The following is a 285015-nucleotide window of genomic DNA, read 5'->3' as shown; positions in this document are numbered from 1 at the left end:
AAAAGATCTTTCTTTGATAACGGTTGTTATTGCTGGAATAAATGTCAGACTACAATCTACTGTAATACATCTTTATGAATTGCCTTCTCTAATTTTGTTAGTTGAAAAAAAACCCACCTAATTTGAAGAGATAAAACCTTCTGGAAGTGGAACATTGCCACTAATTAGGATAACAAGAACGTAGGTATGAGTTGCTGGGGATACTGGAACCTAAGCTTATTTTTCCAACACAAGAAGAGGCATATTTTTCTGGAACAGCCTTTCTTCTCTTACTGAAATTCTGCTGCTTTGAGGGAAATTATTGACATTAATCTCCTTATCCATGATTCCCTTAGGAAAAATGCTGACCAGGATTCAGCAGCTCCAGATTCAGGTTCTGGGTTTGCTATAAATACCGTGTACGACCTTGAGCAAGCCGCTGTTGTTCTGTGACTTAGTTTTTCCATCTGTAAAATGGCAGTAATGATGAATCCCGTGTTTTATTGCCAGCTCTTACATTACACATATCTGCAGGAGAACTGCTCACTGAATCTCCTCATGCCTTGGCTCCTCATCTCTAAAAGGGGAATAATAATACTTCCCTTGTCTACTTATTTTGACTACATTTTGTTCACGTTTGGATGTACTTGAAGTACTGTGGGAGTCTGCCCCAGGATGCAAACAACACATTCCTCTTCTCTCTTACTGCAGGCATGGTACTGTTTGACCCTTGAATGTCTGCTGTGTTATCTGTGCTGGTTTGACCTCTCAGGGGAAGCTACTCTGTCAGTAACAGAACTGACTGACTTGCACTAAAGCACGAGGGAAGCACTCACGGAGTGCACTGTGGTAGATAAACTGCAGGGTAACATCATCATTACGGTCAGTAGCAAGTATTTAGGGGACAGAACATCTTGAATTCACACTATCTCTGCACATCAACACTTACTTACTGCAGTACCTCCAGCCCCACAACTTCTGCTCAGCTAAAAACCACATCCATGAGTGCTAGCAGTCCCACCTGGATCTAAATTTATGTACACCTTACAAGGAAGCGACCACTAACAAATTTTTATATTTGATAGCTCAATTTAAAACCAGAATATCCTCACGTGACTACTGGAGAGAGAATTAGGGTAAGCAGAGATATAAATGTCTACAATGAGCAACCTTTTATCATTGCTGCAGAGGTGACTTACACCATGGGGACACAGAAGATTTAATACAGTGCCCGGCTAAGGGAAGGAATTTTGCACAATATTAGATGACAGAGTTGTTCCATTGTTTAAGTATCACAGGCATTATTAGTCTCTCATGAGACTGGGGTAAAAACTCATAGCCTGTGCCTCTCACATCTGCCTTTGAACAAGGTTGTCTGTGTAATTATGCATGTGAAGTATGTCTGCCTGTAAACACCAAATCCATGCAGCTGAATTTTGATTTAAAAATTCCTCCCAGCCCTCCAAGCAGACACATCAGTCTTCACTGCCTAGCCAGCTTAAAGTAAGACCTGATTCCACCTGGACTGATTGCATTTCAGTAGCAGGGGAGGAGTACAGACACATTTGCAGGATCCATTCTATCACTTTTCAGTGTGCAGACCAGCCAAACGCAAGGCAACACTTGAGGTTGAGCAAAAAAGGACAGAGCCCCTTAGAGATGTGAATTTCTTTCTCTTTATTATTTAAATACCCATTATTTAGTGTCTCTGCATGACCAAATTATTATTCTTTTTCAGATGTTTTTCTGGAATTCACTAGATTCCACAATCTGCTGTTGAAATGCTGGTACAGCTAGATCAATATGAAAAGCCAGCTTGTTCAACAGCAGTTTTCCAGGCAGACTTACAGAATGTCAGCTGTTTGAACCCAGAGAAGATAACAGTTCTCCTCTGTTTATGTTTCCAATAATTTATGTTTCCAATAATTCAGATTATAGCTCATCAAAATGAAGACATTATGGGCAACTATGTCTCATTTTCTTGCAAGGAAGCTGGAATACCAAGAGCTGGTTGAGAAACCAAGGAACTGAATTTTAAAAGCAGCACAGGCAGTTCATGCTCCCATCTCCCTGCCTTGCAGCACCATCTACAGAGATGCTGTCAAAATCACACCCACTGCAAACCTCGGGAAGCTCCAGTTCCCTGGACAAACAAACCCTGGCTCAGTGTTTAACCTGCTCAGGAAACTGCAAGTCTGACAGCCCTAAAAACTGAAATCCTCCTGCAGCAAGGTGAAGGCAAGAATATGATCCATTTTCCCAGGACCCCCTCAGAAAATGCACCTCTAGCAATGGCAGAGGTAACCCAGACACTTTGCTGGGTTTTTTTCTTTAAAAACTTTCCTGCAGAAGAACTTCTCTGGCAGAGAAGTGTTCCATCTGCAAAAGGATGGTGGGATTTTCAGGGCAAAATGCACTTCACGGTCCATTAATCCTGAATTTGGCACAAGCTGATTGCTCAGGCTTCAAAAGAGTGCAATATTTCACCTCCTCCATGTATCTACTCAATTACACAAGATAAAACATCGTGGGGATTGACTTTCATCTGATCACTGGAGCATAAGGTCTGCTTGCCCTTCACGTGGCCTGGGTACCCAAACAGTGATACAAGGACTGGACCACAACAAAGGAGTTTTTAAGCACAAGCAAAAGAGTTTGCAGTTTAAAAGCTGGAGTTTGAAATATGTCTCTGATTATGTTGCCATTTTAAAAAAAATATATATATGCTTATCTATTCACCTCAAAATAGAATGTTCTTCTGCATATGGAGTGGTTTTTTCCACCAGAAGCCAGATCCAAATGCCACAGTAGTAACTGGGAAGTTCCCCACCAGGCCCTGGCTGTGGGAGGAGGTGGGTGCAGGAATGTGCCAGTGCAGGCAGCATTGCTATCTCATGGCTCACTGGGAGCAGCAGGAAAGAACAGGCAATAAAAAAGCAGATAAAAGGGCAAAGGAAGGCACAGGCTCCAAACCTATGGCAGTGGGCTTAGGCACAGACATGCAGCAGCCCTGAATATTAACAGTACACACTTAGGAAGATGTATTTAAGAGTATGTGCTGTCTTGGGAGGGGAAAATATGACCTGGGTTTTCTACGATCAGATCAAGTGCTACATTCTAACGTGGCTGTTTGCCCTTGCCATGCCTGTAGGGAGGACATACCAGGACCCAATTCCTCTGATGGTTGAACATATTCTTCTGATTTCCAACCTACATTTACTCATTACCAGGCAGAATAGAACTGCCAGCTCTTATCTTCTATGAAAACCAACTACCTTACAAAGTCATCAGGTTAGTCCAGCACTGTCCACCTTCAGTAAATAAATCCATGTTGCATTTTAGCCTGTTTCTCTCTGCCATCATGTCTGCTATTATTCTTTCTTGCTAAATTTATCCCAAAGTTTTGTATTTTACTTGGATCGGACCTCAATCATTTTTTCTCTTTTTAAAAGCTGGAAGAATTTTTCCTGTTCTCAAATTGTGTTGTGTTGCTCATGCAGTGACGCTGTTACCCAGCCAGATATAAAGTGCTCTTGGATGTCTGAGTCAGAAACTAGAATATTCCAGCTGAAAGGTGTCTATAATGATCATTTAGCCCAAATCATTGTTGCGTTATGATCTTGATGATTTGTTCCACTTGGATGAGGCAATTTCTGTCTCCATGCATTCATTTCCTCTGTGTACATTTCCACTACATATTATACACTCATTTCTGTCCTGCCTCTCTCCCTTTCACCACCTCTTCCCCTCCTCTCCTTCCCCTCCTCCTATGAATGCCTGAAGAACATTTTGCTATTTGTTTTAATTTCCTTTGCAAGATCTACCTTAGCTTTACTTCTGGCACATTTCCCTTTATGCCTACACTTCCTAAGATGTAGTTTTCTTTGATTAATCCTTTTTTCCATTCCTTCTACTCCCTTTGCTTATTCCTAATATCCACTTTGAAGTGGTTATTCACCAAGTCTGGACCCGTTCCTTGCAGAGTTTTAGCCCTCTGTGTGCAAGTCCCAAATACTTTTTATAGCCCCTGCTTAAATTCCAAGCCTGCCCAACATCCAAAACTTTTTAAGCTGGCAAAAATCAGAAAGCAAATTTTGCTAATTGCTGCTGTGTACCAACTTCCAGCACACTGGGCTGCCTACTGGGTTCAATCTCCATCCAAATGAGATATTCCAAATGGTTTTTCCTAAAAGATCACGGCGAGACCACCGATGCCAGGAGAAATTTCTCTTGACCTCCAGCCACGGCAGCAGTGCCAAGAGAAGGCAGGAAGGTCATTAGCTGTTCTCATAGTATAAAAATTGTTACAGTAGATTAAAAATTAGCATGAAGAAATGAAGCACACACACATATTTTTAAAGGCCTTGTCAGGCAGCCAAAGTGAAAGCAGATTTCACCAGACCACGAAAAATGAAATGCGTGCATTAGGCCTTGTATGGCTGGAGCTTATTTCCTTGCTAAATTCCAAGTTTCAGGTCTCTCCCACTGAGACAGAAGGGCTGCTCAAGAAAACTCCCCAAATATCTTATAATAACGGAGGGAATTTTTTTTTTTTCTATTTTTCACGGTACAAGTTTGCCCAGGCAGTTAAATAAAAACGAGATAACATTTCCAGAAAATGTGGTTGTGATTATAGTCCCTGTTCCTGCCATATGTGTAAATACTGGTTGGTATGGGAGGGTGTTTTGAGGATTTAAGCGAGGGAGTCTCCTGATGATCCGCGGGCAGCAGCTTCCCTGGCTGTGCTGGGCAGTGGCCACTGCTGACTGCTGTTTCCATGGGGGATTTGTCGGATGTCCCTTGGAATAAAGGCATGGGATGCATTGGAGGGAGCCCAAACCCACCTCGTGTCATGTCTGCCCCACACTGGGACTGACAGAGCAGCTGGGAAAAGTAATTTTAGTCACCGTTTTGAAGTCTCTCTTGAAAAGTCAAACCCCATATTGATGTTTTAAATGGCTTGCTCACTTTCAGGGAACGTCCTGGGTTTTGAATGGTTGGGGCAGAAAAAAAAAGCTCCATGTGGTTGTTTGGAAAACAGAAAATTGAGTGGAAGCAAAGGAAATGGCAAGGAAAGGGTGGAAGAGATTCAGAAGAAAAAAACCAAATGGGATGTGGGCATAGACGTGAGGATGGACGCAGGGTTGGACTGGAGCTGGACTGGAGATGGACGTGGGGATGGACTGGGAATGGACATGGGGATGGGGATGGACAAGGGGATGGACACGGACATGGGGATGGGGATGGACACGGACATGGGGATGGACACGGACATGGACACAGACGCGCGTGGCGCTGCCCGGCCGCCGGAGGGCCGGAACTCTGTTGTCGCGGCCGCGGTCCCGGGCGGAGCGGAGCGGCGCGGGCGGGCCGGAAGGCGGCGGGCGCTGCACAACGCGGAAGTGCCGGTGCGGGCCGGGGCGATGGCGGCGCCCGGCGGCCGCGGGGGCCCGGGCTGGGGGGTCCCGGTCCCGGCCAGGGGCGGCCCGGCCCCGGCCCTCTGAGTGGTCCCGGTCACGGCCCTCTGAGGGGTCTCCGCCCCGACCCTCCGAGGGGCGGCCGCCGCGTCTGCCGCGGGCCCCGGGCTGGGCTCGGGCCGCGGGCCCGGCGGGGCGGGGGGCCATGGCCACCCGGCGTCTCACGGACGCGTTCTTGTTGTTGCGGAACAACGCGGTGCAGAGCCGGCAACTGCTGGCCGAGCAAGTGAGTAGTTTCGGCTCCTCCAGCCCTCTGAATTCACGTAGCATGGCTGCTGCGGTGAGTCTCCTCCCTTCATCCTTCTGTACTCGCCGCGCCCCGGGCTGCCAGGCGGCCGTGCCCCGCCCCGCCCTGCCCCGGCCCTCGCCCGCCCCGGTTACCCCTTCCTCTGAACCCTCTCCTCAAAACCCCTCCGTCCCCCGACCTTCCTCTCTCTGCCCCTCCCTCCCTCCCCACCCTGTTGATTCCTGTTTTCCCACTCGTTCACGTCGAACGAATAGAAGAGATCTGTGTGTGCTGATCGCATCTCTGTTCGCTTCGTGCATAATAAATGTGTTACTGTTCTAACAGCTTCATGTTAGCATTAACATGAGGTTTTTGATGCCTCCTTACCTGCAAAAACAGAAATTCACAAAGCAGAACTCTTCTATTCACCTCACTGTGGGCACTGTTAAATACACTGGTGTAGTTTATTCCCATTGCTTAAATTTCTCCATAACTTGCTCAGATGTTCATTGCCCTTTTTATTTATCCCTAAATACAAACAATACTCAAACACATCTGTGAGAGAGGAGTCAGTAGATTCTAGTGTAACTCCTCTTTACAGAAACTACCAAAAGTTACTGGTTCAGAGGCAGTTTCAGTAGCTTTTTCTAGGTTTTGAGCTAGTCAGGCTGTGATGGGCTGCTTGGCAGCTCAGCTCTGCTCAGGTTTTCACACTTTCTGTTTAAACTTATCATTCATTTGTCATAGCCACCAGTAAATATCTGCTGGCAATCTCATCATTCTAAATAGCTTTACATTAATGCATTTTTGTTAGGAAAAGCAGTGCTTCCTGTTGCTGTCAGTGGTCTTTGTTCATTGCTAGCTTTATTACACCTGTGTCTAATAAGCTGTGTATTAAATTGCATTTGCAGAACAGGAAATGTCAATAGTAATTTGTATTATACATGTGTACTTTGGCTCTGCATTTAGTCCTTGTTAATTTCTTTTTTTGCCATATCAATGTCACTTCTGTAGATCCTTGGTTTTTTTAAAGTATTACCTAGAGAAAGTAGTGATATTTTTAACTCACTACTCCTGAGCAGTGAAACTGCACTTTACTCAGCAGCCAGTGCAATAACACTTAGCACCTGCATCAAATATTTATTTGCAGTGTTTGTTAACATTAATTGAAGTTTTTTGCTGGGCTGCTCACTCGAATGCAATGGAGGCTCTCAGTGACCGTAAAGTGTCCATCTGTGCAATGGGTGAAGTGAGTTAGGGGCTCAGTTTTGGCCCTGGTGAGCATTTCAGAGTTCCACAGTTGTTACAAGTGAACTGTTTTAGCAAGAAGTGTGAAGTTGCTGGTGTGAGCTGTTTGTCTTTCATGGTTTTAGGTGCCTGTCGCTGTCAGAGTTGCAGGTTTCCTTTGGGTGGTACCCCCACAGCAGAGCTGCTGTGTGCCAGCAGGGCAGGGTTGCAAATTCTAGCCCACAGTATTCAGCTTCCCTTAGTTCATCTCCACCTTCCTCCTCAAGAAATCCTTTGCTGTGATAACTCTCCGTCAAGAATTGCATTCTTAAACTCAGATAATCAAAGCAGCATCTTTAACAGTAGAGTCCTGTTCCAAAAGCCTGGGGATTCTCATAAGAAATCATCAGTTGATGCTGCTTTATTAAACCACAAGTATGTCATCCAATTTTAGGTCTGACTTTGTTAATCTTGGAGTGAAAGATCCTTTTGCTCACACATCCCCTCCACAGTGCAAGGATTGATGAACAGAGAAGGTGCAGATACGTTACCTTGTGTATTTTTTTTCGGATCCCTGCAGGGTTTATATTCCCTAAAAGTAGAGCACAGCTCAAGTGTGTACAGAAGTGACTGAACATTTGCTTTTGCTTTGTGTCCTTTGCAGTCTGTTTTATCCTGTGAGAACTGGGGTGTTTGTCAATAAATGTCCTACAAAAGCTTCTCTGTGCCCCCTCCAATCATAATCAAACCCAGTGGATGCTGAGTGCTGCAGTCAGACTGCCCTTGCTGTCATACTTCACTGTATTCTATTGCAGGTTTTCCACCTGACGTTTCAGTATTTAGAAACTTCACTGAGCAATTACTTTGTAGAACAAACCAAGCTCTGCACTTGATCTCTTATGTTCTTGCTGTTTACCAAGGAACTGAAATATTTCTTTTAAAATTTGGTGGATTAAGCAAAATGCTGATTTAAAATGCGATATCAGAATGTATTTATTGATTAACCATGTCTTAAAAGCCAGTTTGTTTGTTCTTGGTAAACCATCATGCTTTAAAAATAAATCAATATTTTCTCAACTGACCATGCCCTATATCTGTCCTATGTCTCTTTTTTCCCTTTTGTCTTTCGCTGTCTCTAACTGGATGGGGCTGATGGGATCCACAAATCACTTCAGGAGCTGGATGAGGTATTGTTTTTCACATTTTATTCTGCCATGGTACATCAAGCCTACATCACTGAGCTAAAATACTCTTTCTTTATTCTGCTAGTTTATAGAATTTCATTATATAGGATGAAGTGTCTGTGCACAGTAGAAAGACAGGCTGCATAGAGAAATCAAGAATTTTGTGATATGTTAGATTGTGAACAGATAAATGTATGAACCAGTCTGAGTTACTGTGCACACATGGGGTAGAGTGACTTTGCACAGTGAAGCCATTAGCTATTCTTCATGCTGTGCATGAATTATGCAAACTTTATTGATTAGGAAATAAGGTCAGGGATAAAGAAATTGCTTTCAAGAAAGAGTTGCTAGGGAAGGAAGGGGGATTGTTTTTTAAAAAGAGATGGGGTAGGGAACCACAAAACTTTCCAGGCCTGATAAAGGAAAATTAGAAATTTGGGAGAAACTAGGAAGGGGCTGTTTGTATGAAACCTTTCCCAAGTAATTAGTTAATGTTTGCAAATGGTATCATTGATCATCATCTCCAGTATTGCCTTGGCTATTTGTGTTTAGCACATTTTAATTTCCATTAACTAAGTAATTTAACCACTTGAGTTGCATGTCAGTTTGCAGGAGTGTTTGTTCTTCAAAATAGCATTGTTTGAGAACAAGCACTTAAAATAAAACTTTTTTTCTGAGATTTTCCCAAAGTCAGTTTTCAAATTTGCCAGGCCCAATGTGAACTGTGCTGCAACATTGGCTGTGAATTGTTGTACCAGCATGAGAGTTACTTGAATTCTCACTGCAATATCATCTTTCCTCCTGGAAAATCTGCTAAGTATTTATTCTAAGAGCAACTCTGAGCTTTCAGATCCTGTAGGAAGTGGGAGGGTGTAGGTCATTAGCACAGAGGGACAAACCAGAAGATGTGATGTTTGATCATGAGCAAACACATCTCTGAGGTTAATTTCTATCAGAAGGCAAACGTGCAGGTTTTCTGATGCTCAAGGATTTGGATCTAATTAGACTAAAGCTAATTTGCTGTCTTTTTTTCCCTCTGCAGCTGGCTGACGATCGCATGGCCCTGGTGTCAGGGATAAGCTTAGATCCCGAGGCAGCCATCGGAGTGACGAAGCGGTTGCCTCCCAAATGGGTCGATGGCGCAGACGAAGTAAGTGCTGTGCTCTGGCACATCCAGCACACGGTTGGACTTCCCATGGAGGGATTTATTAGTGTCCTCACTCACATTCTGTCAGCTGTGTGACAGAAATAGTATCACAAGAAAGATTTAAATAAGAGCTTTCGTTGGAATTTTTGTTTGAACCGGGTGAGGAGGAGTCCAGCTGAATAAACCCTAAAGTGGTGGAGATGAGCATTCAGTGTTCAAAACCAGGAAATATTAGTGTTTTCTAGCAGGAGAATTTTCCTGCCTGTGCAGTCTGGATGCCGTGCAAGTTCTGGAAATATTTGGACAAATGCAAAGGAATGATTCTGGAAGCATCCAATTAAAAACTTTTTCTAGTATTTGGAGTGTGAAGCTATTCTTGACTTTCAGAAAATCCTCTTTAAATGTACTCTCAGAACACATGTTGGCTTATCAGTTTGTGTGGACAGAACCCATTGTGCAGAAAGATGCCTAGGCTCCTTTTTACTGCTATAATAATCATCCTTACAGATCTTTAATTACTTGGTTGAAAGCATGGTATTTAACTTCTGCTGTTGAGTTGAGGCCATCCAATGTTTGATGGAGTTGAAGGTGTGACCTGAATTTTCATTTATATTTTTGGAAGTTGGCTAAATCTTCTTGCTTTGGTACTGTATAATTATAAAAATATTATTCCATCTTAATGAAGCATATTTGAAAACAGCAGTCTTGGCTAAGATTAAGAAGTAGGTTTAGTAGCAAACTCAAAGTCTATTGAGAGTATTCAGTTTCTTAGCTTTTTATGTGGCTATTAATGGTATTTGGTTTGCCTTTTATGTTACAGATTTCTCTCAGTGATTTTAGTCTAACATTTGTCAGAACCTTTTCCCCTGAAGCATGAATTACTTCCTTTTCTTCCTGTTGGGCTTTTTTTTTAGATTCAGTATGATATTGCCAGGGTTAAACAGAAGATGAAAGAATTAGCCAGTCTTCATGATAAACATCTAAACAGACCCACACTGGATGACAGCAGTGAAGAGGAACGGGTAATAGAAATAACAACCCAAGAGATCACACAGGTACAGAGTGCTTTGCATCCTAAACCTCCAGTTTGGCACATCTTTAATGCATTAGGATCAGGCAGTGGTTTGCTCTGAGCAAAGGATTTATTTTATGATCAGTATTGGAGTGAGCCAGAAGTCCTGGGCTCTGCTCTGAACTTCCCAACGAGTCACTTAAACCTCCCTGTTCTTTCCCTTACGTGTTTGCTTTTCTACTTGGAATAGGAATGGGAGATAAATCAGATTTACAGATACCTCAGAGAAATGCAGATATCTATTCTAAGGCTTGCAGTCTAGCTAATTGTAATGAAGAAAAGTCTTTGGTCAGAGACAGTTGTGTTACTCTGCTGCCTTGTTATCTTGAAGTTATTTGTTCATTTATGTTCTATTTCCATATTTTTTAAACATTGCACAGAGCAAATTAAAAAATCCCTTTAAAAAATGGAGAAACCAAAATATTAATCTTCAATGTGGCACTTTTGCAATGTGATGTTTAAGGTGTGTGCTGCTGTATGTTTGTCCACTAATGGAATTGTTTTCTCAGTTATTCCACAGATGTCAGAGAGCAGTCCAGGTGTTGCAGAGCAGGTCACGTACTTGTACAGAACAAGAAGCACGTGTTCTCAGGAATGTAGTGTCTTCCTTAGCACAGTCCCTTCAGGACCTCTCCACCAACTTTAGGCATGCACAGTCTGACTATCTCAAACGTAAGCATAAGAGATGTAACAGTAATGCATGGGCCCCTTCTCTGGAAACCACTCACTGAGGTGTGCTTATTTTCTTGGTTGGGAAAACTGAAGCACAGAAGGGTTAAGTGATACACACAGGACTAATGAGAGGTTAGAATTTGAGAGTTTCTGGTTCACAGCCCATGGTCAAACTGCTTTGATCTATTTCTTTTTCATGTTGCTAAAGAAGAAATGTCATAGTTAAGTGTATCAACAAAACAGAGTATTTCATCCATCCACATTTTTAATGCATTTTGCTTCTCCAGTTGTGGTTTGCAAAGCTGCTTCTGTTACAGTGGTGAAGCAGCCACTGGTTTGCAGCCATGACACCTGCTGCAGATGGCAGGCTGTGATAGATAAAGCTTATAAGCTAGTCTGTGATAAATTAGAATTCTGCATCCATAAACAAATTGGAAGTGGAACAACCTCTGTTTAAGACTCTAAAATTTTGTTTGATTCTATTTTAAGATGTGTCAGATTATTTTAATCTTGAAAGAAACCCACAAAAACTTGATTTTCAAATTTAGCATTGACATTTCTTCCTCCTGTGGTATAAATGGCACAGGTGGAACTGAAGATCACAGTTCAGACAAGGGGTGTTCCTAAGATAATTTGTTACAAAATAGCCTGGAGTGATCACTCTCTAAGACTCTTAACTAATTTTTTTAACTTTGTGGAGCATAACAACTTAAAAATCACTAATTTAATCAGTATTGCAAGTCTGGTTGAATTTGTTATGCTTTTGTTAAATAGTAAGCCTGACAGTTGAAATTTGAATATTGTGATTTACATAATTTACTAGACAGATTTTCTTATTTGTGCTTTTCTGTCTGGTGCTTCAGATCTCGGCTCTGATTATAGTGTTCATAAATATCATGCTCAAACATAGTTTGTCTTTTACAGGTATGAAGAATAGAGAAGAAAGGTCCAAACACTTCTTTGACACCTCAGTCCCACTGATGGATGATGGGGAGGATGATACACTTTATGATAGAGTAAGTTAAGATGTTATTACACAAATTTGATATGAATTGCATTTTCTCAGGTTATAAATATCTGTCAGAATTATGAAATCTTGTAATCCTTTTAATTCTTTCTAATGTTTTCATACTGTTAATATTAGTTCAACGTGTAAATCTTGTATTTCAACAGGGTTTTACAGATGACCAGCTGGCATTGGTGGAGCAAAACACACTGATGGTGGAAGAGAGGGAACGAGAAATCCGTCAGATTGTGCAGTCAATCTCCGATCTCAATGAAATATTTAGGGACCTGGGAGCAATGATAGTAGAACAGGTACATTGACAGCACAGTGTTAGTAAGAAGTGGGACATTCCATATAGTGTTAAGGCTTCCAGACTCACTTTTCCTAACTTACTTCTTCATGCTTGGGTTTCCTCTGCTTGAAATATGCCACAAGTTGAGTTAATGAAAATAAATGAATAATAATTCAACTGGTAATGTGTGTTAGACTTTAAAAAAAAAAAAAAAAAGGCCATAGGAAGCCAAAGTTCTCTTGCTTATTTCTCCCAGAGATTCAGTTTACATTAAATATGTCAGCCAAAAGCACATGGTCTGGAATTAAGATGATTTTTAGGGATGTGATGTGAGATGGTGACAGAGCTGCCATTAGGAACTGAGCAAGGAAGTTGCTTAATGAAGTCCCAACCAGTTCTTGTGTAAAAGTTCATTGTTTACATAGTTCATGAGCTGTTTGCTGTGGGTGTTGTTAATGACTCTGCTGCTTATGATAATAGTTGCTTTATGAAGTTCATTTAGGTTCAATTTGGTGCTTGTTTTCTCCATTTTACTTAGGGAACAGTTCTAGATAGAATTGACTATAATATTGAACAGTCATGTATGAAAACTGAAGACGGTCTAAAACAACTGCATAAGGTAAGCTGATGGAATACTTAAGCCATTTTGCATATCTAATAATCTTTTATAATTAAATAGCTATTAAGTTATTCAGTCAGTTTTCATTTGTACATTGTCCCTTTTAGAAATTACTTCTGTAGAGTATGAAATGTCCAGCTGTACTGTAGGAGGAACTTTCCATATAATTTCTGTTAATGTCATGCTTGATGCCTCAAGTTAATTTCTTAAATGACTTTCTGGGCATCCAACCAATGTGCTTTGATATTTATATTGCTGACCTGGTGGCACCTGTCTGCAATTCCGTCTCTGTTTGGAGAGCCAGGCACTTGGGAATAGGGATAGTTATTGGGTACCTCAGTGCAGATTTTAGTTGGAAAACATTATCTCAATCATGTGAGCAGAAAGAATAATTATTAATGTTTTCTCTTACCATCTGACACTTAGATGTCAGGTCCAACCTCTTACTTTAATGTGAAGCTTTTGCTATGAACACCTGAAAAGTTTTAAAAGCATTGATCTCAGCAGATCAGAGTTTTGTGGTCATTTTGTTTTGGTTTTATTTTGAAGTTTCATTAATTAAAAACAAAATACAAGCTTTGTTTTGTTTAGCTTCTGTTAGTAGACTTCCATTTGGCTTTTGGAGAGTTTTCTCTCTGTTGTGTCCTATTAATTCCCCTGGGAAAAGGAGGAGAAAGATCAGAAAATATGGTTAGAAGAAAGAAGGAATGAAGCAGAAAACTTGAGAACCAACTCTAAAGTAAAGCTTTCAGTTCTAATTAAATGAAAATGCACAGCTGACCAGGTACAACAAATATGCCTATTAAAAAAGGAAGTTTTGTTGTGAATTTTAATGTCCTTCAAATACGATCCAGGAATCTTATCTCAGCAAGCTGAGTCTTCTCTTTAACATGGGTGGGTGTGATTTCAGTGCACATTTACCTTCCCTGGAGCTTACGGTGCAGAGCAGCGTTACTGTGTGGGAATTGCCTGCAGTATACATTGTATGAGATGTCAGGTTATCAAAGAACAGTTTGAAACACATGGACTTCACTTACACTAAACAAGAGTCTGTACTGCAGCCTTGCAGAAATCTAATTATTAACTCTTTCTTCTCTGTTTTATAGGCAGAGCAATATCAAAAGAAGAATCGGAAGATGCTCGTTATTTTAATTTTGTTTGTTATAGTAATTGTCCTTATTGTTGTTCTTATTGGTGTAAAGTCACACTAGGTTTTGCTTCATTTTCTCATTTTTGGAGTTTCTGTGGACTTTTTTCCCAATGTGAATGGATGGACCTGCACTCCAGAAAGCTGCCTTTGAACGTACGAGCCCTTGTGGTACAACATCTGTGCAATGTTTCTGTAGAATTCTTCAAAGTACAAGTTTGGTGACCTGTGAGGTGTTTGTAAGGATTATATGGAAAATGTCAGGAAATTTGATGCTCCCACACAAAAACATTTGGCGCCCTATGCAGAGGTATTTGGAAACACAGTACTTAAGAATAATTAAAAATTGAAGTTTACCAGTGACTATAGTAATTAGTGTGTTACTGTGAACAAAAATGTGTTGTCTTCTATATTCTTATGTCATCATTGTTACAGGCTTCAAATTTAAACAATGTTACCGAGTCAATGGGACTGGATATCAAAAATTGATCTAGATGTAAAATTTGTTGAGACACAAAACTGTTTGACTGAATGCCCTTTCTTCCAGACTCAAAAACTCCAAAGAACTGGATAGACGGCTAAAAAGGAAAGCTTTTAGCAACCAGAACGTAATCCAACCCCTGTGATCTTAATTTAGATACTGCAGCATTACTAAGAATCAGTGGTACTTGATCTTGTAAATAACAAGATGTAATCACTGCCATAATTTAACATGTTGAGTTAATTAAAAAATTTTCTGAGCTTGAGTAATCATGGGAATGATTTTCCTTCATTGGGATGATCATATATTTTTTTTCATGCATAATTTTTTTAGTTTAAAGTACAGACATTACATTAAAGCAGTGGTGATGTTAAGCTGAAAAAATGGAATAGAAACCCAAAAAGAGAATCTCTCTGGCCTGCTGTAGTGGATCTTGGATGTTTCAAACTGTAGCTGCTGTATAAGTTGTTTGTTTTACAGTGCATTTGTCCATATGGGTTATGTATTTTGTATAAGAAGTGGCTTCACTACAGTAGATATTACATCCATTTTCCCTGACAGAAGATTCTCTTTCAAATGTCTGCCTGGAAGAGGATGTGTTCATGGTCTTTTACTGACCATGAGAGATGTCATGCAAGTGACATGTTACAAGGCCTTCAGAGGAGAATTTGGGGTTTTCACTATTTTTTCAGTGGAAAACTTTGCTGCAGGCCGTACAACAGAAATTAGGGCAGCATATAAGTAATAGAACACTGTTAATTTAATTCAGGCCTTGTCTTAATATTTTTAATACTGCTTTTTTATATGTTTGGGGGTTTTTTTTCCCAAAGGGACTGTACCTTCCTTCATTTTTTGACTTACACAAGTGCTCCGCATAGACCTGCAGAGATGCTCTGCTCCAAGCCCCAGAAGTGCAGTTTCAAAACACTATGATATTGAAGTTGCATCTGTTACTTACCCTGAGTTTCTTTACTCTTTGCTAAAGAGGACCTGAGACGTGGCTTTAAACTGACCATTTTCAGGAATGGATCTGAAAGCAAAGACTGCAAAAACGTGAAAGCCTTGGCTTTTTGTGGGGCTTATGAAAAGCTTTGTATCAGTCCTGTTACCTCTAGAGAAAGGGGATGTTGAACTACCAAAACTGCCAGTTAAAACTCTACGTTGAATTAATGGTGTAAATTGGTGAAAGGAAGAATGAGGCTTGTGTTGGGTGTGCAGCTCCCCTGTTCTGGTGATAGATTTTTCAATGATTGTGAGTAAAACTACTGTCTCCCTCGTGCTGTCTGCATCACTTGTTGTGAAGCAGCAAATTGCTATAATTTAATATACTGTATTTGCAACTTTCTCTCTAACAGGAGATTGTGTTATTTATTTCTGTCTTGACCGGTGCTTTTGACATTTTATCATGGCAGATGGATTCAAAGAAGTAATAAAACACTTCCAACCTAATTGGGCAATTATTCTTTTTTTATTTAAATTACTGAAGCATACTTTTGTGATGTTAACATATTTCTGTTCTTCATAGTAAATGAAAGTGGCAGCGGTGTGAAGTATCTTTTTTTAAAAAAAATAACTTCTGTAGCACAACGTCATCTGCATTGTCAAGTTATTTCCCATGAGTTATGCCCACTGTCTACCTACTTTCTACCCAAATTCTGTACAAGGAAATGCATTTTTAGTGAGGTTAAACTCAGATGTCAAGTGTCCTGCATAACTTGAGCTGGAATTTATTGAAGCTTGATTATATTGAGGAAGAAAACTCAGGACAGGCTTCTAAATCATTGCAGGTGTGTGGCTTATTCTGAGTCAGTCTGAATAAGCATCAGCAGTTAAATCAGATCTGATGCTGTGCTTTGTGGGAGTATCCCCACAACAGGGGTGCTGCCTGTGCCTTTGGGCAATGAAAGCCCCAAAAAGCCACAGCAGCTGCTGCCCCCTCAGGTATTCCAGGAGCTGCCTGAGCCTCCTGCCTGCGCTTCTGCCCAGCCCTGCTGCAAACAAAGCTGGGACCCTCTCTCAGGCTGCGGCTTCTTCATGGTTGCTGGATTCTTCTCAGCCTATATGGAAATATACTCAAATTCCTTACAAAGGAACAGAACAGCATTGCTAGAGCATCTCTGTCTCCTCACCTGGTAGGAATGGCCTGTAAAGCTGTTGGCTTGTACACAATTTCGCCACTAAAATGCATGTGAGCGTGCAAAAAATGAGCTGCAACTTGTTAATAGAAAATAATTATATGCCAAAAGGACAGTCTTAAAAGCACTGTAATGGCAAATTTATTTCTACTGCAAGTTTTCTCTAGAAACTGAAAAGTAATGTGGAAGAATTGGTTTCCTGCTTGATGATTTTTGGAATGTGCTAAAAATTGGAGTATCTACTTGATGTAGTGTTCACTGCCTAGATTGCATTGATTTAAGGTCTGCTTTTATGAACCACAACACAAAGGAGTCTTAACTCTTTTGCTTAAGTGTTTGGAAACTGCTTTGGGTACAGCCTTGCAAATTTTAAGTTCTTGGATAGGTGACAGTGAAACTGATTTTGTTGGAAAAAATATATGTTTACTATTAAAATCCAAACCAAACAGCCTTCTTAAACAAAATTCATTAAAACAGGGAATTCATTATAATTTTGCATATTAATTACAATGGATTGTGTAAGATTATATTTTACTGGCTTAATTCTGTGAATATTTGTAGAGGATCAATAATTGAAAGACAGGTCCTTGCTGCAGCTCCTGCTGAAGCTCAGACAAATAGAAACGTTTGCAGCTGTTGCTGGTGGGATGTTCACAGGGAGTTTCTGTAGATAAAATTGATTTCCTCACTCCATTCCCTTCAGGAGGACCCTCCTCTGCTGCCCTTAACTGCAGCAACAGGATCGCAATAGGTGAGTGTTTCCTACTATTTTATTTGCTTTTCAGATGCTGTGGATTCAGGGAATGTGCTGGTTTTGGACTCTTAGAGCAGCAGGAACAGCAGATTTTGAACTCAGTGATTGGGAGCTTACTGCCTGGAGGAATCTTTGGAATGTCTCAATCCTGAAGCAATTGCAGAGTCTCACTCCCACGCTGATCTTATGTATTGGGATGACAGTGGACTCCATAGCAGTGTATTTTTTGTGGCTCAGTAAAGAGACTCGTTAAAGTTGGAGCCTGTGTATTGAGTTACTGTCCCGTCTGTGAGGCTGCACGACCGACCTCTGCAACAGATGTTCCTACAACTTTCATTTTCAATAAAGTTTCTATGATGTCCCTTCAAAGACCTTACTCTAAGGAAGTTTTTTTTCTGGAATTCAGCCTGGTTTTTCGTTTGTTTTTTGGTGTTTTTTTTTTTTCCTTTTAGATGTATTTCCATTATATGCATCAGCATTCACTTTTCCCGCATAGGTGGAAGATTGCACAGACCTGCCAGCCTCTCCTGGCTGCAGATCAATGAGCATCAGGTTCCCCAGGGAATGGTCACAGCACCAAACCTGTCTGAGTTCCAGGAGCCTTTGGACAACGCTCTCAGGGACAGGGTGGGATTGTTGGGGTGTCTGTGCAGGGCAGGAGTTGGACTCGATCTCTGTGGGGTCCTCCCTACTCAGCAGATTCTGATAACTGTCCGCTGACCAAACATTAATTGCGCTTGGCAACTACAAAAATATTAGAATAAACACCTTCTTATATTCCAACCCACCATGCAAGTGTACGGTGAAAACAGGCGCTTGGAAAGCACTGTTTTCTCAGCGGTCTGCCCCGCAGCCTGCTCTCCCCGTGCCCGGCGCTGCCCGGGGCCGTGCTCGGCCCTCCCGCGACACCGGCGCGTCCCCGCCCCGCGGAGCCGGGGCCGGGCCCGGGGCGGGGCGGCGCGGCCGGGCCGGGCAGGAAGATGGCGAACGTGCAGCTGGAGTTCCAGGCCAGCGCGGGCGAGGCGGACCCGCAGAGCCGCCCGCTGCTCGTGCTGGGGCAGCTGCACAACCTGCACCGCCTGCCCTGGGCGCAGCTGCGGGGGAAGCTGCAGCCGCGGGTCACCGAGGAGGTGAGGCCGCGCCGCGGGTCCGCGCCCCCTCAGAGCCCGGCAGCGCCCGCAGGGCCCCCGCGCCGCGTGTCCGCCCGGCCCAGCGGCCTCGTGGTGCGGCGGCCGCCCCGGCCCTGAGCCGGGCCCTGACCGCCGCTGTGCCCCGGGGACCCCCCAGCCGGGCCGGGCCGAGCCTGTTGCTGCGGCGGGGCCGCCCCGCAGCCGCTCCCGCGCCCCCTGTGCCCACCCCGGCGGGGGAAGGACGCTTTGCACCCGCTGAGGGGACGGGGGACGGCTGCAGTGAGCGCTGAGAGCCCCCTCCCCGCCCGCAGCCACTGCGGTGGGAGCTGCGGACCTGTTTGTTTAGTGGTGGTGATGGCTTGTGGTAGAATGATAAACGTTTTGCATTGCGGCTTTTAGGTCGCTGGATGTTTGGCAGGGGATTTTATACAGGACTCCCCAGTCTCTTAAGACAATATTTACCCTTCTTGGTTTTATTTGTTTTTAATTAAATTGCTATGTGAAATAATAATTCGAAGCTAGTAAATCCATCGTCCTATTTATCACTAGGAGAACTGTCTCAAGTTAAGAAAGCTCTGAACCAGCCTGTGCACTAAACAGTGTGGTTTTAAATTGTAATTCATACGGCTTAAAGGAGATGCTTGTCATGGAAAGTACGTTTATATTTTCTGGTTAATGAACAGGTTTGTCAAATTTCCTGGTTCTTTTCACTCCAGAGGTTGTTGTACACAATTTCTTTGTTTCCAACACCTAAACCCTTGTCATTAAAAAGTGCCTAAATACAGCAGGAGTGAGGTGGGAAGGAAAGTCTGGCACAGGTCTTTGTCTTTAAATCCTTCGTTTCTCCCCAGATCTGGCAGTCTGCTCTGGGCACTCTGAATCCCAACCCCACGGACAGCTGTCCCCTGTACCTGAACTATGCCACGGTGGCCGCACTGCCATCCAGGGTCAGCCGGCACAACAGCCCATCCGCAGCTCAGTTCATCACCCGCCTGGTCAGGAACTGCCTGCCAGGAGGGGTCAACAGATGCATTGTTGTAAGTGGCTCTTGAATTGCTCTGGTGAAATGTCTAGTGAGTGTTTTCTCGACTTTTCCGGGTTGTAGGTGTCTCCAAGGAGACTGGAGGTGGACAAGTTTGACTGATATAATTATACTGACATGAGTGGTTTTGCACTGACATGTAGGCAAGACCTGACTGTAATGGCTTGTGCATGCTCAAGCAGCTGGAGGGAATTAAGGTTGGATATGTATGGAACGTCTTCAACCAGGAATGCCCATGAAAAAGGAACTATTAGTGGCTTTTTCCAAACTGGGATTTGGGATGTTAGCACATGCTTCAGGAGATTGATGTAGCCTTAGTGAAGGGTGTTATGTCTGTGTCACAGAACCCATGAGAGGTGCCTTGTTTGTGTTGTTCAGTGAGTTTCAAAAGTCTTCATGCAAACTAATGCTCCAGTGTGAGTCCTTTGCAGGACAAGCTCTTGGACTGCTTTCGTCATCTTCTGTATGAGCCTGATGAATTTATTTGTTTCTATGGCTTCTCCAGATCATACCAGATTTGTGGGTTGTTAGAGTAGACTCATACAGTCAGTGTCAGTGACAAAATTAAATTAACACTCTTCAGTTGGAAAACTTATTTGCAAGAGTAATAACTACTTAATTTTTACCCTTTGAAAATGTTTAACTAAAACTGCTTTCCATTGGTAATTTCTGTAATGAACTTCGGAAAAGGGATCTACCTGTTAACAAACTTTTGGGTTAGTATTAGCCACATTCTCATACAACTTCTACCACCACTTTCTCATACAATTTCTGTCTTTGTTTCATTTGTTTTGAGCACGTATTGGTGATTCCTGTGCTTTTTTTGGTCCTGATCTGTAGTCTAACCTGTGTTAATTGCACTGGTGTAATTAAAGCAGTCCAGCTCCCTTATAAGGATGAACTAATTCCAGCAGTGTAATTCTTTTCCATGCAGGAAATGAACTGGACCATTTCACTGTGGTACTTTTACTCTGCCTCTCCATCCATTCAAAACATGATGAATGAGCTTGTCTTGACTCAGGGCTCGGTTATTTCCCATCCACCTCCTTTTTCCCCCTCTTCCCCAGTAATACCCCAGGTAACAGATCCTTTTAAGTGTATCCTTCCACACCTTGGTGCTGTGTGATGAGTTTTGCTGCTGGCTGGTGTTTCAGATGGTGTGTGAGCGCTCCGAAGTCTTTGCCTCCGCGTGTGCCCTGGCCAGGGCCTTCCCCCTGTTCACACATCGGTCCAGCGCCTCCAGACGCACAGAGAAGAAAACTGTGACAGTGGAGTTCTTCCTGGTTGGCCAAAATAACGGACCAATGGAAGTGGCAACACTTAAAGTAAGATTTTGGGGGTTTTCTGTCATCTTTTTGTTCAGTTTGTTGCATGTGCAAATGCGTCTGTCTGAAGCTGCCTCTGGAATAGGTGTTGTATAATTATCTTAGCTCAAGGTTCCTTGAAGTTGATCAGTTCACAGCATCTCTTGAGTAGAAATACTGAACGTATTACTGCAGCAGATGCTGAAGATGTTATTCAGAATTTAGATTTCAGGGGTGGAAAACACCAAACAAACAGCACAAAGAAAATGTCTCCTCTCTCATGTGTATCACAGATGCAAATAGTGTATTCTCAGCCTTTAATACTACATTGCTTTTAGTGTGTGGGCTTCTCACTTTTTCTACCCAGGCAAAAGCTGTGACTGTGCAGGTGAATATCACAGTGAAGTCACTAAAAGTTGCTTAACAGGGGTCACATATGGCCTCTGCTATTTCTTTCTGATGCACCTCTTTGGCTGAGTTTTTCTGGCAGAACTGTGGCCAGAAATGAGACCCTAAGAAACAAAACAGCTTGGAGATGAGCTGTACATGACAGTGAAATATGTTTAAGTCATCTTTCGGTGGCAGAAAATCAAAGACTGTTTCCCTTGTTTGACTGTTACAGAGAGGAAACTCCACATCAGGTAACTGTTGGCATGCCAGGTCATTCCTCTTCAAGATCCATAAATTTAAAAGGTATTCCAAGGTTTGCAGTTAATCTGTTAAGGAACTCCCTGTTCAGTGTTCCAAGTTCTGTGCTTCAGTACAGATGGATACTCCCTTAGCTGATCAGTCAGTGAGGTTACAGAAATCCCTTACAAGTTTTGGCAGTGGATTTGACAAAGGACATGGTGTTGCTGCAATTGAAATTCACAGAATTGCAGCATTAGGGTATGGGTTTTTTTCAGTATGTTTTGGTCCTTACTCTGTGAACTGATCTGGCCCCAGAAAATGGTGCCAGCCCAGTTTTCAGCAAAGTGGCAAAGACAGACGTGCTGAGAGTACAACTCTTGATCACTCCATTTTTCCATGCCCCAAATCAGAAAAAGCATAGCTGGTGTCAAAAATAGTTCGTTCAGATAGGTAGATTCCAAACCACTTGGGTTATTTTTAACTTAGAAACAAAGCTGCAATTATTTCTACGTCCTGTTTTTCCCCTTGATGTCAATGCCAAAAATATTATTGGCTTCCTCCTAGCTGAGTTTGCACCCCTTAAATTCAACCAGCACCAGACAGCTAATGCAGAGCATGGAAGAGGCATGTGGTAGGACATTTTTATCTAAACCTCTCCCTTGGCATGTTGTATTTCACACCTACTGCATTGTCCAGGGTATTTTACGGTGAGGACTAGCAGGGATTGTCAGAGTTTTACAAGGCACTTATTAAGGGCTGCCATTATCCAGGTTCTCTGGAGCACTCTGGAAACACAAATACAGGCACAGCTTATTTCTGGAAGTCATGCTGCTCCCCTGGGGCTTGGCCTTGGGGTTAGAGTACCTCCTTTTACCTGCATGGCCCTGACAGGGAATCACTCCAGACAGGGCTTGGCTGCCGAGGTCCTTATCCCTTTAGGGACAGTAAAGCAATCAGAAGTAATTGCAGAGAGTCAGGCACCAGTCCAAAGCAAGCCAGGGTTTAGGAGTGTGCTGGGATACAAATGTATGGAGTCCTTAGGCTGGTCTGGCCAAGCCAAACTTCAGATACCTCAGCATGAGTGAGTGTCCAACACCTCAGATTCCTTTGAAACCCATCTTGACTCACCCATGTGCTGTGTGTGGTCCTCAGTGTAGTGTGGGTACTGGAAAGCTTGCACAAAGTTTCCTTCCTCCAGGTCTTACAGCTTCAAGTTGTTAATTCATGGGAGCTAAAAGTTGAAGCTTGGTGTCTGGTGTCTTCATGGTCTTTTTTTTTTGCCAGGAGGATCCTTCTCTAAGGAAACAGCCTTGGCTGCTTGACCATTTTCCTTCTGTCCAGTCTTGCTTAGATAAGTTTTTGCTCAGTCCAGGTGAGGGTCAGTCCATTTTACCACAGAAATCAGGAAACAGTGTATGTTTTATATAAACATGAAATATTGCAGTTTCCCCGTGGGCCTGCCATATAGAATGTCTCACAGCAGCAATCTTTATTGCCCTGCACCACTGTGCCTGTCCTGTACAAACTGTGCAGTTTCCCATGTTGCAGATTACACAATCTCTGCAGGTTTCCAACCCCAGCAGCCCATAAGCTCATTGTGACTTCCTGAATTAGCTGCTTCTTATCTTTCTTTCCTCCGCCTCACATTGCCTTCTTGGTCTCCTTTTGTTAATGGGGAAGGATACTAATTTTGCAATATCAGTTTGCTGGGTGAAGGAGTACAGTTGCTTAGAAATTAGAGCACGTGGAAAAATAAGTTGGCCCCATAGAAAAAGTAATGGTTAGCTTGGCTGACACTGTTTAACTGTGCAGTGCCTGAGGTGGTGGCAGTTAAGCATTAACATGCTCCAAAGGAACCACACATTTGGTGTTGGCTGCAGAGGGATAAATGCAAACTTTGCTAAAGCCCAGGCCCTTCTCAGGTGTCCTCCCTTGTGTTTGCAGTGTCTGGCCAGTGCCACCGAAGGGGTCCGGCTGGCTGCACGCATCGTGGACACCCCGTGCAATGAGATGAACACTGATTCCTTCCTGGAGGTTGGTGATGCCCTGATGAGGAAGAGTTGCTAGCTGGAAGTCTGGACTGCAGTAATCAAACCCGAGTGCTGCTGTCTCTCAGTGAAAACTGTGTGTCAGCAGTGGGCAGCACAGCAAACCAGGGGTGCTCAGGCTCTTCCTTTGGCCTTTCACATTTCCTAGAACTGTGCAAAGTTGGAAGGAGGCAGAGTTCACAGCTTGGAGTAGTGCACTGGGAAGCTGAAAACATGAGTTCTTCATTTGGTCATAGCACTGGATTTTTGTCTTAAACCTGATGGTGACCAGAGTTACTGAAATTATGGGACAGCTGACATATTTCCAAATGAGCTTTATCGTAGAGATCTGGAAGGCTGTTAAGAATGAAATTATTCCTGTCCTATTACATCGTGATCCAACAGAGTGAACAGTTGTCCTTTACCTCAGAAGATTTCTTTTACTGGCAGGGCCTAAAGGTCAAATTTATATTTCATGCCATAGTAAGTCAAGGATGTGTCGGTGGAATTAGGCCATTGGAAAAGCAGCACCACTCCCAAAATTGTGAATGTTTGTATGTGTATACATGAAAAATCACGAAAGCCCCTTAATTGGGTACCCATTTGTGTGGAAAGGCACAAATGTGTCCTAATGACTGACTGACAATGTCCCTTTTTTTTTTTTTTAATTATTAAGGAAATCAAAAAAGTTGGCAAGGATCTTCGGATTACTCCTACCATTATCCGAGATGAGGAGCTGAAAGAGAGAGGCTTTGGAGGTATATCTTGTTGAGTATTCCATTTTTTTCCTAGCAGATGACTGGAATGTTTTGCCATCTCCGTTGTAATGTTTTATTTGCACGTTTTTGAAACTGTTTTATTGCCCATAGTGTTCCAAGATGTTTTACAGAAAATACCCACAGGAGTTCCCCACAGTCTTTCTTCCCCACAGGTGGTTTAATTCTCTGTTTTCTAGGGATCTATGGAGTTGGAAAGGCAGCTCTACATCCTCCAGCCCTGGCAGTTCTCAGTCACACTCCAGATGGTGCCACACAGACCATTGCTTGGGTGGGCAAAGGTATTGTGTATGACACTGGAGGACTCAGCATCAAGGGAAAGGTACAGAAGCACTTCTGCTGCTGCTGCCTTTGCTTACACTGTTGTTTTCTGCTGAAAGTAATTCAGATAATGTCTGTAGGAAACAAAAGTACTTTTTTATTGAGTTAAGTGCTTGATTTGTTGTCATCCATGTGGACACAAACTATCAGGGGAGAAGACCAAATGGGATTCAAAGACCACTACAGAACAATTAGCAAATAGCAACCCTTTAAATATTGCCTGCTGAAAGGCAGAAAGTAGGAACAAAGATGTTTAATTTCTGGTTTCAAAGATAGAATGAAAACCTGTTGGAGTTAGACTCAGTGTGAAACTTATAAACAACATTTTTCTTTTTACTTTTCTAACAGTTTAGCAGCCCCAGTTTAGTACTTTTCAGTTCCAAGACCAGATCCACCAATGAGCAGAGGCACACGTTCCTTGTTTGTGTTGTTGACAGCTGAGCACTGTCAAAACCAGAGTCTCAGAAGCACCAGAAACCCTGGTTCTAGCAGGCAGTACTGTGAAATTCTCTTTCAAAGACAAAAAAAATTCTGTGGTTCTGTTTAAACAGACTACTATGCCTGGAATGAAACGAGACTGTGGTGGAGCAGCTGCTATTTTGGGTGCCTTCAAAGCCACTGTAAAGCAAGTAAGTAAAATGTGTTAATTGATATCGTGTATCCCAGCACTGCCAAGGAGCTTGGATAAATTCCCAGAGACAGAGGCCTGTCTAATCCTGAAGTTCTGACCTGCCACTGCTCTTTAGTGAGCTTGAGCCACTCTGCTCTTTCTGCTATTTCAGGAAAATATTTTCATCTTTACTGAGATTTTGAGAATTGTGAGAAATTCCCTGAGTGCTTTTTTTTTTTTAAGGGTCTTCCTTGAATTTCAGAGTTTGTTCTGTGGACTGAATGGTTTCTAGTCTCTTGAATCAGCTCTGTACTTGAGTTATCCAGTGCTGATTTTGTTTAAGCTGTGGGATTTGGGGCAGCTGTTGTCACCTTAGCAAAGAAGGGGACGAGTGACTCTGGGATATGAAGTCTTTCTGGATTCCAATTCCTGTGCCAGGTCTAATATTAACCTAGTGGGGAAGTAGCAGCTCTAGTGTCATCAGGAGCTGCTTGTTGGTTTGCCTCTGTGGTCAGAAAGTAGTGGGGAAGCTGAGAAGAAGCCAGGTATCGAAATATGAAGAATTAAAAGTACTCCTCTTGCACTTTTAATAATGCAAACGGGGGGAAAGTGGCTGCTGCCAATAAAACTCTGCCCTCTCCACAAATCCAGTGACTGAGTCTTGCTGACAGAGCAGCTGTTGCCTCCAAGGAGTATCCAAAGTTCAAAAAATATTTACTGCTGCAGATTAATGCATAGATCTGATGGATGCTTTGTCCAGGGGCTGATCAGTGCCAAATTCCCATTTCTCAGTAGTCTAGCTCTGTGCCTTGGCCCAAACAGCATGTTTGATGTGGAAAGATTGTAAACTTCACAGTTACCTTCTGGGAATTAAAATGGAAAACAGATTTGTGAGCTGCATCTCGGGCAGAACAACTACCTTGCATTACTAAATCCTTCAGAAAGTTAGATCAGAGGTCTGCAAGGGGCAAGAGCTGGAACTTACACGGTGCTTTGGGAGACTTTGGGATAGCTGTGGATGGGGGACATCCTTCCAGTGGTTCAGTCCTTGTTTCCAACGTAGTTCTGTGTGTGATCATCTGCACTGAGAGAAGTTCCATTCACAGTCACAGTAGATGTGAGCACAAGTGATCTGTCAGTTCATACACAATTACTGCAACAGTGAATAAACTGGCAGTGATGTGTTTGGACAAACTGAGCCTGGAGAAATCTTTATATGCCTTTATATGTAAAAACAAAAGAATGAACTCACTGCTTAATTTTACAGTCTCGTGTGAGAAGACCTTTAAATAACATCCCTGCAGAAAATGTGTTCAGAGAGACAGTGGGAAGAATTTGTTGTTACTGTTTCAAGACTTTTTTTTTTTTTTAATGCTTTTAAGAATAAAAGAAAAGTTGAAGAGGTTTCACTGAGCTATGCTTTGTCATAGAGACTGAAGTGGGAAATGTGTGTTGGATAGAAAGCTCAGTGGGAAGAGGGGCAGAGGTTATTTTCCTTCTTCATAAAATATCTGCCTGCCTGCTGTTCAGCAGTTACACAACATGATTTTAAAGGCTTTGGATGGCAAAATTAAACAAGTGATTTTTCCTAGAAAGATGCATTTCCTCCATTGTGAGCTTTCCAACACAAGGGAGAAGAGAAAAACATTGACTTAAATTTTTGATTTCTTTCTTGTTAACATGATCCTGCATGTTAGCATAATAAATCCTGCTTTTGAGGAGCTACAGGCAGAATGAGAGTTGGGAAAAGGCAACTGATACTGGAAATAGATTTTCAGTTTTTGACAGTAGGTTAACAACATGTCTCTCTTGGAGGAAGAAAATCCAATGCAGTGAGATACTGTGAATAGTTGGGTTATGGATGGAAGGTTGTCTCCCCTGCAATGCTGTCTGCCCACCAGCTGGGCTAGAAACTGAAATGACTTTCTGGCTTCTAAGTGCTGCCCATTATTTTGAAAGGGTTTGATTGATGCCTTTGCCCTTTAGACTTCAGAACATGAGCTGATTCAGCAAGCCCAGATTTCTTTAGCCATGGACTTTTATCAAGAGATTAAGAGCAAAACTGGCCCAGGTTTTCCCCTAGAATTTGGTGTTGTTAACTATCCCAGTTAAGGAGGAACAATGTTTTCATTTGTTAAATGCTGCTGTCTCCCTGTCTGTTCCTAGAATCCCTCCACACAATACAACTGCTGTATAAATAACACAATCATCATCCATTTTAAAATACCATCCATAACCACATAAGCACTTGACTTTAAACCAAAATAAAACATTATGAGATAAACCAGAAAAGAGGAGGCTAAGGAGAAAAAAAAAATAAAAGAAAAAAACCCCAACAGGTTAAAAATGCTGTGTGCCTCCTGGCAGGGATGACAATTTTAAAAAAACCCAACTAACACCCGCCCACCTGTCCAAAAACCCTACCAGTTTTCCTATGAAAATCGTAGCATTGCTGTCAAGAAGTCTTAATCCTTCACTGATTTGAGTCCCAATAAATGAGCTTGATGTGAATTGAAAGCCATTTCTCCCCTCTGGTTGTTACAGGGGTTTAAGGACAATCTTCACGCTGTTTTTTGTCTGGCTGAGAACGCAGTGGGACCACGTGCAACGAGACCTGATGACATTCATGTTCTTTACTCTGGAAAGTAAGATTGTATCTCTTCCCATAAACAGAGCAAACATCATTTCTGTTCATCTGAGAGCCATGCAGATTGTGAAGCTGTCTGTAAATATTGATAATAGTATTTCATACATCCATAGTAGTGAGTTTTAAGTGTGCTTGGAGTTTCCTGCGGGGTATGTAAATACACATCAAAATACATGTATATCATAAGCTGAACTTCCCTTAAAGCACTCACATTTAGGTGGGTTTTGTAGTACAGGCAGTTTTCTGTGTCCATCTGTTGCTGCATTGTGTGGCAGCAGCAAAGACAGGCCACCAGGGGATCAGAATCTCTTTTAAGGACAGATGTTACCTCTTTGGCAGTAGTTTTTAGAATTCCAGCAAGGCATCACACAGGCTCAACAAGCAGACCCTGCCATGAGGGCAGTAGTGTCATTTCCCTTTTCCTTGTGTCCTCTGTCTGGATGGTTGGAGCTGGGGAATAGCAGCCCTACAGACTTGCAGAGTCAAAAAAGAAAAGCACAGGAGGTTTGAGGCTGCTCTCTAAAGTGTTCTAGTCCAGACAGGTGATCCTGACTTCCAGCCCTAAGCACTCCAGTCTGAAATGCCCTGTCTCCCTCCCAGAACTGTGGAAATCAATAACACTGATGCAGAAGGTCGCCTGATCCTGGCTGATGGAGTTGCTTACGCCTGCAAAGACCTTGGAGCTGATATCATTCTGGATATGGCCACTCTTACTGGAGCTCAGGTACAACAGTCTTACGTTCATAACTCAGTTTCTTTTCTGTTCTTTATGCAACTTTTTGCTTTTGCATACTTAAATTAAAAATGGTGTTCTTCTGATGACATCAGCAGCTGATGTAAGTGGGCTGGTACTCCATGTTTGCAATTCAATTTATAATTCCCAGAACTGATTTGTTAATAGTCATCAGGATTTTCTTGTTCATGAAATGGCTTCCATTGTAAGTCATACACAGAATGGTACAAGGCTACAAATTCAACAGCATTATTTTCTAGCATCTGTTCCTGATTTTTAGAAGGTTCTATTGACGAGCAGTAGTGGAGGGTGACTTCTTCCTGATTTTGTCCTTTTTCTCACCAGGGAATTGCCACAGGAAAATACCATGCTGCTGTCCTTACCAATAATGAAGAGTGGGAAAAGGCTTGTGTTAAAGCTGGCAGGAACTGTGGAGACTTGGTCCATCCTCTGGTGTACTGCCCTGAGCTCCACTTCAGTGAATTTACCTCTGCTGTAGCTGATATGAAGAACTCTGTAGCAGTAAGATTTATTTTTTCTTTTAATTTTCTCTGTTACATAAAAACGTGTGTTTTTAGACAGTGAGCTGTCCTGCTCATAGCTGGCTGAAAGCTCTTCATAGGGGCTGTAACCTTTTAGAAATGGCCCATATTGTTTTGGTCTTCAGGGTCTTTCACCTGGGGCTTTGCAGGCTGTATTTAGTGTCAGTTTTAAACAGGGTGACCTGCTGCAAAGGTTTCTTTGGGCTGCTTGCCTTTTAAATATGGCCCTACATGAATGCTGAATTCCTGGATGGAGACCTTTTAGGGAATCAAGATGGGCATTCCTCAGATCATACATCACCAGCAGAGACTATTGGCTGGGAGTGCAGAAACCAGGAAATTGAGGACGGAGGCCTCAGAATTGGTGCGGCTGCTTTTGCTGCATTTGAGAATTCCAGTGTGCAGTGAGAGTCCAAAAACGCTGCAGAAAGGAGTGTGGGCAGAAGAGGAATCGAGCAGGGCCGCACTACTGCTAGGGACTAAGTCAAGGATTTACAGTAAAGTTGGTTTGTAAGACTGTTTTAGGGCCATTCTTTAAGCTTTGACTGAGATTTGCGTAACTGTCTTTCCTGTAGGCAGAATGAACCACTGACATCTTTTCTTGCAAGACCAACTCTATTTTTATTGCTCCTACAGGACCGGGACAATACCCCCAGCTCCTGTGCTGGGCTCTTCATTGCCTCTCACATCGGCTTCGACTGGCCTGGGGTGTGGGTGCACATAGACATCGCTGCTCCCGTGCACGCCGTGAGTGTTCCTGACCCTCTCTGGGCACACAGGCTGGGGAAACACACCTGCTGATGGCTGCAGGGGCTCTGGATTGTGTCCATCCAGCTCAGGGTGACAGAAATAGGTGGAGAGGGGTCCTTTAGAAAAGCACTGACTCATCTCTGTTGCGAGTTTCTTGGTTTGGTAGTTTCATCTCTTCGTATTTTTCATTTTGGTTTTAAAATATTCTAGCAGTCACTTTAATCAGTGACATCTTTATCATTGTGAGCATTGACAACTTGCCTGCTCTCTGTTCATGGCAATAATCCCAGCCTTCCGTTCTCAGCCATGTTGTTTTAGGATGATTGACCAGAGTTGATCACCCTTCCAAAAATACGTTCCCTCTTGGGGATTTCCTTTCCTCCCTTTGGTGGAACCTGTGTATATTCTTTTTTTTCCTAAAAACCAAGGCAATTCACTCCACCTGCCTCTTTTTTTTTTAAACACAGTTTATTCAGCTCTTATTCCAAATCCATGCTCAGGCTGGGTGGGAGATCCCCTGCCTTGAACAATGCTGGCCTCTATCCACCCACAAGTCAGTGGGAGCTCTGTTCTCATGTGTTGGTTTAATCCAGCTGGGACAGATTCCAGTGGCAGTGAGGATACAACAGCACAGAGCATGCCTGCCAGGGATTGGCTGTGGCTGTTGACCACCACAGAGTGAGTAGCCACATGAAAACTAATTCAAATCCTACAGTCTGAAGTGTGAATTGTGTGGTTTTGGTTTTGTTCTAGGGTGAACGAGCTACTGGCTATGGCGTGGCTTTGTTGCTGTCCCTGTTTGGAGGGGCCTCTGAAGACCCTTTGCTGAACCTCGTGTCTCCTCTTGGGTGCAATGGAGACTCTCCCCCTGAGGAGATGGAGAGGGACTCCAAGAGACGGCGCCTGGTTTGACGCAGCCCCAGCCCTGCCAGGTGTGGGGTTACCTCACTTTGCACTGATCTGTTCTCAAGCAATGAAAATGTCCCACGTCAGAAATTGCCTTTTTTTTTTTTTTACTATCATGATAAGATTTATTACTTGTTTCTGATAAAAACAGCCTGATGTATTGTTTAGTTAGTTTTTTTTTTTTTAAATTATTGGTGCACGCAGTTGCTGAACAATATCAGTGGTGCAGAGTCCAGGCTCAACTAACTGTATCAGGAAGAGGCCACGTCCTCCTCTGAGCTCCTCACAAAACCTAACTAAGTGCATTCATGCATGAGAAGCTCTCTCTAGTCTGAAGAAGCAACTGCAGTTATTGCTTACAAAGCCTTCTGAATTACTTATTATATGTGAGGTTTTATCAGACATTTCTGCAGGCCCCACTACATCTCAGAACACAGGATAAGGAAAAAAAGGTCTTTAGACAGACTTGGCTCATTCAGAGACAACTTGGCTTAGCAGCAAAGGAGATGTAACGAGAAAAGGCCTATAGTTTTAATAAGGTGCTGTTTCCGCATGTTTTAATGTTCTTCTGACCAGTAAAATCAGCAAAAAGGGTTCAGAACATATCTCTATGTAATTGTTTCACATACAAATTACAGAATGTATTAATGTTAAATGAGGAAAACAATAGAGGGACTGTGATTGAGTAAAATGGGTTTACAAAGCAGAGTGGCTTCTTGCCACTTTATAAATTTATTATTATTAAAGAAGCTTACATATCCCATGTGGTGTTTGTGGTGTAATTTATATTTCAGAGAACTCTTGAGCGCTCCAAAACTTTGTGTACAACATCATTACTCTGTTCACATTCCTTTTCCCAGCACTCAGAGCTGAGAGAGGAACAGCTTGCACTGAGTGGTTTGGGGCAGTTCTGCAGAACTTCTGATTCACTTCATTTGTTTGATTCAGCAGCAGTCAGGGATGCTCAGTGTGGGTTTCTGTACGAGCCACAAGGAACTTCCAGGCATTGCTTTGGCTGGGACACCCACGGGAAGTGACTGGGCCCAGCTGATGTCATGGCAGTGGCAGGGTGGGGAACAGAAAGACCAAGTCCCTGTCCTGGGGCTCCAGCATCAGCTTTTGGAAACATTTCCTGGCTCCAGCAGCGTCAGCACCCCCCAGCACCCCCGTGGCTGCTTTGCAGATCAGGTCAAGCTGAGCTGTGAGGGATTGTCCCTTTCTCTGTTGAGGGGATCTCTGGAGAACTGGTGCTGGTTTTAGCTGGAGTTCCAACAACAAGGGACACCAAGAGTCTTTTTGATTAAAGACTGCATGGAAAGCTTAATGCAGAAGGGAGAAAAAATACTTCATTCTGGTTGGGTGGCCCTATTTGACAGACAAAAAGTAACAAAAAAAAACCAACTGCAGAACTTCATTACTTCCTGTATTTGTTTCTCCCTTGCTGTTCTGGCTCCCCAGTCCACTTGAGTTTTAATAAATCTGTATCTAAATGAGTTCTGCCTTTGGTCATTCTTAACACTTGGTATAAAGCACTATCTGGTACCAAAAACTGCCATGGGAAATGTGTTGATGAAGTTATTTTTATTACAGACTCAGCATTGAAGCAAATACCAACATGTTCTAATTTCAGTGCTCTGAGATCATCTTCAATCTCCATCTTGTAGAAGCATTCTTTAAATTAATAAATTCTAATTTTGAAATGTAGTGTTTTGCCAGATTTTTACATAAAAAGTAGCCTGTGTCTTTGTGGCGCGAGGCTCAGTTCTGATGTTATTCACTGAATGGTAACAGAGAAGTTGGGTTTTGATGGCTGATTATCATATTCTTCAACTTTGCTGTGTCTCAGGGCATATCATTCTGCTGGATTTAATTTGGAAGGCACTTAATAGAAGCTGCTTTTAAAACTAAGTACCTTATATTAAAGAAATCTATTAAGCACCTGAAAAGCAAATGGGATGTTTGGGAAATCAAAAACTGAAAACCAGATGAAGTTTGCCAAAGGACAGTAAAATAAATTAATTCAACACCTAATAATAAAAAAGTCTGATGCTTCCTCTGGATCAGAGATACAAAATAAAAATCAAGGCTCTTTCTTTCAAATCTGTATTAAAATGTCTTTCTGTTCCTCATGTACATTATTATTTCCTTCTGTTTTGATAAAAGGTCTGTTCTCCAGAGCACAAGCTTTGGACCTACACAAGACAGTGACTTGTGAGCTCTACTTGCCAAATAAATTATTGTCTTTCCTCTGTGTTTCACAGAGCTCACACTAGGATCATTCCCATTAAGCTCACAGTGTCTCTTAACCCCTAATGAGTAGAATTTTAGTTCTTTAGTTTACTCATCTGCTTCTGGGTGCTGGGCAATTTTAACTCCTGGTTTTGCCCTGATGTATCCTGGTGTGAGACCTGGAAGCAATCTGCAAAAGGGAGATCCCAAAACTGCCTTATAAATAGCAAATGCATAGAAATTAATATGTGGGGTTGTTACCAAAGTAAGAAATAAACCCATGTTCAGCAGTAGAGCTGGAATTTGTCTCTACAGCTGCCACCACTGCTAATCCCTGGGGTGAGCAGGTTCCAGAAGCCACCCTGACCATGTGTCCCACCATCACTGACATAGAAAGCTCCCCCGGCCCTTCCGTGTGACAGAGTAGCAGTTATTTACAGGAAACACTTCCAGACACCAGAGCCCGACCTCTGGGTTTAGGTGACTGCACTTGAAGTGTATTCTGGCCCCACTTAAGCAACTTTAAACACAGTCCCACACAGGGCAGGGAGCACCTGCAGAGCTTTGCAAAACTACTGGGCCCTGAGTCCTCCTCACTGTGGGGAGCCCTGGACCAACCCTTCAAAGGCACTGAAGGTCACCTCAGTGTCAAAGAACTGAACTTGGGGACCCCCAAACTCCAGGTTCCCAGATGTCCCCCTCCTCAGCTGCCTCCTGAGCACACACAGGAGCCAGAGCAGGGTCACAGAGTCAGAGAAGTGCCTCTCTGCGTTGTTTTGTAGGTCTTAGAGCTTAAATCCCTGCAGCTGTGGGTCCGGCACTTCTAAGAGGAGGTTGACAACCATACGGTAATGCACCCCTTCAGGAGAGCTCCTTCTCATTTCCTCCTTGGAGCTGTACCAGGATGGCCCAGTGGAAGCTGACACAGGCAGCAGGTGAGTTAAGAAGTGTCTCTGCCATGGTACAGACCATCCCTGCTCTTTATCTTGTGACAGCAACATCCTGTGGGCAGCAGTTTGCTATGAACTGTGTGGCAGACTTGGGAGGACAAGGCTGATCTGCTGGTTTGCTTGTTAAAGTGAAGAGGAGCTGGTGCTCAGTCAGGGAAAAACCTGTCTGTGATGTGTTCCACTTGTAAACCTTACTGCAGGAAAGGTCTTTTCTGGCTTTGTTGTGTTTTGCCAGGAGGAAATGAAGCCAGCACTGTATTTTATCCCATTTTGGTACTGCCAAGTGCTGTCTGAACTGGGAACTGGCAGCAGGCACATCACCAGAGTTTTACCTGGTGCTCCAGAAAGGTGGACTTGAGCAAAACAATACTTAGGGATTAACTCCTGCTGGGCAGTTCTGACCCCGGGAAGGTGCAGTAGAGATCTGGGTTCCCTTTGGGTGTGTTGGACCTTACCTGTAGCCTCTGGTTTTGAGCTGAGTGTGGAGGGATCAACACCCCCTGCTTTCCTGGGACCAGTGTGAGAGCGGGAGGCACGGACATCCCAGCCTGTTTGTAATGTGGACAAACTCTTGGACAAAGTAATTTTTTGGAAAATAGTCTTTGGGACATGAAGACAATCACCTGTATCCCAAGGTTGTTCCAGGTGAGTCAGAGCACATTTTATTTTCTAGTTACCTGTGCACAAAGCTACTACTAACCACATTTCCTACAGCTGGGAAAGCATCCATGCAGGCAAAGGTTCCTTCTGTACTTACACTGCACTGACCCTGAAGCTGCACAAAGGCACATGAGGAAATTAAATTGATTTTTCTCCATTTTCATGTGTAAGGGATAGAATTAGTATGTCTTACTCCTCAGGCCCCATTGTGATTTGTGTCTTGGAAATTCTGTTGCCTTGGTATGTGATGTCTTCTGGGCTCTGGGTGGGAAAGCAATAGTTTTCCAAAACTGCTGTGCAGGGATTTTATCTTTTTCCCTTTCATGTTTTCTTTCAAACGCTTCTCTTACACAAAACCCACAGAGAGAGTTCCAGGCAGCGTCCACCCATATGAAACCAGACATTTTTTCCACAATCTTTTTATAGATTTGATAATATTTAACTCGGCATGCCTTAAAAATGTATGGAGTACATAAAATTCATTATAAATGTCACCAAATGGGCCAATGGCTTTTTAATATCACTGCCACAAGACTGCATTTTAACCTATTTCCTGTCTGGATCCATTCCAGTGGCAATTCCAGGAGGGGAATATATTTAGTCTATATTTACTTAGTCTGTTTAACTTTCAGTTAGTGTCTTTGGCTGATCCCGTGGCCGTGCTATTTTGGGATGATTTATACAATATTTACATTAAATTCTGCTAATATTTCCTTGCCTCTTGAAGTCGGATTACACTATTTACATCTCAAAGGCCCAAGCTGGAGGAATAAGCAGCTGTTCCAGGCACCAGAGAGAATTTAGTGTAGGGGAGGCTGCCAGCAATGAGACCATGAGTCTGAAATACTTGTGGAGGAATTATTTAGGATTGGACCAGTCCTCCATGAAGGAAGGGGGAATCATGGAATGGTTTGGGTTGGAAGGGACTTTAAAGACTGTCTAGTTCCAAACCTCCTGCCATGGGCAGGGACACCTTCCACTGTCCCAGGCTGCTCCCAGCCCTGTCCAATCTGGCCTTGGACACTCCCAGGGATGGGGCAGCCACAGCTTCTTTGGGAAACCAACTCCAGGTGTGAGGTTGTTCCCCTCATAGAGAAGAATTTCTTCCCAATATCTAATCAAATCTGCCCTTTTTCAGCTTGAAGCCATTGCCTTTTGTCCTGTCACTATGCACTCTTGTCCAAAGCCCCTCTCCAGCTCTCTTGGAGCCCCTTTGAGCACTGGAAGGGGCTCTAAGATCTCTCTGGAGCCTTTTCTTCTCCTGGCTGAACAACCGCAGCTCTTTCAGCCTGTCTTCACAGGAGAGAAGCTCCAGCCCTCTGAGCATCCTTATGGCCTCCTCTGGACTTGCTCCAGCTGATCCATGTCCGTAGATCAGAGGGAATTCCCTTCACGTCTCCAGTGGTGGAGCAAAGCCCTCAGCTGAAGGCAACAAAGTGTCTCTCTTACTCTGGCCTCTGTGTGGTGTGGCAGGAGAAGCAGGACAATGGTCCTGAGCTGTGTGATTGAGCCTTTACAAAGCTGAGAGAAACCTTCAAATCAAAGGTTGGATGCTGAGGTCGTATTCTTTACAGCAAACAAACAAACAAAAAAGTAGGTTTTGGATTTATAACAAAAATTAAGACCAGACAGATTCAGCATCACTTAATTTGACTGCAAACATGCATCACAATTGGAGAGGAAAACATTCTTCTCTGCATGAATGGAAATTTATCTTCAGGATTGACCTGTGCAGTAATGAAGCAGCAAATGGATGAGATCAAAGTGCGCTGAGCCAACCACCCTCAATCCCAACAATATTTGGCAGAACAAATGATTCTCCTGCATTGAAGGCACAATGTAATTTAGTGGTCCAGGGAAGAAATCCAAATAATGAAAATATTTGACAGCTACTCTTACTTGGGGGGGTGAAGAATCCAAATTAGCTGGAATTTCAGGCTATAATGATTCTCAGAGGACTCTACAGACTTTTTAAGTATAGAGGATGGTTCCAACAGATTCTTAATGGCTTGAAACTCTGGAAGCAAATCTTGCTTTGAAAGCCAGTGAAACTTTAGGATGAATAAATATTTTTTTTCTTTTTACTCAATTTAGTTCTCATTTTCAAGTCCATGAATTGTCTATAGTTCATGAACAAAACGTTTCAAGTCTTATATCCTTGCTAATCCACTCTAACACTGGGCTGAAGGACATTCATTGTACTTTAAAAATGTCTCATTTGCAAGGTTACTCACTTCAATACTAAGAAAAACTTCATCAGTAGTAAGAAAAACGTACCTGTGGATAAATAATCTGTCATCCAGAAGGATTTTGTTGGCCTTGGAACAGATCAAATGACATACAAAAAAAGAATAAAGGGCAGAGCCAAAGCGAGAACTGAAGCAGAAATTCCTGTGATTCAGAATGCTCACGAAATAGAAAGTCTTTCTGGCTTGGAGAGCACAAAGCAAAGTACAAGGCAGACAGATAAAACCTCTCTGGCTCCTCGAGTTCATTGTCATGAAATATTCTGAACCATGGGGGTGGGAGGAAAAAAAAAAGAAGAATTCAACTGAATCATTTCTGTTTTCTAGGAACAAGGGGGTGAGATTGCTAAAGAGCATTTTTAGCTCAGATGAATCAATAAACCAGACCAGGGTATGGGATAATGGAACTTCTAACCACTGCAGGTGTGAGGTGGTAACAGAGTGTTAACCAAGCCTTTCCTAAAAGCTTTTGCTGACTCGGTCACTGATAATCCCAGTCTGGGATACTCGGGCTGATTTATGGGCACTGAGAGGATGATGTGAGTTAAATCATCTAAACTGTACCTGCTTGGTAACCCCTCTGAAATACCAGGGTGTGTTTACATTACCCATCACACAGGGCACCAAACAGGTGCCAGATTACTTTGTCAGAAGTTTAATTTTCCCTAAAAGGCCACAGAGATGACGTGCAGTGTGAAAATGAGCATCTGTCCCTGAGTATGACACGAGGACAGCCCTGGCAGGGGGTTTCTCTGAGGGCAGACACACACACACACCACTGGGACCAAGCCTCTGCCAGGGCAGCAGTGCTCATTCAGGACAACTGACACCACCTTTTTAGTCCACACATGATTCAAATCCTTAAAAAAACTAGAAACTATTAAGTGTTACTATATTAATTGTTTTAGATGGTTTTTGCGCTGATCACATGCATATTGTACCTGTACTCCATGCTCAGCCTCAAAATGATGGTAACCACCAGGTCAAATCACTAAAACAATCTAAAAATCAGTGGAGTTCAGAGTTTTGTGGATGATTTAGAAAAACAAAATCTGAGGAAACTGTGCCTGTAAGTCCTGTGTGTGCTGATCTCAGTGCATGTTTAGATTTTTAGCACCAGTTGACCATAGCATAATGGAACACAAGTTCATGTTTGTAGTCTCTTTATTAGTGTTTTTTATGCGATGTTCATACAGTTGAAGGCAGTTACTGAGCTCTAAGTAGGAACATCTAGGAAGAAAATAATTTTCCATGTACATTGAAGTGTGCTGGGCAACAGCAGCGTTTGGGAGGGACAGAGTGGAAAATGTACACGTCTGGATAAAATACACTCAGTCCCCTCGGGCAAGGGCAGCTCCTGGAGGGCAGAGAGATTTATTCCTGCAGGTCCTGTCTGCCTGTGGAGACACTTCTCCATCCTGGTGGGCTGTTTCCACTTCCCCACGTCATCTTTCCTACTGGTAATGGCTCCTTGGCTTCCCCCTGCCCCGAGCTGAGCCAGGGCTGCCACCGGCTCCTTTTGCCATCATTTTTCTGCACAGCCCAAGGAGAGAACAGGGACAGAGACACAGAGTGACGCTGCTGCTTCACCTGCATCCTGGAGATGCTGCTCTTCCTCCAGTGGGCTTTTGGTTTGCTTCAAATTCTCACTTTTTTTCTGTCTTATTTTGATTAGTTTCATCCAACTTGTTGAAAACAAAGTTAAGGTGATGACTGCTCTAAATTAGGTGTGCACATTGTCTGAACTCAGTGTCTTACAAACACTGTCCTCGTGACATAAACCTGTAACTTCAATGTTATAGAAATCACCAGAAAACTCAGATTTGATTTAGAAATTATTTTAAAAATGAGAAACGATCATTTTTTTAGTCTAAACTTTTTTCAACTAGTCAAATACTTTTATTCTATTGTTTTTTGGTTTTTTTAAAATTTCCTGTCAGATCAGCCCTGATGAATAAATCCAGATTGCAAATTGGGAAATATTTTTCCTGAAGACGTAAGATTAAACTAAAGCCAAGGAGGCACTGGCTGTAGGCCTGGTGTTTAGAACACCAGCCTTTTGTTTGTTATGGGCATCCACACACCAGCCTTTTGTTTGTTATGGGCATCCACACTCACAACTTTCTTTTCCATCAGGCTGTCGCATTCTTTCTCCTAAGACTGGGTATCCCACCAAGGTTCTTCTTCCTGAACCATCCTTCACAAGCAGTTTCACAGCACTTCACCACTTTTCCCATCTGTCTGAAATCCTTCCACGATAGCAAAATAGCATTGCCTTTGTCTTCAGCAGACTTAGCAGTGGGCAAGCCCACAAACCTAATCTGAAGCCTGTTGTATGAATATCAGAAGGGATGAGGATGGTTCTTAAACGTGTATTTTGTTGGATATCACTTTGACATGTGAGATGTAAAGGCTGTGACAGAAACAGACTTTAATCTCTTCGGCCAGCAGGAATTGAACATATGCCTTTTAAAATTGCCCCCCTCCTAGGAACACATGTAAACTTGCAAGTCAGGAAATAATAGAGAGACAATTATTCATCCGAGTATTAATACTTCTTCTGATATTATTGTTTTTATTTTTGTGGAGCACAGCTTACTTTGGACCAGGCCAGCATTTGGAAGCTCTCCATCCCCAGATCTGATATCCAAAACAGGAAGCGGATTTGACAGGCACATGCAACACTATAGGCAAACACAAAGCACCACCATAAAGGGTTGGCTCCAGACCAGCTTTGTATGTGATGTTGAAACATTTGGTGTTCTGCTTAAGGTTTCTGCGAGGAAACATCTGTGAGATTCTGCTGCAGATAACACAAAATGTTTGATCAATCCTTGTTCACCTAGAGAGGCACTGGGAAAGGCTTCACTGGAGAATGAAAATGTGCCTCGTGTTGGGATAGCCTGGGTGACCTGAGGCTTGCAGGGCTGTTTGCATCCCCTTGCTGAGGGTCCTCTCACCATTTGCTTCATCCATCTCCTCTCCCCTGGCTATCACAAATATCTAAACAGGATTTTTGTTTTAAAGAGCCTTTTGCAACCTCTTTATCCCATGCAGATCAATAGATTATTTAGCCCACTGACTGAAGCAGAAGTCATTGAAATGATTTCTAGCCAACTGGCAAATGCATTCCAGCTCTCTTTAATAGAGAAAGCCAAACAGAAATAGAAGGATGAAAGTCAGTGCAAAAAAACCCCCAAAAACTACTCAGTGCAAACTCTGCTCGCACTGCAAGGTTCTCCTTCTCCTGATAAACACCACAGCCTGATATACAGCAGAGCTTGGTACTGCTTGGCCCTCCTGTGACATTGCTCCAGCAACCTCTCAGTGATTAAAATAAGGCTCCTATCCCCAGGCAGGGTCAAACAGCCCTTGGCACCAGCCTGTGGATCACCAGGAGTTCAGGCTGCCACAGTGGTGTAAATGAAACTGAAGCTCACAAAACCTTTCTTTTTATTTTCCCCCCAACAAAATTCAATAGAGAAGTGACAGTTTTTCCTCCCTCTGAAAATCTGTGCTAATGGACACTCTGGGTTTGGCTTTCCTGCTTCCCTGATGCTGGGCCACACAGGACCAGAAAAGCACAGTGTATGTATTCCAAATGCCACCATGCTGCCACTGAAGCTGAGAATTGACAATGTGGAAGCACAGAAATATCTCCAGTATTTAACTAATGTTCCCTTAAGCAGCAGGCCAAGTATTTCCAAAAGAAGATGATGTGGTTTGTCCCCTCCTGTAATAAGAAGAAAACAAATCTGTTGGGCATGATGCTCTCCCCATACTGACTTGACACCTTTTCTATAATTATCCCTGTCTGTGGCTGCAAATGCCCCTAGAGTAGGTGCCTTATCTTGCCTTAAACGTTGTCACTTAGCAACTGAGGTCAAAAATGCAGAGATTGGTGAAGAGCAGTCACTGCTCCTGAACACATGTAATGTGTTTTCTTCTACCTTCCATGGCATCATTTGTTTTTCTCAAATACTTGAAACAGTGAGAGCTGAACAACTGGTAGAAACAGAGGAATGTTCTTGGCAGCAGAAACTTCTGCTTCAGGAGCCAGGTATGGTCCTCCCAATAGTCTGTGTTGCTCCCATATTGGCTGGAAGGTCTCTCCTGTGAGCATGAACCCTTTCCATCTCTATTCCATGTGCTGTTTTGTGATATCCAAAAGCCTGTTCCCATTCCAGCACCAAGCAAAGCACGGCTAAGGGGTTTGCAAGAGCACACGTGGAGCTTCCCAGCCAAGCTGGGTACCTGTGTCCACAAACGAAGTGCTTGTGTTTGCACAACTGGCATTTAGTAAATCTGTCCTAAGGACATTTTGGTAACGGGTTCCAGCCTTAGTTTAGCACAATGTTTATCTGTGCTGCTAAAGAGAAGGTCAGAGCACCACACCAGGAGGAACTTGTGTTGTTTCTTTACTGTGCTCATTCCATGTCACTTTTTGGAGAGATTCTTGTTTATCTTATGTCTCTCAATCACAAGTTGCCTTAGCAACAGTCAGACTGCGAATGCATAGAGGAGCTGCAATTAAACCACATTTGCACCTTATTTTTCCCACAGAACTTGCAGAGGTACACAAGCAACACCTTTCCTCGTGTGGTATTGAGAGAGATTTAGAACCTTACAAACTACACAAGTCAAAAAGGCAGCATAGTTTGGAGGGGATGTCTGTCCCAGTGGCCATAGCTTTTATAGGTGTAAATTAGGGAGTTCAGGTCGCAAAGGCTTTGGCGGCAGGAGTTACTTTGTGTGGGCATTGCGCAGCACACTGTGAGGTCTGAGCATTATCAGAAAATGGAGGTGAAGTCTAATTGCTGCACTTTTCTTCAGTATCAGCAAATGGCTCTTTTCTCCAACAGTTAATTAAGTCAGCATAGGAAGAGGAAAGTTTCATGTGGCTGTAAAGCACCCTCCCCTCTGGACTCCACATTCCTCGTTGAAGTGCCGCGGACAAACCGAATGACAAGTGTTCCCAACACCAGTGTTCTCCCGTGCAGGCTCCAGCACTGGCCACTCACTGCTCCAGGCTCTCCTAAAAAGCCAAATTCTTGGGCTGTGATAAACTGGTAGGGCTGGAACAAGGTCCCAGGATTTAATAACAAGAGTTGGACTTTGCATGTGGCCTGCCCTCAGAGGCTGAAAATGAACACAGGGATTTCATGAGTGCCTTTGCCAAGTAATCCTGGTTTGTCCCTCACATTATTCCTAACATGTTTCAGGTTAAGGGAGAGTATAATACAGCATCAGAATGAAAACACAGTTAGTTTTACTTTTCTCTGAGAGGCTGGCTTACCTGAGTAGGGACTGAGAAAACGTGGAATTCCTCTCTTTGTGCCAAGAAGCATGCTGGGCAGTCAGTGTGGTTTGAAGCCAAAGCTGATGAGAACTGATTGTGTGATTCGAGGGAAGAATTCCTCTGGGGAGGTATTTAGCCCTGCAAAGAAACTTGGGACAAGCAGGATGTTCCCGTAAGCAGGAAGGAATGGGGAACTACGCAAGGCATGAATGCCTCTGGTCACGAGCCATCAAATGATGCAGGACCAAACCAGCAGAACAAAAGTGGCTCAGCTGCAATTGTGATGCCCTGGGCCTGCAAGGCAGCAGAAACAGGGAAAGAAATTCTGCCATTTAAATTCTGATGTGCTTCAAAATTCGTTGTATCAGTGCATAGATTTTCTGCGTTATCCTTTTTGATTCCCTTCTGCAAAGCAAAATTAGGGATTAATCAGCTCCAGAGCGAAAATGTGGTGTGTCTGCACCAAACAAGTGGGCATCCTGAAGGCTGATTTGGCCTGTCCGTAAGGAATGAGGTAGGACAGAATCCTTTAGGGAGCCAGGGGTCAGTGCCCTTTTGGCCATGTTTCTTGGCTCTTCTGGTCTTGGTCTCCACCACACTCATGGAGTTGGTATATTCAGTCCCTGTGCCTTTCATTTGCTGCTCCAAATGCCATTATAGTCCCATTTCGATAGAAAAGCAGATGTCACACTGGAAAACTATGTGCACATTAAAATTATGTGCAAATGTTATAAAAAGTATCCTGTTAATGTATTGTAAAGTCAGTTTAGGCAGACATAACAGACCAGGTGAGCACGTATGCTCTTCTTCATCACCCTAAAACTCAGTGAGGCCACACGATGTACTAGACAAAGCAAAGCTTCTCTTTAGCACTGGTTCCTTATCTCTTGTACATGCTGTGAACAAACTTTATCCCAATTCCATTTTTGCTCTGTGCTGGGGTTTGAATTCGGGTCATGGAATACAGCACATACCTCTTTGTTGTTCTCTTCCTCCTTGTGTTCCTAGTCTTCCGAATGAGACAGTATTTTGGGAATTTAGGCCTTTGACAGGTTTGGGGGTTTGTTTGCATTTTGGTTTGGTTTTTTAAAAATACTTTTAAGTGTGACACTACTTCAAAATATTCCAAGATCAGGGATCTGTAGGCAGAAGATACTGCCAGCATTGACTCTGCTGAGCTTGCCAAGCAGAAAGCAGTGCTGGAAAATGTACAGTTTCATAATTTTCCATCTATTCTATTGAATAATTAACTTGAAATCTCTCTTATGTCTACCACCCAGAAATGTAACTGCAGTAATAAAAAAAAAGGGGGGGGGAGGAAGCACCCTTGTGATATAAACCACAGCAAACTGCATGACAGTAACCAAATGTGCAGTGAAGTTGCTCCAGTAAAGCATTTATTCTCTCTTCCAAGGATAGACTTATTCAGTCCTTGTGTTATAACTGAGATAAAGGATAGGCTAACCTAATAGATGGTGCAATTGGATACCTTTTTTTGGTTTGTTTTATTTTGTTATAGCCAATACTGGATGTGGTTTAGTGGATCTAATACACCACATTTGTACTGCATTCCAGAAGTAGAGCCATGCTTTGGCGTCCCACCATCCAATCCCAACATTACAAACCCAATCTTCCCAACTGTGCTTTAGTAGATAAGAACAAAAATGCCCTTCCCAAGAGGCAGCAGATGTGGAATGCTGGATCATAAGGCAGGAGAAGCTGTGCAGGAGCTGGACAGACACCGTCCCCCTTTCGCTGTGCCGGCTGCAAGTCTGGGGAACCGTGGGACAATCTGCAGGAAGATGAGATGGGAAACAAAGTGCATTGTATGGGGTGATGGAGCTCTGAAATAAGAGGTGACTTTAATTGAGAACAATGATGGAATTAAAAGAAATCCCACATTTGTTTGGCAATACTATTGATATTGGGAACGGTATTTTAATTCAAAGCCATCTCTCCATCTTTCCACGAGCTCTGCTGTGCCTCTGGGAGACAGCCTGGAGCAGGAACTTGACTTCTCTACTGCTTAGTTTTGATTTTGACTGTAGCATTTTATCTCTTTATGAAAATTGTTGTAATCAGAATGTCCTAGACCCTTTCCCTGCAGTTTGAAGGCAAACTGGGAATGTGGATTGCTGGTGCATTTTGAAGGGGAAATGCTCTGATAATATGAGGTGAAAGGTTTGGATATGAATGAGGTTGATATGAATGCAAATAAAATCTATTAACAAGAAGCTTTGGGTAAACTTCGACTTTTAGATAATGAGAGAGGGATGGGTTGTTTTTTAAAGTACAGAGAAGCACATTTTCCTGATTTCTCTTCTGCCCCAAATGGAAAACATCTTTTACTGAAATCAGAGTGGTTATTGCATAACCAATGAAAGTAGAATTCCGTTAATAACCTTTGATGATCTCTATTTTAAATTAATCAATAGCACATGGGAAAACCCTGAAATACTGATTTTGTTTCCTCAGACACAAAACTGACCAAATGCCAGTTTAAAATAAAACAAAAGAACTGGCATGTTTTGTAAGTCAACAATTTTTTATTGCCAATTTATTCCTTGAAGGTGTGGGGCTGTAAAGTTGGGATTGTTAGTGGGATGGAGAAGCACAGACTTCAGCTACCTCTTCATTGCAGTGGGTATTGCCAAGCTAATAATGCAGTTACAGGGTGCTGCTTTCAATGAGGGGTTAGTTGTGCCAAAAAAAGCAACACTCATAAATTAGGTCATATATTCATGTTGTCCAATTGTTTCATGTACCAACTTTACTGAGTATTTTCTTTAAGGGTAAAGAATAACCAAGGGTATATTTTACAGACTATTCTTCAAAACAAGTTTCCAAAAATAATAAACACAGGAAAACAAGTTCATATCAGTTATTAAAAACTCAGCTAATAGAATTTAAAGTAAGTAAAGTAAAAAATTTTTTGTAATAGAACAATGGAAAAAATTATCCTTCTTTTCCAGGAGAGCTTTCCATGCTAAATTGCACTCGTGTACAAGAACTGTCAGAATGCTACAGTTTCAGCAGGATGAATGAAGTTTTATATGATAGACTAAAATTTAAACCATGCATATTTTATGACTAAAAAGAAACCATTTATGAAAAAAGAAATCCAACTGCTGGTGAAGGTGAGGTGCAAGGAGTGTCCCTGGGCCAACAGCAATTGTTCTCATTGCTTCAGAAAGGGGGAACAAGCTCCCAGGGAGCTGTTCCTGTTTCCTTGCCCTTCAGTTCTCAGATGGAAAGCACAAACTGTGTCCATCGATTGCTTTGCAGGTACATTTACTGTATACATTTCCAATCATCAAACCAAAGGCTGGGATTTGCTTTCTGTCCAATAATCCTCATTTTCTCTGAAATGGGAACTATTGATCCCTTATATTTCACTTTAATCCAGACTCTTTGTTGCTGAACAAGTACTTTGAAATGTGGCTGTAGGATCATTCTTTCTAAATTAGAGTTTCTCTGCTTGGTTTCTTTCCTGATACAGGTAACTAGTCAAAGCAGAAGTGTTCTTCACATTGAAAACAAACAAAAAAACCCATCTTTTTTTTATTAATGCTCTAAAGTCTAGTTCTTGAGTTTAAGATGAATGCACAGAGTCTCTATGCAATGTATCCTTCAATGCTTAGTAGGCCGTATGAAGAGACTTTAAAGAACATTCTAAGTAGCAACCCAAGCATCACAGAGGCCTGAACTGTCCACCTAAATTAACTCAAATGCTTATGAGGAATGGCTACAGTGCTAAACGTTCTGAATTTCCACCTATTCATCCAGTACCAACCGAGCTCAGAGCAAACTAGGCTGGAGACTGGGGACAGTAGAGGTACAGCAGCACAAGACTTCTGGTTTATATCCTCAGTAATACTCAGGACAGGATTAACTGGCAAAGCAGGACACAATTAAGTTGATCTAGAGATACTAGTACTGCTGCCTCACTCAACAAATCCTCTTTCTGTCATATTAATTATTTACTGAAGCCATTTGCTACTTAAACTGTGAAAGCTGAAACGCATCTGTGAATTTTCCTTTTAATCTTTGGCTAAGGATTTTGTAGTAGATAATCCAGCAGAGTGTGTATGGTGGGTCTGTGATTTCTGATGCCAAATGTATCTGTGAATGAACTTTGCAGCTCTGAAAACACAGAGCTCTTTACGATTATTTGCCAAAAAAGCAATTACAAGCTGTTTGGAGGCTGGTACTTGTGCGCAGTCTCCTTTTATGTTATTGTTAGCTTTAAAGGGAATTCATCACAGGGCGAAGCAGAGCTCCCATCCAGAGTTCAGTCAGAATGCTGGAACATGTTTGCACCCCTCAGCACATGGATGGAAATGTTCAGTTGAAGCAATGCAGGTGGTCAGACTGTGCCCTGGATCACACCAATTCCCAGGGCTTCCCCCAGCCCCGGGCAGCTGCCTGCTGCTCCCACACAGGAACAGGGATTAGTCCAGGGACTGTGCCTTAATTACAGCCTTTCCAAAGGGAGTTTCTGTCTGTGGATGCTCCCCTCTGTGGAGTGTCAGTGCTGCAGAGGAACGAGTCCTTCTCAAGTCCCCAGCACAAGCGAGGCAGTTAAGGAGCAACACTCTGCAGGCTCCACACACTCATCTGTTTCTCTATTCCAGCTCCAGGTTATTGCTGCTCTCAGTGGAATTTAATTCAGTCCATGGGAAGGCTGAGTGATAGTTAAATTTGCATTCTGCACCTAAAATCTTGTTGGAATGACTGCAGACTGGCTGGTGCTGGCTGTAGGAAGAACTATTTCATAATGGGAGCACAGATGTCCTCAGCAAAAATTAAAAAAGCTCATCAAAACTTCCTTTGCTGCCCAGTGAAAAACGCTCCTTGAGATATAGAAAATCACATTTTTAAATGGAAGTGAAACCAAAGTATCTTGTATCATGTTAACAAAGGTGTCTTTTTTGCCACATGGAACTGTTTGTTATCATGAAAAGACTTCATTGCCTTCATTGTTCCATTCTCTTGTAATATTTTCAGTAGTAATAACAGCAAGGGCAATCATTAATGCTTTGCACTTCCAGGAGGGCTTTATAAATGAGAGGCTTCAAGGTTTTTTTTTCCTGTTTTTTCCACTGTTCTCTCTTTCACTTGGACCTTTCCATTTTGTTCAGTGGAGGCTGAAGGTCTCCAGCTTGGCACTGAAGGACCCTCCTGGGTGAAGGGCAGCTGTCTCTCAGTTCTAAAAAACACAAGTCTTTTCCTTGGACACTCCAGCCTGGAGTGTTTGGCTCCGTCCAGGCAAAGAGTTAATCCTTATTCTACAGAAACCATTGGGAAGTTGAAAAATACGACAGTGAAGTAGCAGCAAAATACAGCACGTGAGGAGGATGAGAGAGAACATTGTATTTTCCAATGTTTTTTTTCTGTTGTTGCACCAGAAGAGGAGAGGTGAAAAACTCCGGATCGCTCCCTTTTGTGCTTGCACCTGAGCACTGCAGCATTAGCAAGGAGGAAGAACAGGCAGACCCCTGGACTGATGAGACAGCAGATGTGAGAAAGCATGGAGCGAAAGAACAGCCAAAACGGTGAGAAAGAAATGAAGGAGTTTTGTTCTTTTTTTAAATTTTAATGAGGCTGGTGTTAATACACTGGGGCCTCATTAGCAGCTTACAGACGGCACTGAAGCTGGCCATCTCAAAGCAGCAGCTCTGCCTTTGCTCTTGGTGGACACTTTGAGGGACGTGGTACTGCAGGACCAGGCACAGCCAGCCCGTGGCACTGGTGACATCTAGAGGACTCCAGCTCTCGGCACCAGCCACAGCTTCGTGCAGGGGAAGGATGGGCTTCCCGGCCGTGGGGCATCTCCTGCTGCCAGCTGAGCTCATCTCACAGTGATGTGGCAGAGGACAACATTAAAAATCTCTCCGTGTGCACATGTAACTGCCCCTGAGGAAACTCTCCACTGTAGTTTCAGAGTTCATTAACTGAGGGTGTAAATTGCACTACTGCAAGCAGGGAATAGGCCACAACCTGCTACTTCACTGCTGTGATTGACTTATCAGGAGCCTGTGTCTGGGGAAGCTCTGACACCATCCCCACAGCTGGGGTCGAGTGACAGTGTGTGACACAGAGCAGATGCAGCTGCTGTGCTCTGGGAGCATTTCCCCTGTTCTCTTCCCAGTCACTTGATGGTATCTTGCCCTGGAAGCAGTGCACAAATAATCATATCACATAATTATGACCACAACTGCAGCTACAGTGCATCGATGCCTCTATTTCCTGCAGTCCTAATGACAAGCAGGTGTCAGGCAACACGAAAAAATACACAGAGAAGGTGTAAGTGGGAGCTCCAACTGCTCTGCAGGGCTGCTGCTTCCCAGCTCTTGTGGGAACGTCACTGCAGTACCTTCCTGAGAGCCTGGGTTTGCTCAGCCTCCGTGGTCCTGGCAGCTCCGACTCTCCCTTGGCTCTGGAGTGTGTTGGCACAGAGGTTCAGTGGCAGAGCTGCCAGGCTGCTCCAGGGCTTGCTGGAAGTGGGGACACCAGCCTTCCCCATGTCCCCTGTCCTGTGCAGCCAGCGGTGCTTTCGTGTTCTGTGCTTTTTTCACCAAGTAAAGTAGATCCCTTGTTTCTCTGACATTTTCTCCTTTAAAGATGCATGAGAACAGTGAAGACTAGCAGGCAAAGTCAGCCTGACCCAGTGCTTCAATGGCAAATATTAAACTGCAGCGCTCAGAGAAATTATGAAATCTCTACTGGTAGAATTTAACAACCTACTTACACTGGAGCCAACCAGGACAGATTTATAAAGCTGTAAAATCAGCTAATTCTGTTTTAAATTATTTCAGAACCTGAACAGCACAAGCTGTCTTTTAAAATCAAAGGGCAAATTTGACATTAAAAAATGAGATTATACATTGTAGCCAAAATTAAATGCTGTTGACCCAATCATATAACAAGTATTTGTGAGGAATAGCAGGGACAAGGATTTCTGGGATCGTTTCCACTCAAAGAGAAAATTGATGGTAGTCTCCATTTCTCTCAAGCCTCCAGACCTCCATGCTATTCTAAAAGTCCTCTTCCACATGACATCCTTCCATGCCCACAATACCTCCCTGCTACTTGTTTGCCCTTTCTCTTGCTCACAAAGTGCTGTGGGACCATCAGTGCCCAAATCAGCTGGGTCCTTGTTTGCAGAGTGTTTCTCAGAAACCCCCTTGGGCTGCAGAGTCAGGCCTGGGACTTGCCACACTTCAGGTTTTAGTCACTCAAACCAGAGGTCTGTAATTGCTCCATCGCTAAGGCTGACAGAGCAGCGTGTAGCCCTGTTACCCACTTCAGTTCAGCCTTGTGTTAATTCCGTGAATAAGAGCACTGACATACGATACAGGGTTTGCAGCACGGAGCTTTTAACCAAAGCAGGATGCTGGCTGAACTCCAGGACATACAGTTGTTCTCTGCTTATTACACTAAACATGCAGTTATGTTATCCAAACTGTACATCTGAGTAAGAGTTTGCTGCTTCAGCTGAAACGCTTTGCTCAGATCTTACTTGCTTTTTCCAAAAGGTTGTGTGATGTCTTCAGACACTGATTCAGAGATGAGTGTTCGTGTCCTACTGCTTTAATTAGTCACATGGACTGAGGAACGCGCTTGCTGTGAAGCAACACAGGCTGGCTTCAACCTTCTCCTTCAGAAAGGCGACTCGTGCTCCTTTAGGATACGAGGACAGCCGCGGCATTGGAAGGACGATCGCTGAAGGAATTGCATGTTTCACAGGGAACACGGTCATTGCCAACCGAGTTTTCTAAGTGCTCGCCCTTGCTGCTGGCCGGGGCTGTCTGTGAGTCCTTTATCGCCCCGATGCGAGCGCTGTTATTGCAGCATCACTCGCCCCGGCTCTCGTTCCTGCCGCAGGCGCTATCTCAATGCGTGAAACCACACGGGCTTGTTTTTTCCTACCCGGGTTGATAAGAGCCAACAGATGTCAGTGCAGCCTGAACAACACGGGGCCGTGCTCTGTTCAGGGCTCTGCTCCTGCAGAAACATCCCCGGGTGGGAGTTCCGCCGTCGGATGGCTGCGGATACCTGGGCGAGGGGGAGAGCGGCGCCCAGAACAGTATCGGTGTGTTAGGGGAGGCTGCACAGGCTCTCACAGCTAAAAATACCCGCCCAAGTATTTTTAAAAACACGTTCGAGGGTCCTTATAAACACACGGACTTTGTTGACAGAACAAGACTGCTCATTTATGTTGTGTATTATCCTTGAAAACCTGCTCTGTTTGTGCAGGGAGTCCCATGACAACCTCGGCTTGCTGAGGGTGCCACAATGATCTCAACAACAAATGTGTCCCTTTATCTGCTGGAGAGGGACAGAGGGGAAGCAGGAAGTATCTGCAGGCTGTAGGGAAAGCAGTTAAGAAATGCGAATAAACTGCTTTATCAAAATATTGCTTTGCTGTTTTCACAAGTGCAATCCCAGTGGCTTTCTAGCCCAGCTCAGGGCGCCTCTTCTATGCCAAGTTAATGCCAGATTTGTGTGTAAAGCCCAGCAAAATCAGTGGAATTGGCTCAGTCATCTGGTTAAGTAATGTCTGAATGGAGGGGATTTGACAATGGGATTTACTCTTTTCCACCTGAAGCCATAAATACGTTTTCAGGCGGCAGCTGTAGGACAGAGAAGGCCGCTCTAGAGAACTTCACACATGGTCGGGGGGGGGGGGGGGGTGAGGGAAAGTGAAAATATTTTGATATCCCTAAAAGAAAACTTGGGCATGAAGCCACAAACCGAGATAATCAGGGGAAAACCAACCATTACGATAGCCAAGGGGAAAGGTAGCAAGTTTTATTGTATTTGAGACTGAAAAGTTTGTACTTTGGAGCTTGGATGGTGATACTGGCTGGTTCTGTGCCTGATCTTCTATCCCTCACTGCATTGTCAGGACCAGAGAGAGGACAAATGCTGGATATGGGGATGAAAGATCTCATGGAAATCACCGTGGGATAACTCACCTCTGCATAAAGTTAATCAGGATATGAATAAGTCAGATGTTTATCTATTCAGCTACACACCACACACAGTGAAGTGCAGAGCTTTGCTCCTGGAGTCCAGGACTTATCCCTGTGGCTGATGGGAACCAACATGGACTGGAAGGGTGTCAGTCAGAACTGACATTTAGACCAGGACATCGTCCCCTCCCCCAGCTGTATCTACATGCTCCAGTCTCTCCAAATAAAGACTTTGCCTTTTTCATACATGGAATGGACTTGGATATCCTAGATGGAGGTGGCTTTGCTCAGCCCACGCCCCATGAGCCCAGGTGGAAGCTGAAAGCTGCTGTGCAGGAACAGCAACACTGTTTGTTGACCATGTCTCCAGACACTTTGCCATGGCTAGAAGCACCAATACCTCTTGTCATTTTATATCTGAAATACATTTCAAATGGAGCTAATTCTACCTATCGTGCCTTATCTGTGCATCACAATGTTTACTTTACAGATGAGCCACCTTTTAGATTAAGAGATGTGACGAGGCCAGTGACAGTGGCTTTGTGTTATAGGTATCAGGAGCTCTTGATTTTCAGATTTCTTCAGAAAGAAGACAAAAAATTAACAGTTTGGATTTATACTTAAACAAGGATTTAGGAATCCATGATTGAAATTAGGCACTTAGTCACCATTTTAGATCCAAACTACAATGTAGGAAACAGAGAAATGACAGCAAAATAGGAGTTAAGTGAAGGAAAGAACCAAAAGCAAAGACCAGATAGAACCTGCTTCAGCTAAAATGAATGGAAAACTCTCACAGTCTGCAGTGGGTGTTTAGTCATATAAACACTGAACAAATCCCACAAATGTAGATTTCTCTCCTTATGCCCATAAAGCCTTGTTTTGTAACTGGGTGGCAGGATTTATTTTCAGGAGTGCTCAGCACCCTTTGTTGCTCCAGCCAGACAGTGCACAGCAGTTTCAAGAGCTAAGCCTTTACTCAGATGTCTTTAACCACCGTGCCAGGCTACAGCCACCTACACTGGAAAAGCTGAGTGCAAACTGAGGCCCTGGAGAGCGGCTGCCTGTGGGAGGGCAGTGCCAGCAGCAGGGCTGACACATGCTGCTTTGCACCAAGAAATGAGGCTTGTACATATGGATCACTAAAAGGGGTGGGAGTTTGAGTTCAGTCAATTATATTCCTTCCCAAGGTACAAATAAATGCAAATTTTACTCATCTACATTTCTCTTGTTGTCAAATTTCCTAGTGTTGATCCAACTATTTTTGCTTGTGTCCATGTGTCTTCTTTTAATGTTGAAGTCTCACAGTTGCTGCCTCTTTTCTTTTCTTCCTTAATATTTTCTGCATTCCCAAATGACCCTCTGCTTTTTAACCTCTCCCCTTTCCCACCCCAGTTTCATGGTAGAAACAGCAGAATAAATATGCAGAGAGATCTGCAGCCCAGTGCTCAGGGAAGGACAACTGTCTATTCCCTTCCTCCCTCCTGTCAGGAAGAGGCAGATCTTGAAGGTAATTTCCTCTTCTATCTTTGAAACTGCTGATTTCAAAAAGCTGTCAGTCTGTGTCATGCAGTCTTACCCAGGTGAAACATGTGACTTTACCCTTGCTGTCACTTTTGGCCACTAGCTGAAACTGGTGTAAGCAGGGAAATGATGAACTGTGCCTGGCATTGTTAACAGCTGGAATTCAAGTAACTACGTCTATGCTGTAACCACGGGCAGGGCCATAGCCAGGGCTACAGCAGGATATGAGATTTCTGATTTCCTGAAACAAGTAATTTGTAAGTTTTATGAGTTATTCTAGGGGTTTGGAATAATAGGATGAGGGAAAGCCTGTCTTCCACTTTGGAATCCTACTTCATTCTCAGATTTCCATTTCAGAGGATGGACATTACAGCCAAGAAAGGCTTGGTGTGCTTTGCAGAACTTGTCACCTGCACTGAAAGTTTTCAGAGTAACCAAACCAAGACAGGCTGACCTTAAACTTGTCTTGCTGTGAATTGCACCAACAGGAAAACTCTACCTGCCTACCCCGAGTCAGGAGAACAAACTTATAGGCTGAATGTTCCTACTAGTTTGTCATTTTAGTTTTTGGGTTTGTTTGTTTTATTCACAGTCCTCAGGAGAGTTCCCTTTCCTTTTTGCAGGTGGCACATGGAGAGATCCCCACAAACCAGCCTGTTTCAAAGAACTGTCCTGTCTGCAAGTATAAGATGCATCTCATCTCAGTGTCTCTCCAAAAAGCACAGGAAGAGAAAGAAAACTATTAATAATGTTCTAGGCTGACCTTTACATTTTCTTGTTATACTACAATCTCAGGGGTGTGTTCATCAAAAGAACGAACTCTGGGTCCCAGAGGAAAAGGCATTACAACAGTGGAGACAGAATGAGTCATGTGGGCATCTCGAGCCTGATGTGAGGTGGATTAATTGCTGCAACAGGCAGCAACTGCTGCTGAACCTTGGGCTAACAGTGATGTGCAAACTGAACTTCCCTGCCGTGTAGTGATTTCATTCTTACACTTACCAATTGCTGTAACAATTCCAGGAGATTTTGAAAGAGAAATTTGCATCAAGAAGACACCTAACTTGTGAGCAAGCACTGAGAGGAGAAACGGAGATTTCAGTGAGAACGACACGGGCTATTTGCAGAGGACAGGCTACAGCACAGAGAGCTGGTTGGAAAGCTTCAACTCCAGAGTGCAGGATGTGTGGCCAGGCCCCAGAGACCATTAGTCATCTCATAAGTGAATGCTCAGAGCTGGCCGGAGATGAGTAGAAAATACAGCATGACAAAGCTGGCAGTGCTGTGCATGGACCGTGCTGCCAGGGAAGGGGGCATGGCCCCAACCGGCATCATCACCCCAGGCCAGGTAAACTGAGAGGACTGAGGAGGTGAATGTGAAGTTTGTTGTCAGAAGGCAAATGTGGTGCCTCCAGAGGAAGTTCATCAGTAACTTCTCCACTGGATGACGGCATTGGTAGAAAATAACAAGAAGTCACTGACAAATATGTGCGTGGCAGGAAGTGAATTAAAAACGGGGCATGAAAATGGCACAGGTGTTGGTGCCATGTCCTTCTTTCCAGTAGGCTCAGGTGTTGTGTTGAAGAGCTCAGGCGCAGTGTCCAAGCTGGACACAGCTCTCTGTGGACCAGCGCTCTCCCCGCCGCCGCAGCATCCTCACGATGGGATGTCGGCTCAGGTCCCGACCTGGCAAAAGCCGGGGTGAAACGTCAGGCCAGCGCTGGCTCCGGCGGTTTGGGGTGCGGGGAATGGGAAGCGCTGACCCCCAGCTCTCCCCGCGGGGCGGGAGGGGGGTCCGCAGACAGCCCGCAGGTCCCCGCCGGCCCCGGGCGCTGCGGGACGCGACCCCCGCTCCTCGGGGGGGGCAGGCGGGGGGCGCGGCGGCCGCTCCCCCGCAGGGCCGGCGGCTGCGGCGGGGGCCGCTTTCCAGAGAATACGGTAAACATGTCCGCATCACGTGCGGCCGCTCCCGCCGGCCGCGGCGCGGGACCGGCCGGGAGGGCGGGACGGGACGGGACCCGCGCTCCGCGCCCGGCCGAGCGGGGCCGCTTTAAGAGGCCGCCGGGCGCCGCCGCCTCGCCCTGCCCGCCCCGGCGGAGAGCGATGCCCGCGGCGCCGTAGGGCGGGCGGCTCCGGCACGATGGGGCTGTGCTACAGCCTGCGCTCCCGCCTGGCCGCCGCGCACCCCTCCGCGCCCTACGGCAGCCGCGGCGAGCCGGACACCCCCGCGCCGGCGGAGCACGGGGACCCGCAGGTGCGGCACCGGCTGCGGCAGGACCTGGTGGCCAAGGAGCGGGCGGACAAGAAGCGGAGCAAGAGCATCGACAAGACCCTGAAGGCGGAGAAGCGCGAGTACAAGCAGACGCACCGACTGCTGCTGCTGGGTGAGCGGGGCGGCGCAGCCCGGCGCGGTTCGGTTCAGCCCTGCCCGGCAGGTGCGGGGCCCGAGGCCGCTGCCGGTGCCCGAGCGGGCGGAGGGGGCGGCGGCCGCGGGGGCTCCGGGGCGGGGCGGGCGCGCACGTGGCGGCGGCGCCGGGCGGGGGCTCCGGGGCCGGGGGCTCGGCGGGGCTGCGGCAGCGCGGGGGGAACGCGGCCGGGATTTGCGGGGGTACCGGGGGTACCGGGGCTGTGGGGGGGTCCGTGGCCGCAGGTGCCGCTGTGTACGGTAGGAGCCGGTGGCCGGCCCGAGGGAAGGAGCAGCCTCCGCACCCCCGTGAAGGTGATGCTCGGCGCCAGAACGGAGCCGCGGCCGCCTGTCCCCACGCTGGCTGCTCACACAGAGCCACGCAGCGGGACCGCGGCAGCAGCAGCGGTGGCTGAGCGGGGGCGGCTCTCCCGTAAGGAGCCAGCCCGAGTTTTCTGTGTGCGGGAGTGATTTGCCGTTGTCTGCTCCGCCTCCCCGAATGCACAGCGGGGAGATGCAGCCTCTCGGGCTGCGCGGTTCCATCCAGCGCTGCCCCGTGCACCAGCCCTTGTTCCCTGCATGGCAGCTCGTCCCTGCCCTGGGCTGCGCAGGGCTCACGGGCGGGGATGCTCCTGCACGGTGACAGCACCGGCAGTGCCTTCCCGAGGGGTGCCTTATGGAAAGGCAATTTATTTATCCAATTGTGTGATGTCTGACCTTGTGTGGTACACGACCCCAACCCAAACAGATGTAGAAAGTCATGTATTGGCCTTCAGGTAAGTCGAAGGAGGCTGGAAATGTTTCTACTCCTTCTTCCCCCAGTGCAATGCAGGTGGAATACAGGTTACCCTGAACATCTTGGAATAATAGAGAATATTTTCAAATGTTCACAAATAACTTAAGCGCTTCTCACCCTCAGAGCGTGCGTGGTTCCGCAGGACATAAACAGCAAAATTTGGCTTTCATCTTTTTGGTGTGTATATGCAGCCTGTAACAGAGGAGTTGAATTGTAAGGAGCTTTAGAAAACAATACTGGACCTAGTTTTCTGCATCTTGGTGGTAAAAGTTTCTATTCCAGAAGCAGAGCTTCTTTTGATGTGGTTGCAGCTATACTGATGCAAGTCTGTTCATAAAGGTGTCCCTCCTTCTCGTGGGAAGGGGGTTGAGCTACACTTGTGGGAAGAATAAAGCTTGTGTGCTGTGACTGTTGGTCAGGAATCACATCTCTACCCAACGTGCATTCCTTCCAAGCACACAATACCTGTAGGGATATTATCATCTGGTGTTTGGTTTTAATGTATTTCCAGTTTGTTCTGTCATGAATAAGTGTATGAAGGAGGAGCCGTGAGAACTTTTCTCTCTTTGTAAATTAAATAACTCAGAAAAAAATCCAACAGCAGGGCTAGTTTTGATGTTAATCTGCAAGCCTTTAAGTCATAAAAGCTATCTTATACAGGCTTCTGTGGCGATATTTCAGTTGCCTGGTTTTTAATAAAGAGCTGGGTTTTGCTGCTATGACATTGAACAGTGAGTGGGTTAAACAACACATCTGAGTGGTTTGGAGTTGTCTATGGTGAAGCCAACAGAGAGAGCTTTCTTTGTCGAAGTACTGATTTATAAATCTGATGGATATGAGTCAGTGTTATGCTGGCAGTCGTTTATTATATTTCAGCCTGGACTTGAATAGCAGGAAGTCACTTTTTGGCCCTCTTGGAAATCTTGGGATGCCTAACAGACCCATTTCCCTGCTCCTTGCATGGGGACTGTCAGTTTTCTAGTTAGCTTCCTTCCCTTGCTGCTTCTCCCCTGCATCCCGCTCTCACTGTTGCTTTGAGAATTTTCTGCCTCTAAGCTGGAGTATGAAGTTTGGGGTACATTTGGTGATCTTTCATGTGCATCAGCAGGTATTGCTGCCACAGCTGAGTGTGTCTGTGCTGAGACTGCACAGATGCTTAGGGATTGCACACACAGAGCAGGACAGTGATGCTTAATGAGGGGGCAGGAACATCCAGCTGAGATTTAAAGCTGCAGCTGAGTCTTCCTCTAAGGAATGGAGTTAGGGTGGGGAAAAAGTGCAGAGCCAGGAGTGTCTCCTCACTTGGGCTGAAGCTCAATGGCAAAAGCTGCAGTAGATACTTAGAGTTTCTCATTTGTGTTCCCAACTTTTTAGGCTGACGTGTAGGAGTGCATTGCTGACATGGACAGTGAAGGACACCGGGGTGCCAGCTCTTTCTTTGAGAGTAACAGATTTAAATGAAAACTGCTCTGTTGCTTCAGGTCTGCCCTGTCCCTAAGGCTAAACTATTTGTAACATATGGCTGCAGTAGCTCATGCACTTCCAAGGGCTGTGCTGGGAATGTGGAGTGTTCCTTCCTATGGTCAGCTGTACAGGACACAGGGAGTGCACAAAGTCACTGTGCTGTGTGTTTTTGTGTTGTAGTGTGTGTGTAACATACAAGTCTGTTACTCAGAGTACCACTCAGGTTATGCTCTTCAGCACAACTGGTACTTATCTTCCCACATTGTAGTTCCCTTTTTTGGAAGGAGAAGTTAATAATTTTATCTGGGTGTTCAGGGGTGTGCAGTGTAGTTACTCAGTGGACAGCTTTATGCCATTAATTGATTTAGGTTTCTTTAATAAATTTTCAGTCCTTTTTCATCACCACAGTTGTATAAGGTAAATTCCCAAGCCCTGGAACTTCTCTTAATCACAGTAGAGCAAAGATCTTGCATCTATTCTGTTTTGGGACGATAATATGACTTTGTACTTGCCATAGAGTAGAGTTTTTTTACTTTGTTTTTGTGAAATGCTCAACCAGGTGTAATCTCACTGGATTTTGTTTAGTGAACTGTACAAGTCACAACTTCAAGATTACAATCACTGTTATGTTGGCAGCATAGTGTGAGGGATACTACTGGGAATAGGAGGTGATTTTTCACTGCATGGGGGTTGTTTTTTTGTTTGAGAACAATCCTGGCTCTAAAAGTGAAAGTGTGGTTATGGGGGAAAAGATTTTACACTTTGTCATAAAACAATTCTATTATGTGTGTGCTTTCTTACTGGTGGCAGTAATGTGGGTTTTCCTCTATCTTTTTCTTTTTTTTTTTTTTCTTTTAAAGACTTTAGAGAATGAATCTGGCTCGCTATAAGAGAGTGTACTTGGGCTGGTCCCCTCTCAGTGCTTTGCCAATCTCTGTGTACTTCGCTTTTTCACTCTCTCAGGCTGAACTCTTGCCTATGTAAAAAGTACTTGTAGCTTATTCCCATCTTGAAAAGGAGCTGTGGCTATCAATATACCAATAGAGATATATGCACTTGCCACCCTAGATTTTTATATTAAACTACAACATATAAAATAATGGCCATTCTGAATCTTCCCTACATCAGTGCTTAAGTAAAAACGGTTTTAAGCAAAATATTCATGATGGTGCAAATATGAATATAAGATATGCAAATGGGAAGTTTTTATGAGGAAGTATATTATACAGAAGAAAAACACACTTTAAAAAGCTGGGGAATACCAGCATGAAGACTGACCACAGTCACCCTGTCTGTGTGTGCTGCATGGTGAGCCCCCTGCCTGCCATATAATTAAAGACTGCCTTGTATGGTTTACATTGTATTTTTTTCCACAGGGCTGGTGCTTCATTCAGGGCACAAGATGGATGTTGTGCAGTGAATGAGCAGCTATTCAATATTCTTGTCCTCCTCATACAATGTGTCACCCTGTGCCCTATTTGCGACACTCCGTCCATACCCTGTACTGAATAAAGAACTGTTGAACTCTTCATGCTGCAGCACTGATCACTGCAGGGACTGAATGGTTTGCAAATGTCAGTGCATGGCACTGCTGTGAAATGAGGTGGTATCCTCCTCCTTTTGTGGATGCTGGAAGGGGAAATGCCACCAAAGACTGTAAAGTTGAAATTGTCTGAAGATACCACTGATTTTATATGCCCTGTCTTTGCCAAACACTAATTTTAATCCATAGTACTCAACTTTTTTTTGTTGTTTTTTTTTTTAAGTAAACATTTTCTGTATTTAGAACATGGACCTCATTGTTGTGAACACTCAGTGCTTTTGCAAAGTGAGCTTTAGGTGCTCTGAAGTGCAGCCCAGGAGCGAGAAGCACAGCTGGTTATCCCTGATGGAAGCTGCATGCTGCTCTGCTGGTCAGGGCAGCTCTGTAGCAGACTGAAGCTGGCCTGGTTCTCCAGGGCAGCATGTAATGGCAAATCCCACAAAATATTCCTTCTCTTGTGGTGATTCCCTATCTTGCTAGCTCACAGGGAGGTGGTGATCCTGGCACTGCTTCTCTCAGGATGGGGTGGGGAGAGGAAGACACCCAATTATAAAGACAGGCATGTGCTCAAGCACTTGACAAAATTCCATCTTGTTGACAATATTTTCATTCACTTGCAACCAGTTTGTTTCTTGTGCCCCGTGTGTTGTGAGCTGCAGGAGAGGGCACACAACCTGCTGAAAAACCTGTTATTCTTATCAGAAGGTAATGTAATAGATGTACAGGACAAAATAGACTAAAAATGTAGAAGGAATCTTATCCTGGTGCTTCCTAATTCTCAAGAACAAGATTTTTGACATTAAATATGTTATACCAAGTTGGGATTAAATTTCCCCTTCAAGAAAAGCAGGAATAGGACCAAAAAAAAGTCCTAGGGGATGCCTGTGATAGGGATGCCTGTGATGTGTGTATCTTGTAGCTGCCTGCACACTGTGATAATTGCTGGAGAGGCAGCAGTGTGCACTTCTCCAAAATGGACGGTCTTTAGTGGTGAAGGAATTACAATATTTTCCAATAGGGCCCCCAGTAATTACCAGATACTACAAGAACACTTGGAATGGGAATCTCTGTGGTTTCCATCTGCCCAGTACTTCCCAGTGCAGACATGACAATCCTGCTGTGGACAGCAAGGAGGTGGAATGCTAATTATGGGCCTTCCTTTGCAGTAGGGAGCCTCTGCAAGAGGAGTCCTACTCAGTTCCCACTGCTGTATCCAAAATGTGATGCCTGTTCAGCTGGTAAATGGAGATCTTCTGGATTGGAATATGGTCACCCCAAACAAAAATACCTGGAAAGTTTTGCAAACTTTAAGGAAGATTTACCCAGCGTGCAAGCAATGCTGGCTGCACCTGTGATGTGATTTGGGATTGTCTGCTGAACCTCAGAACAACTTAGTGTCCTCGGCAGTGGCACCTCTATGCTTTAGATCACTTAGTAAAGTCTTTTCTCTCCTGCTCTCATTTTAAATTTCATAGGAAGGAGAGAAGCAAGCTACTTCTCATTTCCTGCTCTGTTTTGTTCTGTTTTGGTTGGTTTTGTTTTCGTTTGGGTTTTTCCTTGAGAGCTCCTGATAGTGACTCTCCTCCACATAAACAAAAGGATCCTTAGTCTCAGGCAGACACATGGTGTGGAGAGCTTCAGCCAGGGTATTTGAAGTTTGGCAAGGTTTGAGCTGCTTCAAACAGGGTCTGGCAATGGAAGGTGTCTAAAAAGCTGGAGCTGCACCGCTCTGAGTGTGTGAGGATGGAGGGCTGCTAATGGATGGCAATGCTGTGTGAGGCAAGGTGGATGTTCTCTAGAGGGATCTGAACTGCAAACGAATTCCTTTCATAGTTGTAGCTAATGCTGAGGGGATGCTCTGTGCATGTGTAAGCATGGATTTTTTTTTGGGAAGGGGGTGAGGAGTCTGTAGGATCCCCTGATCCCCAGGACCAACCATGCCTGTGCAGTCACACAGCAGCATAAATGTACACAGTTTCTCCCTTTCCCCAGCAGAGATGCCATCTCTGTGTAGTGGTAATCTGTTTTTTTCACTCATTAAATGCCTGGTGGCATAAAGATCATCATCCATCACTCTAGCAAGGCTGCATTCATCTGTAGCCATGGATCTAATTTTCAGAGTTATCCAAGACGTTTTAAAGCTAAAACTCCACCCCAACAGTGCTCTCTTTTTGACTTGACTTTTTTCAGCTTGTGATCCTGTTGCTTGGTCAGCACCATCTGCTTCCAGAGCAGGCAAAATGTCTTGCTTGCTTCTGCGCAAATGCTGCCACCATTCTCCACTGGGACATCTTAAATTGAGCTGTCTCCTGTGCAAGGGCTTCCCTAGAGGAAAAGCCTTGAGGAGTGCAGTTAATTACATGCAGTTCTTCCCTGGCTCCCTTAAATTTGGGAGTGTCCGTATTCACAAATATGCATGATTTCATTGAATTTCGTTCGAATTGCCACAATTTAAGAATGTCAGGAAAAGAGCTTGGCAATTCCCTGGTGTGAGGACAACGCAGATACTTTTCATGAGAAAGGCCAGTTACCAGGCATGTAAATCCATGATGGTTTAGATATTCAGACCTGAGGAATGTGTCTTGAGAAGTTGAACTCCACGACTTATTCTTATTGCTCCTCTGCTCAGTGAAGCATTTGAGAACCAAGCCATGCAAGCTTTATAAATAGCTCAGCCAAAGTTTTCTTTACTTCCTCTAATGTGTTCCCTCTGCAAAGAAAACTCACAGTGTCTGTGTCTGGGCAGCATTTTAAAAGATCTGTATGTCACTAAGAGGACAGAAAAGTCGATGGATATTCTCTGCATTGAGGAATGTGGGGAGGCAGCAGGTGTCACACAGATGTCAGAAAGTTGATATTTTTATTTTGCCAAGTGGAGGAAGGGGATGCTGAGGAGAATGGGTTGGTCCCTAGCGGGGAATAAGATGCAGTTTTACGATCTACAGTCTTGCTCTGTTTAGCCACATTTCCTGGAAATGGCTACACAGTGGCTACAATTTTCCACACAATTCCTGGGAAAGCCATTACATTCTGATTACAAATTGGAGGCAAAGTTGGGGGGGTCCTCCCACTGAAGGACCATTCCTCCCCCTTTTCCCCATCCTAAGCACAATTAAATACTCTTGCAAGGGGAGTTTGCATACAGAATCATAGACAACACACCAACTAACCAAACCTGGTGCCTCCCACCCCAGCACACATCCATCCCATGAGGCTGAGCTTGGCACTGGGCTGGCAGCGGATTCAGCACTATTTTCAGAATCCAAATCCACATATTTCTACCCCAGCACAGCTTCACACGGGTTGGTTTGTGCATAGTAATGCTACAGCAGCTTCATGGCTTTGGCCTCAAGGAAGTACATTGGATTCAGTGGAAAAACAAATGAAGGGAGAGCCCAAGCCCTCGCCCATCCTGTGTGAGCCCTGTGTGGGGATGGCATTTTTCAGTGCCAGTGGGAACGAACTGTGGGAGTTGCTCCTGGAAACGTCACCTGCAGCTTCCCCCTGGGAACAAAGGTGATTTATGTGTAAAGTGGACTTCTGACAGTGTAACTCAAAGTGTTTTTATGTGACTTTTATGGCAGAGGCTTTCTTTTTAAAGCGTAATTTCAGACATACCAAAGAGCTTTCAGAGCTGTTGCTGGATCCTCCTGCCCTGCACTGTCCTGAGCAGTGCTGTGATCCCACATCTCCATCCCTGGCCACTGTCACAGCTGCGCTTCCTCTGCATTATGTTACAGGAGACTTAAACCCAAATAAGTTGCTTTTATAATGTAATACTTGCATTTTGAGAGCATTCCTTTGACTTTGAAATCAGTCATATCTTGCCCTTGTGCTGTTTGACTGCTGAGGCTACCTTGCAGAGGAGCTTGTGAGGTGTGTGCTGCTCCCTTGGGCAGCCAGAAACCTGAGCCTTAACTGTAAATTGTTCCTGTCACATTGCAGAGATTTTAGATTTCATTGATACACTGGAACAATTTGGATCATGGGCTTGCTGCTGATGAATGTGTGTTGTGTGCCAGCCCCTGCAGGGACCAAAGGCTGGTGGAAGGGATTCTCCAGGCTTTAGTCCTTTCTGACTCTTCAGTTTTGCTTATGGCAGTTTGAATGGGACACAAACAACTGGGAAATCCTGACAGTCACTTTGTTGGAGATGATGAGCTGTGCTGGCTTCTTGGTGGAGGTGACAAACACATCTGAGTCCACATGCCCTGGAGAACAGAGAGCCTGGAGTGGAAACCAGCAGCTTCTCTGTCCCCAGGCTCTCACAGAATGTGGGTGCTCTGGTCCCTGGGGCACACAGGGCTTGGACAGCTCTGATGGGGAGATGCTGCTGCGGAAATGAGAGAAAAAAAGGCACTTTTTAGGGTTTGACCTTCTCTTTCTCTGTGTCATCCTCATTGCATGTACACCACAACCTCTTCCTCTTCCCTACCCCACCCCCCACCGAACACAGTTTTTAGTTTGTGGGCTGTATTTGTTTGGGTTTGCATTTTTCCTGGTCGCTTTTCATGCTGAAATCTCAGGATCACTGGTTAGCCGGGAGGTTTTCAGGAGCACGGAGGGATTTGTGGGACTGGGACTTAACAAGGGGAGGAAATGTAGACACTGAGGAGAAGGGCACGGTATTGTGAGCTAAAAATCTGCATTCAGAAGTTTTGGGTTTTTTATAAATACCAGTTAAAACTGTCTGCTTGGAAGAAAAATGCTCCATGAAATACTGTCTTGATGCTTTCCCTGCCTTACCTCCACACAGGAAATTCACCATTTGATAGAACTGATTTGTCTCTGCTGATGAAAAGCATGGAACAAATTCCTTTTAGACTTTAAAAGTGGAAAGATATTTTCTCCCCTGATCCCTTAACACTATCTGTGCTCTCATTTCTCTCAGCTTCTGTGAAGTTCAGCCTCATCTGTAGCATTTTGTGGTTTTAGGTGGTGAGTGATGCAGGACTTCACTTGCTCATGTTTCAGAAGAGTATGTATTTGTTTTTAACCGCACTTCAGATATTCACAAGGAAAATGCTTCTCGTCTGTTTTCCCCAAACAAAAATAAACATGAAATTTGAGTGGATAGTTCTTAAACATGTATATATCCTTGTGATTCCAATGGGATTATTCAGGTGAGCAAGGGCAGTGTCCGCTGTCCCCTCAGAGCCAGTGGGAACAGTGAGTCACCTGTGTGCTGCCATCCCACCTGGACACTCCATGCCCTGGGCAAGGCACAGGGACACACCTTGAAACTGGGTGTAACCCACTTCAGTGCAGAACCAGCCAATGTAGCCTGAATATCACTGTCAAGCGCAAATGGGAGTTTTATGGTACAAAGGAATTTAAGAAAATGTTATTTGAAACTTTGTTTGCCGTTGAATTATTCTTCTTTAGAAGGTTTGAGAATCCATTGTTTCTAGTAGAGGTCTAAGCAAAATCTAAATACTGCAAAGGTATTTAGTGTTCAGGATTATTTTGGGAGGGGGCTGAGGAAAGGCCTGATAGGTTATGTACTTGACCACATGTAGTTAAAAATATTATTTGGAATATAAACTTCCTTGTCTGAAGACCAGCTTTATGCACTAAGTCAAAAAGCACAAAAAGCAGTTCTCCTCCTGGGCTCCATAAGTATACCTTAATGCTGCTGAATCCTGGAAATTATGCAGGGCATGCTTTTTAAATGTTGATTTTGACTTCTTGCCTGGGACCAAGTGTAAAGTCTTTCCAAGGAAATACTTAGAAGACTTGCAATGAAACCCAAAAGCTGCTGCCAAACCTTAGTTTTTAGAAAGGGAGTAGGGGGCAATCTAGCCTGTTAAAACCTTCCAGTTGTTTGTAATTAAATCCACTTCTTCTGTGCACAATAAACATATACTTAGAAAAAGATCATTTTACATAATACTTACGTGGTTTAGTGCTGCTTTTCAGCTGCTAAAAATCAAGCAGTAGGTTTGCTATTTTTGTCTGGGAAGGTTACTGAAAGCTGGGAAGGCAGGGCTGATGCAGCTGTGCCACCGCAGTGGCACGGATCCGTGTATCCAGTGGTGACACACAGAGCGAGCCAGGGAATCCTTTTCTCATCATGAACCATCTTTCCCACTAGTTCAAGTTTGTTTTGGATTGACAGGGATGGGAATGAAGAGGAGATAAAAATATCCTGTCCGCACGTCCCTCCTTGCCAGCAGCAGCACCGCTCATGGCTTTGGTGGAAACTCTGGGATTGCAGGAGCTTCTCATCACTTTGGGGACTGGCAGGAGGCAGGACCACCAAATCCTCATCACCCTGAGCTTGGTCTGCCATGGTTCATTCAGGATTGTTTCAAATTCACTGCCATCATTCATCTGGAGGATGGGACATTAGGGTGAGGGGGACAGCCCAAGTGTGAGTTTATCCAAGAGAGAAATTTTATATTCACCCTTGACTAGGGAGGGGATTTTCTTCCAGGATGGCATGGAGAAATTGTCAGTTTTTACTGGGCAGGTTGCAGGAGCTGTTGGGTGCTGAGATGGAACATATACAAAGCATAAAAAGAACAGAGAGGAGCAGCTTAGAGGTATTATCTGATAAGTGACATAAGAAAAACTATGAAGCCTTGTAGAGCAGATTTGTTAGGATTTGAGATGAAAATCCCTGTTGCTTGCTGAGATTATCCCCCCAGCATATGGCAGGGAATGTAACAGAGATGTTGAATTAGCTGCTAATGATCTGGACACCTCTTGAAAACAGATGTTTGTAGTCCCATATAACTGCTTGCTATTTTGTTCGTCTGAAATCTGGATTACTCAGCAGCAGGCCTGGCATGGTATTAGAATGCTTACTATCTTCATTTCCCACTGATCCCACCCAGTACAGATCACCTGTTTCTTAGGAAGACTGCTGGAGTAATCTAATGTGAAACTGGGATGGAGAATGAGGGAAATGGCCCTCACTGCAGTGCCAGCAGACAGAGTTAGCCAAGGGCCAGGGAGTGGTGGGGAAGCTGCAGGAATCTCCTTGGGCAACCCAGGACATCTCTATGGCACTGTGGCACTACCCTGCTGCTATTGCATGGACAATGTTCAACTGGGGTTTCTTGAGAAGATGAGTTTTTGATAGATCTGTGTGGCAAATGATGCTGCAGTTGAGGAGGGGATTGCTCAGACTCAGTGCTGCTGCATGGGCAAGCCCCTGATGTAAAACCCCTTCTGTTATACACTTTGGTAGTTTTGGTACCCCTTTACTCACCCTGACTTTGAGCTGTCAATAAATACCTGACTTACCCTCTCCATTGTTTAAGGCACCAAAGTTTCCAACTCAGGGATGTAATTCCTGTTGCTTCTCTTAGGGATCTCTTAATTTATTTGTTACTTGAGCAATCTGCTCTATAACGCTCTTGCTATGCTTAAATTTCTTTACATTCAAAAAAATGCTCCCTAATTTACTTATCTTAATTAATATTATTGGAAGACATCTTCTTGGAGCTGGAAACCTTTATTAAGGTGGGGAAAAAAATATTAGCTGTCAGTTCAGCTCATCTATTTTCCACTTCTTCCTTAGTGTTAAACTTCCTTTTGGACTCAAGCTTTTACAGTAAAAGCAAGACCTTAACCTCAACTTCTCTTTCTAAGTTAGATTCTTTTGACCTGGCGTCATCTTTGTTACAAGGCTTCACACACTGCAGTACAATAATATTTTTCTTGTGGTGCAATGAACAGCGCTACAGATGCTGTTCCAGATGGGGTCATTTTTTCTCTAAATTAGCAACTGTCTTAATAGATATTTTCCGTGGCTTCCAAACTATGTCGTGTTGTTTGAACAAAAATGTAATTCCACAGAGAGATTTCAAGCCCAGCTTTTGCTGGGCTTCCAGAAACAATTTTTTTTTAAAATTATTTGTACAGTCAAAACGAGTTTGCAAGTGTATTGTGCTTGCATGTTGCAGTTGTGTCTTTAGAATGACATGGAAAATCTGAATATTATCTGGTATATTTTTCTCAAAGAACAGTATTTTCATGCAGGCTACCTTATTGATGTAAGGGTTCAACTATGGCAAATGTATTTTGAAACACTGGAATATTTCTTTGCATCAAGAGCAAAAAGCCCAGTTCTCTGCCTCCAGAGATACTTGTAAAGCTTCACCTCAGACTGGTTAATTTTCTGTCATTTTAAAATAATCATTTGAGATTGCAATTTTAATGTGAACAACTTGCTTCCAATCACTTGAAACTTCCATGGAGGGGTGTAGAGGATTCTTGCATAAACAAAATGTGATGTGGACTCACGAGATCCTTGGTGGTGGCTGCTCTAGCAGGACATGAGTGGACTCTCAGGAGCATTTGCTTGAGTTCTTCTTTGTCACAGACAAACGTGGAAAGTGCAGGAAATCGTGAAACATCCACTAGGACATAGTACAAGCCTTAGGATCACAGATACTTTTCAGAATATCAGTTTCTAAATAGTTGAATTTATTCCAGAGAAATCCTAATATGTTTGTTGATTATTCAACTAATATCATTACCATGGCCAGTAGCAAACTCGTAAATTTAAACTGTGCTATTTCTAGGATCTGTAATTGCTTCTGAGATGGAGAGTTTGTAGTTCAGTCCCATGTTCTTCTTGTTACTCATTGTCCCTCCTGGTTCTGTCCTGAGCCACCAGCACTCTCAATCATTCCCTGTGCTAGGCAGGATTTTTTTTATGCCAAAGGACTGTTTCAATTTTCTTACAGTTTCATCAAGTGAAAGGCCCTGAACCACCTTTAGGCCTTGCCCTGGAGCGTTGCACCCTCTGTGCTTTTGAGGGTGGGCAGCGATGGCCCCAGTCGTGGCTCACATGCCACATTCCATGAACAGCCTGGCACTGGATAAGGTGCAAAAGGGACAGCAAAAGGCACTGGGCAAACCCTGGCTGTGAGCAAGAACAGCCCTTTGTGTTTGTGCACTCGGGATCGAGCACAGTTTGTGTTGGAGCACGGAAGTGGCTCATCCTTTCACGCTGGAGGCCCGTGAGATGCTGTTGGAGCTTTTGTATTTGAGGAGAGAAAGTGGGATTTTTGTACAGCGAAAGAGCTAAAGCTGTGCCTGCAGGGTGAGGGAGATCCCTGCCAGCTCCCCATGGGAACAGGGCTGAGAGGGCATGAATTTGTTACATCTGTGGGGGCAGTTTGGTTCAGTTGAGTTCTCCTGTGAAGATGTCACAAGAGTGCATGCCTTGGCAATTAGGAATTTGTCCATGCTACATTATCAGAAGAGATTCCTATTCTATTTTTTAAATTTTATCCTCCACCTGCATCCTACTATGCATAGGGAAAATCTTGCTTCTGTGACTTGGGAAGCAGCAATTTTCCAGTGCTTCCCAAAATTTCCTCCAGAAAGAGATTATGTCACATCTGACCCAGGTGCTTATGCAAAACAGTTTGTCTCAGCACGGTGAGTTCTGGGAGGGACCCTCACACTCAGGAGCTGATCATAGCAGTGAGGACAGTGTTGGGGGAAGAGAGCTTTTCCTTGGATTAACTCAAGGGACAGTCAAACACTTTGGTTTGGCTGGCTTGGCTCTATTTCCAAGCTAGACCTTCCTATTTCTCAAGTGGGAGTAGTGTCCCTGGACCTCTAAAACCTCCAGTATTTTTTCTTTTCCTGTCCTTTGATTAAGGACTTGTTTGTTGACACTTCAGTGGGTTGTGGCTCTGATGACAGCAGGCCTTGTGTCAACCAAGAACGAGCTGCTCACTGTTGATAGTTCCAGGCTTTGTCTCTGCTTCCTAGATGTGGTCAGATAGAGGTTCTAATGGTCTTTCAAGTTGTAAGTAGGGATAATTCTCAGTAGAAAAGTCAATTAAGTAGATTTTTGCATTTCTCCAACTGTTCCCTGTTCATATATGTGGACCAGTCAGAAGAACAATCACAAGGCTGTGCAGATTTCCAAGCTGATTTTAATAGTCTGCCTGAAAAAGCAGATGTGTAAGATAAAATAGAAGGTCCTATCTGCTCAGTAAATGTTTAAAAAGTTAGCTCTGGATGTACTTTAAGAAAATAAGTGACTGAACCTACCATGGTAGTGTTTCCAGTGAACAAAGTGTGGTGTAAAGTTCAGATTTATGTTTCTTATTATAGCTTAGAGGGTTTCATCTTAAAGGAGTTTTAATAGGTGCCAAATGCTCTTGATATCTGTCAAGGTCAATTATAGATGAGATTTTTTTCCCCCCTATGTTTGCATGGAGCAGGAAACATGAAGCATCTTATTGGAATTGTTCCTAGAAGGTTTGAACTTTGCAGATGTGTGAGGTTTTCATATATCGTGGTAAAATGCTAAATCTGAAGCTCAGCAAATTACTCTGCTGGCTGTTAACAGAAGATTCCAGCTATTGCTGGGTCGGCAGGAAAAGAGATGAGATTGAAAGATTTCCAGCTCTGCCAAATGGAGATGTCCTGGTGGGTAACTGGTCCCATCAGAAAGCTGTAGGAGCAGCAATGCTGGGGCCTTGCTGCGATCGTCTTGGCAGGCCTTATCCAGCCCCAGTGCTGCTGGAGCTCTGGGCTCTTTGGCTCTCTCAACCCTAACCCTAAGCGTAACCTTAACCCTAGCCCTAGCTCTTAATCCAGACCCAGTACCATGGCATTTCCAGCTTAGAAAGATGGAGGAGCAGCAGTGTTGGGGCTCTGCCAGGATGGCCTTGGCATGCCTTTTCCAGCCCCAGTGTTCCTGGAGCTCCAGGCTCTTTGGCTCTCTCGAGCATAACCCCAGCCCCTAACGGCAGCTTGGCACTGGGCCAGAGGTGCTCAGCACCATAAGTGGCACAAATTAAGAGGTGGGCAGTTGGCAGTGGTGGCACCTCTTAAGCCTTGGATCTTCAGATCCAGGGGTTTAGCTCGAGGTTCTATTACTCTCTCTTAGCACAAAGGAGAAATCCCCACCAGATAGATTCAAGAGGTGAAAATCACACTAAAGTTTACTGGCAAATATGTCAAAATCAAACAATCAAAAACCAGTGGTCTTTGACAAAGGATGAAATACAAAATTTAATTCAACATAAAACCACTTATCACAGCGTTACTTAGTGTTAATTTAGCATAAACTTAGCCCAACTGAGAAACTTACGGCAGCTCGGCTGTCTGGCTGCTGCCATCCCAAGGCCCCTTGGTCTGGCTTGAGGGCTTCAGCAAGTCAGAACTCAAGGGTAGAATGTGCTGCTCTGGTTTCCAGCTGTAAACACAGAGATCAGTATCATGTCACAACTAAGAACTGTTAAAGTTGGACGTACACTGTTTGTTATTACTTGGTTTTTTAAGCATAACTCTTCACTACCACAGAACACTGCAGCAGAAAGGATTCGTTCATTTGCAGATAAAGTGCTGAGTTACTTTGTGCTCTATTCTTTGTTTTCTTATCTTTTCTTGACAAATGTGGGTTTTAGGGCGTCTTTCTTTGATTGCTTTCCCTTTATTAACTTTATCCCTGCCTTTTTACACTTGGTTTTTGACATGTAAGCAGTACTCTTTACATAAATATATTTTTATAAGACTGATGCTGTAGTTGTCCCTAATCTTTGGCAAAACAGTCCATATATCTTGGGTGTCCAGCATACCTCCTTTTCCATATTTATATTTCCTGAAATTTAAAGTCAGGCTTTTTCTAAAACACTGTCAAGGGATTTTTTAAATATTAAACTGTTAAGGACATAGAGCACTGTTGTAAAATGATAAACAAATACAGTACTGCAGAAATATTAAAAAACATTGTGAAAAGTCTTTTCTATTGTCACTGCTCCCTTTACTCTCTGTTAAGCAGTCAGTATTAATCAAAGTTAAAAGTCTTAGTTCACCCTCAATATATTTTTTTTCAAGGAAACCATGTAACTCCTGCAATGACAAACATTGAGCATACCACTCAAAATTGAGAAAGAACAAAATACAGAAGTCTTATAATAAAAAAAGGGATGTTATCAAATGCGTTGCATTGGCAGAACTTTTGAACAGAGTTTTCTCAGACTGGCAAGTTACAACTTTACTCAAAAAAGACTGGTTTTCCCTCCAGCTTGTTTGACATTGGAGCAGGAAAAAATTGGAGGAGCTAATTCCACTAGTTCAGAAAGAGCTGAAACATTACCATAACCCATGGAGAACAAAGTAGTCCATGGCCTGACACTGGAGGTAGATGTGTGCTGGGGGTAGAATCTCAAGAAAACAATCCCCAACAGGGAGGCATCTTGGAGCTGGCACTGAGCATCCCAAACTGCACATCAGCATCCTGCAGGACCTGGCTCCTGAAAGAAAGAATGTGGGAAGGATGCAGTGGAGGATGCAGCAAGTAGAAGGTGCAGGAGGGATGTGGGTTTATTTGTGAGGTCCAAGAAGCCCTTGCAGGGAGGATGCTATTAAAGGCCAGGGAAAATAGTGCAAAACAGGGTGATCAACATGCCCATAAAGGACTACAGCAGCTCATGTATCCCTTCCAAGAGAAATAGGTGCTTACAACTTCATCACCAATTTTCTTTTTGCCTAGTTTAGTGCTTTCTCACACTTTCTCATTTAACCTAAAGCAAGGAAATTATAATGAAAGAAAATAATTCCGAATGAAACTGTTTTCATGTCGTCCTTCTACTTTATCACTTCACGCAAATATTTGAAGGCATAACTAGGTGCTAACCTTGAAAGTTTAATGTTAGGACTAACTTCTGCTCACTGTTCACCAAAACAGGGCCACTGTGTAACAGCAATAATGTAAGTCAGTGTCAACACGGGGTGCTGATATTTTAACAGAAAACTTGAGTTCATAATAAAGCCAAGTCAAGGTTTTTAGGGTGAGTTAAATTTACTGCAGCAGCGCCCTCAAGTGCTGTGACACTTCCCAGGCCCGATGGTGTCTGTCCCATGGGACACTGGGGTTCATGTACTGAGGCTTGATTGTTTAGCCCAGTAAGAGCATGTAAATTATCTTGGTGGAATTTTGATTGCTCACACAAGTCTGTGAGACTGTTTAAATTAATACCAGTGTGAAGGGAAGGGTGCTGGTTTGGGAGTTTCCCTTTTAATTGCTCTGTGGTAAGAAAGGTGCTCTCGGGACCAGTTTGGTTGGAAGTGATGGTGAAAGGAGACCTGAGCAGAGGAGCTTTGTTCAGACAGGTCAGCCATGGGCCAGGTCCTTCAGGATGCTGATCTGTAGTTTGGGATGCTTGGTGCCAGCAGAGCCCAGTGCACAGCTTTATCAACTGCTCTGCAGCTCCTGTGGCCTTTTCTTAGTTTAGGCTGCAGAGACAGAGAAGCAGAATCTTCTCTGGTGTGACTCATTACCTAAACAGAGAATTTAGGATTTAGGCAAGTATCCACTCTCCTTTGGTACTAAGGGAACTGTGCCTGATAGGCTGTGGATTTAACCAGCACACTACTGGTATATGGTGAAAACTGTATGGACAAAACTATGGCAGTGCAAAACAACTGTGGTCTGCTAGAGGTGTTGCACATCCTAAACATACATTATTATGGTTGTGCAAGGAGCCCATAGGCCCTGGACTCACTGGACTGTGGCTTTGCCAGCAGAATTCAAGCTCTCCTTGAGGCAGCTGCTGGAGGGAGCCCTGGCTGCACTCCCTCCTCAACTTGTGAGCAGTGAAGCCCCAGTGGCTCCCAGAATTGCAGCATCTCTCTCAGCTCTCTGACAAAGCTGTCTGTGTGATTTCCTCCGTTCTCTAGAATTCCCTTCTCTTGAGCTCTCCACCTCTTGTCTCCCAGCATGTCTGATCAAAGTAGGTCAAGTCAGCTTTGTTCAAAAGCAGAATTGCCAAGTGATGCCGCTGTGTCTGGAGAAGCAAATTCAGCCTAAGGGAATGATTCCATGGGGGTAATGCAATCACAGCACCTAATAATTACCTGTATCCACAAAATGAACATTTGAGGCATTGCTCAGAGCAGAAGGCATCACTTGCAACTCTCACTGTGTAAAAGTAATGCCCTTTCCTCCTAATTATTAAGGAGTATTTTTGTAAAGATACTTCAAAGTCTTTATTTCTAATTCCTAGCATATACTATTCAAATGCGTGTTCTGTAGTGTCCTTTTGTGTGGGTTTCTCTGGATCCAGAGGGAATAGCAATTGCAATAGTGATAGCAATCTGTGGAATGAGAAATTGCAACATTTGGGCCATACCCACTCCTTATATTTTAGTCTCGAATGAGTATTTCTAGAATAAAACAGGAAGAAAGTAAGAGGTCAGAGGGAAGAGAACTTAGAAATCATTCAATTGTTTGAGTTATGAGAAAAATGGTGACACATCTTTAAAATAAACAAATACAAAGGTCAGTGGCCAGAAATTCAGTAGCCTAGGGCTTTTTTGGCCACTTAAACAAGGAAGTTCTAAAGCCTTTGGCCCAAGTGCTTCTCTCTGCTGCACATGAGGAGTTTCGCACAGCTCCTTCCTTAGGTGACCTCGGGCTGGTTTTGATTTGCACACAGGAGAAAGGATGGCTTTTCTTTTGCTGGGAGTTTTATCACTCCGGAGCAGTGCTGTGAAGAGTTGGCCACTGGATTCAGTCCCTATTACAGCTCCCTATTACAGCTCCCTATTACCCCCTGCTGCAGGCTGGAGGAAGATGTACTAAAGGTACACCCCTCTCCAGGTGAGACATCCAGCAGGCTCCTTAGGTATTTTGGGCCAAAACACAGGGGCAGTGTGTGAAATACTGTATTTTAGATACATCACACCCCATATTACGGTATTGCAGAGACAACCTGCCTCGTCCCTTTGTTCTCTTTACACCTCTACCATTGCCCTCCAATAAAGGAGGGGGAAAAGAAAGAAAGGGAAAAAAGCCCCAAAAATGCAAAACCAGAACATGAGGAGAAAAAGGAAGTGACATTATTTGGCAAAGCTTCAAGGGGAACATGACCAGGGAGTTTGGTTTTGCTGACAGAAGAGGGGGCCAAAGCTGCAAGGACCGAGGGTGGGTTTCAGATTAAAAAAGAAAGAGGGTGACAATGGGAAGGAGCCAGGGAAGTGAAGGAGCAGAGTGAAGGGCTGAGCACTCTGGGTGCACGGGAGAAGCCTCTCCCAAGCAGTGTTGTGGGTGTGAGACTGGGGTCAGCCTGCCCACGGGAGCTGGAGCTGTGCCTGCCCAGCTTGGGCTACAGCTGCCACTGTCCTCTGGCTACAGTTTTGACATCTGCAATGAGTTATTATTTGCGGGGGGGGGGGGAAGTTTGTTGAGCTATACTTTGCTTTAATAATAATATCAATTTCTATAACGTTACTGCGCAGGCATTTATTCATAGCTTGGGTGAGGTTGTACTTTCTGTCTCTGTCTTGCTTCTGCTGCTGCAACCCAGGGCATAGCGCTTCCATGGCTAATTCAGGGCTTTTGGAGAGATTTTCACTCTCTGCCTGGCTGTAAAGTACCCCTGGCCCCTGGGCTGAACTCTCTCTCTTGCTCAGAAAAGTATTTTGCAGAGCAGACACAGCAAGACAGGTTTGTCCAGGGATGCTTCTGTCTTCCTGTGCCTCTGAATGCATGTTTGGCTGTCGTTCTGCAACAACGTGGTGATGGCTAAAAGGGAGGATAATCAGGATTTCTTGCAAACACAGAGTTACAACACTGATAGCAATGTGGCAGCAAAGTTTCCATTTCCCTGCTTAAAGCATCTGCTCCCAGAAAAGCATTTGCAGAACCACTGCTGCATTCTCCTATTAATGACTTTTCAGTGATTTTTGCTTCTAGCCTTTCTGAAAGCAGCCTGCAAATGGCACTTCATTGCTAATATCACATCATGGGAGATGGTTAGTCTGAACCCCTGCTTGTAGCAGGCATCTAAAAGCTAATGGAAATTGGTAAAAATCTGTATATTATAATAAAAAAAATTATAATGCATACATGGAGCACAGCTCCAAGACGTCTGACCAGCCTGCTGCATGTCTGGTTTGGTGATATGTAAAATTTTGGACAGGCAGAGGTACACATGGACACTTTTTGTTCCTGTATAAACAAAGCATGTGAGTGCATACGTGGTCGAGCTATGGAGGGAAAATACAGCCTGAAAACTCCTGTGAAGGCAGTACAGGAGGTGATGTGACTTCCCACTGAAAAGCCAATCAAGAAGAGTATCAGAAAAGCAACTGAAATGGGGCTATTAGGAGGAATAAATGTAGGTAATGATGTTGCCAACTGTTACAATCATTTTTTCTCTGGGTCTCACCATGGTTATTGCTTTTTTTCCCTCAGCTACAATCCGTGGAGCACTGGCACTGAACTTCTGCTGTCAGTCCAAACAAGCCACGTTTTCTAGCTCTTAAGAGTTCTGAGAAATATTTCAAGTGTTCCCAAAAGGCTCATAACTGGAAGGTGTATTTTTCCTTTAAAGTCTGAAAACTTTGGGAGGGTTTGATCCCTTATTTTAAGCGGCTGGGATTTGCACATTTGTGATAAATTTCACTAAAATATTGTGTGTGGGGTGGTGTCTGTTGCCACTCTTCAGTGATGTGTGAGCTACCATCATCCTCCTGAACTGGGATTCTTTGTTTTGGCAATGAGAAGAAAATGAGGAAACCTGTGCTTCCAAGAGAGGAAATTTTAAAACACACAAGCATGTCCATATGAGATGGGAGGTGGCATTAGTGTGGCACCTGGCTCTTCTAGGTGGGAAGGAGTGGCACCCGCTGAACTGGGCGCTGGGCTGTGCCCTTGGGACTCTGTTCGGTCACGCAGCTCCTTCTGCTGCACGTGCAGCCTGTGAGTCCTGCACATGCTAATGGGAATTTCTGACAACAAATTCAGAAGGTATTAGTGAAGGAATAAATCCCGCATTGTTAAAATCTCTTGGATGAATAATTACTGCAGATAACACGGAGTGTTTATGCCTTTGCCAGCTGTGGTGCCACTTCCTGACCAACTTCTAGAGCTGACTCCAGCATCACCTTCCAGCCCCTCTCCACATCCAGACCCAAAACCAACATCTAGACTTGTCTGGAATCAATCCAGGAGCTGCTTCCAGCATAAATTCTAGAACCACCTCTAAAGCCATGTCTAGAGTAATTTCCAGCTCTAAGGTGATTTATAGAAGAGCCTTTGAACTTGCCCCTGGGTCAGGGTCTGCAGTCGCTCCCAACACTCCTCTGGCGTGAGTTAATGTGTTGATCACACATGGAGCCAAGCTGGAGCTGCCTCTGGAGCCCCCCCTTTGCTGTCTGCCGGGTGAGGTCCTGCTGGGGCCCCCCGCCAGCCCCGACCACCTCTGCTTTGCCCCCTGCCTCCTCCCTGGGCGCTGGGCAGCAGGGCACGGGGGCCAGGAGGGCATGGGCCAGCCAGCATGGCTTACTGTAGCGTTTTTTTCTTGTTCTTGTTTTTTTTCCCCGTCACTTGTGCCGCTCTCCGCGGGAAGCAGCAGTCATTTCAATGTGCGCTTTGTGGAAGCAGAGCTGTCTGAGCCCTTTAAGCGGGAGATGAGCTCAGGTAGAAGGAACGCAGAGAGCTCCTTTCATCAGCCAGGGCCCCGCCGGCGGCTGCGGGGCATGTCCGGCCAGTTATAAATGGATCATGTGTTGCTATTTTTAGCCGAGAGAGGATTGTAAATATAAAAGGGTATAAAGTGCAAAACTTAGCAACAGTGGCGTTTGTTTGCTTTTTTCTTTTTTTTTTTTTCTTTTTCTTTTTCTTCCCTTTTCTTCCCCTCCCCGTTGGCAGGAATGTATTTGGAGAGGAATGAAGTTAGAGCAGGAGCTTTGCCCGTGGACTTTGCACTGCTTCTATAGACAGGGATATATAGATCTCTATCGCCAGGCGGGGGGGGGAACGGGCTCTTCTGGTGCTGTTTGAAGAGATCCAAAAGTGCAGCCTGAAATGAGATGGAAGCGCTGGGAGGGGGAGCGGGGGGACCCGGGGCGGGCTGGGGGGAGCGGGGCCGGCTTGGGGACAGAGTTCAGCAAATGGAAAACACTGACACGGGTAAAAATAGTAACAGCGGGGTTAAAAATAGCATCTGGTGAAATAAACGCGCAGTAACTCCTGAAACCCTCCTGGGAACTGCTCCCTCCCGATCCGCCCCTGCCCTGCGCCCCGCTGCGCTCCAGCCAGGAACCCCAAAGCAAACCCCCTCAGCAGCTTGAAACCATTAAAGCAGACCCTGCACTCTGCAGAGGACGGGCTTTGGAGACTTTTTAGACGATTTCAATGGATTGTTTTGTTTTCTTTTGTTATTTTGTTTGCTGAAACTTCTCGCCAGAGAAAGGGGGAACAAATCCCTCTTTTTCTGACACCCTCGTGCGGTCCTGGGACAGAGCAGTTAAAAGGTCCTTGGGGTTGTTTCTCTCTTTTTTTCCTTCCTTTTCACTTTTTTGGTGTGGTTTTTTCCCCTTTTTTCTTCCTTTTTTTTTTTTTTTTCTTCTCTGTTTACTGGTGGTGTTCTTGCTTTGGTGTTTAAGACCGTGTTGTCGCTTCTGGGAGCGCAGAGCTGTCGCCCTGCCCTGGCCCTGGGCCCCGGCAGCGCCAAAGCCGCGGGGCAGAAGGATCTGAACCCCTGCACTGAGCTCCCCACACATGACGAAGGTGCAGGCTGTTCTCCAGGCACGGCGGGGTGGCAGAGGGAGGGGACAGGAAAGGATGGAGAGACCTTGAGGAGCTTGTTCTGTGGAGCAAAGCCTTGGCTGGTCCCCTCTCTAGAGGTGTCGAGGGCTTGAGAGTGGGAAGGGGGGTCAGGGAGGAGCAGGCGCTCCTGGGGCAGGGGAGATGCTCAAGAGGGCTGGTAGAAATCTGCTTCGAGATCTTTTATAGCTCTGGCTGTAAATGTTGTGTAAATTTTGACTGGACCAGGTAACTGAGGCGGAAACAATTGTTGTGACAGAAAATGCAGACCTGGTTTCTGAAGCTGCCCCGCCACAGGACAGGGACAAACTGGAGGCCCTGCAGTTCAGAGGCAATTACATTTTTAATCAGATTTTTTTTCTTTCCCCCAACCAAGCAGCTGCAAATCTGCACGTGGCTTTTTGTCGCCCAGGTGGAAGGGGTGGGTGTCTCAGGGGTGCATTTTTAACACGTCCTCACGGGGTAGTTCTCTGCTCTGGCTGTGGGTGGAGGAGATGCCCCGGCAGGGCTGGACCAGCCTTTGTCTGTGGGATTCCAGGTGCTCCTCTGCTGAAAAACTGGGAAACCAAACGTGATAAATGTGATTACAGGAGTTTCTGTATATCGAGGCATTTCTGGAAGTGGTTTGCAATCGCAGGTTGATGTCTCCCTGTTTTCCCAGGTCTGGTGCAGCCCTCCAAGGTGGTGCCAGTGCTGGAGGTGAAGGGGAGGGCGTTTATCTGGCAAAACGACAAAGAAGGAGAATGTCCTTAATTGTATTTAGCAGGCTAAGCCCTGAGCATTTAATTACTTTTTTTTTTTTTTTTAAGGATTGGACATTCCACAGCTTGTTTCTCTAGATCATTTTAAATTAGTTTTGATGTTTAAATATATTTCATATGAAGCCTGTCTAAATCTTTTAACCAGTATATTTTGAAAGCACAAGTATGCTTTCCTTTGATAGAGTACCTAGAAAAACCCTTTTTGTATTTGAACAAAGCTGTTTTGTTTTTATATTAGGTTGTTCCAATCCTTCTAATTTGATCATTTCAAATTTGATTCAGCACACAAAAATGATGCAGAAACTCCTGTTATGAATCTAAACTGAATGTTCATTTTCTTATCAAAATATTATTATCAAAAAATATTAGTCATTCTTCTTGGCATAGTAAACAAAGAAACATGTGGATGTGTTAATTTATTCCAGACCCAGAAAAGAGGGATAGTTTATATAAGTAAAATAAATAATCCTTGACTATTTACTAATTGGATCACTTCAACAATAGTTGACTAATAGTCACATGTCTAAACTACATCTTGCCCGTTTCTATTCTTTAGGGAATTGAACACTTAGAGAGTGTTTGTTTGTTGTTGTTTTTTTCCAGGGATTGGAATTTTAAAATTGTTACCTTTTTACATACTTTATAGTTCTTGTCTTCCGTAACTTAGGAAGTCAGAACTAGGAGGAAAAAAGCTCAAATGCAGTTGAAATGAATCCCTTGGGAGTCTGCAAAGAAATTAAACCGAGATGGTAAATAGTGTGAAGGAATTTAAGATGAGTGAACACAAGATAGAGTTATTTTTCAAGTGTATTATTTAACTGCTTTGCATAGATAGAAAAGATTTGGATTCTCAGAAACAGTGATGTGTTGATGTGTCATTTATTGGTTTTGTGTCAATGGATTTTTGAATTATACACATCTAATTCCAAATTGCATTGGTGGCACAGGAGTGAAAGTAAAAAAACCTGATTTTTTTCCTCACTACTGTAGTATAAATGTGCCAGCCTATAGCATATGAAATTCCTGTATTTCTACATATGGCTCTGCTAAATTGTTACTTGTTCAGTTGTTAGCATTGCCTGTTGAGTTATTTTGCTCCTGTTTGTAACTGCTTTAACATTTTGTTACGTTTTTCCAACTTGGAGAACACAGGTGGCACGTTGGTAATTGATAACAGCCAGCCGAGATTAACTCCTGGGATTAGGTTGTTTTAGATAACAGAATTCCACATTTGTATTTTTTCACTTGCCTGAGCTTTAAAGAAATCAATCCTGTGATTGTTGCTTGTAAGTAATAAAACTTAACCCTCCTCCTGCCAATGGTTTGATGAGGATATTGTTTGTTCAGTGAGTACTTAAATGCTCATGGGTATTTTACTACCCTCTAAAATAATTTTTTGTATTTATATATATGCATCAGAATCTAGAGTGCATTGATAACTTAGCATTTTATTTGAAAGGGATAACTTTCGAATAACTGATATTATTGAAATATCAGATAATCTATTTATTTTAAAGAGAATATATTGGAGAGTTTTGAGAACAAGTGAAAAATTTGTAATTTTTTGACAACATAAAGAGAATATCTCTGGAAAGTCACAGCTAAGATCTTGTAGTCCTTGTTTGTTCAGAATGATTTTTACAGAACTAGAATTTTTGGATGCATGGTAGGGAATTCCATACTGTGCTCTAGAAACTAAACAGAAGAATTATATTTTGTTTGAAAAAAACAGACAGTAATTGCAAAGCCAAAAATCTAAAAATAAATTCTTCTTTTCCTGGTAAACTTTTCCTGTTGCATGTTTCACAGTGAGGGCATAAAGGAGGGGGGTTGAATCAACATTTTTGATACTTGGATTTTTCCTTGGAACCTACCTCCCCTTCCCTTACCCTAAATGCATTCAGTTTGAGGTAGCATAAATAAAATTTGTTAATTTTAAATATTGGATAATATTTTTCTTCCTCATTTTTACATAGATGAATCAGATGGATAGAGTTAATGGTTTTCAGAATTTTGATATAGTCTTTTTTAATTTGAGGTTGGTCCACTTTTTCATCTAAATAGTATTCTATTATTATCAGATTAATATACTTAATTTTATTAGCATTTCTACAAACTCCATGCTAAAAGACATGGAGATATATGAAACTGCTTTACATGTGTTTGAAGATTATTCTGTACTTTTATACTGGCTCAGTACCTTTGTCCTAAATGTGAACTGTAACCATAGTGTTAAACATGCAATTGTAATACCTAAATTTTAAGGAAAAGTAGGGAATTTGGTGGCAGCAACCATGGTTAGAAATTTGGGTATTTTAAATGATGGGAGAAAGTAATACCAAATATTGTTTTGTCACTCTGTAAAATTCTTAAATCTGGTGAAAATTAATTTTTTAGCATTTTTCTAGATACTGAAAAATGAGCACAAGGAAAACTAATATTCTGGGAAGGTGTAGCGTAGCATTTCGAAATAAATGAATGCAATTAGTGAGATACTAATTATGACATTTGTTATTGATCCTTAGTGGGTTTTTTCCTCTTAGGGAAAGCTGGTTAATTAAAACAATGAAAATGCTGAGTATCTTTGTTGAGAGAAAAAGAACCCAACTTACCTTGGCACAATTCAAATAGTAAAACCCACCAAAGTGTGTCTCAAAGGAGCAGCTCTGCCAGAGCTCGCAGGAGATCTGCTCCCACTTCCCCAGCTCCTGCACTTCTCCCTGTGTGCCACAGCAGGAGCAGACACTGAAATTGCTTCTTGTTTCAGGGGAGCACAGGAACATCGGGAGGCCCCTCTGGGTGGGGAAAGCTGGGACTCGTTTAGTGATGATTCTGATTCTCTGTAATTATTTGGCAATACTGGACCTGCTCAAGTCTAATCCCTTTTTCTTTATTTGATTGTATTTTAATCGTATTTTTTTGAGTGAGAGATGTAGGGAAAACGAAGCTTGGCAAAAAAACTCAGAGTATTGACTTGCTGTTTGCATATTTGGGAAGGATTCCCTTCGAAATACTTCTAAGGCTTTAGAAAACTGGAAAGGAAAAAAAACTTTTTACAGTAAAACCACTGATGTAATTACCATTTCTTAAAGTGATGCAACACTTTCAGTTACCTAAATAGATATTTCCATGCTAATAAAACCAAGGGAGACAACTGACCTGCAATTTTAATTTCTTCTGTCAGATTGTGCTGGTTCTGTTACTGTTTTGAGACAGAGTTTTCATTCTTGAAGTCTTTACTCTTGCTCATGAGCTTTGCAGCTTCATTCCTGCTGCACAGGCGATGAGGTCGAGGGAGAGATGCTGCTGGGTCTCCTTCACATGGACAGTCCCCCTGGAAACCTGCAGAATATGAAACGTGTGCCAAGAAGGTCAAAAGTCATGTGTGATTGATTTGCTTGATTTTTAACAATTGTGAGGAAAAATAAAATGTAGTCATGATTATGTAGTGATTAATAGCACTTACTCTGGATTTCTTCTTCTTATTTCCCCTCTGCAAATCCCTTGCAGTCAGAAACACAGGCAGGTATTCAGTGCATACTGCTGGTTTCCTAAAACATCCCCTCTCACAGATCTCTCCATTAGGCAGCAGAGAGCTGCCAAAGCAGGATCCTGCCGAGTATCAAAGGGCATCCCCTGCAAGGAAACGCAGCTTCTCCCAGCACTTTGACAGAGCAGCTGTCTGGCATAACCAGAGCTGCAGCTGGATAGTCCCAGCCCTGCTCATCCTGCTGTTTTTTGTTAGGAGTTTATAAATACACACTGCTGCTCGTGCAGTTAGGGTCAGGATTTTGTGGGCTGTTTGGGTCCAAAGGGCTCTGTGTGTTCCCAGACCCACACAAGAACCACTCCCAGCCAGGAGTCTCCAGCTGCCGGCAGCGGCTCCGCTATGGTCCTGGTGCAGCTTCCTATGCTCTCCATACATTCAAACCAATAGAATATTCCCAACAAACTACTGGCAGCTGCCACCAGTGGTTCAGGAGCGCGGTTCTTCACCCTCCATCCAGGGCTCTGCAGCAATGTGTTTGCTCAGATGCTCTCCCATAGCCGAGGGAGACGTCTGTTAGTGCTCATCCTAAAAACAGCCACTCCTGGGGGCTCATGGATCACACAGGAGTGTTAAAGCTTGGGATCCCTTGACCCTACCTGGGGGTCTCAAGTGGAGCTCCTCAGCCCAGGGAGCTTCCCACTGTATTGCCATACAGTGCAAGCCCAGAGGTTGATGCTGCTGCTCACACCTCAGCTTTGGGCACGGAAGTATTGGATGTACAAACGCAACTCTGGATGGAAGGGTTGGAAAAATGGAGTAGTTTAATTGAAACAGGTTTAGTCAAGCTGGCAAGTGAGCCCAGTACAGAAATAATGGGGCTTCTCGCAATGCAGCATCACCCCAGACCACTCAGGGAGAGAGCCCAGGCAAAGCGGGAGGCAGGGTCTGCACGGTTCCGCTCCCGCTCGTGCCTGGGGAGCTGGTGCAGCAGCAGCAGGTCAGCTTTCCCATATATGGGAAAACCCTGCTCTAATTTTTAAAGCTGTGTGTTGTGGCAGTGCTGAATATGGGAATTTTATAAGCAAAGCTGAATGCTTGTTATGTTCATCTGGACGCCAGCATCTGGCAAGCTGTCATTGCGGTTGCCAACGTGTGCTTGCAGTCTTTGTGAAAGCAGGTTCCCAGTGTTTTCCCACCTCTTTAGGATTTTCTAGTAGCTGTGTGAACAAGGGATACAGGGGAAGGCACGATGGTGAGATGCTCTAGGAAAGCAAATGACCAGAGGGCCTCATACACGGGACATTTTGCATCAGTAGTTTGGTGAGAGAGCCAGGAGAGGATAAGGATGAGCATGGCAGCAGTAAATGTGCTGGTTCAGGGGCCTTATTTGTTAATACATATTATTTTGGTATTATTTGGATTAACACTGAGCTCATCCCTTTACTAATCTGAGTGCTTTACTCTTCTCCAAGCTGTTGCTGGCTGCCCATACAGAGAATAGACAAGCAGCCTGTCATTTCTGTAATTCTCATAATCTAATTACTGCCTGCCAGAGCAGCAAGGAACTTTTGCTAAAAATCCATGATGTACTTACTGCCTTGATGCAGATGTCTGATCTGGAGTAAAGATCAGCCAAAAATGTCCTGAGGGCTCCTAAGCATACCAGGAGGCTGAGATGCCTCTGGGACTGTGACCAGGGTTGAATTTTTCTCTTGGTTGCAGTTCACCTATGTGTGAGAATCTTAACTACAGCAATTAAAGGGTGAGGAAAATGGGAAGGACACAACCATGTCACCTCTAGGACAAAGTAGCTGTTTATGAACAAGGTTCCTGCCCTGGCAGCCTGGACAGGACAGGCCGAGCTTCCCTCCAGGCACTACTTAGCATTTTGGGTGCTCTAAATGCACTCATTTGGGGTTTTATGTTTGTTTGCTTCTAAGGTAAAAATAGAACATTAATTGTTATTTGTAAAGGGCTGGATTCTCACTACTGACCAGCCCAAGTCAAGTTAATTCATACAGTAGTTACTTCACTCAGAATACAGGGTGCAGTTTGCTGCCATTGCCCTGCTGACCAGTGCTTTTGAGCCAGCAATGTTCAAAAGTGCCTGGTGGTGCTGTTTGTGGCTCCTCTGGTGTTTATCCCTTGATTTGGGGTGGCAGTGAAAACTCTCCTTTGATGCCAGCCTGCCTGCTCCAGTAGCAGAAGTGCCAGCCATGAGCAGGATGTGAATCTAGAAACTTTTTAATGAACTTATTTAAAACCAGCCATTTTGCAGCTGTTCCAAAAACCCAGAAATGAACCCACCCTGGCCATTCTTGGCGGGCTCTGGTTATTCCCAGCACATGCCCTGTTTTAGGGGCAGCACCTGTGGGAATTTGCCATTTTCTCAGTAGCTGGAGAGGAAAACATTGCAGGTACTCCCTGGCTGGAAAAGAGGGATGCAGCAAGCAGCAGCTAGTTGCAAAATAGCCGCTTTAAAGCAGAAGCTGCCTCGCTCTGCCAAAGCTGAAGGGCCAGCCCCGGAATGGAATGCTTATAAAAATAAGATGGTAACCATGCAGCAGAGACGGAGAGAGACCAGGAAGTTTCAGTGTTACATACAACATGATACTCTGCTTGGAAAAATATTGTCACAATTGTAGAGATACGGGCACGGATCCATAGTTGAAAGGCATAACCCAGTACCTATCATTAGGGTGATTTCAATCTCTCATTTCCAATTTTGTCTGTGTAAGAAAACTCTTTTTGGCTTGGAAGTTCTCATGTGAAATGTGTAGCCAAAGGAGATGTGTCTGGGGAAAAGTTTGGAGTAATTGGTTAAGGCTGGTTTTGAATTAGAGAGGGGGGAAAATTTGTCTTATACCATTTCAAAACATAACAGTATATTGATTTATTTAGAAATTTACAGGATGATGGATTTATTTTAGCTTAACCATGTTGATATTTATGTGATGGCTTGGATTTTCAACAAAGTGAAAGAAAGTGCTTCTTTCATGCAACCTGATGAGGAAATAAAAACATGACAGCGATCTTTGAAAACATGAACGTTGCAGCTTCTCAGTCATACTGAATAACAGTGGGATATCTTGGTTTTCAATACTAGGGAAATCTTGCAGTCTGTACAATGAAGGTTTTCCTCTGTTTTTTAATAGTGGAATCTGATTTCTGTCATCTTGAAGACAGGCTATTCCTTGAGTTTTAATTACATCCAGAGAGAGAAGTTTCTGCTGGGACAGGGACTGATGAGATGCAAGAACTAATGTAAACTCTCTGACTTCATTCTCCTTCAGCAGGAGCCTCAGGGATGCTTCCAAGAAACCAATGTGGGGCACCGGAGAAGGGGACAAACCTGATCAGAGTATGCTGGGTTTACACTTCTATTTGTGCTCTCTCATCTGGGAAGATGTAAAGTTCTAGCACTCCTCCAGGTTCAAAAATTGTTTAAGAACATGTAGTCAGAGTGCTAGAGAGGGGGTGTACTACAATTCCTTACAAATTTGGGAAAAAAATGCTAAAGCACTACTTACGTACTCTCTCTGTCTTGTGCTCCCCCCCCTCATGGGGCGCATAGACACTGAATTTTCATCATTACCCATTAAAGGCTACTTCAATAACAAAAAAATCACTTTCTTGCTTTGTATCAAAGATGTCATTGCTGAAAAGTGAGTAGGGTGCTTTCTTTTGAGCTGTCAGTTTACAGGCGAGCTGTGCCTTCTTCTGGGATCCTGGCAAGGAATTAAGAAATTACAGATTATTTTTCCAACAATCCATTTACTTTTCTCACTGTTTTGCTCTTATCACAGTAGGGACAGAGTGGTTCACCTCTGGCGTATTTAGTTTCAGGGCAGACAGTTTGTGTGGAGGTGGGGGGTATTCCTCATGCATTTTCCTGCATTTTATGCTTTGTTTTGAACCTTCAGCCCCCAAATTTCAGTGGAGCAGATGGACCTGAGGTGAAATCACCCCACGGGCTCTGGTTATTTGCATTGTGTCAGGGTTTATCAGTGTCTGTAAAAAATACATTTCCAGCTCTGCGTGGGGTTCTGTGTGTGTTATACTGGAGGTTTTGCAAATCCTACCAGGGCTGGGAAGCACTGAGAGGACACCCAGGCCTTGACTGCATTATTTGGGTCCAGCCCTCCTCTTTTGCAGCCCTGATGTTTGATAAGTGTATTGCTTTATATCACCAGACCCTGCTCTGGTTCTGTGCAAAGATTTTCCACTCCTGCTCTCGTCTATCTTTAATAGATAATGCTTTGCGAGCATTTTATTTATTACAAAGACCTTGGCTGACATGATTCATCTTGGCAAGCAGTGAAAAAAAAAAAAAAAAAAAAAAATATATGTATTTTTATGTCACCTTTATGAGGTCTACAAAGAGTGGGCACTCAAATGTGGTACTTCTGTCAGAGATGTTAGTGTTTACTTTACAAGCAAGACAAAACTCTTAAGAACCAGCAAAAACTAGGTCTAACTAAAATAGCTTAAGTAAACAAAGATGTTTCTCTTCTGCGAGGAGGTAGATGTGTCTGTGTAAGGACGTGGTCCCTATGGAGTCTGCTCTACCACAGAGTATAAATAAAAGAAAAAAAATCTACAGTGGAAAATAAGTAAAAATAAAAAATCAGGAGGTTTGTTGCTCTTGCTTTTGGAGTGTCTCATCATCAGGTCACGGTTGGTTGGTGTGTGCTGAACACTGCTTCCCCAACTGCATGTTCCTCACTGCATCTTCCTGAGGGACAACAGCAGATTCCTCCTCTGCATGTGGGGCCAAAGAATTTCAGTTTTCCCCCAAAATGAGGTGGGGGCACGTATAATTTCATGACAGGAGCAGGTTCTGTGTAGCAGTGTGCTGAATGTCCCCCTGCCCCACTAAATCTCTGCCTGGACTGAACCAAGGGGCTATCTCAGCCTTTTTTATTGATGTAGTTGAAGACAGGTGACCTTTGTTATTTAGCAGCTTTATTGTCCTCTGCTCCACCTCGAGTATCATCTGGATTTCCAGGAAGTAGATGAAAACATTTTGTAGCCTGCAGGACGGAGGTCATCTTACAGAGGCATTCTATGAAGTTTCTTTCCTGAGGAAAGGTTTTTTTCTTGTTAAGAAGCTTGTAGCTCTATTTAAACTTTTTTTTTTTGTAGTCCATAAAGGCAGGAGAAAGATGCTGTAGACTGGCTGCACAGCCTGCTTTGTATTGCTTGAAAACAAATTGTTTCCCTTGACCTTGGTGGGAGTTGGGATGAAGTCGCAGCAAAGGAATATAGCTTAAAATACAGGGTAGAGGGTTATGCCTGCCCCCTTCTAAATCTGTGATAACCACTAAGCTTAAGTAACTTCCTAAAAGGTGTTTTATAAGGAGCCTGAACAGTGGCAAGGACTGGTATTTTAATTTTAATAGATTAGGATCGTTTGTCTAGGCAGAAAATTTAATTAATTCCTGCATCAAGCTTTAGTTTTGGCTTATAAGACCTAATGCCTTTAAAAAACTCCAGTCTCGATTTAGAAGCTGTAAGATGTAATATAAATACTTTGAAATGCAGGCACCAACATAAATTTATTTTTAAAAAGTAACAGAAAAATGTAATCTTTGTGATACTATCAGCATGCCAGATATCATATCACCTGAAACTTCTTGGGAGGTTTTCTTACAGCTCTGTTAGCTCAGACCCTGCGTGGATCAACTTTTACACATTTTTCAAGTCAGCAAGGCTGCAAACAAGGATTTAGAGACTGTAAAGCAGTAAAATTGCAAAGGAGAGACAGTGGCGTTGGAGAAAAGGGACTCTGATATTTAGTTTCTTTTTCTTGGCATTATTTAGACTCCCAAATGACAACGTTTCTAGTTTTCTAGCACAAAGGAGGCTTCATGCTGTTCAGGATCTGCTGTAAAGTTCTAGTACAAATCATTCTGTATCCCAAACAATTTATCTAGTTCAATGATATTTTTATTTCACAGCTACAGTTTATAGGCCCTAGTCTAATAGCTGGTATTTTTGGAAACCTCCCGTTTATCTAACAATAAGAGCCAGGATGGAATATCAGTTTCCACTTAGATTTTCCTGAATTCTCTCCCATGAAATCAATAACATTATTTTTTTAAATTAAGCTTTCTTTTGCTTTTAAGGAGAAAGGCTAAAAAGGAAAAAAAATTAAATTCTGTTTTAAACAAATACCAAGGCATTAAAAAAAAAAAAGAAAAATGGCATTAATTTCAGATAAGTTAAATAATCAGGGTGGGTTTTGTTACAACATTTACATCATAAAACGTGATTTTAATCGAAGGAATGTTACTGATTTACAGCATGCACTGTGGGTGCTAGAAGTACATGTGAGCAGGCCATTGTAACTTTAGTTTGTGTACATCAGTCTCACGTCTTAAATCCAAACTGTTGGGAGAGGGGCCGGGAGGCTGGAGAGGGAGAATCACATCAGAAAACTTTTTGACAAACTGACCTCCAGAAAATAACAAAGCACTGCCTCCCGGTTTTCCATTAGTCCCAACTACCTGAAAGGAGCTTTCTGCAGATGTATAATCATTGCAGTAGCACTTTCATTTCTGTCACAGAGGTCTAAATAAATGAATTGGCCATCTGCAATTAATTCACATTGTACAAATAGTTTGAAGACTGAGTCGTCTGTCTTCCGAACAGAGCGATCTATTTTTAGCTTCTCAAGCAAGCCTGTTTTGTGTTCTTTGTAGAGTCAGCGACATTCTTTCAATTTTTCAGCTTAATTAACACAAAAGAAATTGTAATCTGAGAAGGCAGCAGAAACAAGAACCCCCTGAAAACCATGAATTTGCAAGAAAGACGACAGCTTTGCAAAAGATAGATGGCAAAAAAAGAAAGAAAAAAAGTTCAGCGCAGTTTGTGGTTTTGGGGCTGGACACTGTATAGGCTAAGTTGTACACAGTTTGTTGATTTACAGTGAACACTCACAGGTTTTGCAATTAATTTTGGATTCTTTATTCTGAAAATGATAAGGGCCACAGAAAGAATGGTTTCACATGAGATAACAACTAAAACAGAATAATACTTGTGAATAAAGCAGATTTCTGTAGAATTTCTTACACAGGTCTGGTCTGGGTGTGAACCTTGGTGTGTGTTCCCTGGATGGTTGAGGGGACACTGAATCCACTGTGGATGGACTCTGTGTGCTCACAGTTGTAGGTAAATAATTATTCCAAGCTTAGATATATTCATATACATGTAATTTTTATTAGAATCTTCTCCTGACTAATGTAAAAATACCCCCTGCATCACAAGATGTATTCTGCACTGCTTGAGTTAGAAAATTTGTAGTGATCATTTGAGAGAAGGAAGGCACAGCTCGCTGCTCACAGGGATTTGAGTTAAAATGCTAGTGCTAGGTACAAAAAAAGGGAAGGAAAAAGTGGAAAACTCAGAACACCAACAGCAATCAGTGAATGTTCAGGAGTACTTTGAAATAACGAGATTTCTGTGCCTGCTGGCAAGTGCTTTTTTGTTTAAATATAATATCCATAATATAAATATACAGTATTAGTGTTTTTTGCTAATTTTAATTTGCTGTGCATTAGTACTATGCATGCATAGCATGTGAGCTTCCCAATTAAATCTTTCTAAGCGTCCGTTTGTGGGTGCTTGTCTGAAATACGCAAACAAAAGGAGGAACAATCCTAACATTCAGCCTCCCCTCTCTGAATTCAGGGAAAGAGCTTGAAAGGCTGAAGTACAACTCCAAAAACCTGGTGGCTGCTGCAGCACAGGGAGTGGGGACATGAATTCCTGCATCAACTGGTGCATCCATAGCCTTGTGTCCCGGAGTCACGCGTGCCCTCTTTTAAAAGTAAAATGTTGTATATCTTTTTTAGAATTATCCAAAAATCCAGCAAAGTTCCTAATGAGAGCCTACTGTTGTAGGTGTGGCAAACAGGTTCACCTCAGGGGTTCAGCTGGATGCCCTTGTTGAGATATACCTGCATCTGTACCTTTTGAAATCTGGTCTCCATGTGCTTTGGGAAACTATTCCCCAGACATCCTGAATATCAGCTTTTATCTGGTTCCTTCCCAAAACTGTGTCTGTAGAAGTTATATCCCACATCACCAAAAAAAAAAAAAAAAAGGCAGAAAAATGGTTTTTTTAATAAGCTGAATTTAGTTCCCAGAACTGTAAGTACCTTTGAGTGTATCAAGTTAAAGCAGAAGCCGTGACTGGGCTCCGATTAAAATATGATTAGTTCTTCAGTTGTTGCAGAACTGGGCTCCTGCAGGATGCCACCAACCTCTCTAGCTCTAACCAGTTCTGCAATACTCGAGCCTTTCCTCCCAAATTAAGTGCTGGGGGAGATTCCTTTCACTGCTGAGGGTTTGGAAGACTGTATCCTTGTTTTTCCTTTTCTGCAGAAACGTGCTCTATTTCCCCTCTGTAAATGAAAAGTGCTGTTAGTGGGGAGGAGGAGGAACATCCATGTTCTTAGAAACAAATAAGAGTTACAGAGCTGTTGCAAAGCCTCTGTGGAGGATTAAGGAGGTGTGTGACTGGAAGCGATGCTGAAAATAAATGGGAATGGTGAGCAGTGGTGGGACATTGGTTTGCTCACCTGGAAACTCGGAAAACCCGAATAAAGTAACTCATGTCATTAAAAGCTGCCTCACTCACTGTCACTGATCTTCCCAGTGCCAGATTTGATACACAGCTCTAACTACAGGTCGTACAAAAGCTGTTTATCAACGCTGGAAGTTGGTGATGAATATTAAACACTACCAAAAAATCAGTTTGCATCCCTTTGCATGAATTTGGGCTGCAAATTTTTGCACACAAAGCTGAAGGAAGTAGAGGAAAATGTCAGTATCATCTTTTTCAGTGTCTGTAACAGGCACATGTAATCAATGATCTGGGGCTTAATTATTATTTGAGTTTTAGTTGTAGGAGTTTTCCATTCTGAGCAATATGCAGACATGCCTTTTATGTTTAAGTGCTAAATGCACACATACTAATGTGTTTGAAAGTCTTCACTACTTCTGATTTTTTTTTTTGTTAAGGATTTGTGGGTATTCATTAAACAATTTCAGTACATTAAAAACAGTAAGATAGGTTTCTGTGATCTTTGTACCCTTAAATTTTTGGATCTTTGTTGAAGGAAAAGTAAGTTAAGTACAGCAACGAAACAGGAAGTATGTCCTAAAGTATGTTTGTTTTAAGTGCTGTAAGAAAGTCTATTTAAAGATCCTTCTGTAAGGATGTAAATTCTAAAATACCTATTTTGTGTAAGAGTTGTAAAATATGTGAGGTAGTCAATCATGCCTTTGGCTTTTATACCCAGCTGGGTTACTTGCCAACATAAACAAAGACTTGAAGACTTATTTTTCAGAAGTTTCAGACAGAATCCAGTGAACCTTTCCTTAATCCATAATATCCTACACATTAATTATTTCTAAAAGTATTCAACCAAGACTGTAATTTCAAAAAGCAGCATGAAGGTATCTTCCACTTCATCCATTTTATTCTCATATGATCCTCAAATAAGTAAAATATTTCCTTTTCTTTTTTTTTAAACACAAGACACAATCTGTTGATCATTTCTTTAGAAGGTCTGCACCCAGTGTTTTCTGTTGAGTCATAAGTTATGTCTGTAGACCACTGCATTGTTAAATAACAGTAAATATTCTTTGCTGCTGAATCACCCGTGGGAAGGACAGACACAGCACCCGGGCTGCAGGCACTGAAGCCGAGGGACAGAGCGCTCCATGTTGTTAGGGTTTCCAGAGAATTCTTTAGATAATTGGCTGTCCACAGTCCTCCATACTCTTAGCCCTGACAACAGCCTCCTCAACAGAATGAAGAGGAGTTTATGCTCACATGGCTGTGATCAGCTGGGCTAACCTTGCACAAGGAGTTCTGCAACAGGCTCCTTGCAGCGACTGCCGCTCCGGTAGCGGTGTCAAGGACCGTGTGACAGGAACATTGCAACCAGCGACAGCCTTGAGCCGGCCCTCTTCCCACGAGGAATGCCCAGAAACCAAAGCTAGATAGTGTTATCCCATCCATTTGTGTTCTTTACTCCCTACTCTTGGTCTTGCCTGCACTCCTGAGGGGCTCTGGCAGGAGGTTCTTAGCTCCTTGCAAGCCACACAAGAGGTCTGTGGATAATATTGGGGAGAGGTTTCCCTGCTTGGCATTTTTGGGTTTCATACATGTAACAACGTGAATTTTCACAATACAGTAATTCCTTCTGCTGAGGAGAACTCTGATTCCTCACCACCTCTTGCCGTGTTGCTGCAGAGCCCAGCAGGCAGCAGAGGGAGCACCACAGTCCCTTTTCCAGAGCCATGGGATAGCAGCACTGATTGTGTGTAAAACAGCAACGAGAAATGGAAGAAAGAAAGAGAAGAGTGAAAGACATCTTGGTTAGCAGCATACTGGAAGTAGATGAAAGGGCTGGAGGGAACAGGGTTAAATGTCTGATTATTAGGGAACGAGGAGCTAAATATGGCATCTTAATATGGCATGTGGCAAGAGGCCAGATCTGTTAGTTTGTAGATCTTAACCTGCTTCCAGTATTTGGTTTTGAGCAGGACTAAAAAACAGGAGGGGAGGGTTTTTTGGGTTCTGGTTTCGACAGCGATGGAATCTCCTGAAGAGCAATTTTAGTGCCGTGGCATCCAGCCCCAAATTTTTGTCTTGTGAGACCTTAGGATCCAAGCCACAACTCTCTACAGAATAATGTGAGTGCAGCTACAAAATGTAGTTAGGAGATCGTGGCTCTCTGGAAATGAAATGTGTCATTGACAACTGATGTTCATATCAAGAAGAGTGAGAATTTAGCTTCTACTCCTGATTTAAAATGGGTAGCATCTCCAAGGTGTCATCTTCTCATGCTCTGCATTCTACGTGTTTATGCAGTACCAGAGCTAGAAGAAGTTTCTAAAATACAAGTTTTCTTAGGAAACAACTGCATTAACGACTTTGTTATATCTGAAGATATAAATGAAAGTGACATTTATATAACAGACTTTCCAGTATAAAAACCAAAGTCTGTTGGCTAAAAACACTCAGAAGGCTTTACCATGAAAAATGGTAACAATCAGAGGTTAGATGAAATTTAGAGAAAATGTAGTGCTAGATGGGTGAATCTACTCCTTTTTCATTGCTTTTTTCCAAGTGGAATGACTTAAGATGAAGTTAACTTTTTACTACTTAAGAAGATTAGGTGGTTCATAGAAAAATAATTCAAACTGCTTATTTTTAAAGCTCTTCTAATAAGAAAACTTCAAAGAAGTTCATTTTAGAGTAGAATTCGAGTAATGCAGGTAAGGTAGTTAAAAACTCCCTCACTGAAATGTAGTTTGAAAAATAAACTTTCATGGCACCTATACAAGTATTTCTATAGATCCTTATCTGTAAGAGCAGCAACATATTTCTTTTTTTAATTAAAGATCATTATAATTGCTAATGTATGATTGTTTGGGGCATATGTGAGTCAAACTGTGGTTTTGAGAACACAATTTTTGAGAACACCTTCACCTTCACCAAATCTTTCGCCCTGTGCTTTAACATCTGTGCTGAATTAAAATACAGGCCCATGTTGGAGATGGCCTATGTCCTTGCCAGAGAGAGGAGCACCTCCAAAAGGACAAGTGAGAAAGCTGGGAATCATCCAAAATATTAAGGAAAAGAACTCTGTAAGACAGTGACCATTTTGCAGAGAGGCTGATTGGCAGTTCTGGAAAGAAACAAATAAAGGAATCTTTGAAGCCAAAGCAGAGTGGCAGAAGAGTTCCCATTATTTAGGGAATAGGTGCTGTCTCACAAAGAAGTAAAAGTTTCTAGACAGACGGGAGGCAAAATCATTGCTGTTAGGAAAGGCATAGCCAGTCTAAGAGATTAATTCAAGCCTGTTTGGCTTTTTCCATGTATTTTTGCCTTGCTTATGTGTTTTTGTTAGCTTTTTAATTTTTTTGTGGGGGGGGAAGTTGGGGTATTTTTGAAGACTTAGGACTCTGTGTTTAAGAGGTTCCTTTGCTAACCCTATACTGCTTTCGTATCAGTCTTTTAAGGATACTGTTGGAAAACCAGAGTTTCTCACAGCCAGTAAACCTTACTGAAACGTACTGAAAAACCTGTCTCCAGAAAATTGTTCCCCAAGTGCTGATGTGCCCAGATAGTGGCTTTCCAACATGGAGTGCTCTTCAGCTCGGGTCTTCAAAGGTAGTGATTCATTCTGTGATGTGGATCTGTCTAGACATGAGAACTTGATGCAATAAAAAGGTTTCTTACTTGGGTATTAAGAGACTCTAACAATTACAGAATTGTTGTTAGAGCAGAAGGTCTCAAGCCGTGGTAGGTTATTTCTGTCGTGTCTTGTGCCACCTTTTCTTTATGCAGATCAGTTTGGAGTGTTTGCCAGTGAACCTCTGTCCTGCTGCTACCTCTCACCTGGTCATTGCAGACTTCATATTGATGCTTCCATAAAGAGATCTGCTTGAGGACACTCTTTGGGGCAGTGAGATCCTGCAGTCCATTTTTCAGCTGGTGGAAGTACTGCTTCAGCACTTCACATTCTTAATTCCATGATACAATCTCAGTTTCAACTCTCTGGTAACAGGAAATCTTTTATTCATCCTTGGGCAAGGAATTTCTTAGCCTTTTTAACTTTACTCTTAAGCAGTTGTAAGCATATACAGATCACTGAAAAAGAGCATTCTTGCAAGTTGCTGCTGCACAGTTTGATCTTGTGGCTGGTGTGTCTTAGATTGGGTCATGGTCCCTACACCCAGCAGCTCTTCTGCCTTCCCTCCAGTGCAGTCCACACTGACCCATAGAGAGTCAGAATTCCATTCTTTCTAGCCCGCTTTCTTCCCTCCAAACCAGCTTTTAGGGTGGAGAAGAATTAATTCTTTTTATTTCTATGCTGAAAGATGGTTTGTGCTGGTCATGGTGGTTCTTTCTGCTTCGGGCCATTGTCATTCAGCTGGGTACAGAGTGCTTTGATCCACTATGGGGGATATAAAACCAAATACATGTAAACAAACCTTATAGCCAAAATTATGTTTGCAAAACAAAGCAGGGTTATCATTTTGATGGAGAACTATTTTTGGTGTGTCACAATTACCTTGGTCCCTTTTGCCTGCCAAAATTGTGAATTTATAAACTCCCTCACTGGTCTCCTCACTCGAGGGAAGGAAAACCAGGAAACTGAAACTCCATTTTTCTTTCAAATGAATATTAATGGCAAATGTTAGGAGGTACTTGCTCAGCTTTGTAATAATATACATGTCCATTTATGAAATGGTCCAGACAGAACAGAGGATTAGGAATACAGAATTTAAGACTGAATTTGAAAAGGCAGCACAGGAACTTCAGCTCCCAAAATATCCTCTGAAAGTTTTGCTTTATTTCACGCTGTCGGCCAGGATTCTCCTTACAGCACCACAATATTCATAATAAAGAAATAAATTAAATCCACCCCTTCCTGTATGGCTTACAACACACAGCACTGTGTGCATGCTCAGCACATGTGTAGTTTTGATAAAGAGACATTATCGAGCCTGAAATCATTTTAAATAAAACAAATAATGTGGCTGCCCAGCACTTCCTCTGGAAGTAGTTCCTTGGACAAATCTTCCTTAACTCTCACATGTATGGAGTTAGTATATATATCCTTCAGTAACACCAATTCATAGAAAGAATGTTTCAGACTCACTGTACAGCTGTGTATTTTACATATAGGGTGTGAAGTGCAGCCACGCAGGAGGGCCCTGCCTTCAGCCTGGGACTGCCGTGGCCAGGGGGATCCGGCATCTTCCAGGTGCCCCACGGCACAGGGCTGGAGGGCACAGGAGCTCCCCAGATGTCACCCCAGGGCTGGGGTTGAGGGCAGGGCGGGTTACCAGCCACTCTTGTGTTTTATGGGGCTGCAGGGGTGGTGGCAGCAGGCTCAAAGCCATCGAATCCCCGGCCCCTTGCAGCATCCCTGGTTCCCTGGATGTTCCAAGGGCTTTCCATCAAATGTGGGAATGCTGACACGGCTGTGATCCCACCGAGCAGAGGGGAGGGGGCTCACCATGGGCAGTGGGAGATTTTGGGGAGCTCATTCTCTGGGGATGACACCCAGGAGGCGGGTCCAGGTCTGGGGTGGAGGGAGCTCCTGGCCCCAGAGCTCCGGGGGCTCAGCTGTGCTCGTTCTCTGTTTGCACAGCAGAGACAGAGCTGTAAAAAGCTGATTGCTTCAGAAGGGAACAGGTCACAGTTAGACAAGGGAGCAATGGAAAAACAAATTCGTTCTTTTAACACCAGAGAGCATAAAGCAAACTGGGAGTGACCTGCAGAAGAACACAGCACAGGGTTTCTGTCCTGGTGGGTGCTTCATGGTGGGCAAAGAAAGACTGAGAAGTGTGCAGGCATTTTTTTTTCCTATTTTCAAAATAAAAAGTATCTTTGTCTGGTACTTTGAATGTAGCCAGCATGCTGGTTCTAGCTTTCCCTGGTTTTGCTGGAGGGCCTGTGGGAGACGGACTTGACAGAGTACTAGCAGCTTTCTCACCATTTTCATTTAAGAGAAACAGCATTAAGATTTTGAATAGAGCCTATTTTCTTTTTCATGAAATGTTGCTGAAAATGTCTGAGTTTGAGTGGTGTTAAGAAAAGGAAGACAGACTATTAAAAAAACTTACTTCCTTTTTGAATAATTATTTTATGATGAAACATGTAGCAGAAGGGCTTAAAGGTCACCAGTGAGACCAGGGCCCCTTGGTTCTCAGTGCTGTGCAGACACGTCGGAAGCAAACAGCTCACAACCTGTAAGAGAGGCAGATAAAAGATAGCTGGACAAAGAGGCACAAAAAAGGGAAGTGGCTCGTCCAAGGTCACCCACGGATCGGTGGCTGTGCTGGATTGAACCATCTGCAGTAGATCAGGTCTGCTGGATCCTGTTCCCCTGTTTGATCCCCACACTCGTCTCCATTCACAGTTTGTGAGCACTCAGACAGGTCTGATCATCCACAGGAGGGGATAATTCTTCACCTCTGCTGGTTTTGATGTTGCGGAGGGAAAATCCAGTACTGGACCACAGGTTCTGACCCAGCTCCCGCCTGGTTCTGACAGCCCTGGCCATGGATGTCTCTTTCCTGGCTTTGCCTGAGATAGAGCAACAAAGAAAACCTTTCACTGTGCACCTAAAGCCTTAGAGACAATCAACTGGTTCATACACATTTCTAAAATCTAACAGACACAAAAAAAAGCCCACACCAGAAAGACTTTTTCACTGCAAAAAGGGTCTAAATTCTGCAACTGCCCTAGGGCGCGTGGGGCACTCTTAATTTAACATCAAGGCACTTAAGACGTAATGGTGCTGTTAGTTTGCCAGACAGACAGATTCTTCCAGGAAAAACAGGGTACAAAAGACCCCTATTCTATAACTGTGTCAGTATGTAATCTTAGGACCTAGACTTAACATTTTTTCATCTAAAGAAAAAGATGTGAGAAAATAGCCATTTTCAAAAGGAACACTTTTAGGCCTTTAGCAATGGAGAGACAGAGTAGCAAAATCACAGTCCTGTTTTCCTTGCAGATCGTCTCTAATAGCTGCTGGTATTGAGAGTATTGTGGTTTGCTAGCACTAAAATGTAAAGTTATTTTGAGCATGAAAGCCTGGACGTCATTCTATTTAAAAAAATGTAAAAGAAGGAGAGGAATGTTTACAGCACATTAAAACCTGTGTGACAACTTAGCAAGAACTATTTTAACAGTCTTCTTATTCCCTTTCCTGTTATGCACTATAAAACGAGAATGCCGTGTCAGTAACAAATAATATTGGCATGGAGGGATGGCTCACCGTGCTCCCTGAGTCAGGCTGGGTCAGGCTCAGCCCCAGCTGCCACCCTGCTCCGGTGGGAACTGGGGCTGGTGCTGGGCTGCCCGGTGTGCTGGGGAGGTGAAGGCAGGAGCCTCCTCTCCTCTGCTGACCCCCGGGCAGGAGAAAAGCTTGGCAGTTTTGTGCTTCTTTGCAGGAATTAACTATAACCAGTATTTAGAAAACAGCCTCTGCTACTACTGCCTCCCTGGGCTTTGTGACCTAAACGTAACAAGGATTAAAGCAAGATATTTCTTTATGAAAAAAGTTTGCAGTCAGGGCTAGGACTGCAGCGAATGTTGACAAATACTGAAACTAAATATGAGAAAAGACTTGCTCCAATTTTTTTTTTTTTAATCGGCATTCCATATGTGTTATGTGGAGTGCTAGGATGTTCTGCTACTTCTGTTACATAAGAGGGTTTTTTTCTTTTTTAATAAAGTGCAGTGCAGAATGCATGAAGAGTGAGCAGAAATATCAAGAAAAAGAACTACATGAAAATAAGAAAAGCTTCTAAGTGAAAAGCTGTTGCTCAGTGTGTTATTTCCATAATTCCATTAGTTCCTTAAAGTCTCTTTTAATGTTTCTGAAGGAAAGCCTCGAAGTGAAAGGAGGGAGGCAAAGGGTTTCTTTTCTTTGGTTTAAAGGAAGATCTTGGTTACTTCTATTAGTAGATTTGGGCTTGTTTTTATTTAAAAACAAAACAAAAATCCCTTTTAAGTTTAGAATTTCTGTATGGAAAAATTCTTCTTCTTTTGCCAGAGAGAGAAGTATCTCCTTTTCATTCTGTTTGTTTTGGAGTATCTGTAGTTAAGTGTTTTGTGTTTGTTCTTTATTGAATACATTAGTGGTGCATTAATTCCTCCCTGACAATGCTCGTTTCATTGCACTCACTTCTTCCCATCTGACAAACTTGTCCTTTCACGTGATGATCCTGCTTTGCCCTCCCAGGGTTTGATTGGTAATGGCTGCATTTCCTACCTTGTTTACCTCTGAATGGTTTTTGAAGTGATTTTTGTTCTGACCCCCACAAAGGAAACAGATGACAAAAAACCCCACATTGAATTCCTGCTCCAATTCCAATCTGTTTGCTTTGGTTTTCCTTTTTAGATTATTGTTTGGCTTTAATTTGTTTGTTTCTCCTTTAAACGGGCTTGAGATTACTCAAGGGTTCCTTGTTCAACAGGTCAAAGGGTAATTTGGAGACTTTGAAACCGTCTCCCTTTTTATCACCACGTTTCGTTCTTCCCAGAGTCCAAAGGATTTTCGGTATGATAGCTCGTGGAGGATGGCTCCATCTAAGGAAAACATGAGCAGCAGACCTGAGTCACTGCAAGAAGCCATGGCAGTTTTTTTTAGATGAAAAACCCCCCACTGATCTAAGTCTAAATCAGAACCTTAATTAATCCTTATCTGTAACTAAAAGATTAAGTTTACTGGGGCTTAAATAAATTGAGGTTGGTAGGTTCGATACTCAACTACCAGTCCAGGATGAAGACCCCAAATTTAACTAACTTCAAGCCAGAGAGGCATCCATACACAAAAATATACAGTGTGTGCTATTAAAAAATGTCCTTTAACTGAAAGAGTCAATCTGTTTCAGAGTTAATCCCTGCTTTTAAAAGAGGGAGGTCAGTTCCAACTGCTCAGCCGCGGTACTGTGGATTTGTAGGACAGTAAAATGAAGCATGGGGTAATGTAGGCTCCTGAACAAAAATCCAGGTGTTGCTATAATATATGTTGTTTCATGTTCCCCCAGGTTGAGTTCTGTATCCTTCCATGGAAAAGACTTGCTGAAAATATGCTATTTCCTACAAACAAACAAAGGAAACTGTACAATTAGATCAGCACCGTTGCTTTTACTTTCTGAGCTACAGATTTTGTCCTCTCTGCTGTGTCTCCTGAGCCGTGGTAGGAACTGGAGTACAGGCTATTCCAGAGGCAAGGAAGGCTGACAACCTCCTCAGAGGCTGCAGTGCCATTTCAGTCCAGTTGCTAAGGGATGCTGGAGCAAGATGTCGTCTGTGTCTTCTCTTCCAAATGAGCACATTGGCTTGGTCACAACTCCACCCCCACAGTTCACAGCCAAAAGTTTACGAGGTCACATTCACTGTGGACAGCAAGAGCCCGTAAGGAAATGCACAACTGTCCCATCTGAAAATTAGTTAACCATTTCTTCTTTCCTGGAGGCATCCAAGTGCTCAGTGCCTTCAACTCATGAACAAATGTGAATTATTTGCAATAGGAAATAAAGGTGTTTGTCACCTGGAGGGCTTGGGAGGAAGCTGTGGGGTAAGATGGGCATCTGATCTGGGTCTCATAATCAGCTGTAAATACAAAGAGTAATTCGAGTGAATTCAGAGCCTGACTTTGGTCAATTGGGAGTAAAACTGATGCAACATCAGAACTGTAAGCAGAAAGTTTTATCCATTTAGTTAAAAAGAGAAAAGAACAGAACAACATGAAATATGTGTCTGAAAAGCCGTTTTTTAAAAGGCTCAGAATCTACTCAGTTAAGGCAATAGTAACTCCAAAACCAAGTCTTGCATTTACATTTCCAGCCAACATTTGTGAATTTTACAACAGTATTTCCTTGTCTCTTACCTATATTAGTGTGAATATCCTCATGCACAAAAAGGGAGACTACCACAAATAAATGCATTGACATACATGTAACAGTGTGTCAGATATAAAGTAAAAAGATAGTATTTTTCTTGAGGTCCTCTTGAATGATTATATCAGCAGGTATTACATGTAAATCTTAAAAGACAGAAGTTTATGTGTATAGAGTGGGGGAAGCATAAAATATGTGAACTTTTCAACAAGTTCTCTCTCCTACTGCTATTGATAGTCTGCTTCTACTTTAAATCTTTTTACCCATTTCTAAATCAAGCTAATATAGTTGTCCTAGCTGGAAGAGTAAAGTCTGTGTAAGTTATGCATTTCAGTAGGACTGCTCTAGACTACTCTTTACTAGAGTAAAGTTCAGGTTTATTTACAGGATTAGGATATTGTTACAAATCCTTCTTCATTCTCAGACACCAGGGAGTAGATTTTGGGGCAAAAGCTGTGGAAGGAAAATGGAAAAAGAATTCATCTTTCATGAAAGAAGTTAAGAAAATTAAGAGATCTCATGATTTTCATTAGGATGTAATAGAAATTAGGTCAATGGGACTAAAAATCTATTAGCTAAAGCTATCAAGTGGTCTGAAATGGATTGTAGATACAAGGAACTTTTGTACATCCTCCTTTTCTCCCAAATAGTCAATTGAAATATTACTGCTTTGAATTATCCTGCTGCTGCTCCTTGTGAGATCCTTTCTGGTTTGAGAAGTGAAAACAGCAGAATATTGCTTCACACTGCCAACCCCCCTGTTCTTTTTGTGAAATCCTTACGCCGAGATGCATGTTGGTGTGTCAGACTCTTTGCATTTACTTTAGACTGAAAAAAAAAAAACACAGAAGGAACATCAATGAATCTGAATTTAATCTGTAAGTGTGCAATACTCGCCATCTTCTGTGTGCCACCTTGTATTTCCCATTAATTTAAATAGTGCAGGATTGAGTCAATAGCTGTAAGTCTTCTGATGTCCTTTTACAGCCATTTCCACGTTCTTGTTACCTTATCCTTTTGGAAAACATTTTCATTTAACATGCAGCAGTGTTCTTTAACACCCTATTTTCAAGCTTCAAATAGTTAGACATTTATCACAGAGGTACTATGCCCATACAATATAGTTATTTTATCTTTGCATTATTTGTTCCTTAGGCTGCAGGTTCTTTGGAATCAAGTTTTAATTCTGTGATGAGTCAGGGGTCAGATTGTGCCTGCACTTACCCTTCTGATGGCAGGAGTCTCGTGAAACTGAAGTTCATGGATTTTTACAAGATGGAAGCTAATGGAACTAGCTCCAATAAGAAACACAATTTACTCCAAAGACACATTAGCAGCATTATGTTATTTAAACAAATAAAAAAGAGTGAGAACAGCTAATGTGTTGGTATGCTCACTCTTCAAATGATGGGCTCCTAATCACGACAGCAGTGAAAAAACTCGTGGCAGTTCACTGGGTTTGTGAAGTGCGGATGGTGCCTGATGTCCTGAGTCCTGTCATATTTCAGAAAGACAAAAAAAGTCTGTAATTGCTGTTAAGTTACACAATGTGGGAGTCTTCTTCTTTGTTTTCTGTAGCTTTTGACACTTTCACACTTTAGTAACACTTGTAATACACCGAGCTAATTCTTAATTCTGTTGTAAGTAACTGGGAGCTTTGTGAATTAGCTGAGTGTTTTTCTTTTTCAGCTACCTCATGCTTTGCTTAGCCTAGAGACAGAGACACAGGGTATCTGCAGCAGGGGGGCAGTGATTCCTGTCAGAGTTTAACCTCGAAGAGCCTGTCCTGGTTTCTGTTTGGGAAGGGATGGGTGTGCACTGCTGGTTAGTTAACATTAGCATTTACACAGCCACGACTCCCTTGTCCATGGATGCTTTGGCATATTTATCCATCCTGTACAGACACCATTCACCAAGATTTTAGCCTTTTGTATATCTCCAACAATATTTCTCATCTTGTTTGTGTATTCCTTCACGTTTTTAGCTTGAGACGGGCTCCCTTCCCCCCAGGTGGGACCCGGAGGGAAGCAAAGCCTGGAGGCTGGGGCAGATTTTCCCTCCTGTGTGAGGTGAGAGGTACTGGCATTTCTGCATTCTCTTCATACCTGAAACCATAAAAAAAGTATGAGGCTTTATAATTTTCAGTCTGAATTCTGCTTTTTTGTGTCCTTTATGCCTTGTAAACTCCCCAGTTAAAATATATTTGAATATTGTCTATTACATGAAACTATACAAATAAATAACCTATTAAAGATACAAGAAATTATTACCATCTTTGCTTCAGATGAATCTGGGCATTGCTGAGCTAAGTTTCTCTAAGACCTTTCAAAACCGCTCTTAGCCTAAAAGAACACCTAGGGACACCAGTAAGAGTCTCTCCTCCAGTGACTCCAGAACTCTTAGGCTCTGTGGCATTTAAAAATAGTGATGTGATGTTCCCTGTTTCTCCTGCGGTCCCCCCCCTCTTTCAGCAAGGGCAGCTCAACAGATGTATTTGATGACATTAGCTGTGACCTCCTAGTTGTTTGCTCTATTCACATAATTATTTTACTGTGTGTGTTTCTAAATATAGTAACTGAATGATGTAAGAAGGTGTGTTCGTGGGAACAGTGTGGCAGATAATTGAATTTTGCAAATGAGGGTAAATAATATTTGTATAGTAAAGGACATTTCACTAACTCATGTGTGGGGATGTGTGCATAGAGAAAAACTACCTGTGTATTTTAGTGAACAGGGTTATACAAAGAGCAAAGCGCCAGGCTTTGTTTTCCAGGTGTAACTGATAAGTTGTGTAATTTTTGTAATGGGGTTTCCAAAACATATTTTAGAGAAGAGAATGGAGCTAGACAGGGGGTAAAACCGTATGTAGAAACAAGTGTGTGCATCCAGTGGTACTCTGATGGTGCACATGGCATCCCCAGGTACCTTGAACCTCCCGTCCTAGCCGGGATGGAGCCCGGCGAATCGCGGGGTGCGAGCGAGCAGCCCCGCGGCCGGGAAGCGCATCCACCCAAAACCAGACACAAACCATTCACTACCATAACTTCCACATTAATTATTTTCAAGCGTAGCACAAGGCGCCGCGGGGCACGACTCCCGTCCAATTTATTCAGAATCCTGTTAACTCCAAGCCCGGCTCCGGGTGCCTGCATCCCGCGGGGCGGGGGGCGGCCGCGGGGCCCCCGAGCGGCGGCGGGGCCGGTTCGAAGAGGGCGCCGGCGGCGGCGCGGGGTGACGCGGGCATCATGTGAGCGGCCCCGCTCGCTCCCAGCGTGCAGTGTGGGCCCGCTCGCCCCACCCCGCGCTCCGCCGCCGCGGAGCCGCTCAATAGGGGAAGGGAAAAAAAAAAAAAAAAAAAAAAAAAAGGAAAGGGGAAAAAAAAAAAAAAGGAGAGGGAAAAAAAAAAAAAATGCGGGAGAGAGCAGGAAAAATAAGACGGGGAAAAATCCGCCCGTGAGGGACAGGTTCTGCTCGGGGCACAGAGCAAACGGGCGCTTTTTTTTTTTTTTTTCTTTTAAATTTTATTTTGTATTTTCTTCTTGCCGAGAGGATTCAGCCGCCTGGGAACTGCATGTGAAAAGAGCAGCAGCAAGGAGAGGGGAGAAAAAAAAAAAAAGGAGGAAAAAAAAGGGGGGGGTTTGGCTTCGACCCCCCCGCCCCGGTGCGGGAGGAAGGACCCGCGGCGGCCGGAGGGCGAGGAGCTGCGGCGGCCGGCGAGGGAAGGGACCGGGGCTGCGTGACCCCCGCGGCGCGGGGGGAGAGGCGAGGAAGAGACGTTTCCCGATCCTCCCCGCCGAGGATTTGGGGAGGTTTCCGCGCCTGGAGCCTGTGCCTTTGGATCTAAAGAGGATTATTATTTTTTTGGGGGTGGCACTGAAGCTGGATTTGTTCCTGTGCGTGCGGCGCGGGGGGGGTCATTTCTGCTGCCTCTAGAGGAGCCGGCGGCCCGGCCGGGGCGCGGAGATCCCCGCGGATCGCTCCGCACCCCCCGGGAAAGGTGCGCCGAGGGGATCGGCGGGGGGCGGGGGAGGAGAGGCAGCTGCAGCTGCCGGGGAGGAGGCCCGGCGGAGCGGCAGCAAAGTCATCGCTATCGGCCCCCCCTCGGCTGGCTTCGGGCTCGGCGCTCTCCATGTCTCTGGCTCTGGGCAGCGGCCGCCACAGCAGCGAGTAGGGGGGGAGGAGGAGGAGGAGGAGGAGGAAGAAGAAGGGAGCCCGGGAGTGCCTCCCTCCCTCCCTCCCTCCCCCCGGCAGCCCCGGCCGCCTCCCGTCCCCTCGCCCCGCGTCCCTGCCTTCCCCTCCCCAAGATGGGCTGTTTAGGGAACAGCAAGACGGAGGATCAGCGCAACGAGGAGAAGGCGCAGCGGGAGGCTAACAAGAAGATCGAGAAGCAGCTGCAGAAGGACAAGCAGGTCTATAGGGCCACGCACCGGCTCCTCCTGCTGGGTAAGGGGCCGCGGGCCGTCCTCTCCCCGCCGGGGCACCGGCCCCAGCCCGGGCACGGCGAGGCCGGGGAAGAGAGGTGGGGCCGGGGGGGGGTGGCGGAGCCGCAGGGCCCACCCGGGGCCGCGGGGATCCGCTATAGCAGCGCCCGGGGCGGCGGGGCCGGGGCCGCCGGGGGGACCGGCGCGGTGCGGGGGAGCGGCGGGGAGGGCTCGGGCAGCGCCCGGGGCACCGCGGGAGGGGCCGGGGCAGGTACGGAGCGGCGGAGCGGGGCCGCTCTCCGCCCGCGGGGCAGCGCCCGTCGCCGGGGTGGCAGCGGGCCTCGGGCGGGCGTGGGGAGGGGGCCGGGGATGCCGCGGCGTGGGGCCCGCGGGGAGCCTGGGAGATAAACAGGGCAGGGCAGTGACAGCGGCCGCGGGCGAGCGGCGCGGCGAGCGCGGGAGGGCCGGACACCGCTCCTCGGGCCGGGGTGCCGAGGGACGTGCGGCCAGGCCGGGGAGAGGAGGAAGAGGAAGGGAGGAAGTCGGGGAATCGTTTGGGGGAAACGGAGGGAGGATGTCGGTCCCGGAGGGAAGCGCGGCCGCGTTGGGGCCGCGGAGCAGTGCAGGGTCGGGCGGGCACGGCCCCGGCCCCGGCGGGCTCGGCAGCCTCCGCTGTCGCACCAGGAATTGAGGTACCGCGCGTTGGAGCGCTGGCAGAGCCGGGCTCCAGGTGCTGTTCCAGCGGCTCGTTTGGGTTACCTGCTCGTGTTTTTCAGGAGAGATATTTACAAATGCGGGCTGTGGCTTTCAAGGAAGGGAAAGGTCCAAATATCGATATCGGAGAGGACAAGCGTTTGTCAGGCTCGTTATTTCAGAGTATTTTGAAGTAGTGTTTTAAGATCAGATGCAGTTACGAGCCGTGGGTTGTTTTGGTCACGCCGAGGGGCCGCCTGTGCACGTTCTGCAGGGCTGTAGCGTGGAGCACAGGCTAGGCCTCGCCGAGCTGACTCAGTTTTGGGGGGAAAAAACCCTGATTGAAGGGGGAAAAAAAAAAAAAAGAATTTTTGAAGTGAATTGGTGAATTTGAAAGTGTACTATCACCAGTAAAATCTTTAAGATACTCATTTGAAGAAAGAGACTTAATATAAACGGAGAGTGACTGGGACTACAGCAGCACCTGCAGCACTGAGGAGCCTGCCAGGGCTTCAGCAGAAATCTTTTAACAGGATAATTTGGACTTCAGCTCTTGGGAAATGTCTTGGACTTCCAGATTTCAGGCTGAATGTTACGTAGATACGTAGAAACTATTTGTCATCAGACGGGTTGCTTTCGTAAGAGGCAAAATTTCAGCAAACAGAGACATGATGGGCTTGTCTGGGTTTTCTTTCTGTTTCCTTTAGTTTTGGTGGCTGAAAAATAGTTTAGATACTCGCAAATAAAAAATTGCGTGTGTTCAGTGATGGCCGTAAAGTCATCTACGTGTGTGTTTTAAAGTGATAGTTCAGCTGTTACACAGTTTCTGCCTTGAATTGAGGATAGTCTGTAACTCAGACTCACTGGTAAAAAATATAAAAGCTCACCTCCCTCTTATTATGTTACGTTTCCTTTATAAGACATATGAAATAAGCCAGGCACTTGGAAAGTGTTCTTAATTTTTTCAAATCATATTCAAATAACAACAAAGAAGAGCTGCAGAATATTCAAGTGGGTTTATGCTGCTGCTCATAGGCCCCATCACTGTACACACGTGCTTGCCCCGCTGCCACGAGCAGTCTCCCTGAAATTAATGGAACTCTCCTTGGTGGTGAAGTTAAATGTGTGTGTAATTGTTGGTGAGAATATGGCCTTAACAAGCAGCCAAATATAGAGCTAGACTTATGGAGAAACGTAGATGTAATACTTCATCTTGGTTCACTGGTGTTGTAGCCGATCCAGAGAACCCAGGTGTGTCAATACCAAACCGTATGTGTTTATAGCAAATGCAACAACTGTCCAGCCTCCTTCTTGGCCCAAGTGAAGTAAAGATTTTGGCTCCCAATGCTTATAAATATAAGATGTGATTTAATGTTACAGCTGAAATTTAGTTGTTATTAATTTTTAAGTGGACATATGACTATACCAGATACTGCCTTTGTGAATAATTCTTAGTTGTGAAGATGATCCAGTCTCTCTATCTTATCCCAGGATACTAATTCTTGATTGGTTTTGCCACCTGTGTTTATTGCATGATGCAGTCTGCCTGATCAGACAGAAGGTATATGGTATAAAATAGTGGTTTAGGGGAGAAGTGGCACTTACATAAAGAGTTGTAGATAAAAACTGCTCTCTATATGCTTACAAAACACCAGTGAGCAAGGAGAGGAAAAAAGAGTAAGGCTCTGGGATTAAAGTGTCAAAACATGCAAGCAGGTTTTATGGAGAGCAGAGGAGGACTTTTGGGAATTCATGAGGGAGAAGGAAAGGAAGGGAGAAAGCAGAGGGGGAAAGCATTTGTGAGAAAATGAACTTTGAAATGTGACTGCTATAATACAGTTTTGAACATGAGTCTCAAAATGGAGGCTTGTGCTGTCAGTGTGTGCTAGCAGAGGCCTGACATCCTATAAATACAAACTGTACCTCCCTGCCCATTCTGCCACAGATGTACGGTTCCTGTGGGTGAGACACAGGCTGAGGAGAGGAATAAACGAGTAGCCACGAGACACTAAGGGGAATCTTTCTGAATTTTGCCACGTTATGATACTACTCCTGCAAAAATATGTTTGCTTTATATAGAAAGCTGCCGATCTGGCAGCGTGGAGCAGCTCAATTAAATGCTGCTGTTGGAGTTGTTCAGCGTGCATGGAAAAACGGGTACTATAGGCAGATGGGCTGCCCTGTGCACTGGCATCCGAGCAGCACAGCAGAAATAGCATCCATCTACTTATGGAAACTGGACTAAAGTGGAGTGGGGTTTTTGCACTGCAGGTATGGAGGGGGGGAGCAGGGGAGAGCGGAGGGGGGCTCTTGGGAGCAGGCAGCCACAAAAGGTGGGCTCTGCGTCTCGTTGTGTGTAGGGTTGATTTTGGAACATGTAAGGGAGGGTGGGAGGCTGCTTACAAGACACAAATAAGAGGAGGTTTTTTGTAGCTTTGTGGGTGGAGGCTTAAAGGGATGCCTTCCTTTTTCAAATGTGAGTATCTACATATTTTATTCCTTGTGATTTAAGTTACAGAGTTTGACTGGGTGATGATGAACTGCAGCCAAACTTAGAATTCTTTAAGGATATTACAAAATTTCTTTGGTGTAATAGGGACTTCAGTCAGTCTTTCCCTCTGTCAGATAGTAGTGACAAGGCAACCAGGTCATGACGTTCCCCATCGTCTTCTCTGTGAAATGTTGAGGTTGTCCATTTTCTTTCCAAGTACTGCAGTCTGCTTTTAACATTGACACTGGAAAAACGGACAGTGAAATGATCCAAGATTCAGATCTGACACATGACTTGAGCTGGGCATTTATTTTTAGCTACAACTGAAGTTTCCAGTGGCAATTACTTCTTTCACTTTTCGCTCTTGCACTGAGAAACCCAACTTTCTCGATTTTACCCCGAAGAAAAAAATTCTAGTGTATTCCTTAATCACTTATGCTTCCTTCTGAAATTGATTTACTTTCATTGTCTAGGTGCTGGTGAATCCGGTAAAAGCACAATAGTCAAGCAGATGAGGATCCTGCACGTGAATGGATTTAATGCTGAGTAAGTGCATTTGCTTTTTCACTTTACAACGTACCTTCCTCCTTTGCGCCGCAGTCAGTGCTCCTGGTTTATATCTTGTGTATTTTCCTCTTGCTCTTTCCCTGTCTCTAGAATTTGGATGTGTATTTTTAGATGAGATTAATAGACATTAACCTGAAGAAGTCAGGCACCAATCATAAGGAAGCTCTAGCAGTGTAAAATTATTTATATCAGGGCAGAGCTGATTTGATTAAGTCTTGAGTTTTGTGGGTTTGTTAACTGCAGTTCCTTTCACAACATGGCTGACACTGATCTACCTCAGCTATAGCACATTGATTCATATTGCTGTAAACATGCCTTGTGTCAGTGTACAAAATGAGCACAATTTGCTTTATTTAGAGCAAATAAGGCTTTATTTTCTGTCTCCTCACAGAATGAAATAATACTCTGAATTTTGGGGATTTTGTTGCGTTTGCTTGTCCAGATGTTTGTGTTAAATTATCCTTCTAAAAGCTTTTATTTTTTGCACCTAATGTCTGTTCAGTTATTTGGCAGTTGTGAGGAGGGAAATGGCATTAAGATAGAGAGAATGGATATCTTGTCCTTCATCTGAGAAAAATTTGTGTTTGCTAACTTTTCAACTAACTTTGCTAGAGAGTAGGAAGAAAGTCTTCTGTGTGTTAATTTATGTTTGCAATTATGTGTGTGTGTATACCAAAACTTGCTAAATTAATACTAATTGAATCAAAGTGTTCAAATTTCAAAGCTTATTTTCTATGCTTTTTTTTCTTTTTTTTTTTTTTTTAGATTGTATTATTGGTTTTGTCTTGCTTGTTTTCAAACATAACAGTTTTATATTGCCATCCTTTAGTTTTTAGTGCTATCATCTATTTTGTGAATCCTGCCTTTTTGGAAAGGTTAAGCTTTCATTAGTCTTCCCGTAGTTAATTCTTTAATGAGAATATCTGAGCTAAAAGTTTAGCCAAGGAGCCTGGATAGTACTTTCTAATCAGCAAATGATAGTTCAGGATAAGGTACACAGTCTTTTGGATGAAAGTTCAGACTGATTCATAATAAATACATTATGTGCTACATGTTTTTAGCTCCTCTTTATAACGAAGATTTTCTTTTTCCAAAATGAACTTTTTCATAAGCACCTAGTCCTGCATCCTGTTACTGCTGAGCTGTCTCTGTCCTTTAGGCTGCTCTTATGACCAGAAACCTCTTAAAAGACTTGTGTGACTTCAAAGACTTCCATGAGTTGACTTGGTTGAGCAGCTCTCAATATTGGGTGCTGAGTAAAAAGTTCATAAATGAAAGTGGAAGTGAAGGATCCCTGGTACCTTTGAAAGTATCAATCCATTTGATCAACATGTTTTTTTCTAGGTTTTTAAGCACATGGATGCTCTTAAAAGGATTAATGATGCTGTGTAATGGATGGTGTATGATATGGGTAGATAACTTCAACCCTACAAGCTACATACCCAATCTGTGTGGAACTGGGAGCCCAGAGAGCTGTGCAGAACTGGTGAGGGACTGGGACACACTGGATTTGCAGTAGCAGTGGGTTCCTCGAGTGTCTCACTTTGCATTGTAGGTTTGGGCAGAGCTGAGCCTGCAGCTGCAATCCAGGGCAACATGGCAAGTTTGGCCTCAGGAGGCTCTGCTGGCTTCTGCCTTCTCATAGCAAGGGATTTGGATTACGGGGCAGCCCTGTGCCAGCACAGCCCTGCTGCCAATCACAGGGCATATCCTGGTGTGGGAACCATGCGGGCATTGCAGGGGAGCTGCCTGGGGCTCAGGAGCTGGGGATTGTCCACCCATGGCATTTTGTCCCTTGTCCTTTGGTGAATCATAGTGTTGGAATACTGAGGTGCATAAAAATCCACTACAGAAGCGGGGTATGTTTAAAGTGTACAAGGAGTAAGTTACAACACGTCATTTTTGGGGTTCTACTGCCAAAATTAATCAGTAGATTATAACATATACTTTGCAGCAGGGAACAGGCTGTTTTTCAGTGTTTTGAAATTCTTGCAAGATACACATCTGTCCTTAAGTAACTTGTATTTTCTTCCAAATAACTAACTGCTCTCTATGTTGTCTCGCTTTCTGTTACCCTTTTTGCCTGATTCATTCCCTTTCTGCCCTGCTTAGCCTGTGGAAGAATGATGTGGGATTCAGCTAATGAGAGAAATAGCATGGAGGTTTTTTTGGAAGTGTAGAAAGAGCAAAGCATTACTTCTCTTCATGTCCTGATCAGCTGCTCTGGAACATAAACGTGTTTGCACACAGCACCACAGCTGATGTGATGAATAGGAGGGGAGAAGTGGTGAAAACAGTAATATGCTGCAGATGAGGAGACTTTTCTTTAATTTTAGTGTACTTAATACATAACTAGTTCGGAATTATTTCGGTTGGTGCAGCTTATTCTTGTGCTTTGAAAGAAATCCAGTCTAAAGTCCTGTCTAAAAATTGTTTGCCTTTGGTTTGGTTGCCCTTCAGCAATGGATGTTTGAGGCAGAGAGAGCGATACCTGTTAGGAAAAATGTCTAATGCTATGAACGAGGGAATCAAAAGTTTTTATTCAGTGTTACTCTTCTTTCTGGTGACTAAACAGGATATCCAGTGGTAAAAATGCTGCCCTACTTCAAGTGAGTGTGAGGGGATTTTATTTGGTTTGGTTTTAGGATTCTGCCCCTAGATAGATATAGTTATCGTGTGCCTTTAGGTGAATTGTTGTAGCTTTTAACAAGGTGAAATCTACGTAGTTCTACAAAACTAGAATTTCCTCTGGGACTCCAATTCCCAATCCCTTTAGCTAATTAATTATTTGAAGAACTGTATGGAGTCAAGTGCTCCAGGTAATTAATGTGCTGAATAGTTAAAGCTAAGATTAATATGAAGGTGGTTAAAGTTGTAGGCAAGTTAACTACAGTAAAGACTATTTTTTTTCAATGTTCCTTTTATAACCTGTAGTTGAATTAGAGAAAGAAATAGATTTCTTTTTTTTCTGTTTCTGTTATGAAGGTGGTGTGTGGGATGTAAGAGTGCTGTGGCATTGGTAAGGGGAGTAGAGTATTGGAGAAGCAAGGCATGCTCTACAGCACAGGTTCTTCTGCATGGAGTTTTTTGGAAGGGCTTAGCCTGCTTCCAGCTCTTGCAGAATGGCTTCAGGTGGCCGTGCTATCCTCTGACATCTTCCTGCAGCAATTCCATGAAAAATGGGAGTATGGCTTCCCCACAGTATTCTTCCAGTGTTCCTGGTCTTTAACATGGAAGAGCTGCCTTTTAAGCATAATGAAGAAGCCATATCAACCAAATTTTCTACTCTTTGCATTACTCCCAACAACAGAGGCCCTTTTGACGTAGAAAGGGTTTAAATTTGGCTTTTAATAGCAGGAAGCCTGTGACTTCCCTTCCTTTCCTTCCCTCCCTCCTTAACACTTCAACTGTCTTTTCATGAGGCTGTTCCAGAGGAGCAGGTCTCTGCTGCTGCAAAGAGTATTTTGTGAGCATCCACTGATAAAGTGGAGCCAAAACCTTCTCTTTTTGACTGCAGAAGTTAAGATGGCAATCTTTGTGAACTGGAAAGGATGAAAAATGGGAAAGGGACGATAGGAGGAGTAAGGAATATAGTTGGAAGAATTAAATCTGTAGCTCAGGTTGAAGAAGAAAAGAAAAACAGCTCTTTTTTTGTGCTATCTAGATCGAGGCCAGAGTTCTTTGCTTCTAAGAAGATGGCCTTTCACTTACTTCTGATTTCTTTAAGTCATCTTTCCCCTCTGTGATCACTGTGGCTTTGGCTGACAGACTCTAAGGAGAGGGTCATTGTCATGCACAATTTTAGAAAGCAGGGAATAATTGGCACGGGCAAGAGACAATTTTGAAGTGTCATGGGAAAAACTGGGACAAGCAGAAATACTTAAATAGAAATAAATGGTTGAAATGTGACTTACAAAATCCACTACAAAGATTGACAAATAAGGGGAATGTGCCTTTGTGATTATTAAGTTTGGATAGTATTTAGGATTCAGGAAGTCTTGAGGTTACAGGGAATTTCAGGTAAGGCTTTTCAGCCTCAGTTTCCCAAATGATGGTGTAAAATGCTGATGCTTTCTTAAACTAGTATGTTGAAGTGCTGAATAGGAGTTTGTGCATTTATTAAATCTGGTAGTGTTGATGGCATAAGCAGAGCTGAATAGCTTTGTTTTTAAAACTTAGATGACAAATATATTTGCATTTCTCTTGTAGTTTTAAAAATTATTTTCTCTTAGTGGGAAAGCTAAGAAAGCCAAGTCACCCTCTGACAGATCTCGAACATTTTCTCTTTAATACACCCATTACCACTGTTATGTCATATAAAGCAGTAAATAATATTATCTAATCACTTTAGTCAGTGTCAGTGTCTCTTGTAAGTGAAACAGATTCTGGCTCAGTAACTTTACTCTTCAGTTGTCTGATACTGTGAGTTTTTTCCTAACTTTGGTCTTTTTAGCCATGTGATTTTATGGAAGGGAAGTTAATATTAAGAGCGAGGGAAAAGTATAATATTTATAACTAAGTCTTCCAAAATAATGAATTCCCTCCTAATGGCTAATATTAGCTTATATACACGAATATAATTGCTCTGTTTTTATAGTTCCTTTACATTTGTGTACCAATCCAATGTTTCCAGAATGATCACTTCAGTTCCTGGCCAAGAAACAGACAGACTTCATTGTGTTTTACTTGACTGGCAACAAAAGTAATTTTTTCCCGGTGTTTGAGTAAAATTGAGAATTGGAGGTGAGGAGGCTTGGGGTGTGTGATTCCCCTCGCCCCTTTCTTTCTTTCTTTGCATCACAGTATCTGGTGAGAGGCTTCTGCACCTTTGAGGCACAATGCTTTGGGTTTTTTTCTCAGCTCCTGTTCCAGGGCACTGGTGAGGTGCTGGAAAATTTGTGTGTACACGTCTGTTCAATTCCATCTGAATAACTGGCTATGGCATTTGATCAAAATTTGGGCTGTAGAACATAAAGTGGAGGTGTGGGCAAAGATGGGAGCAGGATTTGTGCTTCAGTCAGTTGTAGGTCTTGTCCTGAGAGCTGACACAGTTGTGTAATTGAGTTTTGTCAAAAGACAAAGATATGCCAACAGCTAATAAATTCTATGAAAAAGAACTGACTACTGCATATAGCTTGTAAAAGTTTATGCAGAATGTTTATACAAGTTAAATATAACTTTCATCAACTTGAAAGAAATGGGAGGTAATATCTGGTGATGTTAAACTACCTACGCAACCAAGCAACTCCTTAATTGTTAGAATGTTTAATGGAGTTTTTATGTGCTTGAAATTATCTTTCCTTTGAAAATACTTTTATTTCTACAAGGGGGGTAACTCTATTCTATGACAGAGTAATAGTGAACTCAGTGAAGCAGCATTAATATTTTTTTAAGTTAAAAAAAAAAGGAGGGGGAAAAACTTTCCAGTTGGGTTTGGGTTTTTTTTCCAAGTTTCTTATGGGATCTTGCCTGAAGATATGAGACATTGTCCATTAGGAACTTGTGCAAATGTTTTGCAGTTTAGATCTACTACTCAGGTGTGATTTTTAGATACTGTAAGATGAGTTTTCAGAATATTTTGATTGTTTATAATACCTACACTGGGCCTTATTTGGCAGGGATTCTTAACATACTGTGGCACTGAAAATTCTAGTAGTCACTGGAATAACTCCTTCACCTTGCTTAGAGGCTTTCTGAAATCAAGCTGTTAAAATATTTCCATATTCAAGTGAAGTGAGGTTTATTTTCAGGGGAAAAATCATGTTATTTAGGTTCCTGAAATATTACAGAAGAGCAGTGCATAAAGGAATCTGAAAGTTTAAAAATCTGGTTAGTTTTATCTGCTTTTAGATGCTCGCGGTAGGCTCCGTTTAACCATCAGTGGAGAGATGACAGCACAGTGTTGAAAGAAAGCATTGACTTTCATTTTTACATTACGCTTTGTTTTCACATAGGTGAAAGAAGGAAAGTGCAAATTGAACATAATTTCTTTATTTTCATGGGAACAACATGGTGTTGCTCAGAGCAGAACCTGCATCTTATCTTCATTTACTGGTTGGGAAATGCTGAATTCTCCTAGCAAAGCAGTATTTAAACTACTAGTTTTATGCTGTTACATGTTGAGAGCTCTCTGTTCTTTGAATTACTTTTCCTGGCTTGCAACTTGACATTTGTGCTTTCAGTTAGATATTTTAGTTTTCTGAAAAAAAACCCAACAACAAAAAACCCGGTAGTAAACTCATCCCTTAAGCTAAGTTTGCATATGTTGCAGATATGATTTGGCATGTAAAGGGACTGGCCAAAAATATGGCAGTAATTTTATTTGTTTTGAGGTTTAAATTTCACAAAAGCTTTTTAAGTATGCAGCTATCAACCTAGGAGAAAGCTTTATAGTTGTAGAGAGCTTGGAGAGCAATAACTATGAATAGCGGAATAAGCACGAGTGATGTAATCTGAGAAGCAAAAGAGAGAGACAGAAGAGAGCTTAAGGCTTAACTATGTGGAAAACATTGTGAATGGGTTTGCAAGGGTTTTGACTTTTGATGGTAGATGTGGGATTTTTCCCATTAGTTTTGGTAAAATCAAACAAATGTGCAAGTTTGCTTTTATTTTCCCAAAACAGAAAATAAACTGTTCAGGGTAGCTGCGTGAGTGAAGTCTGGGTTCTGGAACTTGTTCTGTCTCCCAAATCCTTTCTCCCCTGCAGCATCTGCAGCTCCTCTTTGGGACCTGTGGCTTTATGAGTGTCTCTTGTTTCCTCCACTCCTTGTTTTTTTTCCCTTATGCAACATTGGCCCCTAAATACTCCTGCATCAGCCTACCCTTTATCTTTCTTTTTCTGGTTTTCCTGCTACCTGGACAAAGTCAGAATGTGTTGTGGTTGGTATAGATCTACATGAACTCTTTCTGGTTTTCCTCATTGGAGTGCTAATTTTGTTCTCTCTTCTACTCAGCCTCTGATTTTGATTTCTGGAAATTAATCTTGCAACAGCAACAATGCTTCTTCAAGTTTGGTTGCACAGCAGAATCTGAGACAGAGTGAGACTGAGAAAAAACAGCTAAAATAGTCCTACTCTTTCTCAGTTCACTCCAGATTTTTTTTTTTTTTAATACTTTTAGTCTCCACATTCATGAGTTAAAGTGGAAGTGGTGTATTTTTCTCCATTTTCTTATCTTAAGCAAACATTTGGTAGTATAAACCAATGTATCGTGTTCTATTTAACTTATTTAATAAATCATGAACTATATTAAATACTGCAAAAAACCTTCAGATTACTTAAAAAATACAGCTCTCTATGGAGAATATTAAATGTATGTCTGTATTCCACACTTCCGTGTCCTTTCTGAAAAATTTCACTGTATTTTTCAGGTTTTCACCAGCTTTTCTTAATAATTAGATGGTGCAGAGTGATTACCTTTTCTCTAGCCAGTGCTACAGAATCAGCACTATGTGAAGGATTTTCTTCTGTAGTATCTCACTGTATTTCTTATTTCCCATATATTTTGTATGGGCAGACTGGGCAGTACTCTGATTTTCCCAATAAAAAAATGTTTTTACTAATTTATGCAGAGGGATGCTTGAATTAGTTTATATATTAATAGAATGCTGCTTATCATCTTAAGTTTATTGCAGTTACCTTTCTGATATTAAAACTATTTGCTCACATTTGTGCAAACGCTGAAGATTCCCCTTACATTTTATCTCTTGCCAATCATTCCAGCTGGGAAATTTTTTTTTCAATTTCATTGTGTTAAAACCTTGTGGTTTTGTCCCATAAGGTAAAACTTACTATTAATAAAAGCTGTGCCTTTCCCTGCTCCTTCTAGCAATCTAGATATGAGTGGGATTTCTTGTTCCTATTTCTTAGGTTGCTGAGCTCCCGTGTTGTTCTCTTGGGCTGGGGGAGCAGGTTTGGGGGATTTCGAGACATTTTTGTAAAAAGTGAAGACACTGCTCTTGTTCCAGTTTTGTGAACATCCTTCCCCAGCATCTCAGATCAAGGCAGGCAGAGCTAAGGCTTTGAAGTGTAATCCAGCAGGCAAAGTTATCTCTATCTTTAATTTTAGATATATCATGCATTTGTGTATTAGGGTTGCCCAGGTCCCATCTCTGATGCAGAGCTGAGATACAGAAATTGCTTATCTTAATCTTGGTCATTCAAAGCTCTCAAGATGAAATGAAGGAATTTCCATTGATGAGGGTTTTTTTTTAGTAAAACTTGAATCCTGATGTTAAAAATAGCATGCCTTACATTTTACTTTAACAGTTGAACCTTGAGTTAATAGTAAATCCAAGTATGTAGGATACAGTGCAAGTGTAGCTGCACCAGCCTGTAGTAGTTATTTCTACAACTGTACTCTAATGTAAACATGCAGTTAATTAAAATTTCTTGTTTACAGCTGAGCTTGCTTAGAAACAGCAATTCATTGAGGGGTGTTTTTGACAGCTAAGAGGCGAAATCACCCACTTTGTGAAAAATGTGGTAGTGGAATATCTCAGTGATATGTTTCGTTTCAAGGTGTTGCTGTTACAGAAGTACAGGAAAGCTTGTGACCTTTTCTCTGAGCTACCTGTTGCTGGCTGTATTCTCCACAGGGCTATTGAATAAGTCATTGTGTTTGCTTCTCTTTTTAGTTAAGGCACCAGAAAATAATTATCTCTCCCAGCTGCACCCTTGCAGCCTCCCAGGAGTGGTGGGTGAGCTAATGGAGCAGGCAGAGGTGTGCAAGGTTTCCTTATGGGGTTTGCTGTAGTCCCAAGAGATGCTGCATTTAGCCTTGAATGGCACCTTCACAGCTTGCTGGGGGATTTACTGCTGCCTCCTTAATCACTGGAATTTAAACACCCCCTTCTTGTCTGGAGGTCGGCATACGTAGAAGCACTTTGGTTTCCTTCAAGCTAAGACATTTTTATTCTGTTTTGACAGTACAATACCTATGTAATATAAATGTTCATGTTAATTAGAAAATGTTGCAAAGAAATGGGTGTTTGTGAAGTAAATGTGTTCCTTAAGTGTGTAGTAACAAAGGATGCCTTGCTTCTATCTTCCTTGATTTTTTTTTTAATATGGATAAAAATGTGTAGTGAGACACTTAGCACAGTAAGTTCAGAAAGCTATGTGTAATACCTGTTTTAATCCTGATAATTTAAATTAAAATAGGCTAGGTAAATTTGGTTTAATGTGGCATTACTATGGAAAAATTCAACTAGTTGGTTTCATGAATTTTAATTTAATTGCATAACAGTGACTAGCATAGCTTCATGTATTTTGTTTGTTGTTTTTTAGCAGGTTAAGACTATTTAAGAGAAACATGAAAACTTAGAGTTGTAATAACTTTTTTTTAAATAAGCAAAATATAGTAATCCTAAGGACATAGCCATTTACTGAAATGATTTTGTTGAATATCTTCTGAAATTAGGGTGTAATCACGGCACTGCATTATTTGTGGAAAAAAACTACAAGCACAGTGCAATGCCTAGGAAAACTATTTTTCCTTTAAATGAGAGAGAAAACTGAAGGGGGAAGGGCTCAGTTAAGCACCTGGGGTTCTCAGGAAAGCTGGGACTACTCAGTCCCAATCTACCACACAAACCCCAAGTCCTTGTGCAGGTCAGGCAGAGCAGCACTTTCTGCACTTCCAAATATTTGACAAAACAGTTGCAGAGCTCAGTGTCAGTAAAAAAATTAAGTTTTCTAGTACTTTGTCTCAATGTCTTCTGCAGCAAGCTTGTTATACAACTTTCTGGAAGATTTGCTTTAATGGGGTTGTGGGGGGGGGGGTTGTTGTTAAATTTCTGTGTTGTGGGAAGCTACTGGATTTTCTGCTCTGGGTTTTGAAGCACACTAAAATAGATGCCTGGAAGTTGGATGCAACCTTTTAATTTTGCTATGTCAAAATGATTAATGTTGTTTCAAAGTAGTTACTCATAGGAACACATTCTGCTTATGCTGAACACTGTAGATAAAAATATGCTCTGCAACTTACACATAGGACACTTAAAAATCAGAAACGTAACTATTTTGCCTGTTAGTTTTTTGAACTGGAACTGTGTCACTCTTAATTTCCCCAAACTCTTGGGCACTTGGGATGCTCCGTGCTGCCTCTGTGTTTTGCTTTCACTTAATTGGACAGTCTTCACTTTATATAATTCATCTTATGCAATCAAATGGTTACTTTCCTTATGTTTATCACCGAAGAACTTGGGATCGTTCTGTTACCTCAGTATCTTTTTGACACTGTAAAGGGCAAGAAAACAGTAAAAAAGATGGAGTTTAGTAAAACATCTCTGCATTCTGTGCAATTGTAGGGAGTTGGGAAAAACACTTTGAAATCATGTAGGCAGCATAATGTCTGACTTTTTTCCTCATAGTTTTATTCATACTGAATAATTTTTTTAAATGTATTTTTTTCTAGGATTAACTGGAGTCAACCAAGGCCTCTGTTTTCTTAACTGAAATTTATAGGTTCCATTCTGAGAATTTCAGACAAGGAGAAAACAGTACTTTTTTTTCCCACTTAATTTTTTAATAGTATTGTTTGGACACAGATTTTCTGTTACTAAATGCAAAAGGTAAAATTACACATAGATATGTAGAGAAAGTAGAAATATTCTATATATATTATTCCTTACCAAAGAAAGTATGTTTCCATCCTGGATAATGCTGCAAACAGAAAAGGAAGTTTGGTATCTGTTAGAAGGACAAATATTGGGATCATCTCTGTGTGATTCTGTGATATTCTTATGGAAATAGAATATGTGTATTTTCAATAAATAATGAAGAAAAATCCCAGAGGATAGCCTGTGAGAAACTATGGGAAACACCAATTTATGTAACTTATTTATAATTATTACTGGGAGGGGTGATCTGATAAGTTGTACTTAGAAATTTGTTTTAATGCAGCTGAACATGAGAGAGTCCCGCAGGAGTCAGAGTTTAGATTGTATCTGTAAAATTGGAAAGGGACTTGAAAGTCAATTAGTTAAATTACCTTAGTATGGTTTGGGATGTTTTTGTGGCAAAAAGACAAATGCAGGCTTGGATGACTAAAAGGAAAGTGAAACATAAGTGATAAAGGGGACTTCCAAATCTGATAAGAGCCTTACTAAAATAGTATATCCCATGCCTTCATGAAGGATGTGGAATTATTGGGAAGAACTTAAAAGGAAGGCCACAGGGGTTGTCCCAGGTCCAGAAGAGGGGTGTCCAGATGTGATTTCATGGCCATGTAGAGGTGATGCTGTGCAAGAAAGATACCTAAAAATGAGGGCAGGCATGAGATTGACTTCCTTAGCATTAGAGATACTTTATTTGAAATAATTTGTTGGGAATGAGGAAGCCTCATTAAAGCAATATTAGGGAGGTACAGGTTTATTTTTAAACTGTATTTCAATCCACCTCCTGAAGATTCAGCTTTCCTGACGCAGGTGTGTGTGCTCAGGGTGCCCACTGTGGTCTTGGGGAGCACAGAGTCTGATGCACGTGCTGGAAGTTCTTCCTTTTCATACCCTGAACATTTTTATGTATTTGCAATTCTGTTGCTGTCTGAAGCCTTGAAACCTTTCAGCCCTGTGTCTGCCCACAGGCATCAGAGAGGTGGGGAAGTGTGGAGGTTGACTTTTGGTTTTGGTTTTTTCCCTTAAGATAATTCGCTACTTGTTTTGTCACTGTTTTCACTTCCTCCTAAAGCATCAAAGATTGGGCAGGGTCTGAGATGATGTCAGAAGATCCTCTTTTGGACCATACTGGTTGATTCTTACTCACGTAATGTAAAGTTAGTTGAAGAGCTTGAGATAAGAAACTCTTTCATTAGGAACTGCTAGGCTTGTTTCCATCTTCTCCTGCACAAGGCTTTCTTGACCTCCTTGGATTATTAGAGCAGACTTTTTGTAAGTAGTTCTCTGTCCTTGCAGGAGTCCTGAATGCTCAATCTCATCTAATTTCAAATTGTGATCTTCAGGAATAATTGTTTTATTTGAAATTTCATCTAAACGCTAAAACATATGGAGAAGCACAGTGGCTTTATGGTGCACTGAAAGGCAGACTGAAGTATTCAGCTGTCCTCTCTGGCCTAAAATTCTTCAAAATACTTACCAAATATCTGTGTTTCCTGTCTGTTCCATGCTGTTTCAAGCTGCTAGCCCAGGTAAAAGCTCTGGTTGTGAAGTCTGTTCTGTAGAGGGAGATATGTATGTAGCTGAGGAGATGGCCGACTGGATTTAGTGCTACTCTGTGAATATGGATCTCTGTACTTTGAAAGAAACAGCAAAATTTCACTTTAGTGTGGGTAATTCAAATCAGTATATTTTGAGTGCATTAGTATCTCCTAATGAAACCAAATATAGTTCTCTTCAATTCCATTCATTCTGGACCTTATCTCTCCTTCTGATATGTCTCACTAGTTGCCAAGCAACCTCAACAGTAGTTCTGCACATCCAGCAGTATTAAAAAAAAAAAAAAAAAGTGAGTAGTTGTTGCTGAAAATAAGATGCCTTCTGATGACATGAATGAAGAGAGCTACGAGAGAAGGAAATGGGGAGTGGTGAGTTTGGAGCTGCTGTTCTGAAAAAGCTAATAATATTCAGCACTTAAGTAGTGCTTTTTATTTTCCAAGCACTAATCAAGCAATCGTAAGATTATTAAATAAAGACTGTTTTTTTCCTTTCAGTGAGTGATGCACAATTATGTTTATGCTTCCGAGAGCAGAGGGCAGGATTTAATCCCAAGAGTGAAGGAGTTTAGTATATATATTTCTTTCTCTGACCTGTATTGACTTCCCATGTGCAGGTTATCTGGAGGGTTTGGGAAGATTTTTCTTTGTGTGTTTGCTGATACATAGCCAGCACTGTCTATTTATTTAATGCAGATGTGCCTGCAGTGTGTTGGGTTTCAGTAAAATGTTTATCACCTGCAAGGCCTTCCAAACTAGAAGTATGAAACATTGTGTGTAGGTCCTTTATGACTTGATCGTGCTGTAATGCTTATAAAGCAATGAATAGAACTTACTTTTATGCTTTGTCTCCTGTGCAAAATGTGATCTGAGAAGCAAACAAACCACTGAATAGCAAAGGAGATTATTAATGGAAGTGAAAGCTGATTTGGGAAAATTATTCTGGTTTTAGGTTGTTCAAAAGGAAAACTTTGTGTTTCATGTAGACTGACCAAAGCAACATTTTTGAGGATACACTTAAGTTAGAAAGTATCTGAGTTAAGATGGCCATAATTTGAGTTCTTTTTAGTTTAGGACACCATTACCAATGGCTGCCTATATAAAAAGATAATTTTCAATCCTTTAACTAACTCCTAAAAAGCAGTTGTAATTCTAACGTGGGGTTTTTTAAAGCAGGTTCTGACACTGTGAACATTCACTTTCCCTGTCACAGGCTGCCTGGATTACCAAATTGTGTGCCATTAAGAGACAGCAGAGAGTTGGGCTGTCCTACAAGTTCTGGTTTGGAGGACTGTTGGTCCCAGTCACAGTTCAATCCTTTCCTTCCCACTCATTTTTTTTTCCTGGAGATGGTGGTCTTAAAAAAATGCTTTTTCCATTTCTGAGAGAGGGTAGTAAAGAAGGGATGTGCTGCAAATGTGTCAGAAATGGAAATGTGTCAATTTATACACAAAGTAGGATGTGTTGTGAGTTACACTCTCCATGTCTGTGGCATACAGATCCACGTGTTGGACATGCTCCACTGAGGCTTCTTACACACATTTTTACATGCTTTGTGCTCAGCCTGTGGTTACACACTGCATCTCCACATGGGTGTTTTGACACTGTTGAGGATAAAATGAATACAACGAAACAAGATTATATACGAGGTGTTTGCTGTGTGATGCAGATAAACACAAAAAAATGTGGGCTCAGTGTGCAAATCCACAGCTTATCCTTGCAAGGCACTTCCTGCTCTCCTGCTTCCACAGAGGGGAAGGTGTTTTACAGGTAGAGTGGTACTTGGAGCTGTTACTAACAACACACACATTTTGCATTAGTCTCTGTGTTCATCTGCATCACAGACCTGAGTGAATGCCTGCCTGAGTGGGTTTTGCTCTGTGTGAGGGGTGGTGAATGATTCTCCAATTGCAGTTGCAGTGAGTCTGAGTCAGCTGGTTGTTGCTTTTAATATGAGGACTAGAAACAATACTAGATAATTCTAGGTTTAAGTTGAATTAAGGAAGGCATACAAAAGAACTATACTTGCAAATGGTTAAAACACAATGAAAAAACATCCCAGTGTTCTGTAGTATTTTTACCACGTTCAACTTCTAAGGTTTATTTGTGTTGGACTAAAATTTCTTTTGACATTCTGCAGCTAATAGAGGTAATTTAGAGATAGAAAAATAGTCTGTGTGTCTGTGTGTGTGATGTGTATACAAAAACTGTTTGTAGTGGTGATATTTTTATCCTCATCTTCTAAGAGAAAAAGACCAGTCCTAGTTCATGCTTTTTTTGTAATGCATAAAATACGTGGATTTTGGCAGCTGCCTCTTGCCTCTAGGCTTGTAAGTAGGTTTGTCCATGCAAGATGTGGGTAATTATTATATATGTGTGATGTATTAGTTGCTGCACCAGTATTGCCATGTAAACTTAGTTGCCCTTTTTTATATATATATGTATTCTCTGTAAATCTAGTTTTAAAAGGGTAAATATTATAAACTGGTTGCTCAAGAGCAGCACGCTATAAAAAAAGTAATAAGCACATCAGTAAAAGTGTTGGAGGTAGTAATAAAACTGCACTATAATCCTTCTACCAATTTATTGAACTCTAACTATAGTTATCTATGACAATTAACTGCTGCGTATTGTACATTGACCCTTTGTAAGTAGCTGTATATGCAGTGATACTCCATGTGGCTTCAGTGCCTTAAACTTTAGGTTTTCAAGCAAAGGTGTCATCTAATTTGATAATACAGTTTGCTTGTTGCTTTTCCCTTTTTGTCCATCTTTCCTTTCAACAAAATAGGACACCCAGTTACTTTGGGGAGAACATTTGTCACAAAAATAAAGTATTTTTGCAAAATGAAAGTAAACACATGACTTATTTTAGATTTCATCAGTGTCTTTAAAAGTAATAATACTGCAAAAGGTGGTAAACATTTAAGCATTGCAATCTCTACTCCATTGGAACACACAACTCCTGTGCCCTGCTGGGTGTCCAGGGGTGGTTTTGATTCCCAGAGCCGTTTCCATGTGCTGAATGTTCACCAAGAGCTGGCCTGTGTAAGCTCAGGAGTGCAGCTGTAAATACTCTGGCAAGTTGCATAGCAGATGTATGATACTGTGAGGTGAAATTACAAAGCATTATTTCTCATTAAATGTAAGAGGTCACTCTTAGTCTAACGTTTAAATTTTCTAAATTCAGTCTTCCAGAAGATGATTGTTTTTATTTAAAATGTCCTAAAATGTCCTCAAACTGCTGAAGTGTGTTGGAAGTTGAGACGACAGCTTTTTTAATTCAGTTGTTTGTTGCCTTGGCACAGGAGTTTCTGTATATTTAGTGAGTGTCCCTGAATTCCAAGAAGATCTTTAAAATGGCAAGCAGTTACGTTTGAAGTTTGGATCTCATGATGTCAATATAGATATGTAGTAAAATATTCCAGGGTGTGGTGATACTTAATCATTAGTGATTGAGACTTGGGGCATTTCCTGAATATTAATGCTGGGTATGAATGTTGCTTGCCTATGGTGAAATTATCACCCAGATACTTCTCTCCCCTCTCTTTTTTTATTGATTGCTAATGCAGTAGGGATAAATGCAGAGCTAGGTCAGACAAATATTCGAAATACTCTGTGAGGCACAGTGCTCAGGACAGAACACTTGTACTACCTTTGTACCTTGTGGATTTCATAATTATCATGTTGCGTGAAAATGGTTATTTTATTTTTTTTTTTCCCTCTAGTGACTTAATCTGTAGTTACACAGCTCAGGCTGTAAGTTGTCAACCAGGATTCCTTCCCTCAGAATCACTTGGTAGAGTCCAGCATTGTCACAAGCTTCTGGTCTTGATGAAGCTGATGTAGAATTTTCTCTAATTGTGTAAGTGTAACTGCCACTAAGGGTAAACTGATACGATGCCACACCTTGGATGTACTTTAGTACTTAATCTGCCCCTTAGGAAAGGATTGACTAGCTCATGTCAGTGCAGTGCTTTATAAAAAACTTACTCATAAAAATGTTTATAGCTAGGTTTACATGATTAATGTTTTTAGAGAAATGTAACCTTTTGCTGCCAACACCAACTGTTAATAACCTACTAAAATACGTAACTTAAACATTTCATAAATGTGTTTGGAACACACAGCATGTGCCGTTGGTTATGTTGTGTGCTATAGGTCTAAACTCCTGAAAGGTCCCTCTTAATTCCTGAACAAAAGTACAGGAGGAGGTGCCAGCGAATATCATTATCCTGTAGGTACACTGGTGTTATCTGATTTCCAGGTAGTAAATTCATAGGGCATTCCTGCATATTGTTTGCATGTGTTGAAAATACTGTCTTGTATCTGGTGGGAATAAACTTGGTTTATCTTTCTGTGAAACTTTCCACAGAGAAAGAGGTTTTCCAATCCTGTATGTTAAACATTTGGAAGGAAAGCCTCGTCCCTCTTGTAAGTCAGTGATTGCTACAGCAGGGTCCATTCTCCCCTTTTTCCTCCCAGTAGCTGGGAAGTATCTTCTTACCCCGTGGCTGAGAAGCAGCTTCTCTTACTTAAATGAAGAAGTGTTTCATGTAGTCAGTTTTATGTATCTCATAAATAATATATTTTAGAATGTTGTAGATACTGATGATTCACCAAATTCCTTTAATCAAATCTGTGGTACTAAGCACACATTTTCTGTAACAGTGGCATCTGGTCTGCTGAAATTTCTAGGAAGAGAATTTCTAAGAATCAGTTCAACACTAGTTTAGACCACTGGTTTGTGTAGTCCAGTATTATGTGTCAGAAATGGCACTTGGGGAGGATTAGGGAAAAAGTGTAAGAGAGATTCACTGTGATTCCTCTTCAAGTTCTGCCACTGCCACTTCAGGAACTCCAGGAAGCAAAATTCATAACAAGTTGTGAAGTTAAGTCACATTCAGTATGTTTGTCTGTTTCTTTAAAAAGACTAGTACTTGAATAATCTAAAAAATCCTCATTTTCCTTTTGAAGTTTCAAGTTTTCCTTCGTTTCAAATAGAGTGCAAATCCAGTGAAACAGTTGTGTTGCCTGGTTTAATACCTCTGCATTAGCTGGGTGCCACTGAGGTCAATTAGATTCTGGTAGAACCAAGGTATCTCCAGCTTCTCAGAGCTTTTGCTGGGGTTTTGTTGAACCCATGGTAGCAGCTGATTGGATCAATAATTGTGCCCAAGCAATACTGTTTAAGTAATTTGCAGTGTTACACATACTCTCTTGAGATTATTTTCTTCTCCTGTGTATAAATTTCTCATTCAAACAATATTATTAATATTTAAAGGACCATATGTTGTGAAAGTAATTGGACAGTTATGATGATGTGCTGTATATTCTAACTGATGAGCTAAGTATCAGCAAGAAATTTTTCACATGAATTTTGGCCTAACATTCTCATTCATTACATACTGTCAGCATGAACTGTGTCTTTTACTTTTTTGTTATCATTTAGAAATGTCAGGTCAGGGCCAGGACATGATAATTGTGCCGTTGCCACAGTTTGACTTAAATTACAACAATATAACTTCCCTTTTATCAGGGAAATGAAAATTAATGTGCTTATTCAGGTATAATTATTTCCAATTTTAAGCTCAGTAAAAGGTCATTCTTCTTACAGGTTGAGTTCAAATATATGTAGATGTTAAATACAGTGAAGTGAAAGTTTCTTCACATTGTGGCTTCCAGACTTCTTAATAAGAGCTGTTTGGAATTTTTCCAGTTAATTTATGTTGCATTAGGGAAGGCTCTAGTTTGGATCCAGAGTTTGTTTGTCCAAAACATCCATGAACCATTCTGGTTCTAAATGGTTCCTTCCTGGTTAAATAAACTCCCTTGGTACTAATGGTGGGGTTCCCTGGAAGTCCAGAATCATGGTCGAGTGTGGCCTGAAAGTGTTTTCCCTTACTATGCATTTTAAGTGAGTGTGCATAATGGGAAATACAATATCTAGGTAAGGGAACCGTGCATTGTGTTCTCAGATTCATTTCTACAGCTCCTCTGTATCAAAGGAAGACCAAAACAAAATTATTTCAGAAGTAGCAGTACGGAAACTTGAGTTTCTCTCAATAAATTGACTCCAGCTTTTCTGTAAATAGAGCTCTAGATGTCTAAAAAAAGAAAAATAGGTATTTTTGATGTCTTTTAGTTGACAGTGTCTCCTAAACAGCAGGAACATCAGGTAGATGCTGTTGCCTGAAACAATATTCCCTGACACTAGCTGAAGAATTTTGCTAATGGGTTTAATGTGGTGCTGACAGTGTCGGTGCTTGGAAGGAAGTAGGGGTATTTTTGTTGTTGCCTAGTAATATTTGGTGTTTACTTACAAATACTTTTCTTATATCATCTTCACTTCTGGTAGTGCAAAACTTCTAATAGCTGGAAAAGAAATTAAAATATCTTGTATCATATGAAATATAATTATAGAAATCAGTGTTGATACTTAAAGGCAGCTATTCCCTGATACTTCTTGCTCTCTGGGCCACCAGAGGTAACTAATACAAAAATACCTGAGTGTTTGGGCTTGTTACCAGTGTGGTGCAGCCTTTGAGACTGATAGTTTTGGTGTCAAGTTGCTTTTGGAGAATTTCTTTACTTATAGATTTGATTCTTTGTGCTTTTGCCTTATGCTTCCTTTTTCCAGTGTTGGCTTTGAAATTCAACATGGTTCATCTCTTTTGCATGGCAGGTTGGTTATAAACAACTTCTGTGTTACTTCTTGGGCTGTTAAGAAAGTAACTTTGCTTGTCTAAGTGTGTCAGGGTATTTGTGTGTAAATACACTGGAACTTTACTGAGCGTATGAGGAAAGTATGCTAACAGCTACAATTTTCATTTAGCTTTGCCGAGTTTAAAGTTTAATTTGGCTTTACTTAGAGACTGCCTTTCTTAAGATCGTAATTTATTCAAGTGATTTTTCACCCCTGTTACTTTGGAAGACTAAAACGGAGAAAACTTTTTCAGAACATGAAACTGGCCAAAACCACTGGCAATAGCACAAGTAAGGTGCAATGGAAAACTTCTCCTCCTGTAGTTTTACAGTTTCAGGAGACATAAGTGTTGTTTGTAACAACAGGGGATTTGAAAATATTAGAAAACAGATTTTAAAACTTACAGGAGAGTCTGTGCTTCCTTGACTTCTTTGTCTAAAACAATAATCACAGAAGTTTCCCGTGAGCTGTGTAGGAAATGTGAATACTTTGGTTGTTCACTTAACAGATATAAACTATACCTTTTTCTTTTACGTTGAGGGCAGCCTTAACTTGATCTGAATGACCTTTGCTGTAACCAAGCCAGTGTTACTGTACCTCAGAGCTTTAGGGTTGGAACATGCTAATCTAGAGGGGAAAGTTTTGTGTGTCCCTTCCAGTGATGTTCCAGGAGGTGTTAGAACAGCTTTGGTGTCTGCAGAGGGCTCAGTGGCACCAGTGACAGGAGGAGACCTTTCGTAAGAAAAAGCAGGTGTTGGTTTAGACCGACAAGCTTTTTGCTCTCCTGAAATCTTTTTTTAGAAGGATGCTAAGACTTGTGCAAGATGTTCCCTGCTGGATTCCCTGTGGTGAGTCTTGTTTGGTGCTCACAGCAGTGTTGCTTTGTCGTAGCTGGTCTGAGCACTCCAGCTATGGGGGACATTCAGTCCCTGTCTGGTGCCACCTTGAAATTTGGCATGGTCTTGTCTCAGTAAAAATTTAGTAGTAAAATCAGTGGTATGGGGAGATGCAAAATAAATAGCAATGCATTCAGGTTACTTGAGACTGTATGCAAAAGTTCTGATTTTCTGATCCAAGTGCTCTTTCACTGAAACTAACTCACACTGAATTTTGCTTGTTTTAATTCTCGTCATCTCATGGCATAATATACTTGCTTCTTACTACACAGATACAAACCTTTATAAACATGAGGCTGGGTATTGATCTGTGGAGCTCCATGTGAGCGGGTAATCAGGGGTAACAGAGCTGAGTGGTTTATTTCTGGTGGATGTTGGTGGGTTTGCTCTGTTGAGGATTACTTGCTCACTGACACGTGTGCCAGAGGTAAGGGAAGATCAATTAACAGTGATTGGGACTCTGGAAAAAAATATTTTAAAACCACCCTGAATAGAGAAGAAACTGCTTTTAATTCCAGTTTGGAGCAGAATTGAAGTGTGTCTGTGTTCGAATGTAGAGTAACAGCTCTGGTTAACCAGTGGATTGCTGGAAGCTGTGAGGACACACTGAAGCTCACAAGATTTTGTTTTAAAGATGGCACAACGTGGCAAAAGTACTGGACATATTAATGTGAAATATAGACAGCCTTAGCTGAGTGTTGTGTATGATGCTGAGGATTTCACTCAGAGCCAAGTACAGCCATGTGGTTTTTTTTGTTTGCTTTGCTTTTGCCTGATATGCTGCTTTAGCCTCCTGAACATCTTTTTGGAGAAAAGCTTTCTTCTGTCATAGTTACTCTGAATTGCCTTTTGCAGACACAGTCAGTTTGCCTCCTTTCCCCTATCAACAAGGATTCCAAGCTTGTGCTCACACAGTACTGCTGTGATAGATGTGCACAAGTGAAGTAGAAATACTAGAAGTCAAGGATAAACTCATTTGTTGTACAAAAATAACTGCAAAACACTCTGTTGTGATAACTTACAAAGCTTTTCAAGTTAGAAATTGTCAAAATTATTACTAAAACTGTGAACAGTAGCAGCACTGCAAAATTTGTTTCTAGATGCACTGTTTTAATCAACTGACAATTCTGGCAAAAAGTGGAAACTCTGCAGTAATATAGTTTCAAAGCTTTTTTTTTTCTTTTTAGTTGTGTTTAATGGAATTTTTAAGTTCCCTGATAGTGTACTTCATTTGCTATAAAATCCATAAAATAAGCAGTAGTATTTAATTCCCTTGCTGCAGATATCTCAGAGTGCATAGTCCACACAGAAGATATTTGGTTTTGTGTTCTTTCTGCTGCTTGTTTACCAACAAGTAAAAAAAACCCAACCAATCAAACAAAAGACCAAGAAGAAAATATCTGTAAGGGACTTTTCAAATTGTTCCATTCTGCCCTTTTTTAGAAAATTATTTTATGAAACTTGGTCACATGTTGTGGAGCCATATTCAGATAAAACAAGATCAGGAATTTTCTAGTGCGTGGTTTAGAGATCGAGTAAGTCACCACTGATTTACAGAGGCTCTCCTAGCTAGAAATTGCAGAGCGGGTGTGGGGTTTTGTTTCTTTTTCACATCCTTAATACTGTCTGTATAAAATACTTTAAAGAAATCCTGTTTTTACTTAAAGGTATGTATTTGCAACACCTTATATCTGTACAAAAGGCACGTGCACAGCTTTGAATATCCAAAATAAAAGAGAGGAGTTACTGCACTGTTAAGCCTGTTGCAGTTGGACATGTATAACACAGGTAAGAAAGGCTGTAGTACTGATGTTTGCAAACTGCAACCAGTAGCATGTTATTTAAGAGTGTAGCTAGTAGCTAAATTTTTGGTGTGCTTAACTGATTCCCCTGTTTCAAAGCCAAGTGTGATGGGCAGAGGTGACTCCTGTAACACAGAGCTGTCAGAGAAAAACAAGGGCAAAGTAAAAATTTGTGGACCTCTTGTACATGAGAACCCTCATTGTATTTTATCCTCAAAGACTGTGGAAGAACTTACATCTCTTGAGTTTACATAAGCAGAGCTGGGTTCAGCTTACGGTAAATTTGGATTTCAAAGTGTTTATAACTTAATTGTTCAGTGGGAGAATGCTGTATTTTCTCTGTGTAGCATAGGCCATGCAGCATTCTTAAAGGTTCTGGGCGTTCTGGCCCCCATCCATCACAGTACTTAAACCATGAGTAGCCCTATTAAAGTTGATAGAATTACTCATGTGCTTAAAATTAAACATGTGCTTAAGTGCTTTGATGGATTGGAGCCAAAGTTGTCAGCACCTTGCTTTGTTGTGTGCTGTGTTACACCTGCCTCTCCATGCCCTGGCCTGGGTCTTCAAGGGACACATTCTCAGATTTGCTCATTCCAGTATTTAGCTACTCTGTGTCCTGAAATTGCAGTTTATGTGCACAGCCATAGTAAATTCACACACAGTCTGGAACTATAAATAGACAGCTACAATTCTTGAAATCTCTCAGGCCTTGACTAATTTCACAAGATTTTTTTCTGGGTATTTCAGAGGAAACTTTATGCTAAGTCTTTACATGGAAACATGATGTCTGTAATGTTTTTCAGAAAACTATCTTTCTACTGAAATCTGTATTTTAATAAAGTGTGCAATAGAAGTCACCATTTAGGTGCGACAGCACATTCTTAAGAACTACTGTGAACTTGAACTTCCCTAGAGCTGGGATCAGTAGGGGCTGTTCTAGTTTCTGCTAATAATGCTGAGTCTTGTAAGCATTTAGGCAATTCTTTAAGACATACGAGCAAAGTTGCATATACCTGACATCTCTATCTTTGAAGGTAACTGTGGAAATCTTCCTTGATTCAGACTTTGTCCATGGTAAAAATTCTGGATTTAATGGCTGTGAAGAAAAGACTCGATTCAGTGAAAGTAGTTCAACACTGTCAGAAAGTGTGGTGAACAAAACATTTAATGTTAATATCTCTCTGAAGTCTTAACTTTCAGTGACAGCTGCATAGTTTAGTAAACATTTCCTTTGTTCCTGTCCAAATAGTTTCCCCTGTTTTTTGGGTACTGAATGTCTACATCCCCTGCCTTAACTGCTTTCCTATTCAGATTGTCATTCTGAACTTAGAAGCTACCAATACTAAATCCTACAGCATTTATAAAATGTTAAGGGTTTGGGTCATTGAGAGTTTAATGCAATTTTTTAGAAGTACCAGGGGGAAAATGGTGAAATACTTTAGGTAATTGCTTTTTATTTGAGTGAGGCAAAAAACTTTGCCTTTTGTCACTGCAAGAGGCAACCACCTTCCAGATTGTCTGCCTACCATATCACACACCAGAAGTGTTTCAGATGATAACAGAGATCATAACCACTAAAAAAAAAAAAATCAACTGTTTTCCACCTGTCTCATCAGTGTCTTCCCTACTGCATTGCATCCTGCTTTGGCTGGTCTGTGTTTACACTTACTTGGCATCCAGTGTTCCAGCCATTTTTATTTTAGGGCTTCTTTCCATTTAATACTGGCACTTAGCCAGCTGTGTACTTTTTCAGCTTTAAGCAGCACTGAGGTCATCAGCCATTATAGGAGCTATTCCTCTCATTCTTGTGCACGGGGACGTGATCGCCTTCTTTTCAAAAGCTTCATACCAAATCCTGGCTGAAGAAGTTACTGGAATGCAGGCATTTACAAAACAGTTTTAGAGCAAATGACACTTGTAGGACACTCATCAAATCGATGTTTCAAAGGTTAAACAAAAGTGCCTCGAAAGTGAGAACTGAGGTGAGAACAGGAACCCCCCATAACGCTGCTGTTACCTGCCTGTGTTTGAAAGCAAAGGATGGAGTGAACAGCACAGCAAACGGCCCAGATTTAACAGCAGGTGCTGTTGATCCATGTGTATGCACTGCCTGGGCACTATATACTCACACAATAGTGTTTTTTCTGGGCATGCAGAGATTGAGGAGAACCCAGGAGGCTGGTTCTGCTCTGAGGGATGGCTGTACAAGCAGACAGCCTGGAACAACAGAGGGGACATCCCGAGAGGTGTCTTGTGCTGCATTTCGATGCTGCTGCACAGTTGGGCAGAAGTGTTTAAAAAATTGGATGGGCAATGGACACTTCCTTTATTCTGTGTTGATAATGGCTACAATCACAATACTTAAATAAATAATTAAAAAGGTTTCTGTGCTTCCTGACAGCAGTTTGATTGTCTCAAAGCATTGAATTGTGCAAGGCAAGATGATTCAGCAATTTGACTTGAGTCCTTTGGTTCCTGCCGGTTCTGAGGTGTCCTTTCAGACCAGAAAGGAATCACAGTGTCCTCTGAAGACTCTACAGCCTTGTTAATTATTGTATCAAGTGTCTAGAGAGAATGCTAAACTTCTGAGGACACCTTTTACAGCAATATGCTTTAATTACCTGTACTAAGAGCAAGAAAATGACACTGGAGTGTTCCCCTCTGAATGCCTGGGGAGCCACAGGCCAGGTTTGCAATTTACAGAGGTGTTTAATTGCACAGCAGGAACTAAAGGGCCTTTGTCAAGCTCATACATCACAGAGCTCTTTGTGAACAATTCTATTTTCATCCCTTACCTAAACTATTGCTAGTTAATTAGTTGAGGTAAATGGAGCAGGATAAGCAGAATTATGCTTCTTAGTATTGTGTCTATGATGGTCTCTTTGTGCCACTAAAAGGTATAAAGGGACTGTAAACCAGTTAAACTGGTTTTATGTGGGAATTTGTGGAGCTGAAGGGGAGCCTCGAGGTGGCTTAGAGCCAGAATAGCATCTTTGTGCCACATCCACCTGGGCAGGTGGTATGACCAGGGTGCCACGTGCCTGCTGCCAGAGTCCTGGAACTTCATCAGGAGCAAAGTCTGCCCACAAACCAGTCTTTACATCAGAATATCCATAGAGGCAAAATAAAGTTACCCTTTAACCTTTGCACTTTGGGTGTCAAAGGGAGCAGAGATAAAATAAGTCTAAAAATGGAGTTTATTAGGTTTATATTCAGGGATGCCTTTTTTAGAGTTTGATATAATTTCATTGTGGTACCGTTCCCAAAGATGAGAAACAGATCACACCCTAGCCCCTAACACTGCAGTGTAAATAATGATAAAAAATAACAAGATTTCTGCTTTCACAGAGCTGTGATGTGGTTTTTTTTAATCAACACTTCAGTAATTTGTGTTTCTTGACTTTTAACTCGGAGAATGGTTCTGTCATTCCATTAATAGAAGGTATCTCTTTGTGCTTATATTTCTTACGTTCATGTGTTTATGGCTGCGTAGTAAGATATGCATGTAACTCATGGAGATAAATATTGCAATGTATTAGAACAAGCAGTGGTAAAACAACTGACAGTGCTTTTCACAGTCTTTAAAAGGGAACTTGTGGAAGCCCTTTTTGCATTGTCCACTCAATACATTGCATCACATATTGTGTGAGAAAGTGATTATGCTTCAGGGGGTAATTGAACTAAGTTCTCCCAAATAATTTAGGTCACAATTAGATCTGTCCAACATAATCAATTTTTAACAGCATCTTTAATTCAAAGTGTATCACAACAAAATTATTCAGCCTGTTGGGTTTTTCTTTTTTCCAAAAGGTGTTACTTATTTACAGAGAAAGCAAATAGTTTATCCTCATAGCTGTCCTTTCTCTAATATTATTTCCTGTCACAGTAAATCATGTCTGGTAGCTGGATGGTACAATTTGCTGATAGCCAGAATCTCAGAGAAATAAGCCCAAGAATCTTCCAAGTGAAGTCGATGCTGGGGTGGGGGAAAGGTGGAAGGAAGAGCATAATGGTAGGGAGGAGAAACTGCTCTGCAGGACGGGTCTGGTGCTTCCAGGGAGATGCTCAGCACCTGTGTGGTCAGAGTTACCAGCACACACTGACTGTAAAGTGCTTTAGGGTGCGTTATGTCAGCTTCCTGTGCCTTGGGTACCATTTCATTTTATCAGGTGCTGACCAAGAACAAAGTATTAACGTGGTTAGAAAATCTCTTTCAGCTTCACTGCAAGTGAGGACCCAAGTAAATCCTATTTCCTGTTATAAGCAGTACAGAGTTATTGCTGTGGAGCTGCTCTGAGGCAGCTCCTGCCCCATGGCACTGCAAGGGTTTGTCTTTTCTGAGCTTGAACAGTACAAACCAGAAAAATCTCTTTGAAACTGGCAGAATTACTGAGGTATCTCAGCAGTGTGATACAAATGGTGTTGAGTTTGCAGAAGATATGTAGTGGGTTTTGCTATTGCATTTTAGTAGTTTTGTCTGTAAAATTGGTACTTTGTCATAGGTCTAAGATGAATTATTTCAGCTTCACTCTGAATACCCTAGGCAACTATTTTCCCCCATTTTCAAGTGCCTCTAACTTGGCCTCTGCCCTATTTGCCGTTCTAGCTGTTACATTTGGAGGTAATTGCCATGTTCTGTTAGAAATAACCCAGGCTAAACCAAATTTATCTTTTAGTTGAATTGTAAAGTACTGCAAGATTTTTGTAGTGTGGGTTGGTAGCAAAACTTAATTGAATTTCCTTGCTCGTGGTCTTGTGTCTGAAAATCTTGACTGCACAGCTCTGGTTCTCTGAGGTGGATTGGCAGGTAGTGCTCTTAGCTTCCATAAGGTTCAGTAAATAAATTTTAATGCAGATTTTATGGAATATTTATTAAATCCATCAGCATGTTTCACTGCATCAAAGACACCGTATTTAGATGAATAGGCATGTTTAAATCCCACGTGTATATGAAGTACATGACTGCCTGTCAAAGAACTGAATTGTGTTTTAAAACAAAATTACCTATTAAGTTTTCATTGGCTGTCAGTCTGTAATTGATGGGCTTTTGAAGGTGAGCAGAAAGGGACAGCCCGTGGCTGCTTCCCTGGGCATTCATGTTTATTGGCAGTACCTGAAAGCAGGGAGATGCACCTGTGTGAAACACAACAATGTCATTTTCTACCATAAAAAGTCAGAGGCAAATGAATTGCTTTGTAAGATTTTGATTCTGGCTCTTCCACTTGCAAATTGACTCATTGACTGCAGAGCTTTGCCTGGGGAAGGGAAGCCTTGCCCTGCTGTAGTTGTTATGTCAGCAAGTTCAAGAGTCAGCGAAGTTTGACTGTTTCAGAAATAAAGGTAATTTATGCATTACACCAATCCCTGAAGGTGATAGAGGCTGGGCTGTTTACAGCCTTGTAAATGAGACAAAGGCTCTGTATTAACACTCTGTGACTAATATGGCCTATTAAAATAGTCTATATATTCTCCAGAACTGCAGAACTTTCCAAGGTTTCCTAACCTGTCAGCACTGACCAAAAAAATTCAAATTTCTTTGCTTTTAGGAATTAGATTAATGGCATAAAGGTATCGCATCATCCCTGTCCATCCATCTGTGTCCACCCCCAATTCTTTAACAAGTTTTGTTCTGACGGTTCCATTTCAGAACCCTTTTTTAAAATTATTTTCCTACCTGTGAGATGCTTAAGGGTTCAGGGTGAACTGAATCCTTATCCTCTGGAATGTTCTTTTTAAACTTTAAGTATTTTTTCCAAGTAATGGTTATTCATATTATCTGTAAAGTAAACAAGAAATGAACATTAAATTAGTTTGCTTTCTGATAATCTGTTTGTTAATGTGTTCTCAGACTTTATCAAATTTTATGCAAAGTAAAAATGTTGCTTTTTTAATAGTAAAGCTCAACCACAGGTGGAGAAGTTCTTTACTAAATTCTGATTAGGTTGGTTTTCAACGAATATTTGATTTTTCTGACCTTTGATGTCATTCTAATTTAATGTTACTTGAATTAAAATGTCATCTTTTTTTATAGTGCCTAAAATAGACTTTATTAGTTTTCCTGAAAGCTATGTGCAGCTTTGCTTTGGCCCATTTAAATATTGAAAACAGCAGGATTTGAGATTTTTCTTCTAATCCTCAACTAATAGAGTTTAATGCTTTGTTTGGCCTACCTTGCACAGCCTAAGCAAAAGTTTTAAACAAGATTAAAAAGATGACCTTATTAACCCATGGCATCTGAAGATACAGAACAGGCCTGCAGAGACATCAGTCGTTCCTTAGCCAGGAGAGCATTGGTGCCATCCCCAAACTACTCAGGATGTTCCAGAGGAGAACATTTTGACAGCCCAGCTTTTTTTCTTTTGTGGTTTTGTGCCAACACCTGGGAATAAGAAATTAAAAGGGAAATAATCTGTTTCTAAGTTTAGAATAGTCAGTCTTTGTGGTTGTGGAAAATAAAAGTTTGAGTACTTCTGGAAATTTGAGGTGCAACCTGGCTGGGATTTATTTTAAAAAAAAGGGATGTTGCTTTTGTGTGCTGTACCTTGTTAGTCCCCGAATAAAATGAACGTCATCTTTTTGGGTATTTTTTTGTGAGAAGTTAGAGTTATTTGTAAGCTGCTGTTGGATGGGTGATTGATGAACATGCTGAGTCCCAGAAGAATAAAGTGTCTCATTGTCATGGAAAGTTTATGCCTAGTAAACATTACAAAACACAAAACGCTGTGATACATTCACTGCTGTGTAATAAGATTCCTTGTTTACTGGGTAGGCTATAGGGCCATGGCAACAACACCAGAAATAGGAACTATGAGTATCCTTGTTGTAAAGATGATGATGGTTATCGAGCAGTTTGTTAATTGCTGGAGGTTAACGTTGCTCCGTATTCATTATCACTTAGTAGTGAGAGGATCAGCCAAGAGGTGTAAATGTGGAAGTTTGACTGAAATCTTTAATTAAAATAATGAGATTTATAGAATGGCATGGAAGAGTCAGGTCAACGTGCACCTCACTGATGCTTTGAGACAGTTAATAGCAAGTGTTCCAGGGAGTAGAGCATAACAAGACTTTGCTCAAAAACAATGCTAACTTCCTAAACTCCTCTTTTTCTAATGATATTCCAAACCAAAGCAAAAAGAGTGATGATGCTGTACAAATACTGGTATCTTGCTTGGCTTTCAGCATATCAGTTGCCCTTTTGATCTAAACAGCGCAGAATCTGGATACATCTTCATTTGAAGTTCAAGATCCAGCTGAAATTTGGAGGCACAATAAAGCCAGACAAATTGCTTACACTGTCGTTGATAAACACTTCCTGCTTTCATACCATTATTTACATATTTTTAATAATTAAACATGATTTTTAAAAACTGAAAGCGGATGGTGGTTTTGCAACCATATGTGCGCTACTGAGGAAGAGAGTATTTGTGCACCCTACGTCTTGGTTGTGGAATGGAGAGTTTGTCAAGACCTGGGGCAATAGAAAGCATTGCAGTTAGGAAGGAAGAGGGTGAAAAGCCCTCAGTTTTTCCTCTCATATCCTGTCTTAATTTATTTTCCTTAATTTGGTGCTTTTGGCCTTTCTTGGCTCACTGCCTTGTTCTCATCAGTGGTGCCAAATCTCTAAAAGCAAAAAACTGGTAATCTTCAGGAATAAGGTGGTCTGTAGGTAGGTAAAGAAGTGTTGGAAAACATAGAATTTTCACCTGATTATTGATCATTCAGTTCTCTCTCTGCATCAAGCTTCACTGACCTTCCTGTCCCTGCCCCAAACTCCTGAGGACATGTGGTCAGTGAGGAGCTGATGTTTCGGGATAATCACATTTGTGTTTGTTGGAGTTGTGCTGCTGATTGAGACACGTTCTCTACACAGCAAAGCCTTCCTGAACGAGATGATCTGTGCTGCTGCTGTTTGCTTCCCCTCTGCAAGAGCAGCGCTTGCATTGCAGTCGTGCTGTCACAACCTGGGAAGGTACAACCAGATCCTCCACACCTCTGCCTAAAAGGCAGAATAACATGGGGCTGGCATGGTGCTGTTTTCCTTGACCCTGTCTTTTATAAAAACTGCCTTCATTTTTCATTTGGTAGCCAAAATTCCCACCACTCCTGGATGTCTGTCTGCCTTGTTATTGGAGTAGTATTTTTTTTTCCTGCTGTTCTTCTGCATTCTTGATTGGTGAATATGCTTTCAGTTTCATTTTGGTTTTTGACTGTGAGTAATTATAGAAAGGCAAAAGTGATAAAAAGCATTTGTAATATGCTTACTGAATTAACTCACTAAAATGAGGTTTTCAAGCTGGAGTCTGTAAGCTGAAAGTGTGAGTTACTATTTTTGAAAGGGTAAAAAAAGGAAATGCTCTTGGTACTTCATAATCTCTGGGACACTGCGCTGGAAAATGTTAGTTTTCAAAACGAAAAAAAATTTAAATGTTGATATAAATATTCCATAATCAAAGAGTTCTGGAAAAGCAGTTCAGTAAAGATTAAAAGGTCACTTAGTTTAGCTGGCTTTTTTTAGTAATTACATGGCTAACTCTGTTTACCCCAAAGTAGTGATTTTACGCTGTGTACAGCAAGAAATTATTAATGTGAAAAATTTTATCATAGTGCTTTGCAATTAGGTTACAGTTTACAGGCTCAGTGCTAGCAATACTTTTAGGGTGCTAATTCCTGGTTATACCAAATGTTTGATCATGCATTTCATTTGCTTGCACTGTTCAGCATTGAAATTAACTGGTGTCAGATTTGACACAAAATGCAGTACAAAGGAGCAGAGGCAATGGTTTGCACTGTCCTGCTCCAACCTGTTGGGCTGGTTAATGTGACTGCAGTTAATCCCAAATGATAGTGCTCATTCCAAATGGTTTTCCAGCCTACTCCTCTGTTTGTAGTCAAGAGGTAATTTTGTATACTTGGTTAACCCTTTGCTGGTTATGTGTCACATCCAGACTATTTGAATGTCTTGTGTCAGGTTGAGTTCCCTGCTCTAGCTTGTTCTGCTAAGGCACCATTTTTGTGCTTTAATTTTTTGTGCTTTGAGGTTCCTTGGTCTCCTTTCATTTGTTTCTACTTTTAGTAACTCACCCTTTTTTCCTTTCTGTTTGTTTCCAGTGTATGCCTTCCTAAAGAACTTTCACGTATGTCTAGTATTCTGCAGAATGTCTTTGTCCCAGTCTGAGACTGTAATAAGTTTTTATTAAAGCATAATTAGACACTGATTTTTGGATGCAAGTAGATGTTACTGCTTAAAATAGATGCAAATAGATTTTACTGCTTAAATAGAAAAGTTATGAGATATTTAATTGAGCCTATCTACAAAAGTTTTCAGTGACTGAAAGCACTTTAAAAAACGCAGTTTTGATAGAATATTTTTCAAGGTCATGTTCTGTTTTAAAAAGGCATTCTGCTTTTGTGGCTTACGAATTTAATGATGTATCTTTTTTATTACAGGGAGAAGAAAATGAAAATTCAGGATATTAAAAACAATATTAAAGAAGCTATAGAGGTAACTTATGAGCTATTGTTTTTAACTATTCCAAGTGGCTATTTAGACACTCTCTGCAATATTTTACTTGTGTTTCTTTGCAGACAATAGTGACAGCAATGGGCAATTTGGCACCTCCAGTGGAACTAGCCAATCCAGAGAACCAGTTTCGAATCGACTACATCTTAAATTTAGCAAACCAGATAGACTTCGATTTCCCTCCGGTGAGTAATTCACAGTGGCTGCAGCCATGCCTTTTTGAAAATGATTATATTTCCCTGCCCTGTAGTAAATATTTCCCCAGAACAGCAAGCTGCTCTCTGGGAATTACTGCAGTAGGTACCTTTGGTGAGTGCCAGTTGAGTTTACAGCAGCACAGCCGGAATATTCCTGCTGATCCTTCAGAAACATGAAGACCCTTGTCTGCTTTTTGTGCTCTGGTGAATTAATCAGCCACAGAGTCAAGATGGGCAGTGCTGAGTGTAAAGTTTGGATATTGCTGGGAATTGCCCTGCCCAAAATGAATGGAGATACACACAGCACTCTGTTGATGGTTAGCTGGCGTTTAATGATTTCTCTCTTCTGGAAGAACAGTGGAGTTTTCTTGCTGATTCAGACTCTGTGTCAGCCAGGCTTTCTGCAGAGGCTCCACTCACACATCCTTGCCCTAGCCCTCCCAGTCCTGGTTAATCATTCGAGGTGCCAGCAGTCCCAGAGTAAATGCAGAAAGGATAATTATTTGGTTGATGATACAACTTTGTGCCCACTCACGGTGATTAATTTCTCCTGTATCTCAACCAGACTTGTAGCAGAAGCCCATGAAAATACAGTTTGCAAACACTGAACACTTAAACACTGAGAAGATATTTTTGTCAATTGCCATGAAGTACTTTTTACTTGCAGTAATGCAGGAATGTTTCAAAACTTGTATTTCTCTCTCTGTGCACTGTTCCAGGGGGCTGAGGGAAGGAATTACGGTGATGTGTCAAAAATCATAATCTATTTACACCAGAATTTTGTGTCCAGCAGTAGTCAGTCCCAGATGCTTGAAATGAAAGTGCAAGTGCAAATAATAGTAAGATGTTGGATAGTTTGCACTGCAGCAAGGTTTTTGTAATTTTTGATTTGTAAACATTATTGAACAAGCTGTTCTGTGCGACCAGCGACAGTTACCTTTTCCTGATGTTGCCACTTCTAGGAATTTCTCTGCTTTGGTCAGTCTTTATCAAAAGAAAAATAACCAACCAAACAAACCCACGTGCTTTTTGCACATGGCAGAAGTCAGGTGACATTGGCAATTAATTGGCAATACTGCACTGTAATCTTCCAATCAGATCATTTTCAATGTTCAACAGGCACAGACAGGTTGATAGAGGGGAGATGTATGATTCTAGCATATAAAATGTGATAATTTCCATTTTGACTTAAAGCATCATAAATTCGAGATTTTGGGATTTTTAACTTCACACCTCTTTAATTTAGACATTTATCAGTGTTACTCACAGAAATACTTGATCCCTTCATGGATGATCTCTCCTACTGGGGGCACAGAAAAGTGTATGCTTTGAAGATAGTTTTAGGAGAATATCTGAGAGAGAAGACAGTAGTTCCTTGCTCCACCCTCTGTGCTCCTGAACTGGCTGTGTGCCCACAGCTCTCCTAATGCCATTGTTTGTGCTAGTTCAGGTTGTGATCTGTAACAACGCTGCAACAAGTTCCTGTGACCTACCTTGCAGTGAAATACTGGATTTTCCTTTTCTATGTCAGAGGTTTTTTTTCTTCGATTCAATTGGAGTGCAGTGATTTCTTCTAATTTTTCCGTTTTTTTCACTGAAAGCAAGGTGTAATTGTGTGACTTACAAGGTCCTTAAATAATTCCAAGTTCAGTGAAGAGTCTTTGAGGTGTTGAATGACACACAAGTTCAGGAATAACAGTGCTCCAATAAAACTAGTTTTTCTTCTCTGAGCAAAGGTATTGTCTTAAATTTTTAAGCCTTGAGTCTACAGAGGTTTAGGCGTGTACATAACTTTGACTAGTGGCTTACTTCATTGGCGTGATTAACTTATTTCATATGTAAATGTTTGTGGGGTTGAGGTTTTAAACTGGATATGCATTAGCCACAGATGTTGAAGGACTATTGTTGGCTCTCTCTGCCCTTGGTGATTATATAAGTTAATATATCTCTGATTTCTGAGTGTGTCTGAATGTAGGTTGTAGTCCTTTGGTACCTGGAAAACTGAACCTGCATTTTAACTGCATGATTCAAATGAAGTTAAGATCTGGAGTGTCCCTAGATGCCAACTCTCAGTGCATAGTGTCAGAAATCACAATCCTTGAGTACTGCTCAAGGTCATCATCTTCTGTGTATGAAGGAGTAGTTGAAATGAATTTTAAGGTAGAGGCCAAAATCTGTGTTTGTAATTCCCTGTGGAACAGGTGGAGTTAGAGTGCCTGTTTCCTAACAGCAAGGTTCAGTGTAATGTGAAAGGCAGAAGAAAGTCAAGAAAAAGGTAGGATGCTAATACTGGGATCTGGCTTTAGATGTAAATTAGGATTAGAGCAACTTTTGTGTTCTGATATTCTAATTCTTTTCTTAGTCTGGGTCTCCATCTGTTTGCTTTGCAGTTTTTGACTTACAGGAAATGTGTGTCATTTGTGTAGACCATATTGTTTTGAATTAAAAAAACCTAAAAAACAACAGCTTGAGTTAAAAATAATGTTGGTACAGTGTAATGCTAGGTTAAACATCCCCTTTAAAGCTGAAAATTTAGTATGTTGGAGATTTATTAATTCAGCACAGTTGGTATTAAGAAATTAGATTTCTTGAATGCAAGTAGTAGCATATGGAGAGAGGAAAAACATAGTACTGACTGAAAGGAATTCTGTCCACATAATCATGCTGGTGTTTTAAAATATTGCAGTTTTTAGTAGATCAGATCTATAGTTGAGACTTCCAAATGGCATTTCCATCATTACTGTCTTTTGATGCATTTAGCTTAACACAACTCTGTGTGTGTTTTCAGTGTTAAAACTCAACCTCGTAAGTAGTTTCAATAATTCAAATTAGCTGTATATCTGTCTCAAATGTCAGGTGATGTTGGGTTAGCTGGGTTATAAAAGTGGTATTTTTATTCCTGTTCTGCATACCAGACAGTGGTTAGGATATTTTCTCCATCCCCAGGATCAACTAGAATAGTGGCCTTCTTCTCATCCCTTTCTTTTTGCTCTTACTTTTAGAAGAGGAAAGGAAATGTGCCTGTTCTATCAACGTTTCACACTGTATGATCAACCAAATCGAACCAAGCTATGAAATAAAACCTATTTACTTTGGGTAGCAGTCCAATTATAATTCTCTGGTTTTAATGAAATATTCAAAACAGCTGGGCAGGATTTACAGCTGCCTATTTTTAATTGATCTGGACTCAGCTGAGGAAGCTGTCTCTTGAAAATACCATACTAAATTCAGAAAAATGGTATTCAGAAAATAGTAGAATCAGAGTATTAGCTATTGAAGGGCGGAATACCAGAGGAATGACTCCAGCCTATGGCTTTCTAGGTTGAGGATGTTTAGAAGAGATGCTGATGTTGTCTGCAGGTCTCTTGGTTCCAGTTTAAGTTTTATTACACTGCTGCATTGTAGTTATTTTGAATCTCCCACTACCACTGCTGCTGAATGGTTTTATTATGGTTTCTGAGTGGTGTCCTTGAGCTTTACCACACTCTGGCTTCAGCCTCAAAGGCAGCTCAGCATCCCCTGTGCCCACAGCCAACCCTTCCCTCCGCTCCACACCGGGATGTGCCACCCGCACTGGGCCAAAAAAACCTCCACTGGGTCCCCGGTGTAAATCAGACCATTGAACCACCCCAGGTTAAAAATAACCCTAGTAACCCTTACTCCTTCTCTCTTCTATTTTGGGGAGATTATTTTTAACAGGGATCAGTTTTGAGGGCTGATTTACAACCTGGCCTGTGGGCAGTGTGGGTACAAAGGAGGTGGTGCACAGTGTGATCCCTTAACCTGCAGCAGGGTCAGAACGGGGCTTTGGAGTCCCTAAAATGGTTTTGACACCAAAATCTTCAAGAAGGTAACAAGATAATAGAGTCTCAGTAAGAAAAGATGTGAGCTGGGATCTCTTTGCTGCCGGAAGTGTTCCTTAATTATGTAGGCAACAGAACAAAATGATGTGTCCCTGTAGATAACCACCCTGATGGGTATAGTGATAGATATATTATTATTCCTGTCTAAATACATCATGGGAGAAGAAGAGAGCTGTTCTGGTTTGACAGCATCACTAGCTTTATAAAGTAATGACAAACATATTCACTGCAGTGGGGGACATTTCCCATGGGAATATCTCAAATGTCACAAATTTTGGGGTGTGAAAGTGGGCAAAACTTTTCTTTGCTGAGGATATTCGTGGGAAGCTGGGAAAGGTGGGAGACAGTGCTCGGTTTCTTGGGTGTCTGGACAATATTGTGTGCAGTTTGAATACGTACTACAGAGAGAAGATTGAGGGCTCCAGCTTTTTCTTGTCCAGATTCTCTTTAAGATTTTGAGCAAGACACTTCAATGTCCTATTTCCCTTTTTTTAGTGCCCTCTATCTTGTTATGTGTAAAATAGTGATAAATACATATATATCTTCGAGAAGCATCTTGAGGTGCAGAATTAGTAGAAAATGTGGATATGTAAAGTATTTTTGCCTCGAGAATGTTAATATTCCGAGAAAGGAGTGGGAAGTCTTACAGACAGTATCACTGATGTGGTGCTAGATCCTCTGAAATACTCCTTACTTACTCTTTTTAAAATCTTTATTATCTTATCTACACAGAGCAGCTCCCTCTAAATGGGCTTCCAGATAATCCAATTGAGTTTACCTGATCAGACTTTAACAGGAATTTATGTAAAGCTGGTTTTCCTGTCCTTTAATAGCAGAAAAATTTCTTGAATACAGATTAATTAAAGAGTTATTTTGAAGCCTTCTTTTAGTAGAGGGTCTGTCAGGCAGGCAGCCACTTGATTTCATTTCTGTTTCTCAAAATTGAGACACATATAACTACTAATGATTTGCAAATGAATCTCCTGAAATCTCTGATTTTTGCCTACATGGATAAATGCCTGGTAGGAATATTTTACTCTTATGTGTGACTAGCAATATCTAGCAAATTTTGTTAGTGCAAATGTATTTATTGGAAATTATTTTTTTTAAATTTCAGCCCTTTAAATTCTGCAGTGCTTTCACTGAGGTGTTCACATAATTCTGTTGAAATCGCACAAGGAATTTCGCCCAGGACTTGAGACACTGGGGATTATATACATCTCTTTTCTGTAGTCCAGTTGCTTTTGTAGTACAAAACCCCCTCACCCTATATTTTGCTTTATTATTATAGATTTATTTGATTAGTATTTGAATTAAAAGCTAATGCTTTATTCTGAATTTATATTTTTATCCAGTAAATTCCCACCATACCAGACCATATTTACAGGTTCAGAAGTTCACGTGACTTAAATTCTCTTGATACATCTTCTTTGTTTTCCTCAGAGCAATCTTAAAGAACAAGAACAGGTTAATTCAATTTATGTTGAAATAGAAGAGCTGTCAGCTGAATTAAACAGGAAATAGGCATAATTTAATATAGAAATTCTTGAGCATTTTCTGGTTTTAATCACAGTAAGAGACTATCACAAAATATTGGTGTATGCATAGATGAAATAAAATTATACCTGTGAGCCTCCCTGGTATTACAGTGGATCCAGCCACAGCCCTGTTGTGTCCAGCTGACTGGTCAGGGTTTTCAACTGGTCTTTAGAGAGTACGTGACATTTCTTCAGAGTTCCAGTAAAATTTAAGATTTTTTTTTTTTTTAAGCTCCCAGGAAACAGGGTGTCTTTTTACTCTTAAAAAGAAATCCCAGCAATTAAACAGAACTTTAAATTAATTTTTTGAAGTATATTTGAGCTTCATTTTTTCATGTAGACTTTATTGTGAGCCTGTGAACACTTCTATGAGTACAGATGCTGCTTCTTCAGAAAGGTTGTAAGAGGGTTAGTGAGATGTCCTTGGGAGGAATGAGGAGAACTGTTTTATCTTACACTCTTTTCTGTTGGTGGAAGTTTCTGGCAAAAAGAGGCTTTTTGTTTCCACTCTGAAAGGAGGCAGCAGAGTTAAGTGTGGTCCCAGGTGTTTGTTCTTGGCACTATGTGAGGTAGTAAGGTCATTTGATTTGACTGTTCAAGCTTACTATAAATTCATTAAACAAAAAGCCAGCTAAATAATGTAGTATGAAAGACATTTTCCAAACCCTGATTTAAGGCTCAAAGGAAATTTCTCAGAGTTTTATTAAACTTTCCTTCTTACACTGAAGTCTCCAAAAATAGCTGATGGTTGAACTGCCTCTATCACCCCTCTGAAGTACCCTGGAAGAGAGCTGGAATGGGGTAGAAGACTTCTTTGTGCCTTTTATGCTATCAGGAAGTTTGATCCATTAAAGAATTGCCTCTTTCTATGTATGATACACTTTGAAGAAGCAGAGGAACACTGATTATTTGGTTTAAATTGCAGAGGAATCTTGAGGAAATGGGGAGCAGGCTTGATGCTTTCACCCAAAGTGAGTTTTCCTCCCTAATAAACCTGAGGAGCTGTGTTCTGGTATCAACAGATGAAGTTTCTGTGGTGATTAAACTTCTTGTGAAAGTAGAAATAAAAGAGAAATGGTTTGATATTATGTTAGTGAGGACTTCCAACCAAGGGCACATTGTAGCTTATGGGTAGGGATTTGTGTGTTGGCACATTTCTAAAATGCTGTGGTGTTTTGAAACTCTTAACAAAGGGGAATAATGTGAGTTCAAACCTGACAGAAATTTCTTACGTAGAATTCCCTTCCCATTGGCCAATCCTTGCAGCCACGTCCAGTTTAATTTACTAGAAGTTACCAGGCAGACGCACAGACTATTTCAGAATCATTCTTCTTTTCCAAGCATGCAAAGCTATTGATAATGAGCCTGAATCCTTGCTGAAAATATTTCTGACTCAGTTATGGGAAGTGCTGAGTGCACTGGCCTCTCCCAAAGAGTTTTGTATTCAGCTCTGGACACGTGCCAGTAACTGGAGAATATCTTCAACTATTCGTAGGTATGCGTTTCCTTTGTGATATCATCAGCGTATTTGCCCTAAAATAGCAAGCAATAATTAACACTTGTTCACACCATTAGGAATGCAGATGTTTCCCTATTCAAGTAAGTGGCTTATTAAACTGTCTGATTTGACAAATTTAATACATTCTGGTATCCCTGCCCAAGCTTGGGGAGAATGAAAAGTTGCCTTGAATTCCCTTCTCTGAGTGCCCTTAGAGTCAGTAGTGATCACTTGATTTCAGCTACGAGCAATGAGAAATAAATCAATTTGTTGGGTACTTTCCTATCCTGGAAGGAGAAAATCAGCTGGTGCAGTTTGTCTTGGAATGCTCTGTGCTGCCCTGCCATCCCGTGACCTTGCCTTGTTGCAATGCCTCGCTTGTGGAATGCAGCAGAACTGCCTGGCTCTCAGGAAAGGAAAGTTTGTGCTCCCCCCTGGCAGAGTAGGTCTGTGAAGGGGTTTGAAATCAATGGTCGGTGCTACTTTTAAAAACTGAACACGTTAGGGAGCAAATGTCCTCCAGGAGACAGTTTTACAGTTAGAAGCTGGTTTGACCTTTAATCCTCAGGTTTGTAAGTCGGTGACCTATTTAAAACTCTTATTATGAAATGTGCAGCTCCATGGGACAGTGAACTTTGCCCAGGAATTGAATCCCAGTTTTAACCACAACATTGTGTAATGGTTGTACACACCTTTTAGGAGGTAAGGTTTTTTTCAATGGCATTGACTTTTGATGGAATTAGTAAATAAACTGCTCTGCTGAAGGATCCACCCTATATTATATTTTACAAAGAAAAGGTAATGCAGCATGTCCATGCTAAGTTTCCTGTGAATATGGTGTCACAGTGGCAAGGACTGTGCCAATGTTTTTCCCTGCCAACATCCTAATGCCTATAAAACATTGCTTCATAAACATTTTTTTAACGTCTCTTGAGTGTTTATATATCTGGAGGGAACAAAGCCTTGTAGACAGTATGTCCAGTTATATTCTTTCATTTTCTACTAATATTTTATCCTTTTAGAATGCTTCTCAAAAGCAGATCTTGGTTCCTTTATTTTTTCCCAGGCCTGGAGTTTGTCTCTTGAGGATTATTTTTTTTAACAACCAAAGCGGTCAACCCCCAAGTTCTTTAACACTTTCTGTAGTTTGACTTTAAGCAAAGCTACTGTTTACTTGCTGCCATTTATTCAACTTGGTGAAATTTGAAATAGTAGGTTTTAAATTTGATTAGACTCTGCATTGTCCCGTTTCTAATCCAGACTTGTGTCAGCAAGATCTTTCTGGAACAAAGAACTGTTTTCCAAGCATCCCTTCTGCATTTCCACTGATGGGGTTTTTTCTCTAGAGCTTTGCAGAGATTCCTGTAAGTGAATTCAAGTGATTTACAAATGCTGCCTATTGACTCATTGGATTGGGAAGCTTTCAGCAGGTGGAGAAACTGTCGCCTCATAAATAAAACATTAATAATGAAAAATAATTTCACATAAATGCAGCTTTCTAACCATTGTGGCAAATAGGGTATTATGAGAGGTGAGGTTTCCTCAGCAGCAGCAAGTCGTGGTCTTTGATCCTTCAGTTATCTAAGCAAAACCAGAGAAGGTTTACCCAGACAGAGGATTTTCTCAGGGTTTTTTTATAGTTTCCCAGAAGTGGAGCCTGTTCTTGGGGATTGTGCCCGGAATTCAAACTATGCCCCTGCCCAGCCTGAGCAGATTCAGTCAGGCCCTGTTTGTTCTCTTCAGATCTGTGTTACATTGACATTCCTTTCCCTGAGTGTTCTCCTCAAGGATTTCTCCCTCTTTAGGGTTCTGTTAACGCTTTGGGACGTGTGAAGTCTGCTCTGGTGGTGAATAAATGCTCCAATCCTGACATAAAGCTTAGGAGGAGTTCACTCCTCACCTTCCCTGGTGGTGCCATCCTGTCACCACTTCTGTTGACTTTTGTTGCTTTACACAGCTTCAGCTGTACTTTAAACAGGATCTTGGGTGTGTTTTGTTACACTGCAGCATTTTATTTCTTTTTTAATGGAAAATGACATAATTTGATTTTTTTTTTCAATTTTAAGTATGCAAAGGGCAAGAGTGGATAATATGATCCTACACTGCAAATACCTATGGATCGTTTGGAACCTAACATTCAAATCCTGTTTGTTGTGGAATGTCATCTCAAACCAAATTGTTATTTAGTATTATTTGTTTATTTTAGCTGTTTTGTTAGGAGTTCCATTTTCTAGTGCAAGAAAAACCTGTGTTGGTGCTGCTGTAGTGTCTGTTATATTAGAATGTGCCAGCAAATGAATCAGTGTTGTGGAAACAAGAACCAGACATGTAAGGACTAGTTTTCTGGCTATTTCTTTTCAGGAAATTTTCCTGCTACTTTTAGTTAATTTGTTTCCTAACTCATTATTTTTAGAGCTCTCATACAAATTATACCTATTTAACTAAAAAAAACCCCAACCCTGTTACTGACTTGATTTTTCTAGTGGCCTCTGAAGCCCCTGTTTTACCTAAATACATAACAAATCTTGTGGTTTTACTTGCCTTCCCTGAGAGTAGCCCCAGGCTACATTCCATGACTCAAATGGGATGCTGAGGATTTCTTGTGTTATTCTTTTTCTTAAATATTATTTCAGAGCTGTGGTTAGTGTAGGTGTACTGGGGAGCAGGGAGAATCTGGGTTTTTGCAACCAGCTACTATGTCTTAATTCTAAAATCAGTCACTACAGTAAGGAGGCGTCTAATAAAGCAGGAGATGAACTCTGCAAGCCTGGTTCTGACTTTGCTTGGGTGAACAACCTTCCTGGTTCACAGCTGTGTAAGGTGGCTCAGCATTAGTCCCAACATGTGTAAAGATGTGTTTGATGTGGCCTAAAGACAAAAAGGTTGTGTATGACCATCACAAGTCATGTAGTTCACTTTTTAAAACACAATTAATACAAACAACAAAAAAGGACTAAAAGTAACAGCAAAAACCCATCCCAAAGAAACCCCACTGTGTCTTAGTAGAATAACCTATTACTCTTCAGTTGCTGTAGATCCTGATTTTGAAATCCCAATAAAAAGTTCAAAGAATGTGGAATTAAATTCTTTTTCCATCCCACTTGGACAGTCAACAACCATACTGAGAAGATTGCCTAAGTATTGCTGGTTATAGTTCAGATTAGCAGGACAGGCATAAAGGCAGTTTAAGTATTTTATTGCTAATTTGGCCTAACAAGGCACAAACACTGATCTTTATCCCATTACTGTAATTGACATATTTTCTTAGAAGTGAAAACTGCCCTTAGAACACAGGGAGGACTCTTCTAAACAATATGTAACTGTTCTGGTAAACTAAACCCTGGGCTTTCTATATCAATGTGTTTATGCTAGGGCCAGGAACTGGTTTTATTTTTCATCCCATTTTAAGATCTGATTGCAGAAACTACTCCAAATGTAAGGCATTATGGAGTTTAAAAGGTCTTTGAAATAATTGCTTTATATCAGCTCTCTGCCAAAGTGTCATAGTTGTAGTGAGAAACAGTAATGAGGAAGAATTTTTGTGGCAGAATTTTACTGTGCTGTGCCTTTTGTTATTAAAGCACTGCCTTTTTTCACTTTGTATCTACAGTTGTAGGTGATGAAGAATGTTTTACTGCATTTTTTGTAAACTTAGCTCTGCCTAGTTATTTGTCCATTTGAATCAGCTGCTGTTTCAGAAAAAAAAAACCTTGTAAAATTGCCGATTCCATTTTTCTGTTTCCCAGCTTTGTAGTAATAAGTTGAGTGAGCTGTATGATGTTCTGTATTGGACAGTTTTTACTTCTAAAAATAAATATAGAAACATTCCCCAAAAGGGGTTTGGTTCAAATATAGTGAGATTGCAGATAATTCCTTCTCTCTTCTTTACTTTTATCTTCCTTCTCCTTTTTGCTTTGGAAAGATACTTTCCTCACTGTGCTCTGATACAGTCGAAGGTGACTGATAGTCCTCCAACTGCCAAGAAATTGGAAATCTTCAAAATTTAAGTATCCAGTGAAGATAATTCCAGCAGTGGGAGACAGAAAACTGAGGACTGAAATTAAGATGTTGGTTCATCTTTTATTTTCCTTAATAGCAAAAGCAAATGGTTGTGCAATCTGCAAATACTAAAAATCAAATAAAATCTTCTTACCTACTTTTGAAAGAAATTTAACTGGTCTTTTTGTTCATGAACAGTTCATAAAAGCCAGGAACAAACTGAAATCTAATACCATATATAAACGTCATAATCTCTTTAAAAGAAATCAGAACAAAATTTAGATGTGTATTTTGTGTTTACTCTCATTTTTGTGTATGTGCAGCTAGTGAATGCTTAATAGCAATAAAAGGATAATGAAATTTGCATCTGATGGGCTGATTCCCTTGTTGGTATTCACAATTGTGTGATCACACAATCACACATGCATCTCATACCTGCCAAGAAGAGGGTGCTCTGAAAATCAGCATCACTAAATTTACTTAAGATGCCTTTATGCATCTTTAGGATGCAATTTAAAGGATTTACTGTTCTGTTACAGTTCAGGTGTTAGTTAACATTCTGGTAGGAGCGTGAATTTTTTAAAAAACTGTTTTCAAAGTGAAATTTGCAATGTGTCCCCTTTCTTTGTACTACACTGATAGTAAAGGAATGTGAGAGACTGATATCCCAAGAGATGGAAGAACCTTGAAGCAGTACCATGGCTATTCAAAAATAACACATTCTTCTTCTTCTTTAAACTAATTCTGCTGTAAAAAAAAGGGGTGGGGAGAGATAGAATATATACAGCAACTATTTTAAAGGTCTTGTGCTGGTCTGGATTAAAAAAAAATACTTGCTACTTAAAATCAGAAAGCTCTGAGAGATAGCCAAGGAGCACCCATGGTTGTTGATAAGAGGAATGCCCACAGTGGTGTCTGTATGTATTTTAGTCACCAGGCTGCTGCTGTTCTTTTTAAGTCTATTCAGAGTTCTTAGACTGATGGCCAGAAGTTCAATCCATGTTGCACATGCTGTTGGAGCCAAAGTGCATCTTTCATATGCCAAATGAAAGGGCTTTTGGTTGTGTTGTTAACTTGTGTTGCAGGTTCAACAAAACTGAAGCATTGCATTTTTGGCTGTCTGCTTTCATATCTGGGATTGCAGTTTTTAAGGCTGAGACAAAACATGATCTAGCCTTGTATCACTGTCTTTCTTCTGTAGTTCAATGTCTTTTTACACTGTAAAAGAATGAATTTATGAAAGTGGTACAGAGTTAAGTAAGATACGGATGTCTGTATAGTCCCTGAAGATCCTCACTAACTTGCAAAGTCATGTAAAGCTTAATTATCATTATCATTCATGTAGGAATTATAGAGAAGTAGTGTTTCATTGAAGAAAAAACAATCATGACAGCCACAAAAATGTAAAATAGTGACACCATGAGTTAAAGAACAAATGTTACCAAATAGCACTGATTATTAAAAATGCCAACGAAATTGTCATTGATGGGGTATTAACCCTTCTTACAGTAGGTGGTTGGATTCAATCAGGGATTGAGAAGCAGTTCTTTAAGTGTTACAGAATGTTTAAGTCAAACTTAGAAAGCCAACTGAACTTGTAGTGAGGTTCTAAAGCATGGTTAAAGATCATTGTTAAATCTGCTCCATTTCCTGCTCATTGCAAAATGAAATGATATGTTACTATTTGATGATTCTCCTCATCTCTAACCCGTTCCCTAACACTGTTTTTCCATTTCAGGAGTTTTATGAACACACAAAAACACTTTGGCAGGATGAAGGTGTGAAAGCCTGCTATGAGAGATCCAACGAGTACCAGCTGATTGACTGTGCACAGTAGTGAGTATTGCTCCATTCCATTGCACGGGGCTTTGTGACTGAGGGGAATGAACTGGTTTGATGTCCTGATGCTTGCTTTCCCTTATCCCTGGAAAAGGAATGTGTGGTGCATAATGAATTCTTGGTAATCAGCTGTTCAGAGAGGTGGGACAAGCTGGTGTTGTATCTACACTGAAAACCTTGCAGGTGCTTTCAAAAGGTCTTTCCAAAGGCTGGCCCCTTAATGAGGGGACAGTTTTATTGTCTCCAAGGCCAAATTTCTGCTTCTTCCACTTGGCCCCGTCCTTTCCAGATGCCAGCTTCAGGTGCTGCAGCAACTTTCAGTAAGTTGGAGAGAATGTGGGTGGGAAACAAACCTGTTTGTCACTTTGGTTTCTAGTGCAATTTATTTAGCTGGAAACAAAGAGATGGGAGCAACAATCATGGGAAGCAGCCTGTGATCAGTCACCGGAGTTCTGCTTGTGTGCCTTCATGCACATATCTGAGAAAGAGTCATTCTCTTCTGGTATTTATACTGCTGGGGTAATTAGTATTGTCTTGAGAGTCTGCTGCATGTTTGCAGTTACTTATCACATCCAGCAGTATACTGTGGTTCAGGATTTTTTATGGCAAGGTGCTCAAGTTAATTGTGACCATTCCCGGTACTTTCGTTGTGCATACTCAAGAATTGCAGGACTTAAATTTGAAATATTAATGCTTAAAACTGTTCCTTGTTAGTTTCTCTCTACTTCTTTTGGAGAAGCTGAAATAAGGTTTAAGGTCAAGAAAATGAAGGTTTCTTGTTTCACACGATTATGGCAACTGCAGTTTGTCTAATACTGCATCTCTTAAAGAACATCTGATGAAATAAAATCTGTAAGGTTCTTCTTTTGTTTGTTTGTTTAGGTAGACTTAAAGGTAAATCAACAATTAGCTCTGTTTGAAAAGAGACAAGAGAGATAATTTTACTATGCCTTGCACAGCTCCAGCTCTGTAGTAGCCTCTTTGAAGTTTTGCCATTGTTTCCAGAGTGAATTTGTTTGATGTGTAACGATGTCTTTTGCATTAGGTGACTAATGTTTGATCATTTGGCATGAAGCTTTTTGCAAGTTCAGTTGCTACAAAATAAAAAAGTACTAAGATTTTCATTTTCAGACAAGCATCCAGTAAATTTTGTGTTTCTAGTGTAAAGTTGATAGAAATGAGGAGGAGCTGGGTTTGTTTCTGGTTAGTGTTTGTTAATAGTCAGCTTCTATGCTGTGAAGAAGGAAGTATTGTTGAGCACTAAGAGGCTTTTGTGTTGCCCTTTTTCTGTCCTGAAAGCACAGAAGAAAGCTAAAATTCTTACCATCCCTGGACACTGACTTTTCCGTGGATCAGCAGGGGAAGTTGCCCTCATGATGGCTTTACCGTCCTGCTCCATCTAGTGGAACACTTCATTCTACATCATGGGCTGTTGAGCCAAAAATAAACTTTGAACATTGCTGACAAATGAGATATTTTTCCCCTAAAGAAAATAAAATAAAAATTGCTGTTTCCTTCTAAAAATATTTCATAATTCTAATATTTATTCAATGTGATAGTAAAGTATAGTCTTGCAGCAGTAGCTTTCTAATTGTTAATTTTGGTAGTTTTTGTCCTTTCTGGCATTTTTGACCATGCAGTGGTGTTGTTTTTAATAACAGAATATGCATATGTAGGAGTTTTTTAATGGCAAAATGTTTGCTTGGAGTCTAATGTCACTTTGAAATGCTGAACTTGTTTTTATCAAATTAAATTTTCAAGGGACCTAACAAAAATTGCTTCTTGTAAAATCTGACTTGATTGAAGCCTTTAAATTAACCTGGTGAGCACACGCTAACAAAAACGTGGCAAAAGCAAAATATAAAATGTATCTGAGATTTATTAAGGGAGGGCTGTTTCAATATGAATGTGCAAGTCACTGCTGTTAGTGCTAATAGAAGTGAAAAGAGAATATTGAGCAAACTCTGTTGGGGTTGTCAATTTTTTCAGAGAGGTATTTTGGGTTCTGAACACCTGTCCCCTTTTGAAGTCCCCATTTAAAACAAGAAAGGCATACTGGGAAATGGGAGATGGAAAAGTGGCTTTTCTCTTTCAAGATCAATCTGGCTTCCAAAAATCCTATCTTGTTTTTGAAAGTTGCATAAATTCTTAAATATTAATGGCTTCTTTCCTCAGTGAATTGCCTTAAAATTTTAAACAATGTTTCTTGTTCACAAAACTTTTTACAGTTGTTTGTAAAAAAATTTGATTTTTTTCAACTGTGATTTTTTGAAGGGTAAATTGCTTAGTGTAAAGTTTGTCTTGGTATGGGCTTATTTAACATCTTGAGTTTTTTAAAAACTCAGATTTTTTCACTGTTGTGACAAAGTTTTATGTAGGAAGCTTTGCAAGAACATTCTGCTGAACATTTAAAAATTAGTTTTGCCTGTCTTTTAGCAATTCTGCTTTCCATGGTTAAAAGCTGATTGTCCATGAAGACAGCTTAGCTGTAGTCCAGGAGAAGGGCTTTCCACGATTCAGGGCTGGAGAATTTGGAAAGAAAGATGTTGGGGAGATGGCAGCTTAAACTTCTGCAGAGTTTGTGCTGAGGAAAGACAGGAGTGTGCTGATGGGTCAGGAGCTCTCTTGAATGGACAGAGCGTGAGGGAAAAGCTTTCCCAAGAAAGTGGGAACAAACGAAATTCTCGATGTTTTATCTCCATAACTCCAGTGCAGGGATTTAGAGTCTGGAAGTGGTATTTTTCACCTATTCTGGAGCAGTAACTTCACATGTACAATGCTTCCTTCTGAATCTCTACAATTTTCAGTGTCTTCCCATAAGAAGTGACATTAATACACGCTCTTATTGTTGCTCCACCGAGTCTCTGGTTGTGTTGGCTCAGAGAAGACTACTTTACCAAAAGCCACAGGTACCTGGCTTCCCATTTCACTGCAGTTGTGATCTTTGGAGGTGTGAAGCTGGGAGGCCTGGCCAGTAACCTCATCTGCTGGAGAGCCCTTCTGGTATCCTGCCCTGTATCCTCAAGCTCACTGTGGCTAAATGAAAAGTGTCACTTCGAAGGAACCCTGTTCATTTTGAAAGAGTAGCTGCCTCTGCCAACTTCCTGCCAAGGCATATTTTACAGTCTTGAGACGCAGAGAAAGGAAAGAAGGTTTGTTTCCCTTTTCTTAACTGGCCTTACTAAGAAATCAGTTTCAATTCTGCTTTTAGAACAACACGGTCTGTGATATTGTCACCAGTCTGTATTTCAGCAGTGAGGAGGGAGCTTTATCTATGAGGAGACCAAATTTCATTGCTCTTGCAGGGGTGTACACAGAGTGTTCGTATGAAGCTGCCATGTGATCCTGCTCTTGGCTGATAATAAACAGAAGAACACAGAAGTGTCTAGAATACAGAAAATCCCAAACGGTGTTAAATTATTTACCATCCTTCATATGTCTTCCCTGAAGGCACAGGATTGCATTTTATTTAGAATATATTACTTATTATTAAAAATATAGGAGCCATTTCCACTGTGATGTGCCAAAACCTGTTTGTCAAATCTGTCTTTTGTCAAATACAAACCAATACGATCTCTTTGAAGCGTTGTTGTTTCCAGTACTTCTACCTCAGGTTTCATTTGAGCAGCTCTGGTTTTAAAGACTCGCAAATACCCAGCAGAGCAGTCAGAGTAAGCAGGATCTCTCCCCTAGGAATGTGCTGTTCGTGGCACAAGGACATGGATGGTGCCCACGCTGTCCTGGCCGGTCTCACCCAAAGCCTGTGGATGGCCTGAAGAAACTTGCTTTGATGTCAGGAGCCTTTGGGTTAACTATTCAGCAAATCAAAAGCAAAGCCTGGGTACTACATGAGCCTTCTAGTGCTTCTTCTAGAGTTGCTAATGCTAGGCTGTGCCCACAGACCCCTGAATTTTTGCTTTAGTTAGCCTTGGCCACTCATTTGACTCCGGCTTCATTTTACTCTGCGCTTTCCCTGCGAATCTCCTCGCTGGCGCTTCCTGGTTTTGGCTGGGGTGGAAAAGGAAATAATGTGAGAGACAGTGTTTGCAGCCCATTTCACACCCTGCGATGTCAGGAAGGGCTGGAAGTAGCACGAGGAGCCCATTCTCACGCTATTTCCTGCCACCAGCTCCTCTCCTGCGCTGCCATTTCGGGGAAGGAGAAGGCGCAGGGAGGAGGCTCTGGAGGTGCAGAGTCACGTTTCTGGAACTCCAGCACCAGCAGAGCCTGTCTGATACTTTGAAACTGTACTAAAAGTATTTGGCTACAGTCCAGAATTCTACAGACAAAGTTCTTCAGCCAGATTTCTTGATGGGTGGCCTATACCCATAATGTTAATTAACAGAGTTAAAAATAATTCAGTAAAGAGAAGAACAGATTCCTTGTTACTAGTGGTAAAAATGGCCAATTGTGTTGTTTGATAAAGAATATTATGCTTGCATCACCAAGTGATTTTAAACATACAGATAAATGACAAAATATGCGTAATCCCAAGGATTTCTGTTTCCAAAAGAGAAAATAAAGTAATCTTGAGCTTTTTTTAAAGCAAATGTCAGATGCATATTTTTGTAATTGCTTTCAAGTCTGTTTGGTTCAGTAGTGTCTGGACTACTTAGTCAACATACTTCTGATACCTGTTCAGGCTTCTGTTTTGTTTTTTGTGGTTCTGTTCTCTGCAAACCTACAAATGCAAATGCAGTGGAATTTTTTTTTTTTTTTTGTGGGTGAAGGGAAAGTGTTGCAATGCAATACAGCAGGAGATGTAATATAAGCAAAAACCTTTGGTTAATTAAGCTCTCACTAATTTCTGCATTTTAATGGCAACAGGTTCCTCATTCCTTCCCACTGTGCTTTCTTTCCATCCTCAAAAGTTTTTGTTGTGGCATTAAGTTACAGTGTGAGCGAATATATAGTTATGTATGAAAAAACATATTTTGTTCACTGAGGCTTTTGGAGGAGGCTGTTGGTAGGTACAAGTTTGTAATAGAACGAGAATTAGTGAACAACACTGGCTCTGCACATTGTGCCTAAAGCTAAACTAACCTGGGGTTAGTAAACAGGGTTAGTTAGTAAACAGGTACAGAGTAGCCACCCTGAAAAGTATATGATCAACTTCTGATCAAGGAGATGTGTAGGGTTGACTTTTGTTGATTGATTGATTGATTGTGAAGTTTTGAGACTTCACAAATAATTTTGCATGTAATTAAAATGACCAATATTTTTCAAACAAGTAATATAATGGTAAATAAGATATCATGTGTGTATTCACAGCCCTGACTCAATGTGCAATCCATTCTGAGCAATTCATCAGTGTTGTTATAGACAAAACAATTTATTTAAGAAATTAGTATGTTGCACTGTTCCATGAGATCATTAAATGCAGCTACTACCACAGCATTACTACACAATTATATTTTTCTTTCATGATTGTAAAGATTAAGAAAAATTCAAGAGCCTGGATCCATGCTAATAGAAACTCTCTTGAAGTAGATGATTCACTCCTCCTGTGAGTGAATTCATTAACAACAGGTTTCACAAGTCTCTCTGATTGCATGGATTCCGTGGTGTTCTGCTGAGCAGCCTTTCATCCTTCTAGTGATACCACACATTCCTGGAGTGAGGGGATCTCACCAGTGTAGTAAACACTGTGTTGGGCACTCGTGCAGAGCTGATGAACACACCCTTGGTGCATTTACTGAGGACAGGCCCAGTGTGTGATGGGGTTTGACACACGCAGAGTCAGACAATTGGCAAAGCTACGTAAATGCTGAAAGCTCAAGATTCTTGGGTTTGCCTTTGCTGTATGTGGATCTTACAATGATATTCCTTGGTTTTCTGTATTTTTAATCTAAATTTGCCACACAGAGAATATACCCTTTTTATGGTAAGGAAAGTGCAACAAATCCACCCTAGAAATAACAGCTTACTGCAGGTGAAACTTCTGTAATCGCATTGCTCGAAACACATGTTTTGAGAAAACTGGAATGAGTAAAATAGTAGATGATTGTGTACACAGTAATCCTTCAATTCTCTGGTTTTTGTGAAGATGGGTAGTGGTCAGTCTGAATTGGGAATGAATAAATATCATAAATGAATCGGTCAGAATGAATTAGGGTGAGAAGTCAGAGGAGGAATTGTGACTGTGAACTCTGTAAGTTTGTCATGCACCTTGGGTGTACTAGCTTTCTGTATTTTTTTTTTTTAAGTTTTACCCATTAATATAAAAAATATGCTCAGTTCTACCATAAAATTCCCATAAGCTTATTCTAAAACAGAGCAAATCTTGAATTGTGAGTATTGGACTTAATGGTATAGCTGTCCTGGATTGCTGTACTGGTGAAACACTGTAGCTGTCAAGTAGTGAGAATCAATCCAAGCAACTCTTAAAACTCATATTAGTTCCTGAGAATGAATTTTCACTCACCCTTCCAGGCTCTTGCAAGGTCCCTTTGTGCAAACAGAGAAAGCCCCAAATAGGGGTAGTTTTGAGCTATGATTTGAACCAACAATTCAGTGTGAGACAGAAAAAAACAGAATAAAAGACTTCCACACAGGCTGGAGCAGCCTTCTGTAGGAATCCCTCCTGCAGGAGGAAGATCTGCAGGCACAAAATACAGGGCAAGCTATAAATAAACACTTGAGGAAACGAGGAAGAGCGTGGCATTGGTTGCATCATTTTTGCACATTTTGTAAGGCTGGATTATTGTTCCTGGGTGGATTCTGTGGTAGGAGGGTTGGGAAGCTGATGTGGGATGCAGTGCTGGACTGGCTGGGGGGGTCTGGCAGGGGATTCCCAGGTCTGGCTGCTGCTGTGGAAGCCACAGAAAATGCTGCTGCAGGAGGAAAGGGCTGCAGGAATGATGTGCATCGCTGGTGCTCCGATAGCCACGATCCTGGAGCAGGTGTGACCAATATTTTTAGGATTTTGCAGTTCACTTGCCTGGGTGGGTGAGTGGCTGCTGGAGCTTTTTGCCTGACCTTGGGAGCTGCTGTTTCTGCTGTTCCCCGTGAGCAGGCACAGCAGCTTTTGGTGCATGGGAGGTGGTTGGGTTTTACGAGAGCTCTCATGGCTCAGTTGCATTGCTGCAGAAAAGGAACATATCAAGATTACAGGATGACAATTAGGAGAATAGTTTCATCGAACTTAAAACCTAAAAAGATACTGTAAAACCTCATTAAAGACTTGCTTTAAAAAAGGAAGTAAAAGCAACAGTGTTCCCAAAGATAGAACGCAACAGAAAATTCCTGATACAAGGATGAAATGAGGCCAGTACATTTGCTGGTACAATGTGAAAGCGCCAGGTTCGATTCCCAATTATTCCCTGGGCTGAAACACTGCAGATGCATCACTGCCAGTCCCAGGGAGAGGGAGCACTGGATGCTGCTGACTTGCACGTTCTCCCCTTCATTTTCCTCTTCTGTGAACTCCACTGCTCAGTGATACGCCAAAGCCTTTCCTTCACTGGGGACTTCAATTTAAATTTCTTTTGTCTGGGTGCTTGCCTGCAATCACAGGTATTGCTGAAGTTACTGTTTTTTAGAGACCCCTGACAAAGATGTCTGGAGGACATTTGGTATAAATTTACCAGCAGGCTCAAGCGTTTATTGAGACCATGTGCTTGCATGCAGAGAACATGGTCGTAAAATCTTGACTTCGGGAGGGGCAGGCTGAAAATTAAAAAATAGATTAAGCTCATATTAGGTGAAGTTCTCAAACTGAAGCTGAGCTTAAGTAACTTTAAGTACTTTTTACAGTATGTGACTAAGTTCTAAATAAACTGAAAGAAATTGCTGGCTAATTTTACATGTGATTAAGAGTAATTTTGTAGCAAGATGTCATTGATAGGCTTTGTGATTTCGAACTGATTACTCTGTAGTATATTATACATTGATTTTATAGCTGAAACGTGTTGAAATAAGTTGTAGTTAAATACAAATCTCTGTTAACTTTATTTGTATTGTAGTACACTAATTGAGTCTCTGAGAAGGATATGCACCAATAAAGCTAAATTCTAATGTGTTCATTATGGAAGTGAGGGGTTTCAGTGTCTGGATGGTAATTTACACTTGAAACTTGTTGGCTGCCCAGTAAATTTTCTGTGAGTGCCTTGGGTACTCTGCAAGGTTCCCCTTCCCCCAGAGGGCTCATGTAAATTGCAGCCCGAGTAAAAGCTGGCAAAGGACTATTTTTAGGAAGCCTCCTGCAGCTGGGGGAGGGAAGGAGTCTTGGCTCCTGGGCAGCTAAAGGATCGTGGTGCTGGCAAGAGCCACATCCAGCCCAGGTCAGGCGCTCAGGTCTGCTGTGGGATCTTGGCTGAGAGATTGGTGTTTTTACAAAAAAAAAAAATCCTTCTGAAGCCTAAGTAGTTTCTTAAAATGAATGAAAATAGCAATAGACGTACAAAATCCCCACAATGTGTAAAATTGCCTTTTTTGTTTGTTCATTTATTGCCAATGTTGGTAATGCTTGCAGAGTTCTGAGGTCCGCACTGTCCACCACTTCTGCTGTTAAGGACATCTAAGAGGGACTTCAATTGCTCATTTATAATGTTACAAAATCAGGAGCTCTGTGAAGAGACTGTGGAGCTTTGTATCTGGCAAGACAATTTTCTTACAGTTTCATAAAGTGTGGCTGTTCTCGTATATTCTTTCATCAAACTGAATCTCAACAGTGAGCCTCCTGATTGTTTTTTTAATTTCTTTATTTTTCATTAGCTCTGCCTATCAATATGTGTGCCATGAAGAAGAACAGAGTTTGCAGTTAAGGTGTGCAGTCTCGTTTTCTTCCCTGGGTTGGAATGGCTTCTCGTTGTTTATTCTGGAGGACTCCCTGTTCACCTCTGTCCCATGGAGCTGAACTGCTTTAGGATACACACATTTTGTTAGCTGAGGCCAGGCTTGGGTGAAACATAATTTCCCCTTTTGTAAACTAGTGTTTTGATACAGCTCTTCTTCAAGAGGATTTTAAAAGCTCACATCTGCAAAAACCCTTGGGTGATTTTGGATAGTGTGAGGTTTTAAATGAAGTCATATGAATGAAGGATGATCAATCTTTCATGGTTTTAATGCCAAGAAGTACTGTAATGTCATCAAGAATCTTGATCAAGATCTTGTCATCAAGATTCTTGATCTTGAATCTCACAGTGAAGTGGTTTGGTGGAAGTGGTGAAAGGATGGGTTTAGAGATCTCCTGTTTTACCATGGTATATTCCCCAAATGGGCATTTGAGAGTCTAGGATCTTACCATGTCGTATTAAAATGCAGATATTAGTACATTATCTGTGTATTTTCAGTGCTAACTCTAGTTCTCTACCCCTGTTGTTCAAAGTTTGTTTCAAAAAGATGTGTGGTGTGTATGAAGTGTGGAATAGTCTTATGTGAGGTTACAACAGACTCATTAGTGCCACAGTGTGTTACCAAGGGAAACAGTAAGTAAAACGGCCAGTTTAAAAAACCTTTTTGGGGAAGAGCATGTCAGATTATCACTGGCTTTACTGTGATTAATGTGGCTGTTTCAGTAAATTTGAAAATACCAGAATTCCTCTGTGCTTTTTCAGAGCTCTTTGCTAAGTGGGATCCTTGGCCCTTCTCCATTGCTCCTGGAGCACTTCCCTATCCACCTCTCTCCCACGGAGCTGAACTGCTCTGTGATCGAAGCAGTGTGTTATCATTTAGGGTACTCACCAGCTCTCTCCAGACCCTCCCTGCTCCATTTCCCTTCCCTCCCCGCCATCTCCTCTCCCGGGCACGGTGTGAATTGTGCAGCTGTGTGGAGCTCGGGCAGGGAAAACAGCACGAGGCAGGACTGGACAGGTCAAAGCAGAACTGCTTTCATTAGACTAAAAAAAACCCAACCAAACCCCAAGCCTGGCCCTCAACCAACTTTTAGGATCAGAAAGGTGTTGAGCCATTTCCCAGTTTCAATCTGATTGGAGCTGAGCCTTGCAGACGCTTGGGAAGCCGGAGCTCCACTGCTGCTTAATTGCTTCTTGTTTTGAAGGATAATTAGGAACTTTACTTAAAAATAGTAACTTTAGTGTTCAGTCCATTAAATTTGTCACCAAGATAATTTCATTAGACTCCCAGCTGTTTTCTTATTGGAATTGTGAACTAAAAATAGGTGGGATTTCTGCTGTTGTGTGCAGAGGCTAGTACCTCCATTTCAGCTCTGACTTTCCCTAATGATGTGAAACGTGTTTGTTTCCCTCAGAGCTTTCTTCTGGGCTGTATTTAAGAAGGTCCTGCTAATTATGCCAAAATTGTGCACTGTGGTTTTCTGATAAAGTCACATGGCTGTGAAGAATATGAAACTGATTTCCCTCAAGACAAGTCTTACAAACGAAAGATTGATGCCGCACCCAGTGCGTTTTTCTTTTTCACCAGTCTGCAGGAGATGTTTGTAATAGTTGAACAAATACCTTTTAAAAACAAACAAACACTAATGAACACAGGTTTGTTACTATTATTATGAAGGGTGTGATTTACTCTCTCAGTTCAGTTCTCATGGGCAGTCCCTTTGTTGTGCATAATTGAAATCACAATGTAGATTGTGAGATAATGTGACAATTACCATGTTTGTATTGTGTGAAACACGGTGTTTTTTTGAAACAAACCTTTGTAATTACCAGAATCTGTACAAGCACATGCTGCTTTTTTGCATACATGGTTTACAGGGTGAATCAGGTTGTAATATCCATGTTTAAGCAATGGGGTTTTTTTAAGTTCTGAACTGTTTCACATTTATTCCTGACATCCACACCAAAAGACATCATAATGGATTAATGCTGGACATGCAGAAAGCTGAAACAGATTTTTCTCTTCAGTTGGATCTGTCTATGTAAATGTATGGCAGTTTCCCTGCATACTTTCTTAGAAACCAGTAATCACAGGGTCACACAGAAGGAGTCTGGTTGGAAGGGACCACTGAGGCCATCTAGTCCCACCTCTCTGCTCAAGCAGGGTCCCCTCAAGCATCTTACTCAGGGTTGTGTCCAGACAGGTTTTTAAAAAGTTGCATTTTTTGACTGATGTTAGTCAATGATTTTTTTTTTTTTTTCCCCTTGGGATACCTTTTGACTGTAACCACTCAATATCTGCAGTTTGTGTTGATAAAAATGAATGTAGGTAACAGGAGGAAGTTGTGCCACAGAGCAGTGTGGGGCGTGTGGGGTTTTTTTGAAGGCTGGATGTTTGGAGCCACAACCAAGAAAGTCAGTGACCCAAATGTAAATTCGTTTTTTTTCTTCCCCACTCTGTTGTCTTTAAGCAAAGAAACTGAAAATCATGTGTTAGTAAAACAGGTCTCTGCAATGGAAGTGAGCTCATTCAAAGGAGGAAAATTTTCTTCCTTAATTAAAATGAAGGATATGCTTATCTGCAGAAGCACTCCAGTGATGTTCCCTCAAAACCTGTATTTAGATGCAGTGTGTAATTCTGGCACGGTTTATTAGCATCTCAGATCTTTTTTAATTTTCTCATCTGCTTGTTGGCAGTCTGTTCCTTGGACTTCCTGTGCGTGTGCGTTCCTACAAAGCAGATAACTGCAGTTTTACAAGCTGGAGCTAAACGTGGGTGGGATGGCGTGAGGGAAAAGTGCTGTTTTGAAAGCTCTGCACCTGTCACTGGTTTTGAGCATCATCGTCCATGCAGGGCAGCCAGTGTGTGCAAGATGCTGCAAAAATCTCTTAGGCAGCAAAATGTAGAAGAAAAGCAGGAGTGGCTATATTTAGTAGTTGCATATTATTAACTTCTGTGTAATGTACCAGTTGCTGTGCTCAGACACCTCTTTTTTGTGGTGAATTAATAATTTGCTGCTGAGGACAGGAAGTGGAGTTAAAATGCTGTTGTGTGATAAAAGCTGTGTTTCACATATGGTTATGGTGGTTATAGACTGTGTATGTATAAATAAGCACCTGATACAGGGTAGGTAATGTAGGAACACACCTCCCTTTCACCAGAATCTTTGAGTGTTCTCTCCAGACTTTCTCCTGACCCATCTGATCTGAGTCTCTTCCACCTTGAAGCCTTTGCTGCTGTTCTTAGTGTAAACCATGATCCGGAAGCTCTAATTATAGTAATGCAGAACAAATGGAAATCCTGGAATTGTCTCCAGCACTCTCCAACTGCATAGTTGCCAGTTGCAGGTATCAGAGCAATAGGTGAGCCAGCCCAGGATTGTTCCCCTGGAGCTGTCTCATGCCTCTCCTTCCCAGCACAGCTTTGAATTTTGCATTTATTTCCAGATCTGTGGGCTGTGACTGATGGCCACTAAGTTTTAGGCACATATTTGAACCAAGACTACCATCTGAGGGGTGCTGTTCATCATTTAGTGCTTCTTTAGACATTATAAGAGGCTTGCTAGGTTTATGGTTTTTTGCAAAATAACAGACTTGGATATTGGGCAGCCAAAAGCCCCCAGCTGGGGCTTAACAGATGTTGATGTGGGAATAAGCACAATATTTGGGGAAGAGAAATACCATCTTAGACCCCTTCTCATCTTTCCCACTGAAGCAATTATACCGATGATTTTTAGTGTCTTTTTTAGTTCAGTTCTTCTCCTGAGACTGTTAAGTGTTTCTTTCATGTAGGAGAGGAAATTTGTAATCTGTTAATGAATAATTTAGGTTTAGGGTTTCATCCATTTGAGATGCAAACATGAGACACTGCCCTCTGCAGACAAAGAGATGGTGAAGATGTGCCTGCCTTCTACTGGAATCATGACTTTTAGTAATCCAGTGGATTTTGGAGATCTTTTTGGAACTTCAGTGCACACTTTGGGCTCTTCAGTTTGGCTTTTCCTTCCCTTGGATTCCCTGCTGCCTGTCTGTGATTGAGAGCACGGGGGCGGGGACTCCACCCACTGGTGGTGCAAAAATGAGTTGTTATTCATAGCTCTGTGATACTTTCTTTTCAGTGTCATAAACCAAAAAATCATAAACCAGTATCACTGGAGTTTCAGAATTAATGCCTACTGAGATGAAGTTCTTTCCCACCTCCTGGTGTTTATTTCATGCTCCCTGCACGGGTAGAACTCGCTGCACTATTTTGTACTTGCTTCACAACCACAATGGGCAGAATCTTTCTTTCTTTCTTTCTTTCTTTCTTTCTTTCTTTCTTTCTTTCTTTGTTCTCCTTGCCCCCATCCCCAGAGGAAAGGTGGGACTGGAGTTAAGGTTTCCGGAGAACGTGGCAGGAATTTAAATTGAGCAGTTTTGTGCAGGGTAGCTCAGTGCAGAGGTTCTCTCCAGCCTCGGCCGAAGGGTGGTTTGTGGTCAGGGCTCTGGCACTGCCTGGGAGCACAGAGAGCTGTGTTAAGAGAAGGATGGGGCTGTGGGAGAAGATTGCCTGCCCAGGCTGTCCCGGTCCTTGGCCTCTGTAAAGTCTGCCAACAAGGAGGCCAGTGAGGGTGCTGAGAGGCGTCTGTGTCACCTCTGGTACCTTCTGAATCTTATTATTCTTCTGAGTGTAAGGTTCCACCTCAAGACAGAACTATACTTTCTGCCGCTGAGGGCTTTTGGAGCTGTAATGCTGAAATAATTATGTTCTGTGAATAATACATGTAGTAATTGTTTAGGTAATTACAACACTTTTATATAGGTAATAAATAGAGTCACTAAAGCTAATTCAAAAGAGCTAATTCCACCTGAAGCAGCTGAACAACTTCCTCATTTTAACATTACCAAATAAGCTAATTAGAGAATAAGGGATTTTAAGAGTTGTTGCAATATTTCCCCATCCCTCACCCACACCCCATCTCACTCCAGTCCTGTCTGGATTCCGTGTTTTGCAGCACCTCGCTGCTCCTCTGTGAGTCAGGGACTGCCATGGTGAACGTCCCTGAGCCGAAACCAGCGACGTGACTCTTGGCTTCGAGAGGAAACAGGCGGAGGTTGTGCCTTGTCAGGGATTTTACTTTTCCTGTGCACGCTTCATTCTAAATTCTCTGCGACTCCAGTGTTAAAAGCACGCAGCTTAGAAAAGTCCACATGAAAAAACACATTTTGCAAATGTTAGAATATGTTTTGTAAATACAAAGTCTATCCTACTGTGTTTTACAGACATTTGAATGACTAGAGCTTTTTGTACTATTTTAAGGTCTTTTAGAGCCAGCTGTGTGTTTTGAGAGGTGAGATTTAAAGTTCATATTTTTGTAATGATTTAAATTTCTGCTTCAGAGTCAAGTTAGGTCAGTGGGGAAGAGAGGGGGAAGGGCCAAAATATTTTATTTAAAAGATTCTAAAATGGCTTGGCATGTCCCTTGTTAAATTAGGGCTGTTTGTGGGTCTTTGTAAAGCCACATTTTTCTGTGAGGTGTCCATTTTAATTGCAGGCTTAAAAGCACTAAATACCCAAATGCAGTTTGTGGAAACACTTCATAGTCAGTGGCTGTGTATTGATGTTGTCACAGGCACGTGAGTAAGGGTCTATATTAGATTTTCCTTTTAAGAGTGGCAAAACACTAGGCAAAGAGCAGAACCATGAACCTGGATGACTGACAGGTTTTTCACTGAGAAAAAAAGAGGGCTGCACTATTCAGAACCATGGCGACTCCTGTGAATGGCTTTTCCACAGAAGTGGCGTGGTCACCTTTATTATTTACCTTTGATTTTGGCTTCAAGCTTGATTTCTTGCTCCTTTTATCTGCCTGAACGTAATGTGTGCCAGGGACAGACAAGCACTTGAACTTGACTTCTTCATTTTGTTGTACGGCAGAACACAGAACCAGACATTTGCTTTTCACTGTAGCCAAAGATGAGTGTCCCTGCACTGCTCTAAATTCACAGTATAAAATGCTGTTGCAGCTCTGTATCATTTGCCTGGTTTAAAATTGTATTTTTAAAATATGCCTGGTATTAAATTTCATGATCAAGCAAATGTTTTCAAGAAAAAAAAAAACCAAAAAACTTTATATTACAACTCACTTCCAAAGGAGAGGTGTGCTCTTTACAGATGCTTTCAATTCCAGGTACCAGGTTGTGCCTCTGCTTTTACAGAGGCCTGGAGTTGTTTTTGCTGCGTTGAAAGCAGAACGTTTAAACAAGAAGGAGGGGGGAAGCCACATTCCTCTGAGGAAAGCAAAAGCTGAAATGTGAGCTGCTGTGAGGTGTGGGACTGTCAGCCCCAGCAGGTATTGACAGGTAGTCGGTCCTGTGGAGACACTGAGACCCTTCCAGCTCCTGCCCGTGGCATCTCGGGACAGAAGTGAACCTTTTCAGTGTCCTGTGAGCAGCATCAGAGTCAAAATTACTGCTTTTTTGATAGAGAACCTAACTTCCTAAAGTGCTGAACAAAAATCCCAGCTGGGATGGTGCCTAAGCAGACAGAATTCCAACACTGGATTTGTATCTTGCATTTAAATATATGCAAACTATTTTTCTGAAGATCTTTGTACAAGTGTATTTAGACAGGGAGGTGAAGTCCTCCCTTACCACCCTGCTCGGAACCCAGCGGAGATTTGTCTTCCCATTGTTCAGGGCTCATCTGGGGCCTGATTCCTTCCCTGAACTGTCACTGCTTCCTTAATTCCTGCGGAAACTCAGTCTTGGGCTCAAAATTCCTTTTCTGTCACGTGAGGTCATATCAGCTCCACCTACCCCGGTCCCTAAAATTCCTGTTACAACTGATGTTGCCCATTTTTCCAGTAGTATTTGGGGAAGTGCCTGGTTCTGTGTTCTCCCTGTTTAGGTTTACAAGCCCCACACAAGCTGAAAAACGTGGGAACTGTGTGAACCTTTATTTTACCTGGTTTTACAGATAGCTCTGTTTTCTTCAATTTAGGGAAACTAGTATGAAGTATTAGGCTTGTTAATTCTTTCATCATCTGAATGCACTTTTATTAATATTTTAAATTGTTAACATTATTCTTACTTATTAGTGCTGTCATTAATTCTGTCGTAATAATGCAGTTTTAAAATTACAGATGCATCCTTTATCAGCTGAAACCAATTCTACTGATTTAATGGCACTGGAGGGAGCTACAGACCATGAGGACAAGATTCATAAAAATACTTGGTTGAAAGACAATGAAAGGATATCCCATTAGGTTCCCCTGTTTTAATTGCTCAGAGCAGCCTACAATAGGGGATTTACACCCAAAACATGCCTAGGTTGTTGCCGTATTGGAAATGGCATCTGGGATTGAAGGAAGCTTTCATGTCCTTATTTGAAATCAGATATGGGGAATTTCAAATAAATTCATATTCAAATTTCATTTAAAATTCTTAATTCTGAATTTGACTTTACTTAAACAGACTCCTTAGTCTAAATTAACAGCAAATATTCTTAAACCTGAGAAGATCCTTATTGCACCTGATGGATTTAAATTAGATTGTGAAAAATTATTAAATTTCAAGTTTCTCTCCAAGTTCAGTTCCCAGAGAGCACAATAGGAATGCAGTCAGTGATGAAGTTTTTGGTTTCTTCTGCTGTATATAAGGTCCGTGACTTCAGCTTACAATTTTAAAAGGCTTAAAACAGAAAAATCCCTGACCTTGTTCATAGATACTTTTCCACCTTCCAGAAAACAGGGCATGACAAAAACTATTAAAGCTAGGGATGTTTAGGGGGAGCAGGTGGGAGAGAATTTCACCATCAGCCACACTGGAGTTGTCACTAGTCCAGCTTGTTGGTTTTTAGGTAGTAACGTCCACGGAAACTATTTATTTTCTTACAATTAAGTGTTAAGACTTCAGCTTTTAATTCCTCCTGTAAAGTTAAACATTGTAGTCTGTAGTGTGCAGAGCTTTTGCTGAAATAACTGGAAAAGATACCAAACCTGATGGAGGACCTAGATTCTTCAAGATGACAATCTTTGAGAGTCACAGGAGGTCAAAACCATTTCCAGCATCAGGAAGGACAGAAATGGGGATAAGTAAAAATGAAGGCAGGCAAGCGAAATTGCTTTAGTGTAGAAAAGATAAAATATTCCATATCTAAAGCAATAGATTTGGTAGTGTCTTGCAAGAAACAGGTTCATTAATTAGGCTCAAGTTTCTGGTGTGTACGACCCTCCAAAATCCAGGAGGAAATGTTGGAGGAGCAGTGAGCAAAGTGGAGTGAGGAGTTTTGTTGCATGAACATGTAATTGCTTTGCCTTTTCCCATGGTTTTTGTCTCCTTTTGCAGCCTTGTTAAAAGAGAAAAAAAAAGTTAATAGGGATTGCGCCATGTTCCTCCCCACTCCCTCGCCCCGCGCTCCCGCCCCGGGCTTGCCCTGGGATCCTGGGATCAGATGGTGTTGTGGTGATCTCATCCATACTGTTACCTTCCACGTCTGTTCCCAGCCTTGGCCTGGGAGCAGCTGAACTCATCTGGGGCGGGGTGAGGGGTGCTCCGGAGTTATTTAACATCCCCAGGCTTGTCCGGCCGGGGGAGCCTCGGGCACGGGAGCGAGGTGGTTGAACGGTGTGGTTTGGTGGTGGTGAGAGTGTGGAAACACCTCCCTACACACTGGCGAAGTAGGAGTGAAGGCAGCTGGAGCAGCCCTGAGTGCTTGGCTTGGGGTCGTGTTGGTTCTCCTGGCTGTGCTGGGCAGTTCCATGAGAGGCTGGGAATGGGCATAGGATGCAGAGTTTGGGGTGTGCTGTGCCCCACTCAGTGTAAAGGAGCACAGATGATCCTCCATAAGGATCATCCAGTTAAGGCAAGGAGTTATGGCAGAGGGGAGCTGGGGATGCCATGGAAGCCTTTCCAATGAAGGACTGGAATATTGGCCAGGTTTGGGTTGTCTCGTGTAGTGTTGGCTATTCTACAGCCCTCCTCCCCTCATCTTTCTCTCAGACAGTCTCTCTCTCTGTCCCTTATGTGGGCCAGAAAGGGCTACCTTGTAGTAATGTATGAGTTGCTTTCTTAAGGAAGAGAAAAAAATAGTTCTTTTTTTATATGATTTAAATAAAAACTTGCAGCTGGTGATAGGCTCTTAGACTAACTTGGAGTATCTTTATAAAAACCAATAAATCCTGCATTGCATGTTTCAAAGAACATTATCCAAAATCCTTCTGTGCAAGCTGCTGTTCCTGAGGCATACATTGTTCAGATGGCAGGGGAGCAAACTGGATGTGGTGAAAAGCAGGGGGAGGGGAGGGAAGTTTACATACAGCTTGAAGCCTGCGTGGAAGTAACTCTACAATTTTTAGCAATGAAAATATCCATGTAGGGACCTAAAGGAATCCTGTGGGCTGATGGTGCAGTTTGCGTGGAGCGTGTGCACGGTGCCTTTTGGCAGACGGCAGATATTTTACTGTGGCTTAATGCTTATTATAGTTGCAGTTTTTTGATCACCATCTGTAGTCTCTATTGGTTTTTGATAGAGCAACTAGGATTTTATATTTTGGGAGTGGTGTTCTCTGCGTTCTATCACGCTGACTTACTACTTCCAGTATCTGTGAAATAACAAAATCTCACAACTTCAGTCTGGTTCCTGAGCTGCTGCTTTCCTCTGCTGGAGAAAATACTGAATCTCCTGATTATACAAATGGCTTCTGTTGGGTAATATTGACAAATACACTGAATAACATTTTTGACATAACATTCTGTTCCCACACAGATAATTTGGATGTAATTGAATGGGTTGATCAAGAGTTTGTGCTAAAAATACTACATTTTCTCACCCACTAAGTGGAAGAAAATGCGTGCTCCAGAGGCAGTTCAGTGGCACGGAGCTGTTGGGAAGTGGGATGGGATATGCTGTGACTGTGGTTCTGTCCACTGCTGAGGGTCCAAAGGAGTGATGCTGAGAGCAGCCCTGGCACAAGGATCTGGGAACCACGTCCCACTCCAGGGTCCTGGAGGCACGGAGCAGCCTGAGACTGATTTTAGCTGGAGCAAAGCGCTCCAGCCCGGGCAGGATCCCAGCCAGGATGCCTGTCAGGCCCGCAGGAGCACTCAGTGCACTTGAGCCAAAAACATACAGAAATAATTGGGGGGGGGGGGGAAGTTTTGAAGATCTCTTTCCTTCTGTTTTTCCTTATTTTAATGGTCTCCTGGGCAAAAGGCTGCATTGTTACAGTTTCAAAAGCAGGGTGGTTGTGCTGCAGATGGGTGGGGAAAAGATCGAAAAATAGACCTTAGAGAAAGGCTGGCTGTTTAGTATGCAATAAAGTGACTTTTATACCTCTCCCAATCTCCTATCAAATAAATCTCGTGCTAACAAGCAATCAAACCCGTTTCCCTGCCCTGCTCCACACAGCCCGAGCCACATTGTACCTTTCCAGCCTTTGAAACTGCCTGTGCGTATTTTTATTTGTCAGGCCAGGGCTGGGCTGGCCCCATTCCAGATGTGTCTCACAAGATTTGGTGCTGATGAGCTATTTATAGCCCTGTGGTTCCATTGTCATGGCAACCGTGCTAGAGGCCAAGGCGGCTGGGAGCTATTTCTGGACTTGTGCTGTAATGTAAAACTGATTGGGAAAGTTAGTGCATCCTCTAAGCCAGACTAACTTTAGACAGGCGGGGGGTGGGGGGGGGGGGGGGAAGAGACAACTACAACCTCTTTAAATAGATTTTTCTTTTTCTCCTACCTTTTCCCCACTTCCCTTTTCGAGTGCTGGCAGTTTTTGAAGGGCTGGTTTGCCTTCTGCTGGGTTTGTCTGAAATTCATTCATGCCTCCCGGCAGATTACGCTGCTTTAATTAGGCAGTTTGGGAAGCCGGGTGTGTAACCAGCCTCGTTTTTAGGGCAAGGTTTGAACTTCATGGAGACACAAAAGTAAAAGGGGCTTTGCTGGTGCGTCCTGGTTTTTTGTGATAGTTGCAGTTCTTTGTACCCCATAGTTTTAATATTCTATTTTTTGTGTGTGCTTCATGTTCTCCATGCCATATAAGGAACTGTAACCTTGATTACCACAAGATGATTCCAAATATATGGAGTCATACTTTTCAGCTTTCTCATTATTTGCTTCAAAATTAGACCCATGGTGCCCCTTCGCCTCCAAGTGGTTGGAATGCTCGAGGTTCTTCTGGAATTACAGCTGGGGCCGCTCTCAAAATCACTTTTTTGGGATACGTACACATTGATACCATCTATAATTAAATTCTGAGCTTTAGACTATTTGTAAACCTTTCTGTGTGATGTACAGTTTTGATAAGGAAATGATAATAACCCTTTGATTTGAAACTGGAGATCAAAAAGTGTTCGCAGCTTCTTGGGAAAGTTTTCTGGAGAGTCGGCTTTTGGTTTACTTCTGTTCACGTCTTATACCATATTTTGAGGTTCATTTCCAACATTAATCTGTTTTTTGATGAAATCCTTATGTCTGAGGACTGACATGGAGTATGTTGTTACAGGAACATCGTATATGAGATGTTTTTAGATGCAATATAGTGCTCTCCTCATTATACCAATAATACTTGGTACAGTACTGTCCCTGTGTGCCTGTCTCTGTAAAGGTTTTTTCTCTTTCCTAATTGTGAAGTTGTTAAAATAATTGCAAAGGTTTTGGAATTTATTTTCTCTCTCTTTATCTAATTTTGTTTAGGCAGAAAAAAGAGCATTTTTAATTGTCCGGTAACATTTGTGGCACGTCTTCAGTGACCACCTCAGCAGTAACAGCTCCACCTTTGCAAACAATAGAAAATATCAGTATACCTGTAAAAAACAAACAGCAAAAATCTACTGATGTCCCAACTTTGATTTTTAACTTTTATTTGGGGAAAAACCTGACAAGTTTGGTGTCACATGCTGTCCATGTTTGCAGGACACCATAAATACCAGCAGATTGAATGTTTGCTTGTTTTATTTGTATCATTCCTGTAGCTTTGCCTTCTGTTCTGCTCCTCTTGCAAAATAAACTAGTTGAAATCTTTATCACCAGTTGAGGGATTAGATTCCCTCCTCTTCCCACTCCTTCTTGCTCCCAGGAGCAACAGAAAGGGACAGAGTTAAGGGATAGTCAATTCATTCATACACAAAAACCCTTTTAAAAGAGAGTTTTTTATCTTTGTACTCATCCTGTGTCTCTGGCTCAGGATAGACAGCATAGCTGAAGAAAGAATTTATCAAATAGTTAACTGCAGAGCTTTGAGAAAGCTTTGCTGAATAGCATAAAGGATTATGGCGAGGACTAAAAAGGCAGGAAAGCAGAAGTAAAACATGGTCTGTTCTGAAAAATAAAAAATGCACTCTTGTTTACAATAAACGCTGTTAATGTTGAGTTAAATTTCAGCTTAAAACTACTTTAAGTAGTACTTTTGTAGTCCTGACAGGGTGCAGATAAATAAAAATCTGCAGGGCGTTTGCACAGTTTGGTCTTCAGGGTGATCAGTAAAAAATCATTAATTTCATTCTGGACATAGAAACCTGAATTGGAAAGACTGTTTTAGAGGTGATCAGGGTAAATGCCAGTGTAATTCTTAGTAAAATCTTGATAATACTTAGTAATACTCTGGTGGGTTCTTAGTAATATCTTGGTAGAAAAACATGACTCAGTGGAAATGGAAAATCATTTCCACTGACTCAATGGACTTGGGGCAATTTACTACTCAGTGTGCCTGCCTTTAAAATAGGGTTTATTCCAGGTGTGCGTTTTGGACTGCGATAGTCAAGGCAGGAAATGCAGCCTCAATGAAGGCAGGCAGGAGCTGGAAGTCTGATTTACTGTCTGTAAAATACCTCGAGGCTTTCAGAGGCAAGGAACTTCACAAATACAGAGTTTCAGTGGTACTGTTGAGGGTTATGAGTTATAATCTTGATTTAATGAAGTGTCTTACTGACACTGACAATGAGATTTCAGTGTGTCTTTTAAGAGAGACATTTTATATGCAAATTCAAGTTACGACTTGACCAAAAAAAAAACCTGATGGAAATAAAGCTCTTCAAATATAGGTGTGTTGTCAGTTTGAAGACACCTTTCCAATGTTGTTCTAGGCTGAAAACAAAAGCTCTTCTTTACAAAGCAGGAAAAAGAAATAATTCTTGTCTGCCAACCATTTCGTCAGATCACAGAGTAACATTTCAGTTAGTGTTTATTGAGAAGGCTGTCAGGAAATGCTCGAGGAAAGGCAGCCTGGGTTCCCCTCCCATGCTTCCCCAGACAGTGAAGCTGTGCTGGTTCTGAGGTGGAAGGTTTCATGTGTTACACACCTTTCCAGCAGGGAAAACAAGCTGCAGTGCTTTGTCTGGCAGCAGCACTGTTCATTCAGGAAATTCCCCCCACATTGGGATAAAGCAGCTCTCTCTGGATGAAAGAACTCCAGAATAACTCAGGTATTGGCATATATCTTGATCTGAAAATTGGGACATGTTTTGACATAATAGGTTTTCATTAAAATTTGGAAAGAATTGGGGATACATGTATGGCTTAATTACTTAGACCCGCTGCAGCTAAGGAAAGCCTCTGTGTACCTCTCTGTGAATCTGCCTCCTGAGTGCCCCTTTAAAATTAAAGACACCTTATTTGTCACAAAGAACTGCTTGGAACGCTTCACATGTGGTTTTCCTTCCCTAAGCTAAAAAAAAGGGACACAAAAATGCAGCATTTTTATTTCAGATTGTTTTAATTTTTTGCTAATACCTTTCATTTTAATATCTCAGAGACATAACTGGTGCTGTCCTAGAGATGCTTCCTCTCAGTGTTGCTGACTACAAATAACCTGAAGTCTTTTGAGGTTTTTTTTGTTAGCGTGTGTCAGAGCAGTATCAATGTTTTATAACACAGGCAAAGAGCCTCTTACTACGTGACAGAATTTTGTAGAGCAGGAGCTGATCCTGTTACTTAGTCATGTCCAGAATGTGGCCCAAAGTGAGAACTGGCAGCAATGCTGAATGAATTATTTGCTTTCTGGAAAATGGCTTTTACATATAATCTCTGGGAAGATTTTACAGAAGAAAAAAAACTGACTTTGTAACTTTGTTCAAGGCTTGCTCGCAGTATAAAATTTGGTTTTGTGGTTTGACAGTTTTATGGGAATTATTTCACCAAGGTCACTTCTGCTTCTCCCTGTAAGTTCACTGCTGACACAGTAGATGGTGGGCACGTCTCCAGTAGGCTTAGAACAATCTCTCACAGCAGTGAATTCAGCACACAAAGTAGTACTCAAGTGGCCTCACTTGTGTTTTGGGTAGAGCACAGCAAGAATTAAAAATAGAAATTAATGATGGTGAATTTGTGTTTATTTTGAATTGGGCTTTGTTCTCATCTGACTGGATTATTAGTTAAATTTACTGGATAAATTGTTTGGTCTTGACTAACATTGACTGAGAAGTCTCTGCACACAGTGTATTGATCTTTTCTGAACTCTCATGCTCCTGCTGTTGCTCCTCATTTTAGGTATATCAGAGCGGATCAAATTTCTGCTCCCTTTTTCTCCTTAAATTTATTTTTGCATTGACCAACCGAAAGAAAAATCCCCTTTCTTTACATTTGAGCAAAAAATCAAACTGGTTTTTAATGCCTTCAGCCCTTTCTAAAGCTGCTGGAACAGACTTCTATGAAAGGCACAGGGGGAAATCTTCATCTAATGTATCACTGTGCTGTGTTTTCCCTAAAATGCCCCTGGAAGCAGGAGGGGTTTTCTGGTGACTGTCACACACCGAAAGACTTCCTTCTCCAACGAGCATTGTTAGGAGTCTCAGATGTTGCTGAAAGTTGGAGCTTGTTTTGGGGGGAGGAAGAAATGTTTATTCCATTTGAACTTGTTTTACCTGGCATGAGCATTGCTGTTGGAATTCATCTCAAGTACAGTACTGCTGCTCCTATGTGGCTGATGTTTTTCAAGGAAATCATAGACCTAAAAATAGTCTGCATAAACAACAGTAAGAGGTTTGTACTTTCAGTTCCAGGTTATAGCAATATCTTGTTGTTATTTTCTAATTTTCAGTTTTCAAAATCCATTAAGCTGATTAGCAGAGGGTTTAAAAATAAAACAAAAAAGCCCCAAACCCAAAACAAAACCAAAAACCCCCCTCTTGTGGAACCCAGCATAAAATGTTCTGCTTGGATAAATTCATACAGAAAGGCTGGGTGATTGCAGTAATCACCTTTGTATCTTGATGAACATGTTCTGTTCGGAACATTTTTCAAGCATCCTCCAACTTGTGAAATTGCTATGTGATTCTGAAACCGTGCTCTGAGGGGAGAGGATGGGGTGGAAACAATCACGCTGCTTGGAACTCACGGGTGTTGTACATATTTAACATCCTCTGTGTACTGAACAGAGAGTTTTATTTCTTCTCTTTGGATTAAAAAAAAAAAAAAAGAAGAAAAAATTACTTAACAGCCTGGAAGATAGGGGGAAAAAAAATCCAGCTTACAAATTGCAGAGCACTGTCACCACTTTATCCTTGTGTGTCTGTGGCCATGTCACGTTCCATGATGGAAATTGATCTTTGTACTTTGTCTCACGTGTTTTTGTAGTGTGTTTAACTTAATATACATTTTAATGTGTTTAAAATTCTGTAATTCAATATAAACAAAAATTAATTTTCATGTGTCTCTGAAACAAGATCATCTAGTTCCTGGTGAAAAGGGCATTGCACTGAAGCCTTTGTCAAAATCTACGATTATTTTTCCCCATTCCCTGCTCCTCATTAGGTGTTTTAGGAAGTCAGCTGGGGCTGAAACTGGGGCTGAGTCCTGCGGCGATTTTTCTTGGGGGTGGGTTTTTTATTCGTGAATCTGGGACAGGGCTCCCTTTTCCCCTCTTTGAGCTGTGACTGTTGTTAATGCACGTTGAAGGAGGCAGGGAAAACTCGCCTTTTCTTTGTGATTTCTGCTTCAGAGAGAAAACAATTCATGCAGAGGAATTTCAAAGGGAGCTCGAAGCCTATTGGTTTAAGGGCTGATTAATCATTAATGTTAGGGGTAAAGGCACTGCTCAAGTGGAAGGGGCTGAGCAGGGGGCACCTGGCCAAGGGCGTGGTGTTGGGCAGTGGGACTGGGGGCAAACACCATAAAATCTGCATCCTGAGCTGCTGCTTTGCCACCACAATAAAACAGAATTAACTAATTCCTTGAGATTTTTGCTCTTTGAGTTGAAGTGAAAGATAATTATGAGGTTATAGTTAATTGGTAAAAAAAATTTAAATACTCCAGAGTATCATCTGTAGGTAATACCTAATCAATTTTAATGAAATACATCTCTTATTACCCATTTACCCAACTACTGCTGCTGCTCCAGAAAGTAAATTGAAACACTGAAAAATCAGTGTCCCCTGTCACTTAACTGAACTTGGACTGAAATTGGTTAAGGGCTTTCATTTATTTAAAGAACTATAGAGTTGATATGTTGTTTAAAATTACTCATTTTACTTTCAGGAAAAGTACATGTGGGCAATTTGCTTGAGTCATTGCTTTACCGTTAATAGTAGCAGGTTATATTGTAGGATTCGTATGAATAAATGACCTAAATTAAACTCCTGGTGTGTTTGTGGCGGCGGGAGCCGGCGGGAGGGGCTGGGATGAGATTCCCAGGTGGATTAATTAAATTGGGCTCAGCCCTCTGCCGGCTGCTGCTGGGAACGCTCGTCCTGCGGGCAAGGACCCAAATTGAGCCATTTCAGTGTGCGATTTTTCATCATTTTGTGAGCCTGAGAGTATTAAAATACACCAAAACTTACCTGGGAACCGTCAGTTACTAAAGCATTAGAAAGTTCGTCTGATTTGAGACTGACAAGTTTCTCTTTTTTCTTTCTGCTCCCCAGTTTTCTCGACAAGATTGACATAGTCAAACAGAACGAATACACCCCATCTGACCAGGTATGTGGAGCTTTGTTAGGAAATTACACGAGTGACCTGCCTCCTTCATCTTTGGGGATAATTCATTCTTTTTCTAATTGCCATTCAGGTATTGCCATGCACTGTACATATTTAGTACTCCAGTAAAAATGGCTTTGTCCTTTGCATTGTTTATACACATAAATGACTTACAAGGTTACATCAGTCACGAGATTTCCATTGTGCTTCTGTGACACTGAACACTCCAGTGCTGTTCCCTGGTGTCGCAGTACAGCATGGAATAAAAGGGGTTTATTTCCATTGCTGAATATATGAAAACTCACCAAATATCTATGTTGAATCCATAAATTTTTCTTTATGCTTTAGGATCTTCTCAGATGCAGAGTTTTGACATCAGGAATTTTTGAAACCAAGTTTCAGGTGGATAAAGTAAATTTTCAGTAAGTATAATTTTTTTCTTTTTTATGTTTTTACTTTTTTTAATACAACACAGACAAATACATGGGTAAGGTGGGAGGAGAGCCTACCATAGTATTGAGACTACTGTATTTCTCAAGTATCGGTGTTTAATAGAAAGCAAGTGTTTTATTAATTTTAATTTAGTAGTCTGGCTTGAAGAAATGAAAATTGGTGTGCAATTTCTGCTTTATTTTAAATCATGAAGAACAAAATGTTTTAAATCTATTTTCTCTGCATGCATATGTTCATGGACTGTTTACCTGTTCAGGTTCATATAATCCAAGATTCCTTTTAGCTTCTATGACACAGAAGTCCTAAAATTTTTTACCTTTTCTGTAAGTATGCAGACACAAAAAACTCAACACAGAATGATTCTGACTGACTGGATTTATGGTTTTTTCTCAGTATGTTTGATGTCGGAGGGCAACGAGATGAACGCCGAAAATGGATCCAGTGTTTTAATGGTAGGATTAGAATTTCTGTTGGCTTCATAAAATAGTTCTCTGCAAAATTGTAGTGCCTAATCTTCATTTTCTCAACTGTGTGAAACCCATCATCTTTCCACATAGCTCAATAAGGAGTTATCTAACAGTCGTATAGAATGGAGTTTTTCTTGATATGTAAACTACATAGAACATCTTCAGGGAGAATGTAGGTGGAGAAGAATTTGAGTTTGATAACTTCAGCTTGGCCATTTTTTTTTGGCTTCCCTCTCTTCATTTAATTAGCTAATTTTGGAGGTGGCTTTGTGCATTATTTGCCATCCATGAGAGTGTAAATTCCAAGCCATGTTCTGTCTTCCACATGCAGGTTTACATATGTATGTGCTTATGCAAAATACAGGATAATTACTATATGCCTAAAATCAGAATATCATGGTTTTGTGTATAATTGCATCCACTTTGCTCTGTCGTGGTGCTTCTTTCTGAATCAGCACTGACCCAGTAGTGCAGAATGAAGTTGTAGGGATCATCTGTCTGGTTAGACGTGGTGTCACATCTGGTGAGAGCTGGAGTCTCTTAACACCAGTGTCCCCATGAGTTTAGGTCAGGTTTAATTCCCACATGACTGAAATTAGGCAATTTTGTGTCTGTCCTGAAATGTGACAGGTACCCTCACTGCAGCTCTTTGTTTTACTCTGTATCTCTGTTTAGATGTGACACCTTTCTCCAGGTAGCTGTTTTTAAACCTACACTTGGTGAAAATATTTTCTCTTCCTTGTTGTTTGGACGAAATATTGATGAAGTTACACAAAAATCCACCTTTTTGTAGAAGAGTTACAATGAGATCCTAGAGAATAAATAAAGCAGAAAGCAACTTGGAATTCATGGCACATTGCTACAGTTCCTGTCACAGAATCAGCTGGACAGTGTATGTGTGTGGGGAAGGACTGTGCAATATTTTCTGCTGTGCTATTAATAACATATTTGTTTGGGTTTTACCTCTGCTCCTTCCTCTTCCTGTTACCTCATGGTCTGACTCATCTCTTCTGCTGCTGGTGCCTGAGGTAGATGAGCCTGGATGTCAGTGTGAGGGACTGGAGCAGCACAGCCCCACAGAGACAGAGGGATCCGGATCCTGTGATCCTGGGAATGCCTCCCGGGGAAGAGATGGGGCTCTAAGCAGTAAAACACACTACAGGGGGACCAGAGCAATTAACCATGAATTCACTGCAGTCTGCTGTTGTCATTATTACTCTTCATGCAGATAAAAAGTGCTGTTTGTCCTGAGGTTTCTCCCCAAGGGCCTCCCTGTCCTTTCCTGATAATTCACAGTTGTTTCCAATTTTCTTTACATGTTTTAAATCTCCTTTAAATTCTCCTCTTGGCTTTCTTCAGTTTCTCTCTCTTGCTTCAGTTCCTTTCTTTCCTATACTTTCTGTCATTCTGTCAGCTTCTGTTCTGGGGCCTGCCTTGCCTCTCTTTCATGGTTTCTTCACTTTCTTTTTTGATTCCTGGTATTTAAAACGCTGTCAGCAGCATCATCCCAGCCTGTTCTCTGCATGGAGCTGAGAGTCTGGCAGCTTCCTATTGAATTTCATGATTCCTGGATGTTTCTTCCGAAGTCTGGCATTAACTAAAGGGTATTTCTTGGTTTAGATGTGACTGCTATCATATTTGTGGTGGCGAGCAGTAGCTACAACATGGTGATACGAGAGGACAATCAGACCAATCGGCTGCAGGAAGCACTAAACCTCTTCAAGAGTATCTGGAACAACAGGTCTGTGAATGGCTCTTATCACTGAGATTACTGATCCCGTCTCATACTGCAGTCACCACTCGTGGATGGGCCTGGCTGGGACAAAGTTCGTTTTCTCCATAACAGCTCATACAGTGCTGTGGTTTAGGTTTTGCCCAAAACAATGCTGATGGCACACTAATGCTGCTGAGCAGTGTGTGCAGAGCATCAAGGCCCTCTCTGATCCTTACTCTGCCCCTGCAGTGAATCCATGGGGATGTTGGGAGGGGACACAGGTGAGCAGACCCAAACTGACCAGAGGTGTGTTCCATGCCACATAACATCATGCTTTACAGTAAGAGGGAAAAGAGGGGATTTCGGGAGGTTACCCAGCTTGCTGGGTATTGGTCTGCCCACAGGAGGTGGTGAGTGATTTCCTTTACATCACTGGTTTTGTCTTCTCCTCGCTTCCACTTACCCTTCACTAATTAAACAATCATTATTTCTATTTTATCTTGACCCCCAGATTTTTTTGCTTTCATTCTTCCTTTCCTCCTCCTCCATCCCCTGAGGAGGAAGGTGAGTGAGGAGCTATGTGGTGCTTGGCTGCCCCCCAGGGTTAACAGCACTGGGGGCTCTGTTACTCACATCTCCCCACACAGTCTGGGCTGATTCTTTGGTCACAGCCTCCCACCTTTAATGTTTATTACACTCAGCTCATTGAAAAGAGCTCTGCACAGCTACTGATTGGTGGTTGCCATATTGAGGCTGAAGTAATTAAAGCAGTGATGGAGCAGTGCTTTGGGAGGTGGAAATGTTCCCCTGGGATGGGTTTGGATTAACAGCACAAAGTGGGGACCACCCAAACAACCTCAAGGTGTGCACACCTGGAATTACACCCTTGGGATTCAGGTATAAAAGGAATCTTTCCAAATCATTTCAGTGTCATATGATCTTGTCTCCACACACTTTGGGTGACTTATTTTAAGTTTCTATGTGATCTGGGCTGTGCCTTCTCACAGTGTTTGGTTTCCATTTTCACAGGTGGCTACGGACCATTTCAGTAATCCTTTTCCTGAATAAACAAGATTTGCTAGCAGAGAAAGTTTTGGCAGGGAAATCTAAAATTGAAGACTACTTTCCAGAATTTGCTCGCTACACTACACCAGATGATGGTAAGATTTCTAGTTGTATTTGCAGTTTATCACTTCCTTGTTAATCACATTGGTGATGGTTTTGGTAGCTTCAGCTAAGACTTGAAAACTCTTAAGTAGATGTAATCATCACTGTCTTTCAGCCAAATTGTAATGTTGAATTTTAGGTATTAATAATGAGAGATTCCTGCCTCTTAAAACATTTAATATATTAATAATTTCATCATGACAAAATCCTTTTACTTTGGTGTAGACCATGGTCTGACACTTTGTCACAAGTGTGTCCTCGGGACTCCCCCTAATCCTGCCTGTGGTCATTTCTCTTACCTGCCAAATGCCTGGTACTGTGACCATTATAACATTCCCTTGTTCTCCTGAAATCTTGCTGGTTTAAATAATGTTATGATTTGTCTTGTCTCACAGTCAGTTTTGCTAAGTGTATTTCTGTCATATGTGAGCAGAAAACAGGACAAGTTGAGATTTTTAGGTGCTATTACCAGAAAACATCTGTTTTAATAAGATACTTATTTTATTATTAATCAGCAACACCAGAGCCTGGTGAGGATCCCAGAGTTACAAGGGCCAAGTATTTTATTAGAGACGAGTTTCTTGTAAGTATTTCCTTTCTTTGGCTATTTCTTACATGATTCTTCTCAAACCCAAGCTCTTGCTCACCTTCTGCTATTGCCAAGTGCTGTCACTTCTTGTGTTGTTTATATCTAACATCCACATTGCATCAACCACTGTTATATTTATGACCTTTACTGCTGTTTCTTAGCTGCTGTTTGGATATTTGTTTGTACATAATTAAATAGCAAAAGAATTGGTGAGAATTAAGAAACCCCAAATAGAATGATGAGTGAAGTTCTGCTGTTATTAATAGGACCAGATTTTTATTCCATGCATTATTTTTAAAGATAGAGACTAATCAAAAGATGCCTCATCTGTCACATATTAATGTTCTCTTTCCCATTACTGGTCAGCTGAAGCTATAATGGACATAGTTTGGGGTTTTTTTAAATATTGTAACTTGTAATGGTGAGGCTGGCAATCAAATTGTGGACTCATTTTAAAATGGAGCAAAATTAAAAGTTGAGGGAGGCTTTCTGTAAGTGTGATAAAAGGGGATAAAAGCTTTGTACAGGGAGACAAAATCCTACTTTTTTCATGGCGAAATGGACTAGGAGTTGTGTTGCTAAATCCACCAAAGCTGCATATAAATAATGGCATTTTCCTGAGTTCTCATTCCTCTCTGAAATTCCCCAGTTCTCAGTGACCATCTCACCGTGTAATTCTGATCATTTTAAACTTCACGTTCCAGGTGAGAGAGCGAAAACTTGTGGGTATTTTGCCACTCAGTTCCACTTTCTGAAGACACAACTCACACATTCACATCTCACCTTCATTCAGCCCAATTTTGGGGACAGGGTGGGGTTTCCCCAGTGGGTTTTATTTTAACCCAGTGTCTCTCTCTTGCTTTGCACAGAGAATCAGCACAGCAAGTGGAGATGGAAGGCACTACTGCTACCCTCACTTCACGTGTGCTGTGGACACAGAGAACATCCGGAGGGTTTTCAATGACTGTCGGGACATTATTCAGCGCATGCACCTTCGCCAATACGAGTTGTTGTGATGGAGAGCACTTTTTTCTGTGTTTTGGACTCCTTATTCCTTATTAAAAAAAAGAAAAAAAACACCCTTGCCCACATAGGGTGGAAGAGAACTGTTTGAATCTCCCATTGATTTGCACCCCTCAACTTTTTCTCCTTGCTGGACAATAGCAGCACTTCTAAGCTTGCTTCTGTACCCCTCGGACAGATTGAGATGGCCCCTAACACTTAAAAGGCCATTTCCATGAGGATTCCCTAACACTGTTATTAACAAAAAAGAGAGGGAAAAAAAAACCAAAACAAAACAAAAAAAAGAAATAAAACCTAATTAATTAAAAGCCCTGAATGTGGAACACCTGAAAGAATTGGGGATGAAAAAATTAAAATGTGAAACAAAAATTGGGGGAGAGAAAACTTTAGGTAATTTAGCACTGCTGCGGGCATAATCCTATAACCTGTGATCTCCACTTTGTATCACTCACTGCATCCGAGTAACGAAGGTGCCAAGTCACAGACCAAGTTTGAAGACAGACCCTTGAGTTTGGTTCTCTGACTGTAATGTGGCTTTGGGCGGAAATACTGACAATTCTCCAACAGACCTAGACAGTGCAAAAACCAACTGCTACCTTTCAGAAGGGTATTTTTAAAACCAGTCTTGGTGGTCTAAAGACAACCGTGGACATTTATGAGTTGAACTGCGTATGGCCTGTGATTGCAGAAAGAGTTAACCACACACTGTTTTCAGTTTGTCCACTGATGATCCTGTCTGCTCTAAAAATCATTATCTGGACTGTAGTCCTCACAGTCTTTCCCTTCTTTTTCTTCTTCCCTTCCCTCATTTTTTATTTTACTGCTGGATTATTATTCTTGTACAGACTGTAAAATGTATTATTTTGTACAACTTTATTGAAAATAACTTGTAGAAGATCTTTGTGCCTTGATTATGGCTGTACCTGTACAATGAGCTAAGATGTAAGTATGTTTGATTGCGCTGTACAGCTTTGTCAACCCTATCTGCAGCATTAGCTCAAGGTAGGGAAAATTTATCTGTAGTTTAGTTTTTCTGGTTTATAAAAGAAGGAAAAATACTGTTTAGTAAAAAAAAAAAGGAAAAAAAAAAGAAAAAAAAAAGAAAAAAGTACAAATTGTGCAAACTTAACCACTTTAAAAGTGAGGTCTTCAACAAGTGACCAGATGTTGCAGCATCGTGCTTTTTAATTTTTAGCTTTAATTCATTTAAATCTCTATCCAAATGCAAAACATGGCTTGTTTCTACATAAAACCAAATTTTGCTACAAATTATAAATGTTAGTCTTTGGTCATTCATAGTCCTTTTTTGCTAAAGACAAAAACCAGAACAATAACAGACACGTAGGGCATCATGCAGGTCTGGTGACCATCTCTAGACTGGGCCAAATACCCACCAACCTCGGCTTGCGCTGCGTGGGCAACGACTACCGGAATGACAAGGTGTGCACTGCCCTTGGATTTGGCCACTGAATTCCAGTTTCAAATGACATTTTTATTTCTCTTTTAATAAAGAGATACTTTAGAACCTTTTTTGTTTTATATTAACTATATAAGTAGCTTAAAAGTGAAGATGTGTGGATTTTTTCTTAAACTTGAATAATTTATGCAAATTATATGCTTAGAACAACATGTGGTACAGTAAAAAGAAAAAAGAGCAAAAATCACTGTAGCAATAAGAGAGCATGTAATTTTAGTAACTACTACACTGCTTTATATTTTATACCTAGGTGTTTTATGTCTCTGTGAGTGTGTTACTTTTTCATGTGTCTAAACCTACGTGTACAATTTGTACAGAGTCAGAAATTACAGGTGTAATAACACATCTAGAACAGTGTTAGCCTATATTACTCAAACACCCCTGTTCCCCCTTCATTTACACCCCTAAACTGATCTGGATCTTACTGCAGTGACTTCAAAAGGAAAAGAAACAAAAACAAACACCAAAATTCTTGCCTCTTTGCCTTTCACACTAGCTTCCCTCCACTCAAGAGACCGTGTTGGCTTTCTTTTTTTGGAAAGAGATCCAGTTTAAATTCAAGTGAGGTGTGGTCAGTGATGTCTGTGCAGCTAGATTTGCTTCAGGTATCGGATGCCTTTTCAATACTAAGAACTGCAACTGTTCAGAATTGTGACTTTTCATTTGCTTTTGTGTGGCTAAAGTCTTAAAATGAATCACATAGTCCATTTTCACTGAAGAGCAGGGATATGAGGGAGTTACTGTCCCATCTCAATTCAGAATTACTTCCAGAAGACACTGAATAGTCTAAAAAATTTAGCTGCAGTTGTTACTCGCCTTTCAAGAATGATCTTTCCTGTTCACAGGTTTAGACAGTTGCCACCTGAACTTTGTAAAGCTGTAGGAGAAAACGTGACTGAAAACAGGCCCCTGCAATTCAGAATGTATCCAGTGCCTGTAGGTGAAGGGCTGGCATTTCCACTAGGTAAAAATGGGACACACGTAGTGGAAAGGAAATTCATTGTGAGCCTTAATTTTAGTTACAGGAGCCAAAATCTTTATTTTAGTGCCAACCCTTATCTTTTTAAGCCTAGGAGGAGTTGGTGTAAACACCAAATTTATAAATGGAGAAAACCTGTAGTGGTGTGAGGAATGTAATCTCTTGTCTGAGAGAAACAAAGCACCTCCATTAAAAAAATTAATAAAATAAGCTGCTTCCTCTGATGAGGAGGACACATAATAACAATGAGCTATATAAGACAGCAAAAGTTTAAGAAACCTAAAGCTTTATATGAACAGATATGTTTAGGGGATGCTTTTTTTTTTCTTATGTGAGGAAAAAGGCAATTGTTTTGAATATGGTTGAGTTGCACAAGTACGGAGCGTGTGTGTGTCTTAATGTCTCAGTATTGCCTTTGTTAGTCTCTTTATTAGTCCATGCAGTTTGGTGGCCTGGTAAATGCAAGTCTTATTTTTAACAGCTTTCTTTTTCTTTTTTTTTTTTAAATACAAAACCATAAAGCTTTAATGCTTGCTATTTAATAAGTAACTGTGTTTTCTTCTGTCTCTAATTTAGTGGCCATAATTTGCAGTTAATTGAACCATTCCAACCTAATGCTTACCCATATTTCTTAGTTTTGTTTTATTTATTTATTTGAACTTCTTGTTTTCATGATTGAGGACTGTCACTTCTGTCTCATTCATCTGTTTGGAAACTTCTGACCTTACAGCCAAAACTTAACTCATTCTACTCAGTATTCATCGTGATGCTGAAGTGTAAGATACCTGCAAATGTAAACACTACCACTTTTATTAATAAAAGCAAATACAGTGTTTTTAGGGCACATTTGCATCACTGTAGTTGAGGTTGTGTCAGTATTTCCATTGTAAACCTATGGAGGGTCTTACCTTGGCACTCAACTGCCCTAAGCTGAATCTTTGCCATACAAGGCTTCTGCTCAAGCATGATTTGGTGGGTTGGTTTTTAAACAGTTTCCAACACAAACTCTTGTTTCTGTTTTAAGTTATACAACTGTTTTGTTGGATGGGGGTTGGTTTAAAAAGAAAACAACAAAAAACAACAAACAAACCTGGTTCAAGATTGTTTTTGGCACTTCTGTAACTCAGAAATGGTTTTGATTTTAAAACAACCTTCGGCAAGCCAGTAACCTACAATATGGTCTGATCACTTTGGGTATTTTGTAAAAATAATAATAAATTGTAGAGATGTTGTGGTTTCAAAATCAGCTACTGTGCATTTGCAGTAACTTATTTCACCCCAAGAACTTTTAGTAATTCGTGCATCAGAGCACACATTCAGTGTGGTGCAGCAGAGTAGGGATAACTCCTAAAGATTTTTTTCTTTTTTAATAATGTGGAGAGATAAATCCACTACAGACTAAGAAAGGATTCATCTGCCTCTGAAAGCATCAAACACTGCTCTCAGAGGCTGAAACTGGAGCTCTGCAAGTTGATAGGAGCAGATTTTGATGCAAAAGCCTAGGAAGGCATCCTGGATTAGCTGTCATAGGCAGGAGTCCTGAGGGCTTTTCTTCATTTATCTAAACTATTTTGATTTGTGGCATCAAGGGCAGGATTTAACTGAGGGTATGTCCTAACTCCAGAGGAAGGGAAGCTATCACTGCTCCACTGTGCTGCACGGTATTGATACCTGCAGGATAATTTCCTTCTGCCAAGAAATCTATGCACAGAAATGTTAACGTTCATGGCTTCAGAGCTTGAGCACCTTGTAATTCGTCGTGGTGTGTTGTTCCTGTAAATGATGGAGGATGTTTTGTATTATTTACCTTATTTTCCAATGTCAAAAATCATGTGCCAGTGAAAACAAAAGACATAAACACAGGAGATTGACTCTAGATCTGGAGGCAGAGCCTGTGACAGCTGAGTACCAGTCCAGTGCCTTAGTGACAATGCTCTTGGTGATTGGTGCTATACAAATGTCTTAAGAGTGATAAAGTTGTTCTAAGTTAAAAAATTATGTAACTCATTGTGGAAGAGAGTAAGTTCTCTTCTTTCCCCAGCTGTACCTAATGCGCTGTGTGTATTCCTAACAATGCTGGCACTTGCAAGACCTCTTCCATGGAAGTAGATAATAAAATTCCTACTAACTTTAATAAGCAGGATCAGGGCCATAGATTGCTATCAGTGGAAATCTTGCACAGGAGCAGGTCCTCATCTCTAAAATACATGTTGAGTTTGTGTAACAGTAAAAATATTTATAAGCAAACATCTGTTTGCAGTCCAAAACCAAACGGTGCCCTTCTTCCTCAGCTTGCTATCTCTGAAAATTCATCCCTTGGGAAAAAATCTTCCTGTTCTATGACAAACTTTGAAGCACCTTTGTAAATAAAATAAGCTACAAAGGGGATTTCTGAAGCTCTGCTGATGAAAGCTTGACACTGAAAAATCCCTCTGGTGACTGATGACAAATTCCAAGAGTGAGCCTATTTTAATTCTGGTCATACCTGGTTGGCTTCAGTCCCGTGAGTGGATGTGTGTCAGTTGTGGGGAAGTGAAACTGCTTTAGTGTTACTGTAGTGCTCAGACTGCTAAAATTGGAGCCAGAAGTACCGGCTTCATAATTAATTGTTTTGAACCCTGATTCTCATCTTATTAAAAGCTCAAACTGCTTTTTACCCAGGTTACTTTCAGTGTACTGAGCTGAGCAAAATGGGTGCAGTATAAAGCACAAATCTGACCTGGAAAGGCAACATGGGAGGAGATGGGGAGGCAAATAAGATCTCTCACTGGATCAAATGTAAAAATAATAAGGTGGAGGGTTTTTTCTGAGTTCTGCGTCCTATAAACTTAGCCTGGTTTTGTAGAAGACACAGGGAATTCCCCAGGGTAACAACAGCATTAATACCTCTGTAATGTGGATAACTGACCAAATATGTAATAGATAATTACAAATCCACCAGAAAACAAAACTTGCAGATTTTCCTATTTTTTTTTTCAATTAGGAAGTCTGCCTCAAAATTATTTAATGACAGGACAAAATAAAACCTTTAAACATTGTCCCCAATAGGGAGAAGGATAAGTTTTTGAGGGAGAAGATGCTGACATTAGAGATTCTTGTGTAACATGCTTTCTAAGGCTGGGGTACCAGTAGACAAACGTAAGCAAATTCAAAATTTAAATGTGAATTTATCTCTTCACTTTAATTTACCCAGTCATTTTTTTGAATGAGTTGGCTAATTTATTTTTTAATATACTACTACTCAAGTTTGGAGAAAGACAAGCCTAAGGACAGAGGCAGTAATGTTGGGAATTCTCTCAGTTCTGTTGTTCTGTTATGCAAACTATTGTTTTTAGGCTGTGAATTTTATGTGAATTATTAATAGTGAAGTACAGTGTTTCTATCTGTAGTTTTCTGGTATTTGATGTGACTTTGGAACTGTATCATTCTTGCAACTAAAATGCCAGAGTGCCAGCAGAGATCAGGCAGAGCAAGGAGCAGCTGTGTAGGGGTCAGGAATTGCCACATCAAGGGGCACGTTCCAGTTCTTTTTTGCAACATTATCAGTTTGCTGTTGGCAGGATCAGAAGAGCTTCCACAAAAGAACAAATTAGGGGCTGGATGATAGAACCAAATATTGTGGAAGAGCTCAAGGTTTTAATGGAAGGTGTTTCAGACTGGTGCTGAGGTAGAGCCACGGAGATGTGTCCTGAGGGGGGTGTGATGGGTGATTAGTATCTCAGCAATTTTAATCTCTGTTCTCTTACTGTTTGAAGGCACAACATCCAAAATGAAGCAACAGATTCTGACAGTTTTGGTGCTAACCTTGAGTTCTGTTTCTCACAGGACAAAGCTCTGCTGGGCTACAGAGGTTCACCTGTGTAAGGCAGTCTGGGAGCCCAGAGCAGCCACGAGCAACAGCTCTTGTGAACCTGTGATTTAAAACTGGGAAACTTAACAGCCAATTGCTCTGTCTGCAGCATGGCCCAAACCCTGCTGCCTCTGGGTTCAGCTGCTTTCTCCTGTCCTCACCCCCCTTACTCTTGTAACGATGTAGTTGATAAGAGAATAGAGCAGTTACGAAAGAAAGGTATGAGACAACCTCAGATAAAGTTTAAAATCCATCACCTTGGACACTGAAAAAGAGATTTAGGGGGAAATTCTTCATTCCCCAGGTGAGTGACCCAGTCTGGGATCCTCATACAAATTTTCAAGGTCAGACAATGCAATCTATCCCGAAAAGCTGGGATATCTCCAGTGAAGGAACTGCAAAAAAAAAAAAGACACTTTGTGCAACCTTTAGAGCTGGGATAGTTCAGTGAAGGGTGAGTTTAATGATCACTGTGCAAATCAACTGGAACTTGCTTTGAAGCAAGAAAATGTTTCCACCATAGGCTCATCTTGAGAAGTGCTGGGGGTATTGGGAGGCTCAGTGTTTTAAGCAATCCTCAGTGTATGAAATACAGTTCCAACTTTTAAGTTAACATTTGAAAGACGCTAGAGTAACATCATGTCAGCAACCTCAAAACCACCTTGTTTTGTCTCAGAATATTCTTGGTTACCTGGTGAAGTGTCGTGTGTTCAATGTCTGGAATAACTGTTACCAGTACTCGAGGTACAAACAAAAATGCTTCATCTTGAGGCTCTGCTTGAGAAGGAAGAACTCTTTAGCCAAAACTCATTAGCCTAACGATGCTGCTGTAATTTCCTACTCCATTGGAAAGTTATTACCTTATCTCTAGTTGAATGTATTGGCTGCTTTGTAAAGGGCTAACGATTACAAAATACAAATTTATGCTAAAAGAATTTGTAGAGGGCAAGGAGCAGAGGGAATGACAGAGAATGCCAGGGTGGATATTTTTAAAAAACATATGAATAAAAGGCAAACAGTTTTGTTGGAAGTTGGCTCTTCTGTTTGGGATTTTTCTTTTATTTTAGGAAGCAACCAAATGAAGCTGGATGATTTCGTCAGCTGTATTACATTCAGCCCTTTAGGTAGCAAATCCTCAAGTACAGTTTTTAAATAATTTGCTCAAAAATCAAGGAACAAATTTTGATAGTTGGAATTGAAACTTGAGCATTTGGTACTTTGTTTATTCTTCTGTTAAAAAAAAAAAAAGGTACAAAAAGAAACATTGATGTAGTTTTCCATGTTCCTGTACATCTGGCTCTTCACACACATTCACTTTCCAAAATGCCTTTACTGCTTCCTCAAATCATGCAGCAGAGACACCAAGGCTGACCTTCACTGGATATTTACTGGGTTCCAGATTTTCTCTGTCTCAAAATTTATCTCAAAATTTGCTCTCTGCCTCATCAAAATCTCATTAGATAGAAATTGTCACTCAAGAATATTTTACACATAAAATGTAGTCAAATATGCATTCGGCTAAAAATTTGTTGAATTAATTTGCTGCATAATAAAACCTTTCAGGGACATTCAGGTAAATCTAAGTGCTTTTATTCATTAACATTTTCCTGAAACTTTGTAAAACACAAATCCATATGGGGGAATGCAGTTAAACCCAAGAGACAACCAGCATTGTTTCCATTCAAAGTTGTAAAGGTTTAGTTTGCAAAATCAATTTCTGGTACATTAAATATTTCATCACATTTTAAGTGATATCTTGAAACTGTTTGGTTTAATCTGTTTTTACCTCTTATTTATTGACCTGAAGTGAGGCAAGCTTGGATATTGCAATTCTGCAAAGGGCTATTCAGCAAATGTCTGGCTGTTACAGATCCCTAGTTTTCTCCTCAAGGGAAGTTGAAAGTAAATGCTTTGAGTATTGTTCATTCTTTATATATTAAAAAAAAAAAAAAATCCTTTTCTGTTACCGCAATCAAAATAAAGAGATATACATATATAAATACAAAAACCCTTCTAGTTTTAAGATTCAGGCACTGAAATTGTATCACTGATGTCTAATACCACTATGTCTCTTAATGGCAGTTGGTTCTGGGGACTGTTCCCATTTTCTACTCAATTAAGCAGGAAGTTTTGTAGTGTAATTACCACCTGAAGTCCCACAAGTTCAACTCTTGTCACCAGACAAAACTTTTACCTGCTCTGGAAGTGCTTTACTGAGGCTAAGACTGTTTCAGGCCGTAAGCTCCAGCACAATGAAATTCTCCAGGCTGCAGATCCAAATGTCCTGCCCAGGAGATGCACAGCAAATTTTGGTCGTGGGAAGGAAGCCTCTCCTACCTAAATAAAAATTGTCATAGAAAGTGTATTTAGTTGAACTTTCTGTAAAGAACCAGGATCTCCTCCTAAGCCTCATGAAGTCTCATGTGGTTTTCCCATTCAGTTTCATTGGAATGTTAAGTCCTGGACTCACTTTTTCTGTAATTTTAAATTTTTTTTAATCTTCTGTTAAGGTACTATAATGGTTACTCTTAAGTCACCTCCAGAGAACTTGTCTTACACCTAATTACACATCTTATAACTTCATTGCAAGCCAAAAAAAAAATGATGAAGCACAGGAGGTGTAGAGATGTTTCTTACGAGACTCTCAGAAAATACTTTTTCTTTCTTGGTTTGGGATGGATTAAATTCAGGTCTGGTACTTTCTTAGGAAGTTCTGACTGGGTAATCACACTGTCTGTTCCAAGTTCACTATTATTTCTCACGTCTGTGGGATGGAAATTGCCTGCTAACCAAATGGAGATGAGCCAAAAACTTTTTCTCAAGGATATTTCCATTGGCTCCCAGCCTCAGCCTGTCACTTCAGTCCCTGTTTGTCCTTCATAAAAAATGACCGGTGGTTCCACAGGCAGTGGGATGTCCCTCACTGTTCCCCTGCCTGCAGTGGAAAACGCGTCCCCTGTGCCTCAGTGTCAATCCGTGTCGATTATTCCGAAAACGTCTCTTTTCCTTTCTGCTGGCAGAGCAGAAAGAGCATTATCCCGGGCTCTCTGCAATGTTGGAGCAGTGTTTCAGGAAGGGCTGCTTCACCACTGTAGGGCAGCACACGACAGCACAATTCGCGCTGTGCTGCAGTTCAGGTACTGGGCTACATCTTCGGTATTGAACTTCAAAGTGCAACAAATCCTTTGATTAGCACAGCGACCACATTTGAACAAGAATTTTGTCTGTTGGAAATCCTACAGCTTATTCAACTTATTTCTGAAGAGGGTTTTTTTTTTTTTTTTGGCCTTTCTTATCCAGCAATGCATGGAAGACAATGTAATTTCTTTTTACTATTTTTCACTTAGAAACTGAATAAGAATAAAGGACCTTTTAAATAATTAATCAGCAAAACTCCTGGCTGGCCTCCAAATCCCAGAACACACCCTCACCCTCCCCTTTCTCACAGCTGAACTCTTATACAACTGCGTGGATCTGAAGAGACAAAGGGACTCTGTTTCTCACATGGTCTCACTAATGCCTCTTTACTTGCCTGAGGCCTGATTATGTGATCAGTTTTTCATTGTAGGCTTGCCCCCTGTCCATCTGTCTCTAATTCCCTGTCCCTCCCTTCTTTGGGGACCCTCTTGACCCGCTGTCTCCCCTCAGCTTCCCCAGGAAGGGTCGCAGGGTGAGCACAGCCAGCGCTCTGGGATCCAGCTTTGTGGATGGGGAACAAATCCTGTCTCACAGCCTGCCCTGCCTGGTTACAGAACAGCCTCAGAACAGGGAATGTGGCTCTCACAGCACCTTTCCTCTGCCCAGAGATGCCCACATCCCTTTTCTTCCCCTCTTCCCTAGCAATTCCCGTCCGATTGCTGCTACGCTGGGAGGCTTTGCACGGCAGTTTGATTTTAAATTTCCACTGGTTCCTTTCCCCCGTGAGCTACTGTAACCCCCTGCCCGGTTCCCCTCAGAGCCTGCCCGGAATATCCACCCTACCCTGAGGCGCCCCTCAGCCGCCGCCATCCCGGGGCCGCCCGGCCCCGCCTCCGCCGCCGCCATTCCGCGGCGCCCCGCCCGTTCCGGCTGCTCGGCGGGGAGGGCCGGGCCGGGGGAGCTATGGAGGACGCCGATTACTTCGAGGGCAGCGCGGCCGAGTGGGGCAGCGAGGCGGACGGGGGCGCGGTGAGAGCCGGGGGGAGCGGGGCGAGGGGCGACCCCTGGGCACAGACCCCGAGCGTTTCCCTGAGTCTGGAGCATCCTCCGGGAGAATCCTGGAGTATTCCCCGAGAGGGACCCGGAGCGACCCCCGGGTGGTTCCCGGAGCGTCCCCCGGGCCCTCCCGCTCCACCGCGGGGCTCCGGGCTGAGGCGAGAAGGGCCGGGTGTGAGGGGAGGAGGCCAGGGTGCGCCGGGCCCGGGGCTCCGGGGTTAAACAGGGGGAAGGCGGTGCTGGTTTTTGTGCCTTCTCCGTTATAATCGCTGTTTGTCAGCGGTGCAGGTCGCTTGCGGTGCTGAGCCGAGGTGTGTATGATGCTGTGGGCAAAAAGAGCCTGAATGTGGGAGTGTGGGGGAAAACGGGACAGGGGAGGCTGACCTGACTGTGCTTGTGAACAGCAAGATGATGAGGATGGGGAGGGAGAAGATGATGCTGAAGTCCAGCAGGAGTGCCTGAAGAAATTTTCAACCCCTGACTATATAATGGAGCCGTCTATATTCAACACATTAAAGAGGTGAGTGTAACCTGATGTGTGTTACGGTGTGTTAGAGGTGTCACTTTGTATGGAAATGTGTGAAAATATATAAATGGTGCTGTTGTTTTCCCTTTAAATTTAGACTTCGATTGTTTTTTAGTTTTAATATGACTCAGTGTGTTCTTTTGTGATCCTTTCATCAGGTATTTCCAAGCAGGAGGATCTCCAGAGAATGTTATCCAGCTCCTCTCTGAAAACTACACTGCAGTGGCACAGACTGTCAATTTGCTGGCAGAGTGGCTCATTCAGACAGGTATGATATGTGATACAGTGTAATTTGGGTCTACAGTCTTTCTTCCATCAGAAATAAATGAATTTGTGGCAAATTTGATCATACACAGGAAGTGGATTGCTATAAAGTTGTCATCCTGTGTGTGGCTAAATCTCTTGTAATAATAGGTTTATTGCACTTGGAGAAAAATGAAGCAATATGTTGATGAAATGCCAGCAAACTGCATTATAAAAGGTTTTATAGTTTAAACAACTGCATAAATTATAGTTTCCTTTAAATTTCATTCAAAGGGCAAGGGTGCTGTTGTATAGACAGTATAAACAGTGTTTGATACTTTGTAATAGAATTATATTATCATTATTACATTACCAGAATTATTATATTATGAATTCAGAAATGTAGAACTGCTCATTGCTATTTGTATGTTATTTTGTAGAATACTATCAAAGGTACTGATAATCAGTATATTAAAAGGATGAACTTTAGTGTGTAGTAATGTGGGTTTGTGCCCCAGCCCTGGTATCCCTTTTTTGGTTAAGATACCCCTGCATTTTGGTGTCACACCAGTAACAGTCCTGGGGATGACTGGCATTGCTTTTTGTGTGTCTGATGAGGAGAGCAAGAGAAAGGGACTAGTGTGACCTGCCTGAGATCCTAAGCAGTTTAGCATTGGGGAAAAAATGTGGAGAATCTGTAAACCTGTATCAGCGTGGCTCTGTAGTAGAACTGATGGCTCTCCTCTCATCTTCTCTGTGTTGATAAATTTTGTAGTTTCTGTTCTCATTGGAAAATGTGAGGTACTGCTGCTGCGTTCCATTGGACTGTATTGCATCTGCCAAGTGTTTTATTCCTTCTGTGCAGGTGTTGAGCCAATGCAAGTCCAGGAGACTGTAGAGAACCACTTAAAGAGCTTACTTATCAAGCACTTTGACCCTCGGAAAGCAGATTCCATCTTTACAGAGGAAGGAGAGGTGTGCATGGAATCTCTGTTGCTGTCTCTACAGTGGATGCTTCCTAGATGCCTTCATCTGATGGAGTGGTGGATGGTGGGGGAAGGGAAATTGAATCCTTAAAGCTCAAAGGAACAGCTGGTTTCAGAAAACCTGCTCTATCTCACTGGAGTCCTCAGAGGTTTAGAGAACTTGGAAATTTGGAATGCATCCTCCTTTGTAATAAAGCTCTGTAGAACAACTTGCTGGACTTGTGAGAGGTAAAAGCCTTGCTTTTTATGATCCTGACAGCTAAATATTCTTAAATTTCTGTCTGTTGCTCTGATCGTTTCAGACTCCAGCCTGGCTTGAGCAAATGATAGCACATACCACGTGGAGAGATCTTTTTTACAAATTGGCAGAAGCCCATCCTGATTGTTTAATGCTTAATTTTACTGTGAAGGTACTATACTTAAGTGTAATAAATAAGAATATCCATAGAGGGCTAATTGTTCTGGCACTAAATATTAGCTGTGGTCTTGCTTGTATTTTTTATGTATTTGTGCTAATACTAATTAGTAAAAGTATGCCTTAGTGGGAGGACTTGTGCTACAGGTTGCAGTAAGTGTAATTTCCCAGTCTGAAGTACTGTTTTTTCAGTTTTTGTTTCTTTTTGTTTGTTTGTTTTCCTTTACTATCTGTTCGAAAATTCTGGATTTCTGCTGCAGTGGAACGTTTCAGTCAGTTTTTTATGTTTCTGTGAAAAGAAGAGAACATTATATTTTGTTGTGCTCTGCTACATTTTACATCATTATGCTTTATTTTTGCTACATCTTTATTGGTTTCCTTTTCTGAAGACCACAATATGAATTCCAGTCAGTGTATGCAGAGGTGCAACGTAGATTCTGTGTTCTTCTAGATTTGTTAGGATATGAGAAATACAACTGTAAATAACACACGATTTCTGTGATGTTTTTATTTTTATAGCTTATATCTGATGCTGGGTATCAGGGGGAAATAACCAGTGTTTCAACAGCATGTCAGCAACTAGAAGTTTTTTCCAGAGTCCTGCGTACGTCTCTGGCAACAATTTTAGATGGAGGAGAAGAAAACCTTGAGAAAAACCTCCCTGAGTTTGCTGTAAGTTTGGGGTTTTGGGTTTTTTCCCGTTTTATGTGGAAAAAGAAGTGTTCTGCTCTCTGGTTAGGAGATACAGACCACTGTGGGATTGTAGCCAATCTTGATGTTCTACAAAAGCCTATGAAGAGAACGTATAATTGAGTTAAAACCTAGAAATTTATGCTTTTTGGTCATTCTGTGACCAAAAATTCCTTGGGTTGCTTATGTGACACTTCTTACATATATCAAATGTATTGTAAAAAGGTGTAGGTAGAAATGTTGTCCGTCACATTTACTGCAAGATCTAAAGATTAGTCTCGTCAGTCCCTCGACAAATGAAAATCATTCTTTTATGATCCACATCCGTGTGAAAGTTGCCATCTGAATCAACCCAGCATATGTTCTGTGTTGTGAAATAGCACAATGATTTTCAGAGGGCTTTGAACTTCTCTTAGTGTTTAAATACTGCAGAGAAAGTACTGAGCATAAGTAGAATACATTTTCCTCTCAATTTTGGCATTTAAGAAGTGAAGTTCTCAATTCAGCCATTTCTTTTTGCATGGTTTCAGTCTGTTCTGTATTTTCCTCTTGGCTGTTGGGTTTTTGGCTCTGTTCCTTTGGGGTTTTTTTCCTTTGCAATTTTGCTGTTTGTTTTTTTTTCTTCCCCTTTACTCTCACGGCAATGTAATCACAGAAACACACTGGGATGTTTGTTGCTGACTGACTGGTGAGGTTTGTGCTGTGCTTTCACAGAAGATGGTGTGCCATGGAGAACACACGTACCTCTTTGCTCAATCCATGATGTCCATCCTGGCCCAGGAGGAGCAGGGGGGCTCCGCTGTCCGACGGATCGCTCAGGAGGTTCAGCGATACGCCCATGAGAAGTGAGCGGCGGCTGTGGGATCAGGGAAACGTAACTCACCAGGATATGTAAACTCTGCTGGCTTTTGCTCATTCTTGATTACCTTTAACCAGCAAAAGGAGAATTTTTAGCTGAAACAGTACAGGGCTGGTAGCGGGGCTTGAATTTGTGGAACAGCAGAAAAATTCGGTGTGCTGTACCAGGGAGACCTGAAACTGGAAAAGCAAAGACTTTTAAGTTTCTGTCTATTAAGAAATATCTATTTTTATTGTTCTATGAACATTTTGGAAATAAACAAGGCGAACACAAGCCTATTTTCTGGAATTACCCTAAGGCATTACATCCCATAGAATATGCCCTGTTGACTCAGTGAGACTTCATCTAAAATATCTGAATTAAGAGAATAAGTCAGTGTTTGTGTTTCTCTTCCTGCAGAGGCCATGATGCCAGTCAGATCACCTTAGCACTGGGTACTGCAGCCTCCTACCCCCGAGCTTGTCAGGCTCTTGGGGCAATGCTGTCCAAAGGAGCTCTGAATCCAGCAGATATCACTGTCCTCTTCAAAATGTTTACAAGCATGGACCCACCTCCAGTAGAACTGGTCAGTAGTTACCTGTTTGTAACCTCTGAAACTTTATTTCTGGTACAATAGCACTTGGAAATGGGATGCCTTGTGCTAAGTGTTGTATGGACACAAAAGTTAAATTAGCACTCACCCCTCTGTGAGGGGTGTAGGTAATTGTAGGTAATGTCTAAATGTGAAACCACTACTTGCATTCTGGTTTGCATTAGGTTATTGGTACTTTTGTTGGAGTTTTTTTAATCATTCCGAGTTGTCTTTTTACATGTAACTAAATTAAATGATATGTACTAACACGGGTTTTGGTAACAAAAGGCAAGATTTTGATACTCTAGCAATATAGTCTGTAACTGATGCCTTTTTTTCCTTTTTTTTTCCCTGTCAAAAGTCTGCATCTCTTCAGAAAACTGTTCAATGTATTCTTAAAGGAAAATGTGTTATCTGGCTGTATGCAAGGTATATCAGATGCAAAAACTCCATTCTTAGTCACGTCTCATAATTCTCAGGCTCTGATAAACTGTTCATTCTCTTCACAGATTCGAGTGCCTGCATTTCTGGACCTCTTCATGCAGTCCTTGTTTAAACCAGGTGCTAAGATCAACCAGGATCACAAACATAAATATATCCACATACTGGCATATGCAGCTAGTGTTGTAGAGATGTGGAAAAAGGTAATGTTCCCTTCTGTGAATAATATTATTTTTACCTACAGCAGCCTGCCCGTGCTGAAGAAAATACATGGTTGTGAAGTTGCTCGGTTTAAAATAATGTATTCAGCTTGATTTACTTATTTTAATATGACATGTTCCTGCCTGCAAAGGAGGTGATTAAAAAGTGTCGATCCTGATCAAACGAAGGTCTGAGTACACTGAGAAATAAATAAAGCAAACATCCTTATACTCATAATTAATTCTCTTAAACTTGCGTGCGAGTCTAAATTTTGAGACACCGGATACAATCCTAGGCTTATTGCAGGTTACAACTCCTTTCCTTAAATAACCAAAAGCATCTGCAACTTTTGCATTCAAACATTGCAATAATTTTGCAGAACAAGAGAGTCAGCATCAACAAGGATGAACTCAAGTCGACCTCAAAAGCCATTGAAACCGTTCACAATCTGTGTTGCAATGAGAACAAAGGAGCATCAGAGCTGGTTGCAGAACTGAGCACTCTCTATCAGTGCATCAGGTGAGCAGAGAGGCTGGGAATCTTTCATGAGGACATAAATCCCATCTTTCACACACAGCTTGTCCTTCTTGGGTTGCAGAACATATTTTTCTGTGCCAGTGCAGAAAGATGGCAGATTACTTTGGGTTCTTAATAAAACTTGCGTTTATTTTTCCTGCTGCTGTGCTAAAGTGATCTCTCTCTCTCTGTAGGTTCCCGGTGGTGGCTATGGGTGTCCTGAAGTGGGTGGATTGGACGGTGTCAGAACCACGGTACTTCCAGCTGCAGACCGATCACACCCCAGTTCACCTGGCGCTGCTGGATGAGGTAAGAGTGTCTAGAAAACTTGGCTGGAGAGCAAGAACAGTTCTGATTCTTGTGTAATACCCAGTGCACTGAGTGCCTGTCATTTGCAGTAAGGCAGTAAATATGCAGAGATGAATCTATTCAGCATTAATTATTTGGTTTTGTCAGCTCAGCATTTATTTATGCTAGGAAAACTTGGGCATCATAGAAAGAAATTATGGAATGCTTTTCTAAATTAATTTCTATCTGGGACTGGACATCAGTGTAAATTCGTCTGGTGCATTGTGTTTTAAATTGTGGTTCTGAGGATGTCACTTTGCTGTCGTGTTTGCAGATTAGTACATGCCATCAGCTTCTTCATCCCCAAGTCCTACAACTTCTTGTCAAGCTCTTTGAAACAGAACATTCGCAGCTGGATGTGATGGAGCAGGTGATTCTCAGAGGATTCTGTGTTTTTGCTACTTCACATCAGTCACTCTTACCCAGTTCAACAGCTTTTGCTCTCCCAAGAGCTCTAATCTAGAAATGGTTAAAATGTAGCATGGCAGATATTGAATAAATTAAACTTGCACACTTTGAGAGGAAGTTCTAATGTGTTGGCTCTTCCCTCCCTGCACCACCAGCTGGAGTTGAAGAAGACTCTCCTGGACAGGATGGTTCACTTGCTGAGCCGAGGGTACGTGCTGCCTGTTGTCAGCTACATCCGCAAATGCCTGGAGAAGCTGGACACGGACATCTCACTCATCAGATACTTTGTGACAGAGGTCAGCAGCAAAAACTACTGCAGATAAGTTTAAAATGAGCTGCATGTGTTTTGGCTATTCAGAAATACTTCAAGTTCAGGTCAGATTCTAAGCGATGTCTCAGTGTTCACCAGGATGTGATTTGGTCCTACTGATCCTGACTTCTGGAAGTAATAAGGTGCTCAACAGAGTACCACAAGAATACATAATTAATTACTTGCACTTAGGACCTTTTGTTCTCCGTACAGCTACTTGTATGCTTCCAAAACTGGTATGTGAATTAAATCTTGTCCCTCCTACCCCTGTAAGTGGAAGAATCATCAGTTTTTGTCTGCTGTTTCAGGTGCTCGATGTGATTGCTCCTCCATATACCTCAGACTTTGTGCAGCTTTTTCTTCCAATCTTGGAGAATGAAAGTATTGCAGGCACTATAAAAACAGAAGGTGAACATGACCCTGTCACTGAGTTCATAGGTAAGTCACATTTATTCCTTGCATACCTGCTTGCATTTGTGTCTCTTACAGCTTGCAAATAATGTTTAGGAGGAAGATTGCGAAAAATAGTAACCAGCTATTTTCACAGACAACTTCCCTTTTAGGGGCCTGTGTTTAGCAATTTTCCTGTAATCAAGAATCTGTGGGTAGTAGTGAAGAAAGTGAAGATAAATACTGCTTTTTGGGAACTAGCACGGCAGCAGGGAAAGGAGAGGAAGGAAAGTCATCTGTCATAATATTATATTCCATCCTAAACCAAAAATATCTGTCCAGGCCCTAAAATCCTAATTATTTACATAATGCAGAAATCCATATGCAATTATATAAATCAGAGAATCATAGTAACGTACTGAACTGTCTCTTTTTTTTCTCTCCTTTTAAGCTCATTGCAAATCTAACTTTATTATGATGAACTAAGCAGTGGAAAACATCAAGAATGCAGACAGAGCTCACGATCACTGCTTTGCCATGCTCTCCACCAGTGAGGTTCTAAAACTCGGCAACGCAGCAGCAAAAAAAAACCCAACACAACCAACAAACCTAAAGCATGGAGGAAAAGGTTGAAGGGCATTTGCTTGACTTGCATAGTGACCTTGAAGTTCTTATCAGAGGAGTGCTTGTGTTTCATATCAGAGAACTGTTCCTGTCATTTGGAAAATGGAAGGATACCAAAGGCTTTTCTGTTGTTACACAAATCCATATAAATCAATGTTCTGAAGAGGATGGATATCAAGAAACAGATTTATTTGAAAGAACATTATTTTGGTTACTTGCAGAATTTGTCACTGATTCTTTGTGTAATAAACAAAATCTGAAGAATGGGGAAGGCAATTCCTACTAAAAACACTTTGCAGATAGTTCTCTGAATAGGTCTTGAATGCTCTAGGCTTTGATGTTGCAAGTTGTAAAAAACAGGAATTTGTGGGATTGGCTCTGTGGTGCAGCAAAGCCCTAATGCCTGTTTCTCCCCTTGGCATTATATTAGAATTCTGAATATCCTACATGAAAACAAAAACCCTGTTTTGTGTAACACAAGAGGAGTTGTAACAGTCAAGGTTAGTTTTGCATTAACAGATGAATTCTATGGGAGTGTGTTACCTTTCAGAATCTATTTTTTGCTAAATAGATGCATCAGATGGTTACTGGTAAGTTTCATTACCGTGTCATTACTGTCCCAAAATATGAATGTGTGCTGAAATTTCATTACTGTTTGTTGTGGCTTTGTTTTTATACTTATCTCTACTCTGTCCTGGCTGATGCCAAACAGTGAGAGATACACCCAACAATATAACTTACCTTTAAATAAAGGTGTTTGTTCTTTTCCAGCGATGTTTTTCAGTTTCATTAAGAGGACTCATTGTTCATGGGACTGAATTCCTCTTTCCACCCCTCACTTTTAAACAAACAAGCATATTTTGCATTTCCAAGCACATTTGTTTTCTGAAGAACCTACTTTCTAAAAGACACTGAAATTCTAAGTCCCGCTAGATGTAAATGAAGTCACCTGAACAGGGCAAAAGTTGCTTATCTTTGAATAGAAGATTTACTATTATTCCAGCTAACTCTCACCATTTAAACTTGCATGAGACCTAGTCTTCATAATTTAAGTAAATTGTAACATTAACAACAGAAACTATTCACCCTATAGGCAATTTAGGATGCAGCCCTGTACAAGCTCTTGGTGATAATCACTGCAACTTTGCCAGCAGTTTAAACAAGATTTATTTTTGCTTTTCCGTGTTCAGCTTGGTATCACTTCCTCTAAACAGTTCCTCTGCACTGCTCCCTGGAGATGATTTTTAACGTGTTAAACCTTTTGTGATGCTGTGACCATGTTCATACGCAGGTGTTTGAAGCAGCATCATTGCTGTATAAACGTGTCCATCAGGCCTTTCACAAGAAAAAGACCAGTGAAAACAGCAGCATCGAGGTGGAAACAACTACCCACATGCATTAATAAGCTCTTATAATAAATACCCAGTCACATAAGAGATAAATATGTTTATTAAATGCAATTAACAATGCCAATTAGTAACATTGGATATGGCACTGATTTGTCAAATTAGTGACGAGTTCTGGGTTATGGCAATTTAGATTTTGCCTCTTCAGGAGAAAAGGGCACAATCACATATTAAAGCAAGAAATTTGAGCAAAGACAAGACTAATTAGTTAGGAAGTGTTTAGACTGTCTTTTGGTCAATTCCCATTATAGCATTTTGGTGGATAAAAGCAACCTCATCATTTGAGACTTCCAACACCACTGTTTCACCAGGAGGTCCAGGAGAGAGGGTTTAATATTTTGAATTTATCATGTCCAGACTTACCATGGCTTTTGCATCATTGCAACATCTTTGGTTAGTACTGTCAGAGCATTTAAAATAAGCTCTAGACCCAAATATTGAGTATACTTTTCCAGTACATCTACATGATTTGTATTTAAAAAAATAGATATTTACATGTACAGATGCTGTAATTCAGTCAGTGTGATTTTAATACTGTGCATCAAGGTAGACAACTCCTTCACGGGTGAGTTACTTCAAGATGTAAATAATTATCTCAAGGCAGTTCTGTATTTTTTGAAGGCATTGCATGTTTCATCTGGGCTAGTTTTGCAGAACTGCCTGATGGTGTTGAACTGTGAGAGTCTTAGGCTACTATTCTTTAAACAAAAAGAGGTTGTGCTAGGAAGCTTCCAAACAAAGCACCTAAACAAAAAGGTGTACCATGTAGAATCAAGGAAGTATAGGATCTCCATAGGCACAGTCCTCTTCAATAGCCAGATTGTAGTCTGCTCCTCTTCCACCCTTATAGGCACTTGTCACAATCCTCAGCCACCCTCTTTCACCCTGTAAAGGAATTAATTTGCATTGTAAATTAGGAAACACAACTGTAGAAATTGTATGTTTTGTCTGCTCTGCCAAAGCTGATAATTTAAGTGAATGTAGGAATTCACTCAAGCTGAAGTGTAACCCTGGATTCATATGGAGCAACCTGCTTTGGTCAATTTAGATCCTACTCATCCAGTTTAGTATGTGACTGGATTTTTCCCTACAACTAACAGCAACTTCCAGTTGCCCGTAACAAGAGTTGCACACCCTTGAAAGGTAGAATTTGGCATAGAGCTGACATTACTCCAGTAGCTTTGGCCAAATATTCTTGTCTTCAGATTAGCTGGGTTTCATTTTTAAACTACTAGTCTAGTTCAAAGACAGTTCTAACTTCTATATCCACAGACTGTAGCTTTGCAAGTGACAAACCCCACCTTCCCTCCAAAGTCAAAAGCGTGTTCCCATGTCTCCTTACCCAAGGCTCACCCCAGGAGTTACGAACTATCCAATATTCTATCCCATTCTCCACTCCCCAGCCAGCCACAGACACGATGTGATTCACTGTAGGTGAGGGGTTGTACTCAGTGTACAGTCCCCCCGTGTAGGCATCCAGCTTTTCAGTAGCCATTATGCCACAGCTGTAAGAAAACAGAGAAGTTTTCATACAAGGGGATCAGGGCAGGGACCTGGCTAAAAACCAATTGGTTTTCTTGCATTTTGAATTCTGAGCTCAGTTTATGTACAAACTGAAGTCTGCATATTAGTGCAGAACTTTGTCATGTACTAGAGTGAAAATGTACACTGAGTTTCAAGTATTTCACTCCCTATATTACTAGTATATAAACATTTTCTTTTTTACCTAATTGGCCCATTAACATAGATTTCTGCCATCATTTTTTCTCTTCCACTGATAGATCCATAGTCAGCAACTTTCCAGAGAGTGTAGTTCTTGATCACGTGGCATTCTCCAAAAGTGACACAAGTTCCACACTGGTTGAACTTCTTACACTCTATAAAACAGAGGTGAGAGTACCACTGCAGGAGGTTGCTTTTCTTCAAATGAAGTAATAGTCGGACACTAAGCTTTTATAATTCAATTGAGGCAGATATTAATAACTTCAGAGTAATTATTAATACATATTCTCTCTGGTGAACCCAATTATTTTCTGGAAACCACATTTAAAGTCCCTATTGTCACCAGTTACTGTTCTTTACTTCGTAAGTGCCTCATTGAAGACATAGAGAAACCATTCCAGTCATACATGACCAGCCAAAGGTTAAATTTCTCCTTTGTTCAGCTTGAGGTGACACTTGTAAATATTTCAGTACATTAGAGATTGTGTGTCACAGATTTATGAGATTAAGTTAAAGCAATCCAGCTGTGCAAACTTGCCTGAGCATGATTTAGTGCTACACTGTCTGTCTGGAGTAGGAGACACACACAGGCCCGTAAAGAAAACCTGTTCTGTCAGTCAAATGGCAGGAACCACTACTCTGAAAACCCAAGAATACACTAAACCTGGGAAGAAATCCTACAACAAAGCAGAGACATCCTACTTTGATCCTTGGCTTGGTAGTTGTTGCAGGTCTCGTCGGGAATGCCGTGGTCGTGGGCATACATCCAGACCCCGGAGTGGTCCCCGCCCTCGCAGGATCCGGCGTCAGCACAGTCGATGACATTCTGGACAGACAGGTAGGCAGAAGGCCAGGCACCTTTCCTCTTGATGTTGATTCGGTCTGTAAGGATAAGAAACTGGGGTTTGTGACTGGCATGCATGGGTGGCTACACACTGCAACTGGTTTTGAAACTGCTTCCTCTTCATTGAACCTGTAACTGTTTGCAGACAGCAGCACTTGTGGTTGGAAAAGCCTCTGCTGTCTGCAGTGAGGAACACAGCATGACCTAATGCAAATCAGAGGCTGAGTTATTATTGTGGGTTTCCATTAGGAGGGTTTTTTTCCATTAAAAACTCAGCAAAAACATGCAGATGAGTAAGATCTATCTAAAGCCTTGAAGAGCCCTAGACCTCTTTTAATTTAAAAGAAAACTGAAAACTTCTGGATCTGATTCCTGACTTTGACAGCAAAGAGTTTTCAAATACACATCATAAAAACAGCTCTGACCAGTATTTTACAGGAGTAGAGATTTATGTGTAAGACCATGCATAAACATAAGCCTGTGGAGCCCAGGTCTCTGAGAGACAGTCTTAATGCAACAGAAGGCTTTCAGAGTGATCTCCTTGCTGTTACATCAGCATCTCACTGTTATCCTGCCATCTCAGACAGGCACTGCCACCCTGCTGCCTTATTTTGTCAGAAACAAGCAGCTTACTTGGCAGAAAAGCTTCCTGATGAGTATTCATAAACTGCTTCTCTGCATTAATAGCCTTAACTGCTGCCACTGTAATACTTTAAATCCTATTAGTACCAACAACATTCAAACATTCTTGACAGAACTAGAAGCTATCATCCCAGCCTAATCTTCTGCAAGTTGCTGTATTTTACCTATCCTAGTACTTCACTCCATCCTGGCAGGTGTCATACATGTCCATATCCTTGTACTGCCTAGGACTCTATCCTGCATGATTCCTGCTGTCTGCTCACACCTGCCTTGTCTTCCCCCTTCTCCCCAGTTTCCTCTATTTCTACTTCACAGGTAAATTTCCTACAGCCTCCCTGTGCAAGCAGTGCTTCTCCAGCACGTAACTGTTGCATGCAAATCAGGTATTCTCTCTAGAGCCATTACTTCTCCATCTGTAGCAAACCACTGCTTCCCCTTGACTGAGAAAAAGGCCAATAGGAAGATTCCTGCTGAAATCAGATTTGTGTGTCTGCTGTAGTGGTCGGTTCATTTGAATGACAGGACTCCTTTGTTGACAAGAGGCAACTTCTTTCATTTCCTTATTCCCAGCATGGCTAGGGAGCCCCTGCTGTAGTGCAGCAGGCTGAGGTACCAGAAAGGGGAAGGAGACCTGACAACTTTTTTGCATCTGCTGCTGCCATCACCACACCTCCGAGGGGAGGGCAGAAACCCCAGCTCTTACCCCAGGACCTGAAGAGCACTTTGGGAGGACCTATGGCCACGTTCCTTCTGCACACAGGTTTTTAACCACACACCAGCATTTCCTCCTTGTTCCCTTTGGATAAGGTGGAGGCAGCCTCACTCTGATTGCTTTTTCTATTGAAACCAACCTTCCTTGCCTTCACCGTGGGCATCCCCACTGTTCTGGTGTATTCACAGACATCTCAGCCTCGGTTTTGCTGCGTTAGTCCCTGCAGTGATTTAGCACCTTTTACCAGCTGTCAGTAACCTGACGCTAAACTTCCTTTGCTTCCCGAAAACTCCCGATTCCAGCGGGGAGCCAGCCCGGCAGGTGAGCCCGAGCGTACCTGCCAAGGCGCTGGTGCTGCCGTGGGCCCAGCAGGACCCGCAGTACTGGGGGATGTGCTGGTTCCGAGTGGTGCTGGCGTAGTTCACCCCGTCCACGTTCCTCCAGTCCCAGCTCTGCGGCAGCGCCGACACGTCCAGGTACTCGTGCGGGCGGGGGTACGTCCTGCAGGGGGACGGGACGAGGAAGTAGCGCCGGCATCCTCGGGCGGAGGACGGGCGGGTGTTTTTTTTAAAACCACGGATTTCACCGAGTTTCGTAAGGAGGCCGCGAGTGTCCAGCGGGGCCACGTGACCGCCCCCCCCCCCCCCCCCCCCAGCCCCTCAGCGCTCCCCAGCCCCGGCAGGGCCGGAGCGGCCGCGGGCCCCCCCCAAAGCCCGGCTGTGCCTGCCCAGCCCTTGCCCAGCGCTTCTCTCCGCCGACCCGGGAGGGGCCCAACCTCACCTGAGTCCGGGAGCCTTGCGCGGGGCCGGTTTGTAGCAGTGCTGCCCTTCCCTGAAGTAGAGCCCGGCGCGGGCGGGCGGGCAGAGGCAGCCGCAGAGCAGTAGCAGGATGAGGGGCTGGAGCAGCGTGGCCATGCTGGGACAGCGACGGCTCCCGGGGTATGGCCGGCACCGGGGTTTAAGGGCGGCGGGAGGCGCGGAGGGACGGGCGGGGCGAGGCCGGGCGGGCGCGCTCACCTGCGGCGGGCGGGGACAGCCCTCGGGGAGCGGCCTGTGCCGGGCTGCGCTCCGCTGAGCCCCCGCCAAGGCCGCCCGGTGGATCTCTTGGGGATGAGGAACAAACTGAGATCCCGTGTTCCCAGCGCCCAGTGACGTTTCCAGCTCACACGCTCAAAAATCTGATCACATGCGTTGTGACAAGAGGACTTGTATCTGGGACAGGCCCTGTTACAGGCTTCTTTACCTTTGGTCTGACACCTCAGCATTGTGCTACACTGTGGCCAGCGACTGTGACTGGGTTTTTTGTTTGGTTGTGGTTTTTTCCTGGTCCCAAGTTCTGAATTTCTCAAGCCCTTTAATGCTACAATTAGCAAAGAAACACAGGCCTGTGTCCATTTACTCGGCTGCTCCTTAGGGTTCAGACATCTGAAAATTCTTTATTATCTGCTAGAAGATCTAATCAATAGTAAAAACAGTTTTCTAATTTTCCTGCAGAAGGTTCTAGTGACTGTGTGAATGGATTACCAGTCTCCTTTCCATACATTAGCTAGAAGCTTTCATGTTTGATAAACAGGTTTAGTAAACCACAAACAGTTCTCCCCTCATAGCTTCTCTTCCTTAGCTCTCAGCACTTTTTGTAGAAGGCCTGAGGCTTATTAGGTCCACACTATGAATAGAGAAACTGAGGCACTGGGAACCAATGCACCAAAAGAAATGGCAAAGCAAGAACCAAGCCTGTGTGTTCAATGCAATGTTTTTTGGTAGCATTCCTAAGGGTGATGCAGCTAGCCCAGGTTAGCTGAGACTTGCATCAGCTCGTCTGGTAGCCATACACAGATCTCTCTAAAATTACCTGATGGCCTGTAGCCAGGCTTATCTCAAACTGAATAGGCTTTCCTCTCAACAATCTTCTCTGCTACTCTGAAAAGCCAGTTCCTCCCATGAGGAGATTGACAGCTGGACTGTCAATCTCTCAGAATCAGACTTGAAACCAGTCAGAATTTACTCATGAGAATATTACAGTGAAATTCTGAAGCTTTAGTAAAACCTACAGAGAAGGCCAAGAAGATAATTAATAAGAGAAGATGTTCTGGACACAAGGGGAGGATGTTCTTGTTATGTTATATTGAGAGTGTACAAAGAAGAGCTTGTAGATAATGTGTAGCAACTATACTTTTGCTTGTATAGTTGGTTGTTTACTGCCTGAATGGTCATTGCTTGTTAGACAGCCTTGTCATTGTTTGCAAAGCAGCTAATCCTAAATTAGGCCACAGCCATTGTGAAAAGGTATAAGAATAGCAATAGAAAAAATAAAAAATCTTTCTACCTTTCTTGACTATAGTTTACTAGTGTGGCTTTTATGTCCGCCTTGACAACAGCCACACTCCCAAGCAAACTGTATTTTAAAAACTAAAGGCATCCCAGAATGCCTCCCTTCACATGCATATTTTTCGCCAGTGGGTTGCAGCAGAAAGACCAAAAATCAATGAAAAAACCAAAAACAACAACAAAAGGCCCCATAACCACAAAAGCCTGGCTTCTTTGTGGTCTCAGCTCAAACCCATCTCCAGGGCTGTGGTATCTGGGGCCTGCTCGGGAGGCACTGGAAGCAGTGGGCAGCCTGATAATAGACACTGTAGGACAGCTGTAATAGCTGTGCCCAGTGCCAGGCTGCTCCTAATCTCCCCGGTGCCAAAAGTCCCTCGGAGTCAGCTCATGCAGCACAGTCCCCTCTCTCCCCAGTGACTCTGCTAATCTGCAGCTGCACATGTGCCACAGCCGTTCCTGGGAAGTGCCTTGGGCTGTTAACAGGCTTGGGGCTTCTCAGGGCTGAGCAGAGACAGGCCTGCAACTAAATCTACACAGAAACAGGCCCCTCATAAGCTAGGTCTGGGGTAAAGTCAGACTTAGAGGTTCACAGAAATGCAGATGGGAAGGAGAGGGAAAAGAGGCCCGAACTCACATCTGCTTCACAAAGCATCTCAGCTACCTGGTGTCATGTGCCAGAATTTTTAAGACTCTATAAGGAAGCACTTCAGAGGAGGCACATGATTCTAGGGAGCTATTTTCAGCAAGAGGAAAAACCCCTATTTAGTGATTGCATAGTTATTTCACTTCTCTTTTTCCCCTTTCCTTCTGAGATGTGCTCAGCAAATATATTTATTGCTGAAATTATTTTGTCATATTTTTGGACAGTGAATTAGCACCTTCAGCCTCTTCTTCCCAAGCTGCGTCTTTTGTGAATACATTGCATATTTTAAAGAGTATTTATTTAGTGCCAGCATCTCTCTGCTGACATTGTGTCAAGGCAGCTCCCATTCAGAATCCAGCAACTGAATATACAGCTCAGATCTCCATTATTGCTCTTAGCTAAGGATGGTTGGAGAAAACAAGTATGAAATGTGCATAAATAAAATGAGATTTGCTTTTAAAGTAAATGTCCAAATAACCTTTTCAGAATTCTCTTAGGGAATTGTAGAGAATATCCAAAACCATTGTGGGAAATATTGTGAATGTGGCAATCGGACAGAACTTTTGCATATCTTGCTGGGTAAACTGAATGGCTTAGAGAATACCTATCTTTTGTAAAATGATAAAATGATTGTGTTTTAAGGAAACAAAATTAATCTACCTGAACTCAAAGTCTTCCTTTTATTGCTCCCTACTGAGTATGCTCATAGCATGGCAGACAGGATGTTTGCTCTCTACTCTTTTGCAATGCGCTTCTGGTGCTGAACTCTGTGTTAGGAGCAGTTGTTTCTTCATTGGCTGGTGGGAGAACTGGAAGTCATTGAGCAGTGGGGGAAGCCTGGAATAAGCCGATTTTTCTTCTGGAACAATATGGAAGTTCAGAAATTCCTTATCTCTAGCAACCCATCAAGTGGCAAAGTAGTTACCTTCAGTGAGTCAAGCCAGTGTCAGTCACCATTTTATGTTAAATAATTTAAGGTGCTTTTCTAATTATAGTTCCTTTCCCCATCCTTAAAAGGAACACTTGCAAGGCAGTGGCAGTCATTTGATATGTAATGAAACTGCTCTAGGCTTCCAGAAATTAGTCCATCCTGGGTTTCTGCTGCTCAGTGATACTGGTCCTGGTTATCAGCAGCCAAACATGACTGTGTTGTGTTTTGTTCTGCCTCACATAGTTTCCTTTAACACAGTGAGATGTTTCACTCAGTGAATGTTACAGTTCACTTCAGACAACTTCAGTGGAATGGAGTTTTCACCTCTAACATTTTCCTGGCAAGGTCTGAAGTACATCTGAGATATAAGAAATTAAGAAATATTAGAAATGCAGTTATTTCTTAATGTCAGGAAATGAAGAGAGAGAGGGAGAGAGAAAGAGCATCCGTGCAACCTAGCCACAAGTTAATTCAAGTTTTGGCTGTAAATGATGGATTCTTATAACTTTTTAAGGACCATGCATCACTGAGAGTGCAGTGTTCTATCTATGTATTACAAAGTATTTTTTGTTACTGCTCCTGTCCCCCTCCTGCATGCAGTCAGACACTGGGAATAATGCTTGTTAGTGGAGTTTTCCTTGCAATGCACTAAATGTTGTGATTATAGGAGGCCCCTGCTCACAAGTTGTTACTGTTTTTATTATGGGTGTTGTCCTCTATGACTCATATGATGCTAAAATTTAAATTATGTTGCAGAAGCACATGTGCTTAATAAATTAAGATCACTCACTTTGGGCTATAATCTCTAGATATGCACATACATTTGTATATAGATTATGTCTAATATAAAATAATGAAACACAACTAGAATATGCACATATATTCATGCATCACACTGCTGCACAGAGAACTGGAATCAATTGTGAGAGGGTGCATGTGACAATGTTGCTTTCCAAGCCACTCAGCGATGCACCTGTTCTGTTGTACCTGTACCCAGGCAGTAAAGAGGCCCTTGGCTCCTGGTGCAATGCCTGGGGCTGGCTACTCCCCTGGCTGGCTGAGTGACAGTCCCTCGGGTATAAAAGGGCCCCTGGGGCGGGGCTGTGCTGGGTGTAGCTGATAGAGCAGCAGGCAGAGGGCTTTTTCTGGGGACTGCAGCTGGAGAGCCCTGGTGAGGTTGTAGCCACCAACAGGTCCGAGCCACACAAAATGCGTGAAATCGTGCACCTGCAGATTGGCCAGTGTGGGAACCAAATTGGATCCAAGGTAAGGTCTCTTTTCAACACTGATCATTAGTAGGAGATCAGAGGTAGCAATGCAAACATCATCAATGGATGGGGACTTTTGGGGGGGAACAATTACCTTGTTAACTCGATGATGGGAAGCATAGCATGTTAGCAGGGAACTTGAGTACTTTGGTATGAAAAGCCAAAAGCTGGGTTTGCTCCTCATGCAAAGTTTAATGTTCATTTGCAATAGCCATGGCACAGTGATTACAAGTGCTCCAGAGCATTCCTGCTGGGACTCATATTCCCAGGGGGAGCTCATACACTCTGCAAAATACTGGGACAAGTGATGGAGCTAGTAATTCCAGGGCTGTGAACTTGTGTTACAGGTACTTTAGTTCAGCCATGCAGCAGCAACTCTGCCACATTTTATTCATTATCATAGAATCATACAATGGTTTGGGTTGGAAGGGGCCTTAAAGATCATATGGGATCATATTAATCAACAGCATAACCTGTGTTAAGAGTGTGTAAAGTGTCACTGGCCTCCTGTGAGAGACAGATGTCATTTGGAGTATTTTTGTGTAGCTCAAACACTGGCATGCTGTGACGCAGAGGGCAGTCACTATTGCTGACTTTCTAGGTTAGGAGTAAAAAAACCCTCAATTACTTCATGCTGTGTGATGTCCATCCTTTTTTTTTTTTTTTTAATTGATAAGTAGGAAGTTGTCAAAAAATTATCTGGTTTGGGCTGGAAGACCTTTTAAGACATGGGATAGTTGAGGGATGGTTCTGTTGTGTTCTTCCTCCTTTTTTTTCTTCCACAAATCTCATCCTGATTCCTTTTAATGGAACATGAAGCATGGAACATGCACAAGTTGGCAGTGGTGTATTTGTACACTCAAAATGGGACTGGATGCTAACCCAGGAGACTTTTAATATTAGAATAGCCTGGTCATTACAGTGGGTGGGTGTGACTGCATGAACACTGCTGTGGCTGCTGCCCAGATAAGAGCCCAGCACAAGAACACATCCATGTGAGTGTCAAGATAGGGTGTTTAGGACCAGCAGCTGTTTGTGGAAAGCCTTGCTGATGTACAAATTTGCCTGTGCCAGCTTTGTCATGCTATGGTCCTATTCGTGCATGACAGGACTCAAAGCAACTCTCCCTAATCCACACTCCCACAACCTTTTAGTTAAGCTCATACCAAGTAGTAACTGTTATTTAAACTTTTAAATTAATATCAGTTTTCTTTTACTATAAAGAGAACAAATCGAGGCCCTCCACCTATTAGTGTGTGGGCATAACATAAATGGTCTGCTAAACTTTTCCCCTGAATTTATTTGGGAGGGGTAGACAAGGATCCCTGTTCTGATCTGGTAAGTACATGGCAAAGCATCCCCTGCTTCAGGCACAGTTCCCAGAGCTGGTGCTGAACATGTTGTGCTGAAAATAAATAAATCATTCTCCGTGCATTGTACCTCTTTCCTTTTGCAGTTCTGGGAGGTGCTTGGTGAGGAACATGGGATTGACATCACTGGGAACTATCGTGGGGATTCACCACTGCAGCTGGAGCGAATTAACGTGTACTTCAATGAGGCTTATTGTAAGTGCTCAGCAGACCCAAGAGGGAGGGTAAAATAAGTAATTAAAAAACCCACAAAACCCCTAAACCACTATATAGGTGGATTGGACTTTCCAGAGTGGATTGTAAGCCTGTTTCTTTGACCTCTAGCAGTAATTACATGCATTCATTTTGTTTTGTTCCAGCCCATAAATACGTGCCCCGTTCCATCCTGGTGGACCTGGAGCCTGGGACGATGGACAGTGTCCGGTCCAGCAAAATCGGCCCCCTCTTTCGACCTGACAACTTTATCCATGGTATGGACAGCACACTGCCAGCAAACTGACTGCAGGCAACTGTCCCATGGAACTCCTTTCAGAATTCTCGTTAACTTTTTGGCTGTTCTTTCTGTAATTCTGTTCACAGGTAATTCAGGTGCTGGCAACAACTGGGCCAAGGGCCATTACACAGAAGGTGCTGAACTGATTGAAAACGTCATGGATGTGGTCAGGAATGAGTGTGAGAGCTGTGACTGCCTTCAGGGATTCCAGCTCATCCATTCCCTTGGTGGTGGCACAGGTTCAGGCATGGGGACACTCCTCATCAACAAGATCAGAGAGGAATATCCTGACAGGATCATGAACACCTTCAGCGTCGTGCCCTCACCCAAGGTATCCGACACGGTGGTGGAACCGTACAATGCCATCCTCTCCATCCACCAGCTGATAGAGAACACAGATGAAACCTTTTGCATTGACAATGAAGCTCTGTATGATATATGCTTTAGGACATTAAAGCTCACCAATCCCACCTATGGGGACCTCAACCACTTGGTGTCCCTAACGATGAGCGGCGTCACCACCTCGCTGCGTTTCCCTGGCCAGCTGAACGCGGATCTGCGGAAGCTGGCTGTCAACATGGTGCCCTTTCCTCGCCTGCACTTCTTCATGCCAGGCTTTGCCCCGCTGACAGCTCGGGGCAGCCAGCAGTACCGGGCCCTGACGGTGCCAGAGCTCACCCAGCAGATGTTTGATGCTCGGAATATGATGGCAGCCTGCGACCCCCGCCGCGGGCGCTACCTCACCGTCGCCTGCATCTTCAGGGGCAGAATGTCCACCAAGGAAGTGGATGAGCAGCTGCTGTCTATCCAGACCAAGAACAGCTCCTACTTTGTGGAGTGGATCCCTAACAATGTCAAAGTGGCCGTGTGTGACATCCCGCCACGAGGGCTGAGGATGGCAGCCACTTTTATTGGCAATAACACGGCCATCCAGGAGCTCTTCATCAGGGTGTCCGAACAGTTCTCGGCCATGTTCAGAAGGAAAGCGTTTCTCCACTGGTACACGGGGGAAGGCATGGATGAGATGGAGTTTTCTGAAGCAGAAGGTAACACCAATGACCTTGTGTCCGAGTACCAGCAGTACCAGGATGCCACTGCAGATGTGGAGGAATTTGAAGAGGTAGAAGTGGAAGCAGAACCCAAGCCAGAAAAGGAAGCAGAGTAAAAAGTATCCAAACATTGTCCAAATGAGCCTGTTCACATTCACTAAAGACAAAGCAATAGCCATCATCTGCATGCCCAAAATAACATTCTTCAGAATTTTTTCCCTGCATCTGGCCAAGTATATCTGATATTACAACACAATGCTTTTGAAATTAATGGCAGCTCTGCTTTACTGTCTTAAACAACTGTTGACACTGAATCTCTCCCAAAACCAATCTACTATGAAGACAAATTGTCTCATAACAGCCTTTCCTGTAAATGCATTAACTTTTAGAATACAATCACCAGATACTGAATGTACTATACAGCCACTGTGCCTGTGTATATAGATCAGGATCATAAGCAATAGCAAATTATGCTGTCAGTTCATCACATTTATTTATTCTCAGGTAATCACAATCAACAGTCCCTTGTTGATTGTGAACTTGTTACTGGTTTAGGAACATGTGCACATCTCTAAGGCCTGCAAAGGCAGTGACTCTTCTGCTATCACTCCACAGACTGATGCAGATCTGCAGAAACATCAGGGGAAAAATGACTGAATATGCACATTCTTATTTTCTCTCACATTGCTGGCTTATATTATTGCAGAGCTTGTATTCATTATTATGGTGTGGTTTGTTTCTATTTCTAACTACAGGTTGAGTTACATTAGCACACTAAGTTGTGACATTGTGTAAAAGTTTCGGTGTGGTATTTTTTTTCCTAGGTACTAACTACTGTAAATTTTTTCCTAACATTCAGTACAACAAAGATGACATAGAATGGTTTGCAGCTTGTTAATATAAGTTACATGGAAGTCACTAAAACAAAACCATATTTTGCCTTCAGTGAAAATTTTCTTGCCATCACAGCTGTCTACTTAACAATGTATTTATAATATTCTTTTAAATAAAGATTATATACCATTCTATAAAACAGTTTTATACTTGAAACAGTTGATAGACAAGAACCCATAGTTTATTCTTGCAATAACTAACTTTGAATTACATTCATTATACTCTTAGATGAAAAGGTTTGTTATACTCTGAAGAAAGTAATGCCTCATGTTTGAGTTCAGTCTTGGTGAAGGAACCTGAAGCCAATTCTCCTGTGCACTGGGACAATGTCACCCCTGCTGTGAGGACACACAGCAGCAGGAAAATGCAAATACCTCCCCCAAAACCACGCATGTCAAAGTACATCTTTGCCTCCCAGCCACGAGAAATGTCACCCTCCATTCCTGCTTCCCAGGGAACGTGTGTGCCTCTCCCTCTCCTGCCTTTCATGACAAAGTGTTAATGAGGATAAACAATTCAGACTCCACTGTCTCCTTCCCCACATGAAACCAGGTCTCCCCATTCCTGATTCACTGCTCAGTGTCTCAGACAGATTTGGAGATTAGAATCCCAGCAGCACTTCCATGGCACAATACCCTCCCTCCAGTTTTCAAAATAATATACTATATTCTCTGTTGATATAGATTTTAGCCAGGATTTTTTTCCAAAGTAATCATTAAAATGTAGTAGGCAGGAAAGTTTTAAACAATTAAATCTCTCACTCACTTATGAGCCTGAAATATCAGCATGAAACTCAAAAAGAGATTTGGCTTAAAAATAAACAGTGTTGCCACTGAATGTCCAGACTGTGGTAAAAGCAGTCTTTTATCAGAAGTGAAACCTGAATGTCTCTGCAGAAGAGAAACTTTGTTTCAAGAGGAACAACACTTTCCACACATTCAGAAATTACGTTTATTAGGATGCCAATTTACATACAGAGGCAAGTTCTACAGTTCACGTAATGAATGACATTACATCGCAGAGTCTTGAGCATGCCTACAGCATTGCAGTTATTCACCACAGATCAGCTCCTACAAGAGATTTAAAATATGAGTTGTTAGATTCAAGAGTATGTGTAAGGTACTCTTCAAATAAAAGGTAATAATAATATTTAATCTTAGATCAGGAATAGAAGCTGGTCTATTCAGAACAGAAAACATTTCAGCTGCTTGTGATGTATGCAATGCCACAAATAAAGGTACAAGTAGTATCTGTCTCGCAAAGAGCCCTTTGTGACAACGAGTTTGCTGATCAGGGGAAGGAGGAATTCAGAGAGGCTGTCTGCTGGCTTAGCAAGTATGAAGCATGTGAACATCACAGAAAAACCTGATGCAATGAGCATCACGGCAGAGCCCCAACTGTTCTGTGTAAGCCCACAAAAAGTCTGACCAAACCCCAAGTGGTTCAAGGCAGAGCTTGACAGACAGTACATCTCACTTCACTAATGAGATTAAGCAGTTTCCGATCTCACACGTAATCAGGTCACAGACACCTGCGCACACTCGCACACCAGCTGCAATCCCCTCCACTCCCATGCCTGGAAATCGAGCTGATTATTTCCAGATATTGGGGATTAATGGACTCGGCAGTTACAGACCATCGCTTACCCGACCCCCGCACTGCAGAGCTCCAACCCCGCGCCCAACCCACCCCACCCACTTACATTTCACTCCTTTTTGGGTTTCACCGTTTTCACCGTGGCCACCGCCGCCCTCTCCGCCTCCGCTTTGTACTGCGGCTTCAGGGCGGCCCGCACGGCCTGGGCGCAGATCTGCGAGTACCGGATGTAGCTGCGGCCGGGGGACAGAGGGCGGTGAGACCCGAGCCCGGGCCCAAAGCCGCCTCCCCCGGCCCCAAACCCTCCTTCCCCCCGCACCGGTGTGACCGCACCCGCCCGGCACTCCCTGACAGCGCCTCCCCGCCAGGCCCTCACTCCCGCCCTGTCGCGGGGCTGTCGCGACAGCGGTACCTGAGCCCGGCCTGTCGCCAATACGCCACCATGGCTGCGGCTCCGCGCGACAAGGTCAGCGCGCGCCGCAGGGGACGTACCCGCCGGCCAATCAGCGGGCGGGAGCTGCTCACGCGCGTCGCCGCTCACGGGCGCGCGCCTCCCGCAACGACCAATCAGAGGGCTCCGTTCGGGCGCGCGGCTCCCGCCCTTTCCGCCTGACCCTCGCCGGGCTCGCCCCGCCCCTTCTGCCCGGCCCGGGCGGCCCCGGGGCCGTGAGGGGCGGTGGGTGGGGCTGTGGCGGTGCCGGGCCGTGCCCGCGGGCTCATCGCGGCTGGTCCCGGCTACGGCTGTTCGGGAAAGGTGTGGGCCTCTCCCCGTGTGGGAGGGTCCCGGCTCCGCCTCCTCCTGTGGCCGGCCGGGGCCTGCCTCGCTGTCCAAAACGACGGGAGTGAGTGTGTTGGTTCAGTGGTTCAGAGTCGGTAATTTGCCGGGAACATGATAAATGTTAAGGCGAAGTTTTCTATGAGGCTCATGGCTAGTTATATAGCAGTTGTGTTAGTTACACATTAACTCCTTCCTAAATAGTTTGTTGTAATCTCAGAATCCGACCAAGTGGTTAAAAGGGTGGTTTTCGCATCTAAGTCTGTTCTTACCCCTTTGTACCATCACTTCTTGATTTTTCTAGAAAAGACACTAAAGAAGAAAGCGTTTTACAAGAAGGTGGAGCCAATGTTTTTTTTTAAACAGACTTTTCTTCAATTTGCAGTGTATGGTCAAGCTGTGACAGTTCCGTCACATCGGACACAGTGCTGTGCCATGGGGTTCCTTTGGATGTAAGACTTGATGCAAACACCTGAAATTCACTCATTTGCTCTAAACAAATCCATAAAAGGAAACATAACAAACTAGAAGCTATAGACACAAAGTAAAAACAATTTCCCACATATAATAAGCAAAACGTTACTAGAAGTCTCAAATCATGTTTGCTATGGAAGCAATTTGGTCCTAACCTAGTGTTCATTTAAATAATTAAGACAAAATACTTGAGGAGATTAAATATTGCGTTTTTAACAAATCCTTGCACTTTTGTTTTGTTCTTTTACTTCCTTCCATCCAAAGTCAAACCATTTTTAAAGCACAGAGTAATTTTCAGCTTTATTAGAGATCTCATTTAGTCCAGAACCGTTGCGATTAACAATCCCCACAGTAATGTCAGGAAAGAGTCACCAGAACAAAAAGAACAACTGTTCACCAGCTAGATCAGTCTGTCTCCAGCATACAGCAGTAAGATCTGCACCAGTGATCTGTATTTTTTTTAAACTGTTAAACAACTCTGCTCCTATAGAATTTTGGGTTAATACGTAAACCCGCATATTGCAATTGTTCCTACTTAATTTTGAAGAAATAACTAGTGCAAATGAGGCAGAAAATTCTTACCTCATGCATTTGTTTTCTTCTTTATTTTTGTGTGAAACATATTCTACTGTTGTGACACACGTGGCATATTGGAGCAAAGCTTTCCAGTTTGCAAAAATGAAATAAATTAAAAAATATTTGTTATGACAAACATGTTTCTGCCCTTTTAGCACAGAAAGGTGCCAGTGATATTGAAAGGAAACATGCTTGGTTTTGAAGCCCCAGTGATAACAATGATAAAAAAAAGATACAGGACAGCACCAAAGATTTTGGAAAGCCCTTCTGTGCTACCTAAGCAGCATATTTGATGCAAGACAAGTAACTGCAGTACTTACATATATTGAGAAAGGGGATGTTACATGCAAATGGCAACATCTGATTATTTGATAGGTGAAATTATTAGCAATAAGATTATTTTAAGCCTCGTGGGCAGCCCAGGCCACAAACATGGCTTGGCAGAGAAAAATCATGCCAGCAGAGTTGGACATTTTCTTCCAGCTATGTGCCCCTCTATTCCTGCCCCATGGCTTCTCTGGTTCCTCTCACTATCCCATCTCTCACCTGCTTTTTGCTCCACAATTTTCTTTTCCCACCCCATCTCTCTCTGTACTTCTTTGTGAAATGCCTCTGCCTGCAATTCTGTAACATTAATTCAGATTTAAATCCATAAACAGAGATACACAACCTGGATGCATTTATTTGCACATTTAGCTCTATTTACTATTTGTTGGTCTTGGTAGATAAAAATTCAGCATGACTTGAAAAAGCTAAACCTTTGGGAGAGGTACCAACCATGCTGAGGCAGACTGGATATCAATCAGTGACAGAAACTGTGTGCTACAAAAATTCCAGAATAAATGTTGGTGTTCGTGCAGCTGTTACAAGGCACCGTTATAGATTTGTATGACCTGTTTTCATGCCCAGTTTAGATGCCAGGAGATATTTGTAAAGCCCTAAACTTCCCTTAGGTAAGAACTTTCAGAGAGAGAACATAGGAGAGAGCAGATAAAGGAGAGAAGTTTAGGATGGAGAGAGTTTCCAGGGGATAAGTTAGGAGGGTTAAATGCAGAGATCGAGAGAAGCTGAGGTGGTGCAGTTAGCAACATCCAGAAATGTGAGAGTGGAAAGGTCTGGGGGAACTAAGGACGTGAGGTTAGACATGTCCAAAGAAACTGAGGAAGTGAGGGAAGAAGCATCCTGAAAGGTGAGATTGGAGACATCCAAGAAAGGTGTAGAGGTGAGATTGGAAACAGCCTCAGGAGTTGGTGAAGATAATCCAGAGGAGCGCTGAAACATGAAATAGTTAAAATCGGTGAGGTCTAGAGATTCCAACGAGGTGGAGGAGCTGTACTCGGAGACACCTGGTGAGGATGGAGGGATTGTACAAGAAAAGTCCAGGGAAGCTGAGGAGGAAACATCTGTGGAGGACGAAGAAGTGAGACTGGAGAGGTCTAGAGAGAGTGAAGAAGCAGGACTGGAGAAATCTGTGGAGAGAGAGGTGACACTCGAGAGATCTAAAGAGATTGAAGAACTGTCCCCAGACTGATCCAGGGAGCCAGATGAAGTGAGACTTGATAGGTCCAGTGAAACTGAAGAGGAGAAACTGGAGCGCTCCCAGGACTCTGAAGAGGTGAGACTGGAGAGCTCTAAGGAAATTGAAGAGGAGGTACTGGAGAAGTCTGAAGAAGCTGAAGATGTGAGACTTGAAAGGTCCAGAGAGGATGAAGAAGTGAGACTGGAGAATTCCACAGAGGATGAAGAGCTCAGACTGGATAAATCCAATGAATCTGAAAAGGGGATTTTAAAGAGTTCCAAGGAGTCTAAAGTCTTGACTCTGGAGGGGTCCAGGGAGGCCAAAAAGTGAGACCAAGTAGGTCCAGGCAGGTTGAAGAGATGACACTGAAAAGCCAAATAAATCCCCAACATGATGGGTGTTAAATCAGGAGTATTTTGAACTAAAGATCTCTATTATCACACCAAAACAAAAAGACAGCATGAACCCCCAAAAGTTTTTTTTGAAAATAATGATTCAAACTGTGTGCATGGTCTCTTAGTAGTTTCTCTTTTGGTGCAGAAAAGCCCCAGTAATAAGAGCTCACAGAATTATTGAGAACATTGTGCCTTTCCAGTACAGAACCACACGTACAGTTGCAGACAGTTTTCTCTCCTGGTATGTCTGTCCTTGTTCAACCAGATTTATTCTTCTGTGTTGCATGTGCAGGATCTGGTTTTGGAAGCTAACAGTGTGCTAAACTGAGTCTGTGTCTGAGAAATACAACAGGCAGTTCTAACTGTTACTCAGATAAAAAGAGGTCTTATTTTGTTACCTTTCTTTTATACCTCTGGACATAAAACCTGTGTAATAATAATTTTTTATTTGTGGCTAGTTTGAATTATTTAATAAAAATATCCTAAAGTATCCTAAAGAGAAGTTGTGATAGAAGGCAGATGTGCTTAAAAAGGGAACAGAACAGCTTAAATTTCAGTTCTAAAAGGTGCATCTAATTATAGTGTGAGTAGATCAAGAGGCTGATCCACAGCTGCCTTCTCTCGTCTCGAGACTGCACCACAAAGCACAGAGCACTCAAACCTGCGGGTGCCTCTCCAGACAGGCACAGGAAGGCACATAAAGCTCTTCACTCATCACAACCACATTTTACGAACCAAGGAAGTGCAAGATACAGGTACAGGAGGCTGCAGCTTCTCAGGTGAACACATCCCAGCTTTTCCTGTGTTCTTACACAACCCATTCCAGATGAGTGTGTAATGGATTTAACATAATCACCATGGGTGCAACTCCCACCCAGGTCACGTCTTAACTGAAGCAGGTGTCTGCTGAACAGCCACTGAAATTGAATGGTGTCTTACTATGCAAACATTAAAATCGTGGGGATACAGCACAATGCAGAAATTACCACGCTAAAAAAAGAGCTGCTTATATACCAATGATGAGACCCCCAGAAGTTCTTGAATATATTTAATATTTATAGATAATGCTTCTGTAATTTTAGAGCTGTTGCAACATGGTTGCAATTCTTTCAAGAGTACAATGTTTATAGATCAAAAGGCAAAACAAATTAATTTTTCCAACCATGCATAATTTATGATGAAATTACAAGTTTGCTTGCTGTCCTGTATTCTTAATAAAACATAAGAGTAATTAACACCTTAAAAATCCCTTGCTATCTAAAAACAATATGATTTTGTGACTATCTTTAATCTCAAGGGTTTCTCAAGTGTATTTTACAGGGGAGACCAAATATTTTTTTAAAAAGGCAAATTACAATACAATAAAAAGCCAGTGTCCAACAGGCTATAAATTCCATCACATCTTCACCGAGCTCTTTCTGTCTTAATTTAAAATAACAAAGTTGTTGCACTTTTTCCTATGAAATAACACTGTCAAGAAACGTGGAATTATGGTCACCACTGTATAAAATGTAGAGGTCAGTAATAATGTTTCCTACCTTGGATAGCTGTGGATTTACCTCCTTTCTCTGCCTGGGTAAGCCATACTGGGCTGTGCTGGTAAAGCTCCGCTGTTCTCTCTGCTGCTGACCCTAATCTCCTCCACAGCCACTGGAAATGATGCCATGCTGATGACAATACGGGTCATCTTCTGCTAAATCCTGTCTAAGCACAGCACTGCACAGAGTGCAAGCAAAAACTTCACTGAAATCAGCTCAAATCTTAAGAGAAAGACACAGTTCTGTGCTGTTTCCTATTACACGACAGTATTTTGAAGGTTAGTTGATGAAGCAGATGAAGACATTAATTTTCAACTTTTGGACACCTGGATTAAAAGTAAAAATAATTGTGCAGTGTCATCTAAGTTCTCAGCAGTCCATTCTACAAAATCTGACATAAATAGCCTGTGGAGGGACCCAGGATCTGCAGAGCAGAATTCAGGTACACTCAAGTTTTAAAAACCTTGTGCATTACTTCCTCTTTTCATGTGTTTCATAACTTGTGTTACTTTTAAATGTGGTTATAACAAAACAGCATGATGACGTAAGATATTTTGTCCACAGCTGATGATCATGGACCTCCTAAGGTAAGCAGTTAGTTCAGCTTGGTTGTAACATGTAGCCTTACCTTTAGAATAATTCAGTTCTGCAGCAACATGTAAAGCAAAGCTATCAAGTTATTTAAGATAGAAATTAACAGGTCCTGTGCAAGGGAAAGAAAAACCCCCACCTTAAGAAATTGAAGGATTCTAAAATGCTTCACTGCTTCCACACAAGTTCTTTATCAGTAGTCTTCAGTTCTTCCATAAACGTGAACCTCAACAGGTTGCTGACCTTCCCTTTGAATCAATGCTCTGTCAGGGCCAGGCGATTGGAAATGTTGCAGTTATGAGACAGTGGGTGCTTATGTTTACTCTATAGGACATTTATTTGAAATATAAACGCAAGTACAAACCACAAGAGACAGATCAGCAATGTTGTAGGAAATGGTGGTGACAATTTTTCTGCTTTTTTCCAAGCAAACCCCTGGCTGACACTTGCAGTTCACTGCTGTCTGGCTGAACAGGTGCTGACACCCATTGGTGGGCAGGGATCCATCAGAGTCCACAGAACTGATTTGTTCACATCACATTCCTTCACCTCTGCTCTTCCACTACCTGTGTCCCCTCCCCTTTTTTAAAATTCTTCTATCCTCCTGGTCCTTCAGTTCTGTCCCTCCAGCTGTAACTGCTTTCTCTTCCCCACCTCCTCCATTCCTTCCAACCCTCAGAACCCCCTCTCACAGCAGTGTGGTGCATTCATCCACAGCAACCCACATTCACTGCAGTGAATCTGAACACAAATCCCAGCCCAAGATTGAAAATCTTTCCACAGGATGGATTCTCCACAGCAAACCGTGAAATCTGGCTGCTAGTTAAAGCCAGATTTGCAGAAAAGCAGAGTTATTAAGAACCAAAAAACACTACAGCAGCTGTGAATGTGCATTTTAGGATATGCATTTCAATAAAAGAAGCCACTCACTCCAGCGTATTTCTTCACCCCTCTCATTTCAGATAACTCACCTCATAGTTCTAAAACACAAATAGACCAGGAAGTTTCAGGAATTAGCCAGAATTGAAACAAAATTTTATTTAAAAAGCGCCACATACAGAAAGCCATACTCTGACAGAATGAGAAGGTAGGCATATAAATAAAATAGAAGAAAATTATTATCTTTCAAGAAGTTGTTGAATGCCTGTAAAAATCAAACAGTAAGGCTTTTTCCAGTGCAAGGCCAAACTGTGAGTGCTACTATGCAGTCCTTAGTGCAGAAAAATTTGGAAATGAAAAAACTGACTTTAAAATATCAAATGATGCTAATGGCAAACATATAAACATATAAAATGAGTTTCAAGATAAGCATTTTTATCAGAAATGATGGTACAGTTTTGCAAAAGTTTCACATATACTTTTAAAATTGAAATGTTATTTCAGTTGTAATAATCTCCTGTAAAAGTATGGCAAACCTCAATGACTTTAATTAGTAAGGTAGTCTCAAACCATTTCTGTTTAGAAAAATATTTAGAATAGTTAATTTTTAAAAGTTATATATTCCTGTTTTCTTCCCCCAACACAAACCTTACAGAAGTGTTCTCATTTGTTTACCAGTTAAAATAAGCTCTGGTTCTCTATATAGCAGACACTACTTAATAGGCAATTTGATATACCAGAAATGGCATGCAAAATCAAATATGCTGGGCCAGGTGACAGTACAGTTCATAAAGAGTAACAGAGTCTTGAAATCACTTGTAAGCTTAGAATCAAAATTCCAGAAAAAGCCTTGGGCACCAAAATACCACCAGTCAGCTACTTCTGGGCTGTGCCTTTGCATCTTTCTGTTCACACTGAAGAAGCCTCGTGGGACAGAGTCCCTGTTGAGGTCCCCAGGACTATCAGCAGACTGGCACACAGTGTGAGGTGTCAAGGGCTGACCTTTGAGTTCTTGCAGCAAATGACTGGTGACAGTACCAAGAACCTACAATGAGTACCAGGAAACAGAGACTGGAGAACACCAAGTGAAACCCTTGAGAATACAAAGGGCCTTGTACTGTGAGCAAACGAGTTCAGAAGGTAAAGGGATCTGAACGTAGAACAGAGGTTAAATTAAAGGACAACACAATATGCAGTGGATGTAGCAGGTTATTTCTGGAGTGTGATCAAGTTAATGAGTATATTGTTAGATACTACTTCCTCTTATGTTTAGGTATCTCCTTAGCCACCTTCACTAAGGTTTTTTAGTCTTTAATTGGTTCTTTGAAGTGAACACCTACTATTGTAGCAGCTTACAAGATTTTAAGGTTCTATGCTTATTGTACCTTTATGTAATGGGCTTTTAGAAATGAAGATACTTATTGTAGGAATTTAAGATAAAATTTGATCTTAAGGTACTGCATGCCCAGCTCATTAATGTTGCATTTAGGAGCAGGATTTAGGTCTTGGTAGGTAGGTAAGAGACACTTTGATGTTTTACCTATAGTGACTGAAAAACAGTTTGAGTACCATGTTAGTCCAACTAGTCAAGTTAAAAAGCTTATCAAAAAATATTTTCTACATTCTTTTATATTTCAAGCATCAAGTAATAAGCTTTCTGTTAAACCAAGTTGTATCACACAACTGTCAAAAATCAACAAAAAAGAACAATGCCTGAACAACCATTCTGCCTAATTTTGGGCTTGGTCCCAAAAGAGGTAGTCCGTAAGTCACACAAAAAATAAAAGTTAGCCTAACATGCCAGTGTCCTCCACCATATGCAGCCTCACCACTAAATGAGGCTATTTCATATCTGCAAACATTATAAGTTAGTGTTCATGTAAATACAGGAACTACACTTGATAATTATTTCTTCATCTGTAACCGCAATTCGGTCCAGTTCACCCAATATATTAAGTAGTCTCTGAGCCTCAGCCTTAGTAAGAATTCAGCTTTTCTCCAAATTAAATTTATAACATGCCTAATACACACATCCTTTAAATAACAAAGGATACATGTATTTAGGCCTGGAGAGAAGCTGCAGGTCGTTAAGCCTCGTTAGTGATACACATCTAAGAACTATCATCATTTCTCTACAAATGCTGCTGCTGCCATCGAATTCCTCATGGTTCCTCTTGCTGAAGCTGCAAACTCTTCAATTTCAGCATTCAGTCTTTTAATTACCCATTCCAATGCTTCACGGCCCTACAGTTAAAGAAAAGTTTATCAGTGTGTAAATCTTAATAAATAAGTAAATCAGTTAAATTCTTACTGAAATTGACTAAAGACACAGTAGTTGAAAAAGGAAGGAACATAAATACATGCCTCTGATATTTGTTATTTCAATAACTGGAGTACTGCTGGAACATGTTCTGCCTTACATTTCATGAAAACAATTCCTTGTATCAGCAGTTCTCACATTATGATCCACAAAAGACTTTTTATCCAGACTGCTTTATTGTTCTCGAGCTGAACTTGAGATATCTTTGGATTGCCAGAGGACAGACTCTCAACTAAAATACTGTTTCATTGCTCTCACATAGTTATTTCAGATCTGTCTGAATGTAGATCCTTTTTTGACAGCAAAAGCAAATAGATTGCATCAGGAGGACAGCAAAAGACTGACAGTGTCACACTGCTGAGTGAGTGGAGATGTTTTTTCCAGTGAAGATTCAGAGACCTTTGCCAATAACAATTCATTATCTCCATTCACAAGAGGAAAAACAAGAGGAAGTTCAGCATGCTGAGCATTCAGTCTCTACAGTAAAGGCAGCAGAACTACGTGGCCCCTTCCTAAGATTGCTCACAAAGCCAAAAAGTAAAACAGCGATTTTTATTCCTTTTGACATTCAGCCAGTGACCACACATTTTACACAAAGGCCATACTTACTTTTTTAGCATTGGAAGAAATTGTGTTTGCCATTAGCCCTTCTAAGTAACTGCTGAGACTGACACCTTTTACAGATATTATTGCTTCTTGTGTCAGAATGGTTCTGAAACAGAGAGCAGGAAACTGAATTACTCTGAGTAGTTTAAAAAAGGAATTCGCTCCTCCCCAACAAGTACATTCCCTCATCAGCTTTGCTGTGTAACACAGAACTTCTTGTCCCCTAAAGACAACCCACTTCTACACTGTAACTGCTTTATGCTTCTACTTATAAAACAAAGCCCAAGAGTACCCGCTAAGTCCAAGTCTCCCTTTGTGGCACTTAGCCATTTCCATCTTTAGCAGCAGTATGTTAAGAGTGGAAACAGCAGATTTGGAGTTACACTATACTGGGAAGACAGTACTAAAACATCCCCTTCAACAAGAGGGTTTGAACATTTCTGACCGTCATGACAGAAAAAAACTCCTATGTTAGAATCCCTAGAATGATCCTTCAGAATTATCACCACTTCCAGCAGTACAGACTCACTAAGCTCTAAGTTGCCTTAAAAACCCCAAGTAACCACCAAAACACAAACCTCCAAAATCAGAGGCTAAAGGCACAAAAATGTGCTTTCTAGTGCAGATCTGTGCTCAGGCTGACAAAGAGATCAGAAACAAGGAGCTGAAAACTGCAAATGTACACAAACTCAGTTACAGACAGGACACCCCCTGAAAAGCTGAACTGGACTCCAGCACAGCATGACCCAAAGTCTCCCAGTGACTCAGCAGAACCAGTATCACTGCAGGAAGTGACAATCCTTTTAATCCTGTTTTAGACAATTAACTGTAACAGAGGTCGTGTAAACCTCATCTTCTGATCAAGGGAAACTATGGACATTTTCAAAGCAAAGTCTCATAGCTGTGGGCAAGCTCAGAGCAGGGAGGTACTTACTTGTGTGGCTCATGAGGGTGTGGTTTATAGACAAGCCTCTCATCTACCGACACAAGGTTTGTAAATGAAATCTGTAGAACACAGGACAGAATTACCCCTTACAAATAACACAGAGTATTACAGAGACCAAAATGTTACATGATAAGGAAACAGCCAGAGTATACAGACACCAAAAAGCTTTAAAACATTTTTTCTTAATACCACCTCCATGCCCAAAACTCCTCCTGCTCATCAGTATGTTCACATGGCTCAGTCCTGACAAGTTCCAAGAGCCAAGTAGCTCCTTCATGAAAAACAGAACCGATCAACTATAACCACATTACTTAAACCCTTAACTTGTTTTGTTCTAATGCAATTTTCAAGTTATTTTCAAGATGATTTATTTTTCAAATGTACAAGGTGCTGTTATACTCTGTGATCCATTCCAGTGGCACAAACACAACTACTTACATTACAGGATTTAAGCTCCATTGTTTTTTTCACGGGGTCAACAACAGAGTGCTCCTGCACATATGTCCTTGTTCTGCAGGTACCGATGAGCTGGGGGACAGGCAAACAGAGATGGCATTAATTCCACTAACCCACTGCAATTTTTCATGTCTTTAAATACACAAGTAGTGGTTACTGCATTGAACAGATACCAAGAGAACACAATTAGGATTTAGCTTAAAACAAAGCTATTCAGTTGAAGCAGGTCTCATTTTCCAGATGGAAGCAGTCTGAGATCCAGGCAACTTTTGGCTATCAGGGTCACTGTGTGCCGCCGTTGAGCTTTCCTGATACATAAATGCCTAAACCATTAAACTTTAATGGTTTAAAAGTTATGAAATGATACACATTTATTACAACAGCTGGCTCAGGAGCTTCCCCTCCCTGCGGCATCCCTTTCTAGCCTGTGACACAATACACACCGATTTCACAATGGAGGGGATTCCCCACTCCGTGCTGAGGAGTCTGTGGCTGTGCAGCTTCCCACTGGGATCCACGTGTCTGTCCAGGACATCAACTCCAACCACGCTGGGGTTCATGGGATTGGGGTATTTCCGCATGGCAGCTGTCATCACAGTTTCCCAGGGGTGACTGCCCAAACAGAACCAGGACAATAAGTTGCACGCTTCTGTTTTCAACAGGATTATATCTTTCCCTGAAGAAAAATCTACTTCGTTGACTGGGTGGTGCACATGGACATCAAATATCCAACACACCTGATTACTTAAGTGTCCTGAGTTCTAGTCTAACTTGGTAAGAATGTTTTCCCTGTGACACAATGCCAAAAGACTGCGCTTTATCCAAATTTCGGTAATACTGGAGTGATTTATTAAGTTGCTACTTCCCTCTAACGAGCACTCCCTTCGGATTATTTTTAACACAGGTATTCTAGAGCACTTCAGCCCCGACACCATGACGGGCCTCATCGTGTTTCGGCCAGCGCTGCCGCGGGAAGCAGCGGGGCAGCACAAGGACGCTCCTCGGTGCCGACAGCGCAGGTGGCCCCGCACAGCTACAGCCCCTGCTGAGCTTCTGCAGCCCCACCGGCTCCAGGAGCCTCCCCCGGCTCGTGACCCCGGGCCGGCAAGGACGCGCGGGGGAAGGTCAGGGGAGGCAAGAGGCCGCGGCCGCCGGAGCGGGGCTGCGGCGCGGAGCTCCCGGGGGGCGGCCCTGGCGCGGCGCAGCCCCCACAGCCCCCGGAAGAGGCACCCCGTGCTCGGGGCCCGGCCCGGCCCGGCGCTACCCGCCCGCCGCCCCGCACGGCACCTACTCGAACACGTGCTCCGAGGTCCAGATCTTCATGGCTGCTGCGGCGGGCACGGCCCGGGCGCGCTCCGGGGGCGCCGCCGCCGCCTTTCGGCACCGCGGGCCCGGCTCTGCCGCCGGCAGCGCGCGCCTGCGCGGGCAGCGCCCGCCAATCGCCGCGCGGCGCCGCGCTGACGTCACGGGGCGCGTACCGCGTGACCGGGGCCGTGCCCGACCGGGGACGTTCGGGGTGAGGTTGGGGTGGCCGCGGGTGTGGCCCGTGATCACCGTGGCCCGGGTGAAGGGCTGGGGGTGAAGGGCGCGCCCGGGGCGTGGCACCGCCTGCTCCGCCGCCCATCGCGCAAACACGGGCGGGTGCGGCCTGTGAGCCGCGCTCCGGTGAGGCCGGGGCTCGCGCGGCCCGGCCCGGCCCGGCCGCCGCTCGCCGCCTTGCCCGGGCACGGCGGGGCCGGGGCCGGGGCCGCGTGTGGCCGATGACGTCACACCCCCGCGCCCCTACCGCGTGCGTTCGGCCGGCAGGGGGCGCAGGGGCCCCCGCACCCTGCGGTGTGACGTCACGGGCGTGAGGCGCGGGCGGCGCGGGGAGGGCGCCCCGGGCGGGCGGGTCTGTGGGGGGGACCCCGTCGGGGCCAGGGCCGGGGCTCCATCGCCGGCCGCGCTGCCCGGCGCTCCAGCCAGCTGCTTCCCTTCCTCATCCGTGCCGTGAACCAGGGGGATTCGCGGCGTTAATAAAGAAGCGGTTACAGCACCAAACAAACCCACATGCGTTTCTTGGCGCGCCACCAAGCAGTTCCTTCTAAAATTCTCAGCAGTGTTGGAAAATGCCGTGAGTCCGGTGAAAACGGTACTTTTTTCAAACAGCAGGATAGCGTTTCATGCACACGGTGAGGGCGTGACCTCTACATACTCATAACCGCACAGAAATAGCCTCACTGGAAAAGCATGAGAGGGAAATTTCCCAGAAACAGGTTATATCACACGGTGACATTGCTGACGCCCTTCTGCGGTGCCAGAAATCAGCCCGTCTTTGGAAGGACACACACACAGTGATTATCCCCTGTGCACCCCGAACATCAAATCCAGCAGCTCTGTGACAGAGAAGCTACTACTTAGTGATAAATACCTGGTTCAGTCAGTAGCAAATAGTTATATGAGAGCTGTTAAGAGAATAAATTCGTCTGGGGATACCTGTCTTGATCTTACTTTTCCTGACTCTCACCTCACGGACTGTTCCTGAACATTGCTAACACGCCCCTGATCGGTCACAGTGTACAGAGTTATTGCTGGGAGATTGCAAGGCAACTCTAAATCCATTGTAGTCTGAATACGCACCGAGTGATTTTTGCAACTGGAGAATTTTGCAAAGGATGTTAAAAATGCAAAGCTTTTTGAGAGGTGTCAGTGTGACACACAGTTGTGAAGGTGGTGACCCTTAAATAGACAGGGACAGTACAGCAGATACCCATCCCTTATCCATCAGGCTGTCTGTAGCCTATCATCAGTTTTTTTTTTTTTTTTTTCTGTAAAAGAAATGTTATCTACTGGAAGCAAAGCAAAATGTCATTCCCAAGAAGGAAGCATGCCAACATATGGTGCAGATTAGGAGCTAGATTTCATCAGTTCTTGCTCATGTAAACTTCAGGCTATTTTAGCAGGAGATTTGTTCAAGTAGGTTTCTGAAACCGAGTGATACCAAGTGTGGAACTACTTATAAACCTGACTTGTAAGAGAAATAACACAATTTTAAATAATACAGCCAGACTTTAAGAAATAAAATGTGCATTTTTAAGCTGCAGAGGAAAAAGTGGCACATCCTAAACATTAGAATTATTTACATATACTATAATACTATAAAATCCAATATCTTTGCCCCTGTATGTTGTCAGTATCTGTCTAATAACTGAAATCAAAGAAAACATTCTATGAGTTAAGTTTGTCCAGTCCCAGGCAGTACCAAAATGATCACCGAGGAAAATGATGGACACTTACAAAAGAATATAAAACCCGTGGAAACCCATGATGAAGTTCCTTAGTCCGTATGTGTCTTTCCAGGGCTGTTTACTCTCAATTGCTCAATGCAACTGATGCATGAAATGGGCCTTGTCATTTTGGCAAAGCAATCTCCTTGGAGTGGTTAAGAAATACTGGAAATTGCCCTAGGAATTCTGGGGGCAAGTGCTCTGAGGTCCCAAACAATTTGCTCAATGAGACATAAAGATTTTTTATTTCCAGACTCGATTGCCAGCAGGGAGGTGTGGCTTGTCCCCTTTAAGCAGCCTCATAAAAACCCCATCATTTTGACCAAAAAGCATAAATATCAGGAAATAACTCACAACCCCAAAGTCTCTTTATCTCCAGTATTATATCCAGATCATTCCTCCTCTCCATAGTGGGTACCAAAACCCCAGGTTGTCAAACCCAATCAGGCCTACACGACCATGGTTTTGGCTTTCTGTAAGACAAATACAGGTATTGTATCTCACTTAGGAAAGCAAACACCACCCTGGTTCAGAGCCCAGAGATCAACCAGAGCACTCTGCAGCACAAAATGTCACTAAATTCCATCCTGAAAAGGGTTTGGTGACAATGGCAGTGACTCAAGCTGCACTTCTGAGTGAAATGAATGCAAGCCTGAAGTGCCATTCATCATGGGTCACCAGAACTGAATTGTACAGAGGTGACACTGCTGGTGACTGATACTGAGAAGGGTAAATGGGGAAAGTTCAGTACTCACCTGCTGCACTCCCTGTCACAGGCAGAACACGGGCTCTGGTTGCTTCCCTGCTTCAGGTGTCACAACTCCACAGTTTTCACATGACAGCTGAGGTGTTTACTGTTTCTTACACTTAAGAAAATTGTATTTTGTGGTGTATTTCCCCCCTTGTTGTATTCTGAAATATGGCTACATTGCAGTAACACTGCACCAGTTCCTTGATCTGAAATCCAAGTTTTATTAGTATGAAATACTGGTATTCACAGGCAATATTAATGGAAACCATTCAAAGGTCTTGCTCTTTTCCTGAGCTGGAAAAACAAGTTTCCGCTCCCTCTGTCAGTCTGGCAGTTGTAATGATAGAAAATCGCCAGTGTTTTCTTTTTTAAACATTCCTGTTCAGTGACTTCCATTTTACAGTTCTTCATGGCTGCCCCATCTATAAACACTCTTTCATCAGCTGTCGATTCAGTATCTCGGCCTCCTCGTGCTCCGCTGTATTTTCCTGAATGCACTTCTTAAAAAAAAAACTTTGTTGGATAGCAAAGCTCCTTTTCAGTGCTTCCAGAATTGGCTCATTAATGCCTTGTAAATCATAATGCATCCCTGTCTGACAAGGTCACATCCAGTGGTGCTTTTAATAAACAAATACCTTCATTGACAGAAAGAAAGCATAGCAATAACTCAGTACAAGATGGTACCAACTCCTCTGGCTTTGCCCATACTTTAATAGGAGTTTTGTTCAAGTAATTTTGATCCTTCCAGATACCTGATTAATATCCAAAGGAGACACCAATGGGGAAATGCCACCACTACAGAACATTCTGGAAAAGTGGTGTTAGGCACAGAAGAGTTTCCATAATGAGATGTTTGTTAGGTCAGAACAGAGCTCACACTGTATGAGGGATTAACATTCACATGCTTTGGTGCATCTCTTTGTCTCCTCAGAGAAACATAGATGGAATAAAAATGTGTTTTTATCATTCTTTAGCAGTTTTACCTCCTCTGCAAGGCATTAACAGTTTCACTGCTGATGTTGAGTCCTAACAGTGCTTCTCACTGCTGCTGCAAACTGGCCTCCCACTCCAAAGCCTTTCGACTTCCTTCTTCAGAACTGATGTGATCCCAAATCCCAGAGGGAAAGGACCAGAATGCAGCAAACAACACTTGAGACCCCTGAGCTCTATAAACCTCACAGCCTCAACCAGGGGAGCTGCACTGCCAAACTCCTCCTGTGCAACTGATCTTCAGCTCTGCCCAGGCTGTGTGAGCTGGCCCCGGTGCCACCTGAGGACAGCTATTTCTGTTCTGGGGCTGCTGCTCACGTTGCTCTAGGACAGCTCTTCATGTGGCCATGATGAGCACTGTGAGGGAACACGGCAGCTGGATTTCTGTTTGCAGAGTGAGCCGTAAATGAAACGGAAAAATGACAGAAAGGCCATGCTAGTGCTGCAGAACAAGAACAAGTGTTCAGGGCTGATTTGGCCAAGGCTGCGCAGCCCCAAAACACCCACTGGAACCAGCTTGGCTTTAGCCAGACCTGCAGCAGTTCTCTAAGTTCAGTGCATTTGTTCTTCACTCGCTGACAAACAGTGACTTGCTGTTTGTATCACACCATTCAGTTCAACTCAAAACACAGAGCAGTGTAAGACAACCAAATGCCTGTATTTGTTTCTGCACTTTATCAGTTGACCAGGAGAGTTTTGTTTTCTGTCCTGTAGTATTTAGGGCTCTTCCCCTCTCAGTTTGAAGAAAAAACAGCTTATAGAAATAGCCAACAAATCCCTTTCCCTTAGTCCCTCATATTCTGGTGGAAATAGCTGTCAAGTTGCATATGAAATACAAATAAAAATTTTTACAGATGATTATTTTCTATCCTCAGACTAATACCTATCACTCCCTAAGACGAGATGAAATGCCAGTAACCCTATCAGCTTTCAGAGAAGAGATGCAGGTGTTTATATAATTACTAAGGAATCAGTGTGAATTGATTCCTGCCTTCTGTGTGGAAAAACCACGAGAGGGGGCTGGATCACATGTGCTATCTGTGTATTCCACTCCCTGTGTGGGGGGCTTCACGTACTTGAGAACAGTCTTTCAGATTTCAATTTCCAGAAGTCCTCATCTATGATGGAGTAGCTTTTCTTCCCTTTTCAGATACTTGTCACCACAGCTACATTTACACCGCACAACTCTCAGGGATGTGATTGCAATAGAGCAGATCCAGTGTCTCAGGTAATGGCAGACGGAGGTGTCCAGACAGGAAAACCTGAGAACAATTCAGTGTGCAAATGTCCTGTTGTAAACCTGTGCACTCAGTGTCAGATAAGGGCCTTTGGTACTTCATGGAAACAGTGAGGAAAGCCAAGGACATCATTCACAGAATGCAGTTGAGGGAGCTCTCAACAGGAGGTGAAGAATACTTTTAAAAAATTTGAAGTAGTCTTAGGTTGGAGAGAGAATAGCCTCTTCATCTTGACCATGGAATTGCTTTTCCTTGGAGAAGCTCTGAAAGGCAGAGCTGCAGTCTGAAGTGATATGAAAGAGTGGTATAAAAGATGATAAATCTCCTGTCAGATTCTACCTGGTTCTGCCATGGTACCCACAGAGGGAATGGCACACCCCAGAGAACCCCTCTGCAAACTTCCAGGATATTCTGACCGAACATCACAGGATCAATAAGCAAAATCATTTAATATTCCACTCACACTTGATGTCATTTTTAATGAGTGAAAAACAAAAAATTAGTGATAAGATCTTCGGAAACCTGTGGCCACCTGATGTGAAAGGACAGCATGGGATCTGAACTGCTAATTGGTGATACTGCTACACTGCTGCTACAGCCACTCAGTTTTAGCTGATGGGAGATAAGAACATTAAGGAGAGACTGAGATTTTGTTACCTGCCATTTAATATCTCTCCCTTCCCCCAATACCCCTGCACACCTTGAAAAACCTTGCCCAAATCCCACCAATATCCTGCCCCCCTCCCTCTAATAAATTCAAACCCAGACATTATCTTTGCTTCAGAACACAGAGTTTAAGTTAGGGCATATTAAAAATGTGCATTTTTAATAGGAGGATCTGGGACGATCATTTGCTTTTCAGATCCCTTTTATTTTATTCTTCTGCCATAAAATGTGCCAAGAGGCTTAGAGCTGCACACCTTCAGAGTGCTGTTGCCTCATATACCTTCCTTACCCAGCATGTGATACATCTCCTGTGGTTGGGAAACACTGTCTGTCACTGCCTACACTAACCAGGCTCTGGCACTGTTTATATAATTTGAATGCAAATAATTATTTTTCTTATCAGCTTCCTCGCCCACCTGACAACATCCAAAATGTAAATGCCCTGCACAGAATCCCACCCAGCTGGCCTGAGCTGCCTGCTTCTGACACTCACTCCTCCACCTGCCCTCTGGGCTCCTTTGTTTTAGCACACTCAAATTGCCACAGAGAAATGATTTACCACATTACACAGCTGTGCTTGTCTTTATGTTTGGCAGCAGAGGTCTTAAACAGGTAGTACATGGCCCTTAAATGACTTTTGGCAAGGAATGATCTGGTTTCAATTTAAAAACTGACTCAGAATTTGTAACAAGGTAGGTGCTGTTTGACTCATTTTGACTTTTTAATTTAGGTTGTGCAGTTTCCTTGACTTGCAGAGTTCAGGCAGTTGGATTATGGCTCTACAAACATCTTGTCTGTGTCAGCAGTGGGAGCAGCAGCTGCCACCAGGTGTTAGACTGAGTGCAGGTCCACGGCGGTGCACGGCTCATGGATGCAAGAGGACTGTGCTGTTGTCTGGGAAACAGTCTCTGAAACTCTGCAGAATGTGGCAGATCCCAGCCAGATAATGTTTGCTCTTGCAAGCCTCACAAATGTGCATGTGATCAAGTAGGCAGATGATAATCACATGTTATCACCCACAACTCATGAGCAAGCACAGTAACAGCACAATTAAAGACAAAACCACAAATCTTAAAGTACTTTGAAAACGCTGATGGTTTTGTGTTGTTTGGAGATAATCATGTTTCTCCCCTAATGATCCTTGTGTAATTCAAAGGATGACAACAATTCTTATAAAAACACCGTGCTCTCAAACATTTGTTGGGTGCATCTTTCAGTGCAAAGTCTGAAGAACCAGTGGCGACAGGTCGTGGTCAGAATTACGTATTAAATCACAAACATCACTCATGGTCTTCAAACCTTGCTCCCATGTCCAAAGTTTACATCAAGCTCTTTGTGTCAGAAATCTTGTGCTCCATCAGCTATCTTTGGACATGGTTTAAAGAAACCACAACCTGGAAATTAAAGTTGTCAATTCTTTATACACAAAGTACTGCATGAAAGTGGCCACTTAGTCATTAGTGCTGACATCTTAACTGTCACCAAGACAATTATCAGATCAATTAGAAACCAAACAGTCTTGAGACACATAGGCTTTCATCTGCCAGTGGCTGACCACACAGCTCTGGTGAAGGCAAGCCATTAAATCATTTTTATTCAAAGTTCTGTGGGCCAGAGAACAGGTAGATCCTGGATTTAGGAGTATTTCTGCTTTCCTTAGTGCTGGGACAGTATTTGTCACCTCTTTGGGAGGGGGAGGATCCGGTCTCAGCAACGGAGAACACAAGACCTCCTCTCTGGGACCACAGTCCTCAGACCTTTATTAGGAGCAGCAACTTAAGGCTCAGTCCCAGCCTTCTCAGCTGGGCCTGACAGCAGGAATTCCCAACCCCAAGCTAAGACGCAATGCTGGTGTTTGGACAGCACTGTTGACCCACAGGGAAACAGCGAGCATGAAAGTCAAAAACTGCACCTGAAAATGATCCTTGTCCTTCTGGGGATGAGGTGCTCTGACAGTTTTAAATCTTTAATATCTTACCTGGCCAGTGGTGGTTTCCTGTTTGTAGCTTCACTGAAAATACTCCTCTTTTCCAAACAGCCTTCTGAGGCTGTTTCATCCAACCTAAGGGATAAACTATAAAAAAAAAGGAATAAAAATATTAATCTAAGAGTTTAAGATGGAAACATAATGCAAGGATCTTCCATGCAAATGAAGTAACAGAATACTCTTCATGCACAATTGGGACAAAAATATTTTCTTTCATGGTATTCTCTAATAAATATATTAAACTTTAAGCAGACTCCATAAAATCTTCATTAATGTAAAAATCATAGATTCCATTTATAAAAAATCAAAGGCCATGAGATGCTGTGATCAAAACTGTCAGAGTCCAGCTTGATAGAATGCCTGAATCTGCATTTCCTGTGACCACTGTCTGACACTACAGGCCATGGGGGCTTTTTTATGTACTTAACTGTGAACTATTGTAGCACTTAAGGAAAGTGAGAGGAATATGTAGGAATACTTTTAATCTTGGAAGTCCTGCAAAAGAACTCCACTACATTCTGTCCTGATCCAAAGCTGAACACATTTAACAGGCCTGTACAAACCTGCTATATACAGACCAAGAAAATTTGAGTAAAATGTAGGCAACAACTTGAAGAGGGTCTAAGAATTTATTAAAAATTACAAAAACCTATGAGCTGTTAAAAATCCATTCACAGACCAGTCCTGGGTGCGTTGCACTTGTAAAGGACTACAAGTAAATATCCTCACAGCCCCAACTCAGCCCTCAGACTCTTCTAGGCCTTCAACCACCCTCATTATTGTTAATTAGTGCAGCTTCATTAGAGATGATTAATTAGAGACCCCTTTGGGAGAAAACAGCTTTTTCACCATCATACTGCCTAGATTTAATATGATGCTGAAACAAAGCTGTCTGCAACTTCGTGTTTCAGCAATAATTAAAAGAATAAGCCACATGTATAAATAAAGAAAGAAAAAGTTAAATTCCAGGCACTGAGAAATCATCAAATTCATCCCAGTATGATTAAGCTAGCTTGAATTAATCCATCTCCTGAGAATGTATTTATGTTCTCTGTTACAGGAGTATAGAGTCCAAAATGTTAACAGACAGCTACAAACTGAAGTTAAAAATATTTTTAAAAGGAATAAGTAGTTTTAGCAGTGACTACTCTTCTCACAAAACAACCATTTAAAATGTAATTTTTCATATCTAGGTCTTGCATAATGTACATTGAAGCACTTTCTAACTAGCTGCCTCAATTTATTTTTTCTCTAAATTGAGTCATTTAAGAACTACTTCTGAAATGCTGTACAAGTAAATAATATTTATATCAGTTTTAGTGCACTGATTCAATAGGATATCCAGCAGGTTCACGATTAATAGGATGGCAAAAATGGAGTTTAAGCTTCTTAGTGTCAGTGTTTGGTTTTCATGCTTAGAAATAAGAGGAGTTTTTATATACACTTTCTACTGATGAAAAATTCAGAGCTTACAGGAGCTCTCCAAAATACACAAAATCCTGTAAAGCAGGAATTATTAAAAATTAAGGTCTATAAAAGGCAAGATGAAGAGCACAACTCTTCTTTTTGATCAAGATGTGCATTCTGTGTCTTCAAAGCCAGGGGATCCCAAATGTACAGTGGGATGAGTAACACAGGAACAGGAAAAACAAATCCGGTGCGAGCAGCTGGACACTGCCTGAGCGGACAGACTGACACAGGGATCGGTGCTGCCAGATCCCTCAGTGAGGGGAGCAGCAGGCAAGGAGACTTCTAAGGAAAACTATGATATTAATAAAAATCCTCCACAAAGCTTCATTAATCACAAAACTTGGAGACAACCCAGTATCAGCAACAACTAAAACTTATTTAATTTGCTTACTCTGAAATCAATGTCTGCTCCTTTTAGAAATGTGTGTTTCAGTGTCACATGTATCTTAATCCTAGCTGATAAAAGAGGCTGTTAGCATTTTGAAGGAAAAAAAAAATGATGATGATGATGATAATGATGATATTGCTGAGGTGTCACTGCATCCCCATCAAGAGGGGAAAAGACCTGGGTTTCAAAACTGACACCTTTCTGAGTAGCTCGTGTTTTCCTGCTTCCCTGAAGTTCAGTGGAGGTATTTGAATTATATTCACAAATTCATTATGTTTGGGTGATTTCTTTATACATTGTAAACTGTTATCTGCAATCAGAGATATTCAGATATTCAGTGTTAGGAAATGTTCCCTTTACAAGCCCCAATAACCTGTATTTGGTTATTAAGGATATAACCTTATTAGGGTGGTTTGGGTTGGAAAGGACCTTCTTGGTGTGGATGATTTTGATTTTTTTAAAAAAAAAGATAAAATGTGTGAATTTACAGTCTTAAGTTGCAGAAACTAAGTAGAAGAATCTATGTAATTAGGCAGGGAGCTCTTTACAGCTGACCATTAACCCAAATAGCACTTTATCATTCTGTGCCTGATTCTTTGATGGCTTTATTCAAGAAAATACAAAATACTCATGCCCACAGAACTCTAGTAAAATACATAAGTAGTAGTATCTGAGATGTTACAAATATGAAAATGTTGAGGAGATTTTCTAGGATCAGCTAAGGACTCAATTCCCAGGAAAAAAACAGTAGGAGTTGAGCTTCCAACTCACATGTTATCTTTTCAGCAATCTGTCTTGGATGGTTTTTCTGAGACAAAAGAATGGTTCACCTGGAATTAACATTTAAGAATTCACAGTTCAGTCATGTGAGCCACATTTTCTCCCTGTACCTTCTTATGTTTTGAATTTCATTTCTGTGCTGGCACATAGGATGGGTGTGTGAGGGAGTCCTTGCACAGAACACAACATAAAAATTTGCTTTCCTGAAGTAGTTTTACTAATAATCGTTGGGGAGGACAGACCCATCTTTTTCCCCAAACCTTTGCTGATGGTAGGGATTAGGAGAGGTTGGTGGGTATTGAAAGGGCTCGGTAATTCTAATGTATATTTTTTTTCCATTGCTGTGTTTTTAATTAGGAGGAGCCTTGAGGAGTTTATTAAATTTCCAAGTACTTCAGAGACTTAGTTTTTATTAAAATGAATCCTGGAGCATAATTTAGCAATGGATCTTTACAAACACAATCACTGAAATATAGACACGAGTTGAGCTGTTCAGATGACTGTTTCCATAACAGCACACGGCTACAGCAGGTCCTCAGAGACACAGGATACTGTTTCTATGGTAATAGAATGTCTGAGCCTCAAGGATGCACAGAAATCCGTTATGAAAAATAGGAAATAATATTTTAGATGAAAGAGACTTCCTTGTTCACACTTACTTGTGTTTAGCCACTTGTCACCTTTTTGCTATGCCTAGATTTTAGGTTGGTGACTCTCTTGAGCTTGTTTTTCTAAAACAATAGGTGGTATCTGGACACTCTGTGTGTTCACCTCTTAAAACTTTTTAAATTGTTGGTTAATTTTAGTCCAGTTCCACTGTGGCACTGGTGTGTATCTCTGGCTGGGGCTCAGCACAAGGAGTGGTGACACTGTTGCTGGGACATCCATACGTGCATTCAGCTGCTTTCTGTCCTCTGCAGAGGATGAGGGCAGGAGGGATTGGAGGGACTGGAAAGAAAGGGTAGGGGTACGGAATATGCACTTACAGTGCTTTGTGGGCACCTGAAATAGGCAAGTAAATGGTAACAAGTAAATGAAAAGTGCTAGAAGGCGGCACAAGAACAATTTCAGGATGGTAGGAGGGTGCATAAAGCCACAGACAGTGTAGGAGTGTCACTTTTTGTCTTAAGAAAACATGAATTATGTCCCTGCTAAGTGATTCCAGTTGTTAGCAATGCTGGTACTCTCAATTCTTTGTGCTTTTCCCATGTTCCTGCATCCTGAGTTGCCCAGATCCTTGGCTGCAAAAATTCTTCCAGATTATTCTACTGGGGTCACATTTACAAAGGATCTGTAAGATGCTAATACCCAGCAGATTCACAACAGAACCTGTGCACTCCTTTGCAGGAGATCATCAGAAATTAAAACTAATCCAAGTAAAGAGCAGACTATTTTCAGTAATTTCAGAGCACCATGTATGGAGCCTGAGTCTGGCTGAAGTGAGTGTCTGGATGCTGAAGACTTTTCTGAGCATGTACCCAGGATTTCAGGACAAGGAGATAACACGTTAATAGCTGAAAAACTGCTGATACAATTTCGGTGTCTGCTTTTGAAAATCGGAGCCATTAATGGTGTCAATAAATTTGAAAAAGTCATGGTAATCCAATTACTGCTATTTTAAAACACTAAGGTTCCTTTGTAGCTATGGAAACAAAAATGCAGACATTAATGAGCAAGAGGGAGAAAACCCTGGTGTTTCCTTGACGACAGATAAAAGCAAAGCTCCACGAGACCCAAAGGAGAGAGGGACAGAAATACCTCTCACCATGACAGACAACTGAAATCCAAGTCCAGTGCAATAATAATAAACTTCACTCTGCCAGGAGTGTTCTTTCACGTGACCACTCCCTGCCTTTATCCTGCAGTTATCCATGCCTGAGGCATTCAGGGTAAGAATTGCAATCTTAAAGCATGAGGTAAGAACTGGAACCCTCCTGGGGCACTCCTGGAAGAGGTGAGTGTTGTATGGAACATGGAAGAAATTCTCAGACCTCAGGGTGAGAGGCAAAGTGCCAGATCTGAGCCTGTCCCAGTGCTTTGCAGTGTGGATGTGACTCAGGTGCTCCACATGAGCTCGGTGTGGGCACAGGGGACACCAGCATGGCACCCCCAGGTGTTGAAGAGCTCTTGTTCCCTGCAGTGCATCCTAAATTCAGGGTTCATCTATATATTTATATATAGCACCTCTTGTCCCAGTGAAAATCTGTATAAATGTTAGAGAAAAGTATGACACAGATACAAGGAGCGTGCAACTGCAACTTAATTGTTATCACTTGAAATTTAGCTGGCAGCTCTCACAAAATTCACAAAATATTGTTTGTCAGAGGAACTCAACAATATTCAAAGATAACATAAGTGTGGAATTGGGACAGAGGAGACACCAGTAAGATTACAGGGCTATTTTTCAGTGGCTAGCATATAGCATAATTGAATATTGATATGTAAAATGATTAATAAAATTAATAACTAGAAGAGTTAATTGGCAAATTTCTCACAGGCATTTTGGAAGAGCTGAACTTTCAAAAAAGGTCTCATTTTAACTCTATCCAGCTTATGGTATAAGTGAAGATCCCTTCATAATGGGAAGGACAGTGTATCAATTGTTTCAAAATCCTAAACGTTGGTGTGTCAATAGCAATAAAGAGCTGGATACTAAGCTACAGGAGTGTAGGGTTTCCTGGACAACATGCTGAGAAAAACCACAACTACATAGAAACTTATGGGGGAAAAAAAAAGTACATAATTGAGTTGTTTGAATGGTGTGGACCATGGGCTTACTGGTGACTGGTGCTGGCCTGGGGTGACGGTGATGGGAATGCTGTGTTTCTATATTTACAGTTACTGATGCTTCCTTTTACTGGTTTTGACAGGGATCTGAGTTGGTTCAAGTGATCAATGTCAAATTCTATTCTCTCTCTCTGTAAAACACATTAATGTTGGTGTACTTGGTGGGCTTTAGAGCATTTCTGACTACTGTCAGTTGTTCTGAGTTATCTGTTTTTCTGTGACAAATAAGAAACAGATGGAAAAATGAATACATCTGTAGTTTGTGTGCACGTACAAACCACTGAACCTTGTTGCCTTTTCGAGTTGGAGCAACTGTTCCTCTGAAAGCTACATTGCTTCTAAGTGTGTCATAGTGGTAATTACTCATGTTTTTGATGTGATATGCCTGAAAAAACTACAGCCCATTAATCCTGCAATCTATAAGGCCTGGAAAGACCCTTCCAATTCCTCCTGCAAAACATCTCTTTTGTGCAAGAGGCACCGTAACATCCTCTGCTTTTTAACCTTTCAACTGTCCAAAAGGAAGATTTGAGCAAGGAGAAGGAGGAATTGGAGCTCTTCATTCCCACCTGATACTTTAGGAGCAAAGCTGGACTCACACATCTGCTTTTTCTCTCTGATGTCCAAGATTTTTCTTGGGTTGTAGGCTATCCTTGTAAATTAGTCCATAAAACAACCCTTCACCATAAGTGCTTATGGTGAATTAATACTAAAAACCCAAACCAAATAAACCCCCAAATCAAACTGTGTGATAGTTCAGCATTTAGAGCTTACCTAAGACACATTAAACCTAAGTTTGGAAAAAAGGTTGGTGAGATTTTAATGGAAGATGGCTTGAGGCTGGACTTTTCCCCGTTTTTTTTAGATTTCTCCTTTGGGTGGGTGTCTGCCTCTCCGGCTCTGCTGCTGGGCTGTGGAAAGAACCCAAGCACTTTAAAGGAAAAATTCAATTCTTAGGGAAACACTGAGGTTGTGTCTGCAACCAGCTGAACCTTTTCAGTTTTGTGGCTGCCTTAGCATTTTTTCAGCAGCCTTTGAGTCTTTTCCCTATGGGATCCATTACTTCTGTCTTCTGTTTTAATTTTCCTTGAACTGACATTTTTTGGCAAGGAGACCCATGTTGGCTTCTAATGAAGCTTTGTCTCTCCCTTTTGCTGTTTAAGCACATTTTTGTCTTTAAGGTTTTTTCTCTTGGTAAGGCCTGACCAGTTTGTTAGGGTTACACTCCTCTTTGGGTGGTAGTTCTTGCTGGCTCAACAAACAGAATAAAGTGCCAGATGAATCTTAGTAGTTGTTATGCAGTGTTGATAGGAGGGCAGTAGTTTGCTGGCCAGTTGAAAAGAATGGGGTTTTTTGGAATATTTTTCTTTATTCAATTTTTTCCAGATTTTTAATAGTTGCTTAAAGAAATTCTGTCAATTCACAAAACTGTGATCTTTGGGAAAAAAGTCATCTTAAGTACCATGCTGGAAATGATCAAATGAAAGATGTGTAGGCAACCATGATTTCTGTACATGCAAACTTAAGAGTTCATGTCTATAAAAGAAATATTGCTACCTGTGATTACCAATATCCATCTTACACAATGGTTCTTCATGGGGATTACTTCTCAGAGGAGGATTAGGTGCATTTAGACATTCCAGATGCTACTTCACCTGCAGCAAAGTCACCAAAACCATGGAGAAATGGTGACTTGGAAATCTAACAGCTACAGGGTCAGGAAATAGATGTCCATGTCATAGAGACAAAAATGAGCAGCACATACACCTTTGAGAGTTACTGCTTCAGGATGTGTATTTTGTTACTATACTTTTCAAACTGAGTCAAGAAAATAGTATTTTTTTTTTTAAACTATGAGTGATAATAAAAGATTGAGCTGATACTACTCATTAATAATGCATGATGATTAACTGGGCAAAAAGGGTCTTCATTGAGCAGACAGAACACAAAGCTTAAGAGTTTAGAGAAGGACAGAGTAATAAAAAAAGTTGTGGTTCTTTTTTTTTTACTTCTATCCACACAGAAAAAGTTTACAGTGCCAGGAAAACAACCAGTTTTACTGAATTGATTTAAGCAATGCCAGCTTGCAAACTACATCAGGTTGTGCAATGGCACTCGGTCTGCATGAATGGAACCCTGATGGGAGCCAGATTTCTTGTCTCTCCAGACGTTCACTTTTCTGTATCAGCTGAGGACACAGATATTTTTCCTGCAAAATTTTCTTGGAGCTGATCTCAGCTGTTAGTGTATGCATGGAAGAAGAATTTAAGTTTCTCCTGTGGCCAGTAGCCAGACTCCACTTTGTACCAAGTCAGGCTGTACTGCTGTGTAATAATGGCGATATCTGAGAGAATTTTACCCAACGAGGATCGTTTTTCATTCACTGTTGGGTGATTCACTGTTTAACTCCTTCATCAGTCTTTGTGAAAGTTTGGGATTAGCAGTCTGAAGTCCTCAAGCCCAGTCCTGCTGGTTTTATTCACACTGACTTGTGCTGGTTTGACATTCAGCTCTGGCTCCTCAGCCCTGGGACAAGGGGCAGAGGACTGCTGGGGTGCCTGGCTCTGAACAGCAACAGGGGCATCACCCAGTTTTCATCATCCATCACCATCATCCTCTCTTTCCCTGCCCCTTTCTCTGTGCATCCAGCTGCTCTGCTTTTCACTGTCAGCACAACACCAAAGGCAACAGAAATCCTGCTTTATTTGGGGCTCATCTGAATATTTGCAAAGATAGACACCTAAACCCCTGCACTGCAGAGTGCACATGCCTTCTGTCCGAGCACAAGATTTTCAACTTGGCTGTCTCTTCTCAACATACTTGAAGATACACATTTGTCAAGTGCTAGTCCCTTACTACCATGGAGCAGCCAAGTCATAAAGATTCCTTGAAGTTTTCAAGTTCCTTTCTAAAACTGTTTTGTCTGTCTTTCACTCTTTGTGGTAAAAAATATGTTTAAGAAGTGTTCTTGCTTGTCTGACAAAACCCTTCCACCTGTCCCTCCCAACAACAGTGTGTTCATAACTGCTTATAATCCCTGTCAATTGTGTCAGCACTTTTATATCAGCTGAAATACCATTTTCCTCTCATTCCCCACGATATGACAGGGAACAGCCCCTTTGCCTCACTCCTGTTGGTCTCCAGTAGTTACAACAAATATTCAAGTCTGTTTTCTGCCCAATTTAGATCAGTAAACCTGAGGACTGGACTACTGCTGGACTACTGAACAAAAGTGGGCTGCCAGCATGTCTTGGTTTTTTTGGCTGTGTTTTGCGGAATATTCAAGGGATATTCCTGGGCTCGGATGTCCTGCCTGGCCAGTTGTGGAGTCGCTGCTCTGTCTATTGTACTGTGCTACTTGGTGCTACCAAGATTTAGGCACCTATTTGGCATGTTCTAAAGCAGAAATATAGGTGTCCCCTGAAGACTTTTACTGTGCAAATCTGGATACCCTTCAGGAATACAAGCTCTTGTAGATTAATTAAAAAATACCAGCAAAAATTATAACAAAATATTCACATCATGTAAAATACAAAACCTTCCTAAATACTCAATTTACCTTTTTTTTCTTTTAGAGGCTGAGGAAGAAACTTGACTAGATTACATCTGCTAAGTTAAAACAAAGCAACAAAAAGCCCTTAGAAAAAGATAAAAGGAGGAAAGTGATAATTTTCATTGGTGCCTGATGGGGTTGTGTTTTGTTTTTTTTTTAACTGTTTGCAAATCTTCAGTGTAATGGTTTGAAACCCAGTCGTGTCATTTCTTTACGCCCACACACAGAGCTGCAGTAGTGCAGACACTGTAGCAGGCAAACCATATTCCCAGCATCGGCCATTAAAACTCTTCCTACACCAGCGTGGGCTGCCTTCGCCCCCTCCTCTCTCTGCACACACCCCACCACCCACCCTTCACTTTTCAAATGCTTAAAAAAAAAGAAGAAGAGAAAGACACTGAAAAAAGAAAACAGGATGCTTCTTTTGTTTCAACGCTATTCCAGGGACCTGAACCTCTCCACCTGCCTGTGAATTGGCCACCTAAAGGTTAGCAAGTGTTTTGTTATCATTTTCTATGGACAGAGAGAGAATTAAATTCTAGATGGTAAGACAGGAATTTTAAAGTTACAATTTTTATTTTTTCATTGTGATGGTTCTTTCACTTAGCAACGAGAAAGATTTTTTTTCTAAAACACAAAGCATTTCAGTTCTGGCCCCACTTCAGCTTTTCAGAGGGCTTTAATCGGTATTTTTTCATCATTTAGTCCAGCCTCCTAAACTTTAAAAGATGGATTAGGGTTATTATTTTTCTCTTAGAGCAACCTGTTGATTGCAGTCTGCTGGCTGGAGGTTGTTAACTCTTTCCTAACATGGGAAATGCACAGGAGCAAATTTGATGAAAGGATAAAAGAATCAAAATCCTTTGAAGATTTTAAGCACTAAAAATCCTATTTTTTCCTCATTGTGAAGTCACCAAAAGTGTTACAAAACCAACAGATATATTACATATGTTAAATATGTTTCTTTTTAGAGATAATGATGTAAATCTAAACTAGAAACATATATTAAACTAGAAAGCATTTCTTATTGCTGGAGCTGAGAAAAGTAGCAGTGTAAGAAGTAGAATAGGAAATATTCTTGATACAAATTGCATGAAGAGGTCAAAAAGGCCAATACAGTGTTTACTTACACATTAAAATGTATTTTAGGTAACAATATTTTTACTGATTTAAGCCTTTGGAATGTTTTCATTTATGGATATTCAAGAAAAGGAGCATAATAATTATAGAAAACTGCTTAATAATGATCAAACCAGTTGCTGCTATTCTGGAACAAAGGGAAGGTAAAGCAGATCCTGTTCTTCCTAAAAGATTTTAATACTGTATTCTGGTACAGTATTTACAGAAATAATTGTTAAAAAAAGGCCAACCTAAACAGTTTTGCTGATATTACACAATTGTGGAAGTAAGTGTCAATAATATTTGTCCTTAGGATATGGTACAAGAAAGTTCCCCCAGCAGGTTTTCTAGGGGCTTCGTACTTCAGTAACACATGAAGAAGGGCAAAACTTCAGAACAATGACTTGTACCAAGCAGCAAGATTTCCCAAAGTCAGAATTTGAGATGTTACCGTGGAAAGACTATAAAGGTTTCAGAAGATGATAGAATTAAACATTTTCAGCCTGATTCTGCAGGGGACTGAGGCTCCCAACTTTGTTCTGAAGGTACCGGCAGCATGCAGGCTGCGGGTGGAACCGGCAGAGCTGTGAGATCAGACACATCCCTTAAGAACAAGGGGAAAGGTGAACTCAGTACTTGTGTTATGAGACATTTCAAGATGCAAAGTCAAACCGAGAAAAGAGCAAAGGCAGAAATAGCTTTTAAGTAAAACAAGATTAACAGTCATTTCTGGGCTAGCCAGGAAATGGGTCTGTTCCATTTTGCTTGTTTGAATTGAGAACTAAAAAACTCCAGACCTGGGGTGTACTCAGAAACATTTTGATTCCATCACAGAAGTGGTGTTTGAAGTACCTGCACAAAACTTATTTCAGACCCTGTGGTTCACTATGACTCTATGATGCTAAGATTGAAGTAGAAGCTTTGTGTGGTCTATCAAGGGAGTTGTGCAGGCTGTCAGTGGTGGATGAGCAACTGGGAATGATAATCCCAGTGTCTGTATCTTCCTCTGACAGCAAGACACTGTGTACCGCCCTCAGCATCCCTGCCCTCACAGGAAATATTAATAATTAGCAAACCTGTAAGATACTTTCTTTTCATTTAAGTTTGCAAAGTTCTTTAAAACATGTAGTTGTAGGACCTTTGGAATCTCTTTCCTCATCAGCACAGGAAGCATGTTTTTTGCTGCTTTCACTTGCTCACACCCCTGACAAAACTCTGTAGGTGTCTTTGAAGGATGCAGGGTTTTAAACACCTGGGGTGGGACCTTTGTCACAGATACTTGGGACCCAGAAATGTGTACCAATGGTGAGTGACTTTAATGCCTCAAATCCTGATGGGGACATGAATTGAGAGTGGACTGTAGCCCCAGAACTCCCTTCTGTGCAGCACCTGACAGCGGGCTCAGCTTTGTGCGTAAATTGATACTTTGCTGTGCATTGAGACAGCTGAAGTTAGCAGGGTTTCTCTGAGCAGGACAATATTTTAAATTTAAATGAATATAAATAATCTTGCATAGAGATTGATTAGAAAGAGAAAACAAAAATCACTTAATTTCAAACAGAACTAATGCAGGATAATACTCTGTAGGTGCTCTGTATTTTATGTACAGGTCAAATTACTTCCAGCCATTACAGCAACCTGTTCATCCATATAAAAGGAAAGAATCACAGGATGCTGTGAGGGAAGTCTGATTCCAGAGTCACTTATTCAAAATTTAGAGATTTTAGATCAAGCCTCAAAAGGTTCTGCTAAGCCCTGAAACTTCTGTGATAGTGGCAAATACCCAGACAGCCACTTGCTTTTGTTGTAACTTGCTTTAATTAATTAATGTCTCCTTAAGCCTCTCAAGGTAAACAGTTTGCAGTTTTAGCATTTGGAATTTGATACTGAGTGATCTAAATAATGAATTTTAAATGCTTATATGTGTTTTCAGTTTGTTACTAGTTTGTTAATAGGTCCAGGACACTGCTGCAATCATTACTACTGCTTAAATTAAGTGTCCCTTTTAAGTAAATTCACCTTAACTTAATAATAGTCAGTCTCAAAGTGGAATAAAATATAATGGCCTCCAGAAATGTGATCGAACTGAAGACAAACTAATTTTGACTGGTTATGTAAAATGCCCATAATCATCTGTTTGTATGATTTGATTCATGCCAGTGTTCTATTATAAGATGTGCATCTTTTTTCCCGTTGGTTTGTTGACTGTAGCATGCAGTAATCCTCCAGAAGATCTCACTTAGAGGTGAGAACACATTCCTTTAGGAAAGTATCTCCCAGCAGAGCTGAAACTACTTGGTGCATGTAATTCTCTCCATCTGGACAGACTGAGTCTGTAAAGCAGAAGCATGAGTCACTGAAAAGCGGTTCAGAATGTCAAGTATTTTCTAGATTCACGGATTTGAAGCATCTGCAGTGCCATTACCAATGACTGGGAGCATTTCAGGGTATGGTAGAAACCAGGAGGATTTTAAGCAGTAATACTGGGCCCTGTTAAGAGCTTTCTGCCCCCTAAATAACTACGTGACAGGCAAGAAAGATGGGGACAACAAGACAGAAATATTTCTCCACCACCAAAATTAGAGGCCTGCTAAATCAGGGCTCCAGAAATAAATGGAAAACAATCCAAACAACAGGCAAAACTCTTCAGGATCAATAAAGCTGTTTGGAATGGAAATCTACTGAGGCCTGTAGCATAGATCTATCACCAGGATTATTAAAAGAAAGAGCTCCCACTGAAGTGGATATTGGACAATTATAATGTTACAGTTTCACCACTCCCAATAAGGGACAGGCTGCAGGGTCTGAACTGTGCAGCTGCTCATCACAGGGAAAATAAAAGCTGTATCTTCCAAAATATGCTGTTCCTAAGGAAATTATACAGGCCAGCTATGCCAGTTTTGTTACATTATTGGGAATTCCAGTTTGGGATTCACTCAGTCTACCAGCAGAGGAGGACGCAGCCATCCCAGTCCCCGCTCTAAACAAGTGTTTGCATAAAGAAGAGCGGCCCCCCAGGAGCCCTCAGTGCTGCTCACTGTGTCACCTGAGCACTCTTTAGGAAGTCGACCCCCAAATAAAGTTTACTTTTTTAAATGACCCTTTCACTTGACTGTGCCCTATCCTGTTTTCCCTGCAGCTTTCCACAAGTTTATGGAGGTTTGTTGAGCACAACATAAACACTTTTAACATTCCTGAGGCATTTTCCCACCTGGTTACTGCTTTCTCCTGTCCCACAGGGCACCACTAGAAGAAGGTGGTGGACAACACCCACGCTGGATAAGTTTAGCACTTCATATGTGGCAAGTGTCTTCTCTCCACCATTGTTTTCTTTCCCAACATATTTTAAGAGAGCCCTTTTACTGTAAAGTTAAAATAAAATTACCTTTAGGAGTATAAATAAAAAACCCTACCATGGTGTCAGTGTATTTCAGGACAAAAGACAGAGCACAAACCCCCCACGTTTCGAAGATTCTCTTTAGAGCTCCCTACATAAATAGTGATAAAGGATACAGAGAAATTGAAATGCCATTTCATTTTCTTCTGTTTCAACTCTTCCTGTTTTCTGAAGGTTGTTACTGTGACACCAATGTAAAAAAAAAAAAAAGAAAAACCCAACTTCCTACTTCTAATCTGTTTCAAGTCTTTGTCCTCGTTTCTCTCTGCTTGCATCAAGTATTGACAGAAATTAGACTTTTATTGCTGAAATGCCTGGCTCAATCAAAGGTACGTGAGGTAAAATTATTTCCAGACTGAAGACTTAATTATTTCCAGACTTCCACTTCTGCTCCCTGGTATTTAAGGTAGGGATCACTAAAAGGCTTTTAAAAAGGTAAAGACTCCTGGTATAATTGAGTCTATTGTGTATGTTCATAACGTTGAAAACCTGTTTCTATGGGGTTACAAAAATAAAGTAACTCTGTTGTATCTGTGGGTTGTACCTGCAGACCAAGGTGGGGGATTGAGCAGTTGAGCTCTGTGTCTGCTTAGAGACTGATTCTTTGCTCAGTGGTGTGTCGAAAAATTATATGTAAGTGCAGAAAATAAGTATTTACATGTTTAGTTATTGATTTAGTTAATAATGGTGGGCAATTAACAGAGCATTTCATGTGCCATGCAGAAGACAAAAATCTTTTGGTTGTGTAGTCCAAAATCATAACAAGTGCTGACAAAATGAAACAATTTTTATAAAATGTATTTGGAATTCAGGAAAAAGTCTATAAAAATTGAACTTATTTGATTTAAAATGAGTTTTTTATATCAACCTCTTGTATTAAAATACTTCATACGTATAAAGCGAGTAAGAGAGTTTCTGCTACAATGATTTCTTATGTGAAACTGCTCCATTTTTCAGTGTTCCACAGACCTGCCTATGGTGTGTACCTGAAGTTAGAATTTCAAACCAGGAACAAAATAGTTGTATTTAATGGAATTTTAGTGACCAGTTTTGATAGCTTAAGAAATCAATTTAGAAAATTTTGGGCTGGCCAAATCCTGCATTATTGGAAAATTTTCCTTATCTAAGTAGGATCAAATTCTTATGCTGGTAGTTCAATGCCACAAGTTAGAAACAGCTGAGAACATTGGGTGGATGCTCAGTAACAGAACCCAGGGGATAATAAACAGAGGAATTTCTACTTTAGGCAAGGACTACCCTGAATTAGCCTTGGGGCAGAATTCATTTGAGATAAGCTATTTTTGTCAACATACAAAGAAACACAGTGGCCTTTTTTTGTATATAAGTAACAGATGTGAAAATTTTGATGGTATTTGCCCCAGTAGAATACAAGTCATGGCAGTTTCACTCAGGAAGTACTTTTTCTTGCTGTGAAAAGCAGCAAACTACCACACCTGATAGAGATGTGTTATTATATTCTTAAAAGTACATTAAGTATCACCATTAGTTTACTTGTTGAGCTTTATTTAAAACTTTCCTTTAAATTTTCTGTCACCACTTAGGTATTTTCTTTGTAGAGCATTACAGAACACTGAAATGAGTCTCAGGCTGTGTTTTGGGCCCCAGAAACTTAACAGCATTAAGTGAAATTACACAGAGCCTCTGGTACTTGGGAACCACAGGATTCCTATGAAAAACATTTGTCTGTGGTGGCCTTGAAGGGCCCATCAGCTCTGCATGGCCAGGAGGAAATCAGAGAGAGAAAGAGTTTGTGACCCTGGAGCAAGCTGGTGGGGGAAATGTAAAATACGTGGAAGTGTATTTGCACACCTCTCTCTGGGGGAGGGGAGCAAAGACACGGTGTCTGATGTGGGATTTGTTAGATCTTATACCTACTGGGTATTTAGGCTTCAGTTTTTTTCTTGAAGACTGTTCTTTGAAGCATATTTTTTTTCCCCCAAAACTTTTTTTTTAGTATTTTGGAAAAACTACTGCGTACTTAGTTTGTATCATTGTCTCACATCTTATCCCTTATTTTATGCTGTGTTTAAATTCAAAAGTGACTGAATAGCTTAGGAACCATCTTAAATGGACTTGAAATGTTGATAACATCACTTTGCAAATTAGAGAATTCCACTTTTATTCTGTAGAGGCAACCCCACTGCACAATATGGATAATAACTTAATTTCTATAACAAGCCATATTCTTTTAACATTCTTTCATCATTATAGTCACTACCTATAATAAAAAGCCACTTAAGTGATTATTCTGCATAGAAATGTCAGAAGTGCATAAGAAAACTCCATGCTTGATAACTGAGGTTGATTTATAGCATTCATGAGGAAGAAAAAAAGCAAAATCTAACACTTTGCTGTGCACTGATCAGTTCAGTTTACAGGTTGTTTTTTGGGATGGAACCAGTACAGATTTCAAACCACATTTTGAAGTAATTCTTTTACTGTTTCCCAGTAATGATAACCTATTAAAATGATCCAAGGAAGTTACAGAAATACCACTAGAGATTATGCAGTAAAGCAACAAATTGCAGATTTCAAATAGAGCCACTGATTATATTATTCCAAATGGTTTTTTTATGGCTGTTTGCACAAGAACAACCCATTATTCATAGCAGCCAGTGGATACAGTAAGCATAACTGAGCAAGAATCAAACAAACACTCACAGATCACCTGATGTTCATCCAAACTGTAATTACAAGGGGTTATGCTCATGCCCCTATCAGCCCTTCCAAAGAAAATTTTCAACTTGCTTATTTTGATAGTTTCCTATCCTTTCCTCCTCCTTTGTTTTTAAGAAAGAAAAAAAGACAATACAAATATTTGCTGAAATAAGAAGTAGTCTGGACCAGCACCTACCCTGCATATATTAGGATAGATTTCAAAAGAACAGGTTCACTTTTTTCAAAAACTGTGTCTTAGAAGATGTTTTCATCTGGCATTGAAAGCATCTAAAAACAAGCAGTACACTATAATATCTCCATTAATTAGACCAAATTAATTTGGGCTACACAAAAGCCAGCTTTAATTTATCACACTATTTTCCTATGATACCATCTTTTCTACTTTGCACATATTTATGCAAATCTGACTTTTAGAACAGGACACGACTTTCATTTTGTTCATGTATTTTCATTTTATACCCCTTGCTGCAATGTGTTTGGCCTTAGCTCCCTTAAACTGGGTAAGCACAGATAATATGCAGGCATGTTTAATGTCCTGTGTTTGGAACCAGTTGCCCAAAGAAACTGTGCAGTTTTTATCCCCAGAGATTTTCAAAACCAGACTGGTAACACCCTGACAACCTCATCTGACCTCAGTGCTGACTGTGCTTTGAGCAGGTGTTTGGACTAGAGATGTCCTGAGGTCCCCTCTAACCTCAACTGTTCTGTGTTTTTGTATTAAAAATTACTAATATTAATTAATTTTAAAAACATGATACAAATATATAATGGGAATATGGTTCCGGAAAATTAAAATTGTATTATTCTTGGTGTGCCTAGAGCCTCCATTTGCAAATCTGAAACTCAGATTTGTTTCTAGTGCTTTGGGTACTTACTGTAGGTTGTAAGAGTGGTTTTAAATGTAGTGTTCAGTGTTCTTTACACAGTACTGAACTTTAACTCCTAGATGAGAAATGAAAAATGAATCAATTTAATTGGGAAAGGAAGTAATTATTGTCTGTTTAATGCCTGCATGTAAGATTAGTGATATTCTTAGTTGCTAATTTTACCAGTCCAGCGGTGGGAAGTGTGTATTTTATTTGCTGCCTGCCGACTCCTGCTTGTTTTGTGTCCCCTCCTGGCAGATCCATGAGCACATGGCAGCTGGCCCCTGGGATGGAGGCCCAGAACCCGCCGGCTGTGGCGGCCGCCCCAGCAGATCCCGTCCCGGGCCCTTCCCTGCGGCCCTCGCGGGGCTCCTCAGACCCTGCCCGGGGGCAGGTCCTGCCCCAGCCCCTGTACCTCAAAGCCCTGACGATCCCGCTGCTCCAGCCCGTCCAGCCAGGATGCTTCCAGCCACACGGGCCCTTGGTGACCGGCAGGAGCTGTGTCCACCTCGACGGCGGCAACATTCCCCTCATCCTCAACCCGCTCGTTGCTCCGGAAGGCACGGAGCAGCCTCAGCCGGTTTTCCAGAAACAGCTTGGGCAAAGCCTAACACTGAGCATAGTCAGCACTTTACCAGTTTTATCATCACCAACTTCTTGCGTAAATGCATCTATTGGAAGCCCGGGAAAATCAAAAAAATCTGGGAAATACATCTGCAAACACTGTGGACGAGATTGTTTGAAGCCAAGTGTCCTTGAGAAACACATTCGCTCTCACACAGGAGAGAGGCCCTTTCCATGCACCACTTGTGGCATTGCATTTAAAACTCAGAGCAACTTGTACAAACACAGGAGAACCCAAACACACGTCAACAACGCCAGGCTGCCCTCAGACTCTGACATCACTGGGGGACCAGAGCAAAATGAGAGATCAGCAGAGAGCACCACCTCTCCCCAAGGCAGCAAAGCACTGAGTAGCACCAGTGAAGACCAGGGGATACACATCAAACAACCCAGTTCAGAGACCAGTGCAGCAACAGACACTAAGAAACCTCATGAGCTCTCACTGCTAGCAAAAAGCTCTTCATCAGCTGCTTCAGAAAATCAAGAAACAATGAATCAGTCCTTCAGTTCAAAGGTTAATCAGGGGGTTCCTGAAAGAGAACCTCAAAGTTTAGCATCTCCAGGAGCTTTGTCAAATGGTCCATGTCTGAGAAAGAAGATGCAGGAGCAAAGAACTCCCACTGCCAATAAGCACATTCAGCTGCAAAGGCAGCAAGCAACCTCTTCAGAGAAGCAGTGGGATTACAAACCCTTGGACTGCAAGCTGAAGAAGTGTGAGAGCACTGACTCGGGGTATCTGTCGCGCTCTGACAGCGCAGAACAGCAGATGACATCATCCAGCCCCTTGCACAGTCTCTACGAGCACAGCACGGAACTGGAAAATGAAACTGCCTTCAGCGGCCCAAGGTGTGCCTCAGGAAGCACTGCAAAGCTGGAGGCAGCTGACAAAGCTACAGCCTCGATGCTAGAGAAAAAGAGACTGGAAGAACACATTTCAAAGCTTATTTCTCACAACAAAAGTGTGGTGGATGATACCCAGTTAGACAATGTCAGGCCCAGAAAAACTGTCCTTTCTAAACAGGGAAGCATTGACCTGCCAATGCCTTACACATACAAAGACTCTTTCCATTTTGATATCAGAACTTGTGATGTAAATAGGAAAAAGAATCTTTCTCTTTGTTCAGCAAAATCTACCTTTGCACCCCTGGAGAAATGCAAGCCAATGTTTTTCCATTCAGTTCCTACCCAGTTCTCCACAACAATCGACACTGTGCCTGTTACTCGGAGCAACTCCTTGCCTGTTGTGGAGGGAGCAAGGATAGTACCTGACAAACCAGGTTGCTCAAAACCACTTTCTCTTACTAAGCAGTCTGCAAACACAGGCACTGCTGGTTTGCTGCCTAGCAACGATTTTGCTGCGAATTCAGTGGATTTCCCTAATAGCCATACCCGAGCTCTAGTGAGACAAACAGCAGTGGATGATTTGCCCCTAAGTAATGCGGCTGATCACCCTTCTCTGTCAGAGGAGTTGAAAGGGGCTAAAAAGCTTGGGGCCAGAGAAGTAATCAGTGCTAAAAATAAGAAACACAATCAAAGGAAGTTGAAGATGTTCTCTCAAGAAAAATGGCAAATGTATGGAGATGAAACGTTTAAGAAAATCTACCAAAAATTGAAAAGCAGTCAAAATGCCAAGAAAATTAAACAGAGAGAGAATAAGATTACAGATATTACAAGCTTGATTCCTAATTCAAGGGAATCAGCCAGCAGCGCTGAAATTACTGAGGAAAGAGATGGCAGGAGCTCTTCAAGTGACAGTCCTTCCGCCCTTGTGACAGCAGCTTCAACCACAGGTAAATCAGGAACTTGTACTGATGCTAATCATGTTCTGCAGAATGTGTCCTCTGAGGAAACTGCAGACAGAGTGTCCTACCTAATGGAGACATCACATTCCATAACTGCTGAACCTGTAACCAGCCAAACTTCCCAAGAGCTCCGTGGCAGTGACACAGAGAAATGCACAGCTGGCAGCGGCACGCTGCTGGCTTCAAGCAGTGGTGATCTCAGGCTTCAAAATCCTGAGTGTCAGCTGAGCAGCGATGGAAGGAATGGTGGCTGCTTGCCAGTACAGAGTAGCAACTGGGAGAAACCAAGCCCTGGGAAAGAATCCAGTGCATTTGACTTAGACTGTAAAAGCACTTCACACAATCTTGGGAACCATCATGGGACTAAGGAAAGTGGCCAGCATGGCCTGACGCCCCCGTGGGTCCATTGCAACAACAGAGAAACAGAAGGGAAATCCCACATTTTGCCATCAGAAAGGAAAAAGCTGAAATTCGAAGTGGAGAAAACACAAAATGTGATTTCAGTGTCCTGCCCTAGTCCCAGTAGAGAAACCACTGCAGCAAGTGAAGCAGAGAGAGTCCATTGCTCTGGTACTCAGTGTCCTCCCACAGCTCCAGTGAAATTCTCCAGTAAAGCAGAGGAGCAAAAATCAAGCGCAGGAATTAATGATGTCACTGGAGGTACTGAGAATGTGGAATACAGGAAAACAATCAAACTTCCCACAAAAGCTCTTAATTACAGTGACATTAACCTTCTTTCACATCCTGCAGGTATCTCAAAAGCTTCACTGGCAGGATTTTTAGGATATGAATTAAGGGGAAGTGATTCCAACTCTTTTGCCTTGCACAGTGCAACAGATGGAGATGACAAAACACATCTTGTAAAAACAGGAGCAGAAGTGCCACTTCTCAATGACAATGCTGTGGATGTGTCTCCTAAAAGTCATCATCTGCAACCTGATCATTTAAGTCCAGTCCCACAACAAAATGCCTTCTCTCCAAAATACATCCTTAAATTGCCACAGGACAAGAGAACTTCAGATCTGTCATCTTTGCTTAGACCTGAAGGGGAGATGACAGCTTGCAGACCTCGGACAGATGACTTAACCACCCCACCCTGCTCTTGCAGCAGCACATCCCTCTGTTCTCTTTCCAGTGATGTGGTTTGGTCCCCTCTAAAATCTGAAGTGAGACGAAAGGCTGGCAAAGGAGAAATTCAGTGGAATCTTCACACAAACTGGAAAACTCCAGGATTCTGTTCATCAGTCAACTCAGAAACCACAAATATCATAACCACAACAGAGAACACCTTTCGTAACCAGATCTTCAAGCAGCAGGATATTGCAAAAGAGGATGAGAAAAACAAACAGAACAAAAATAAATTAAATTATCAAAGGCAAAGAGAAGAGAAGTGGATGAGTAAAAGTACTTGCTCTACACAGACTCTGCAGAAGAAAATATGCTTTACTTCTGTGTATACAAGTGGCTTTTTCATATCTGCTGACATCAAAGATGAGAGGAAGGCCTTACATCACCTTTGCTCAGAAAGTGACTCTTTGATAAAGACATCAGTTTCTAGCAAGCGTGCAGAGCCAACAATCCTGGGATGGGACAGAGCGGGAAGTCCATGCATCCTTAAGGACATCCCACCACCACTGCAGGATCCACAGCATTCCCAGAGCTCACATGAAAACCCCACTTATTTTTGCCATTCTTTTGGCACTTTCTATTGCCACACTCTCAGCACTCACTGTAAAGAATTGCCAGTGCTGCCCCACAATAACAGGACCTGGTACTCTGGCACTTCTCCAGTACCAGGCTCCAAGAGCACCTTCCCATCCCTCAGTGCTGAGCCCCGGCTGACCTGGTGCTGTTTGAGCAGGAGCTTCCCTCTGCCCTCAGAGCAGAGTGGGAATGCAGCCTCTGCCCATCCCTCCTTGCACACCTGTGACAAGGAACCCAGCAGGGAATGCACCCTGTCAAAGTATGACATTTCCATTTTCAAAATGAGAAATATTAGCAAGAATGTGGCATATGGCTTAACAAACACAAGTTTAAAAACGTTGGTTTCATCATTTTCCAAAGGACACCAGATGCAGGAGGTAATATTAATAATCCTATTTGCTTTCTCATGAGGGTGTTACTGGCTGACAGCCCACCCCCACCCTCTTACTAGAAAAATGAAATAATTATCAGAAGTGTATTTATGAACATTTACAGGCATTTGCTAATACAGAATTTAGAATTTATGTTTTTATAAGTCTTATATTAATTTGATACATCAGAAAGATACACTTCTGTGTGAATATGTTTCTTTCATTTGACCATTTCAGAATGCTGATAGTGAGAGGAGTGAATTTCTCTTTCTTAATTTTTCTACCCTTTATGGGGATGTTTTATATTTTTCTCTAATAGCATCTGTATTTAATTGTTTTCATTCTAAATGAATATTTAACTTAGAGTAGAATTTAAATACAGAGTTGTGGTACTTAACTCCTTTGCTGTTCAGTGGTATTTAAAAAGTGCACAGATTTCCAACCTCACAGTCAATGTAATTCACAGATTTCATTTTTTCCCAATATTCTCAACAGTTAAGCTCAGCAGTTCCTGGTGTTTCTTTCAAAAATATTTCAGAGCAAAAGAAGAAAACAGTAGCTTGCAAAAAGGAAAAACTCTCAACAAATAAACTTAAGAGGAGCCACAAACAGAAAAGGATTAAAGTCACCCCTAAATGGTAAGAAGTATGGCTTTCAGGTTCACTGGATATAGATATAATTTTGCTGTAATGGGTATAAAAACTCCACAGAAAATAAAAAGTCATCCCCAAAATTCAACCTTGATAAAATTGGGAGAAAAAAAGATAAATCTCTCAGAAAGAGCTATTCTTATACCACAGCAGTGCCCCAAAGGTAAACTATAAAAATATCAATCTGTTGTTTACTATTAGGAACAGACTTTTCTAAGCAAACCAGACATATCCCACAGAAAGATGATGCCTGGTTGGTTGAGTCTCACTATGATTTAGAAATTGTTCTTATCTGTCAAAATTGTGAGCATTTACTTTTGTTTGAAGGGAACCAAAATGCTTCTGTTTTTAATCCCGTCACAGCTCAGAGCAGTGTGCGAGGCCCTTTGTCCTTGGAAGATCCATATCCTCAACTGGTATTCACAAGAGAAGGCAGAAGAATAAATATCAAGTTAAACACAAACTAACAGAACCATCTGTAGTTCAAAGGATCATTTGGTTTAAATAAAAAAGCAGGAAGAATTTGAGCATAAAACTATCAAGGGCACATTGTCTCAATCAGTACAGCTCCCCCTCCCTGTTCAATGGGAATTCATATCAGTGGAGCACTTGCCCTCTAATCTTTCAGGAGTGTGGGGCAGCAGGATGTCTGATGAATTGCTTCATTAAGAAACACATATTGTGTGCATTCATCCCTCTTACTCTATTTCATCACCAAAATCAGACAGAGTGACTCCCTTGAGGACAAATCAGTGTCAGTAACTTAATCACCATGTCTAGTTCAGCAAACAATCCTGCAATTTTGAAGGGCCATAAGAACAGAAACAGAAGACTCAGGTCTGTGTCACCCAGCCTAGTGACATTCTTCTAGGACTTTTTTCTGGTTTGATTTTTGGGTGTTGTTTTGTTTTTGTGGGTTTTTTCCTGCTGGTCTCAGAATTTATTTATATCAGATTTATTTATATCAAATAAGTGCAGGGATTCAATTAAGTACAGTGTCCTGCAAGCTCAGGTTATGCCTATTAGTAGGTAACTGACCCAACTGGTAACCACCAAGTGTAATTTAATTTTCTAATACACCAAACACCTGAACAAGTGCATCCTTTTAGATTTACACCTTGCTCTGTGGATAGTGACAGATTTAGGGGTGGGATCTTCCAATGTACTTTAGTCTCACTCATTCAGAGTTACTGAAAGATGGAGCCAGAGTAGGAAATAAAGCAGAATTTGATTATTCAGTGTGGGTTTTCTAAATAACTGAAATCCTTATGTTGCTCCATAGTGATGATGAATAAGTAGCACTCAAGAAGTGAAAAAGAAAAAAACCCAACAACCACACAGCCTCAGGTGATTCCTGTCTTCGTGAAGTATATTGTTTTAAAATTCCAGATACAGGGAAAAGGATCTGTTATTCCCAAATCCTTTTCTCTTAGAAAATCAAGGATTTACTGAATCCTATGGAGGGAAAAAAAAAAAAAAAAATTGTGGGTCTCTTGCCTAAAATGCTGATTTTTTTTTGAGTTGACATAAACAAACACCTCCCTCACAGTAATAAATTGCTGTTAGATTTTAATGCACCTGATGAGGTGATGTTATTCTCCTCTGGCTGCTTTTACATCTCCCATATTTGTTTATCCCCTCAATGCCCCTGGCACTGCAGGTACAGAGGGAGGCACATCCATGGATTTGCTCAGCTGAAAATGAACCAGCTGAACAAGAGGCCCTCTTTTCCCAACAGAGCTCTGGATGCTTTGAGAAAGGGCTGCTCATCCCAACCCCCCCGATTTAATAAGCATAAGAAGAGCCATCCTCCTCAATCCAAGATGCAAGGTAAGTATTTAGAATATTTGTGTTAAAATTGATGTTATTGCAGTGATATAATGAGAAATGTTGTAAGTTCGAGCATGTGGGGGGAATAAAAATTAAAGTCAAAGTCTCTTCAACCTTTTTTCAATAGAAAATTATCTACACCAGCAAAAAGACATGTCATATTCCACCTCAGACAAACAACTTTGCAAAAGGAAAAAAGAAGCAAAGAATAACTCAGGAATATCTTCCCATACTGAAAACCGAAACCATGTTAAACAAAAAGACAAAATGGATAAAAAAGTAGGTATTGTACCTTAATTCTTGTATTATTTTTTATTGACAGAAAAAAAAAGTCAATTAAAACCCAAATTATATTCAGCTGTTTTAAAGTTGATGTTGAAACTATTTTGTATCACAGATTTTGTTTAAAATGTTGAAAAATGTGTTAAAGGTATTTCTGGGGGTTAAAATAAAATGAAAACTTACTGATGTTAGAATTAGCTAAAATAACAATTAAATTTGCATCAGTTGGATGAAATTGCTCTGGACTGAAAACTTTATGTGTAAATTTTTTCCCCTCCTAGTTCCTACAGGACATTTCTGGGCAAATCAGGGAACACCCAAGAACAAACGCCTCTGTCCAGAACATTACAGCTCCTCTGGGAATAGCTGTGACAGCTCATTCCTTTTCCTCCACAGCTGACATGTCCCTGCAGGAATTCAGCAGCGACGTGGCCATTTGCTGCTGGGTGACACAGCCCCTCGTGCTCCAGCCATCCTTGCCTGGGGAATCCCAGCCAAGCCTTCGGAGTGACCCCGTGGCAGCTTCCTTTGGGTCTTGCTCTCCTGAATTTACAAACACAGGCACAGGTGACCAGCCTGACAGCACAAATCCAGAGGCTGCTGCTCCTCTTTCCTTACATCCAGGAGCAAGCCAGGAAAACAAACTGAGAGTAGAGTCAGAGAGCCAAATATTTGGAATGTCAGACCCGGTGATCCAGGCCTCTAGAAGGGAGGAACCTCCAACTGAAGAAAACACACATTCACCTCCCAAAGAAAACTCACCTCCCAGTTCCCAGCCAGGATGTTCACGTTTGTTTGGATCGCAAGCAGAGTCTTTTCCTGAGTCAGTCACGAGGGCTCAGTTACCCAGCAGAGAACACTCAGAGAGGGCAAATTCATCTCAGCATCTCCTGGACCTGCACGGAAGTGCCGACAAGAGCAGATCCCACCTGCAGCCCAATCCCTATGGAAGGCCACATGGAACAGCTACTGCTACCTTTAAAAAGCCTCCAATTACTCTCAGATCCCCTGAGTTCAAGAGTTTCTCTGCAACACCCCCCAAGACGTATAAAAAGAGAGGTTTAGAGATGATGAGGAAACAAACACGGGTGGAGTATGATGACACGAGCAGTGATGATGAGGACAGGCTGGTTATAGAAATATAGCAACAGGCTGCTGCCAGGGGCTTGTGTGCCAGCCTGTTACAGCAGGAAATGCCAGGGATCTTTGATCCATAGTTCTGAAACATCTTAACATCAGCAAAGCCATTCCTCTATGCCAGAGGCAACATCCTCTTTGGAAGGGCCCTTCCTTTCAAGGACTCAACCTTTTTTAAAAATGCTCATTTGAGGCTGGCATCGCACATTTAAATGCAAGAGGTAACCCTGTGTTCCTGTCGGGTTTCCAGCATTGTTAACATTCCTGCCAGTCTCAGAATTCCCACAAGTGCTGGCTGCCAGTGGGTGTGTTACTCCAAGCCTGCAGTGGATTGGGTTACTTCAACAATACAACCGCAGCAACTTCCTCAGTTCCTCAGCTCAGATTTCCTGGAAGGGTACGGATGTGTTCCCTTCTCTATATCCCTCTTTTCTTGTAGTCACTGCCTCCATACTGGGAGTGACACACTGGCATTAAGGGGAAGATCTGTTCCTTAAGTATCTCTGATATTGGAAGAGTCTGGAAAAATGCTGGTCTTTTCCCATGTTGCACAAATGTCAATGCTTCTGTGTGAGAAATGACACAAGCATGCTTTGCTTTGTGTTTTGTGCCTTTTATGCCAAGATCTACTCAAATGTTCTTAATTTCTAGGTGGAGAATATGGGTGTTAGTTATCGGTATTTCCTTGTAGTAAAATTTCTGACAAGGATTTTCTCATTATATTTGTCACATTGTGCTCCAACTAATGTAATCTGGAATGTTTCATTTTTATTGTAGTTTTAACTGCAATGATGCCATTTTATGGAGGGTAAAGAAGCTATATGGCATAGCTCATTTTCTTTTTTTAACAACAAGTTTTGTGCTACAAACCTTAAAGTTTACTGGTTTCTATGTGAATAAATAATTAGATATTTCAATTTGACCAAATGTATTCGCTCACTTGATTAAGCTGATGAACACCGAAAACATTCCACTTCTACATTATAGTCAAATTCTAGACTTACACTTCTACTGTTCTTGTGTTGGGATTCACACGTAGGGATTAATGGATTAACCTACACAGGACATCTGGAGTTGCTTTTTAGTCATGCACATGTAAAAGATTAAACAGGTCACACAAAGAAACCTAGTACAAATGATCTGAGAAAAATAAATGTGTACGTGTAAAAAATGCCCAAACAGCTCAGAGGGTTAAACCACATGCCAAGTCCTGTGCAATTCCTGTGTATTTGGATACAAATGTCCTACAAACATTACAAGACTTGAGGTCATAAAAACAGAGCTTCGCATTTATCCTTTATCTTGCTCTGTTCAGTATTTGTGCTTCAAGAAAAACTGCTGGGGTACTGGGGTATTGGGGTGAATTCTAGGTGCAATGAATTTAAATAGTGTGAACACAAAGACGTACACAAATAAAATTTTGGAAGAAAAAAGAGGGAAAGAAGGGGGATGAGGAGGAACCATCAATACTGACACAATATTGAAACATTCAAAGTTCTGGAGCTTTTTTTTTTTTTTTTCCCTAATGGAATCACTCACAGCTACAGCTGGATTCTGAATTCGCAGAAAAAGCAAAAGAAGAAGAAACACAAAGCTTATAGAGATTCCCAGATCCCAGTGTTCCCAGCAGTGCTGTTGGCCAAGCACCTTTAAAAAGCACAGTATAAAAATCATTGCACCAAACCACACCAGCACCTCCACAGCAAGAATTTTCACTTCTTGCATGTGCAAGAGCTAATTATTATAATACATGGACATGTAAGGACTATTCTATATAAGTTTTTCTGCATAATGTCTGTGGCTAAATGATGCATTTAAAAGTGGAATTTCTAGATCAGTAATTTAGAAATATTCTAATGACAGAAGTGCTGTGCAAAGAAACTTTTATCCTGTATTTTACAGTATGAAATATAGAAATTTCTTTTTCATTCTGCATCTGTAGCTGGAAGAAAAATAGGACAAGCTAGCTGAGAAAGTAAATTTTAAACTCCATTTCCAGACAGAAGTAATCCTTGACATTTTACCTCTCTATCCTGTATAACAATTTGACCTAACATTAGTTCTTTAAAAGTGCCAATAGCTCTGTGGTGGCATTTTAACAGGATCACTGCAAAAGGCAGTGACTCCAGCATAAATCCTTTTAGCCGTAACAGCCCTTGGAGGAGTCAGGCCTGAGTTAGGTACACCAGTGTGTGAGCACTGGGAGAAATGGTCTTGGTCTAAATTAGGGAACTCAGGGAATTTGCACATCCAAATCCAGCTGGCTGTATGGAAAGCTGTATTCCAGCTTTCCAGAACACACTGTACTCACAAAAAAGACTAACAGGCAAACTCTTCTGTACTTTTTACACGGCACAAGATTCAGCTACTGATGTGTTTAATTCACTCCCAAGTAGCTGAACATAAAAACCACAGGAGGGCAGCAGGCACAGAGGGAAAAATCTGTGTTTCCTTCTCCTCCAAAGCCAGCAGCAGTTCTGATGGATCATTTCTTTGCTATAAGCAAAGCTGAAATTCCTTTGCACATGAATGCATCTCATCAACTTTATTCTCCTTCCAGTGAAGGAAGCAAATTATAAGGAATGCTGACTAATATAGACTAATAAGGTCTTTACTCAACACCTACATCTACCCAGGCAGATGTAAATTAATGGATGTTTCAGATTTTGCCTCTTTGGATGGGAACACATTATTTCTTATTGTTTCAGACTTTTCTAGTAGATCTTATTAATTATTGATTCTTCACTGATCTGCCTATTGGGCAAACTCCAACTCTTACACAAAGGTGGGTGAGAGGGATGTGAACCAACCAGAGCAAGCTTGAGATCCCTGGCAAATACAAAGATATACCTTGAATAAAAGGTCTGGCTTAGAGCTTCTGGAATTGGCTCTGTAGGGGAAACTTCCTGCAGCTCCTCACAGAAGCCACCCCTGCAGCCCCCCACTACCAAAACCTTGCCACACAAACCCAATACAGCATCATGTTATTTAGGGCTGGAACATATTTTCTTTCCAGCCTTATTTTTACTCATAAAATCTTGCTTGCCAACGGCTTCCCCAAAACACAATTCCTAAAATATTTAGTTCTTCTGTGTATGCCCTGCTGACACACACAGGGAGTGGTATCTAAACACACACCTAAACCTGGCTTTGGATCCTGCCTAGGTTTTATTTGCACAACCAAATTTGTTCCCATTCATCAGTGTTTATATTGTAATAGTTTTCCTGTAGTTAAGTAGCTCTGTTAAACCATTAATTTTACCTTAAGGATCTGTGTGGAATCATGGCCACAGATTAAGACTTCTGGCCTGTATTTTTCCTTTACCATCAGCATTCCACAAGAGTCACATGGATGAAGGGGTCAATAGTGGGGTTTTTTTAGACTTTAAAATACTGTGAGATTTTAACAGCTGATTTAAAGTGTCCTGGTGGAACTGGCTAAATGTCACGTAGAAGTACTTAGAGGTTGTGTCTTCCAGGGAACTGTAATATTACCACAGTTTGGTTATAAGCCATCCTCTTAAGTACTTAAACGTAAAAAAGTGGTTTTCTTTCTCACAGTCGAAGTACCTATTGACTACTCAGGACAACTGCCTGATTATGTTCTGCATTTATGTAATATTTGGGTTTAGAGGAGCTGCAAGAGCCAGTTAAACAAGGGATGGACTCACTTGAACAAATTTGTGGGTGACTTTGCAAATTTGTGGGTGACTACTTTGCAAAGAGGATTCTTGGGCCATGGCCATATAGAGGATTTTAGCTTTAAAACCCCCACTATAAAAGTTTCATTATTGGTCCCTAAAAATTATCAGGGTTCAAAACCCAATGCTAAACAAGGTGATTCTAATAGAGTCAATTCATTAATCTATAATCCGTTTTTTTAAGCATCACAAGGATGGTGCACATGCATCTGTAGCATATTTTTGATTCACTGATTGACAAAACAAGCAATGCTGAGTACAACACCAGGACTATGTTCTTAATCCAACCAGGACTGGAAGTGTTTCAGAGTGAGTTAGTTGGGATATATTAGACACTGATCCTTTTCAAAGATTCCCATGCCATTAACAAAAGGAGAGACTGGATGAGAGCCATGGGAGCTGTTTCATAACCTCCTGTGGTCTTGTCTTCCAGCTGACTTTGATGGCCACTCAGGTTTTGCTGCTGAGGTCAGACATTCTGGACCAGCACAGACAGTTAAGCCTTGATGGAGTCAGGCTTCAATTACACTTAACCTCTGCAAAGCAAAGCCTCTCACACATTACAGAGGTATTCACAGGGCAAAATTTAGGTCACATCAACAGCCCTCCCCCACTCTTTTTACATTGATCAGTGTTTGTATCTAAAAAGCTATGATTTATTGTTCTGCATTATACATATCACATTCAGATTTTTCTTGAAAACATCCTTATTTCATTGCACATGCCCAAATTAAACATTCTGTCTCAAACACACAGCTGGGAGTATGACAGGATCACTCAGCTGAGCTGCTGTCTTCTGTAAAAAGAGGCCATTACAGAGATTTCCTCTTCTCCATCAAAACGGTTAATACCAAAAAAAAAGAAAAGAACCAGATTGATTTCCGTAACATGCTTTGGCAGCAACTGAGGTGAGCAACTAAATGGGGAAAAGGGAGCCAGGGTTGTTCCCACCTGTGTTAGGAAACCACAGTCTGAGAAGAGCAATACTTCACCGGGAAGCCGAGCCAGGACTATAACAGTTACCTCAAATCTCCAAACTTGTACGTACAAATGGAATTAGAAGATTGGCACAAGCAGCAATTCAGAGAGTTCTGTGCACATACACGTTTGTGTGTTGGCTGGGAGGAACAGGTAAAATTACACTCCTTAAAAAGTAATTCGACCATTAACTCCACAATGGCTCTTAATGCTCCCGTTGCTCACAGGGAATCATTTGCACTGAGCTCCTCAAACAGAAGACACAAAAAGCCATCACAGCCTCTGCAGCCCACGAGTGCTTGGTATTCCATCTCATCCCACTTATGAAAAAGTTTTGTCTAACTTTGTTGATTCTACTTATGGGTTATGTTAGCTCCAAATGGAGCAAATATTGAAAAAGGAAATCATACAAAGGTCTCAGACTTCAAATCACTGGTTGTCCAGAAGCAAGAAAGTAAATATAACAAAGTAAAGCATAAAAAATCTGCCTCATCCTGCCCAATATTATAAGGTTTAGAGATTATATGAAAAAGGATTCACAAACTTTGATTTAAAAACAAGAACAAAAGCAAAAGGGTCATTATTACATGTCGGATATGAAAAACACCAAACCTTTTTTTATTTGTACCAGATGTGGATAGGCAGATGTGAACTGTTGGACAATATTCACAGAAGCGGAATTAGGGAAATATCCATAATTAATAGCATGCCTGTGGAAGCATGTTCTGTGCTTCAAAAAGAATTCAGGTGGTATTAGAACTGGAAGAACCTCCTTACCCTGAAGATGTTGACAAATTTGAAGAAATTCCAAGCAGTGAAAAAAATCCTGATTGGAGAAACAGATTATTTGTGCAGAAACATTAAAGGAACCAATCTTCTGCTCTCAATTACACCAATGTGGTCCAGTTAAATTCAGTGGAAATGTACCAATAGAAGCAGGAGAAAAGCTTGACTTAAACATACAGTATGAAGGATTTTCTTAGAAATGCTCAGAGGAAGAATTCCCGTTAGGAAGGAAAGGAATTGGTAAAACATTTTGGGGAAACAGTAGGTCCTGTAAGATTTAAAGTGCAAAGAAGGAAAATAACAGCCGGAGAATGTTCCACTGCAGTAACTCTAAATACCTCCTCTGGGATATTTAACAGAACACAGCAACTCACTGCACAGAACAATTACACACAGGAAGCCGCCAGAGAAAGCCATCAGGCAGTTCTTCCCCTGGATATCCCTGTCATTCATGGAATCCACACAACGTGTATGTTCATCTTGTCAATGCCTACATCCATTGTTTCTCTTCACCTTAATTCACACAGTAGTGACTAATGCATCATGAAAATTCATCCATGCTGGTTCAGTTACTAAAATGTAATTGCATCACCTCTGTGCTCTATCTACCAGATATTCCCTTTTGTGTTCATCAACACCCTCACCATACTTGGTTTAATTACAATGACACTGCAAAAAAATGGGGCCAGAAAGAGAGAAATCTTACCCTTATCCTTGCCTCCTGGACAACAGGATCAAGAGAGGGTTTGTAAGATAGACCTGACAATACATATATAGAATAAGAGAATCACAGGACCCTTAAGGTTGGAAAAGACCTCTAAGATCATCAAGTCCAACCATCAACCCAGCACCACCACCTTGTTCACCACTAAATCATATCCTCAAGTGCCATATACACACATTTTTTAAACATTTCCAGGGATCAGGACTCCACTACTTTCCTGGGCAGTCTGTTCAACAACTTGTCAAGCCTGACAACCTTTTCAGTGCAGTTTTTCCTAAGCTCCCATCTAAACTTCCCCTGGTGCAACTTGAGGCCATTTGCTCTCGTGCTGTCATTTGTTACCTGGGAAAAGAGACCAACCCCCAAATCACTGCCCCCTGCTGTCAGGGGGCTGTGGAGAGCCAGAAGGTCCCCACTGAGCCTCCTTTTCTCCAGGCTGAGCCCCTTTCCCAATTCCCTCAGCCGCTCCTGATAGATAAGGTTAACAGTTGCTGGTCACAGTGTGGACTTATTTGTTCTCAGAGTTGGCGTGCTTCTTCTTAAAGTTTCATCATGCAACACCTTCCTTGCAGTGCGTGTTCCCTGGTGTGCTGTTTATCCCGTGGGAACTGAGCTAAGGTTTCCTGTCGCTGTACTTTGTAACGCTGGCCCATGATGTGACAGAAGCGCTGCTCCTGGAGCCCGCACCCGGCCGTGCCGGCAGCCCCGGACAGCGGGAGCCACCTGCGGGAACCCATCAACAATTACAGCTCTAACCTGTCCCCGGAGGCAGCCTGCGGAGGGGACACCTTCCCACACCTTCCCTCCCCTGCTATGTCATTAGTGGCCTTTGAGAATTCTGAAAGTTTTGGATATCCCATGGATGCAAAAACCAGCACAGTCCTATTGCTGGGCAGCAGCTCGTGGCTGAATGTGTTCCAGGTCTCGTTTATGGTTAAACAGCTATTTAAGAACAGCCAATTGCTGCTGTTCTGGACATGCTGGACCTTTAATATGAACGGGAGTGGTGCCACAAGCGACACTCGTCATGCACCTTCCTCAACCCCTTTGGCAGTGGAGGGCAGGCCACACTTTGCTTTCCCTTGGAGGGGTATGCAGTGCACCTGGAATCGACTGTCCCAGGAGTGGAAACACAGCCTGCCATGGACTTCCTAGAGGGAAGCTCCAGAGCACCTGCAGTACGTTGCTGGCATTCTCTGTAGGGTAACACAGTGTGTCTTAGTCTGCGGCAAGGCACACATCCCACACCAGCTCACTTGAGCCATTCAAATGACTCTGCCACCCACCCCTGCAACTCCCTGATGTTTCTGACTTCAGAAATCAATAGAAATCTTAAGCCAAAACAAAACCAAATCTGGCTTTTAGCATAGCAAAGAATCGATCTAAAATTAAATAGAATTTACTTCGCCTCTCCAAGCTCTGCATGTGACAAATTTCAGAACAATGAGTTATGAACCATTTAGAAGTCAGTGATCAAAATGCTATTTTGATGGAAAGATTCCAGATTGGTCTGTAGCAACAGTAACTATGTTGCAGTAAGGCCAAATCTAAAAAAACCCCTAAGATATACAAAGGGAAAGAGCCATTTTTTCATGTGTCCTCACATGAATATTCCCCTCCTTGATCACTGCGTGACAATAAGAGAGCTGGAGTCAACACAAAACTATTTAGTTGACTGTCTCTAAGTTCTTTACATAGCTGGTATTGCTTTAAATATCTTTGCCCCCTGAAAAGTTAAATTTGTCCCACATTCTTCTGGGAAGGCTCAGAGCTGGCGTTCCAGCAGAGTTCCTAAGGGGAGCCTTACAGAACTGGAATGTATTCACAGGTACTCTCCCATCCCCCCCAAGTGAGAAATCACAATTATGGGATGCAGGGAGAATTAACACCCTTTGGGAGAAAAAGGCTTCATAGTACAGCACAACTTAAAACAGACCACAAGCCTGCATTAAACACAATCATCTCCAAAATAAAAAAAATAATACAGAATGCAGTAAATGGCTCCAAGGGATCCTCAGCCTATGAGTCTTTTTTTTTCTGTTGTTGTGGGAAATCATTTGCTATTCTGCAAAAATATGAGAAATGTAAAGAAGTCCTAAAAGCAAAGAAATCCTAATAGTCTTTTAACAACTTAAAGGATTTGAATTCTCCCACTAAATTAATCAATCATTAGATTGATTCAGAAACATTCATACTTTACCAATGCTGGTCTGCAGAGTTGTATGACCCTGGCAAGCACAAAGGCTGTGGTCAATGAAAATAAGACTTGTTCTTCCACTCAAAGCTGCAGATCACATCATGCCTGAGGTTGTTCCTACTGTTGGCATGTGCTGGTGTTTGAGATGAGTGCAGAGAGCAGGTTTATGAAACTTCCAAATCCTGATTCTGTGAAAACTCCTGTTTCCAACTCTTCTAATGACATTTTGCTAACATAGTGAATTTAACATTGTATTTTCCTCTAAGCACTGGCTGAAGAGGATGTGAGATGCAAATAAATATATATGGAAAGATTTTCAGACTGAAAGTAGGGAACAGATCTCATCTCCTTGGGGCTGCACAGAAGTCCCCTGCCTCCCTGAAAAGCTCTCAGTGGGTTGGAAAGGTGTAACTGCCAACATCTTCACTTTGCCAATGCAGCTCAGACTTCAGCAGTTTAGGTGGCACACTTACAGAAAATTTGATGTACTTGGCCTGATTTCTATTACATTCGCATTATACAAAAATGAGATGCTTTTCTACTCCTCTTTCCCCTAAAAGGGGGATGAAATGGAACACTGGCAACAGCAAATTTCGAGAGAACGTGTGAACTCCATTGCTGGTGAATATTTCTAGTTCATTTTGTTCAACAGTGGAAGAGAAATACTTAATAGTCACTGCAGTTACACTACTTTATAACTAGCATAGTCATAATTGATAAGAAATCAATTCCTTGTGCCAGCTGCATAATTTCATTTAAATTTTTACTTCATCTTTCAAGTAATCACAAAAGCCCTCAGGCCCTCCCCAGATGCAGAAGAGAGAAAACCTGTTACTTTGTTTTGAGAACACCCTCAACTGCCAGTTCAGTTTAGCACAATGGATTTCTATACATCTTAAATTTTTAGGCTGCCGTTACAAAGCAGGTGCTTTTACTCATAGAACAGAATTCTCTCTTACAATGCAGGACATCTGACTTGCACATCAGATTGCAGAGTAATTTTAGAATTTTCTAGAAATATTTCTGTACAAAATTTTCTTTCAGATAATGCTGTATACAAAATGGTTATAGCCAGTGGTATTTACAGGCTTTTTATCTACTCAATGAGCACTTTTAATTCTACCTAAAGCTGGATTTTCCTTTCATGAGTAGTTCATGTCACACCTATCAGCTCATAAGTTTGATCTTTATCTTTGTCATACATGCCTTGGCATCTTCTATGGCATTTTATTATACGGTAAGAATCTGTTCCTTTAGGAAAAATATAAATTGCTTACTTGATCCTTGATTTCAGAGATAAGAAAGAAGAGTTTCAATTGGAGGTAAAGGTTTTAGGCTTCTTCAATGATAAAATATAAACTCCCAGCATGACATGAGTGTAATTCTGTCCAACAACACACACAAGTGTGTGTGTTTCAACACACACTTTCAACAGAGAACAAGTTTCCAGTTCTCTGTTGAAAGAGAACAACCATCCACAGCGCTAAAAAAGCAGTTTCCCCATCAGGTGCCCTAACAAAATTTTCAAATGATTCAAACACAGAGGCATAAATCAAGAAAACAAAGCTTTTGCAAGATGTTACATGTGAGTTATACTAAGAAGTTAAAGAAAACCAGCTGGCCATAAAATGTAAATACAGCCAGCACACAAAAAATTAAGAGGAAAATAAAACCAACCATGCATTGCAAATGCCCCAAACATAGAGCTTTCATTCTGTATGACCACTGAAGTCTAACTCCAATCATTCACCTTGAACAAAAAATTCATTTTTCAAAATACCAATGAAGCAGGGCACTAAAGCTTACGCAAGATGGAACTTTTTTCAACTTTTTGGCTTATTCAAGATACAGTTCTTCAAGGTGGGGAATTACCAGCATCTCTTCAGTGGCAGCTGTGAATCAAAGCTGGAAAGAGACAGTGACTTCCTAAATCATCATGGAAAATATCTATCAGGATTAAACCTAAAGGGTTTGGTTCAGTTTCCCATGTTGCTGTCTCTTCCGTTTCTGAAGGGTAAAGCAATCTGGACTTGCTTTATAGACCCAAGAGATTCTGAGTAACCCTGGGAGGAAAAAAGATAGAAAAGCAAATGTCTGGCTACACCCCCAAAGACAGGGGCCTGCAATGTTGGAGGGAGATTAGAAAATACCTCAAAAGGCTCTATCCATGTACAGCAACTGTTTTTCAAAGGTGTCTATAACAAACAAAGAAAAACCTTTTTAAAATCAAACCCTAGAACTTAGTGGGATAAAATACCCGAACTCTGGATTTTTCATGCTGACTTAGTTCAGATCACTTACATAAGCAACATACTTGAGATTTGATTACATAGCTAGATTTTTTGTTTATTTATTTACTTTTAAACAGGATGCTTGCTTGGGTTTAAGTTAGTTTGGGGAAAGGGAAGTAGGAAGATTTTGAAAACAAACAAATTACTTACAAACAGACAATTTAAAAAAATAAACCTGTAATGCCAAAGCTCTCCCTGTCTCTCGAGGCTGGTATTTTTGGATTCCCGGCAAATTCCTCTTCTTCCTGAGCTCATGTAGTGACTGGGAGCAACCAGCAGCCTGGAACCCTTGGCAGAGCCCAGATCACAGATGATGAGACTCAGTTTGTCACTGATTTGAGAGATAATTATCAAGATAGGGAATTCTGGCTTAATGTCCTGATTCGAGAAGGGAGTACGTGATCCCAATCATAAACCATCCTGTGAGCAGCAAATGATGTCTTAACAGCATTTATAGCTGAAGTTTAAAATACTCACAGAGTTTGTATAAAACAGATGTGAATTTTCAAACTAAACAACAGATTTTTCCTAAGAGGAAAGAAGTTGAAGCAGCAGAGGAAACCTCTGTGTCCGCCTCTGCTTCTGAGGAACCAAAAAGGGAGTGATGGTTCTCTGACAGCTAATGTACTAAGTTTCAGTTCTCCTGCTCATCTGTTTTTATTCTCTTATTACAAATAATTTTTTCATAGTTTGCCTTTCATACTTCTAGGAAATTCTATTTACATGTGCTTTGTTGATAGGTCTCATCTGTTTATGTAAAAAATACGTTTGTTCCCCCGAAAGATGATATTTTATTAGCCTTATGTGTTGAAGTTATTGTCCCAGATATTGTATTTATTTGGCCTTTAGCCTGAAATCTGCATCTGTTCTTAATCCATCCATAGGAGCCCTAATGTATCTCTAATAGGCTCTGAAATCACCAATGTGTTGGGGTTTTTTTTCTCTCCTTTCCTAAGCCAGCTAATGTGGAATAGCCTGGGCCATAATTTTCCAAGTTTAGTCAATCTTTTCTAAACCATCTTACCTTCAGGTTTCCCACTGTGTAAACCTGTCTTGAGCAGGAACAATCAGAACAGAGGAAAGTAACAACCGCTTCTTATGCACATGCAGTGGATCAAACAACCACATCCTTCTCTTTTGGCCCTTTAAGTTGATGCTACAAAACAAACATTAAAATAAAATAAAAATAAAAGAGCTCCATAACATTTCCAGGGAGGCCAAGTGCTCCTGGAGTCTGTCCTTTAACTCCAAAAAGCATACACTGAAAAATTTATCGTAGAATCATTATGTGGAGTCATGGTGACTGTCAGGAAGGCAAGAGGAACTAAATAAAATAGCAAATAAAGGTTTTCACTGAAAACTGGTAAATAAGTCTGAACTTTATTAGAAAACCTCAGAGTCAGAGCAGAATTTTCTTCATAGAAATAAAGCATGCCCTTTTAATTAAAGCTTAACATGTTCCTGCCAAGGCACCACTGTGAAACACAGGCTGGAAGCACAATGGAGGCTTCCAGCGCCTGGTGTGGCATTGCCTTGAGCGGTGATGGACTGGAAATAAAACTGTTTCTTCAGAAACAGTTTGAACTGTGACCCAGCCTTCTCAAGAATGACAGCCTCAGACATTCTGAAATCACAGGAACTGTTTGTCTGAAAAAAAACCGCTCCAGAATTTCAGGAAAACAACTTTTAGTTTTTGGCCAAACGGACAAGAAGTCCCAGTGGCCCACTGCCATGGTGCCAGAACTCTGCAGAGTGAGAGTAAAAGAAATGCATTCACTAACTCAGCATTCAACCCCTCCCCCCAAACCCAAGAAAAATGGCTTCTATAGTAAATAATTATGGAGGATTTACTACATGTGAGAAGAGTACTGAGTTTAAACAGTGTCACGCCCTTTATCCCACTGCGAACTGCAGTATCTGGACATTTGGCACAGCTGCTGTCCTTGTGTACACCCACAGTTTAGTAACAGGAACCACAATCACAATACTCCCAAGAACTGTAAATTTGTTACATTATTTGTGTTGCTGCCTCATAACTTCTTCTCCTTGATCTTGCTTTCTCTACTTATTTTACAGGCAGTAAAACTCAGTAGATTAATAGTGCTATTACTACCTTACTTTATCTGCCAGATCTTCTTGGGTGGCCAGTTTCCAGCTGTATAACAATCTTTGCTTGCTCACATCTCCTTGTTCTCAATGCCACCCTTTTTACTTTTTAAACTGTATTCTGCACATTTTAAGGCCTCAGTGCATTTTCAGGACTTGAGATATAAACTATTTGAAAGCAGTCGTTACAATTCATTAATAACTCATGCATCTTTCCTCAGAGTAACTAAAAGCAAATAAAGGTACGTGAATGACACTCTAGCTGGTGAGACACCTATGAGATTTAGTGGAAAAGCAGAGAACCATTATTTAATTAATATTTTATGCTATTTAACTGGAGACTATAATAATCATCATCATCCTTTTTGCAGCTACCCTATAGTCCGTGATTTTCTGTCTGTCACTATTATGGCAATGATGGACATGTAAAATCCTTGCCTGCAGATTCTGACTCATCACAAAGTGACTACAACTCCTGTGTCCTCTTCAGCTATTTGTCATTATAGAGTCACTACCAGTCTGACTTTAACTCATATACACATTAGGTTAAACTTTGCTGGCAAAATTGCAAGTATCAAAAGCAGAAACTCTGACTCCTACTCCTCTATTCCTTGAGTGAGAAAAGATAAAACAGTAAAAGGAAAAATGTCAAAACAATAATAAATCACTCCAGAGCCAGGGATAATAAATTACATTATGGCCTTTCTAATGCGTGAAATGCTGTTACTCAAAACTGGAAAGGCATGGAAACAATTGCACTTCAGAGTAAGAGAAGTATGATCCCAGCTCTTTTGTTCCAGTTCAAACACCATACACGACCCTTGCTAACAGCTGTGGTGCACTGTGTCTCCTTAGGTCAGCAAGGTATATCCAGGCTCCAGAGAACAGCTTGAAGCATCATTGTTTCTTTGGAAGTGAGAGTCAATAAAAATACTACAAAGGAATGCAGCTAGGCTCTTGGAGTTGTACAAATTCCAGTCCTTCATTCTGTCCCTCATCAAGTCCTTCAAGGAATGAAACAACTTTTTGAACTTGTCTTTTTTTTTCTAATTTGCTTCAATTTTCTTTCCAATGCTTTCCACAATGTATTTTCTAAAATATCTGAAAAGTAACACTGTAATAAGAAGTTACCCTAGACTCTCTGTTTTCTCCAAGCCTGTAGCTACACAAACACGGCTTGAAAATGTTTGCAGCTGAAGAATTTTCAGCAGGGACATAGCAGAGTACCCGGGAAGCTCAAATGACAGCCAACCACTCTCAACAGCCTGGTGCCTGCTTAGCTCTTTGCTTTAAAGAGGCACTCAGAGGCAAAAACCAGAAGCAAAGTCCCAGCCATGCTGCTGGAGGGATAGACTTTACCCTTGGCCAGAGATTAACATCTCATTCTCTTCCTTTACCCTGTTTCTTTATTCCTTTTCTCTACATCCCCAACTGATATCCTATTGTATCTTTTTACTTTTTGTTTATTCCTCCTCCTTTTTGCCGCTTGTCTTTATAATAGAAAAGATACTTCCGTGAAGAGTGAGTTGACTTTCTCTTTTCCCCATCCTTTGCCTATTGTTTTTCCTCATTATCTTTCCCATTCCCCCACAAAACACTGCTACCTTCCCTGCCCTGTTTTGGCTGATGCCCCAGTATTCCTCCCTAGGAGCTCACAGAGAACATTCTTTTGGGATCCACTCTTTCCTTATAATCTGATTTACTGAAACTTGCTTTACCAACCCTGAGAAGGGAGAGTGAAATGCAGCTGTGGAAATGTGAGAAAGCTCCATCAGCTGCATTCAAAACTTCCATGCAGGTTGTATGGTACTACCTCTCTTACCCTGATATTTCAGCCACACAGAAGGTAACTCATGTACTTAAATGTACGAAATGTACAGAAATCCTGCCGTGCCTAAGGTTCTGCACTGCTATTATTCCCAGGCTTGTGTTCTTAAGCTGAATGTGAGGTCAAGACCCTCCACAATAAGTACAACCATGTCAATGAGAACAGATAAATAGATTCAGAATTCCCATGTTACATTAGGTTTATGTTCATCTCGTAACTCCCTGTGTTTATTTTTCAGATCTCTGCCTCTTCTGGAAAGGCCTTTCAAAAGGGTTCCTTTTGAACCATCAAGGAAGATGCTGTCAACTCTTACTCTTCCAACAAACCAGACTAAACACCACATTGCCACAGACATGAATTTCATAACTAGGGCTGCTTTGGATATCTGTGCCATCTGTTATTTACCAACAGCACCTCAAGCTGAAAACAGCTTGGTAACCTGGATCTGCCTGACAATTACCTCTTTGCCATAAGATATGCTGGGCCTGTAATGCACACCTAAGTGGAAATTTAGAATGCAGAAAGCCAGCTGTGCACCCTGAGCACTGCAGGGAGGGCTGGAACACTGCACATGCACTTTGGCAATGCATGAGCTTCCTTAACCTCACTTGGTCAAACCTGCACCAGCCCTAGGCCACACAATCTGCACACAAAATCTGCAGGTGTTATCCCAGATTTCATGTTACAGCCCCCTGAGCCCTCAGGGACTGGAATGATTTAACCTGCTCAGCCTCTGCACCAAACTGGAATAATCCCAGAGGGCTGACAGATCACTCACAACACTGATACCCAACTTGGCCTTGTCTTTGTGTTCAAACATTTGTGCAATTTCATCCCAACAAATCTGGAGGATTATAATACTATGCCATTGCAAAATGTAATTTATTCACAAAACTAGGTTCAGGAACTAAAGGTTCAGGTTCAATCAAAGCTTATCAACAAAGCGAGCTGCTCTCAGAGGGCTAGGTATGAGCAGCACTTGCAGTTTGTCATGTCACACTGTTTAAATAATACAAGTTCATTTTTCATTTTATTTTCCCTTTACTAGTTCATACAGGCAGACATTTGTTTATTTCTCTCTGAAAGTCTTTTCTTAGTGAGAGATAAGTAACTTGGGTAGAGGAAAGGTTATATATTCAAACATGGTGTCAAGGTTGTTGCTAAACTGATGAGTCTCAGCTGTGGATCCTCCCAAAAAAGAAATGGTCAGACGTGTATTTCTCTTTAAAATTGGATTTACCAAGAAGTTGCAATAAGGAGTCATTAACTTCATTAGTAGCAGGTAACTGTTGCAGAACTTTTCCTTATACTACAAAGCAGCACCAGAAATATTAATCTCTTACAAATGTTGTTAAGTACAAATTTGAAGAGGAGATTTGTCACAGAATAAAGGGAATTATGACCAGCCTGTTTAGTTTTTACATGGGTGAATAAATTATTATCACACAGTATTCCGACTGCTGTGCATTAACAGTCTGGTCCACCTGGGCTCATAATATAAAATAAATCAGTTTTTTTCCATCAATGTGCACATTTTTTGCACCACACATTACATTAAGCTTTGCTCCAGACTGCCTTTATTATGTAACAAGACTGGCTGTTGGAAAACACCTGTCTCATCGATGGACTTGTAAATAGATGTTCCTGTCTATCAGGGCTCCAACACAGGGTATTTTAAATACTTGCAGTCACCTGCGGGTCACATCACAGAGCCACAGCAAGAGAAAAGCCCCGAAAGTGCTTAACCAAAACCCAGAGAGACCATGCATTTCTGCAAATTTCTTGCTCTTAATTAAAAGCCAGCAGGTGTTGCAAAGCTCTTCACAGCCAGAAGAGCTATGAACCACATGATTTGCATCACAAGCCTGAGGCTTTTATTCCACCCAAGCTGCTGCATCTCTGCTCAAAAGAAGCTGTAAAAAGTGCCCCAGTACCCTCCCCCACTGCTGCTCCATCAGCTCCCAGGGCACAGAAATGGCACTGGCCAACACTCACCTCTCCAGCAGCCCAGGGCACCCCTCCCCACAGATTCCGCTCCAGGCAGGACAGCGGATTCTGGGCTTCTGGTCCTTTGTTTTTTCAACAAACACAAAAAACCCGCTTCTTCAAAGGCATCCAGGCAGGCTTCAGCTCCAAGAAGGGGCTCTCCCAAGGAGGAGCTGTCAGAGAAGCACGTGGATGTCACTTTTTGTATAATAACCTGAGCGTCAGCCATAGCCTTGGCGACATCCCCAGTCTCAAGTCCCCTTCTTCCAGCTTATCTTTACACCTCCCTCTCCTCCCAGGACTCCAGACTCCCCCAGCCACTAACACTACAAATGATTGACCACAAGTTTCCTACCGGTCTTCTGAGGAAGGAAAACCAGGCCAGAACCCAAACCCTTATACATGCACACCACTCTCTCCCTCTCCACATCACCCTCCAGAGTGGCTTCTGCCCAAAATTATTTGTTTTGGTACTTGAGTTTTATTCCCTGCCAGTGCACCTCCAGAAACAAGCTGTCCCTCCCAAGTCCCTGCTCATTTTTAAATGTGTGAAGTTCTTTTGGCAAGACAACCACCTCAGTTTTTCACCTCCAGCTTCTTATCTGCTGGCAGCTCCCTGTCAATTCTTTACAAATACAAGTATTCAGATTGATCGTATTTTGATATGGAATTCTCTTTGTTCAGTAACATGCCCAAACGTGAATAAATGTCAAGGAAAAGAACTGTTTCATGTAATAATTATAGAAAATTCTCTTCCCTTAAAATCCTGTTATTTTCACAAAGACAGAGATTGTTTGGATCAAGGAAGGGAGGTCAGGTTCAGATCCTGGGGAGAGTGGTGTATAGTGATAATAACACTTAGGATTTTTGCAGCATTCCTTATCCAGAGATCTGAGCCCTGTCTCCAGTACATTACAACAGCAGGATATGTTATCTTATGCAAACTCCTTCCTAAATTTCACAATAGCTGTAACAAGCAGGAATCATTAAATTAGTGTGCCTGAAAAACAGCCACAGAATTCCTTCTTTACTTTGTTTTTATCTAAATAAAGTGAAATATGGTCAGACCTGAGGCATTTGTCCTCTTCATTGTTTACCAAGTATCTACATTACTCTTAATGGTATATAAATACTAAAAGTAATTTTAAAAATGGGAAAACAGAAACGAGTATCCCAACTCTCCTCCTTTAAGCAAGTTACCCAATTGCAACCCCTACAAATGCTCAGTTGCCCTTTTACTACATCTGGTTCAAAGGCCACTAAAAATGGGATTCTTTGCACTGACATCAAAGGGCTCTGAATGGGGCTGTCTGAAACATGAGGGGAGACAAGATTAACTTCAGCTTTCTGCCTATAGAACTCTAGCAAAAAGTAACAAATAATAATCAGAAGATAAGGTTTTCTTGAGAACCTACTAATTTCAGCACATTTTTCCAATGTCAACTACACTACAAAGTTGCTTGCTTTGTGACAGTGATGCAGAGTGTGCTACTAAACACAGTGCTTGCAGCTTAGTATGACCTTTTCTTTCAGTAACACTAAAGAACACGGTGACTAAGAAGGAAGCAAGAGGGTGGGAAAAGAGATATGAATGGTTTATAAAGCACTAGATTGGTTGTCTTTATTTAGTACCGTATCTGTATTGATCAGGCTTTCCTCCTGGCTGCTGTGAAGCTGTAAGAACAGGCATCAGTGCCAAAAAATCCTGCACTGCTGCTGAAATCTTACCCTACCTTTTAACTACAGGCTTTATTATTCCTGTAAATACATCCTAGAACTAGGCTTTTAAAGTGGTTTCTCTCAGTAACCAACTTTACTTAAACACATCTGGAACTTCTTTGTAACTCAAACTGCTTTGTGTAGTCACCTGTATGATGAAGGCTGAATGCCGTGGAATTACTGCTGGAGGCTCTGATTGCCCCATAGTCACAGGAGAGGATGTATAAAGCAGGGACACAAGGGGCAGAGGACTACTAAACAAACCCAAGATTATGTTCCTAATTGAAATGGCAGCCCAGGGTCTTCGCATATAAAATCTGGAATCTGAGCTTACTTTCCTTAACATCACGTGTTTCAGTTGCCCCACATTCCAGGACTCCTTCAGCCTTGACCTCATCCCTGAGATTATTCTCTCTTCAGTCAATTAGAAGTTCTCAAATATACAATATTTACACCCAGCAAAGAGGCAGATCTGCTGATTGTCTTTCTTCAGCTGCCTGGGTGGCCCTAAGAATGAGGAAGTGTCCCAAGACTGGGGAATTCCCACTGTCTGTGGAGAGAAGATCTGTCGCTCGCAACACTGCCAGGCTGGGCTGCACAAGGGCAGGAAGGGATATGTTGGAATTGGGAAGACTGAAGATATGAAGAGAAGGATTAACTCCACACATTTTGTCCACGGCTCTCAAGATTTATGCAAAGTACCCATCCACCCTAAAGATCTTGAAACTGGAAAAGAAAAAGGAATATATGAAGTTAAAACAATTTTAAAGGAAAAGCTGAAAAATACTAAGAATTGGCTTCCAATCTCTGCCTGCTACCTCCAAGGCTACTACTCCTTTTTGTTTTTACTAAATGAGAACATAATCATTAAATAGATTTACAAAACTATTTTGCATCATATGTGAATATCACTGACAATGGTATATCTTTTATTTGTTATCCCAAATCAAAACAGAACCTGGATTTTAAAAACTTATTTGCTGCTATTTCATTAACCAGCTTTCTTGTTTTGAGACTGCTGTATTTATGAAACAAAAAGTTTCCAAGTCATTAGGTAATATATGGCCCAAACAACTTGATAATCCATGTAAATGAGAATCAGCCCCACAATATCCAGGAGTATTAATTCCTTTGATGAGAGTATCTTCCTTCCTGTAGAGTCTATGTCTTATCTTCTAAAGCTTACATTAAGTCATTTGGCCAAACCCTTGCCCTTAATTTCTGAACCCTGGTAGCTGATTTAAGAATATATTTTATTACTCCTTTTGTTTGCACAGCAGTTGGTGCTGATATGGTCTCCCCTTTAATCCTCAGAGATTAAACAGCACATGGAAGAAAAAGTAGAGCAATGTAGAAGATGCCTTCAAAATTTCTTTTAGAAAACAGAACAGTATTTTTTAGGAAAATGTTGTTAAATCGGTTCACAACACAACCTTTTTTTGTTATGACATATCTATATGTATGATACAGTTATATATTTCTCAATTCTATGATAAATTTGCATCATTATTATAAAAATGAATAACAGTTGCAATAAGGAAAATGAAATTAATGAATCAGAATTTAGACTCGCGTCATTGTTACTTATAATACCTGCAACACATAACCAGTACTTCCTAGTCACTGCAGTGTTCTGTTAAACAGTAACTGCACAATAAATCTTTTTTTCTTTTCCAGATAAGCTAAAACGCAATCATTAGCATTTGTCAAAATCAATCCTGTATCTAACACCACAAGAGTACAATATCTAGAACTTCCTGATCTGAAGCAATTAATTTTTTCTAGATCTATAAGAAATAGAAACATCTTCAAACCAATTCCTTTTTTCAGAGATGTTTTGTCATAATATTTCTCAAAACAGAGGACGCATAGAACTGTGAGGCTGCACTGTAACTCTGCCGATGCTTCGGGAGCATGATGGAACACACACAAACCCCTAATCCAATAAAATAAAGGGTACAAACATTCAGGTCACTGCAGTTCCTCATCCCTAAAGGTAAGCAAGCACTTCCTTCCCAGCTCAAGCATGAACTTCAATACACTGCTGAATTCAGTACATTACAGGGGTTCTGTTGCCCCCTGTATTAGTTATGAGAACATCATGTCATTTGCACAAATTGTGTGAAACAAAAGCAATTTAAATTTCCACAGAGAGCTGTGGGCTCAACAAAACCTGAGAAATTGAACTTTCTGGCTATTGCCCTGCCTGATGACGATCGTGCTCTTGTGACCAGCTGGGAATATGGTCAACTACAAAACTCTCAATCTTCAGGCACTGACAAAAGGCAAGGCTTGACAAGCTGACAAAACATGACATCTTAATGAGGTTTTTTTGCAAGTGTTACGGGATAGTCCACACCAGAAGCTGGAGTTGGGGGCAGGGCTGGAGAAGAATGCAAGGCAGTAGAGAACAGTGTTCCTCACTTGGATATCTCATGGGTGATCCTCCAACCAGTTTTCTACTCGCAAACCAGATTTTAGTGAATATGTTAAATTGGTATGATACATAAAAGAAATTTTGGCTACAGCTCTTTCTGTTAGTACTGAAACATTCTTAAGTGAAACATTACATTTTTATTTAAAATATCCACAATTAAGTGTGCGACCTTTCTCCATGTGCTCTCTATAGCATGTGTTTCCCATAAGAGGATATACTACACATACTACTGTAGGAAAAGATATAGCCAATTGCCTGAAACCCTTACCTATTATCGCTTAATAGCTGATACTATGATAAAAAACGGGGCCACAGGCAGGAGTGTTCTTCTATGCTCAGCTATCAGGTATTTCACACAATATGAAATTTGTCTTAAGTGTTGCACTCTAGGTGGGTTTGCCTGCAAAGAGGTGCTCATAAGTAAATGGGGAAAAGAAAGTATTAATAAATTAGTGACAATTTCACCCAGGGAAATCAGTGGCAGAGTCTCAGAGTCTTGGGGGAGGGGGGGGGGGGGGGGAAGCCCGAACGACTCTCAAATCTGTAGCCCAGCTTTGAATCAAAAAGCTGCATTATTACCACACAAGCGATTCCTCCTGGAATCAGACACGGAGCAACAAGACCACAAGACCAGGTCATTTAAAAGCGATGAACTAAGGGCAGCATGAGCAGCTCACCAGACTGTGCCTCTCCTGGCGTTCCCGGGAGGATGTGCTGCCCTATCCCTGCTTCTACCTGCCGGGGGGAAGCGGGGGCGGTGCGGGGCCGTGCCCGCCCCCGCCCCCGGCCCTCGCCCCGGGGGAGGCCGGCAGCTGTCGGCGGGTGGGAGGCGTCTGCAGCTGGAAAACAGCAGCTCCGGTTGCTGATAGATTTGGGGGTGGGGTGGGAGGTGTGTGTGGGAAAAGCCAAGCGATGGATCTTCCCTTCTTTTGACAACACTCTCCTCTTCAGGACTAAGTCTGCACTGGAGGAAAATAACTGCGAGGGAGAAGTGCTAATCACACCTCCGTGTGGGAACTAACTCCCGGGAGCAGCGAGTGCCGCCAGCCCAGGGATATTCCCTGCCTCCAGCCTGAAGTGATTCCTCCTGGAACGGTTCAGTCGCGCCTGCAGTTCACCTCTGCCTGCAGTTAACCAGCGTGCAATTTGGGTTTAATGGAGCTGGGTTTATTGTTCCTCTTTGGACTTACGATTACGTCAACTGCAGGTAACGTGAATTTCTTTCTTTGCCTACTTCCACGCATGCACACAAAGAAAGGCTGGGTAGGTTTTTTTTTATTGCCTTTTTTTTTTTTTTTTTCTCCCCTCTCCTTCCAAAAGGCTGTAAGCAACAGCCCACTCCGGTGCGCGGTAAAGAACCAGACGCCAAAGGCATCCTTTGGCCGTCCGTAGGTTTAACCCGAACACACCGGGCTGGCGCTGCAGCCGGGGCGGAC

General features: G+C 41.9%; 11 protein-coding genes and 3 long non-coding RNA genes across 25 annotated transcripts in view; 7 read left to right on the top strand and 7 right to left on the bottom strand.

Moving 5' to 3' along the window:
* The first annotated feature begins 5427 nt into the window (after positions 1-5427).
* Positions 5428-15978, top strand: STX16 (syntaxin 16). 4 transcript variants are annotated; one of them, XM_048321856.1, is made up of 9 exons: positions 5428-5682; positions 8052-8096; positions 9136-9243; positions 10155-10295; positions 10822-10984; positions 11909-12000; positions 12158-12301; positions 12821-12901; positions 14008-15978. In XM_048321856.1, exons 1-9 carry the CDS (start codon positions 5602-5604, stop codon positions 14110-14112), a joined length of 960 nt encoding a protein of 319 aa, XP_048177813.1. In that variant the 5' UTR covers positions 5428-5601; the 3' UTR covers positions 14113-15978. The 4 variants fall into 4 exon arrangements, with proteins under 4 accessions (XP_048177813.1, XP_048177811.1, XP_048177815.1 ...); XM_048321854.1 differs by having other exon boundaries at positions 5428-5736; positions 8085-8096; XM_048321857.1 differs by having other exon boundaries at positions 5431-5682; positions 8085-8096.
* A 2387-nt stretch (positions 15979-18365) lies between these two features.
* Positions 18366-32329, top strand: NPEPL1 (aminopeptidase like 1). Its single transcript, XM_048322012.1, has 12 exons — positions 18366-18548; positions 19400-19585; positions 20745-20915; positions 23469-23558; positions 24228-24309; positions 24507-24649; positions 25200-25277; positions 27803-27903; positions 28506-28629; positions 28984-29160; positions 29817-29927; positions 30684-32329. Exons 1-12 carry the CDS (start codon positions 18399-18401, stop codon positions 30840-30842), a joined length of 1572 nt encoding a protein of 523 aa, XP_048177969.1. The 5' UTR covers positions 18366-18398; the 3' UTR covers positions 30843-32329.
* A 22518-nt stretch (positions 32330-54847) lies between these two features.
* GNAS (GNAS complex locus) lies at positions 54848-190804 on the top strand. 2 transcript variants are annotated; one of them, XM_048321550.1, is made up of 12 exons: positions 54848-55106; positions 108244-108316; positions 139363-139417; positions 139501-139620; positions 152269-152366; positions 178004-178058; positions 178404-178477; positions 178902-178960; positions 180596-180716; positions 181719-181849; positions 182372-182439; positions 183315-190804. In XM_048321550.1, the coding sequence occupies exons 1-12, from the start codon at positions 54863-54865 to the stop codon at positions 183459-183461; spliced, it is 1245 nt and encodes a 414-aa protein (XP_048177507.1). In that variant the 5' UTR covers positions 54848-54862; the 3' UTR covers positions 183462-190804. The 2 variants fall into 2 exon arrangements, with proteins under 2 accessions (XP_048177507.1, XP_048177508.1); XM_048321551.1 differs by lacking the exon at positions 54848-55106 and adding an exon at positions 103527-104608.
* LOC125334577 lies at positions 77095-81847 on the bottom strand. Of its 2 annotated transcripts, XR_007207174.1 has the most exons (4): positions 81692-81847; positions 81385-81567; positions 78865-78950; positions 77095-78183 (listed from the first exon to the last, which is right to left on the bottom strand). It is a non-coding gene; the product is annotated as an uncharacterized LOC125334577 (long non-coding RNA). The 2 variants fall into 2 exon arrangements; XR_007207173.1 differs by lacking the exons at positions 81385-81567; positions 81692-81847 and adding an exon at positions 80838-80958.
* Positions 190805-190963: 159 nt separating the features above from the next.
* LOC125334579 lies at positions 190964-193802 on the bottom strand. Its single transcript, XR_007207175.1, has 2 exons — positions 193756-193802; positions 190964-192111 (listed from the first exon to the last, which is right to left on the bottom strand). It is a non-coding gene; the product is annotated as an uncharacterized LOC125334579 (long non-coding RNA).
* A 32-nt stretch (positions 193803-193834) lies between these two features.
* NELFCD (negative elongation factor complex member C/D) lies at positions 193835-202266 on the top strand. Of its 3 annotated transcripts, XM_048321545.1 has the most exons (15): positions 193835-193941; positions 194373-194488; positions 194653-194762; positions 195603-195712; positions 196026-196133; positions 196658-196810; positions 197543-197673; positions 198087-198252; positions 198768-198902; positions 199280-199419; positions 199611-199725; positions 200039-200134; positions 200328-200468; positions 200791-200920; positions 201324-202266. In XM_048321545.1, the coding sequence occupies exons 1-15, from the start codon at positions 193876-193878 to the stop codon at positions 201356-201358; spliced, it is 1752 nt and encodes a 583-aa protein (XP_048177502.1). In that variant the 5' UTR covers positions 193835-193875; the 3' UTR covers positions 201359-202266. The 3 variants fall into 3 exon arrangements, with proteins under 3 accessions (XP_048177502.1, XP_048177501.1, XP_048177503.1); XM_048321544.1 differs by lacking the exon at positions 201324-202266 and having other exon boundaries at positions 200791-201304; XM_048321546.1 differs by lacking the exons at positions 193835-193941; positions 195603-195712 and having other exon boundaries at positions 194395-194488.
* A 661-nt stretch (positions 202267-202927) lies between these two features.
* CTSZ (cathepsin Z) lies at positions 202928-207835 on the bottom strand. Its single transcript, XM_048321552.1, has 6 exons — positions 207603-207835; positions 207160-207323; positions 205327-205506; positions 204629-204779; positions 204245-204407; positions 202928-203787 (listed from the first exon to the last, which is right to left on the bottom strand). Exons 1-6 carry the CDS (start codon positions 207734-207736, stop codon positions 203674-203676), a joined length of 906 nt encoding a protein of 301 aa, XP_048177509.1. The 5' UTR covers positions 207737-207835; the 3' UTR covers positions 202928-203673.
* Positions 207678-215936, top strand: TUBB1 (tubulin beta 1 class VI). Of its 2 annotated transcripts, none has more exons than XM_048321549.1 (4): positions 207678-207760; positions 213448-213556; positions 213721-213831; positions 213941-215936. In XM_048321549.1, the coding sequence occupies exons 3-4, from the start codon at positions 213771-213773 to the stop codon at positions 215017-215019; spliced, it is 1140 nt and encodes a 379-aa protein (XP_048177506.1). In that variant the 5' UTR covers positions 207678-207760; positions 213448-213556; positions 213721-213770; the 3' UTR covers positions 215020-215936. The 2 variants fall into 2 exon arrangements, with proteins under 2 accessions (XP_048177506.1, XP_048177504.1); XM_048321547.1 differs by lacking the exon at positions 207678-207760 and adding an exon at positions 207888-211989.
* A 794-nt stretch (positions 215937-216730) lies between these two features.
* On the bottom strand, positions 216731-217946 carry ATP5F1E (ATP synthase F1 subunit epsilon). Its single transcript, XM_048321554.1, has 3 exons — positions 217806-217946; positions 217500-217626; positions 216731-216867 (listed from the first exon to the last, which is right to left on the bottom strand). Exons 1-2 carry the CDS (start codon positions 217835-217837, stop codon positions 217503-217505), a joined length of 156 nt encoding a protein of 51 aa, XP_048177511.1. The 5' UTR covers positions 217838-217946; the 3' UTR covers positions 216731-216867; positions 217500-217502.
* Positions 217947-218529: 583 nt separating this feature from the next.
* LOC125334992 (putative protein TPRXL) lies at positions 218530-225865 on the bottom strand. Its single transcript, XM_048322229.1, has 5 exons — positions 225854-225865; positions 225021-225185; positions 224233-224241; positions 222671-222763; positions 218530-221102 (listed from the first exon to the last, which is right to left on the bottom strand). Exons 1-5 carry the CDS (start codon positions 225863-225865, stop codon positions 220263-220265), a joined length of 1119 nt encoding a protein of 372 aa, XP_048178186.1. The 3' UTR covers positions 218530-220262.
* Positions 224275-229879, bottom strand: PRELID3B (PRELI domain containing 3B). The gene is given in 7 exon segments (XM_048321553.1): positions 224275-226315; positions 226318-226384; positions 227070-227172; positions 228001-228071; positions 228451-228540; positions 228912-229080; positions 229760-229879. Coding segments are annotated over 7 exon segments (687 nt in total). The 5' UTR covers positions 229792-229879; the 3' UTR covers positions 224275-226160.
* A 5597-nt stretch (positions 229880-235476) lies between these two features.
* Positions 235477-240047, bottom strand: LOC125334802. The gene is made up of 3 exons (XR_007207232.1): positions 239996-240047; positions 237358-237453; positions 235477-236773 (listed from the first exon to the last, which is right to left on the bottom strand). It is a non-coding gene; the product is annotated as an uncharacterized LOC125334802 (long non-coding RNA).
* A 6527-nt stretch (positions 240048-246574) lies between these two features.
* On the top strand, positions 246575-263748 carry ZNF831 (zinc finger protein 831). 4 transcript variants are annotated; one of them, XM_048322067.1, is made up of 6 exons: positions 246575-246831; positions 254685-258933; positions 259423-259565; positions 261238-261407; positions 261535-261686; positions 262086-262237. In XM_048322067.1, the coding sequence occupies exons 2-6, from the start codon at positions 254689-254691 to the stop codon at positions 262137-262139; spliced, it is 4764 nt and encodes a 1587-aa protein (XP_048178024.1). In that variant the 5' UTR covers positions 246575-246831; positions 254685-254688; the 3' UTR covers positions 262140-262237. The 4 variants fall into 4 exon arrangements, with proteins under 4 accessions (XP_048178024.1, XP_048178021.1, XP_048178022.1 ...); XM_048322064.1 differs by having other exon boundaries at positions 246577-246831; positions 261971-263748; XM_048322065.1 differs by lacking the exon at positions 246575-246831 and adding an exon at positions 248991-251189 and having other exon boundaries at positions 261971-263748.
* Positions 263749-284415: 20667 nt separating this feature from the next.
* The window catches only part of EDN3 (endothelin 3), a 14824-nt gene continuing 14224 nt past the window's right edge, over positions 284416-285015 (top strand). The window contains exon 1 of the mRNA XM_048322056.1: positions 284416-284786. Within this exon, the coding sequence (XP_048178013.1) occupies positions 284735-284786 (52 nt within the window). The 5' untranslated portion in view covers positions 284416-284734. The remainder of the gene's footprint in view (positions 284787-285015) is intronic.

Source organism: Corvus hawaiiensis, chromosome 17 (assembly GCF_020740725.1).
Source record: "Corvus hawaiiensis isolate bCorHaw1 chromosome 17, bCorHaw1.pri.cur, whole genome shotgun sequence".
In the NCBI taxonomy this organism is placed as follows: Eukaryota; Metazoa; Chordata; class Aves; order Passeriformes; family Corvidae; genus Corvus; species Corvus hawaiiensis.
This window is presented reverse-complemented; position numbering and strand designations above follow the sequence as displayed.

Bases quoted from the DNA above. Each gene is read 5' to 3' on its own strand.
- STX16 (XM_048321854.1), top strand. From the start codon at position 5,602: ATGGCCACCCGGCGTCTCACGGACGCGTTCTTGTTGTTGCGGAACAAC. The intron at 12,001-12,157 runs GTAAGTTAAGAT...GTATTTCAACAG, and splicing joins ATGATACACTTTATGATAGA to GGTTTTACAGATGACCAGCT. The intron at 12,302-12,820 runs GTACATTGACAG...CATTTTACTTAG, and splicing joins GAGCAATGATAGTAGAACAG to GGAACAGTTCTAGATAGAAT.
- NPEPL1 (XM_048322012.1), top strand. From the start codon at position 18,399: ATGGCGAACGTGCAGCTGGAGTTCCAGGCCAGCGCGGGCGAGGCGGAC. The intron at 19,586-20,744 runs GTAAGTGGCTCT...CTGGTGTTTCAG, and splicing joins GGGTCAACAGATGCATTGTT to ATGGTGTGTGAGCGCTCCGA. The intron at 29,928-30,683 runs GTGAGTGTTCCT...GTTTTGTTCTAG, and splicing joins TCGCTGCTCCCGTGCACGCC to GGTGAACGAGCTACTGGCTA.
- GNAS (XM_048321550.1), top strand. From the start codon at position 54,863: ATGGGGCTGTGCTACAGCCTGCGCTCCCGCCTGGCCGCCGCGCACCCC. The intron at 139,621-152,268 runs GTGAGTAATTCA...TTTCCATTTCAG, and splicing joins TAGACTTCGATTTCCCTCCG to GAGTTTTATGAACACACAAA. The intron at 178,961-180,595 runs GTAGGATTAGAA...TTCTTGGTTTAG, and splicing joins ATGGATCCAGTGTTTTAATG to ATGTGACTGCTATCATATTT.
- NELFCD (XM_048321544.1), top strand. From the start codon at position 193,876: ATGGAGGACGCCGATTACTTCGAGGGCAGCGCGGCCGAGTGGGGCAGC. The intron at 196,811-197,542 runs GTAAGTTTGGGG...GTGCTTTCACAG, and splicing joins AAAACCTCCCTGAGTTTGCT to AAGATGGTGTGCCATGGAGA. The intron at 200,135-200,327 runs GTGATTCTCAGA...CTGCACCACCAG, and splicing joins AGCTGGATGTGATGGAGCAG to CTGGAGTTGAAGAAGACTCT.
- CTSZ (XM_048321552.1), bottom strand. From the start codon at position 207,736: ATGGCCACGCTGCTCCAGCCCCTCATCCTGCTACTGCTCTGCGGCTGC. The intron at 207,324-207,602 runs GTGAGGTTGGGC...GTCCCCCTGCAG, and splicing joins CGCAAGGCTCCCGGACTCAG to GACGTACCCCCGCCCGCACG. The intron at 205,507-207,159 runs GTACGCTCGGGC...TTATCCTTACAG, and splicing joins CAGCACCAGCGCCTTGGCAG to ACCGAATCAACATCAAGAGG.
- TUBB1 (XM_048321547.1), top strand. From the start codon at position 211,933: ATGCGTGAAATCGTGCACCTGCAGATTGGCCAGTGTGGGAACCAAATT. The intron at 211,990-213,447 runs GTAAGGTCTCTT...TTCCTTTTGCAG, and splicing joins GGAACCAAATTGGATCCAAG to TTCTGGGAGGTGCTTGGTGA. The intron at 213,557-213,720 runs GTAAGTGCTCAG...GTTTTGTTCCAG, and splicing joins GTACTTCAATGAGGCTTATT to CCCATAAATACGTGCCCCGT.
- ATP5F1E (XM_048321554.1), bottom strand. From the start codon at position 217,837: ATGGTGGCGTATTGGCGACAGGCCGGGCTCAG. The intron at 217,627-217,805 runs GTACCGCTGTCG...CCCCGGCCGCAG, and splicing joins TGGCGACAGGCCGGGCTCAG to CTACATCCGGTACTCGCAGA.
- LOC125334992 (XM_048322229.1), bottom strand. The intron at 221,103-222,670 runs GTAGGAAACATT...TTGGCTTTTCAG, and splicing joins TAAATCCACAGCTATCCAAG to TGTCATCTCTTCAACCTGCC.
- ZNF831 (XM_048322064.1), top strand. From the start codon at position 254,689: ATGAGCACATGGCAGCTGGCCCCTGGGATGGAGGCCCAGAACCCGCCG. The intron at 259,566-261,237 runs GTAAGAAGTATG...CTGGCACTGCAG, and splicing joins ATTAAAGTCACCCCTAAATG to GTACAGAGGGAGGCACATCC. The intron at 261,408-261,534 runs GTAAGTATTTAG...TTTTTTCAATAG, and splicing joins TCCTCAATCCAAGATGCAAG to AAAATTATCTACACCAGCAA.